The sequence below is a fragment of the Tetrao urogallus genome, assembly GCF_951394365.1.
Source record: "Tetrao urogallus genome assembly, chromosome: 7".
Lineage (NCBI taxonomy): Eukaryota > Metazoa > Chordata > Aves > Galliformes > Phasianidae > Tetrao > Tetrao urogallus.
In genome coordinates this window covers 47,268,873-47,557,230 of record NC_136820.1, presented here as the reverse complement: position 1 = coordinate 47,557,230, position 288,358 = coordinate 47,268,873, and the positions used below count along the sequence as shown (strand labels likewise).

At 44.0% G+C, this 288,358-nt stretch overlaps 3 protein-coding genes across 4 annotated transcripts in view; 2 read left to right on the top strand and 1 right to left on the bottom strand.

The window, feature by feature from the left end:
• Positions 1-93,718: 93,718 nt before the first annotated feature.
• On the top strand, positions 93,719-225,176 carry CRHR2 (corticotropin releasing hormone receptor 2; the record flags this gene model as incomplete). Of its 2 annotated transcripts, XM_079538034.1 has the most annotated exons (13): positions 93,719-93,790; positions 103,553-103,646; positions 134,132-134,251; positions 167,639-167,724; positions 174,106-174,212; positions 187,169-187,286; positions 192,295-192,448; positions 193,168-193,228; positions 198,219-198,291; positions 210,708-210,793; positions 213,771-213,906; positions 215,597-215,638; positions 225,036-225,176. In XM_079538034.1, 13 exons carry the CDS (start codon positions 93,725-93,727, stop codon positions 225,174-225,176), a joined length of 1,284 nt encoding a protein of 427 aa, XP_079394160.1. The 2 variants fall into 2 exon arrangements, with proteins under 2 accessions (XP_079394160.1, XP_079394159.1); XM_079538033.1 differs by lacking the exons at positions 93,719-93,790; positions 103,553-103,646 and adding an exon at positions 133,884-133,998.
• A 35,719-nt stretch (positions 225,177-260,895) lies between these two features.
• LOC306948516 (uncharacterized protein) lies at positions 260,896-262,716 on the top strand (the record flags this gene model as incomplete). Its single annotated transcript, XM_079538155.1, has 1 exon — positions 260,896-262,716. The coding sequence occupies one exon, from the start codon at positions 260,896-260,898 to the stop codon at positions 262,714-262,716; it is 1,821 nt and encodes a 606-aa protein (XP_079394281.1).
• An 11,004-nt stretch (positions 262,717-273,720) lies between these two features.
• GARS1 (glycyl-tRNA synthetase 1) overlaps positions 273,721-288,358 on the bottom strand; it is a gene marked incomplete at both ends in the record, with an annotated part of 20,816 nt that continues 6,178 nt past the window's right edge. Inside the window, 13 exons of the mRNA XM_079538608.1 lie at positions 273,721-273,846; positions 274,979-275,169; positions 275,927-276,020; positions 277,196-277,305; positions 278,988-279,073; positions 280,093-280,231; positions 280,433-280,583; positions 281,957-282,121; positions 283,056-283,218; positions 284,764-284,913; positions 285,783-285,928; positions 287,181-287,257; positions 287,946-288,034. Of these exons, the coding sequence (XP_079394734.1) occupies positions 273,721-273,846; positions 274,979-275,169; positions 275,927-276,020; positions 277,196-277,305; positions 278,988-279,073; positions 280,093-280,231; positions 280,433-280,583; positions 281,957-282,121; positions 283,056-283,218; positions 284,764-284,913; positions 285,783-285,928; positions 287,181-287,257; positions 287,946-288,034 (1,687 nt within the window). The remainder of the gene's footprint in view (positions 273,847-274,978; positions 275,170-275,926; positions 276,021-277,195; positions 277,306-278,987; positions 279,074-280,092; positions 280,232-280,432; positions 280,584-281,956; positions 282,122-283,055; positions 283,219-284,763; positions 284,914-285,782; positions 285,929-287,180; positions 287,258-287,945; positions 288,035-288,358) is intronic.

Sequence of the window (288,358 nt, the reverse complement as noted above, 5' to 3'; positions counted from 1 at the left end):
AGATAATAGCCACATAGGTACATTTTTATTGCAGTGTAATGATTTTTTTGTCCCAGTGGATCTCCTTGCATTTTCAAGCGTTTCGCTGAAAGCAAAGACTTGGGGTAAAACCCTTTCATCCTATCAATTATTTCTCTGGTGAGGCGTGACTACCACCAGCTTAGTCATAAACATAAATTCTTGTTCCTCAGAACATATGAATCATTGAAATTACATTTTTAATGTTTTGGAACATCAGATTTCATTGCATTTGCAGCAATTTTCTTTTGCTGTAAAGTTTGGCCATCGATCCCATTCACGTACAATGGTGTATACTCCTTTTAGAGGGGCGAAAAGGCCTTTTAGATAAGGGAGAGGTTTAATGGATCAGGCCATTTTCCATCCACTGGATTGAGGTTCCTGTCATCCCCCTGGTGGCTTCTTTTTACCCATATGGGGAAACCTACCGTGGGCCTGTGTGGTCAACAGAAGGCTACATTAGCCCTCAGGAGATGCCAGTACCTCTCCTTCGAGTAAAAGGAGAGATGATGTTCCTAGTTAAGGCTATGGTGCCAATCTGTGTTCAATCTGGATCGTTCCCTCTTTGGTTCTACATTTCCTCTTTCATCCTTTGGTCATCTCCCCGACTTGAAACATCAGCTCTTGGAGAAATGATTTCTATCACTTGGCTACTTCTGCTCTTCGTTTATTTCATCACCTGGTCATTGGTTTCGCTCCACTGACTTCAGCGAATTCTACCTGTTGTATTTCTTTATGGGAGGTAGTTGCATCTTCAAAATAGGGTCTGATTCTTTAAAAAAAAAAACAAAACAAACACCACAGAAATACCACAAATTTTTAAAAGCCCAGAGCATGTCTGTCTGTTACCAAGGACATGACTCTCTTGTAAAGCAAAGCATGTCATCATTCAGTTAAGGCACCATTAGTGTAGGAGACTTAATGACACCGGGGAGGGAAGTGGCTCCTTTCAGCTGCTGGCAGTAAATGCTTTCATCAACAAGTGTGCCACTGCTGTTCATAGAATGCATGTTTCCTGCATTTTTTGTACACTGATTTGAGAAGAGACAGATGTAATAAACTACTAATGATATTAGTTTGAAACAAAAAGAAGCTTAATGTTGGGATCAGGTCAAGCGAGGTGTTGATGGTTGGTTAAGCAAACTTCTCTTGTTATTCCTCTAGGGCTTGTATATTACTTCTGTGTAGATGCAGATAAGGTAAATGTAGAAAATGAATGATTGGATTTGCATCAAGGAGAAAATTAGGTGTTCTCCTGTGGAGGCCCTAATAACGATTCCTTGAAGCATTCTAACAGGAGAGAAAAGAATCCAATTTTTCCTGTGGTTCTGTAGAAATAGGCAGCTGCAACTCAGATTTCAGCAAAATTTTGCAGCTCAAATTTCAGGCTGCCCTGGGAACAATGACTATAAAGAGGAGACAAAACCATGGGTACTAATTCCATTGCTGTTCACATCTCCTGGAGGGAATAACACCAGATCTGTTATCTACTCCTCCTTTGCTCCAGCAGCCCTCCCAAACAGTGGGTCAGTCAGTCAGTAGGTGGTAGCCATTCCTTTCTGCAAAAGGCTTTTAGACGGAGCTGCTGATGGCACAGCAGTCAGGCTGGTGCAAAAATGTTGTGTCTGGGATGCTGAGCAGCCCACTTGTTGTGGCTGAAGTGTGGTTTTTGGATCTTTCATGGGATGTTATGAAGGCTCTGGCCTGCGGTGCGGAGGTGGGAGGGAGAGTTTTCTTTCTGATTGGAACAAAAGCTCTAAAAGGATTTACCACACTGGTACTGTGGACAAATAGTCTGTGGCTGTGCTTCAGAGAGACCAGCACTTGGACTTGAACTCTGCTCTCGAGCTGAAGATGTATGCCTTGTCAACCATTACAGAAGACCTTTAATCATTTTGCCCCTCTGGTCTTCCAATATACAGCCAGAATAACTGCTCCTTTCTCTCTCTGCTTAACTCTTCTTTCCTCAGATTCAAGCTTTTGGCACTGAACTGCTCTTGAAGCAATGCCACAGCAGTTAGACCACCAAGGCCACCTCTCACTGGGACATCTGATGCAAACACATTTCATAGAGATAACCAATGTGATGAGCAATCATTGTATCAATGCCACACCTGGAAGTGCATCATTTCACAGGGCACTTAGGAAGGAACCTTCAGACAATGACAGAGGTGGTTCCTCTTGTCACTGTGACCAATTTTTTCCATTCAGAAAACATTTTGTCAATCCATGTAACATGAGGCACTAGTATTGCTTGGGTCTAAATAAATTCAGGTTTCCTCTGAGTGAGCACGGGAATGGGGACTGTTTGCCTCTAAGGGAAAATGTTCTATCTGTCACCTGGAAATTTCTGAGCAGCCCTAACAGCACTTATTGAAAGACCATCATTAACCTCTATGTTCCCAGAGCCAGCTTTTAACAAGAACGGTCAGCCACAGAAGAAGTAATGAAAATTACAGATAAGATTATACCAGAAAGGAAGATAAAATTTGCTAAAAGCCTAGGCATTGTGATAAGAATCAATGCACTGACTTTACGTCTTCAGTGGATGCGTGAAGTTCTGCCTTACTTGCAAGTGTACGTGGTACTGCTCTTTGATGGGGCCAGAGCAGTGTATTGTCTTCATTTCAAAATTACTCCGAGAGAAGAAATTAATTCCCTCCCACTTTAAACAAAACAAAACTGCCAAACCAGGTCGTTTTTCAGTGCTGCTGCAGAAGTGCACTGGTGTTTAAGCAAACTATGAGGCAGATGTGGGCCTAAATGGGTACAAAATTGGCAGCTTTCAACTGGGATCCAGATGTTCTAGATAGACACTTGCCTAGAATGGCTCAGCTTGCTTATCCTTCAGACATTTGTCATCTTCCTGGCATGTGCTTCCTCCCTAGTAAGAGGAACAAACTCACTTCTTGTGAGTATTTGGGTACATTTACATGTCCTAGCTATGGTTGTCAGTATTTTGGGGTCATCTTTAGTCCATATCCAGATGCTCACTTAACCTTACCCTAATTCTGTGCCCAAATTTGAGCCCATGTACACCTCCAGGTGTTTCCTCACAATGTGACACTTATGTCAGATGCAGGCTCTCGAATGCCTGTTATGCATTACTCTTTTATTTTGCACATGTTTCTCATCCATTTCTCTTTTTAAAAAGTAATACTGTGCACTTAGAGCTCATCACCAAAACTGTACGTACAGTTGGAGTTCATGAACTTTAATACAGAAAGTAGGAAGGAAAGTTAAGAATCTGGATGAAAACGGGGAATTTGCTGGAGTTCAATTTGGGAAACACTGTTATTGCTTGTTTTTATTGCAAACTAATTGTTTTCACTGCCAGGAATGAGTCCATCAAAATTACCTAACTGCATTCTGTGTACCTCATAGCAATAAAAAGCACTTGCCTTCTTTTAGCTGGAGTCTGTCTTTTCTAATGTACTTGTTCATTCATAAAGCAGTGCCCGGTATCTTCCCAACCAGTGTGAAGGTCAACAAAAAATAGAGCCTGACTTTGTTTGTCATTTCCCACTGACAGTGCAGGAAGCAATGGGCATGAATTAAAATGTAGGAAATTCCATGTAAACACAAGAAAACCCATCTTACATTGCAAAGATGTTGAACATTGAACAGCTGGACTTGGTTCTAGCCAACATGCCTTCACTAACCCCTCTGCTGCTTCTAGTCACCACCTCTTGCTCTATGGCTCCTCTTTGCTGTTGACTTCTATCTGACAGACAGAAAAGGCATTATGTTCCCCCCTGCCCTTCCTTCCATACAAGCTCATGTGCTTTCCTCATGCATTGCATGCCCTGGTTTTCAGACCCCAAGCAGTGTCACTGAGCCCACTGGGCTCACTTCAGTTCTTTAGAGTCTTGCTTGTGCCCTGAACTAGACAGAATTCTGGATGTGACCATGGAGAGGAACAGTTACTTACCGTGGCAATCAGTATTGCACCTCAATGTCCTTTTGCTGTCAGCACAGCTGTCAAATCTTGGTCAACAGTCAAATAGTCAAAGACAGATGAAGAGAAGTGAAATGAATTTCCATCTACATCTTGAGGGGAATGATTGATGCTGTCCTGGGCCAGTTCTTCCTTAATCACTTGTGCACCCTTCTGAGTGTGCAGTGTTTAAATGGAACACACAGACAGCCAAACTTCAGAAGTGAAATCCTGCTGCTGCCCTGTGATAGCATCAATGTTCATCTGCCAACTGCTTTCTGGGTTCTTCTTTCTGGTGCTATTGCACGAAGGAGAACGTGAAAGACAGGGAAAACCTGAAAGGGGGAAATGACTGGATTTGAAAAAACAACGCTTGCCAGACAATACCATTATATCCATTCTGGTATTTCAGATTGGGAAATGGAAGCAAGTCAGATGTTTCAAGCTGGAAATAGCTGCTGAGCTTCTGCAGCAACAAGTAAACTAACATAGACTTTCTTCTGCTACTTGCCACACAAGGGCAACATTGGGTTGGGTACGTTGACTAAACCTAAAACTACATTGACTAAAAAGTGTGTTTTGTAATTAGCACCAAGGTGAAGGGAAAACATGATGGTAAAGGTTGGCAGATCAATGCATGCGCTGTAAGTGAGCCTTTTTTACTCTGCAGATCTGAAAAAAATAGACATGTGCCGTAACTGTCCTTGAAAAGCAAGGCTAACTGGTTTAAGGATGCTTTTATGCACTGATCCATTAGAAAGAGGGAATGTAATGGTGTTCTCAGGTGTCTAAATTATATAAAGCTAGCAACTTCTGTCACACTTGACACAGGAATAATAAAAGACTGAAAAATGCTTAAAGATAACATCTTGCATAGATACAGCAATGAGAAATGTAGTGACTTCAGCTACCAAACCTGGATTAGGCTCCTCTGGGTGTTGTGGAACAGCATGCACTTCCAGCAGCTAAGCCTCAAATAAGGTGTGACAGGCGAACACAGTCTTTGTAGCCAGCATGTGCTTGGCTGTACCAAGGGCAAGGCAGAGAAACGTCTAGATGTTGTACTGAGGGACGCTGTGGGAAATATTTGTGGTAGGTGGACAGTTGGACTGGCTGATCTTGGAGATCTTTTCCAACCCTGGTGGTTCTGTGACTCTATGATTGCCACATTTTCCTAAGTATTCAGATTCCACATAAAGAAGTGGTGCTGTCTGTATTTTGTGGGGTTCTTCGTTTTCTAGCAGTGCCAAACGGAGCTGATATTAAAGAGGTCAAATGAGAGGAATTTGTTGGTTTTGTTGCTGTTGGGTTTCTGTTTGTTTGTTTGTTGGGCCTGTAGCCGCTGTTACCGTAATCTATTAAAGCCCACCATGACATTTCTGCATACACTTCAGCAAAATAAGCCTGAGAGCAATATGTTCCCCACGTCCCTTTAAAGCCAAGCTCAAGTAACCCTAACTAAACCTGTCATCAGTGCCCGCAGAGCTTGGGCCTTTTGTGACTGAGCCCCCAGTTTCTTTAGAGGAACTTCAAGTTAGCTGCCAAGAGTAACTTCAATTCTCATCCATCAAAGGTGAAATAGCAGCCCTCTGCCCTTGGCTGTTTGGCTCTTCAGCTGTGCGTGGAACAGAGCCAAACATAACAAATGGAAGGACCGAAGCCAAGAAGCACAGAATAGAATCCACCACTGCTCCACGGACAGCGAAGGGGAGATGAGGTGCTTCTATCCTAAATGTACGTGACACAACAGCACTGGCAGTGACAGCATTGGAACTGCCTGGGCAGTGCTTTGAACCACGGTGTCTGTGTGGAAGAACAGGGTTTGTAGGAGTGGACAGTGGCCATCAGCTTCGAAGGACGGCCATGAAGTGTCTCTGCTGCCAACCCCACATGCTGTCATCAATGAGCTATGTGCTATTTTTAATCGATGGCTATTCTGATATTAGCTATCTGCCAGAAGGGAGAGGAATGAGCCATCAGCTGCTGTTGGAGGTAGGATGATGTGAAAGCGCTGCTGGCAGAACAAACAGGCACTGTTTGGGGTGGAAGTGGTATTGCAGGGAGGACTCCTGGGGTTGGTACTGATACGTGATCACAGTGAAACAGGCTCTAATTGTGGCTTGGACTGGAAGGGAGGCAGGAAGGGAGTTCTGTCCATGGTGGTGCTGCACGTCTCTTGTTAGATAGAAGGTCTTTTTTTCCACCGTGGAAACAAACTTTGGCACACAAAGTGTCCTGCTGACAGGAATGAACAGATGAAGAAAAAAAACCAATGGGTGCCCAATTCTCTTTTGGTAGACAGTGTTTTTTAGTGCTGATCTTGTGTCACTATTCATTAAGTTGAGCTTCTGACTACCTCCCCTCAGCTTATCTTCTCTTCTCCGTGGCTGTTTCACATGGACTTTATTTGTTAGGATACAATCATTACTGTATGTTGCTATGTTGATTTCCCCTATTCCAAACTGTTGTGGTTCTTTGTAGTGCTGTACAAATTGTATTATCCTTTTGTAACAGAGACTTATCACATGTCGTTGGGGAAAAACATACACTGGACAACATGCATTCACAATATAACCATTATGGAAATCGCCTTCCAAGTTCGAGATAAAAGGGTCAGAGTAGTTGTCTATTCAACCCGAAGAACTATAGATGACTGAAGCATCTGGACGTCTTGTTTAGACTATAGTTACAATGGTTTTGAACATTCAATACGAGATTTTAACTATCTTTTAGACTTAGTTTTTGAACTAAAATCTGCTGTTCTCCAAGGCTTTCTGGTTCTGAGACAGGCGGATTTTTCAGGCCAACCTTTGGGAGGTTGGATTTGGAAGAGTTGTAGAGGCAGCAGTTTGCCCAGAAATCAAAATCCAGATCAAGATCCACAGTGTATGCAGTCACAGGGGCTGATGCAAAGAAATAACACGCTGTCTTGATACCTGTCCTTGTGAATTCATCATTCCTCTCAAGACCTTCCTCTATGAAGAGCATGCTACACACACATATTTTCTAGCTACTTCCACTTCAGCATCTATTTAATCTTTGTTGTGGTTCTGCTCACTCACCAACTGCAACTCTTATTCTTTACCTTCTCTGCTACAGCCAGATTACATGCAGCATGGCTTCACCAAAGGCAAGTTACACCTGACAAATTTAGTGGCCTTTTATGATGGATTTACAGTGCCAGTAGATGAAGGAAAGAGCAACTGACATCATCTAGCTGGGCTTGTGTAAGGCATTTGACACAGTCCCACAGGACATCCTTGTCTCCAAATTGGAGAAAAAGTGGATTTGATGGATGAATAAAGAATTGGGTGAATGGTCACCCTCAGGGAGTTGTGGTCAGTGGCTCAGTGTCCAAATGGAGTCTGGTGACGAGTGGCACTCCTTAGGGATCAGTGCTGGGGTCAAGTTTTTTAATGTCTTTGTAGGTGACATGGACAGTGGGATTGAGTGCACCGTCAGCAAGTTTGCAGGCAACACCAAGCTGAGTGTGCAGCTGACATGCTAGAGGGAAGGCGTGCTCTCCAGAGGGACTTGGACAGGCTTGAGAGGTGAGTCCATGCTAACCTCCTGGAGCTCATTAAGGCCAAGTGCAAAGTCCTGAATGTGGGTCAGGACGATCCCAAGCAAAGATATAGGATGGGCAGTGAATGGCTGTAGGGCAGCCCTGAGGAGAAGGGCCTGGAAGTGTAGGTTGATGAAAGATTCGGTATGAGCTGCCAACATGAGCTTGTAGCTCAGGAGGCCAACTGTATCCTTGGCTCTTGTGAGCCCCCTCCTGCAGTACTGCATTCAATTCTGAAGTCCCCAATACAAGAAGGACATGGAGCTGTTGGAACAGGTCCGGAGGAGGGCCATGAAGACGATCAGAGTGTTGGAGAACCTCTCCTATGGGGACAGGCTGAGGGAGCTGGGGCTCTTCAGCCTGGAGAAGTGAAGGCTCCAAGGAGACCTTCTATCAGCCTTCCAGTACCTGAGAGGGCCTACAGGAAAGCTGGGGAGGGACATTTTGTAGAGGGAGCTGCCTCTACCTATAGCAGGGAGAACTAGGTGATTTTAAGGGTCCCTCCCAACCCAAACCATGCTATGATTCTATGATTCTATGATTCTATGATACAGTATCCAAGGGGCTTCTCCTTTGGCTTTATATTTCACTGCTCTCAAGGTGATAGAACATATTTACCACGTCTGTTCCTTGTACTAAAGGCTTCTGTGTTTTCTTCCTCCTCTATACAATTATGCAGCCGGTAGCTTGACATTTATTTACGTGACTGCTAGATGGAATGATAATAACAACAGGATCAAAGGCTATACAAAATAAGCTTTAGAATTTAGAACGTGGTGTCTCCAGGGCACGATACAAAGCTTGCCTAACCCTCTGAGCTTTGTTATGCAGTGCCTAAGTCTCTTTATCCACATTTTAGAGATACCAGAAATCGAGTTTCAAGCACCTCCTCTCTACCACCAAGTGCCTTGACTGAGAACTCACAATGAAATGCTGTCTTGGCTGGGTTAAGGATTTCTCTTCTCCTTTTGCTGGATGTGTGTGGGCCGTTGGTTTCTCGACTAGCAAGCAGCTGAGATGCACATCCTTGCTCTGCATGCAGTGATGTGCATGCTGTCTGCTCTCTGGAGCTGCCTTTCCTTAAAGCTTCTTCAACATTATCTACTCTTGGTTTTCAGTTTGCTCTTTAATTACTCAGAGGCCACATTAAGAACTCCATTATCTTTAATTTGCATTAGGGAATTTGAAAAAAAAACACAATATCTTTCACAGATTATTCTGCTGATTTTTCCCCAAGCCTTGTGGTAGGATTTGGGCAGCTCTTTGTTTTCATCTGGGTCTTCACGAGAATGTCATGCCAGGATACACAGTCCTTATATTTTGGACATATATACTTGGGTACGTGGCAATCTATGATGATTTCTTGTTTCATTTTGCCGTAATATTACTTTGTTTTTAAAAGTCAGAGAGGGGGAAGAGAGAAAGAAGGTCACAGATACATTTAATTGTCTGAGAAGCGCTCCTGCTCTCATAAGAGACAGAATGTAAGGCTCAAGCTGTGAGCAGAGCTCCCCAAAGCAGTGTGTCTCACTGTTCACAGTGAAAGAAGCAGGCTAACTCATCCATAAACTCAGGCAGCAAGCTTCAGATATTTCTTGAAGCTCCTTTGTGGTTACAAGTTTACACATTGGTGCTTGCTTGAGTTTGCAATTATAGTGTGAAGTGAGCAGCTGTGGGGATTAATGCAGAGCTAAGCAGAGACTTTTATAGATGGCAGATTAATCCCAAATGCAGTTACTGAAGTCATAATCTTATTCTTACAGTATTTTGGTCACTATGACAATGAGCAGGCAATATAATTACGTAGGGAGCTAAACCAAGTTAGGTCTGTGTAAAGGTGCCTATGTGGCTGGGAGCACCTTCTATTCAACCTGGTTGGCTTCATTTGCAGCTGAATCTGCCACGGCTGCCCTGTTACAGCTGTACGTGTCATTTTTGAAGGAGGACTGAGCCCAAACAATTGGAAACATTTCAGCATTTCATCTTGTATGGATTCGATGCCACGTGTCATGGTGCTTCTGAAAACTCAGCAAGGAACTAATTTTAGAGGTCTAAGTACCAGATAATCCAGTTAGCTACATGTTGGTTTATTGGATTTTGAGCCCTGGGCAGAATTATGGAGAAGATGATGTGGGATTTGATTAGTGAAGATTCAGGGGATAGCAAGGCAATTAGGTTTATCATCATGGCTTTATTGAACATAGGTCTTGTTGGACACTTGATAAAGGGAAATTAGAAAGCTTCATACATAAATATCTTAAAGCATTTTTGAGATGTTTTTAATTAGTATTGAATAATATTTGGGGCAATGATGAGACCTTATGAGTAGATATTATTTTCCACAGAAACACTTTCAAGCGATTAAGAGCAAGGAAAATAGCAGCTAATGAAACTACTTTTTTGAGATACTCCACTGACATTTTACAAGATTGGCACCCAGCCCAGCACCAGTCAACAGTGCCATTAATGATCCAAACGTAAATATGCAATCACAGCTGATAAAATTTGTGGGTGTCAAGATGATGAAGCACCTATAAATAATAATGAAGACAAGACATTTAGAGAGGGCAATTTTGACTGCTTGTCAGCTTGGCCTGTGCTAATGGTCTTTTTATTACAGACAAATGCAATCTGCTGCCTTTTGTAATTCAGGTAGCTCTTGAGGGATAGATGGCAGCATTTTAAAAAGCACTGACTCTGAAGAAGATCACGTGAGTGCAGTTCTGAGCAGCCTGTGCTGGTTGTTTCAGACTGGCTGCTGAGGGAAGGGGCAAGGGGCACGCACTGACTGACCTTGCAGATGCACTGGGAGAGAAGCAGTAGGTATGAAAAACCAGTACAGCTATAGGCATTGGGCAGACCCACCCCGGGGTGTTTTAGTGTCAGGATGTGGATAAACTAATCAGGCAATAGAAACAACACATAAAACGATTTGAGGGCTGGGGAAAGCACTTTCGATTAGTGATTTAATGAGCTTCAGTCTCTTCAGATAGATGATTGAGAGGAGGCATGATTACAGCCTAGAAGTACTTTCTCTGAAAGAAGCAGCAAAGTAGTTAAGAGGCTCTCCAATCTGGCAATGTAGAAAAAGCCAGTGCTGGTTTGCAGAGGAAAACTTAGGCAAGTAGACCTCTGTTTTTAACCAAAGAACAAACTTCATATTTTCTCATTGAGAAATGCTCTTACCAGAATTTACTGGGCTTTCCTTAAGGGCAGTAGCAAAATTATTCAGATATGGTCATAGAATCATAGAATCACAGACTCGTTCAGGTTGGAAAAGACCACTGAGATCCCAAGTCCAATCCCAGCCAATCCCACCATGCTTACTGACCATGTCCCTCAGTGCCACATCTCCACAGTTCTTGAACACCTACAGGCATGGTGACCCCACCACCTCCGTGGGCAGCCTGTGCCACTGCATCACCACTCTTTCTGAGAATAAATTTAAATGCATGCAGAATTCAACAGCCCACCACGCAGTGGTTTCCTGTGCAATCACAACCTTTGTCGACAAGTGACAAACCTTTTCTGCCATTCACACTTCCAGATGCCTACCCAAGATTCTAAGGCAACACAAGTATTTTGGTAAATGTGCTTACTGTAGCCTATACAGAGAGCCTCCATGGCGTCTTAAAATTGCCTAAAAGAGTGCAGTAATGATTATCTACTGCATTTCTTCCCGTGATATTCCAAAAGATCTTCCAAACCGTTGGGGTTGATCACATGCACAAAGCCAGACCTGGCACCAGCCTTGCCAAGATAAACCACCTCTTCTCCATTGTACCTGTGTGCACCAACTACAGAAGTGGTTTAGGGAGGCATGATGAGGATCTGTAAAACACCTTTCTCCCAGACACTTCCAATCCAGTTGCTCTCCCATCAGCATGGTGCTTATGGGCTGCTTAATGCCTCTCTCTGAGTAGACAGGCTTTCAGACTGCATTTCGTTTTATATATCTGTATAAAGGGGTTCTTTTTATAGCTGGAGCTGCTCCGCTTCACAGCTGTGGAGATCTCTGTGCTACTATTTCATTACTCCTTCCCTGGAGCTTAGATATAAAACCTTCCTGTTAGTTGCTCTTAATGTCGCCGCAGTCTGTTGCGCTGTGTTAACTTGTGAACGTATTGTCTAGCAGGAAGGAGCAGGGAAAGGACAGGAGAAAATAATGTTAATGGAAACAGCAAGGCAGGAGCTTGTCAGAAGTAAGAGCCGGCAGTCCTGAGTGCTGTGGCACTCTCTTTTGCCCAGCTTCTTACACTGGTGATTCAGAGTCTTTCCAGTGACTCCAGTGACCTCCGGATAAAGTTCTCTGTGCTGAGGTTCCATTCCTGAACTCTTGCAGGTAAATCATGTATTCAGAGCCACCCACTCAAATGCACTTCTGCTCCCCTGAAGGACCATTAGAAGCGACTTGAGTCGAAAGTAACAGATTTCAGGTCATGGAGCCTAAAGTGTCTGCTCTTTTTTTTGCTGGCAATAGCTGGTGACCCATCTACTGAAGTAGGTGATGCGGTGTTTGCTGGCATGTGAAGGTTAACTGGCTGTAGAAGCTTCCAGGTTTTGAATGGTAGCACACAACCCGCTATTGCCACAGGGTCGTGTTCAGTTATAAGTTCCAGTAACGCATGGAACCGAAACAGTCAGAAAGACAAAGCCCTGCAGAATTGTCTAAAGCTATTTGATATACCTGGTTAGATATTCTCCCCTGGAGAGTGGTTCCCCACACGTGTCCACTGCTTTTAGTTTGGCACCTAGTTATTTCTCTGCATTGAAACTGAAGGTTCTTAGGCTGTGCTCTGTGGCTAAGTCCTAGATTTCCAATTACATCTCTTCTGAGAGACCGCTACTGCTCTGCTAACAAAAAAAAAAGGTTAAGAATTGCTCTTTTAAAGCAGGCTTCTGGTTTCAAATAATGCCATAAAAGAGCCCTGTGACACATGATGTAGCTCTTGGAAGTGTGCGGAATATTAAGGAGTGAGACGAAGTCCTCAGTTTTTCTGTAATGATTTTTTTTGAGGAAAGTCTTCTTCCCTTCCCTTCCCTTCCCTTCCCTTCCCTTCCCTTCCCTTCCCTTCCCTTCCCTTCCCTTCCCTTCCCTTCCCTTCCCTTCCCTTCCCTTCCCTTCCCTTCCCTTCCCTTCCCTTCCCTTCCCTTCCCTTCCCTTCCCTTCCCTTCCCTTCCCTTCCCTTCCCTTCCCTTCCCTTCCCTTCCCTTCCCTTCCCTTCCCTTCCCTTCCCTTCCCTTCCCTTCCCTTCCCTTCCCTTCCCTTCCCTTCCCTTCCCTTCCCTTCCCTTCCCTTCCCAAGAGGGGAGGGAAGGGGAAGGGAGGGGAGGGGAGAAAAAGGCCAAATTATTACCTCTGTTTCCCAAGGAGAATTCTCATGTGTTTCTAGCCTAAAAAGAGGATGAAGGAAATGGAAAAAGCTTTGAGTGATTTCAGTGAATCAGACCCAAAGGCAATTTTAGAGACACATCAAATGCAAAGACTTCAAAGAGGAGTATGTAGGAGATGCACATTAAGCACAGCTTTGACCCCAAGCTCTTTGCAATATGTTCCAGCAGCTGTATTGACTCTATAGACTTGCAGGCAGGCTGTATGTGTTACTCACCAACAAACACATGGTGGGAATGTTATATACACCTTGCTGGGAAGAGTCTAGTTCTCTTAGTTCTCAAAATACCAGCCCCTTCTGAAAATTGTTGGCTCCTATCATTCTTATTTTTATTGGTCTCCTGAAGTACTGAGAACTTTGGAGGAGAAACAGATGGGCAAAGATGCCCATCACTACTCTCATTTGGCATTAAATATAAAGCAGGTCTTGGAGAATGAGTGGAACAGATGAAAATTACAAAAGACAGCATTTGCAGGAGCACAACAACATCTGTGTGCTGCTGCTGCTGTATCATTTTGTCCATTTAACTACCTGGCTTGTCTTTATGAGTTTACTTTAAGTCAAAAGCTACAGGGTTTTACACTGAAGCCTTAAAGGTCAGGGAGCTAATAACAGACAAAGGTAATTTATGCCCTATAAATATGACCTTAACATGGGAGCTCTAAAAGAGGATGCAGTTAGCCTTTAGGCACTTAATTTTCCCAGAAATATTTCTGAAGCTGGTCTGGTTATAAAGGTATTATCAAAGTTCATGAACTTTCCTGAGAAATCTGCATCCAATTTGAAGCCAACCTGGACTGTTCAGCAGGTTTGCAAAAAGCTGGAGTTGTGCTTAATAGAACGTTCATGATTCTTAATAATGTGACTTTTTTTTTTTGGCAAGCCTATCTCTAAAAAAAAAAATTCTGCTCATTTTTTGTATGTAAAAATCGAAGAAAGTAGCAGCACCAAAACCAGGTGAGTTTAACTTCTGCGTTCCAAACTTCCTGTTTTTGAATTCAATGCCCTGCAAAGTTTGAATATTTTGTGTTATTGCAATTTAATCTACTGCAGTAACATGTGTGCAGCAAGTTCAGGAAAAATATATCCTGGGCAATGCAGAGATGGCAATGATTTCCAGACAGTTCAATCAACAAAAAGCTGTTACCTCCACTAAGATATGGAGCACACAGAGATGAAATGAGGCCTCACAGGGGTCTCACAGGACATCTTCCATACCGATGGGAGTTAATGGCTCATCTTGGCTGCCATCTGCTTGGGTGGATGTAGGCAGTCCAGTATGTGGGTCATTGTGTGCAGTGCAGGAAATCTGGCACTTCAGAAAGTATTGGGCATAATCCTCACCTGATGTAGATAGAGTCATTGAATTATTTGGGCTGGGAAAGACCACTAAGATCATCTAGTGAGAGGACAGGAGCCCCAAGTTGCACCAGAGGAGGTTCAGCTTGGATATGAGAAACAATGGTAATGCATTGGCACAGGCTGCCCAGGGAGGTGATGTTCCTGGAAGTGTTCAAGAACCATGGAGACATGGCACTGAAGGCCATTGTTAATGGCATGGCTGCATGGCTTGGTGGATTTGATGATCTCTGTGGTCTTCTCCAGCCTTAATGATTCTATGAGTCTAAAGCAAAAGTAGCCGAGATATCATGTGGGATACCACATTCAGGCATCTTTTCTGCAGTGGTTCAATTTTCACTGCCAGCCCTTGGCAGTGGACGCTGCAATGCAAAATGCCTGAACCTATCAGAGCACTCAGACAAGCTTCAAACATGTCAGGGATGTTTCAAAGACCAGTTGGGTTGGCTCTTCTCTTTAATCAGATTTGCACTGTACTTCTACACAATGTTAGCCTCTCCCAGCTGTCCTCCCTCTGTCATGGAAGATCAGCTCTGGCAGAGAAGGACAGCAGTAATGTCCCCTCTTCATACAGAGCTCTGCCATGTTAGCAGACTGGGAGGCAGCAACAGAGGAACCTCATAAACTGCTAAGAAATAATCAAGTAGTGATGTGGAGTTTTATATAAAAGGCACTAAGAACCTTTCTTTAAAAGCTGATTATTAATTACTCTTGCACATTTGTTTGAATGGATATGGACAAGAATGTTTCTAGGAAGAAGTAGTCCAAGAAGCTGAGGAATGTGAATTCTTGAGCCTATTGGGCAAAATCTCACCATTTTGTGTTGAATGCTGGACAATTCAGCATAGTCTTAGGTACAGTCTGAGGATCCAGGTCATTTCTCCCTTGCCTCTATGAGTGATACAAAACCATTACTTGTCTTTCTGCTTGGGAAACAAATTTGAGCTCCAGATGGGTACGCCATGGTACTCCGATTTTAAGGTGAGGCTCATTTCAAGATTTGGGCGCCTGAATGTATGAGCTGACTTTGTTGCCAAGGGAAATGTTGTAAATAATATCCATGAAACCTAAGCAGCAGTTCAGCTAAAAGTCTAATGATGAGACAGGGCAGGTCTCCAGGCTTCAGCAAGTGCAACTCCAATACGATTCAAATCCCAAAGGAGTAATGCTGGACCTGATGGGCACTGTGCGATCTTCAGGAGCGAAGCAGTGACAAAAGAGATTTGAGTCAAATGCCTCTCCTTCATCTGGGCGCCTAAGATTACCTGGAGCTGGAATTGGAAAGGACTGAAGAAGGGCTGTTTGAGGGTCAGGAATGTATTTTAGCACTTAGTGGTCAGCCCACGGTAAAATTTAAGCCTGAACTCTCCGGGGAACTTCTGGGCCAGCTCTGCCTTAACAGCCATTCACACAGCATTGCCTGCTGATGTGAACAAGGCAGCTCCGTGCTCATCCAAGTGGAAAACACAAGCACCCAAGAAGCGACAGCGAGCTGATTGCATTCAGTTCCTTGATTGATTCCTCATGCTTCTCATCACTGCTGCTCCCAAATTCCTCACTCTCTCGCTACAAACAAAAATTGATGCTCTGCTTTTCTTAGCACCTGTGTCGCAGAACACTGTGAAAGGACTGGGTATGGGAAGAGGCTTACAGTGCCCTGTATTGTTTTCTATCATGCTAACAGTTACCTTCTATAATGCTATTTTTTCCCTAGACTATGCTTCAGTAGGGCTTTGTGCTGTTTTTGTTCATGCTCTAAAAGCTGCTTTTCCCCGAAATACTTTTCCTTTTGTTGCGTTGTTGGGCTGGTTTTGTGTCATTTCAGCAAACAGTACTGATGATACTGGAGTGGGAATTTAATGCCTATAGAATCATAGAATCATGGAATGGTCTGGGTTGAAAAGGAGCACAATGCTCATCCTGTTCCAACCCCCTGCTGTGTGCAGAGTCACCAACCAGCAGACCAGGCTGCCCAGAGCCACATCCAGCCTGGCCTTGAATGCCTGCAGGGATGGGGCATCCACAGCCTCCTTGGGCAACCTGTGCCAGTGCCTCACCACCCTCTGGGGAAAAACTTCCTCCTCATATCCAACCTAAACCTCCCCTGTCTCAGTTAAAACCTTTCCCCCTTGTCCTATCACCACCCACCCTCACAAACAGCCATTCCCCCTCCTGTTGATACGCTCCCTTCAAGCAGTGGAAGGCCACAATGAGGTCTCCCTGGAGCCTTCTCTTCTCCAAGCTAAACAAGCCCAGTTCCCTCAATCTTTTTCACTGTAACATAGGTGGATCTGGGACAGGTGAGGTGTTGGAAGTTGCAGTCCCTGAATCTTTACGTCTGTCCTTGATCAACAGCTTAACAAGAGAGAACTGCGTTTTGTTGTCGTACACATGCCCCCCTGCTAACTCTTGACATCCCATACTTTCTACCATTGTTATGTTTAAGCTGTCTTATCTACAAAGCATTTTTTAGGTCTGGTAGACCTCCAACAATCTTATTTCCCTTAGGGTAGCAGTGTAATACATCTTCAAGACAAAGCAGGAATAAAAAAGCACTACTTGAGTTGGGGCATTTGTAACTTTATGGCAAACGTTGTGTTTTTATAGCATTCTCCATTTTCCAAAAGAGCTGTGTCATGTGTCCTGCCAAAATGAGAATTCAGCTTCTAGGCACTGTTGGCTCATTCTGACAAGGGTGTTTTTTTGAGGTTCATGAAGATAAATGAGTTAAGTACAAATGTTATTTTCCTGCAAGACACCTTGGGGGAAAAAGTCAGGTTGTTTTCAGGAACTTACGGCAAGTGAAATTCCCACTTGAGTAAGTGGGATTTAATTGCACGTTGCATGCTAGAGCAACAGTGAGCTTGCACTCAAAATAAATGGATTGCCTTGAGAGATTAGAGCATCCAGGCTGAGGCTGGAAGTTCTGTGATCTTTCTGACAGCAGTGCACAATGCAACAGTGGCTTGATGCTGCTTGCTATTTTTCTTCTTGTATTCCACTGGCCTGACTAAAAGATGCAAAATACTGCTTTCATCCAGCATCTATCATGCCTGAAGTCTGCAGTGGATAGACACAGGGAAACAACATATGGATTCCTTCTGGCCTTATGACCGCTGTGAAGTTACGAGCTTTGCACATGTCAGTTTATTGCAATCACATTTTATCAATGCAAAACCCAACAGAGAGATCAGAACGCTTGAACAAAGTATCTCATGTTGGCTCCTCTGAAGGAGAAACTCCAGATATATTACAAAAAGACACAAAAGAAATTACTTGTCAAATACATAATGGTGGAGTTTGAATGGAATTGGAAATTAGGAGCCTATGGAAACTGCAATTGCTATTTTCAGTATTAATGTTGGAACTCCCTTTCTCTTTGTTGGCCTTATCACCTGTTTCAGAATGTTACAGTGAGAAGGAAGGTTAAATAGCTCACATCTGCTTTGGCTGGAATTATGAATTGACCACAGATCCTGACACATGCTGCTAAAGATCACTGGAGACAGGTTGGTCTTTGACGTGGAGGTTTTGCCATGACCATCTACTGCTCCTGCAGTGGTCATAGGCACTTCAGAGCTGCCTCAACGCAGAGATCAAAACAGGAAAGTCAAGACAACTGAAGTCAAGACACTTTTTTCTGAACAGCTCAGAAAAGGTGGTGATACAGTGGCACAGCTCACCACGAGGTGGTGGGGTCACCATCCCTGGAGGTGTTCAGAACCGTGGAGATTTGGCACTGAGGACACAATCAGTGATCATGGTGGGGTGGGTTTGGGGTTGGACTTGGGATCTCAGTAGTCTTTTCCAACCTTAATGATTCTATGATTCTATGATTCTATGATTCTATGATTCGATGATTCTATGATTCTATGATTTTGTTGCATCCTTTGATGCAAAAAGCACAATGAAAAAATTGGTATTGAACAGACAGGTTCTGAAACTCTTCAGAAGAAGATGAGCAATCACTTTTAAGTACAGCTTTGTATGTCACTGATCACTTCTTAGAAATCTGGCATTGGTTCAGCTCACAGAAATCCCTTTATTTTTATATTATTGCCATCTTGCTGCATGACCGCTTCAGAAATATTCAATCCCATCTCTGAAAATGATGCTGCGGGGAAGACCTTCGCAAATAATGTGTTTCCCTGGGGGGAAGTACAGTGAACCCATACTGTAGGACTGCTCTGCCCCAGGTTGCCATGGGGAACTTGGACTTGATTCTAGTTAGAGAGAGGGACTTAATTTCACCCATGGTAGTCGTAAGTGCTTCCTGCCTAATTCCAAATATGGACACAGAAAGCCTGTTGTAATTTAAATCACTAATTACTAACTGCTTTGAAGACCATAGGTAACTTAAGAGGCAACAGTGAGTGCTCCTGTTCTTCTGAAGGTGGCTTTTTACTTTGTAATATATATGTCTTAAACCTGAGACAGCATTGGTTAAGTGAAAAATAGACTCAATAAAATGTGGTATTGAGCATAGAATCATAGAATCATGCAATGGGGTTGGAAGGGACCTCAAGGATCATCAAGCTCCAACCCCCCCTGCCACAGGCAGGGCTTCCAAAATCAGAAACGTATCTACGTGATGCAGCACTTCAAAAATAAATTAATGGCTTTTCTTCGGAGCTCACATTGGTATTTCCTGCCCAGTAATAACAATATCAAACCAATAGCACTAAATTTGTCGCATTGAAATATTTGGCACCAGTGCAGGCTGAAAAATACATTGGAGGCTTTTCTGTTAGGATGAAAACCTCCAATATTCAGCGCGCTCATTCATATTTTTAATGATAACACGAGAGAAAGTGATAACAGTGCAACAAGCCTCACGTACAGCATCTCGTTACCTGGCGGATTTGAATGTATTTGAATGCCGTGATGGAGTTAACTTCATTAATCACACTGCAGAGAGTGTAATAAATGCCAACTGCTGTTGGTGCCGACAGGCATATCTGTGCTTTGACTGAGCAAGTGCCTTAAACGTGCTGGAGAGATGCGCAGAATTAGTCTTGACCTATTCGATCTGTTCCCCTGGACTGCGTTATCCGCCACTGAGCCTGGGGGTGGATTTCAGTATTTATCAGAGTGTCAATAAGGGACAGTTTTTCAGTGCTTATTTCCATCGTTTTGGAACAAAATGCTGTGAGTTTTGCACCACCTCAACGCCAGATTTAATTCAGCTTTGAGTGTGATTTCACAGTCTGCTTCAGGGCCCAGATGCTTCCCTCTCTGTTTGGCACTGTGAATCCCTTTTGCTGCTTAAAATATTCACTGCTTTCCCAAAGATATTCACAACTTCCCAAAGTCTGTAGGAATCTGAGAATCCCAGAATGCCCATTACCGCCCACAAAGTCCCCATCCCCAGATAGCCCTTAAATAGTCCCCACTTAACCCCAAGAACAGCTTTCCCTGAGCTCCAGGGATTGAGAGCAGGATTCAGTTGCCTCAGCACAGACATCTGGTACCACTAGTGCTCGTGGTAAGATGTGAAAGCAGATGAACTGGGAGTGGAATTGGTCTGAACGTGGCTGTGCTTGTTACAATTGATTCTTAAAACTATTTTGGAAGGGGCCTTTTCCCTCCCATCTCATCTTGTCCCTTCATGCAGTGATCAGGCAGAGCTCACTCAGCCAAATTTTGCTTTACGAATTCTGTAAGAATAAGATCTATTTTCATAGCTTATAACTAGTTCTGGCTGGGAACAAGGACATTTGGAAGCAAGTTTATAGTGAAGATTTTCAGGGTTTTCATTTTTCTTGTTCTCTTTCCTTCGCTCTTTCTTTTTCTTTTTCTCTTTCTTTTTGTCCTTCTCTTTTTTTCTCTTTTTTTTTCTCTTTCTTTTCCTTTTTTTTCCCCCTTTCCCTTTCCCTTTTTTCCCCCCTTTCCCTTTCCCTTCCCCTTCCCCTTCCCATTTTCCCTTTCCCATTTTCCCTTTCCCTTTCCCTTTCCCTTTCCCTTTCCCTTTCCCTTTCCCTTTCCCTTTCCCTTTCCCTTTCCCTTTCCCTTTCCCTTTCCCTTTCCCTTTCCCTTTCTTCCCTTTCCCTTTCCCTTTATTCCCTTTCCCTTTATTCCCTTTCCCTTTATTCCCTTTCCCTTTATTCCCTTTCCCTTCTTCTTCTATTTCTTTTTCTTCTTCTTTTCCCTTTCCTTCTTTTCTTAAATTACCTGTAGGACCAAACCAAACCCACAGTGAAGGTATATCTTGATTACCTTTTATGGCCACCTCTGGCTTTCACTCATAACTGTGTAATTCAGCTATATTTTTTCTGGAGCTACGAACAAATGAGATGGCAGCTCTGACACCTATTACAGCTCACTTGGGTACTTTGTCTTATTTCTTTTATTTGTTGCTATGTTAATCAGAGGGAAAGAGGCTCTTCCAGTGAGTTATTAATTTCCCTTCTCCCATTTTACCACCAACTGAATCACTCTCTGGAGATAACACTTTCCATAGCCTGGGAAGTTCATGTAGACCCAAGGCTAAACTTAAAGGAGGGGAATATCCTGCAAGTGCCCAGGGCTTCTGAGAGGGTCAGTGGCAGAGAAAGGAGTGAAGCTTATGTCCTAATGAACACGTATGGCATGAAGAAGCCTCTTAGAAATATCACTCCTATGGTAAGTCTTGTCTGTTGAAGTCAGGGATGACTTGTCTTTTTATATACTTGTGTGGCATACAAGGATCATATAGAGACATTGAACAACATGGGTTGGAAGTGACCTTGAAGATCACCTAGTTCCAATATAATATTTTATACCACATGTATAAACTGAAAACATGCCAGCTACAAAACACTGAGAGAGGCTGAACTGAATTCAAGAAATTGCATTTGATTCACTTTAATATCGTTATCTGATGAAACAATAACTTACTGTACAGAAGGCAACTTCAGTTCATTAAAAATACATGTGCACTCTCCAAAACACCCTGCCATTGGAGAATTAACAGATACGAACACAAAATCATCGAGCCCATTGTTGTAATTGAGTGAAGGAGCCTGACTGTTATTTTGAAATGCATCACTAATTCAGAAAGCACATGTCATGGTCAGACACTCTGTGGATAATGAGATTAACAGATATATATGTATGCACTTGGATTCATTGCTGTGCTAACTCCTTCAGCTTAAATACAAAAGAGTTATCACCTCATTACTCAAAGTTAACATTCACACCATTCTTAATTACACGTGGTTAAACCAGAGTCAACATGAAGGTGATTCATCAAAGTTACAGGGCAGGAAAAGTGATTATTTTTATTACTTGCTGTCGTTTTCCCAGGCGGGCCCTCACAGCCCATCCATCTCACAGCCCATCTCAATGCTAGTGGATGGATTTGCACCCTGTGATGTGCACTTTCACTTGCACAGTTCCAAACTCAACTGCAAAATGACTCATATGTTTGGAACCACCGTGATGTGTTTGGTTCGTCGGGCTGGGTGACTTGCTCCTGCTGGAACACTGAATTATTGAATCCTTTAGGTTGGAAAAGACCCTTAGGATTATCAGCTGCAACCTTCAATGTACCATCGCTGAGTCCATCACTAAGCCGTGTCGCTCAGTGTCACATCCACACGTCCCTTAGATACCCCCAGGGATGACAACACCACCACCCCCCTGAGCAGCTCATTCCAACACCTGAGCACCTGTCATAGAAACACAGAATCACAGGTTGGAAAAGGCCTCTGAGATCATCCAGTTCAGCTGTCCATCCATCACTGCCCAGGAGGAGGGTGTTTGGTAAATTTTTTTTTCCCAAACAGTCCTTCTCTGAAGCTTTGTGCAGTTTGTAACCAAGACCTAAATAACGTCAGTCCAAATTCATCGCAGTTGTAAGCAAAAAAATTCTGATTGCTGCTTGTGCACTTCCAGGCAGAAAGTCCTGTCCCCATGAGGAACAGCAAAAAGTCCTAAAAGGACATTGTTAAGGTCACATTTTTGTATCTGCTGGAAATAGCACAGCTTGATTACTACCTACATGCTTTGAGTATCAAATGCCAGCTGAAAACCTGACCCCAGAGTTGAAAGATCCCTGTCCTGCTTGCTCCTCGTGTGCCATTAGCTGCATTTGAGTGTCAAGAAGCATAAAATTGGATAATGAAAGCATTACTCTCTAGAGGGGATGATGCCTTTTCTGTTTAAAATATGTTCTTGGGCAAACCTCACAAGGCAGTTCAGAGGTAACCATCCTGATTGCTTCCTGATGTCTGAGGGAATGGGTTCAGCTGCCCTGGGGCCGACAGCATCTTGAACCACTCTTGCGTTTGCAAATGCTGCAGGTGGAGAGTCAGCAACAGCACACAGCCAGAAGTGGTCAGTGGGAAGGCAGTGAGCTGCACTGCCCTCTGCGTGCTCTCTGTGTAGAAGAATTTTCCTTATATCTAACCTAACTCTACCCTACCTGAGCTTGAAGCCACATCTGTCCATTAGCGTTACTTTTTAGTGATGCTCAGTCATCCTATGAAGAAAGGTCTAGAAATTGTCTGCCTCTAACATCTGTAGTTCAAAACAGCCTCGACTGCTGCATATGGCCAATCTGAGCCACTGGCTTGAGCACCTGGCTGAGATAAACCTGGGCAGCCCGACCCAGTGCCTGGCAACCAGCCCACGGCGGAGGGTTGGAACTCAGTGATCTTTAAGGTCCTTTCCGACCTAAACCATTTTATGATTGCCAGTTTATTTCATCGCCTTCAACACAATTAATTGCATCGGCAAACCATGCCACTGAATGCGAAATGCTAAGTGGTGCAGCTGTAGCATTTATAAAATATTAACTCAGAGCAGAAGGTAAATAAATCACGGCTCTATCCTCCTGAAGTTGTTCCTCCAGTCTTTTGCAATGACCCTGCAAGACACTTTTCCTTGCCGCTGCTCTGGGCTTGTGCACAGACCCTCATCTACTCTTGCAGTGTATTTAAATGTCACACAGACAATGAAGAAGGCATTCTGTAATCATATTTCACATTTATTGTGAAGTTACAGAGCGGTATGCAACCAAAGGTGTCTAAAAGGGGTGAAATGCCACCTGATGACCATCACAACTGGGACCATAATACTTAGGGGGTGCCATGCAGCAACACAGTGCTGTTATCCAAATGGCTTCTGGTTTAATGTCAGAAGTAGCTCCTTTCTGTCATTTTAGCAGTGTGGCTCAGAGAAGTGGGGAGAGGTTATCATTTTTCATTTTAACTTTGGTCTTGCCCTCATCCCTTCTGCTAGTAAAGCAAATTCAAAGAGGACCACAAGGGAATGAATGGAGGTCTCCAGTTTACTTATTTACTTTTAACTTCCAGTGTTGAGTATCCAAGGTTCCTACTGTATCACAGAGCTACATTCAAGACTGCTTACTTGTTCAAGGATTGATCAGTATTCTTTTGCATAGGATGTTTGCTGTCAGTGGATCTTTGTGATCTTTGTTACCACAAAAGACCATCAAATACTGCAGAGAATGAGCCCATAGCAGCACTGCAGCTTGGCGACGGGTGCAGTTCTGTTCAGAGGTCTACAAATCCTTCCCAGCTCTTTAGAGATGACTTCAGTCACAAAACCACCTTATGTATGTGTGTGTGCTTATTTCTTCCAGACAGACAATAGACCAAAGTGATCATTAAGATGCCGATTCCAGCTGACATCATCCATGAGGCTCTTCCACAGGAGTGAGCATCCCTGAAGTCTGGTTTGTGTTTTTGAGCTGTCACGCTGCTGCCATGAGAAGGGAGCAGTGGTCTGGCTGGCCTCTCCTGGACACACACTCTGAGCTCCATCCTCTCTGATAACATTACCTAATGATAAGCACTGAGGTTCAATCGTTCAGAAACTCTTCTCTCTGTATGTGTCTGAGCTGAAGAGCTGTTATGCCTCGGCTTTAATAGGTTGGTTTCGTAGCCCCAGAAGCACTCTTTGGTCACCCATGCAGCAGGTAGATGAGAGCTTGTGTTGGGTTTTCCCACTGCAAGTTTTCTACACAGCAAGCTCCACTTTGGCCTTGGGCTGTGTGCAGAAAAATTCAAAACGCTTGGCCCACTGACCTGAGGCACCATTAAAGTCTGTGACTGCTCAGACCCTTCATTTTCCAGGACTTTTTAGTATTCCTGAGCTCTGCAAGGTCACAGAGCAGTTGGGTGGCTGCTTCTTCCCATGGTCTCCATGGTGCAACTTTGCTTTGAAGCTTGGAGGGGATAGCAGCAGTAGATACATAGGAAAGCTGTGACACCTCTCCTGAACCCAGCAGCTTCCCCAAAACTCTGCTTTCTAACACTCACCTCAAGGGAAGGCAAAATACATTTGGTGACTTACCATGAAGAGGCTCTCACGAAGTCCCTGGTAACGTTTGAAGAGCTGGGCACATCTAACAGCTGCAACAGAAAATTAATGTGTTTAGCTTTGATGTTTGCAATGCAGGGCCAGTAATTTCATTGTTGGCCTTATTACGGCAGCATTAATGGGGCATAATTTGCTTTAAAAGGGAAAGCAAAGATGTTTACTGTCTTCCTGCTAATGCAGTTGTGCTGCTCCGTGATCATCTGTCGGGCATGACAGCATCTTCTATTTCAATGCAGATTTGTCATTTAAGTAAATTTTACGTAGGTGCAGGAAGGGAGGGGATGTTCTTTCTTTTAATGTACACCTATAATTTATTTAGATCAGAGCTTCTCTGCAGGGGAGTAAAAATAAAATCTTCATTTCTAATGTGTTGCAAGAACAAAGATTGCAGAGTCTTGCTTCTTGTCTCCTTAGAGACAGCATTGGCAGTGGGGGACTTTCTGTGACCCTCCGAGCACCACCAAAATTGCCACACATCAAGGCTGTTTGGTCAGTGGGGCCATAATTTGGGTTTTGAAGGATTTTCTGTGGACCTAAAATATTAACAAGAGCTGTTCTGTTTTATGACATTTCTTTCTCTTGGGAGGAATGGTGAGGAGTGGTAGAAGGCTTAGGAACCCTTCCTGTTAGACCAACTTCTGCCAGTGGGCTGCTGCATACTGTAGATTTTATTATACAAGTAGAACTGGGGTCACCCTTAATTCCATGTCTGATCAGTGGAATGAGGAAAACAACTCCCAAGGGCTAATTATGACTTAAAAGACCTGTCCATCTCCTGGAAATGCCACAAAATCCTATTTCCTCCATCTCTGTGGTAATTTTTCTCTTTGGATAGGGATCCCATTGTGCTGGGATGAGCTGAACCCTCGTGCCCATAGCCTGGAGTTGGCTGTAGGTCAGGCACCACATCACAAAGTAATGTTATTGCTCTAGGATACGACATGGCAGTAATTCTGTGCAGAGCTGCTCACTTTGGTGCTAAGGGAGATCTCTTTGCAAAATGATGCATCTGTCACCTCTCGTGTCTGCACTGGATGCCTAATGCCATTGCAGGAACATGGGTATACAACACAAGAGTTTCATGCGTTGCTTTCCATCAGCAAACATGTAGTTAAGCTCAAGGTGGTTGTTAAAAATTAACACAGATTTAAAATAGGACTGAAAGTTCGTTGAAAAAAAATGAAGGGCCATTGTATTTTGAGATGATATGCTTAATGTGGGAACTCTTGAAGATGCAAACTGATGTAGAGACTCTGGCTATGCGTTTGCATGTTCTTTCGTTTTATGAGTATAAGCTGTTAGAAGTGAGAGGAGGGGTAAATGGACCTCTGGTCTATCTCAGCAGAGTTTGTTTTGATTTGTTTCAATCATCTTTTTAGGATGACGTGGGTGAGACTACTCAGGGAACCAAGGAGGCCCCTTCCTAGGGGGATGCTTGGGTGCTAAAAGTATTTTCCTTGCAGATGAGTTGCGGTGAGGTGGGGGTCAACCTCTTCTCACCAGTAACTGTGGTAAGATGAGAAGTGATGTGGCCTCATGTTGCACCCGAGGGGTTCAGGTTGGATATCAGGAAGAATTTCTTCTCTGACAGAGTGGTGATGGCACAGGCTGCCCAGGGAGGCGTTGGGGGTCACCATCCTTAGAGGTGTTCAGAACCATGGAGATGTGGCACTGAGGGATGTGGGCAGTTGGCATGGTGGGGTGGGTTGGGGCTGGAGTTGGGGATCTTAGCGTTGTTTTCCAACCTTAATGATTCTATGATTCTAAGTACCAATGTCTTATCTGTATCTTTTACGTTCCAGTGCCCAGCCAATCTTTTGGAGAATAATTTCTTCCTAATATCCAACCAGAATCTCCCCTGGTGCAACTTAAGGCCATCGTGTTTCATCCTATTCTGGGCTGACCCCCACCTGTCCAGAACCTTCTCTCAGGCAGCTGTGAAGAGCACTGAGGTCTCCTGAGCCTCCTATTCTCCAAACTGTACAACACCAGCTCCCTTAGGTGCTCCCATCACACTTGTGCTCCAGATCCCTCACAGGTCCATTGCCATTCTCTGGACACACTTCAGGGACTCAATGTCTTCTTGTAGTGAGGAGCCCAACACCAAACACAGCTTTGAGGTGCAGCCTCACCAGATCTAAGTGCAGAGGAATGATCTCCTCCTGCTCCTGATCGCATTTCCTAACTAGCTGAATTCACATGAAACCCCACAAGACTTTACTGAGTTTCTCCACTTCTTCTCACTTTCTCAACAGCTCTGTGCAAAGGCAAGGAGTAAAATCTCCTTTTCAATTAGTGGCAAAATTTCCACTGACTTCAGTGAGGCCAGGATTTCATTTTAGGCATAATATTGCCTGTAATTTCCCTTCTGATTAAATTAGCGTGCTGAGCTTCTCTCAGTGGTATATTGAGAAAGAGAGCTTCTTTCCATTGCAGGAAATGGCAAATTCAGTCAACGTCCTGCACTACATATAGGAGGCCACTTTTGTCTCAACAGTGCAGCTCCTCTAACGCTGCTGAGCATCCATGGCTTCTTACTACTGGACATCTCTGCCCATCAAGCCCTTTCCTGCTGGAAGGAATTGGCCCAGGGTTAAATCTCCCTCTTCAGTAAAATGCTTCCATACTTCCTCATTGTCTGAAGCACTGATCTGATAACTGCTCACATCACTGCTCCATTAACACCAGCCTTAAATACTAAATCAATGCACTTGCACAGCAAGGTGCATAGCTCTGCTCTTCACCAGCATCTGCTTCAGAGCGCACTGCAAATTGATGGGTTTCATTTTCTTTGTTGGCTCCCAGTTAGGCTGGTTGCTGTTATCTGGGATTCCTGCCCACAGGTAGTGTGTACAACATTTGGCAGCTGTCAAATGAGAATACCCAAGCATAAATACATCCCTCTATGTTAACTCTCTCCAAGCTCACCTGTGCTTAAAGGAAACATCCAGAAATCTTCCAAATAATTGGATATTACTTCTGTGATTGTAAGTTCTGAAGCCTGAGCACTAGCTGATAAAAATGGGAATTCCACAGATTTCTCCCCATCTTTTTTTCCCCCTCCAGTAGATAAAATACTCGTTGTTCAGCAATTGCAGAAATTGTTGCAGAAAAGCTGCAGACTGTTGCATCCCTAACTAACAAGTTTCCCTTGGCACAGTTTAAGAGAGCAGCAGAATTACCAGACAATCTTAACGAGGCAAAAGGTCATAATTTATATCCGCCCTGAGAGATGCAGACTCACCATCTGTGGTTCACCTCACTGGGTATGAAACTCAATTCAGGAAACCTGGCTGCACACTGCTTAAAGGGGTACAATTTCCCTCTGCTACCTTGCGGTCCCAAATCATCTTGGCTCTTAGCTCTTACTGACCTGTGCTGCCCTTGGAGCAATGCTGTATCACAGCCAGTCTCTGGGACTGTGTGTGAATTTTCCGTGTACGTTTAATGATATCCATCATATTTAATCTGCATGTGAGGGGGGAAGTGGAGACCGGGGGATAGAATTGTTTGAGTTGGAAGGGACCCTGAAAGGCCATACAGCCCAACCCCCCTGCAGTGAACAGGGACACCCACAGCCCCATCAGGTTCTCAAAGCCCCATACAGCCTGATCTTGAGTGAAGAGCCCATACCCTCCGAATTATAGGAGATCCTTGTAGACACATCTAATTTCCAGGGGAAATAACTGCTCTAATGTCCTCCTTAAGGAGTATTAATACTACAGCCAGCTTCTTGAGGGCTATGGCCTTTGTGTCCTAGCGTTTGAAGGGCTGGTGGGAGCCAATTCTCCCCAAAGGGAGCACGGTCCCAACAGAGCTGCCAGGAGGAACGCAGCTGTGCCAAGAAACGAAGCCATCAGGATGCTGCTCTGTAGGGACCCTGAGACAATTGTGTGCTGAGGGATTGTTGCTGCTATCTTACACTGCTGGGAAAGAAAGCATGGAAAAACCAACAGTCTCCATCCGAGGAGCTGAGTTTAGCAGTGCCATCACAAAAGTCCTTACTCTTAAGTGACAGCATGGAAATTAACTCTTTGATTTTGCAGTGGATGAACTGGTACTTATGAAAAGCCCAAATTGCTCCTGTGGCAATGAAGTTGTCATCAGGGAAATGGTGTCAGACTCAGTCATGCCCCAGTGATGCTTGGGTGGGTTTCCATCCTATAAAGATGCAATGCTCCAGTCTCCAGAATGGAGAATCTCCAGAATGCAATTCCTCCAGTCTCTGTGCAAGGAGAGGGCGTGCTGGGATCAGGCATAGAGGTGAATGGTTTTCTTGATTCTCATGCAGCACTCAAAGACTAAATACTCACTGTGTGACACACTCCATTATCACAATCACAAGGTGCTTTTTTTTTTCTTTCTCAGAAGGAATTACAGCCTCCAAGCTGTGCTATCTCTTTTCCTTTAGCACTCAAGGAAGATGGCACTCTTTTACCTATCTGCTCCTATTTAAAAAAGAGTTTTCCATAAGCCCATAGGTTTTTCTTTTGCCTGCTTTCAATTTTCTGTATTTATTTATCATTTCTGCCTGCAGCTCAAACCACAGATAATTGCTGTTTCTTTGCCACTGAGCAAGGTAACCTGGCTCCCCGGTGTGTCGGAGGGCCGTCAGAAGCTGCCCAGATCTTCCAGCAGAGAGACAAAACTCACTGTAAAATGGTTGCCTGCTGCTCCCAGCAGAATATGAACACAGGAAATATAAACCAACAGATTACTCAACCCCTAGGTAGGCCAATTAGAGGGGGAAAAAAAAAAAACAAAACAGCAAAGGCTGTGCATACGCTGCTGTTAATGTGAAAGGATCAGCTGAAAAAAGAAGCTCAGCTTCATCTGGTTTTTAGAAATTAATAGCTATAGTGGGACTGGCTGAGATCAATGCCCTTTTCTCAAAAGGAAACTTTGGTCTCATTAGAATTGCAGCTTACGTCCGCCAACTGGAAGAAGCAACGGGGGAATGGATCTGGCTTGCTTTCAGCCCAGCTTCATCCCTCAGCTGGAAATCTTCATGCCAGTCAGTGCCAGCTGCACATACATCTGGGGGTGAGATGTCCCATGGTCATATGGCTGAAGGGACTTCAACACTGGCCCAAATTAATTGGATTTTGCAAGTAATGCATGCCAAAATGTTGCTTTGAGAGTCTCAAGACATAGCTAAAGACACGCACTGCACAACGGAGAGTCGTGGATGAAAGCTGAACCTTCAGGGTTGCCATCAGACAGTTTAATGCTGTTTGGGGAATGGCTCAGCCATCGCCCTGTTATCTATTTGCCAAGATCATAGCATGAATTGGGTACTTCTAAAGGTATGAGAAGAAACAGGGCAGAAGCTGGTGCTGGTAGAAACTGCCATAGTTCTGTGTGCTTCAGGGAAAAGAATTCCTCCTCCAAAGACTGGGACTGCTCTGGGTCTTGCAACAGAGCTGGACCCCATTTTGCTCACTCACAGTCTTTCATCTCTGGACAAACACCACATCAGCAGTTACAGAGGGGTGTTGTAATAAATCACCCAATGCTGCATTCCAGGCAGAGCAGCTAATAAATGGGAAAACATTCTGCAGTCATAAAACTCACTGATAACTAAAACACAAAGCAACTGAAGCTGGAGCAACTTTACTTCAGCTCTATAAAACCAGGAGTCACACAGAGATTTGGAAAAAAACCTTTTTTTCCCAACCTGGCAAGTGTCATCCCAAGCAGTAAATCACGGAGCCTACGGGAACTGCCTTGGGAGCACAGGCTTTAACTATGGTAATCTAGAAAACAAGCAAGCCTTCTAGTTCATACAGAAAGTCTTCCAGATTACACTGTCTGGTCATCTTGTAGAAAAAAAGAAGGGTCAGAGCAATCACACGTGCAGCTGTCTTGCAAGGCACCAGAGGCGACCACCATCACCACCCATAACTTGCCCAACTTCCATTGCATCTCTATGCTCCAGCTCTCATCTGCTCTGAATAAAAGATCTTATTGGACCTCAGAGACACGCTGGCTTTTCCTTTTTAGGTAAAAGCAAACAAACAAACAAAATATTCAGTTTTGGGCCTTTCTTTGTGGTTTTGAAGAGGAATGGGAGCGGAGCTATTTTTCCAGTCCCTGCCTTGAGAAGTACGCTTTGTTTGCTTTTCTCAAAGTACTTCTGATTGGATTCAACATTGAAAATTATTTTGAAGTACCAATCTTCCAGTGTGTCTGATGTAATTGCATAAAAGAAGGTGTTTGGAGGGACATGTCTCTATCTGTTACCCGGTTGAGATCACAATTGCAATTCATTGTGTAGAATTGATCTTGGTTTTGCAAGTACTGGCATGACAACAAAGAAACATTTTACAGGCTCCATCTTAGTTTTTACAAACAAATGCAAAGCACTGAAGAAAGATATAAAAGGGGGGTCTGCATTTAAACTGTTGTATTCCAGAGAAAGGCAGAACACATTATTCTTGTGGTCAGTTTCTGTTACGGACTACATGGCTCACATTAACAATGTGCTGGAGAGTTCCACATCTTTAACATGATTTTTTTTTTTCAGATGGAAAATGAAAGACCTTCAGCCATGGTCTTCTATGGATGTGAAACAAGGGCCCTAGCTGAAGTTCTGAAAAGACACCTTGTGTTTGAGACATTTGAAACATCCACACAGCAGCAAGCAGATAGGATAAGGGGAAATGGTTTCAAACTGAAAGAGGGGCTATTTAGACTGGCAGCGGATGCAGCATCCCTGGAGACACTCAAGGTCAGTCTGGATGGGGCACTGAGCAGCTGACAGAGCTGTGGGTGTCCCTGCTCATTGCAGGGGAGTTGGAGAAGATGACTTTCAAAGGTCCCTTCCAACTCACAACAATTCTATGATCCTGTGACTCTATGAGATGTCACAAGACCTATGGGATACTTGAACCCTTCTACAGCAGCTGCTGTAAGGGTACCCCAGATGTCTCTGATGCACTGTCTTTCAAGCAGCTGAACGCTGCTATAATGTAGGACTTTGTTTGCAGAGCAACACTTGTGCTGAGCGGTAGTGGGCTTTTGTGCCCAGTGCTGCAAGAACTTTGCATCCTTAGCTGTAAGATAAAGGGCTGCCAATGAACCTCCTGGTATTACCTTATACAGATTCAATTCCTACCAAGCACACATTCCTGCAAAAATCTCCCTCAGTTAATAAGTTAGGACTCTCTCTACCTCTTATTTCTGGAGTTAAAAAGAGGCTAAAGCACTGAACTATTGTGGTTTTTCACACGTACCAATGTCATACTCAATTACCCCAGCGCTCTGTTAGAGGAGAATGGACAAGTACCTTGGTGTAAGTCATCTGCTGCCAATACATACCCTTAGTTTGGCATCGTTGCACTTCCCTGCAGCATCCTTGTATTCTCAGTAGTCTCTTGAGGGTTTCCACTCATTGTCTTAGTTATCAGATATGATGGGACTTCTTTGTTCACATCAGCAAGATCAATTTGCAACCTTATAATCTGAATTCTGTCAACTAAGTAAAGAAAAAGAGGAATGAGGATTGCACTTTTTTGGACCTCATAAGGGAAAATCTGGGCCATTAAGTGGAATTACCTACTCCTTCTTCCCATCGTGGATCCAAATTCTCACTGATTGGTGATTCTGCCATTGGCCAAGTGTCCCTGCATACAGCTTTAGAAGTTATAAGTCACACAGATGAGCATAGAGATTCAGCAGTAGTTTATTCCCAGCGAACCAAGAGGTCCTCCCCAGTCACTGACCTCCTCTGGAGAGAAAGGAAAAGGAAACAACAGTGCTGAGTCACAATTTCTACCTGAAGTCAATACAATCCAAAGCAGAGGGAGAACAATGATCTTCAGTTCACGTTTTCCACTCTAGGAGTAATCAAAATGGCAACTACTGCAAAATCTTTTTGAAGTGGACGCTTTTTCCCCAAGTCTTCTCACTAAATCCTACAGAATCAGGCCCTTTTCACACTGAAGTTTTTTAGAATGAATCCATCATGAATCATGATGTACATTAAATACATGTATTTAAGCCTTGGATAAAGCTTTGAAGAGGAAAGACCTTATCTTTAATTACGATGTCAGCACTGAGCCTCAAAGCTCCCATGCAACTGCAATTGTTCATCAACTGCTCAATAACTGTGTTTCCTTTCATCTTTTAGAAGACAGTAGCAAATAGAAGGTTTCTGTTTTCCTAAGGGATAAATTGCCTTCTGTTTACCACGTTGTGCTTTGCCCAGGAATACGGACAGCTGCTGTCGAGCAGCTGATGTTCAGAGTGTGGCTGGTGGGACAAAGCCCTGGAATATCAGAACTCACAGGACTCAGCCTCCAAAAGGTCTTGACTCTTACTGATAGCACTGGGTTTTTGGGACCTGGCACGTTCGTGCCACCGATGTTCTCAATCTATGCTTCTAAGTCACAAATGAAAAAAAATTGATCTGAGGTCTCGTAAAACATAACTTCTTTTGAAACGTTGCCACTTGGAAGCATGACTTATCTCGGCTAAGCAGCCTCCAGAAGTGCTCATACTCTGGCTCTGTGCCTCGAGCCAAAATGAAAGGTCATTTGTTGGACCAGACGAGCACAATTAACTTTTAGCCATTTACATCTGCTGAAAGATGTCGGAAAGCGCAGAATGAAGACTAATAAAAAGCTATTATTTATAGGAGCTTCTCATTTTCCTATGAAGTATACATATGTGTATAGGAATATATAAGAAAGGAATGAATTTTTAAGAAGATGGTTATGTTCTTGAATAAGGTTTTAATTATATCTGAGATAACTGTGTTGGCAAAATGTGGGTGAGGGAGACAGAACAGCATTTCCCATAGAAGAAAGAGAAGAACTGGGCTTTCTGGGGTAGGTGGGTGGGATCATCTGAGTCTGCACAGTTTTCCCTACTAGTAACTATGTAAGGCTTTGTCTGTAAGCTGCAGAGAGCCCATATAACTTTGCTCATCTTTCTTCCCCAGTGCTTTTAACTAAGTCATCGCTCCCCTGTAGAATTCCTGTTCAGGTCTGTGCTGCTCTCATGTAACCCATGGACATCTCCTGCTCTTCTCTCTGTAAGAGCTCTTCTGGCATTACGGTACAGGCAGAAAGCTTTTCTGCTTCCTATGAGGTGGTGGCAGAGCCATCATCATCATCAACAAGACTTCTTGGCACCTTCTACTCATCCTCACTGCCAAGTTGTTCATTTTCACAGAGGAGAAATTTCTAAGTTGTAAACTAAAAGCAGATTTTAACCCACAGAAAATGTCCCAACACCTTCACCCAGTTCTCACAGGAACCTCTTCTGAGCCCAGTGTGAATACTGCTGCTCGTCTCTCCCATGCCCTTAATTTTCCATTCCAGTGCTGGTGGTCATTGCCTGCGGTCAGGACTCCAGATTGCTATATCCTGCTCCTTTTCAGGCTTTTTGCCATTTTTAACTGCTCTTTAGCAGAAGCGTTTTCACAAAACATGCACAGAAGAAGAACAAAAGAATAAAGAAGTTTCAAACCTGTCAGTTGGTCCGTTCCATATAGTTCACCATCACTCCACCAGAGCCCAAAAGGATTCTCTATTCTCCTTGCTTTGGGGCAGGAGCACGAGGACTTTGCCCTCGCCTTAACGTTGGCTTACCAATAGCAGCTGTAGTAAAGTCCCATACTGTGTTTCTTGATATTCAGCATTGAATTCCCTTTCTGAGTTTTATCCCCTGACTCGTGGCACCCAAGAATAATTCCTTCCTGCCCCTTTGGATTAAACATTGCCTCTGTATCCAGGCGAGTGCCGAATTTCCAGAATTTCTCTACCTCCATTTCTCACGCATGTGAGCTTCTGACTTTGTCACTCTCAGACATTCCCCCAGTCATGGAGCTGTGCACTCACATCATGATGTAAAAGGAGCCAGAGACCAGTGTGTTGGCAGAGTTTCTGCCTTTACAGTGGTTTTGGTAACCAGCTGTGCTGCTCTCAGCTACATTCCCAACTCTGTTCTTGTAATACCAGTCCTGAGATCAGGTTTTGCTTTAACTCACCATCTTTCATCAGATCTGCTTTTTCTGCAGACACTGAGTTGTGTTTGTGGGTTGTGGGCTAAGAAAAAGCCCATTTTCCTCACTTTGGTGACAGGATACTTGCTTCCAAAATTGCTCTAAGTGTTCTAACAATAGCCATCTCTATCAGACATTACCTGATACTGCCTTTATGATGCCCCATTTACCTTCACAGTTTCCTTCTATCTAGAGAACATCATGCCAGGGGGGATAATGACTCTCTGTCTATTCCAACAGTCAGGATCTGGGACAGGGAGAGGACAGCCACCAAAAGGAGCAAGCTTTACAACAGACTACAGTTCGTTCTTTTTTTCCCAGTATGATGCCTTCTTGCACATCTGAGCGTCAGATTCCAAACACTGATAGATCTGCTCACAGACATCACCTTAACATCTCTGTGTTGTCCCCTTACATAGCTCTTTGGTAGAACTTCCTTGGTGGGATCCCATTTCCCAACATGCTTAAGTGACCCAAAAGCAGCTTCTTCAAGACCAAGTGATAATTTAATTTACATGTGGTACAAACCAATGAAAGACGTGTTAAAACCAAGGGAAAAGCATTAACAAGGTTTTGTTGCCTCTTCCTGTTTAGATTAAGACAAGTTGTGGTAGGTTGCCCCATTACAGTCTCTTATTATTACAGCCTGATTACACAGTTTGTACCTGGTGGAGTCATTTATTCTGCGGTGCTCAAATGGCCCCAAAGCACCAGCTAAACCTTGATCTGTTTGTGGTGCTTTCCTTGCAGTCCTCCAGTCACTTTCTCAGACCACAGTGAAAAGATTGGGATCAAGACATTTTCAGAACTCCCTTACGTGGATCACAAATATTCTGATAAAGTGCTTCCACGTTATTCCTGCTCCACTTCTCGGATTCATCATACTATGCAATATTGAGAAGTAATCACAATTTCAAGTAGATCTGCATTTAAGAAGCCTGCCTGTCAGCCTTTATTCTACTTCATTTTGTATCTCAGCACACCCTGCAGTCACGGCATTTCAATATAATCAAAAAGGGAAAATGTACAAAGCCTCCTTGAAAATAATGGAATATCCTGCACTTCAGGATAGCAATGAAAAACTTAACTTGCCACTTACAAGTCAGCTTTAAACATACTTTTCTGAGTGTTTATTCCTGGCAGATATTTGAGTCAAAGTGCTCACAGGAGAGACATCCTGGTGTGCTGAACAATGCAGCTCAACCCATGCAGAGCTGAGCCCAGCCTTGCTATGGCAGATTGCTCTCAAATTTAACCATCTGACCCCATGCAAAACAGCAGTTTAAATGTTCTGTTTTAGTACAAACTTTTTCCCACATTCCAGAGGGAAGAGTAGCAAGTAGGACTTATCAAAGAATCATATAATCATAGAATGGGTTGGGTTGGAAAGAACTCTTAAGATCATCCAGTTCCAACCCCCTGCTATAGGCAGGGACACCTCTCTCTAGACCAGGTTGCTCACAGCCCCCTCCAGCCTGGCCTTGAATGCTTCCAGGGAGGGGGCATTCACTTGTGCCACCCTTGTATGCAGCTTGCAGCCTTGCACTCTTACCAATCACATATGAACCTAAGTCTCATGTCAGGTTTTCAGGAAAAAACTACAGTGTGATCCACATAGCCTTAGACACGTAGACCAAACTCTCCATCCTCCTTGTAGAGGGACTGGACAGTAGACATCTCTAGAGCAATGCTTACCTTTCCTATTTTAGATGTACATCAATACAAAACAAGCTGTGCTTGTGATAAAGGGGATCTGAGGTCCTCAAAACATGAGTACTTCAACTGGAATTGGGTGAGAGCAAGGGGTGGGCATTGTCTCTCCTCTATTGTAGGGACTGGAAACCACAGGAAGAGTGCTTCTGGGCCATCAGCTTCTCTTTTTCCTGAGACAAGGGGATAGTGACAGAATAGTTGGGGTTGGAAGGGACGTTTGGATGTCATCTTGTTCAACTCTCTCCTTGCTCATCCTCTGAGAGCTTGTCCCGTGTATTTGAATGCTGCTCTGAGAGCAGCACCATGTATTTGAATGGCTTTTGAATACCTACAAGGATGAAGGCTCCACAACCCATCCAGGCACTCCCGAGGGAGGGCCTGGGGGAAAAGGTGTGAATGGGTCAGTTTGGGAAAGAGCTGAGTACCTACTGCACAGATTGGTCGGGAAAGAGGGCTCTGGCATAAAGACTTTGCTCATGGACACGCGAGTGATACCAGCGTGTGTGATCATCTGTGAGATCTGGATTGGGATGGGAGCCCAGGGGACCCCCCAGTTCTCCTGCCTGGGGCCAGACCATGAGCTGCTTCACCACAGGGTAAACCCATGGGAGACATGGGAAAATGCCAGACAAGAGGCATCTGAGCCCTGGGACGCACAGATTCATGACTAGTCCCAGTACTCCACGGTCCGGGCAGCCCAGGAGGACTAGCTCAGAGGCCCTGCTCCCTCGGAGATGCCTATATTTAGTCAGATGAATTTCTGTTTAAGAGCAGAAGGTTGTCACTAGCTGAGCTGAAAGCAAAACAGATGTTCAGCTCAGCCAGGAGGCCATTACACTGTGATTATTATTACCGTATGCTTAATTTCCAGCCTTCCAGTGCCTGTCAGTGATGAATGCTGTGGCAAAAAAAAGTCCTCAATCCTACAGATTATTGAGAGCACACAGAAATGGAATTCCCTTCTTTACTCTCATAAATCTCTATTGTTCAAGTAAACTGGCAGGTCATTAGCACATATCCATCAACTTAGGCCCTGGAGGTCCATGCCCTGGAAGCTTAAATCCAAATTAGGATGATCCACTGCTGAGCTGACAATGAGGAGCGACATGTGGCAAAACCCTTCTTTTATATAGTTAGAAGTATTAAAAAGCCATTTCGTGAAATGAAGTTGTTGTTATCAGAAGTAAATTACAGTTCAGCAGGAAGGAATTGTATTGAAAACAAATTGGCTGTAAAGTTAATGATGCTTTGGGCAACATGCCTGCTCCTGGCACTTCAGTGACACGTCAGGCTGTGGCAGTGATCACGCCAGCTCCAGATAGTTCTCCACATCCCACCTGCTAGGAGAGGTGTGTGAAGTCCTGTTCCTGGCTATCTGGCATGGATTCCCATGCATGATAGAAGAAAAAGGCACAGCTCTTGTGAGCTGTCTGGGCAGACCCCGGTAGGGGACATTTGCCGAGTTGAATAGGTCTATCTAGGGTTCAAAGTACTGTAATTCCAAAGAATCTCCTCCTGAGCTGGAAGAGACACACAAGGATCATTGAATCCAACTCCTCACTCTGCATAGGACCACTCCAAGCCCCATCTCTATGTCTGAGAGCATTGCCCCAGTGTTCCCTGAGCTCCAGCAGCTCAGGACTGTGCCTATTACCCTGGGGAGCCCATTCCATGCCCACCACCCTCTGGTGCAGAACTTTTCTCTAATGCCCATTAGGAGCAGTGGAGGCAGAGGAAGGAGGCTATGCCCACGTTAGAGGCTTGGGGAGATTCTGTGTAGCATCTCAGTGGCACTTGGGCACAGTGTGTGGCAGTCATCATTTCCAGGCTGCAGGGAGACCTCAGCCTGAATAACCCACCCCTGGGGCACTGAGGGCTGGAGGTGATGCTGCCTGCCTTGCTGCTTGCTCAGCCCCACCTGTCTTCCCTGTGCTTTAGAGAGGAAACCTGAAGCATTTAGAATGCTTTGGTGAAATGATAGCAGTCAAAAGTGCTGCGTGTGCATAGAATTGCATCTGCCAGTTCTGTCTGCATGTGATCATTTCAGTTTTTGTTAGAAAACTTAATCCATGATAATCGTCTTCTGCTCAGCACTGACAATAGCCATGGGGTCAGCAAAGGGCTGTAGCCTTGATAGAAGGGGATGGGGACCATCCAGATTCTGACCCAGATTCAACACCGAAAGCTTCTCTCAACAGATTGGTTGCTTCCAGTCTCACTCTGTCAGTTTTATCTCACTGTCCATCCCATAAAACAGGAGAAATTTCAACAAACATCCCCAGTGGGCTTCCTGATGTCAGAGAATCCTGTTACTATATTGGATTGCATGGATTTAGCCAATAGATACCATGGTTATAGCCTCATTAAAACTGTGTACAGAACGGATGAGTTCCAGCGAGACCCTTTGGAATACATGTAACTGGGTCTGTCGACTGTCTTTCAGCAAATGCCAAGTCATAAAAATGTCACTGAGGGTTATATATACCCAAGGAAGAAAAAGAAATACCTTCCAAGTTAAGAAATCCTGTCCTTCACAACAAAAGGCTTATCTGCAGCAATCACTCATTTTTAAAGTTGTACAAATCTAAAGCTGGAGTTACTGCTTTCAGTCTCAGAATCAGCTGGCAATGGATGGGGTGTGATGGTGATGCACATATAGCCTGCAAATGTGTTTCCTACCACTCACTTTGGTACTGAGGGGAAGCCTAGAAGCCCATGCTAAATGGTGCACTTGAAACATCTGGAGCTGACACGGAGCTTCTCGGGTTCTTTCAAAAGGACACAGGTTCCCCTGGCTCTAGTTGTGTAAAAAAAAACATGAGAAAACCAAAACTCAACAGGCTTTCCAAACATTTTATAAATGTATATAATAATATGTATATATATATATATACACCCATAAACTGTCATGTTGTGTGCAGTGACTGCATATGTTGTGTGTGACCAGACATAAACTTTTAAGATGTTGATAATATTACATAAAATCCAATTCAGACTATTTTAGGTGCCAGCAGCAATTTGCTTCTCCTGTAGCACTGCTTATTTCAGGCCCAACCTTCTGAGCAGGCACCTGTTCAGTGGGCAGTATTGGTGGTAGGTAGACAGTTGGACTATATGACCTTAGAGGTCTTTTCCAACCTTAATGAATCTATGATTCTATGAATCTATATTCTTGAGGATATTGGTGTTTTCTCCCCTTCAGGCTCATGACAGCGGTTGTAGGCAGCTCTGATGTACCAGAGTGATGAAATAGTGTGGGTCTGCCTTTGGATGACACTAGAAAAAGACCTCAGCAAAATGTACTGCCACTTGGCAGCAGACTGTTGGTGTCCAAATAGAGCTAATTGCTGTCCCAGCCCATCAGCCATATACTTGCCTCTCCTGTTTCCATGCCGAAGCCAACAAATCTCTCTGCTGCACATGATGGCTGCAGTGGGGCTGGAACATCACAAGTGAGAGCTGACATCACATCACTGTTCTCACAGCACATTGTTCCCACCAAAAACAAAGTACATACACAGGGATCTGTGCAATTCCCAGAGCCATTCTTCCCCAAAAGTGACTCTTCCAGGGGATTCATGCAAGGACTATGGTGCCATTTGGGACCACTTAACAACAATGAGTGCTGAAAGTGGCAATGACTGATATCTCTGCTTCAGTGCCTTAGCAGTTTGTTTCCCACGTGTTACCTGGTCCCTAGAGCCTTAAGCATCTATAGCCAGAGGCTGGATGCTTTGCTGGTAAAGGCATGCAGTAAAATCCCATGAATGGCAATATGCTTAGACTGCTCACTGGTGGAGGGCTGGTGCTCATGTCAGTCAGATCTCTTTGTGTGCCTCCCCGAAGCTGGCTGGTTTCTCATCCCTTACTCAGCCACTGATTGCAAACACATTTCAGAACAACACAAACCAGATGGACACAACGTTGGGCCCATTCTATTGCTTTGCTCAGTCTTTCTGCATTGCCCTTGTGAAACTGAGTTAGCTTCTCTCAGTTCCCTGGTTTGTGGCTGTGTATCCTCCTGCTGCTCACCACTGTACCTACACTGCATCCATACGTGTCTGGGAGGTTCATCTTTGATGGATTCCTGGTCACAAGGGATGCAGTCACTTGGTCACTATCAGGGCCCGTCCAGTTTTACATTTTGGTTGATGACTTGGATGAGGAAATCGAGCACAGCCTCAGTAAGTTTGCAGACAGCACCTGCTTCCAGGTAACAGGAGTAGAATGAGAGGTGATGGTCTCAAGTTGTGCCAGGGAAGGATATCAGGATCGAGTTCTTCTCAGAAAGAGTGGCAATGCATTGGCACAGGTTGCTGAGGGAGGTGGTGAAGTCACTGCCCCTGGAGATGTTTCAGAACCATGGGGATGTTGCACTGAGGGACGTGGTTTAATGGACAATACTGGTAGTGCATGGATGGTTGGGCTAAATCTTAGAAGCCTTTTTCAACCTTACTGGTTCTGTGATTCCACACTGTGTGTGAGGTGGGCACCTCTCCTTGCCATGCTATCTATTTTATTTGCTGACATTACAGAACGATTCCATTTCTCGTAGCAGACATGTGTTGTGCTAGCTGTGTTTAGGATGCTGTCCTTAGGTTGGAAAAGCCCTCTGAGCAGGAATGCTGCCCAGCCTTTTCCATCTGCGCTGTGTTCAGTGAGGAGGCTGAGCTCATATGCTACACTGAATTAAAAACAAGATCCTTCTTATAGCCACAGCATCGCTGTCTCACTGCCACAGAGCAGGTGAGAGGGAAACAGGCTGCAGGCAGCTCCTGGTCTGACAGAGACCATCTGTGTGACTGCTGACACGTAATTTAAACACTTTTTCACTGTTCTCAAGTCATGTTCCAGGAAGAGACATGCAGCAGACACCAAGGACCTCCAATATAGCACAGCGATGAGAGCTCTACAAGCATGTGGTTTCTGAGCAAGAAATTTGCATCTCCTGTGCTGAGGGTTTATTATAAAAGATGCCTTCATGACTTCTTGAAATGCCCTGTCCTCAACACGGGCAAGCTATTTGTAGTGAACTGTCAGCATTTGGCACAGTAAGCAAATGGAGGATTAATAAAAGCCTTGATGAACCCTACAACTAAACATCGACCATCAGGAATAGGCAGCACAGAAAGCATTCACTACTTGCGTGCTTTCAAGCACAAAGCCAGGCATGAAGTGCTGAGCTGGTTGTGCTTCCTGTGTTTGTATAAAACACGGCTTCTAAGACCTTTCTGCCTCAGAATCCTTTTTCTCCTCCAATATCTTTCTCGGGATGAGGGACACAGTCACATTCTTAAAATGTTCTTGGTGACAGATGGAGCGGCGGAGGTGTTTCTGGCAGCCTTACAACTGACAAATGCCTGGAGGATATATACACTGCCTTGCTGCTGGCACTTATGGCAATCCTTCTTCCCCATCCTCAGAAGCAAGTGGTGAGCACACGACAGACTGCCTTCATGCATATGCGCTGATCTGGGGAGCCTTACAGTGGTGATCTGTGAATTTAGGGGCTCCATCCTTCTTGCAGCTCAGTGCCCTGCCAGCATGAGGAGTTGGATGGTGCTGTAGGTGTAGGGCAGACAGCAGGCTGGTGACAGAGCTGGTGTTTGCAAAAGTTTCACTTGCTTCTCTTTTTGTTAAGAAAGCTCTTCCAGTGCCCCTGGGGAATGTGCTGCATCAGTGACATCATGTCATCCAGATAAATGCCAAATGCTCTCTCTCACCTTTCCAATGCAATAACAGCCTTTGCCTGAGGCATCTCCAGGGATGAATGGCTGTCTAATTTGCATGCTATTAAAAGAGTACATAGATTACTGGTGGGACCTACGTGAAGTTACATAAAAAGACTTTGCCCTTCAACAACCAGAGAGGCAACTCTGTCCCATAGTCTCCAAGCCAGTCCTCACAGGTATTCCCAGCTGTGCAACAAGGCACTGGTCAGATGGCAACACCTCCTCCAAGCTGAGGAGGAAGTTAGCATATGACATTGGCTTAGGTCCCAGGTGCCTATTATCTAAGCCTCAAAAGGCAAAGACTCACCAACAACTGAAGTGTTGGTGGCTTTGTCCAGTGTCCCCATTCCTTCACTTCACAGCTAATGCTGAGGTATGCATGGATTACAAAGAAAAGGGCACACATGCTGAAAGTGAGCTATCAGGAGAATTCATGATACAATCCTTGCTTCTGTGCTGTTCCAATTCCTTCCCGGGGATACTTTTCAATCAGAGTGTCTCAAGGAGGAGGAGATTCTGGGATAAGAGAGAGAAGCAGCCTTCTATTTTAGCAACAAGTGATCGCAGCATGGTCATAGTGGGTATGGCAGTGATGGGGAGATGTTGGACTACACGGTTGGTCCTCAATGATTCTATGATTCTGTCTTACAGCAGTCATCATAACAATTTATTAGCTGTGTTGAGATCAAGACTGACCAGAATTGTGCAAAAACAAAGCAAAGTCTTCAACAAAACCAATAATTTATCAAATGAAGAATCAGTACTACATACTGGTCTACAGGTTGATGCATCCCTGTTAACCTTCCTCCAACTCTGTGGGGCTAATGGAGGTCCATCTACTAGAGGAGCGAACTGAGATGTTCTGGGATGTTATCTAATTGCTCTTGACCTTGTTGTTGAACTTGAGTTAGCATTCTCTGCATCTTTTGGGGCCTGACTTCTGGCTGTGTGTTTGTGGTCACACAACCAAACCATTCTGTGTGGGGCCAAGTTTTCACTGTCCGGTTCATTGTCTGGTTGTGCTATGAAGAGTTAACTACCATAAACACAAAGGCTGTGTAAGAAGAAGCCAAAGGATCCCCAGATGCTCCATCAGTGCTAGGGAACTCCTGTGCCACCACAGGATGCTCAGCCCACTGTTTGGGGATGACACCAGTCAACATGAGTCAGACCAGGAGAGAAGAGATTCCGCCTGGAGGAGCACAGGGTTTGTTATGGGATGGAGGGAAAAAAACATCTTGGGATGTTGAGGAGCTGTACCAAAGGCAGGGAAAGGAAGAGCTTTGGGGATGGATGGGAGATGGCAGCATCTCCTCATCCCCAGGTTCAGCCAGTTGTGATGCTTAGTGTGTACTTCCAACAACACATCCACACACATTCAAGTGGTCTTTCCAGCAGCTGGCTGAGATCTACAGTCCTCCAGGAGCTGACTTACAGACACTCCATTCCCTCCAGTATTTGAACCCAACAGGACCTTGGGATGGCCATGGATCTGGACCAGGTGACAGCAATGGGAGGCTGGGTTCCAAGAACCAGCTATTACAATCCAAGTGACTAAGCTCAGTTACTGAAAGAATCCACACTGTGTGTGTGTATTGCATTAACTATATATACAAATATACATATATTCCACTATTTGTATGTATATGTGCGTGTATACATATTGCACTGGCAGAATTCCACCCTGATTTGCAAGAGGAGGAACAGAGTGGGGTGACTGGAGCTGTTTGTACTTGGGAGTGCTGTGTTTTCTGTTTGTGCTGATGCACACAGATGCCTTGTGTATACAAGTATAGATATATATGGTGTATACATATGTGTATGCATGTAGTAGATGTGTATGTGTGCACAGGGAATACATGCTGAGCCCCACTGCTGGCTTGACTTGTCTCCCTCCCACCCTTAGGTATGTCCTGCAGTGTTTTTCTGGTAGTGTCACTGTACAGGAGGGGCAGATAAACCCAGTTCCTCTCTCATCCTTCTGGGCAAATCCCCCTGCTGTGTGGGAAAACTCATCTCACAGGGTCTGTAACCGTAGTGTTTTCTGCCTATAGGCATTAGAGGGATGTGTGTTAGCACTGACAACTGCTACTTTCAGTGTAAAGGCAGGCAGCCTGCCCTCATGTCTACGTGTTACCTATACCAAATTGCATGCATTCAAAAACTGGCTGTGCTCAGCAGAGCTAAACATGGGAAGAACAAAGCCCAGGCCAAAACAGCAATAGGAAGAAGTACCAGTCCCCTCACTTCAACTCACGTGCCAGAAATCAGTAGCTGAGGCAGGGCAGCATGTGCCCAATGTCTGGTTGCTGGTTTGGCTTTGGAGGAGTGTTTTCTGAATTGATGTTGAAGATGCCCAGTGCAGATTGTGCAAGAAGGAGGTGATCAGTCTGGCTCTGTGATCATACTGAGACACTTTAAACATACCAGAGGCATTATATTTTAGAAAGAAGCCTCTAGCCTGGTTCATGAACTCAAAACCAGCTTTCTACACACTGAGTTTGGGGGAATGCGCGTGAAAACGTTAATGCTTCTGTGAGGTGGGGCTCAGTGTCTTTGCCCAGATAACAGCTATCAGATGAGAGGTGATCGCTTTAAGTTGCTCCAGGGGAGGTTCAGGTTAGATACGGGATAAATTTCTTCTCCAAAAGAGTGGTGATGCAGTGGCACAGCTGCCCAGGGAGGTGGTGGGGTCACCGTCCCTGGAGGTGTTCAAGGAACATGTGGATGTGGCACTGAGGGTGATATGAATACAGCAACAAGTCCTGTTGTGCACCTCTGAAGACAGACAGTACCAAATGCATCTACTGCATCCCTGCTATGTCTGTCCAACATGAAGGAGATCCTGAGCGCCTCGGTGTCATTTATCAGTTGAAAGCTTTCCTCTGAGTCACATCCAAATGTTCTCAATGGCGTTTTCCTTCCATTTCTGAGTTTGGTGAATTTAATTTCCCAATCTCTACTGTAGCAATGGGTTCACATTGGCACATGGGCTGATGAACACCAACCACACCAATTCAAATGTAAGCAAAACTGCTGAGCTCCACTTGGAATTGTGCAGATGTGTTGAAATTTCAGACTTTGTCACCCTCTGCTAACAGGTAAATTCAATGTATTTTTGGAAGTTTGGAGTGAAAGTCTCATTTCAGCTCTGAGCAAACTCAGCCTCTTGAAGCTGTATGTCCATCCGTCCATTTGTCTATTGGTCTCCTTTCCAGGCACTGTGAAAATCAGCCCATGGCTGAAGGAAGATAATCCACACAAAAGGAAATGGTTTTAAACTGAGACAGGGAGCTTTAGGTTAGATATGAGGAGGAAGTTTTTCACCCAGAGGGTGGTGAGGCACTGGAACAGGTTGCCCAACGAGGCTGTGGATGCCCCATCCCTGCAGGCATTCAGGGCCAGGCTGGATGTGGCTCTGGGCAGCCTGGGCTGCTGGTTGGTGACCTGCACACAGCAGGGGGTTGGAACTGGATGAGCACCGTGGCCATTCTGTGATTCTGTGTTTCTCAGCTCTATCTGTTATTTCTGCTCTTTGTGGCTCTCCAGTCAGTGTGAGCACAGTACTGGGTGCTGCTGGCCCTGTGGTGCTGCATTATGAGGGTCCTTTGATGCTGAGAAGCACGCATCCTAGGGCATCCACAGGGGCAAAGGCTTCTGCAGCTTGCCATGTGGAAGGTCAGGACTGAGATCTGGTTGAAAATAATCCCCTTCCTGCTCCTTCTGGTGGAAGGACTTACTGTTGTGGTGCTATTTCAGTTCAGCTGATGGGAATAACACTTCCAGCCTCCACTTGCAACTTCTAGGCACAAATTAAAAACATGACAGCTTGTCAGGCTGCCACATAGCAGCACTCCCCTCTGCACTGCCAGAGTGCAGCAAAGGAAAGCAGAAAGGACAGTTGGGACAGTGAAGGACTGCAGTGCAGTGAGGGGAAAGAATTTCCTGCTAATGTGTACAAGGGATGAACACATAAAAAGTGAAGGTCATTTTGCATTTCTAGCTTATTGACTACTGTGCCTGAATACGACAAAACATCCCAAGACACCAAAGGCATTTGGTGTGTAAAGCCTTCAGGAGAACTTTGGGGTGCCTCTCTGGCTATCCCAGTTTTTATCAGAGACAGAAAAGGTCTCCACTAATGCTTCTCTGCCCAAAGCCATTTCTGCAAGTGATATCAGAGCCATATGGGTTGCCAAGATCATGTATGGCAGCAGAACCCCTGCAGTGCTGCGTAAGCGGGGGTTTAGAGGCAGAAGTTATCTTCACTGTGCTGATGCCCTTGAAGAAAACTGGGCTAGGTTTATGGTTCAGCATCCTCACTGGGTTTGACAAGAGGCAGAAAGTTACATTAAGCACTCTGAAAGCAGCTCTGGGGACACAAAACTACAGAGACACCAAGGAACTGTTTAAGAGAAGAGCTGCTAAATATCACACTATGGAGAGTGCTTAAATAAGTCATAAATAGGCAGTCCTGCAACAACTGACAAATTACAAATGAGAAACTCTTGCTGAAAGAGTGGGAAGGGAGAGCTTTTTAAAACACACACTATGCAGCATTCCAGAACAAAGACAGTAGTCCTGAGTGATGAGACCAGACTAATGTGGATGGGAACCCAAGGCAGGGGGATTGGACCCATTGGTGTCTGCTAGAGTGAGGGACCCGAAGGGAAGAGTCCAAGATGTACTTGACTTGTGATGTATTTCTTATCATATATGGAAGATATTCCTTCTTCAAAAGGAGCCAAACTACTGCAGAGGACGGATGTATTAAAGCAACATGTAAGAGGATGGGGAACCAACTTCAGAGAAGTGTGCCCAGGTTGTGGACAACACAGTGTAAGACTGTAGCTTGCTGCTGTGGGGTAAATGGGGCTTCAAAACCACAGAGAGTTCCCTCCACAAGATCCTTACCGGGTTCATGGGCTGCATCTTCTCTCTATGTGGCCTTTTCAGCACAGAAGCCAGAAAAAAAGTGGGATGAGCTCATGGAGTGCCTCAGTCGTATCAACCACAGGCATCTCATGCTATACATATATAGTCAGCTGTATCTCCCTTGTAGGTTCCTACCCAGGAGAGTTGGCCAGACAGAGTTAACAACAGGGGACACTGGGTTACTACAGGAGGAAGGCACAGCCAGCACCTAAACCAGGAGGGCTTTAAAGAAATACCATTATACTCCAGGGAACAACAAGTTGGTATCACATCTTTGGCTGTTTATCTTTCCATTGGCATTTTCTTCCCTCAATGAAGAATAGCTTTACTCAGCTATTTAATTTACTGTTTGCAAGTAGGATCTGCAGCAATCGGCATCCAGATGGCTCAGGATAGGAGCCCAGGATGGTATTCTTTAGAGACATGTAAGAATTTAACCCAGGCCATCTTGTGTCCACCCACACTTACCTGAGAAGTATTTTGCATTAATCAAGGTCAAGTTTAAAGGGACTATTAAGAGTAAAGAATTGTCTGTTGAAAAGCATCGGTTCACAGCTGGGTATTATTTTCTTTGTTGTATATGAATGGCAGTGAAACTTCTTTGCATCTGTAAAGATAAAGTGGGATCTGTCTGCAGTGCATTCCTTCTATTTCCATCTCTTTTGTCAAGGTTTCTCATTTTTGTGCTCTGGAGGTTCGTGCGTTTGACGTTCGCTCAGAGCAATACACCCACACCCTTCACTGTGACCTTGTGTTCTTCCAAGCTGAGTCCACTGCTAGCACAAGAAATGGAGTGGTAGAATTAAATGGGGAGCGTGGACTCATTTTTATGTCAGGTAAAAAAAAAAAAAAAAAAAAAAATGTGAACTGCACGTGCAGGTGAGGCTGATGCTACAAAATTGGACACGTGGATTTGTTCACAAAGAGCATGAAACAGCTGCCTTCCACAGCAAGCCATCGAGCTCCCTTCTCACCAGCATTCACCCCCACCACCGCTCATACCATTAAAGGTTACCTCTCTGCTAAGAGAGACTACACTTCCAAGCACCCTCCTACAGACTGCCTACAGCTGCTTGCAAAGCTTGCTGGCAAAAGAATGTGAGTAAAGTTTCGTCAAAAATCTCTGACAAACACCTAGGGAACTCACAGAGAACTGCAACTACTGCCATCGAACCAGAACGATGCATTAGGTTCACAAGAACAATGATTTTATGATTTTTTTTTCTCTCTTTATTTCATGTTTTAATAAAAAATATATAAAGAAGAAGTTGTGTTCTTACACACGGTAACTTCATTATGTGCCTTACATGCAAACCAAGACAATCCCTCTTCACTCAGTGTGGCCCAGGCAAGCCAAGAGGTTGGACACCCATGGATTAGATGTTACAGCTGGTTACTAAAAGAGCAGTCTAAATATGAATTGGTGGTTGTATAATCAATGAATATACATACATGTTATAATTAAGAGATATACAAGAGAGTTTGGCTAAGCAGGTTATTACACCAAAAAGAATAGATAGAGGGCTTACCCTTGTCCTGGGCTTGCTGGAAAACTCCAGAAGGAGATCCTTACATACAGGTAGTCAGCTCTTAAATGGGGTCTAGGAGAGGTGCAGCCAGGCTCCATTCCTTCATGTGGCACAGGTGAATTGCCTTCACCTGCACACCCAGGGCTGACTCATTGCTCGCCTCAGGTGGTCAATCAGAGGCTCAGGCCGTGATTCAGCACTTTGTGAACAGTGGTTCACAAAGGAAGCTGCAAGAAGTCTTTCATTAATGTATTTCTGATAGTTCTGATATCATTTCAAACATGTAAATATATGTATATATTCTTAAACGTTGGGTTCAGCACAGTGGGAAGTAGGTCTGGGTAAATACGAGATATGTAGAGTACTAAAGAGAGAACCTAAATTCAGAAAAAGAAAATAACATGCTAGTAAACAAGTATGCTGGCCCTCTCTCATGAAATACCAGACCAGTAAGTCCAGAAAATTTAAAGTAACACTAATATCCTCTTTAAAGCTGTTCCACTTAACTGCACCAAGTTATTCTGATGTTCTGAGAGTGATGGTTTTACTACAAACCAAAAATATTTATTTAACCAGATCACAAAACATCACTGATGGAGAGAACTTAGAGGCCAGGTGATAGAAACCCTGTGAGAAATTCTGCTATCTGCTCATCATTTACTGTCCTTGGAGGCTGCAGCTGTGTTAGGAAGCCACGGCCCATTGGGCCACGTATTGGCTATTAGCATTTAACATCCTCCTGTTTTAGAAGTCATTATCATAGTTTGATAGCACTGAGTTAACAACGTTGGCTAGGAGGAAAATCCATGATATTGCAGGATTTGGGTTTTGAGAACATGAGCTCCCTGCTACATACAAGATATATTTGGATTGATCTTTAAAGAAAAAGGATAATCTGTTTATCAGAAAGTACATGTATTTTAAAGAGAACTGTGGTTTACTGCACCTATGCTCAGAAGTTCACATTATGCTTTACAGTTAAATATTTTAATTGCGCTGTTCTTCATTAATTAATGTCCTTGCCAAATGCTGCTTGAAGCATATAATGCTTACGTCTCTTGGTTTCCTCCGAGAGGAGAGTTGAAAGCTTGTGTGACAAGAGACTTGCAATCTGTTGGCTTAAAGAGACAAGAATAGCTGAGGTGTGTAACTTTGTTTGAGCCCAGACTGCTTTCTCCCTGCATAACATCCCTGGTATTCCCCATCTGATTCCCATGGCATCCAGACTCTGCAGACTGAGTCGTGCTACAGTGCTGCACACTGACACAGACGGGCAGCTCCTAAAGGAGAAACAAACCCTTTCTATTAAGGAGAAACAAACCCCTTTCTATTAAGGAGAAACAAACCCCTTTCTGTTGTTTATCTGCTCATATTCCGGTAGCGTCTTGGCCAAGGCCTGTGCCTGAAGTATATGATGAACCATCAGCAAGATTCTGCCCTACGTCATGGAAGCACCAACCTGTAGCACTGCAGGTGGATAGATGCAGCTAAATAGGGAATACACTCAGACATGAACTGATTTGTCCAGGTCTGTGTAAGAGCCATGGATTGAGCTGGCTCAGATGCCAACAGATTGGCTACATGGCTCGCCCTATGCTGCACTTTATCCATCCAGATAAGTTTTCCATCTGGTTTGCTTGCCTACTTCCAGTGGTCATCACCCCTTTGCTATATTCATTTTGATCCATTTGGGGTTAAACAACATTTAAATTAATAACCAGAGTTGTGGCAATAAAGCCATTCACAACACACAGGATGAAGCATGGAGAACCGCTTTTGTCCCCAAAAGGATTATGAGGTTATGGATGGTTGCTGGGTACCAGAGGTGTAAAAGAATAATAAATAAATCTTATTCTGTGGCTTTAGAAATCTTCCTTGACATGAGTGTTGTGATTGTGCGTGTCTTCCATTGGTATTGGGAAAAAGGAGGTGTCTTGCAAGGACCCTACAAGTGAGAAGGTTCTAAATGCATAACACAGGCTGAGAGGTGAAGGACTTCTTTTTCATGATGAAGATCTTTCAGTTCTTCACCATTCATGTACATTTTTCACTCTTGAATTTTATTCTCAGTGAGAATTGCCACCATTTGGAGATTGCATTTTACACTTCATAAATCTTTAAGTGCCCAAAATTGACAGCAGCACACACGGGTATATGTGAGAGCACATGCACACATTATTCATAGCCCTAGCTGGATAGGGAGCGTTACTTTTCACTTCCAGTAATTCTCAACTAAGGCAATCTCACAGCCATAAATTCCCTGCAGAAAATATGCTGAAACTTAGGCGAGAAATGAGAAATGCTTAATTCTGTAAGTGCAAATGTATTCAACTTTAGCATTGTGAGCAAAATATGCCTTGTACATTTTTTTTTTACCCCGTCTCATTTTATTGCAACCACACTTGAGAGTGGCAGGTGCTTCTGAACGGAGGCCTTTCAGATGTTACAAGAAAGCAATACCAAGAGCTTTGGCTCTTACCAAATTCCTTCTGATGGAGGCTCGGCTGACCCCCAGTCCTCATGTAGTCACATCTTGTTGGTTATGTCCCCACCATCCATTCCGCTACTGGTACATCTCTACAGGCACTTAATGCATCCATGTCAATGCAGTTTGAAAAGACAAGTATCAGACCGGCGACTCAGGTGAAAGAGCTCTTTGAGGAGCTCTTGTGATCCTCTTCCTGCCACTCCTCAGTGTCATTTTGCCTTCTGATGTGTTAACTGAAATTGTCCTCATTTCCTTATCGTTTCATGACTGATGGAGAAAAAGCCAATTTCCTTAATTGTGTTATTCTCTGTAAGGCTTTATGACTTCATTTACTGCTTTAGGTAGGGCTTGTCTCCAAAGCATATTCTTTCTTCCATTGTGTCTTTCTCGTGACTAAGGTCTCCCTGCAAGTAGACCTGCACAGAATCATAGAATCCTTAGAGTTGGGAGGGACCTTTCAAAGCCATCTGTCCCAATTCTGCCAAATGAACAGGGACAGCCACAGCTCCATCAGGTCCTCAGACATGGTTCAGCCTGGAGAGCAATTATATAGAAGATGCATTTAAAAAAAGAAGCAGTGCCACCTCATCTTGCAGCCAAGTGGGAGTGGGGAATGGCTCCACCTTCAGTGGTGGAAGGTGTCTGTGCCACACAGCAAGGATATCTCAGTGCTTGCTGACTCCCTAGCTAAAGCACATAGCTGTAGTCATGTCTCACACATGACTGTGCCTCTGGGGAAACAGCACGAGCATTTCTCTATAGAGAAGAGTTGCTTTCACGTTAATTGAATTATAAAGCATTTTAATCTTCAGGAGCCTCTTCGTGTCTCAGAGGAAGAGCAGAGTGGTACTTTGGGCCACTCAAAGGAAGGTGAAGAGGATGCACGGGACCACCATTGCCTTCTGTGGGAAGCCAAGGGTTGGGTAACTCCTGTAGCCCAAAATTGCAGGAGGCAGTAAAAAGCCCCTCGGATTGCTTCTCTGAGCCTGCAGCCTGCCTCTGTCAGGTGCCACAGCACAGAGTACCCACACCGGATGGGGAGCAGCTGTCACCTCCAGCCATGTGTAACACAGGAGGGACGTCCTGACCTCCATCAGCGCTCAGTGCTTGCTGTGTGGTACAGAAAGGAGAAAAAGAACACCTTTCTTGCCCCACTCACTGGCTCTAACACATGAGTTCTGATTATTTTATTGTCTTCAATGAGAGATGCAAGCACTCCATGTCTGCAAGCTCGAGACCCACAGAAAAGCAGGTGAATTTCAATGCAGCATCACCATCACTAGAGATGAAATAGACAGCTGTATCTGTGCTATTCTCTGATGACAAAGGCAAGCTTTCTTCTTCCCCTCCTTCTGAATAGAAATTCTTAGAAGTTTAATTTAGAATCAGCTCCATCTGACATGAAAAACAGTGATGTGATGTTTTTATGTGAATGCACAAGCCCTTTCCATACAGTTTGGAAGAACCACTGCATGCTTTTGGGTGGCCAAACCCTACACCAGGCCATGTGGGACAGGTGGCTGAAGGTCCTTCTGGGACCTGAATAAGAAACCAGTAGGAATAAAAAAACTAGAATGTAAAGTGAGAAGCACCTGATTCTGAGCAAATCACCAATATTAACTAGGAAAACCTCCGTGGGCAATCGTCCCATTTGGACACCATTTCTATTCTCCTTCACAAAAGCACTGGGGCAGCCTCCCTGTTGCCTGTGCTGGTGTGCACTGAAGTATTTCAGGAAGGATTTGAAATGCACTTTCCTTCTCCACAAACATTCTCATCAATAACAAGAAAGCCATCACTTGGACTCCAGCGCGTCACCGTCAGCCACAGAAACGCTCCTCTACCATGCAGGAGAGAGAGCAGATGGAATGACAGCATTTAAAAACGATTCTATAGGGAGCACTGGAGCAGTAGCAACCTTTGCAGCTGCCATTCATTATAGGTGCTTATTGTTGAAGGTGTAAAGAGAGCCGTAATTATTGATTGCTCGGCGCAGCGAAGGTGACAGCTAGTAAGAAGTATTAACACCTCACATAAAGAAGCGAATAAGAAATCACTTTTCAGAGAGTGGGTTTATTCTGGAGATAGATTGCAATTTTACAGCCCTCAAGAAAACTAAGTGCAGGAGCAGAAAGGTCTGCTTCCACTTTATAGCTGGAGAAATACAGAGATATAGCGCCTTGCTGGTGTGTTAGCATTCATCAGTGGATGCTGAGCATTAATGCAGAGACACTGTGGGTGTCCCAAGCCATCGGCTTCTCTGAAATTACAGCTGACTTATGTCTTCATCCACAATATTTGCAGTGCTTTTGCTGTCCACTCTACAAACCATAATTATTGGAAATGTTGGGAAAGAGACCTGTGCCTTTAGGACTTGAAATATTTCAGTGACCTACGTGGTAAATTTATTGGAGAAGAACATTTAGGGGGACAAATCGACAGGTCTGGGTCAAATTAAGCAAAGAGTTTTGGCTTGAAAAATACAGAAAAACATGACAGGCAAAGTGCTCCAATTAGATTTGCTTAAGGAAACATTCTGGTATTTCATTTGGAGAATGGCATTTCGAATTGAAGATTGACCATAAGAAATAATTGTGTTAATCCCCTCAAATTCACGGAACATCTAATTTTGGTTTAAGAAAAATGTCTCAAAATGAGCTCAAAAGATTCCATCTTCCTATACATTTCCTTTCCAGTTCACCGGGGTGGGAAAAAAATAAAAATGAATAAATCCCTGTCTCTCTGCACTCATCCCCACAGCTGAAACTTCCACACTCTGGGGCACACCTCTGTTTTTTGCAGTACCACATTTAATCCATCAGGTAGCACTGGGGGAGCTGCATGATTTCTACTACAGATTCCAGCCACAGCATCACCAAGAAAGGCTGAACTGCAACGGTAGAAGTGATTATAATTTACAGCAGGATATTGTGGATATAAACTGGATTAACATCCCATAATTTCAGGTCTGCGATCTGAATTACCTGTCCATACTCTCTCTGGCCAACTGGAGAAAGACAGATATACCTTGTGAGGACGTTTCATGTAGCTTTTCCCATCTCACGTGAGTTGGCCACAGAGGGAAGGAGCAGAGGCACAAGTAGGCACGCAAGACGTCGGCAGATGATGGTCACCGTGGTGATGGGGAGAGCCCATCCTTTATGGCTGCTGAGATTTTGTACTGAGGGTCATGGTTTAGTGGGGAGACATTGCTGGTAGGTGGATGGTTGGACTGTATGATCTTGGAGGTCTTTTCTAACCTTGGTGATTCTAAGATTCTATGCTCTGTGCTTGTCTGTATCCTCAATTAATTCCCTTATATGAGTCTTACCCATAGCATGGGTCTTCACAGAATTACTGCTGGCTCTGCCTGCATCTCACCTGTCTGATTGTCATTACAGAGTATCTGTCTGATTCTTACTGAGCCAAATGCAGCAATTCAAATAACCTAAACACTGAGTACCGTGTCATTCTTAGGGTGTGCAGTGCAACAACGGCAGCCAACAGCTTGTTCATCAGTCAATAGGAGCTAATGCAGATGGCATTCTTACAGCTGAAGTTCCTTCCCCTTTGAAAATGAAAGCTTCATTCTATTAAAACATCTCTCTGGAAGTACGACCTATTGAGTTATTGGCTGGCATTTCGATTTCCTCCATCAGTGGGAAGTGAAATTTAACACACAAACACAGCAACCTTTCCTTTTCCATTCAGTGGTACGTGATGAAGGTCAAAATGCAGTTGTGTTCTGGTATTATGTTGTTTAAGTATTGCCATAGTTGGCTGTTTATGGGTTCTTTGTGCTCAAGCTGTGATTTTTGTATTTCCTGCTATGCTTGTTCATTATTGTAATACTTTGATGTTAGTAATCAACCTGTACTTTTTGAAAAGCACAAAAATCTGAACACATGCAGCCCAATTATTTGTACAGAGTAATTCCTCATTGCTTCTATAACTGGGCTTGGCTGTGATACAACTCCAAGAATGGAAGAGGTGGAATTAAAGCGACAAAGCAGCCTTCAAACCCAAGCACTGAAGTAGTTCAGCAGTCCCATACCTTTTTGAAATTCAGTGGAGCTCAGATTCTTAAATGCCTGCCTGACTTTTAAACAAATGAGACCTACAGGATTTCTAGAAAATACGTATTAGCCAGTTATTCTGAAACAATTTGCAAGGTAATGGAGGAACCATTCCAAATGAGAAAGAAAAAGGAAGAAATTGAAACTATCAAACAGATACGGAAGTCATGAGCTGATCTCCTGCCACACAGCAACATCCAGCTCCACTCCACCTCCCATCTTGGGTGGAAAACGTGCTGAAAAGATCAAAACTTTCTTCAGCAGGTGCTTAAAAGGAGGTGCAATGCTTGACCATCCATTGCCACGGTGTGAAATGAGGGCTCCATTGCGGTCATTACAGGGATCCATCCCCTGAGCTCAGTGGTGGGAAGGTCTCTGACCACTTCCCATCTGACTCAGACTGCTGTGGCATGGCTTTCATCCTTCAACTAAACTCTCTCGTTCCCTCCTCCCCAAAACGGGATGCCCCTCTGCGTCCATATTGATTCCCAATCTGTTCTCTCTGAATGCTGGAAGGAGGCATCAGTGCTTATCGTCCTGCTGCTCAGGGGAGGAGGAAGGCCTGGCCTCCCACATGGAGCATCCCAACCTTGGGCTCCTTCACACTGGTGTTGGCTTTTGTCAATCACCATCTGCCTGACACTGAGCGCAGATGCATCAGGTTCACCCCCCTCTGGTTCAGGGCCTTTCTCAATGGATGAGAGTCGTGTTCCTGTTTGCCTGATCCTTTTTAATTTTTGAATCTGTGCACGTGTTGCCATGCAATGAACTGAATAATAGGAGGAGAAGTCCCTCTTTGCACAATGCCCCATAGCCTGTTTGATTTGAGGTTGAAGGGATTTTGGATCTCCCAGAACTATTTTGTCGGAGGGCCTCGCAATCATCCATGGGAACTCTGACTTCAGCTGCAGTGAACCAGATCTGCTTGTTCGTTTTCTCCTGGCAGAGCTGGTGCCTCTGGGTAGGTAAAAATAAACACCCAAATACAAAAAGGCTTAGACAAGTTAAAAAAAAAAAAAAAAAAAAAAAAGATTAATTGGACTAATTTAGTTAGCTAACATGCTAACTTTTGGGAGATATCTCACTTTCTATGTTCAGAAAATGAAACAGCTCTCTAAACAGAACCTAATCCTTTTATAGTCAGCATGTCTTATGTCTCACTTTAGTGAGTTAATGCACCTATTTTTCTCGGGTTTCTAGAGGAAGTTTCTTTGAATCTTCTCCAAGGGGTGTTGGTTGTATTTTCTTTCTTCTTTAATTTGATAAAGCAAGAATAGCTCAAATCAATCATCAGAAAGGATGTCATACATCAAAGATCCAAATGAGATGGTGGGGGAAACAGAGAAGGTGGAATATTAAACATTTTCCTGGGAAAACAGGAAGGAATTGAGTCCCACAGCCGTGCCTTGCTGCACGATGGATCTCTCTGTATTGTGGCCAGCAGGGCTGTGGAGGGGATGTGCCCCTCTGCGTGGCAATGGGAGACCTCAGCTGGAGCACTGCATCCAGATGTGGAGTCCTCAGTACAGGGGAGATGTGGACCTGTTGGGATGCATCCCTGGAGAAACCCATGGCCAGTTTGGACGGGGCTGTGAGCACTGATGGACCTGTGGGTGCCCCTGTTCATTGCAGGACGATTGGATCAGATGGCCTTTAAGGGACCCTTCCAATTTCTGAGTCTCTGATCCCTTGCTCTGACAAGCTGCTTTGCAGGGCACCAGGCACCCAATTGGATGCAGTTTACCTGTTAGCATTTTCCTCCCTCTGAATCATCTTCCGTGACTGACAGTTTAATTGTGCACCTAAATGAGCAATTTCAGGTTCTTGCTCAGATAGCACCCTGCAAGTTGAATGACTGCGATTAGCATTTGAGAGCCTCAGCATTGCGTTAGTCATGCCAGTGGAAGAGCCATCCCAGATACCAAGCACAGAGATATTCTGCTTCCATCCAACTGCAGCGAAGCTCTTGGCACCAAGGTGAGCACAGAGGTCAGGGAGCAGGTTCTGCCACGTCTGCTTTGTGCCTATGGGCAAGGCAAGATGGAGGGAACTGAGCAGTTTGGGCTTCAGGACCCACACCAACCCAAGAACACATTCGGATCCAGGGCTGTTCCTGTGTGAGCAGGTGTCAGCTAACATGACCACATCCCCACTATTCCAGCCTCAAATTTGCTCCATCTGCTTAAAACAGACTGCAGTAACTGCAGCACCGCAGATATCTCTGTTATCACTGCACCTCCTTGAACCTTCCTTTGTTCCTGGCCTGCCTGTGTTCTATTGCAACTGTTTTCCTGCACCAACGTGCTCATCAAATGGAAAAGTACTCCTCTGCTTTCATTTACAAATATGACATTTTAACTATTTTTTCTAAAATAAAGAATGACGAGCAATGTGCAATGAACAGCCCCACTCATACAGCATGCTGCTAATTTGCTTGGATTTTTTTTAGAGCTCCAGGACCTCATCCTTGAAGTGCAAAGTTGCCTCAATCTCTGATTGCCAGTTGGATACGATCAGCAATAGAGGATCTATTCGGGTAGCTCTGTTAATGTCCACATTACAGCCTGTAAGTTCTGCTAACAGAACTGCTATGTTTCAACTCCCTCTAAAAAAGAAGCAATCGGGACGACGCAGCTCTGTCCCCACGAGGAATAACTTGGGGCAGCAAAAGGATCCTCATAGAGGACCTTGGAGCTTTTTCAAAGTCATTCTGGAGTTTTGAAGTCGATGCAATTTCTTTCTGTTTCATAATGCCTGGGAACTTGCTTGCAGGCTGAGCTCAGAGACTGTGAGCACTGGGAAAGCCTGGCAGCTTATCATTCCATGAAGGAGGCCTCCAAAATCAGTTTGAATGTATAAAGAACTATGAACACACAGAGGGATTTCTCCCCTTTTCTCATCTCTCTCTGAGTTCCCAGCGCTGCATGGTTTAAATGCAAAGTGCAGGAGCAAGACAAATGCAGGCACTAAACTTGCAAATACCTGTGATCCCTTATCACAAAGCCATAATCCTAAACTGGATTTGCATAGCACAGAGTTATTTCTTCAGTTGGGTGTCCACTCATATAAGCTCTGGAATATGATATGCTTTTCAATGATTGTTTTCTTGTTTTTATTGTCTTCTTGGGTTGACGTGTCCTGAAGGTGAAAGATAGGAGGTGTGCAGAAAGAAATCAGGGACAGGATCGAGGCTAAAGACAAGGGAGCTCCAGAGGGGCAGCTGGAATGGAACTCCTGCACCAAGTGTAAGGCATGTGCCAGCATCAAAACAGTTCAATCTTAAAAGCTGAAATTCACCTATCGTAATCCCGTGACTTCAAGCCCAGACCAGTAGTGGAAGAAGATTGTTGGCAGTCGGAGGATTCAGAGATTTAGAATACACCAATTAATTCCTAGCAGCTATACAGGACAGGATTTGAGCTCTCTTTGAGCACTGCCTTGCAGAGATTTCCTGTTTGGAGATGCCTGCATGGTGGCGGGGAATCTCCCTCCAGTGGGCGCAAAGAACTTTGGACTTCAGAGAGTTTCCTTTGACTGCAGCAGGCTGCAGACAACTCTGTTCCCCTCAACAAACACGTTAGCTTGGCTGAATCACCGTGCTCCAGCAGTGAGGCTAAGGCTTGCTTTAAACGCCGTGTCTCCAGGTATAGGTTGTGGTGATTTACATGGTGCAAGCAGCTTGGTGATCAGCCAATGTCCTACGATCTGGAGATAAATCGTAATAAAGAATGCATGATTTCAAGTACTCGTGCAAATCAAGGAGTGAGGAATGCGTGTCTGATTTTAATGGTTATAGAATAATAAAGTTATAAATATCCTGAATCCATCACAGCAATATGCGTCTGCATACACAGGCGCAGACTCACGCACTGTGATCCCATAAATCTTGAGTGTGCAGTGGTGACTGTAACACAGAGTGGTAAAGAAAATGCTAATGATGTTGTAACAAAGAGAAGGGCAAAACAGGAACATAAATACAGAGCTTTGCTAAAGGATAGAAAGAGCAGGCTTGGTGTTTTATAGAAGAGCACCTCGCCTTCAGCTAGCATCCATTTGCAGCTCAGTGGGGCTGTAAATATGTGAATACTTGATAAGATCTGCTGTTTTGTATTGTCTTATTATTTGTATGTGATAATTCATCTTTGGCTCTGCTGTATCTGCTGGAAGGGAAGCAGTGGTATTTCTCAGTCTGCACTCCTTGCTGCTTTGCGAGCTCTCTCAGGCTTTGTGCTCAGCTTTCACGAGTTGCTAATTGAAGGAGACAAGCCTCATGAATCATTGAACCTTAAGTCAGCTTTTAATTAAACTCAGCAGTGTAGGCAATGAAAGCTAAAGGGCTCAGCCTCGGAGGGGAGGTTGGTGGCCTCTCGTGTGATAGTGCCAGCTCTCACCTTCAAAACAAGGTCTCTCAAACTTGGTTAAGTCACTTCCCTAGCATCAAAAGAGCCAATAACACTGCAAAATAAGTGAGTGCATAACTCCTTCAGACTCTCTTGATGATCCTAATCCACTTGGCTACTCGAAGTCTATTTCCTCAAGAAACCAAGAATAAAGCCAGGTGAGAATGTGGAGGAGTTCACAGTCCCTGCTGTGAAAGATATCAACATTTGAGGGCATCGGTTGCATGGAAAATGGACAGCCCTTGTATTTGTCTATGAGAGCGTGCTAGGAAAAAAGCCCAGCACCCCTTTGAGATCCTCCTCTATGTCTGAGGAAACCCCAAATGGCCTTTTACTTCTTCACCATCTCCAAAAGAGAAACGACCCAAGGATAAATGCATGAGTTCCTCAGCCCAAGGAGAACATCTGCAGTGTTATGCTGCCAGTCTAGAAAATTTATTTGGTGCACTGGAGGATTTGGTTGAGCTACCTACAAGGGGGCATGGCCGCATGGGATGCTGAAACCCAGAGAGGGATGACTTGTGCCTGCAGAGCTTGTAATCATAGCCAATCCAGCCAGTGCTGATAAGGGGGAGGTGCCAAATAAAGCTGAGAGATCTGTCAAGCTTGCACAGCAGGTCAGGAGTGGAGCTGTGAGCAGAGCCCAGATGGGTTTCAAGGCTGGGTCAGGCTGGCCTGGTTCTTTCAGAGGTCATAAATTCAAACCACATTTGCATTAGCCCGGTGCAAGGTGGACAGCACAGTGAGAGTTCAGGGTGGAGGGCAAATCAAAGGCGCTGGAGATCTGCAGGCTACGTAATGCAAGCACAGTAAATCCTGGATATTTACATCCTCTGGAACCAGAGGCATTTAGTTCTTGGTTGCATTTTATGGGGGAACGAGCTGCTATTTTTAATTCAGTCTTGAAAAGAGCAAAAGCAGAACACGGTGTCAGCACCTTGACCTGCTGCAAACTGGCACAGTGAATAGCTCTGCATAGGGGCAGGCAACTCTGCCATACAGTTTGCCTGGGCAACACTGCTGGACATCCACCATAAGGGCCCTATTGGCCCCTCCAGTCCTGTGGGATGTTCTAGTTTAAAACAGGTGAGATTCTTGTCCACCAGCAAGCAGGCTAACAGAAAGGAAAGATGTATCCTTCTCGTCCCTCCTCATGCCTCACTCCGCTCTGGCATCCCTTGAATTGCCATAAGGACTTGTGATTGGTGCTGGAAGCTGAGCCTCAATTGCTGTGAAGAATTCATCAGGAACCAAGTGAGGAAAGAACCAGACTGGGGAGGGCTCTGGGCACCTGATGGAGCTGTAGGTGTCCTGTTTACTACTGGGGAGTGGGACTGGATGGCTTTTAAGGGCTCCTTCCAACTCAAACAGCTCTCTGATTGATTCTAGGAAAGGTTTAAAAGCTTAAGCAGAATCACAGGGATCCAAGCAAACAATTTATTTGTGTTTATAACCTCTTATAAAGGTCCAGCTGCTTGATTCACACACAAAGCGGAGCTTAAGCTGTGTTTGTCACTGGGGAAGCTGGTGGGACTCTGCTGTGTGTAAGCAGTACAGGGAAGGGTTGTGCATCAACCTTCATTAAACCACTTCAAACCACCTGAGGTGGCTCATTTCAATTATCCATTTAAAAATAGAATTGTTTTTCATTCCCTGCTCTGCTGATTCCTGCCTGCTTTACTTTAGAATCGCGTTGAGGCTCAGAGGCAGAAAGTATCTAAGGAGGATTTAGCTCAACGGATGCTTATCTGGCTGCTTCTCTTTCACACTTGAAATGCTATAAGCTATCTTGCGCAGGCTGAGCTTTTAAAAATGGGTCACCAGGTAATCAGTCAGTGGGGAAATCCACACATATAGTGGGGAAGTCTACAAATACAGGCATGCTGAAGAGCAAAACAACACAAAGCCTCAGCCAAAGTTGAAGCTTTCTGGAAATGCGGAGGACAACGTGAAAGAAAGCAATTTAATACCTCTGTAGGGTTTGTCTTCAGGCCAGGGAGAATACATGGAATGGGCAGTTGTGTCTGACAGCAGTTCTGAGAGTTTCAGGGATTTTTGCTGCCGCGGGTTTTGTTCTTTTTAATTGGTTGTCTTTATTTTGTTGTTTTGGTTTGGTTTAATTTGTAGCCGCTTTCAGGTAATTCACACAGAGGCATCTGCAAGAAAGGTACTTCAAGAGTACAAATCCATACCTGAAAATGAACTGGGCTTAATGTGCTTCTCTGGCAGTCGATAAAACGAGAGAAAAACACAGAGAAACTGCAATGTTGAGAAACCTCACGGATCTGAAAAGCCTGGGCTGTAATTTTAAGTGACGGGGGACAGATGAGGAGCTCATCGCTTCCAACGAGACCCATTCAGTTCTGTGACTGCCAGTTCATCCCTCACACGTGGGGGAGCACAAGGCGTGCAGAGGGACATGGAGCCCAAAAACATCAGTGGAAAGAAGGCCCAGCACAGCCTCAGCCCCACAGTCAGGGAGCGAAATACAAGAAAGAAAGGGAACGGGTACTTTGGGGAGGAATGAGGATGGGAAAATAGAAGGATGAAGAGATAAACGGGGCAGGCCATGCTTGTCCAGATTGGTGCAGGCTGTCTTGCCTTGTTAAAATCTATTTCTGTCCACTGCCCTCGGTGAGGGGCTCCCTGTTCTGCAGCAATGTGTCTACAGGCCCTGAGTATGGGGACTGGAGCCGTGTACTCCATCGGTGTGCAGGCGTTCTGTGGGTGTGTGTCAAAGTGTGATCACCAGTGAACATCAAGCTTAGGAGTCAGATATTGGTGTGACCATAGTCCTGGCCCGTACTGGACAGAGCAGAGGCTGACAAGTTGCTACTGTAGGGATGAGAGCATCAATCCAGTCACTGCAGAGACCGTGAGCTCTGGGGATCTGCAAACGGACCCTGCATGTGTGTGTGTTTCTGTAGAGCTTCTAGCTATCTGAAGCCAGCTACTGGAAGGATCTCTGTGGGATGTGAGTACAGCTATGAGACGATTCTTGCTTCTGGTAATCTGTTTCATGTGCTGGAATAACCACCCTTTTTTTGATTTTCTTTTCTAGCGTTACATCCTCCAACACCCATCCCCCTGATGGCCTCCTTTTGGACAAATGGCTCGGGGCAGCCTGGTCTGGTGGTTGGCAACCCTGCACATAGCAGGGGGGCTAAAACTAGATGGTCATTGTGGTCCTTTTCAACCCAGGCCACTCTATGACTCTATGACCCATGACCATTTCCTAGAGCTACCTTGTCAACTGGTGCTTTCTATTCTGTTGCCATTCCCCATCCAGCAGTTGCAGTCCATTCAGGAATACCACACTGGTGATATCGGGTAGCACTGGATTATTTCCCAGCAGCTGGATCATCCTTACCCTCCAAAAAGTGTTTGCTGCTGGTTGACTGATCTAAGGAGAGCTGTAAAGGACAAACTTGAAATGACTCCCGACAGCCATTCATCTAAAAGTAAAATCACTGTTTCTGAACTCTGAGCATCCATTTGACATTTTTGAGGATTGTTTTGAGACTTGGAGGCAGGCACAATTTAAGAAGGAATTAGGCAGATATTTATCTGTCTGTCTCTGCCTAATTTCATTCCTGAAAGTTAATGCTCTCTGTTGTCTGTGTATGAGTCTTTTAAATAAGGAATTTAATGTTGCTGTGGACTGGCCTTTCTTTTTTTTTAAATAAGTTATTATTTCACAGTGCATTACTGAGCTATTCTGACATATTCTTCAGTTTCTCACAATAAATGAACCTTAGCTGGCTGTGGCTAACCTCCAAATTCCATACAGCAAGGCAGAATCTATTTCTTTAATAGAGCAGTGTAGGCAAATTGTTGAAGGTGTAGTTTCAAGCCATTATTTCAGGCTTTGATTCAACAGTTTCTTTGCATTTCTTTGAATGCTCTATGATGCTAGTTATGGTGGTTATGCACCTTTTGTATGGCAAATGCCACCTGGAGGTTGGGAGAGCACTCAGAGTCAAAACTGATAGTGGGTCATCTCAGGATCAAGGAAGCTTCTGCAGGTGGCTTCTGTCTTTCTTTCTTATGAGCTCTGCTATGGAAAAGGGAAATAAAATGGAAGCACTTTCCAAGTAAAGCCATGGATGGCTAGGCAGCTATCTGTATTTATAGCATATGCATCTGTTTAGTGCTTGGAGACCTATGGTGAACAGTGTGCAGCAGAAGCTCAATAAAACATTCAGAGTGTGTGAATAGTTTCAGGTCTGAGATACAGGTTTGTCTACACTTGAGTGGCCAATGTTTTTATTGTCTAGTTCAAACAAGACGTTGATAAATTCCTGGCCTGGAAGCCAGGAGTATCAGACAGCTGCTGGGGAGAAATGGAGCCAACTGGAAACCACCGCTGATCTGGCCTGAAACATGAAGATCTCTGTCCTTGGAGATAGTCAGAACTCAGCCAGACAACGCTCTGGGCAGCCTGGCTGAGCTTCCAAACCCTGCTTTCAATGCGAGGTCAGACTGGAGAGCTCCAGAGGTCCTTTCCAACCCAAGTCATTCCACTGGGATAGACCCACAGTATCCATCTGTCATTGTGATATCTCTAATCTATCTCTCTCATCAAATGAAACAGCCAGAGCTACGGGTGAAAAAAATATCTAGATGCAAAAGATATCTCTGAGGTGTCTCTCTTGGGCACAAAGGTCTGCGTGTTGTTTTGTAACCCACGGTGCCCTCCTCAAAATGCCCCATAGGACTGCTGGGTGAGAAAATCGATGCTGCTGGAACAAATGAAGTTTGGATGAAACTCACCAACTGGCAGAGAGAAGAGAATGAAGGTCTGAGACAAAAAAAATGAGGGTTGTTGTACCACAGAAGAGATGAAATGGATAAATACGGGAGAATGTAAGTGAATACAAACCAAACAGAGAAGAGAGAGCAGAACGAGCTGTGCCCATACTGCAGATCTTCAAGTTCTTCACCCAGGTCTCTGCTAAACCGGGTGACAATGGGTTAGCTTTAAGGACAAATGGTTCTCTTCTCCCCTCCATATATTTGAAATCAATTCTAGATCAGCCATCTACTAATCCTGCAGTGACCTTTGAGATCTCAGAACAAATAGGAGCTTTCCTGAAAGGCCCTTGCTGTTTCCTGCTGTTATTTCCAATTCAGAATCATAATAAATTAGTTCAGCCTCGTGCTCAGCAAGAACCTCGAGCTCAGCCCTGACGTGTACAAATGCACAAGCAATTGTTGCTGCTGTAAGCACTCCGTGTGCTGCTAAAATGCCTTCATACCAGGCTGCAAAAGTCTCTAGGGATGCGTGTAGGCAGCTCCAGAAGTAATGCCTCGTATTAATTGCCATGGAAACTATAACAGCTACAAAGAGCACAACAGTGCTATTTGGCAGAGCAAATTCTCAGCTACAAAGTGTTTTTCAACATGGTCACCAGAGTCACTGTTCCTGGAGGTGTTGAAAAAAAATGGAGATGTGGCACTGAGGGACACGGTCAGTGGGCATGGTGGGACTGGGTTGACAGCTGGACTAGAGGATCTTAGAGGTCTTTTCCAATCTTAATGTTCCTATGATTCTAAGAGCCTGCAGGCTGTGCTCATAAATATGGCCATCCATAACGTGGCCTGTCTTTCACGTCCTGTCACCACTGAGCTGAAATGCACCACCACCCCTCAGTGTGCTCACGTCCACTGTTTGGTCTCCATTAATGCTCAGCAAGCATTGGTGAATGTCAGTGGGTGCCATTTTTTCTGCACTGAGGGACTCAGTGACAAACCTTTGCTTCACACACACTTGCTCTTGAGGAAGGCTCCCATCCCCCCCTCACATCCCTTCATCCTTCTGAAGGGGGAATGGGCACGCAGAGAGGAATGCCAGACTCCAGGAAGCAGGTCTTCACTGTAATGCGCTTTTTATCCTCAGGTTTTGCTTTTAATACTGTGGGAGAATCTGCTGCAGGTTCAGAGGTTTAAGAGGAATTTGTTTAAGACTACAAATAAGTATTTAGGGGCTATGAGTCAGATGGTTTTCAAGCTAGCAGGTGGAATCGGTGAGGTCTGGGCTGGGCTCATGATAGAGGTACAGCAGGAAATTGTGAATGCTGGTGATGGCTTCTGGAATAGAGGGGAGCTAAAAATCAACCAGGTGTCCTGGTCTCTAAACCACCATGTAACGTTTGAAGCCCAGCCAGGATGCAAAGGCAAAAAGCAAGAGCAGTTTTCTTTCCTTCCTTCTGTCACTGAAGTTCAGCGTTAACTGCACTTTGTAGATGGTCTCACAAGGCAGTAAGCTGAAGGGACAAAAGATTCTGGCTTCTTATTTCTGCCCAGGTGACAGTATCAGTAATTCAGAGGAGACACAAAGCTCTCAAGTCAGAAGCCAGCTGATAAATATTTGCTGAAATGCTTTCATGCTGGCCTGAAGTGTTGGTAAGGATGCATATCCCTCTCCAGCAAATTGACCCTTAATGACAAAGGTGCTTTATTTCCCTACTAATCACCACAGAGGAAGCAATGATCTCACCTTGCACACCTGGCTTTCCAAGTGAGCAGCATCACTGTGCCACACAGAACTACACGTCAGATTAGTTTCCAAGTGTTTAATGCTCAGTAACCTCCACTGTTCTCCTGTTCCTGCGGTACTTACCAAAGGATGAGGTTCTCCCCCGTCCTCCCATTGCACCATGGTGTTACATTAGCAGGTTGCCTAGCATTGCTCAGATGTCCTCTGAAACCACAGAATGCATGGAAATAGAAATCAGGATCATGAAGGCTGGAAAAGACCAACCCCAACGCAGCCCACCATGCCCACTGACCTCATCCCTCAGTGCCACATCTCCACTGTTCTGGAACACCTGCAGTGATGCTGACAGGAAACACACCCAACAGCCAACGACCATCTTTTCTCACCTGTGGAGCTTAGAAAAAAGACCACACATTCCTCGTGATCAGAGAAGTTGTCCTTCCCAGCTTTTGCTGATACATATGGAACACACTTTGCACAGAAATACCAGTGTGGAAGACTGCAGAGTGAAAGTAGTTGGTGTTAGGGAATTCTGTTTGTTATTCCTGAGCACAGTGTTGAAAATCAAATATTTGCTGGGTTGGAAAACCTGATTTGAATGGGAATTATCTGTGACTTTATAACAGCACAGCAGGAAAAAAAAGAAAAGGACAGAAAACAACGCAAGAACTATCAACTGTCTGTGTGGCTTTCTTTGTGGAAATTTCAGTGAGGGCAATTACTGAGTAACTTAATTTATCAGCAAAAGGTATTTTGGGAATCTAACAGCATATTGCCTCCTTGTTCCTGGCAGGTGCCCTTGGGACATAAATCCTGCAAACCAGAACAGCAGGGACTGCAGCTAGGTAGATGTGATCGGCAGATGGAATCAGATCATCTTCAAACACATTAGGCTTCATGTTGATAGAGTAAATCTGGAGAGGAGGATGGACAAATCCATCAGAAGACTGAAAAGTACAGTAGGTGTCCTCTCATCTGAGATAGAAACCAATCCCAACACATGTAGATAGAATTTCTTGTGGGAAGGTGCAGTACAGATGGTGCAAGTACAAGGAAATTAAAAATAGTTGGAGTACACAACTGTGGTTGGGACATTGCTGCAAGAACAGGGTAGAGCCTGGAGGTCTGGTTATGTTATTTCTCGCACCTGCCATGACTTTCCATAAAGGTTATTTCCAATTGCAGGAGGAATCATGCAGAGATAACAACAGTACCAAGGTGCTTTCTGTAAAAGGTCTGGCATTTTGATTAACCCAGTGGAAATGGCTTCAATCTCATAAGCTTCAATTTAAAGATTGACCGTGGTCTCTTATGAAAGGTTTGTTCCTGTCACTGCTCAGCACACCCGACTCATCTTCACAGTGACAAGCTTCTCATACAAACAGGGCTTTGTCAAACTGAAGGGCAAGGTCAGTATTTTTAACTGTTTTTGAACTCTGGTAATCAAAACAAAACCGTGCACGGAATGGGCACGTAGTGCTCAAACTTGGGGAACTCCCCTTGGCATTTGGTACCTGCTGGGAGCCATGTGAAACAGGGATCCAGTAGAAGGAGTGCTTCTGGAACCTGAATTACCATTTCTTCACTGACTTGGGCACCTCTGACACTGCTGCAAGTATAGCCTAAGGTGAATGCAAAGGGAAGAAGAGTGCACTGAATTATTTAAAACCATTTCCACACAGTTTTAATTTAAAATTATAAGCAGAAAAATGATATAAGAAGACAAAATTTTGGCTTTTTGATCCCATTTGGCCAAGCTAAGAGCACTAAAAAAAGAAATTAGTTTGAACTTTTTGGATGGACCTGTCAACATGGATTTCAGAGGCTGGAAGTGAAGGACAGATGAATTTCCTAGTGTCTATTTGACCTTTTTATTTTGTAAGGGAAGGCACTAGTAGGCTGTTACATCCCCTGAACAATCTGATGCAGGGACCTAAATGTGCTGCAGATGCTGTGAAGGGTACCAGAGTATGCTGAAGTCTGAGAGCTGGTTTTTGTTGCTCTCCAAACAAGGGTCTCTCTAGTGTCGGGGGCTACAGGCCTGGACTCAATACCTGGAGAGTATAAAAACAAACTCCAAGAGGGCAAAGACACATCCACCTATTCATGACATGTCAACAACTTCATACCCCGACACCATGCTATGGTGTGCTGTCCATCTAGATAGTGGTTACCCCTGTAACTGGGGTATCCCTGCTATTGGACACAGAAGAACAAGGTTGAGCTGCAGTCTTAGCCAGCAGCTTTGAGATATTTTCTATTAATATCCTGGATAAACCACATGAATTCTGAAAATCACTTGGGCACACTGGAAAATGCTATCTTCTATTCCTTCATCTGTGTCTGCATGTGATAATCATTTTCCATGCTGTATGTGGAACTGAGAGAATAAATGCACCTGTGTTTGCGTGTCAGGCAGCTCGTGGCAATAACTGGCCTTACAAGAGAGTGATAATGAGAGTTATTAACCTGTTCCAGCTGTGCTGGATGGGAGGTGGCAAAAAGTAGCGTTGTTTCACCCAAAGATGAAGGGTGTACTTCCAGCATAGATACGGGTTGCCAATGGATGAAGCCCAGTGACTGTCAGGACATTTGCTGCAGCTCTCTGGGTACAACGAAGCTATCAAAGGTGTTCCTAACCAGTGCAGGACAGAGGGAGTTTTCACCACCCTGAATGACTGGGGAGGTGATTTTCCCTTTTAAGTGGTGCTGGTGGGAATGCATCTCAAATATTGTGCTTAGCTTTGGGCCCCTCACTACAAGAACTACAAGAGGGGTGGCCAGCAGGGACAGGGAGGTGATTGTCCCCCTCTACTCTGCTCTTGTGGGGCCCCATCTGCAGTACTGTGTCCAGGTCTGGAGCCCCCAGAGCAGGAAAGACAGGGAGCTGCTGGAGAGGGTCCAGAAGAGGCCACAAAGATGATCAGGGGACTGGAGCACCTTCCCTATGAGGACAGGCTGAGGGAGCTGGGCTTGTTCAGCATGGAGAAAAGAAGGCTGCGGGGTGACCTCATGGCAGCCTTCAGTACCTAAAGGGAGCCTACAAACAGGAGGGGAATCAACTCTTTGAAAGGGCAGATAACAGCAGGACAAGGGAAATGGTATTAAGTTGAGGGAGGGGAGATTTAGGTTGGATGTCAGGGGGAAATTCTTTACAGAGAGAGTGGTGAGGTGCTGGAACAGAATGCCTAGAGAGTTTGTGGATGCCCCATCCATCCCTGGAGGTGTTCAAGGCCAGGTTGGATGGGGCTCTGGGCAGCCTGGTCTGGTATTAAATGTGGAGGTTGGTGGCCCTGCATGTGGCAGGGGGTTGGAGCTTCATGATCCTTGAGGTCCCTTCCAACCCTGGCTATTCTGTGATTCTGTGATTCTGTGAAGAATGATATTGAGTCACTCAAGAGTTCACAAAGAACAACAAAGCTGGTGAAAGGACCAGAAAGCAAGAATTATGAGAATGGACTGAGGGAACTGGGGTTATGTAGTCTAGAGAAGAGACTCAAAGGAGACCTTATCAATCTCTACAATTACCTGAAAGGCAGTTGCATTGAGGAGGGTGCTGTTCTCTTTTCTCAAGTGACAAGTGATAGCACATGAGGAAGGGTCTCAAGTTGTGCCAGAAGAGGTTTAGTTTGGATGTTAGGAAGAATTTCTTTACAGAAGGGGTGGTTGGGCATTGGAACACACTGTCCAGGAAAGTGGTGGAGTCCCCATTGCTGGAGGTATTTAAGACATGTACTGAAATGGTGATAAGGGACACGGCTAAGTGATGGGATGCAGTAGGGCAGGTGGACAGTTGGACCTGATGACCTCGAAGGTTTTCTCCAGCCTAGATTATTCTATGATTCCATGATCAGAAAACCTGCAGATTCTGCTCAGAGCAAAGTAACACTCGGGTCTTGAGGGAGAAAAGCCTCAACAAATATAAAACTGGTTACCTTAAAGACTGCATAGAAATGTCAGCATTCAGATGGAGCTGTGGCGGCATTACACAGAACTGATTAACATCAAAGTCATGGCCATCCAAGGAAGAAGAATGTCACTGCTGCCATTTAACCTGGCAAACAAGCCTCTAATCTGCATGCTGAGTCAGATGGCAGCTGTGAATAGCAGAGTAGAATGCTTCAGTGCATTTGCAGAAGGTCTGGTTCTGCTCAGTGACTCAGCGGAAGGAAGGAGTAGGAGCATCTGGATCATGGTGTCATCTCATAAGCTTACTAACCAGGTGGCAGGTCATGCTTGGTCTGTGACTGTGAGGCCTGAGAGCTACTCACTGAAAGTCTGTGGTCATTCCAGGTGAGAGGAGCTGGGAGCAAAAGGGATCTCTGTGTCTGAACACCAACGCCAGATCCAGCTGAAAGATTTGAAATGGTTGATCAGAATCCCAGGATCAAAGAATCTCATAATGGCCAGGGTTGGAAGGGACTTCAAGGATCATCAATCTCCAACCCCCTGCCACACGCAGGGCCACCAACCTCCACATGTAATGTGGCTGCCCAGGGCCCCATCCAACCTGGCCTTGAACACCTCCAGGGATGGGGCATCCACAGCCTCTCTGGGCAGCTGTTCCAGCACCTCACCACTCTCACAGTAAAGAACTTGAATCAGAGGCCCTTACAACTTATGCAAAAATTCTTTTTGTTGCATTCTCTCTGCCAAGCTTCATACTTAGCAGAGAAGACAAGCATGAAGTGAACCTACCATTGCAGCTAAGATGCCAGCATAAGATGTTTAAGGAATGCCTCTATTCTTCTTTTCGTGTGCTGCAGTTCACCACATAGCACAACTGGAGGTGGAGTACTGCGTAATGAGATTTGCTAATGTCAACATGATGTGCAAGTTTGCTGCCTGCACAGCATCACCCTCTTCAGCAGCACCACAGTCTGACAGGCTTCCTTGATGGGGGGGGGCATGGAGACACCTTGAGATGCCATCAGTGGCAGCAGAGAAAGAGAAGGAGAAAGATTCTAAAGGAGAGATACAAGGATAAGGGGGTCAAACTGCTCTCAGCATTGACAGAAAAGATAACAAAAGACAACAACTGCAACTTGCAGCTTCCAAGGTTCAGGCTGGACACTGACAGTGACATTTTCATTAACAAGGAAAACATTAGAATAGGTTGCTCAGAGAAGTTGTGTCTCCATCCTCACCTCACTATCCAAGACAAAACCACATCTGAGTTAACCTGTTCTTCCTGACAGTCCTGCTTAAAGCAGGAGGTCTGATTGGAGGTGTACTGCGGTCCCTTATCTGCCATGATTTAAAGCCTGCTTAAGGTAAGAGAAATAATACTCAGAAAACACCTATTTCTTCCTGTTATCACAGAGAATCTTGGCAAAAGCACAGCTGTGGCACTGTGGTCATCACTATCTTGTCTGGTGATTCCTACCTAGTGTCACTTCTAAAATCATCTCAATTGCCCTGGGAAGGAAGAGGCGAAAGATTTAATGCATCTATTTATTATACACTGTCTGTGCTAAGAATTGATACCCTGTGATGGCTGGGAGGACAGCCTGAGTGCTTTCATTATCGAGTTACCATTCCATGTTTGGTTTATATGTACAGCTATACAGCACAGCACTCTTCAAGGTGTGAGCTGAGAGTGCATGACGTTCTGTTTGAGCAAAGCGCACTGCACAGTACTCGTAGGGCACATCTCACCAGTGAAAGATGAGCTGAATGTCAGAATTTAGACATGCCTGCCAGTACAGGATCACTGTTATTTATGGGATATTTTAGAGCTTTTCAGGAATTCACAGTGGTTGGAGACTTCCTGCCATTTTCTGGGAATATATAAAGTGGTGTTTGACTGTAAGGAAAGACAACAGCACCCAGGCTTGTCATCTGAATGCCTGAATGTGACAGAAGGTCATTTGCCTTTCAATCCCCAGGCCTGTGCTCTGCCACCAAATCCAGGCTCTTTGGCAGTGAATTGCAGCTCCATGCATCCAAGGTGGGGACAAGGAGAGCACACTCAGCACGTGTCCTTCACTCTTGCAAAAAGATGGATCCCATGAATGTAGTTCAAACAAACCAGGACACTGCTGACTAATTTAGGTTGGTCATTGAGTGTGTTTGCTGAGCATATTTGAAATGTGTAAAGATGATGATTCTCTGTAGAAAAGCAATTCTAGCATCACTGTTCCCTCCCTATGCAAGGAACCGAAATGCAGAGAAATGACCCAAAACATCCTCAGCTTCAAACCCCTCTGTTCAAACCAACAAAACAAATGGCTTGTAAAGGACAGACCAAGAATCACTCACAGATGTGATCTGCCACATAAATAATTTCTCTGGACTGTTGCACAGAACAAACATGGAATACCAGGATAAACCAAAGTTTATTTGAAATCAGGAGCAAATATTTGCTGAATATCACTTGAATATTTGTAGTTTGAGTGACCAGGAATATGAAGTTTATATACCCAGTCTGCTGTGCTGTTGGTATTTAAAGGTTCAGATTAGCAAATGTCCCACCCTTTGGTATTGCCTGAAAAATTTTATTTATATTGCAGACACATCCACAGCTTTATGTGGCCTGGAATAAAATATTTCTAGCTATTCGTTTACACATCACTCCAGCAGGGGAATGAAGCCTTTCTCAGCATGACGGGCTCAACTTTCTCACTGTTTCTCACTATCCTTGCTGCAGTTTGGACTTGCCAACTGTTGACACCGAAGCATCAAAATTCAGTTGTGGGAGGGTGTGGAATTTGAGCCAGCTGTCTCCCACATCCAGCTTTTAAGATGATGCACAGAGAGGAAAACAACTCCGATAGAGCTGGAGAACCTACAGATCCCCAAAGCCACTCCTGCTCAACGCGAGCTTGGGAGGTTCCATTGGGCCTATCCAGCTCTGCCCCTGCTGAACGGGTTTGCAGGATGGCAGGATGAACTGATAGAGGGGCTTTGTTTCAAGCCTTCTTTGCAGACATCAGCACTGGATTACAGAAGGGAGTTCAGAGAATCCCTGCCCCAGAGCATTGGCAGGAACACAGTAGTTTGACACCATTAAGAGCCCCTAGATAGAAGTACAAGATATATCCCTTCAAACAGAACCTTTCAGCAGTGCCCAGTGGTCCAGCATCACCCTCTCACCCCTCTGTGCCTCCAATACCCCCAGCGCCAGCAGTTCAACAGGGCTCTAATGTTTGATCAAGAAAAGGTCTGACCATAGGGGCAACAGTTCACTGTTCATTCCAGGAGCTTTAGGACTCCAATTCCAATCTATCTGCTGTCACATTCAGGTCAGAGAATTGCCCTTGTCCTCCTGTATCACAGATGGATGCTGGTGCTGAGTGTAAGATTTAACCTTTAATCAATCAGTACCATCCAAGAGCGCTTGAGAATAGTCATTCCTTGCTCTTCAATCCATTCACTGTCCTCCAGATGCCACCTGCCTGCATTCTCCCACTTTGTGTTTAAATTAACTCAGTCACAATGACAAAACAGCCAGCAGAAAAAAAAATAGATGGCTGTTATGTAGCACTGCCCAGGGCAGAGCATGGGGTGGGTATGTGTGGGTCCAAACAGGCTTGCAGTGCTTCAGAAGTGACAGCTCTTCTCCCAGTCCTTCTTAGAAAAGCTCAATCCACAGAAAACAGCATCCTGATTTGTAAATGCATACGGACAATATCCAAAGTCTCTCAGGGAGGAGGCAGCTGCAGATTGCCACAGGCAGTTACACATGAACTAGCTGCTGCTCATACCATGGCTGTAGAGCCTTGTCAGTACCTGAAAAATCCTGGGGGGGAATTTTGTCAGGAGATTCACTGCAGTAATAATGCTATAATATAATTAATATTATATAATTAATTAATTAATTAATATAATTAATTATATTAATTATATTTATATTAATTATAATTAATTAATATAATTAATATAATATAATATAATAATAATCAGGTCTGATTACCAGTCACTTTGGTCTTTGCAGTAAAGACCCAAACTGCCAGCTCTGCAAATTGCATATTGCTCCTGTCTGCAAGGAAAAGAACAGCAGGAGCTGCTGCTGCTGCTCAGGTGAGTGCCAGAAGCACACGTTTCCACTCCACAAAAGCGTGTGGGGCAGGAGGAGGGGTGGCAAAGCGGAGCAAAATCCTCTGCCTGCTGTCAACAATTTGCAGCCACTGATGTTTCAAATCCCTTCACTGCAGTTTCAAAGCCCTCAGCCAACACAGCTCAGCAGAGAGGCTGTGGATCTCTGATCCTGGAGGTGTTTGAGGCCAGGTTGGATGGGACCCTGGGCATTCTGATCCAGTGCTTGGCCCAGTGGCCGTTCGCCCTGCCTGTGGGGCGGGAGGATTGGAACCTGATGATCCCTGAGGTGCCTTCCAACCCAAGCCATTCTATGACTCTATATGATTCTATGAAGCTATGAATTCTATGGAGTCCCTGGTTGCTGCTGGGTGCCCTCTGGATGCTACAGCATCTGCTGTGGGCACCTCATTATTCCCAACACTGTGCTCACATCCCTATGCCCCTCTGTGATCAGTGCTGTAGTGGAGAGAGGAGCTACCTCTAGGTGCCTGACGCACCTAACACACTCCATAGCAGTGTTACCAACTGCAAGAGAGAATGGAATTGTTCATTTTTAATGAACATTGCAAAACGGTCCCAACAACAACAACAAACCTATAAATTTGTGATTGGGATTAGCCAAGCAAGCACAGCTGACCTTACACAAGAACAGACAAAATGCATCACACAGAAACCTCCTCCTCCCTCTGCAGGCTCCAGTGGCTTGGAGGATAAAGCAAATGCTTGTTCTTCAATTAAGCCTAGTTCTTAGAAGCATAAAATATTATTACCCAGAAGAGAATATTTACTGCTAATTGCTCCTTTCAGATTTGTAAACAAGGATAACTCATCTGATGATTTATTCTCTTCCAAGGAGGACACAAAGGCCTGCTGCAGTCTTTCCACAGAAGATGATTTCTTGATGTCAGATGTTGCATTCTGGCACATACTGCTTGTGGCCAGGCTAGAAGGCACGGGTTATGTCCTGGAGTGTTTCGATAGGAATTTCAGGGTGGGAGGATAATAAAGGAGTGGTAACTGCTGGGCAAGGGCAAACTACAAACAGAAACAGGAGAATAAATCACTCACTTAGGGTTATTTGTTAATTCTTGATGATTGTGTTTCAATTCACTTTGTGCTGTCTTTCTCTGAACTGCCCTGATCAAGTTATGGTTGACCTTCTTTGTCTTTTTAAACAAGGAATTGACTTCGTTTCTATTTTTATTGGGCTATCTAATCCCTTTTTGGACTGGTGACATTCATATCCTCAGGGGACTGTCTCGGCTCCAAGTCAGTGAGCTGTTAGGCTTTCCTTTTTCCATCTATACACAGCAAAGGCATTACTACTGTCAATTAATTCAATAATCCACTGGATAGAGGAGCACCTTTCCAAGAATCTTGTATGAAGTGTCTTGTGAAAGTGTCAGGCTCCACTGGACTTCCTAACCGAGCTTTCTGAACTAACAGTAAGATCTGTGTTTTGGAAGCATTAACATACATGCAGATTTAATCTGCCTTAATCAAGTTGAAGGATGATTATGAAAATACGAAAAAAACTAGAAAGGTGGGATCTTAAGCCATATAACTGGGAAGACTATTGAGTTAAAATGATCAGGATACTGGCGTGATGTTGTGAGAAAGACACGGATCCAGGGTTGGGACAAATTTTGGGACACTGAGATTCTTCAAACTCCGTATGCTGATTTGGGCACTGGTCACAATTCAGTGCTTGTGGGCCTGAAGTGACAAGATGAATGATGAAAAGAGGAATACATCAGAAACACTTTGTCTTCTTGATTCCAACACTTTCGTCTACTTAATCACTGACATAAAAATTGGTTTCTGAGCCCAGAGGGTCCCTAGGGGCAGATGTTTGAATATCTCACAATGAAGGGACACAGAGAAATACTTTCTTGGTATTTGGATGGAGTGTTTCTGCTATTTACATTAAATATTGAAGCTGGGGAGCGTGGGGATCCACATTCAAGATTTGTCGTTGTTTCCATCCCAAGCACTGCACAGAGGCTGGGTTGTACAGCAGCCTAAGCAGTGCCCAGGGCAGAGCTGCATGCCTGAATGTCCTACTTGTTCTTTGCTCTGCTTCGGTTTCTCATCAATTGAATTTGGTCTTTTTTCTCATGGACAGATGAAAGCCACCTGGTGGAGTTAACAGGAGAGGTCCGACCTTCAGTGCCACATCCTCACCCCCTTTAGCTTCACCTACTCTGAGAAGTTAAAGCGTGCCAGGAGCTGTTGCTAGAGTACAAGCATCTTTCCTGTCAACAGGGAGTGCTGCTGGTCACATCTCCAGCCTGAGCCAAGAAGCATTTCCTGGATGGGACAGGAGTCAACACACACCAGCATCTGTTCCCAACAGATTTTTTGGATGAGGCCCCCTCTCTCCAAGGCCAAGTTTAATACAATGTAGAGTGTTCTCTGCTGGTTGCTGCCCAGGGCCAGGGAATGCATTTAACTTATGGATATTGCTTCTTGCTTGGACTCCATTGTACTGATGCAATGCAGTTTTGAAACCATGACCACAAGGATCCCAAAACAAAAAGCACCACGAGTGGCAGAGAGCTGCTTGCTTGCTTGCTTGCTCACCCCCTATATGATGCCCAAAAAGCCAACAGCCTTGTTTAGCACTCCCTGGAGACACCATCACACACAGTCTCTGTTTTAGACCACGCTAACATGTTGGAGAAATGGCTTTTGAGCAAGCACACGATTACAAGAATCATGCATATCCAATCCTTCCATTTCCCCCAAATCTTCTATCCAAGTGATCTCCAGTTTCAATGACCTCATTTTCCGAAAGTTGCATTTCGTGGTGCTGCCTGCCTGAGTAGTGAAACACCCATAGAAAAATCAACAGCAATGGTAAAATCTGTCTTAGGCATGCGCAAAGAAGGGCTGGGTTGGGACGCCTGGATTGGATGTGGCACAGACTGCTTTGGGATCTGCAGCTCCCTTTACTTAGCACAGTTTATCTTGTATTACTCTTGGGCACAGGAGGACAGGCACAGAATCTTCAAAGCAGCCTTTCTAAAAATAAAAGACTAAAGCACTCACCATGAGGGTCGTGCTGCTGCTGGGATCTCAGTGAAGAATTTAAAGTCTGACTGCATCTCCAGGGTCAAAAGCCTCATGTTAACACAATAGGGAAATGCAATGTCCATGAGTATCCTATGGCAGGGGAAGGCAGGCACTGTTCCCAGACTCACGCTGCTATTTTTAAAGGAGTTCTGTCTTATGAAACAGATGAGCCTGTGTTGCAGCTTTGAGTAGGAAGCAAACACGTGTGTGTTAACTGAGCGAGCAGGAAGATTGTGTGAATTACTGTACTTCTGTATGTTTGAAATGGAGAGACAGCCGTGTGGACACAGCCCAAGAAAGCAGAAAAGACAGAAGAGTGGCATCAAGTCCATGCACCAATATCCCAGATTAAAATCATCGCTGTTTTGTGCACTTTATAGAAAACAGCCCAAGGATCAGGTGAGATGAGGGTGTGCTGAAGCACAGCGCTGCTTTACCTGGCTGCTAATAGCTCTTGGGTAACTTTACATCCCATCTTAGCAATTGCAGTCAAGATCAGCAAGCCTTAGTAGTTAAGACCTGGTAGATTTTTCTTGTTTAAATTAAAAAAAAGGCTTGCAAAGGCTCTTTAGCAATGAGAGCAAAACTTGATTTATGATGTGCAGTGGAAGGAGAAACCAAGGAAGCCAATAAGGCCATCTATCTTTTCTTTGGAGTTGATTCTTTACCTGCTGGGTATTCAGTATCCTCCCTGTGATCACTGTTTCAGAAGTGATAGCCATATCTCAGCTATATCTAAGCAAAAATCACAGCTCTGTGTGGCACTGCCTGCAGCAGCAGAGCTTGTTCATGCTCCCTCACAGTGAGGGGAGGTTGGAAGCACTTCCATCTTCTTACCAGGTGGTTTGCAGCTTCATTGGGCTGCTTTAACTCATTGTGAGCCAAACCACAAACCAGGTCCCTAGGGCAATTGGAGTGAGACAAGAAAACAAAGGTAAACCCTGTTGCTATTTCCTCTACTTTCTGTTTCAAGAATATCTCCCAAAAGCTTTTCAGGTGCACCGTCTTACAGCCACATCTCGTAACGAAAAATCGCTCACCTCCTGATGGGGGTTTGGGAGGCTTTGTGAAAAGTTGGTGCTGTTCCACGTCGTAGTAGGCAGCTGTCAGGCAACAGCACGAGCTATAAAACGCCTTTGTCAGGGAGCAGAGCGGACCAGCTGCTTCCTGAGGCACAGAGAGCCAGGAACCAAGAGTGATAACCCAGCATGATGAGACCTCACAGGAGAGACTGTGTCCCAGAATGAGGCAGATCCAGAGAAAGCAATCACAACCAGTTTTGGGAGCACCACTTTTTTACTTTGACATCAGGCCACAGCTAAACAATACAAAGCATCCTTTCAGGGTCTTTATCGAGGACTCTACTGCAGCATCCATCTCCTTGTAAATCAGCCGAGTACTCAGAATTAGATCACGTGAGCCCTACATGGGGGAGACATCCTCTGTCTGACGAGTGCATTAAGTGGTGAGTGGGATGACATACAGACTAGAAAGCAGAGCACTGCTCACAAACCTGTGTGGCGAGAGCAAAGGGCTCAAGCTTTGTGTTGTATCTCCATCGATTAATTCATCTGCTGCAATGTTTTCTCTCTTCCAAGGCTCCACTCCAGCATCACCTAAAGATAGATACCATTCTTCCCTCAATATCTCAGGAGGCCATTAGAAAAAGCAGTGCCATTAGCCTGGCTAATGAGGCACTAAATCTAGCCTAATAACCACATACGTTTTTTTCTTGCACAAAAACAACTACTCTTACTAGTAACACACTGAAATACCTTCAGTGCATTCCATTTGCTCTTGTCTGAAGGGCAGGAGACAGGGTGAGGCCTGAGAAATACAATGTGATGCTAGAACCAAAAAGTTAACCAAAATCTGCCTCCCTCAAAAGTGTAACAGTCTTTATTTGTCCAGGTGATACCAAGCTTTCCACTTTGACTCCCAAGTCTTGGATCATAGAATCATAGTATCACTAAGGTTGGACAATATCATCCAGTCCAACCGTCCGCCTATCAGCAATGGATCCCTTTAAACCATGTCCCTCAACTCAACATCCAAACGTTCTTTGGACCCTTCCATGGTTGGTGACTCCACACCTCCTTGGGCAGCCCATTCCAGTGCCTGACCACTCTGTTGGAGAAGTATTTCCAAATGTCCAACCTGAATCTCCCTTGGTACAGCTTGAGGCCAAACCCTCTCGTCCTATCGCTGGTTGCATGAAAGAAGAGGCCAAGAGAATGAACCAGACTTCCTGACTGTAGCACTTCATTCTTGCTGAGGATTGCCATGTCCTTCTCCTGATAGGCTTCTGTAATCCATGCATTTGCCACCTTTAGGCTACTCACTCCTCATTACCTGTACACCAGCAAGCACAAAACGTGGATATCTGTATCCCAATGGCTCCATCAATCCAATGGCTCTCAAAACAAGGCATGGGAACAAACTCCTGCGCACCGCTGATATGTGGCTATGGGGAAAGCTGCTCAAGAAATTCAAGGAACTCTTTTTTATTTCTTCAGGAAAGATTTCAACATCTCAGTTCTGGAGAATATCCTTCCCGTTCTGAAATTCTCCCAAAACTTCCTTCACCGTCACAAAACAAAACAACTAAGCCAGAAAACACTGTAGCCTCTAAATCTATCCTGAATTTGGGAAGGTGGAATGACAGAGAATCTGCACAATATTGCTGGTGCTCTTGATTGTACACGGAGAGCAATGACATATTATTATATCTGACAGCATCTGTCATGAAAGCAGATAGATTATGGATAAATCCCATGGGAAAAATCTATGTTCTGCAACATGCTGATATTCAGTCCAGTCCCAACCAAGCTAATTCTGGACATGGAAACAGTATAGTTGTGTCAGTAAGATGTTCCACTCAGATAAATTAGCCTTGCTAATTGACCCATCATAGCTCCTTTCTGAGAGGCGTGTGACCTGTGGCAAAATGAGTTTCCATGACTGTCATCCACAGCTTCCCACAGAAAAGAGAGCACACGTAACTCTAGGAGACCAGAATGGCAGACCCAGATGTAAAAAAAGAACTAGTCTCAGAAGATGCACAATTGCACAGAGGTTCATCCTAGCAAGAATCAACCTTAGTTTATGCTTCTTTTTGCACTGGGGCCTTGAAAGCAGGCCAACCTGCTAAGATTAAGGTGTTTGTGACCTGAAGATTTCCTGGAATCAGCCACATTCCCAAGGGCAGTTGGTGTGTCTTTCTATTTAAAAGCCCTTAATAACTTTTTTTTTCCCCCCTTTCAATTTGTCCATTCTATCCATACGTATTCCAACATTCTGTATTTAATAATACGTATTTCTGTATTTTCTACATTTTCCTTTCCCTTTCTGAAAGGTTATAATGATGGGGGAAACATACAATGTTCTTCCCAGTTCAAGTAGGGAAGAGAATCTGATTTGTCATTCCCTGTCCTTAGAATGTCCCTGGAGACACTCAAGTGGGAAAGGACTGGGAGGAATGAGGGACATGATTTAGTGAGAACTACTGGTGACAGCTGGGTGGTGTGACTGCATGATCCTGTAGGTCTTTTCCAACCTTGGTGATTCTACGATTCTAAGATGTGAACCCAAAGGCAATTTATGGAGAGAAGGCTGTCATCCTCATTTACTCTATTTTTCTTTCATTTCATTTCCTTCTTTCTGTACCTATATTTCTACTGTAATTACATAGTACGAGTTTCTACTCAATTTAAGAGTTCTTGAAGGACTTCAACCATTCCACTTCTGATTAAGCATTTGGGAAACACGGAGCTTAATTAAAATTGGAGAAAGAAATAGATTTTCATGTTCACTTGAAATTCTGACAAGTGGGAAAAAAATCAATTTAAAGTGGATAACAGAAAAACAGATTTACCCATGAAACGAAATTAACAGTAACACCAAATGCTGTTTGTTTGGGGGGAGTCAAAGTTTTTCATTACGATTTCTGCCTTTTGTTTCGTGGGACGTAAAGTAAAACAAAAACCTTTGTTTTAGAATGGAAAACAAAACCTGCTGCTCCTGAGAGAGTAAGCAGTGAGTGTTTGTGTGGATGTTCTTCTCTGATATTTCAATACAGTGCTTTATCAAACCTGACGTATTTCCATGATGCCTTTTTTCTTTTGACAGATTGACATTTCCCAGTGGGAAATCATTCCCCAGGAACGTTTCTGATGGGTTGTTTCAGATGATGTGCAGTTCTTAAAGCAAAGGCAGAAGGTGTGGGACGCTGAAAGGAGTTATAATAGTTCCACTGGGATCTGGAGGAAGCGTGTGGAAGCAGACACATCACTGCATTTTGCATTCTGCCTTAATGAATTGCATAAGCAAATAGTGGTGCTTCGTGGAGCAGGTGACCCGATGCCTCTTGAGAACCATGAGAACACAGCCTATGTAAAAAACCCTTAATGTGAGACTTAATATCTTGACTTTTAATAAGCATTCCCCTACTAATCTGTTAAGTCTCAAGACTTAAATAGCTGCTCAGGAGCTCAGCAGACTGAATGTACTGCTAAGTGAAAAGCACGCTTACTGAGAGGCGTTTACTTCTTGAAAACAAATGGACTGGGCCTCAGCTTTTAAGGAGAGATCCCATGCAGAGCAGTGAGCACTACGGCCTTTTGCACACATAGATGGCAAGATCTGGCTCAGAATTTAGACCAGGTTAAATCTACGAAGCCACAAGTTGCCATTGGAACTCTTTCACTAAGTAGCATGGACCTGGAAGTCATCATATGCTCAACTCTGAGACTAGGAGAACTACTGATCTTAACCATGAACAGTAAGAGAGGGACAGGAGATACTGTAAGCCAGCAGGCTACAAACGAGCACAGCAATTTGAAGGAAAAAAAAAATAGCAAAAAAAGCAGATATTTGTGAGCAGTTCCTGTCTTATTATTCTATTTCCATTTCCCAGTGATATCCTGTGATTTTACAATGGACTCTATTGCAAATACTACACTGTCTGAAAGATCTGGTAAAGGGATCTTTTTCCTTCCAATTCAAAAACTAAAACAAAACTACCACAGGTCTGTTTTAAAACTAATGGCAGAAAATGATTCTTTGGACTGTGTAAACCTATGAAATTCCTTGACACAGCATGTTTGGTAATGGTTTACATGAGTGCAAAATAATGGGCGTCCACAGAAATACATTTGTAAGGTTTGTAGAATAGAAGAAGACATAAAAGCTATATAAAAAAACAAGTATTAATAATGTTTAAATGGAAAGAATGACATAGAATGACATAGAATCATGGAATCATAGAATGGCCTGGGTTGAAAAAGACCACAATGATCATCAAGTTTCAATCACCTGCTGTGTGCAGGTCACCAACCAGCAGACCAGGCTGCCCAGAGCCACATCCAGCCTGGCCTTGAATGCCTGCAGGGATGGGGCATCCACAGCCTCCTTGGGCAACCTGTGCCAGTGCCTCACCACCCTCTGAGAGAAAAACTTCCTCCTAAAATAGGATGCTTAATAATAGGACAGAAATTGCCTGAGAATAGGTAAGTACTCCAGGGATGTACTGTCTGCTTGTCCCATTTCTATGGTAGTCACACAGCCCCTGAAGCACAGTGGGAGAGTCCTCTGCTTCAACCAGGCACAGCCATCCTCACGCAGCCATACAGACCAGGGTGCTTTTACAACACTGCAATTTCAAGGAGGCAACTCCTCATTTAAACCGCAGTGCTCACACACACATGGACAGGAATCAATGGCACCTGCACTTTCCATGCATTGTGGTTTATTTTTCTTCGTGGCCACATATGCTCCCAGGTGAGGAGGGAGGAATGTCCTACCAGAGCTCATTCTGGAATGAACTTACGTCCAGGTATTGAAGCTTGTGAAAGCGGGCTCGGTAGAGCAGATGTGCTTGAAGGATACAAATGTTTGCTCAACACATTCATCCTTATCCATTTTCCATAGCTGTGTTTCCTCAAGCTCTTGGAAAGTTTATCAATGTGTTTGTCATTGAAGTTTCCACTTACTTTTGACACCACTGCCTGTTGCTACATGAAATGAATGCAAACACCGCAGACCTATTCACCTGACTGCAGACCTATTAACAACATTCTTTGCATGCTTCAGTGATTACAGACAAGCCATACATCTAATAAGTGCTTCTGAACTACTGTCAAGCTCCTTTTTAAACCTCATTAAGATTGGATTACTTGGTTATATTAATCCCGGTGGCCCTACGCCAGCGGTCCTGACTCAGACTGGTTATTGTAACACATTGCCTGTAAGAATACAGGAAATGTCAAAGTTCTGAGGCAGAAAGGCAAAAGCAAGCTGCTGTCCCCAAGACATTTCTTGTTGCATAGTGCTGTCCACAGGATAGATGGAAACCAGCATCCTGTGATTTCAGCACGAAGCGATAACGCTGTTGAGACAGATGTCAGCAGAGGAGAGCTGCCTGCCTGCCACCCAGGCACACAAGCATTTCACAGCATCATAAAGGTTGCAAAGGACCGCTGAGATCCCCAAGCCCAACCCACCCCCAGCATGCCCACTGAGCACCACGTCCCTCAGTGCTCCATTTCCAGGATTCTGGAACACCTCCTGGGATGGTGACCCCACCGCTCAACCTTTACAGGTAGAGAAAACAGAGAAATAAAGACTTGATATGAAACACAATATGCCAGCAGTGGAACATGAGAGATTTGAATTCCTGGCTCCCAAGGTCTTGCTCAACCCAGAAAACCGAGGCTGCCTTTCTTCCCTTGTTACTCTTTTGTTTCGTTTGCCTGAATTCAAGAGTCAGGATATTGGATACTGGGGTGGTTTCCTATATCACTGAGAGGACGTTTTCAAAAACATGCCCTGAATCACCAAAGGGGAGAGGTACTGCTGAAATGGCCTTCCTATTCCACGGGGCACTTCAGTGGAAGGTGAAAAAGAGGCACTTAACAAGTGCATTTAAGTTTGCTTTTTATTATTTTTAGGCTTTACTTCCATAACCTCGAGTCTTATTCTGCTCTCTCACTAGAGCAAAGCCTGGTGCATTTGTTTTAATTCTGACGGTTGCTCTAAGTAGATGAACGTGATTACTCTGGATAGAGAGGTCAAGAGAAAGGCTGTTTGTTGTTTATTTTTCCCTCAGCTGTGGAAGATATTTGAATAGCAAGTATGATCCTGTGCCAAGAAAAGGGGATGCATCCTTTTAAGCAAGCACTCAGCTATGGGAAACTTCCTGTACAACAAGTGCTTTTTCCTTTCTTTCAATAAAAGTATTTTTGTCTGTCTTTTTTGGCTCTGTGGCCCTCTGCTTCATGTTTGTCTTCTCCAACATTTGACTCCTGTGTCAGATCAGACTGTTAACTCAGCTTTCTGCTGGTTCCATTTGGTTGCTAACATCCTCAGCAAGGAGGTGCATGGAAAGCAAGTCCAGGTTCCTGGAGCATCAGGATGTGAAGCGTGGCTGTGTACCATCTGACTTCTAGCATAAATCACATAAAGAGAGCATAAACTGAAAACATCCACGATCTGCCAATAGTAATCTTCACCTTTTCCTCCTCAGGAGTTCTACAAAGGCTGTTCTCAGAGGAAAATTAAATGGCAGTGAAATACAGAACGACAGACAAACTTGAGTTGGAAGACACTCCTGAAGATCTCCAGTCTAACAGCTGCTCAGACTGGGCTGACTTCAAAATCAGGCTCAGGGATTCAGTGAGAGCCTGAAAATCCCCAAGCTTGTTTTTTAAAATAGGTAAGTCACCCGAAACACTGATAGCATCTCCAAGTCCTTTTTTAATAAATAATGCTGAATACACTGGAACTCTTTCCAACGTGGATCAGAAGAAATGCACCAGCATGCTAGGAAACGATGGCTTCATTTATTTCTGCTGCTTGCTTTCTACCTCCAGAGAGGGTCGTTTCTAGGTTTTTCATTCTTACAGAATGTTTTGGAGTTGAATAGGGCACTCCACAGTTTAGAATTGCTGTGTAGTACTTCAACTCCTGTCTTAACTTTAATTCAGGCATAATAAGAGCAGTGTGATTTTGCAGTCCAGCCGCATTTTTACCATTGCACCTACCAGGGATGCACAGGCAGAAGTGCTGTTTGCAGGTAACATTCTACCTGCATTCTGTTGGGTTTTTTTATGTTTTTTTTTTTTTCATGTGGATTGAGAGAAAAGTCTGCAGGATCTGCCTACCATTCAGCCAGTATTATTGACAGCTGTAGGTACTTGGAGAATATCATTTTGTCAATCCTGACATGCCTTATCCAGCTGTTTCAAAGATTTCAAGTGGGAATGAATGAAGCCTTTGTTCAGTCGGCCAATTGCCTTCTGTCTCTGCTCTCAGAGTCTAAGATGAGTTGAACGATTTTATACATAAAGATTCAGTCTTTCACAGCCTAGAACTTGTTATTTTTTTTTCTGGGAAGAAGCTCAAGATTCAATCAATTGCACTCATCATCTTAACCGGGAAAAAGTGTCTTGCTTGCTTTCCCCTTATAAAAAGAAGATAAATACATTTGAAAAATCACACATCCTTAAGCAATTCAATTGCATACGCCTTAGTTCAGTCTCTCCACCTCTGTTTTCATTGTAGTATAAATTGCCTTAGTCCTAGCAACAATCTTTGCCTTTCCTTTTTATATCGCAGTGTGTAATGCAGCATTCATTGACAAACAGCCAATACCCAGGGAACCTGATTACTGAACAAAGAAAATGAATCTTTATTACCAGTTCTTTGGTAAATAAGCACTAAATGATGCAAACCTATTCTGTTATCATAACTCATAAGTCATCCTTCAACTTTGGAGGATCCACTGCCAGCTTCATCTGACCCTTAAGGTGGGAGATTTCAATACAGGCATCCAGCCTGGAAAAGGCTGAACTATCCTGACTTAAAGTAGCATAAGTAAGCCATAATTTCTTGGCAAAATTCATTGTAAGGCCCCCAGAATGGCCTATTAATGAAAATGGAGACAGTTGGAGCTAATGATGTCTAACACAAAAAACCCCCACGGAAAGGAATTATGACTGCTCTTCAAAGGGCTGCAGAAAGCGAAGCCCAAGCCACAGTAAACCCTCTAGCCATCTATTTTAATTAGAACCTGACTGTATTAAGTGTTGCTCTGTAAAATTTCATACCCCAAACCATCACGTTTGGAACTGCTTTAGCTGATTGCTGAAATACGTAGGAGCAGATTAATGAAATGACTAAAAGGTCCTATAGCTTTCCTTCCTGGGAGGGCTCTCCCATAAAATAAAGCACACATTTGATTCATACTCTGCGAGTCAGATGTTCATCATAGGGAACTACTGTCAAAAATGCTGTGAACAAGATGGGCATCAAAAATCAGATGTGCTCTTATGCTCTTTAAGCCTCTAAGATTCAAGCATAATGGGCCATATCTTCATTCACTGCAAACTGTCGTAATACAGTTGCAATGCAGAACAGCCAAGTATGTAGCAAGGAATACAAACTGCCATATAGGGTGGGGTTTTTTTCAGGAAAGATTGGATGGGATTCATCCCATCTAACTCGATGTCTGCAGTGTAGCTATTCCCATCTGAACTCCTTGCTCTCAGCTCCTCTCGTAGCCAAGGGAAGAAACAGAGCAGGGCTGTGAGTCAACAGACTGAATGTAGACACTCAGTTTAGGGTGATGTGAATGAAGCTGGCCTTTTCCAACTGTCCTGATGAGAAGTCCAGTGATTATAAAGGGAGCCTGAGTACATCAGACCATCTGTAGGTACTTGCTGATAATGATATTCATAGATAATTTTATTCAGCCCTGTCCTACCTAAGATGGCAGTTTGTTCTATACTGGACATGTCGTGAACGTCTCACGCAGAGACTGAAATACTAACAAGATCATCTGCTTAGTATGCAACCTGTTCACTCACATTTATAGCTATTTATCAGCATATTTTCCAGCCCTGTTGCTTGCCAAATGGAGTATTGTGCTGCTAATGACTCTAATAGCTAGCAAAACTGAGGTGACTGCACAAAGATAAGTAAAAGGAAGAACATAGTATGTTCAAGTTTCTTCTCTTTCTTTCCTAACAAAAGACAAGTCATTTGCTTGACTATTGCTTCTTGTCAGTAAGATTTTTGCAAGCAATTTGTATACAATGCAAATGCTGCCAAAGCAAACTCTACAGTCACACTCGGTAACTTCAGGATAAGTTTTATAACTATATGGCCAGTTTGAGAGTCCTAACTTCAAGAAATATTGAATTCTAACTTAGAAGTCTAACTTAGCAAGGATCCTTGTCTTGTTGAAGGGAAGCTGGTACTTATACACATACGCATGTTGCTTACATGCCAAATATAGTTTCAAGTGGCTAACTTTAGGCACCCAGGATGGAAAAATGCAGCAAGCATGATCCAGAATAGATGACTGTTATTCTTGGGAAAAGCTGATGCTTTTCTTTGAGAATGACACAACGCTATTGGGCTACAGAGATGAAGAGAGATCATTTATGTTGGCAGCTGAATTCTGGGCAAGAGGATGTGCAAATCCCCACTTCATGCATTCTTCCACTCTGTAAGCCTGGTTCTCCGGTGTGTAACTCCACTATTACATCACTGAAATCCTCATGGCATTATTGCTGTGACTGACAAGTGGATGTTTGTAAAACTGTTTCTAACCCATTTACCTGCCAACTGCTGAGGCAAATTTTAGAGGCTCCTCCGCTACAGCTGACAGTGTCAGGTAATTACATGAAGAAATACCATGAACATTTCTTGTTTGTTTGCTATGCTTGCTGTGAGCTTGCTCCTGGGGGAAAAAGAAAACAAGAAGTGATGTTCAAATGTGTCACTACAAAAGCTAAGCAAGCACAACTCAGTTGCTGAAATAACTGAGATCCCACAATTGCAAGGCCAGGCTGGATGTGGCTCTGGGCAGCCTGGTCTGATGGTTGGCAACCCTGAACATAGCAAGGCGTTGAAACTAGAGGATCATTGTGGTCCTTTTCAACCCAGGCCATTCTATGATTCTGTGATTAAATTCAGAGCAGCCTACTCAAGAGGAGAATCTTCTCCTAAGATCATCTGCTGAAACTGCACTTCAGCAATGAGGCTTTCAAAGGCAAAGATGAAGCTTGTCAGAAATGACAGGCTTAAATGTGGGGAAATTAGTGAAGGTCTTATTGAACTGCCAAGTGCTGGCTGCAGTCACCTCGCACGTGCATGCACTCAACCCACAGCACCTCAACTGGCCTGAGACTCGTGATGGGCTGGGAACGTGCAAACTTGTGGAAACGTGGTTCAGCTGACATGCAGGGCAGGATTCTGTGCAAATGTTAAAGCACACTGTATTTAGATGTGTCCATCCAGCTTGGCTGCCACACTCTGGTTAAGGGAGACCTACTTCATACAGGCAGTGGAATGTACAGGGTGAGCCCCAGAGAGATTACCTGTGTTGGGCACCAAAGTAGCTCTTGAGGTTTCACTGGATTCACCAGCTCTCCACCAAGATATAAGCTCAGCATTAAACTACAGTGACACCTGAGCCTATTCCTCCCAGTCTGTGAGAAGCCCTGTACAAGGTAACTTATTTAAACTGCAGGACTTAATCCACTGTCTGACTCTCAATTCAGAACAGAAGCTACTTCAGAAAGAAAGGCTTGCTGCTCTCTGAGGTTTGTGGAGGTCCAGAGAAGCCAAGAGCTGATTGCATTGCCTTGGCAGCAGCATGTACAAAACCCCGAGCTGGGCATGTATCTCAAGGAAAAGCTGCGTTGCTCCGTGAGAATATGGTGTCTACATGAGTTCCACAGTAAAGAAAGAAAAAATGTATTTTATGCCCAACGGGGGGATGCTTCCACCTAATCTTCCTCCTCAGTCCCCACTCTTAAGGTTTATATAGCACTCCAGAGACTTCACTATTAGGAACCACTTCAAACAATGGAACTTTCTTTAAATATAATTATTTTCTCCTCCATCCCACTTACATTCTTCATTCAAGTATAACTGCAGGCATTGAGGAGGAAGAAACTATGTGTCTCTATACTGTCAGAGTGATTTCTATTATCCCAAGCTGTACTTGTTACCAACTCTGACCCATCATTATTTCAGGAAACCATTACATTTATTATTAATAAGATCCCTCCAGCTTTCTTCCCCAGCGGACATTATGCTGGCTTCAAATGTCATCATGTGCTCTTTTCTCTGTGGCATTCACTCACTCTGCAAGAAGCATGGGACTCCTCCCATTCCCCTTCCTAGCCTGACTTTCCTCATATCCAGCATAGCCACACCAACGCACCTGGCTCTTCAAAAATGATGCAGCCAAAAAGGGACACGTCAGCACAACACTTTCAGAGACCTTGAAGATGCTATGAGCTACCACAGCATCTCTGGAAAGAGTTTATTAGTTTAAGAGATGAATAAAACACCTCTGATACATACTACAATCTGGATCCACTCAGACACTGCACAAGATATTTAAACCCTACTTGAGATCCCAACTGGGAACCCAGTCAGTCTACCTTCCACAGAAGTTTACAACATTTGGATGCTGAAAATAGGAGTGAAACCTACATTTTGCTTTGTGTAGAGAGGGCTTATGTAGAGATTGAGATTACAGTCATTAGCCCAAGCTGCGTGGTTGTTTTCACCCAGTGAAAGTCTACCATAATGTGCAAGCACCACCCTGCAAGCAACCATATGCCTGTGTTCATCACTTACTTACCTTGTTCTGATCTCAGGACTTTTCAGTCCAGGTTCAACTTCAAGAGAAGATACAGAATGTGTCTTTCAGAACACTTACAGGACAGATGCAGCAACTGGAGCTCAGTCCATATAAACTGATCTTAGGACAACAGTTGAATATTGATGGTGTTCCACTTTGTAGATGAGCAGTCCAGTAAAGTCATCCCTGCCATAGCTCTGCTGGGAACACACAGAAGAGAGCTCAGGATGTCTCCTGGAGAGACATATTTGATATTTCTTACTGGTTCCCTTTCCTTTTACTGTGTTTCATCCTTCTGAGAGGTGTTCTAATATTTCAGTCCAGCTCCACCCTTTGGATGCTTACATACTGTGTCTCTGTTACTACAACTGCCTGTCAAACCACCTGGCTTTATTGTGGAAACTTCTCCGAGTTCCAGATGTGGCAAGAACCTTCTTGACTGAGGTGTTACACCCAGAGCTGGCCATGTCCTTCCATCAGCGAGGAAGCATTCTGTATTTTTTCCCCACTGGGACGCAGTAAGAACGTTTTCAGGTTTAGGGTTTAAGATCTGTTTAAACCCTTTCAGGTCTTGAGCTTTGAAAAGGAAAAAGAACAAAACAAGAAACCAAAAAAACAACACAAAGACAAAGAAACAACAACAGAAAACTCAAATCCCCAGATAAGGAAAAAGGAGTCACCCTTGTATGGTCATGACTGAAAGTAATCTCTGAAAGTCATTTGAGCAAGAGCTAAGCAATTGGATCCACGCCATGATCCTATATGGGGACTCTCTCCATCCAACTGATCAGAACTGTCATGTTCTCCTGCATTCCTACATCTCTGCTTGTTGGCCTCACGGGTCTTCATCTGCTCTCTGAAAGAACAAGGCTTGTATCTCGTATTAAACATCTGCTTATGCTATGTGTATCTATCTGTATCTACACATATCTCTCTGTCTGCATTTTAAATCTTTCACCAATCTTACACATAAAGTCAAACAGTACGATGAAGGTCCCCACAGGTTTTATAAAAGGAGATGACTGAGAGACGAGCAGCCAGAAGCACCATGACTGAAGGAGAAGCTTGCAACACGAGCTCAGCCCTTAACAAATATGAGGGAATCTGAAGGGGATTGACCTTCTAAGCAAGCAACCCAGTCAACAGAAAGCTCTGGCTGGATTTTGCAGTCATCCATAAGTGGAAAAGCCCTAGAATCATGACAGAAGGAATGATCAGTTTAATCCTTAGATAGTCATAGTTCGGGGTTGTTTTGTACCATTCCAATACAGCATTAATATTATGAGCTTCTGATTCTGCACAGTGTAATAAACAGAGATAAATCATAACAGAAAGCCATGGAGTGTGATGGAAAACCTCTTTGGTTTCAAGGGAACTGACCTATGTCTGTGCACTTGCAGCTTCAGGCTTCTTTCACCAGTTCTCATGAATTCATGCCATCCCACTGCGTGTGAGTTTCCAGTCCTGGAGGTGGATGTTTAAATGCAATAAAAACTTCTGCTGGATTTATTCCTCCTTTTGCATTTCCATGAAAGCATTCATATTAATTGGAAGCATGCAACACTGAGTTACGACTTTGTTTTCTTTTAATAATGAAAGGAAACAAATGGTGGAGCACAATGACAAGAGAAGAAAAAGTAGGAAAGCTTAAATATTTAGATGCATTCAGACTACTGAATAATTGAAAGAAAAGAGAAAATAAAGTGGGTTTTTTCACTTTTTTCCCCAGGTCTACAAGTCTATAGAGTCTATCTATCACCTTGCTGTGATATTCACATTGTATTAAGCTCAACCTCTGCATGGGTTTAGGTACTTAAACCTCCTTGTAGGTGTTCTGGAGAGGCTGAGAAGTTGTTGCTTTATGCCTTTTGTGATCAAATGACAAAAGGCAAAATCATACAACACCCCAGAGAAAGATGTCCAGGCACTTCTCACCCCAAGTGAGCCTTGCTAAGCTCATGCAAACCCTGGGAATTTGTTGTGCAAAAGCAACTCATGCAAACCCTGGGAACTTGTTGTGCAAAAGGGACTCTTTTCTCTTTTCTTCTGTGCTACCATGACCTTTATGCCAGTCAGTTTTAACTGGACACGCACACACACACACACAAAAAGCAACAGCAACAAAGGAGAGTGGTAGAAAGACAATGTCACAGATAGGAGGAGGAGGCACTGCCTTCCTGAAAGGAGACCACAAGGTGCCCAGGGTAAGCTTCGCTCATTGGGGGTGACCCGCAATATATGACTTTCCTCTCAGTGGAAATCCAGCAGCTGGGCTGGGAAAGAAGGAGGTGATATCTACTTCTGCTCCACAGCTGTGACTCAGGACATGGCTGGGCTTTTGGGGACAGTCCCAGCTGCATCTGTGGGCAGGACATTGATTCACCGGGAAGCCCAGACCTTGGCCTGATATTTGCAGTCTGACAATACCACAGATGCATCCATTGTAAGGATGGCCCTAGCTGGATGCTGAAGGCAGTGTGTAATTGGTATCTGTCAGACACGGGAGCTTTTGGGCCCCCACAGGGTCTGGCATCCAAATTGATAAGACTTTAGTTCCCTTATAACTAACAGCCATCCTAGAGCAAGACAGCAGAAGGCCAGATACCCCATGGGCAAGTGTGCTAGTGAGTGCATGGCATGAGGATAAGGGGCTGCACCTAGTGCCCATTGCTCCTGGATGACGGTGAGGGTGTATGCAGCACACTTGGAATCACAGAATCAAACAGGAGGGGGAATGACTGTTTACGAGGGTGGATAGTGACAGGGCAAGGGGGGATGGTTTTAAACTAAGATGGGAGGTTTAGGTTGGATATGAGGAGGAAGTTTTTCACACAGAGGGTGGTGAGGCACTGGAACAGGTTGCCCAAGGAGGCTGTGGATGCCCCATCCCTGCAGGCATTCAAGGCCAGGCTGGATGTGGCTCTGGGCAGCCTGGGCTGCTGGTTGGTGACCTGCACACAGCAGGGGGTTGGAACTGGATGAGCATCGTGGTCCTTTTCAACCCAGGCCATTCTACGATTCTATGATTCTGTGATTAAGGATGGAAAAGACCTCAAAGATCTTCTGGTCCAACTGTTTTACCTAACAGCGCCATGCCCACTGCCACGTCCTTCAGTGCCTCATCTCTAAGGTTCTTGGACACCTCCAGGGATGGTGATTCTAATGCATCCCTGGGAATCCTGTGCCAGTGCATCACCTCTCTTTTGGAGAACAAGCATTTCTTAATATCCAACCTGAACCTTCCCTGGCACAACATGAGACCATCACCTCTTGTCCTGTCGCTGTTATCTGGGAAAAAGGCTGACTGTACATCGCTACCACCTCTTTTCAGCTACTTGTGAGAAGCCTCAGTTTTGGAGAGGGACACCAGTTGTGCTTGCAGTCCGGGCATGGGGAACTGCATTGCTCCTGGAGAATTCGGGGCAGCGGAATCCCCAGCAGACGGGAACTTGAAGGAGATCGCCATCATTTCTGGAGGCTCGCATTGAAGGCAACCTCCTCGCACCTTGTGCTCGCGGAAAGGGCTCAACACCGCACTCGGCGCTTGGGGAAGGGATGACCACACTGCTTCAGCAGCGCTGCGCGCAGTGAGGTCACTACAGGAGCCGGCTGAGGGCGAGGGGTGACCCCTTTTACCCCCACTGCAAAGGCGGACGGAGATCCCCCGAGCTGTGGGGGTCGCGCTCCGCTGGGGGTTCGGCCGCCTCCATCCCCGCGGCGCTTCAGGCGGAGGGCGGGCTCGGCTCCCCCGCCAGGCTCCCTCCCTCCCTCCGGGGGTTTGCCCTGGGACGCGCCGGCGGCACCGGGGCCGGCTGCGGGGCGGCGGTGAGGGGCGGCAGCGGGGCGGAGGGGGGGGGGGGGGGGGGTGCGGCAGAGATGCCAGCGCAGGGGCAGCGCGGCTGAGCGGGCAGCGCCGGCCCCGGGCAGCCCCCCCCCGCAGCCCGGGCAGCCCCCCGCAACCCCCGCCGGCCCCATGGCGGGACGGGCGCCGCAGCGCAGCCTTCCGGCGGCGGCCACCGCCGCGCTCCTTCTCCTGCCCGTAAGTGCCCCGGCCGGGGAGGGGGTGGGGAAGAGCGGGGCGGGAGGGAGAGCGGGAGGCGCCCCGCGCCCCGCCGGGAGCCCGCTCGCTCAGCGCCGCGGCTCCCGTCCGGCCCCTCAGCGCCGGAACGCGCCGGTGTCCCCGCGGCCGCCGAGCCCCGGGTCCCCCTGAGCTCCCGGGCCGTGCCGTGGCTCTCCTCGCTTTCCCCTTGTCCGTGAAGGAGTTTCGTGCCGCAGCTCGGCGGCTCGCCGTGCCGTGCTTGCTCTCAACACGTGCTCCGCTCCCATCGCCTTCTCAACGCGGTCGCTCGATCCGTGCATCTGCCCAAGCGTTTGCTCCAGCTTTCTCTTGAGTAGAACATCAAGGAGATCTTTCCTTCTGATCTTTCTCCATCCATGGGATGAGGTCGGCCGGTTTGGGTTCAACCTAAAAAACCAACATTTCCAACCAACGCTGCCCGTTCTGGCTGTCGGTGTGTGAGGTGTGCAGGAGACGTTGATCTGCTTCCTAATTCATGACGGCTGCTCCCATGACATAAAAGCAGCAGATTTCTGGCTTTCGTCCTCCTAGCTGTGCTTTCCCTTATTTCTTTCCATCGGTACAGAACAATACTTCAGTTCCCACACAGACAGGAGGACTCCTTGCCATGAGGTTATCAGAAGTACCAAGGTGCCCAGTGCTGCCAGACTCATTCTTTGTTGCTGGATAAAAAACGCCCTGTGTTTCCCCTGCAGATCTAATCTATGGGCACGGCTTTTTTCTTCAGTTTCCTGTAGCTTTGCATTGGAATTGTTTGTGTAAATTTGGGTGGCTGACTTGTTTTCTTTAGTCGCCCTAAAAGAAAGGAAAAAACCCATTAGGAGTCACATCACAATGCCAAGGGTCTGTAAGAGGTGTTTATTCAGAGATGAATGCTTACTTTGGGTATACTCAGTATATAGATGGAGGAGCTTGTAGGGATGGAGCCTTCTTAGGCTTGTAAGTCCCTGTTTAACTTGAGAACCTTTCAGAGCTGACCTGAAGTCAATGGCCCCATTCACTTAGGTGGATTTGGGCAAAGGCATGGGATTAACTACTGAAGGAAGCTGAAGTCTTCACAGCAGCTGAGCGCTGTGTTTTATGGGGACTGTAGGTATGAAACAAGGCAGCTTTCTAGCACGGAATTGGATCTGCCACGTGAAAATGCTGGTGCAAATGGGCTGTCAGATTTCACAGGGCCGGTTGGGGGGAAGGACTTGCTCAGGTTCTGAGATTTATGTTCACTTGAAGGGTTTCTGTACATATGATACAGTGGAAAATGCAAGTACTTGGATGTGAAAACAAACAAACAAGCAAACCATGAAGCAAAAGCGAATGATTCTTTTAGCATTCTGACATAGAGCCCTTGCTGAGCTCATGTGGTTTAGAGGAGGGGGCACGGAGGGAATGGCTGAAGATGGTTGATGGTAGTTTTGCCATGAAATGTTTCAATGATTCTCATACTTACGTTCTTCACTATGAGAGTGGTGAGGTGCTGGAACAGCTGCCCGGAGAGGCTGTGGATGCTCCGTCCCTGGAGGTGTTCAAGGCCAGGTTGGATGGGGCCCTGGGCAGCCTGGTCTGGTATTGAATGTGGAGGTTGGTGGCCCTGCATGTGGCAGGGGGTTGGAGCTTCATGATCCTTGGGATGCCATCCAACCCTGGCTATTCTGTGATTCTGTGATACTTGCCCTTAGCTTGAGGGAAAGCAGACTTTGGCTTTCATTCGTGTAAGACATCTGCTTGTATTACTGTTCTGCCAGGAGCAGCAGAGGTGTAACCATCAGGTCTTCTAACTCTGTGTCTTCATTTTGCAAACCAGAGCTCAGCTGTACCCGCCTGCTGAAGCTGATGAAGAAGGACAGGGCAAAGCAAGGACCATGAGGTCCACACTTCTTGAGTTTCAAGGTTGTTACCTCTGCTGGTACATTAAGATTGCCAGGGAAGCCATTCAGTCTTCAGGCTGGATGCCCAAGCGTGGCTTGTGCCCATACTCCTAAACTCCTTTAGCCTCTAAAATGGGGAAACTGTGCACAAACTGCGTATTGAGATCAGTCTGCGGAGCAGCCTAACTCACAGGTCATTCCCGGGAACTGTTTGAGATACTGCTAGATTGCTTGGGGCAAAAAATGTGGCCAGGAACCATTCTAAAAATTTAACAGTGTAAATGATTAAGTGCTTAAAACAGACCTTTGCACTGTTTGATTTATTAGCTCCGACGGTGCGTGCTTTACTCCCATTGCTCAGAGCTCTCACTGAGTGCCCGAGGGAGGCATTTTCCTCTCAGCAAACTCTTCATTGCTTTGAGCTCAGCGATCAGCTTTCTTTCTGCTGGAGATTACTGTGGGATCCTGCTGGTGATGGGATGAGCTGAGAGATTCACAATGAAAGCACCAGAGCAGTGGGTAATACCAGCTTATAAAGGAACGTCTCTGTGTTTCCTTTTATTTTTGTTTCGCTCATTAAGTTATTAAAAAAGGTATTAAAAAAAAAACATTGCTATTAGAAAAATATATATATATAACTATGGATTTTTGAAAAATGAACCTGCTTTTTCTTTTTCAATCTTGTGGGGGACATGAGTAAATGCAGGTGGTAGAAGCACACTAACCACTGCTGAATTTGATCATGTTTCGCTTATGGCGCTTTCAGGTTTGCAGCACGAGACATAGAAGGAGGCTTTGTGGAAAGCTGCTTCGCTTCAGTGTAAAACTGTATCCAGTAAATGACACTTCAGTAATTCACATCTTCCTCTACAAATCTCAATCCTGTAAACATCTTTCTTTTGCCCTGTACCACTTGTGATCTCAGGTGTTGACTGTTCCCACGTGAAGTGCGAACGTAAATTCTCAGATGTGAGGCTGGAGCTCTGCGGTGGCCCCGTGGCACCTCCTTGCCCCCTCTCCAGATATGCAGTGCTACGTGCCAAGGCCTTGCAGAAGCATCCTCTTTGCCTCCTCAGCTTTCTATTCCTAACAGCCAGCCTTGACAACTAAACACTCGCTGCTGCTTTGCTTTATCAACCTGTTTCTTTGTATGGAATTACTTTTTCCCCCCAGCTAATCCTTTTCTTTGTATCTGAATAGCTATGAAAATGGCCATATTTGGTTGAGCTGGCAAGCGTTCGGCGCAGAGCTTTAAGTGTTTAACTTTTTTTTCTCTGAAGAGTTTGGTAAACTTTGCTGTAGCCTTTATTCCAAGGGAAGACTAGTAGGAACTAGTCGTTTAGCACTGAGAGTCAGCCTGCGAGAGCTGTCCTTCAGATCAATGGCTGCTTGAATTCCATCGACCGCATCCCAGCGTAGGAGAACTGCACTCCTTGTTGCAGTGCAGTGGGGATGAGTGTTAGGTGCTCACTGCAATGGTCTCTGACATACAGCACGTCCTGCTTTTGGAAGCACTGATCAGTTCCCAGTGTAAGATCGTTTAGATCAGCTCTCGCAGGCCTGCTTGCCTGCAGCATCCCAACAAAGGCCGTTTGGGAAGGGCTGTGTAGTGACAGCAGCATTCTGAGAAAGCTACTTGGCAGAGACAGGCTGTGACATCCTGTCCTGACCTCCAGTTCACGAGTACCTCGTAGCTGGGCAATGCTGGGGACGTGCTGCCCATGCACACCTTGTTCTGACAAGACTCATACCCACAGCTCTACTGTGGATCTGGATGGGTGGAGGACTTGGAAGCCGACCTCTGGGAACAAGCAAATAAATGGCGTGTGTTTGTACGGAAAGGTGGCATGTTTTCTTTAAATAAGAAAGGAAATCCCTTAGGTTTGTCAAGAGATGAAAAATATTTCTTCAACAGAGCTGCAAAAAAGTGAAAGGAATTGAAGTTCTACAAAGTTTTTACATAATACTGGATGAATAATTATCCACTTTGGGATGTGTATGCCGGGAAAGTAAATAGTGAGTAATGCCAGTGGAGATTAAAATACATTAGCTGTCCTCGCTACAATGCTAAAGCCTTGCCCTGGTAATAGTAGCTGAAGTAGCCAGAGGACTGGAAGGGATCCACCTGCCCGTGAGAGCTTTGGGATAATTTCTCTTGCTGTTACTCAAGTCCCTGGGACATTGGAGGCTTTGTGATGCTGATATCTGGGTGCTGCCTTAGCTCTGGGGGTTCTGTCATCTCCCAGGGGTGCCTTTTCCAGTGGGAAGTTGTGGGAGGAAGGAGGGAGGGAGGTGAAAGTGAATTAAAGGAAGCCTGTTGATGAACCTGAACAGTCTGTCTGCAGGGCTGGCAGCCAGGCTCTGCTAGCAGGCATCTCAGTGCATGGACTGAAGTATCAATTCCCTTTGAGTGGCAGTAGCAGGCTCCCACAGCCCAGCCATAGCTTGGGTTTCAGGAGTTTCATGCCAGCAGGAGCAGAGGGATGGTGTGTGAGCCAGCAGCTCTGGCAGAGCTTTGTAATGTGGACATCATAGGCACAGCTGTTCAGCTTTCTCTGTTGCAGGCCCTGGAGCTGCTGTGCTGCTCCTGCAATTTCCTTGTCTTGGGAGCGAGGACGTCTGGGATCCAGGCTGCACCTTCTGTTGTCATTTGTTTCTTTCAGAGCAGGGAGGAAGGCCAGAATGATGGCTGGGAGACAGGACTTTGAGTAGGTGAGCTCCAAATCAGGAGTGAGGATCTTTCCTCTTCTTGCCTCTTGTCTTCTCTGCTGGGAGATCTGCAATAAAGACCACAGTGAATGTGAGAGACCCTTCATAGAGTAACAATCCCCCAGCAAGCCAATTCCACAAATATTGATGAAGGAAGGAATTAGTCGTGGTCCTAGTGTAAAGTCGTAGCATAAGGGCTGATGTGAAGCCAGAGCTATGACAGGCTTGCTGTCCTTCCAGATACTGAACAGAATATCTACGGTTATGGGCAACGAGGAGCAAAACTCTTCAAGTGTAATGAAACTAAAAACCTGTCCTTTCTACAGTTTTATTTGAAGACAGATGTGGCCCATGATTCAAACATTGTTTTAATCCTTTTTAATATCTCGTTGTTTTGGGAGAGATTTGGTCGGACAAACCCAGCTGATGGGTGGCTTTGAACAGTTTCCCTTTGCATGCTGTGACTCAGAAGGCACACAGTGCATGCAGTGAGTGATGTCCCCCCATCACCCTTCATCAGCAGAGCACATAGGCAGATGCTCAATGAAGGTGTAACGTCAAGTTTGGAAGACAGCAGTGCTGTTTAGTTGTTGTCTCAGTGTAGCAGATGCTCGAGGCTTTTTAATTTATTTCTGAATTCCATTTCATGCTCAGAACTAAACGCGTGTGTGGCCGATTTATTGAACCGAGGTCACATTTCCCGTTCCTTGCAGATGCACATTCTGCTTCTCCAGACTTTCTGGAAGAACTGCAGAATACTTGCTGGGCACTAAGATCATAGAGCAGCATCTCCCAGCTCATCTGAGGATCAGTAGCTGGCAGCACAGTTTTGTGTAGCCACTGGGATTAATTTAGAGGCAGGTAGTGACAGGGGGGTGAAAGAGCTGAAGGATGACTCGAAAAGGAGGCTTTTCCTTGAAGTGTGCTTGCAATCTGTCCTTCTACTGTAACCTTAGCTGGCTCAGGCTTCAGGTTGCAGATTCTTGTGAAAACTTCTATTTAGACCTTCTGTCACGAATGGAAATTATTTTTTTGGTGAAGCAGAGCCAAATGACTGCATACAACCAAATGCTGCTGCGTTAAGCAAAGCTAAGTAACAGAATTGGGAAAGGCCTAAGATATCTTAAGCATAGGACTGAATTTTTTTTGGTTCTTCAGCAAGCAAAATATTTCCACTGTGATGGCCTTCTGGCACTGTCTTTGAGTTACCATCTCTCTTGCATATGTCTTGGGTGCAAAGAACTGCAGGACAGGAAAGTAACCATCTTTACTACAGGAAAGTGCCATCCCCTCCTCTCCCAGGCTGTCTTCAAAGCATCTGTTTTCATTGGCAAACACTGGTGATGGCAGGAGGCCCTGTAAATCTTTACTGATGCCCATATGCCCTGGAAGCTCCCTAGCTGTATTTGAACAAGGTATGGGTTTTGTTGAGGAGTGGGATTTGCTTTGAATTTGCTGTGTTAAGCTTTCCACTAATTGTATTTTCAAGGCAAAGTTAGATGCATCTGATTCCCTAAACTGAGCTTCTGTGGGTACAGGCAGACATTTCTGGCATTTAATTGGGCTGCTGCTCTGAAATGCTCCTTCCCAATTCTGTTACACAGCTCTAAAAATTGCTGTGGCTTACATTCAGGTGAATACTTGATCTCATTGTAGAAATGGTGCATTTGGAGAGCTTCAGGTTGCCTTCGAGCCAGAAGGATTTCTCAAGCTAATTAATTTGAATTGCCTAATGACTAATCTGTCACCACAGATCTGTACTCGGGATGAGTCTTTACGGGGTATAGATACCTACTTTAGCCTGAAACTTTATGTGGCAGTGGAGATAGAAGATGGATCTATAAATCATGACAGCTGTGGACCAAGTGTATGTTTTGTGGTTGATAACTGCAAAACTGGTATTGGAAGGCTGCTTCATCTTGCTCAGTGTGTCCAAAAGGACATGTCAGATTCATGTCTTCTCTAGCCATGAAGAATGCTTTTACCTATCCTTTTCTATTTGGTGTCTAAAGATGATTTCTTTACTGTGAGAGTGGTGAGGTGCTGGAACAGCTGCCCAGAGAGGTTGTGAATCCCAGTCCTTAGAGGTGTTCAAGGCCAGGTTGGATGGGGGCCCGGGCAGCCTGGTCTGGTGTTAAATGAGGAGGTTGGCAGCCCTGCATGTGGCAGGGGGTTGGAGATTCATGATCCTTGAGGTCCCTTCCAGCCCTGACCACTCTGAGATTCTGTGATTCTGTGATTCAGTAGGGATTAATGTTGTTGAATGTATATATCTGCAGCCCACATCCCTAACAGCTTTCTCAGAAAAGTTGGCTGCTATTAGACAACTGAAACACAGCATCTGGGAGTTCTTATATGAGAATGGAAGAGCAGAGGGTATGCATCTGTCCATGTTTGGCATTCACTGCTTCCTGAGCATCCCTCCCTTATCTTGACAGCAAATGTTGCACTGTTGTGTGTCATCCTCTCCCACTTCAGCTCTTTGCACTTTCCAGTCATGCTGACTTCATCCTCTGCTGCTTCTTATTATGATATAGTTAAATTTCAAGATGCTGTCCATTCCATCTCTCTGGTGATCTCATGCCTGTACTGACATTTTGGATCCCATTCATACCCATTTGGACTTGTTTGTGTTACGGTGACCATTTCTTTGTGTTTGAGAGAAGAAACCAACCTCTCCAGTGTGAGTGACATGAGATAAAGACCTGCAGCGAATTAATTAACACTGATCATGGCCAAGGGAAAAGATCTAAGAAGATAAGCACAGGAGAGGCAGGACACTGACTGTACGTTGTTCTGCAGTCAGAACAGGCCTGCAGACGAATAGTTGGCCTCCCTGCTGAGACACTAAGAGACTCCATGTCACTTTAATTTCTGTCTCATGCATTGCTTTCGTTTGTTTGTAGATGTCCTCAGTAGAAATTAAGGTAGACATTTCAGGTTAATATGCAAGATAACACCGAACTGACTCGATGGGAAGAGGACTTGGCTGTCTTAGGAGAAATGCTGTGTGAGTAAAGGAGTCTTCTAGTAGGAATCAAGAGGCAACACCTTATTTTGCTGTTCTTTATTATTGTTGTATACTTTACAAATATTTTTAAGTATTAATTGTTAGGGTTTGCCTGCTTTAAATACAGTTTTTGAAAAATATCATACAGATGAAAGCTGTTCGCTGTGGTTAATGGAGAGAAAATGAAAGCAAAAGCAACATAAGAAGCAGAAGGTGCTTTTCCCTCTAGCCAAATGAACCCAAGTTGACCCTAAAGCAAATGTGACATTTAACCTTTTTCGTTCCTACACATGCTGTGCTAAACTCGACCTCTGTCTGTTCTTTCCCGTCATCTTAGGAAGCAGACAGCTGAACATGCAGTGTATTTACAGTGCATGGAGATGTCTCAAGTTTCTTCTTTGAACTGAGCCAAGTGCTTTGGCCTGAGAGGAGGCGGAAGGGTGGAGAGATAGGAGGGACGAATTACGTCTGCTATGTCAGCTCACGTGGCTGGTTCTGACACAACCATAACAGAGTCTGCTTTCAGGCAGGTTGGCTTGGAGTGCTGTCCCTTCAGGATGGCAGCCCTGGCCTTTGCACATCTCCTCGTCCTGACCGCCAGGCTGCAAGGCTTTGCTATGGGAAGCTGAGGTTCAAATCTTCCTGCTGGAGATCATCATATTGGTTCAAAAAGAATAAAATCTGAGAAAGGATTTTTGTTTGTTTTCCAAGACCTCCTCTTATGTAAAATAACAGCAAAGTGAGAAAGATGTAGAAGTGGTGAGAAAGACATAGAAGTGGTACTGTACAAAGAAAAGTTCTTTCCAGACCAACACTGCTGATGAATTCTATTGTCGTGGTCATTCATTCCACTTCTTATTGAGCAGTAGGGAATTGGGTGATATAAAAAGGGCTCTGCAGTCACTTAATACATCTGAAAGCACTGAAATATAGTGTCAGCATTCAAAGATTGTGGCTGTTTCCCTGTGTTATGTTAGTCATTCTGCATAAATAGAAAAGCAAAGGCATTTTGTCTGTTGTCAGGGCTTCACATCCCTTCAGAAGAAGTCAGGAAGATTTTGTTTCACAGTGTGAAAATGGAGGTTTCTGTCATTGATGTGTGACTCCTGAATTTTCTCAGCACTTTTAGTGCTGCCTTTCATCAAGGGCTTTTCAAGAGCTTCTCTTGCTCCCAATTCAGCTGCACCTTGAGATGTACAATTCTATTGTCTTTTGTCCTTTGTCTGCAGAGGGTACTTCAATAATTTTAATTTTCAAGCTTGAAAATGACAACATATTTCTTGCTTTCATCTCTGCATGTACATTTCCTAAAATCTATTTGGTGCTATTGTCCTGTCTTGAACCTGCAGCTTCCTTAAGTGCCACGTTGATGATGCTACTTTTACTCTTGCTAGCACTTGCCCTCCGAGCAATGGATCACATCACAGGGATGCCACCTTTCCCCATGCAGGCAGTGGAAGCACTTATTTCAAGTCTTTTATCATAGAATTGTAGAGTCATAGAATGGCTTCAGTTGGAAAGGACCTGAAGGATCATCAAGCTCCAACCCCCCCCTGCTGCAGGCAGGGCCACCAACCTCCCCATTCAATACCAGACCAGGCTGCCCAGGTCCCCATCCAACCTGACCTTGAACACCTCCAGGGATGGGGCATCCACAGCCTTTCTGGGCAACTGTTCCAGCACCTCACCCTTGCCCTTTGGTAATTCCTGCCTCTCCTTCTTGACTATGTAATGATTTTTAGCAGTCAGGTAGGCTTTTAAGTGTAGCTGATAAAAATTTAACTCACAGACTTTAATGGGATTTGATTCACTTACTCCATTGTAGGCATATACTGTTAGGAGAGCTGAACTGTGCCCTGGGCTTTGGTAAAGCCATTGAGTAGCTGGCACAAGAAAAGATCCAGTGTATGTGGTTCATTTGTAGATGTCTGCCTGCAGCAGACGAATGAAACCTGCTGTCACAAACCAAGGCAGATATAACCATAAGTTTCTCTGTCGTAAGGGACTGTTTGTACCCAAACTGATTGTGAATGGGAACTGCTGTGAAATGCTGGGGGGTTTTGTAGTCATGATGAAGAAATTCTGCCCTTTGCTGCTGCTTTACTGTTTGTTTTGTGCTGCTTCTGTCTGTTCATCCAGATAGTTCTCCACTGTGAATCTTCTGTGAACCTGCCCTTGTCTGTTCTGCTGGAAAAGTACTGTGAAGCTTTGTCAGCCCGCACCAATGTCACAGGTATTTATTTCTCTGTTTCTCAGTGGCTTCTTGTTACTGTAGGATCTGTTTTCAAAGTGTCCTTGCTCCAGGAACATCTTTCCCTGCTGAGATAAACATAGTGCTTCCAGCCTTGAAATTTCATTGGCAGCACCATACAGCGATGTGAGGTGGAGAGAAAACTTCGAATTTTGCACACCTGGAAAGAGCTTCAAGTGAAGGAATAACGACAGCTTTTTTTTTTTGGTAATTGAATCTGTTGAGTCAACACCAATGAGATCATTGAGGGGCTGTACTTCCAGTGCCTGTATCTGGACTGGTCTGGATTCAGTGTCACAGGCTGTCTGCAGTTCTCCAGGTGCCACATGGAATAGCCAGCCTGGGCAGGCAAAGGTGGCCACAGTAGCCAAATCCTGTCCTTGTATGGCATTCACACGTTCTCTGACCTGACTGACAGCTTATTTAAGCTAGAGATGAACCTTGGACCATTTCGGTCAGGCCGATGGATTATTTTCTGTGAAAGACATCAGTCCTTCAAATCAAAGCATGTTTAACATTTTAACTTTACAATTTCTGTTTCCTGATCATAAATCTTCAAAGCTTGACTCTTTTCATGTTAGGAGATAAGTCTTTTCTGGTAGAAGACGGAGACAGCACTGGGACGAAGGGAAAATGGAACATCACAGATTCTTCAGAAGGTGAATGCAGGCAGGAGGAGGGACTGAGAAGGATATGAGGAGGATTTAAGGCTTTCCTTATTCCACTTTTAAAACAGAGCAAAGCAGTGATTCGTGTGTTTGATTCTTGGCTAAAATGCATCAACACAAAAGTGGTTGATTAAGAGATGTGAAACTGAAGCTGGCTTTGCTTTGGAGGAGGAGAGGCACACTGAAAGTCAGTCACTCCTCTGCAGGAGGACTGAGGGTGCATGGTGCAATGAGTGATTCTGCTGGGGGCAGATGTAGGGTTTTTTGCTGCTTTGCACTTTGCTTTCCCCACACTAAATTCTCATAGAGGGAGGAACTTAAATTGTCTTGTTATTAATCATGCAGTTCTCCAGCCTTAGAGAAATGACAAAGCAAATGAGGTTCAAGGAAGAAAAATTCTTTCCATACGCTATATCAGATCAGTTGTGTTTGACTTAAGGACAATAAACTGATCTAAATATTCTGATCAGACCGAAGTCTGAAAGTTGTGTTGCCTTAACTGCCTCTTCATCTGCATATAAATGGGTGCATTGACCTGTATTATGAATCCAGCCTCAGCTCTGTAACTCGTGCCTTTGTATTCTAGGGAGCAACTGCCTTGTGGCATATTCACTTGTATAACTTTTAATGACCATTTTGTGGCTGGAAACAAAGGAGAGATAAATGAGGTTTTGTGAAAGCTTCCATAACTTTAGACCTTTCTTTCAGGTGTTCTTTGACTTCTGAGTATTTTTGTAAATACTATTGTAAAACTCTCAATTAATTCATAGTGTATGCTTTCTTTTCCATGGCTTCTACTGCAAAGAACTAAATTTTACAGCAGACTGTCTTAACAGTTGGCAAACATTTCACTTCTCAATTGTTGGCAAAAATTTAATTTTCTGGGTTATTTGCATCTATGAATGCAACTATTATAATAGGATTTCAAGATAAACAGGGTAGAGAGAACCCACAGAAGTCTCTTACATCGCTCTATGATTGTAAGGTATCACCGATCAAAGAAGTAAAGCACTATCCTAGATTTAAAGAGACTCGATTGCTATGTAGAGACAACCCAACATACCTTCATAGGGTGTTTATTGAATCTTCCTGTGACGCCTGCAGTGTGCTTCAAAACCCTATGAGCCCGCCAGCTTCTTTGAGCTTGGGCTTATACAAGTAGCAAACCCCTAAGATGCTTCGTTTTCAGGCAGGTTGGACATAGGCCTAAGTTCAAGCACAGCTGTGAGACATACTAGTGTACGTTTTTCTTGGTGTGATCAGTGTGGTGGAGCACCAAGGTGGTGCTTCTCGACACCACAAGTACTGTGTCCAGGTGTGGAGCCCTCAGTACAAGAAGGACATGGAGATTTTGGAAAGGGTCCAGAGGAGGGCGACTAAGATGATCAGGGGGCTGGAGCACCTCCCCTATGAGGACAGGCTGAGGGAGTTGGGCTTGTTCAGCCTGGAGAAGAGAAGGCTGCGGGGTGACCTCATTGCAGCCTATCAATACCTGAAGGGAACCTACAGCCAGGAGGGGAGTAAACTCTTCAAAAGGGCTGACAATAGCAGGACTAGGGGAAATGGATCCAAGTGGAAGGAGGGAAGATTTAGGTTGGACGTTAGGGGGAAGTTCTTTACAGGGAGAGTGGTTGGGCCCTGGAACGGGCTGCCCAGGGAGGTTGTGGATGCCCCGTCCTTGGACGTGTTCAAGGCCAGGTTGGACGGGGTCCTGGGCAACCTGATCTAAATGTGTATGTTTGGTGGCCCTGCTAGGCAGGGGGGTTGGAACTACATGATCCTTGAGGTCCCTTCCAACCCGGGTGATTCTGTGATTCTGTGATTCTTGTCTTACGTGACAATTGCAGGGTCTTCAGGGTCTTCTTTTCAGCCATGAGTCTTCCCTTTAAAAATGGAGGTCTACAGCACAGAGATCTCCTCTTTCTCATCAGTGAAGTTCTCGTCAAAATTGCAGGGCATTACTGCATCCTAAAGGAAGATCTAAAAGGAGACAGGTATTATGCTTGTGAAATGGTTGCTTGTTTTTGTTTTTTTCCCCTAAAGGGATAAAAGAATAAAAGCTCCTATGAATAACTCTGTATTTTGATACCCAGAATTAGGTTACTGTGTGCATCTTGAACTTTGGACCCTTATGAAAGCAAGGATCTATCACAGTGAACTTTGGTGTCCTCTGCCCAGTGCTACAGATGTGCAGAATCAGACCAGAACTGTTGTCTGTATGTCTGAGTCTTTTCTCTGGATCACAGTCTTTGACACAGTGCAGATATAATCTGTGACAGAGGAAAATAAATCCACCAAAAAAATAAATAAATAACCCAAGGAGAGCCATATTGAACGATCTTTATTTATAGCTGGTAGAACAGAAACATGCAGGTTTTGTAATTGGATATATTCCTTGTCTCTTTTTCACAGGGTGCTGTTAATTAGTCCAATATGTTAATTTCCTCCCCTCCTCAGACAGATGGAGTAGAATGGCTTTGAGATTTTCATTTATGTGCAAGTGCAACAAATTGCTGAGTGAACGACTTTGTAAATTCAGTCTGAAGTGATTTAAACCAAGCAATTGAAGAGGTGAAATGCAGTATAACTCGCTCACTCTATTGGGTTTTGTTTCCTTGAAAAATTCCTGAATAATGCCTTCATGATTGCTTGGGTGCAGCTTCTGAGCTTGATGGGACTGTGTGTGTATTTGTGGACCTGAAGAGGAATTTTATTTTATTCTCACTTCTCTTTCATATGAAAGAGATACTGGTTGATTATTCTACAGTGGTTCAGCTGAAGATGTTCCTGGTGTTGTAATCTCTTCATATGCTGTGACTGCAATTACATTGATCTCCAGGATGTCCAGTTGACTGTAACCCTATATATTGTGTGATACCCACAATAAGTTAGAGCTTGAATTTTTATTCAGAGGAGGTGAGTCCTCTGTTCATAGTAATGTGGGGTTTGTTATGTTGGTTTTTTTCAGTGGGTTTTGTCGTGCTTCCTTTCACGTTTTCCCATCTTACATATTTCCACTAGAGACTACAAGTCCTGTGTTCCATCTCTTCCTACTCACTTTTGATCTCTGTGAAAGTCTTGTTGTTCCACTTTTTGGTCCATTAACTTGTTTGGATACAATCTTTAAGACCTTATCAAAAGTGGATTAGTCTGAAAACAGGATTTTCTTTCCAAAACTGAAGGCTTGAAAGAAGGTGAATGGCCAGTGCCACTGTAATTGCTGTGTTAATATAGGAATTACATTTTCTGTTTTCTCTCTTATCCTTTACTCACACTGAAGATTGTAATTTGCATTTATAGTATTTAAAGCTATTCAGACAGTCCACTAAATGGGAGACACTAGATTAGATGTGTCATGCATTCCATTTCATGAAGTCCTGGGATTCACTGAGAGAACAAAATGATGCCTTGCTCTTGTTTCACTGGATCCTGTTCAGTTCAGGCATGGTTCCTTGCCCCTATTCTGGTCACTTCATGCTATGGTGAAAGAGTGGTGTCCCACAGAGAGGGCATAAATCCCTTAAGTAGCGTAGGATTCCATGTGTACAAAATCTGTACTATACTGCTTTGATGTTGTCTTCTTAAGTCTTCGAGGAAGCTCTAGCAGAGGGATCCTCTCAGAGTATGAAAGGGATGTGTCCAGCGTTGGATTCCAACACGTTTTCTCAGTGTTGCTGGTCAAGCATCAACTAATCTGACTCCATTTGGAGATTTCTATCATTTCTTCTGCTGCTGACACAGTGAGTCACGCTTGGGGCTTCTCCAGTGCTTCAAATAAGGCAGAACAGGAAAGATCCTAAAAGCTGCGTTCTTATTCTTTCTTGAGCATCTTAAAGGTCCCACAGTGAACCTCATCAAACTTGTGACATAAGCAAGCACTATTTCAGACGGGTTGTTTCTGACCTTTGAATACCACTGAAGTATCGTGGATCTAGTTCCATTTCCAGTTAGGAAAAGTACTGGGGAGAGTACATGGATGTATATGTTTGTGTAGAGTGGTGACAAAACCATATGAAGTGGGAAACAGCATCCTAAAATGTGGCTTTCTTGTTGAAATGAAAATTTGAAGGCTTTACTTGGAGAACCAATTAAATACTTAACCTCTGTTACAGGCACTGTATTTCTCTTAACTTTAATTTGAAATATTCATGTTCAAGCAAAAAAATACATAATTGTAAAGCTTTATTTTAAACATGAAAAATCATCAAGTGTGTCTTCAGAAAATGATTTCCCATCCTTTTTGGTCAGAAAAGGTACGAACACTTGATACTAAGCACAGTGTTTCTCCCACTCTGAAGCTGATGATTCATTACATGCTTTTAGTTCCTTGATTATGTCCCTAGATGGATATGCTTCAGTGAACTTGTCACAAGTGCAAACATCTATAAACAAATTTTTGTAACTATTTGTGAGAAAATGGACTTTGCAGACATGGTGAGTGGTTTCATTTTTACATAATTTCTGTCTTCTCGGGGCTTTGTTTGAACAAAATCTGAGTTTTCTAGGTTTTATTTATGGAGGTTTTATCTGTGCTGCTGTAACTTGAAAGGGTTCTCTCGTTTGTGTTTAGAAGACTTTCTTTGTTATCCAGATTCTTTCCAGTGTAAGAGCAACGTAGGCTTTCTCTTAGGGCAAGCTCAAAGCCTGTTGGAAGGATAGTGAGCTTGGGAGTTTGAGAGCAGAAGGTAATAACTGAAAGTGCACGTGGTTAGGAGCCAGCATGCTCTCATCAGGGCTATCCTGGACTCAGGGATGGGGATCAACTCACAGATTTGTCAACTTGGGTATTCGTGTTTACATGTAAATTAAGAGTCTGATCTCCCATTATTGTCACTGGGATTGGATTTAGTGTCCTGGTGCCCTTTGAGATGCTTTAGAGCACCTGAGACCTGTGGGGCTGGCAGATATGGCACAGAACCCACAAGAGACTCTGGAACAGCTGCTGCTGGCTGGAGGAATGTCTCAGGGATCTGGTGGCACTGGGTGCCTACGTGTGGTCATCTGAGTCCTTCCTTAGATCTCCATTGACTCTCACTGTACTGGGTGAGCTAGATGAGTTGAACTAGAGATTCCACTCCATCTAGGCACCTTATGTAGGCATTTCCACATGGGAATTTCACCGAGGTCTGACATATATCATGTGGCCCGCAAAATGGGAGTTAAATCCAGATTTGTAGCTCGAAACGCATATGAAATACTCTCTAACAAGATGATGGCTACTGAAGAAAACTGTCATGAATGCTCATATGCTGCAGATTTTGCTTGGCTGACTATTTTTATTTTTAGAAGTCAGTTTCAATCAATCGTTCTTTTAGCAAATGGAAGTTTCATGACAGACAAACATATTCTATAACTGACTTCCTATCCAAAATGGCGTAGGTGAGACACTCATTGCTCTAGGGGTTATTTATTTCTGTGCACTACCCTACTCAGTTTCTTAGAAACAGAAAGTTTGGCCTGATTGCATCTTTAAATACCCCTCCACAGTTATGGCATGGCAGCAGTTCTCACAGTTTCCCTTCAGATTTTCCCAGCAGGTTGCATTAGTGAGCCCTTCCATCCGTGATGATACTTGGATCAGCTATTTATTTTAAAGTCTGCTTTGTGCTCCTGGTGCTTCAGCCTGTTGGCTGGAGCATGGTCTGTCCATTGGGCTCTCAAGAACATGCTTTTGTCACATCCACACAACTCAGTTACTGCTCATGGGCATAAAGTTAACCTTGAACAACAGCATTTGCTCGAGCAGACCTTGAACTGAGGACACGAGTGAACTTCCTAGCACTTCCTATTTTCAGATGTTGCAGTGGCACTGTTTAAATAGAGGCGATGATGGTGGTTTACTTTCTCACTGCCTCATATGACATACCAGGCATTTAGTCCAGTGCTGCTTGTTTGGACTTCCCAAAATAAAGCTGAGTGCAGTGTGCAGTATTGCACAATTCATATTGTTGTCGCTGGTCCTTATAATTTAAAATGCTACATTTCTCAAATCTGGGTCAGTTCAAGGCTGAGGTTGTGCAGAAACTCTTAGGTATGAAGGGACTGTGCAAACATCCCAGCAAGGTCTGTGTCCCACCAGCAAGGATTATTTGCTGTTAAAATAAATGAAGAAATAAATAAATGAAGTCTTGTTTTCGGCAACATTTTTATGGGTGAGATGTGAAAACATGCGCGAGTGAAGTTTCCCACACTTGCCCCTGATATCCAAAGACTGACCAGTTCCTCCAAAATTCACTGCAAAAAAAAATCTCTGGGCTGTAGAAATCATAGAATCACAGAATCATAGAATGGCCTGGGTTGAAAATGACCACGATGCTCATCTAGTTTCAACCCCCTGCTGTGTGCAGGGTCTCCAACCAGCAGCCCAGGCTGCCCAGAGCCACATCCAGCCTGGCCTTGAATGCCTGCAGGGATGGGGCATCCACAGCCTCCTTGGGCAGTGAAGCTGTCAGCCTGAAATGAGGCTGTGAAGCTCTCAGCCATCACAGTGGTGACAGCAACACAGAGAGATTGGGGTTTTGTTTTTCCTTTGTTCCTGTACTTTTAAAAAGAGTCCCTATAGTTTGTGATCTGACTTTTGCTCTGATTCTGAATGTGAAAATGTGTTTTAATAAGAACTTGCTCCAGTGCCTTGACCCCATATATGGGCACTTGTGCAGAACCTCTGTACACTACTCAGTGAAATAGCCTTGACTTAGAAGAGGGACCAACTACACTAGAAGTGGTTTAGAATGAACTATCAACAATCTTACTGTCAGTAATCACTTTCCTTGGACTTTGCATTATGCAGGAAGGCAGCAACCTCCAAACACCTTCATCAGCAAAGTCTCTTAATGGCATCAGCACTGAACTGGCTAAGAAAAAACCATCTGTAGCACAACGGCATGGAGTGACAGAGGTGCTGGGTGTGTGGGTCTGACTGTAGAATAGGGCTGCTGATGGCATGAAGTCAGGGCAGATCCCATGATCCCACTGAGGAGTAGAAGAACTGACGTCAATCAGTCTGATGGCGTTGGCATGGAGGTTCCATGCTGCCAGCCTGAGATGCAGCAGTGAAGGGTAAGGAAATGGAAAAGGAACAGGGCAAAATGCAAATAGCACAGGCAGAGCCCATAAGCAGAAACGTGTTACAGTGGGGACGTGCCACTGAGATGTATTATTTGGCATATCTGAGTCCTGGATCTGTCACTGCTGTGTGACATGTTCTGAGCAAATGCTTGGTAGTGACTGCTACAACACCATGCTTCATCAACCAGGCTTAAATCTTCAGATTTACACGTTTGATACAATAACTGCCATTTGCCGAGTGCAGTTTCTAAATTAGATATTTTCTTACATTTGGCAGATAAAAATACACTTTGCAGAGCTTCTCATTTTGTAGAGATTTACTGAACAGATGTAGTGCTTTTTCTGTTCACGTTGAATCTGGTCTTAAATGAGAACACCTGCTGTCCTTTCGGTTCACATTTCTGAAGGGTTTGTGAATTGATGAGCCCTCCAAGAAGGGAAATAATACTGTGGCCATTCCACAGAGCAAAGCCACAGAGCAACAGTGCTACCACAGACTGCATTGTTTGGGAAGATGGAGGGTTCTTGAAATTTCTAAAACATGAAGTGTAACGTGGTAATTATTATTAGGAAATGGTAGAGGTGGTCTACGATAGGAAATCATTATTTTTTTTTGGTTTCTGATTTCTATAGAATGATCAAGACTCTGGTATTGGCTCTGTAGTTTAGGAATGGGCTTCCGAATGTGTTCTTGTTGGCATCCAGTGGCTGTCTTGCCTTTTTTCTCCCTGCTTTTGGGAAATTGGTGTTTCCATACTGCTTGTGAAGAAGTGTTCCTGAGGCACAGTCACGGCCACCATAGAGACAGATTGAGGTGAGACAGAGCTCTATCCGTTTCTGTGTGAAGGTTTAATCATAATTCCTATGTGGCTTAGGCTCATGTGTACGAACACGTACCTGCTGGCACTGCCTTATCTACCAGTATCTACCAAAAGCTTAAAAACAAGGGGACCTTCTGCTGTCTGCCATCACTAAATTGAGAGATGTGCTCAGAAATGCTGTTTGAGAATACAGTGGCTGGACTGAGGAAGTGTGGTGTCACACTGGAACAGGTTGCCCAAGGAGGCTGTGGATGCCCCATCCCTGCAGGCATTCAAGGCCAGGCTGGATGTGGCTCTGGGCAGCCTGGTCTGCTGGTTGGTGACCCTGCACACAGCAGGGGGTTGGAACTGGATGAGCATTGTGCTCCTTTTCAACCCAGGCCATTCTATGATTCTGTGATATGATGCTTCATACTTACTGATGTTTTCATGGCCTACTGTGGATTAGAAAGTGAATACAGAAAATGGATTAGAGATTCAGCTTGCATTCATCACCTAGTGTAAAGGTGCATCTGACAGCTCATCCTTCCTTGTTTAGCTCTCTGCTGCATCAATTTGTTTGGCCTTTTCTGAATAAAATCTGTTAAGCATGGAATTGATTTGCCTTGGCCTCCAACCCTGCGATCGGGGCATCTTATTGCATTATTCCACATATGAAAAAATAGCTAATGACTAAAGCTAGGCAAAATGCAAAGCTGACCTGTAAAGCTCCAGCTTTAAATCGTTTGGCTTTCTTATTCCATTGCAAAATAAAAACTGTGGAAGTTTTTGGTTGTTTTTTTTCCCCTCCAGACATTCATCTTACTCATTAAGCTGTCAAAGTGTGCAAGCTGGCTCCGTAAGAAAAAGATAATGGAAAATGTTAACAGAATTTATGTAAGCCTCTAAGACCTGAACTGTTCAACCGCTTTGCCCTGTGTATATCTTTACTCATGCAAGAAGACTCAGGCACTGGAGATGCACCCTGCTGAGTGATATTACTCTGGTGCGTAAATGTTAGACAGAAAGATGGTTTGTGGATTCAGATGCTTAAAGTACACGTACCCATGGCTAACAGAGGAAACAAATGAGAAACAGATTCCCAAAGGTGTAAATGCTGTGTGGTATCTCATCTCCATTAATGCGCTGCAGGAATTGAATTCCATCACTCTAAATAGTGTGGTAATGAAGTTGCTAGCCTGTCTGCGGGTTTGTTTGTCCTTCCTAACACCCTGCCACGAGCAGTGCAGGGAATGTTTGCATTGCAAGGCTCTCTCTTTAAACTGTCTTGTGCAGATGCCTCTTGTACGTAAGGCCAAGCGTTCAGGAGCCAGTATCTTCCTAGCTAACACTGAAATGCACAGAGGTTTCCTGTACCAGAGAAAGCTCATCCTGTTCAGAAAATCCCCTGAGATTAGTACGATGGATGGGAGAGTGCTTATGCATCTCCTGCTCTTCCTAAGCACCCACTTAGGGCTGCTGTTGGAGATGGGATGCTGCAGCAGCTGGAGCTTCAGTCAGGACCAGTAGGGCTGTGCTGGTCTTTTAAACAAGCCTGGGTTCTTCGTTGATTATAGAGACAGCCCAAGGCCCACGTGGCTGCATATGTCTACTTTGCAGTATCTGGGGTTACAGGAAATTAATCATGCTCCTAAGAACCTTCTTTCTTTGAAAGCATCCCTGAGGTGATTTAGCAACACGTGGAGGACTATTACTTTCTGCCTTCTGTGTAAGTAAAGGGGAAATAGTTAATTGAAAGGGAAGTACATCTGCAGTTTCACTGTTAGTCTGCTCGAGGACACTTCTTGTGAGTTCATCACTGTGAACATGGGAATGAAATCTTTAGGTTAATCCTCCCTCCGTGTGCAGCCATGCTCCAGTGAGTATCAAATCTTTCAAATGTGAACTAGCAAGCTAAAACCACAATCCCTGCCAAAGATGGATGGTGTCCTATTCGAGCAATTTGCTTTGCTTTTACGATATGATAATATCTGTATATATATGGTCATTTGAAGAATGATAAATGTCAGATGCTCTAATTGCCTTTCCTCCAGTAGCCACCGGGTGAACTTGGCAAGCACCATATATACTGCATATTATTTTTCCTTGGGAGAGACTGCCTTATTGGCTCAGAAATGAGGCTGGTGTTCTCCCATGCTGTTTTGATTGATTGCTCTTCTTTTTGTACTTAATTTCTTAGGAAGCCATCTCAGAACCCAGTGTAAAACTGGTATTAGCAGGAAAGACGTGGTTTTTCGGGCTGCTACAAAATATCTTGCTTTACTATTAAAGACACAAATCTCTAAGCAGAAAGTAGCTCAGTACATGCACTTTATAGGACAAGCAATGATTTTTTTCATAAAATGACAATTAAAATGAGAATAGCCATCTATGTTGTCAAACTTTTGGCTAATGTTTCCCTAACTTGAAGAGTTATGGGAACATTTTCAGCAGGAATGCAGAGTGCTGAGGGGCATCAGCACACACATACACAGTGGAAATGATTACGCCTTCTATTTTTGTGTTACAATTTCGTCAACATCCATAAGAAAACAAAAGACATGCATCCCTTTTATTTGAGAAAACACAATTGAAAAAAAAAATGCATGCAGTATTATGTGCTATCTATTACTTAGTTTTTCTGCAGTTCCACAGGCTACAGATGAAACAAGCAAAGCATACTTAAGTTTTGGTCTGCATTGCAGATTTTGGAGCACATTTTAACTCTTCCTGAGGTTTCAGGAAGAATCTGTTGCCGAGTGTCTTAGCTTACCGTCAGCATTTGCAGTTACTTTTTGTTTTCAGTGTTGCAGCACATGGGAATACTTTGTTTTGATCAGATTTCCCAATTGAAAAACCAAAAAAAAAACCTAATGGCAAAAACATCCATATGTGGATCCTTTAATTCTGCTTTATATATCATAGATTCATAGGATGCCTAGGTTGAAAAGGACCTCAGTGCTCATCCAGTTTCAACCCCCTGCTGTGTGCAGGTCACCAACCAGCAGCCCAGGCTGCCCAGAGCCACATCCAGCCTGGCCTTGAATGCCTGCAGGGATGGGGCATCCACAGCCTCCTTGGGCAACCTGTTCCAGTGCCTCACCACCCTCTGTGTGAAAAACTTCCTCCTCATATCCAACCTAAACCTCCCATCTTAGTTTGGAACCATTCCCCCCTGCCCTGTCACTGTCTGTCCTCATAACTGGTCGTAAATGGTGAAAAGTTGAAAGATTTGCCAAGACTTCAAAGCCAATTGCTGGAGGAATATTAGAACTGGAGATGTTCTGGCACAGCAGCCTGCCTATGGTATTTGATTAATTGATACTAAAAAGGCAGCAATCAAAAGTAAGGAGCTGACATTTTTACATTACAGAAGTTTTAGATATCCCTACATGAAACACAATGATACTTTCTAATTGACTGATCCAACTGCTCTTGCTTTTGTTTTTATTATTTTTCTTCTCCAGAAATATCAGAGGCAAAAAAAAATGAAACTGACATGGGAAAATACGGGATTGAATTTAGATTTCTTTGACTGATGTGAAGTTCCATGGAGTGGAAGTAATGATTTTGGGGAAAGAGGATAGGGAGGAACTCTTATTGGGAGGAACTTTTTATAAGGGCACGTAGCGACGGGATGAGTGGAAATGGTTTTAAACTGGAAGAAGGCAGATTAGGGTAGATATTAAGAAGACATTATTTACTGTGATGATGGTGGTGAGACACTGAATAGTGGAATTAAGGCTGTGGATGCTCCCTCCCTGGAAGCTTTCAAGGCCAGGCTGGATGGAGTTGTGAGCTGGATGGGCTGGTCTAGAGGGAGGTGTCCCTGCCTATAGCAGGGGGTTGGAACTGCATGATCTTAAAGGTCCCTTCTAAACCAAACCATTCTGTGGTTTGGTATGGAACCGGGTTGTCCTTTATGAAAGGCTCAAATGAAAACATTCACTGTTAATAACTGTTATTTTCAATTTGCCTTCAGGTTTGGTAAAGCAGCCATTAGTGGCTGATGCAACAAATAAGCAAGTGAGAAGCCTCCTCATCGTAAAGCTATTTTGTGTGTGTGATGGAAACGGTGTTCCATTCAAAATTTGACCTTTTCCCATGGTTACCTTACATCTTGCAAATAGCATTTCTGCTTTGTAATTACCACCCTTTGCCCTCTCCAGCCCTGAGTTAACGGGGTGGAGGAGACGATGCCACATGACCAAAGACTTTGTATGGGGAAGCAATGTTTTTCCATCTCCGGTTGCACTATCTTGCTGGATGATTTTGAATGTGTCCTTTCACTTCTTTCTTCCCATTGCTTTCTTCTTTGATTATTTTTTGACATGAGGAGTAGTTGGGAGAGAGCGTGTCCTTGCAGAGAGCAGCCCCTACCTCACAGCTCTGCAGCTGCCACGTGTTGCTTAGCTGTACTTCGTGGCTCAAGATCATGTGGTTGTGATTGCCTATAGGGAAATTGATTTACTGCTCCTCACAAATGAAAAGGTCTCACTGAGCTGGTTCCTGATAGAGAGCACAGAAGGTAAAGGATCAGTGCTAATTTCCAAATTTCACTGCCTACGAAAAGGATGAGAAGTCTTGGGAGAGGAAAGACAGCATCTCTCCCCACCTATCCAGCCTCTTCCCCACTCTTTTTTTCCTGCTCATCCGCAGACAGCTGATACAGGACATCTCTCTCTTTCCATCTCCTTAGGACACACAGACCCTCCTCCACATCTCCCTTGTTGCACTGTTCCTGAAGTCCCCACCATTCTAAGCCTGCCAAACTGTTAGAAAGATGGGGCCTTTGGAGATGAGGCAGAGAAGCCTCTAGAGCTGGGCTTTGCTGGGGTCGTTATCTGGGAGATGTTAAGGTTTTCTTCTTCTGGCATTTCTGCTCATGATCATTGGTTTAAGACTTAAGGGAGAAGAAATTACCCTGGGATACTACAGTCGAAGTTTCTAAAAGTGTTTTTAATAAATATTTCTATTTCTTCTCACAGGATGCTATGCTAAGGTCACAGTTTCAATCTGAAACGTTTGGAAGATCTGAGAAAGCAATATTAGAATCATAGAATCATAGAATCACCGAGGTTGGAAAAGACCTAAAAGATCATTCAGTCCAACCGTTCACCTATTAAGCAATAGCTCCTACTAAACCATGTCCCTCAACACAACACAACATCCAGTCTTTCTGGATATTCTCAGTAATTGATTTCATGGCAAGAGTATTTAAAAACAGATTCTCCTAAAAAGTACCAAGAAGCACTGAAACACAATCTTACCAACAAATCAGTTTTTAAATGTGACCCAGATTAAAAATAATAACACACAGTTGCAGAAAAGCCATGTAAAGTAAATGCTGGCAGTGTGAGCATTCAGTGCTCTTCTTTCAGTTCCTCCAATGTACCAAAGGGTTCCCAAACACTAAATCATAGAGTCGTATGATCCCACAAGGATCACAAGTACAATATAACACAATTAGTGTCAGAGTGTTATCCGCTCCCATCTGCTTAAGAATGTCCAGCATCAGTGCTGAAGGCAGTGATAGCATAAAATTCCCCATACGCAAAAGCAAATCTAAGAAAAAAAAAAATAATCCACTCTGTTAATGCTGCTGTTTGCTACTAGATGTCTAAATGAGAATAAAGCAAATTTAACTTTAGGAAGACTTTTTTCTTTCTGGGACATTTTGGAAGCATCTTTCAAGTGTAGATAAAGGAAAACAGAACTTACTTAACTGGCTTTTTTTTCCCTGAACAAACAAAAAACACCAGAACGTCAGCCTGGAAGAAGAGCAGCAGGATTTTTATTTAGGATACGGTCAGATACATACTTGCTGTTACAGGTTGCTTTTAAACAAGGCCTTTCCCCTCTCCTCTTACCCTCTGAAACTGATTTAGACAATTTGCTCTTCATTCAAGTCAATGGTCTTACTGTCAGCTCTCAGAAAAGGTGGAGACTTCTCAAACTGTGCTCACCTTGTCTTGATTGACCACATCTCTTTTGCAGTCATTGACTCACCTGTTGACAACCGAGTCCAGTGAGAAAATGAAATGGATGGAGTGAACAGCAAACCATGAAAGGACCAGTGATAATCTGATGGGCTTTGCATCTGTTGAGCATTGGAAGTGGTGGAACTCCCTCTAGAGCTCAGCAGTTCTATTCTAGAGACATCCTGGAGATGAAGTCTGCTGACTCCCAATGGCAAGGAGAACAGAGTGAATGTTTTCCTTCAGTTTTATCTCTAAATCAGGCAGATATTGACTGACCTTAGAAATGTGTTTAATTTTCAACAATTGGTGCCACAGGGGAAAAAAAAAATCTATGTTTATATCAATCTAAATGTTTTCTTTTGACAAGTTAAAAAAATGAACACCCTTGCTTTGAAAATTTCAGAAAATCCATTTATTAAAAGAATTACATTTGATCCAGGAATGAAACAAATCTCTTTCAAAGCAATTTCTTTAATGTATGCCTAGTCAGAAAACAAGTGGGACTTGTCTGAGACATTTCTACACTGTAAGGTATGCAGGAGAAAACTCACCCTCCAGTGTGGATGTCTGAAATGAGGTGAGATGAATTCTAGCCACTTGCTGGTACAATCAGTTCTTTGCTATTAAGGTATCATACAAATCTTCTTTTTTTAACCTTTGGACCATGTATTTCGGTGTTTCTTTCAGAAACTGAGCAGTAATTATCCAAGGAAAACGCTGTTCTGAAAAACTGCGGGGATTAATTAGGAAGAGTGGTAAAAGCAGCTCTAAAAGTGATTCAACGTTTTTCTCCATTGCTGCGGGCTTCTGTCCTGCTTCCACAGTTTGTGTAGCACTGAAGATCATTTTCAATGATTCATGATGAAGAAATGTACTTTAATCCTGAAAAAATACCATTTTTTATCATCAGCACTCTGTAGTGGAGATTATGTAGTTGAGAAACATTCATTTTCTCTTGAGGTCTCAAGGGCAGTGCTATTCATACTTCTAGCTTCTGAGAGTTGTAATGGTCATTAAAATGCAGATAAGCTTCTCCGAAATCATTACAAAATCCCTTTTTTTATCGGTAGAGAAACGGGCAGTTGTGACTCATTATGAAACTGAGAACATCCAGTTGCGTTGCTGCAGCTGGCTTGGAAATCCTGATTTTTTATTCCTTGTTCTTTGCAAATCCATGTACACCCAGTATATATAAGTTCTAGCTCTCTAGGCCAGTGGTCATAGAGTCATAGAATGGCTTAGGTTGGAGAGAACGTTGATCACCTAGTTCCAAGCCCCCCACCGTGGGCAGGGTTGCCAACCACTACATCAGGCAGCCCAGGATCCCATCCAACCTGCCCTGAATGCCTTCAGAGATGGGGCATCCACAGCCTGACTGGGAACCCAATTAGAAATTCAGGGGCACAAGAGAAACTACTGTTATTACTCATTTTCAAATTATGATAGCATCTAGAAGCCAAATCAAATCAACACTGGGTAGATATGAACATGTTCAGAAGAGAAATGTTCTTTATTCCTCGGACAATGAGGCTTGTAGTCTCTCATAGACTAGTATACAGTAGCCTGCTACATTCCCTTAGTATTTAAACTGGGAAGCACAAGATTAAATGAGGTTTGCACCCCTTCCCCAATGCCCTTAAAATTGCACCACTCTCAAACTGATGTGCTGTATTGAGAGTTGAAAGGTATCAAAAGGTGCTTTCCACACAAATAGAATCAATCAGCAGCAAATCCCAAGCCCAGCCTTTTGCATAGGCTGGATGTTTTTGAGTGCTTTTTGTGGGAAATATTTCCAAAGCTTTATTTTTCTTTCATTATCCCTACAGGTTGCATCCCTATCCCCAGCTTTAAAGATTTATAGTGCAGACGTGTCCCATGGAGCATGCCAGCCCAGGTATCCTTTATAGTTAATGGTTAAGAGTGACTTTTAGAAGGCAATTTGTCTGACCCAATTTAAGGATCTCCTTTAGGGTGACAGAAATCATTCAGAAGAGTCCACAGACTGATCCCTCTCTGCTTTGAGGGAGCCTGGAGATTTCTCTGCCCCTTGCAGCTGCTCCACAGACTTTTAAACTGGAACAACTGCATCATCTGTAACTCAGAGGAGAATTGGTGTGAGCAGCATCCATCAATTAATCCTTTTATGGACTTGGTCCCTTCTATTTTCTGCAGATTTTGCCTCCAGCAAACAGTTGTATAGAACATAATGCATAGAACATAATGCATACAGTCTCGTACAGATCTTCTGGAGAGGTGCAGTATTTTCCTCTAAGAAGTGCAGATTGCTTCTTTTTCTGAGGAGTTTTATGGTGGGAGGCTCTTAGGTGTTTACGTGTAAGAGGGTGAAATGGGCTGATCTCCTCCTATCTCTGTCTCAGAAGCGTTTATTTCAGGTGACACCCTGGCTTTCTGGTGGAGGAATGCTCTCCTACTAAGTTCAGTAGGGACTGGAATTTTAACCCTAGTGGTCTATATCACAGAATTGTAGGGGTTGGAAGGGACCTCCAGAGATCATCAAGTCCAACCCCCTGTACTGGAGGAGTAACCTGTGCTCATGCTCGGGGTGGACAAAGGATACTTCTTACCTAACTTTAGCTATGCTTAGTGTAAAGAACTGAGATTGTCAGACACAACAGAAGATTTTCCCCCAGAGGGTGGTGAGGCACTGGCACAGGTTGCCCAAGGAGGCTGTGGATGCCCCATCCCTGCAGGCATTCAAGGCCAGGCTGGATGTGGCTCTGGGCAGCCTGGTCTGCTGGTTGGAGACCCTGCACACAGCAGGGGGTTGGAACTGGATGAGCATTGTGCTCCTTTTCAACCCAGGCCATTCTATGATTCTATATAGGCAATGACAGGTGCATTTACACATCCATCTGGTTGAAATGTACACTTTGCAATGTGGTGAACCAGGCCCAGATGCTCCTGTTTCTTTCATTGAGTATTTCAGCTTGCAGGCAGAATCTACACATCTGCTTGGTCGGAGTGTTCTCACCCAGAACTTGTAGCCTGTGTTCGCACAGCGCTCACTGCAGGTCCAAGCACAGGGAAATGATTAACAGAGATACATTCCTGATTTCATACTGGCATTTAGGATAAGTTCATCCGCCTCTTTGTTCAGGAAACTGCAGATTTTGGAAAAGCCTTTGAAACTGATACAAACTCCTGTTCCAGATATTGCATCTTTGTTCTCCTGCCTGCATGGTCCATCACCTGGCAAACTTTATCCCAGCTCTAGCTGGTCGTATGTTCAAAGACTGAAGCAGATTCATACATGCCAAGAATACCAATTTTCTCACATTATGGGTAGTTTTCCTATCTGTGTTAGAATGTCTTGATAAAATTAGTCATAGAACTGTTTATTCAAAGCCATTTCTTCTGAGTGAAGGGAAATAAAACGTTTTCTACCACATGTGTTAGGCTGAGTGGCTTATCTCTTACAGCTGAATACATCCAAAGCAACTCAGAGAAGCAATGGCAGAAAAAATGTCAAAATCTACATTCCTCCACAGATGTGTAGGAGATGGATGAAAGGTTCTTGATCTCTCAGGACACACTCCTTCTGATTCTGGCCTTTTTTACTCGTGTCACATGCAGAGTGTTTGGGTGAATAGGAGAAGAGACCACAAGTAGTCCTGCAGCTAGGAAACTCAACAGAGAGGTTTTATATGTATATATCATATATATATATAGCTACAAATTTGTATCTACATGATGTATTTATATTTATATATACATGTATATTTGTATATACATATGTATAGGGTGCCTTTCTGGAAGTGCACAACTTCCTGTGAGGCCTGTGAAAGCTGCTGTGCTCTCTGCACATTAACAGGATTTCCATTTAGTGGGGAATGGAAAAGAGGAGAGGGATTTTAACCCAGAGTATATGTAAGAGTTTGGTTGAGCTGTGAGTTACAGTGGGGTAAAACGGAATGAAGCAGGGCTATACCACTGGTTTGCCCTCATCTCAAGGCTGTGTCCATCCCCAATAATTACTCTGGGATGGACAAAACTGCCTGCCTGTTATTTTGGCATCGGAAACACTTTCTTAACAAAAGATTTAACAAATTCTTCTGTTTCCCTAAGATCATTTAGGTTTAACTAACTCAGTCTTTTGGATTAAAAAAGAAAAAAGAATAGGGAAGGAAAAAAAGCAACACTTTGTTAGAAATGCTCAATTGGCAACAGTCTGCAGGTTCTCACGACAGTTTGGATTTAGCAGGGGAATGAAAGCCTTTCGTGATCTCTTTCCATGGGACGAGCGTTAATGCGAGAAGGATGAGATGAAGGATGCATCACTGTTTCCATCAGGAAAAATATCAGATCAGCCGGGCTGATGGGTCTCAAGGTGGGGAAATAGATTGGAAATCAGCTGACAAAGGTCTGAAAGCACACTTGGTTGAAAAATGAATTGATTGGTGCAGTGATTTCAGAGCGAAAGGATGTGGTATGGGAAGGACTGGCTGATGAGGCTGCTGTCCATCTCAAACCCATCATCGGTTCTGTGGTTGATAATCTTGTGCGTAAAATGAAATTCTCCGTCCAGCAAAATTCATCTCTCTCACTGTAGTGACATTTTTTGCTGCCGAAGAAGGGGAATTGCAGTGCACTTTGTCCACATGCAGATCTTCATGTGAACTGATGAACTCTCCTGTTTTTGTTTTGTGTTTTTATATCCAGGTAACTATAAACAGGTTTTCCTTTTTAACGTTGTTAAAGTTCAATCAAACGTGGCTTTTGCAGTAATGGAGAATTAGGAGAGCCCTCCAGTGGCCAAGCAAAAGAAATCAGCATTGCTACGGCAGCGAGCCAAACAAGGCTAGGAGCTAGGGAGGGAAATATGTGCTACATATTTAAAAGGTAGTGACTTCCACTTCTGTTAGGGGTGACTTATTTCCTGCTTACATTGGTGCCTTTGATCCAGAAGAATTCCATAGCACTTGACCCATGCTCTGTCCGTCCCTGAGTGTAATGGCATGTATTTACTCATTCATCATTCCTGTCTAGGAGAGCTTGTTTGCATAAAGGGGAAAATACTTCAGGGATGAACTAATAGGTTTTATATTTAATAACTTTGTACAGGAAATGAAAATGAAGAAACTCGGTCCTCACCGAAGTAATTCTTAGTACTGACATTGCAGCAGCTGCAGAAAAAAAAAAAATCTCTTTGCAAAGAAAAAATCAAATAATAATTATTTCTTCATTAAATAGCCTCCCAAAGGCAAAGTTGAGATGATCAGGTGATCAGGTGCTTCTTGCATGCAATATTGCTATAAGTGGTGGTTCCGATGGTTTTATTAGCTGGAAGAAAGCTGCTGAAAGAAGTTCTTTTCCAGATATCAGTCCACATAGTTTGATGTCTGCCTCTGATAGTTGCCACTTAGCACCATCAGGAGCAACTCTTCTGTTGGAGGAAGGAGGTTCTGGAAGGTAAACAAGGAGAATGAATGAGTCTATGAGAGAAGTAATACAAGTTATACTCTGTAATGCAGTGCGAAAGCACATGAATGACAAAATATTTAATCATAATGTTCTGTGTTTTCCCCAAATCCTTCTTTAATATTCACTGGGTTGAGGCATGCAGTTTACAAATACAAAACAAATTAAGGCATCATGGGGAAAGAAACACAGTTGTGCTGTCACGTAGATCAGAAATGTCACACTTCCCAGAATTAATTTTTTCTGCACCTGTTATTAAGACAACTATCACAATTTCAGTTATTTCACTTGATGACAGTTCCTTGTATTTTACATCTATTCTAGAATGCATCTATTTTAATGATAGCCCTTCTTTCAATCTTCAGCAGTTTCACATTGAATCCTTGGGGATCCTTGGCTTTGATAAAAACCCAGTGCCAATATAACCAGCTATAGACTGAGCTTTCTGTCTAAATACTTAAGAAGAACAGAAAAACATTATTTATTTGGCTTTCAACCCTGTTCCAAGGTTAATTCTTTCTACGTAAGTTCTGACCTGCAAAACAGACTCGGTTGGTTTACGAGTGGCTCTAAACTTATGTTTCAGAATAGAAAGCTTCTGTAAGCTTTATACAAGGCAAATAAAGCCTAATGGAAAACGTCAGAGTTGAACACCTACATGTACATTTCAATTAAAGCAGCATTTAAGCCCTAGATCAACAAATTACATCCATTTTATGAGGCACTGAAATGCCTCCTTAATTCCTGAAGTCAATGGCCGTTACGTGTGTGCTTCACTGCCCACTTTCCCCACCATTGAACCATCTCTATGAGCAATAGTTAATATGATTTATCGTGTAAGGGTAGTGTAGCCATTTTTGTTTCTGCTTTGGCGTGCTCTGTACTGCACTATGTGATTTGTCCTCTTCAAGTTATGCTTAACATCTGTCATATATCTACAGCTCCAATGTCTGTATCAGGTATGTGATATATTGGAATGGAAGAGCTCTGTATGAAATAAAGATTTATCTAATCATTTCTTGGGCTGAATTACATCCTACTTAGTAGAACACCTAAGAATTATGAATTTGAAGAAAATATTTGTCTCAAAATTAAATGGAGCATCATTCTGTGAAAGTAGCCAACTCCCAGCTGAGGAGCCAAGATACACTGCCTTGTCTAGACACCCACATTTCAGATGGCTGAAACTAAGTGAGATGGATCCTTCTGCTGTCATGGACCTCTCAGTTATCCCGCTCATACCGATACAAGGCCTGAGTTATGCTGTGGTACAGAATCAAAATTACTATCTGTGTTCATAAAAAGGGTAAAGGATGGCAAGTCCACGCTAGTGAAAGATCTGAAGCAAAGTAGATGGATTTGTTATCCCAGTAGGTATCTGAAATTATATAGTTAGCAAGAGTCACAGATTGCAGACAGGCACAAACTAATGCTACAGACACAGAAAATGTTCTTTGATCCATTCCGTTCTTCTGGGGCTGCAGTCTCATACAGTAGCAGCTCAGGAGTGCTTCTCAAATCACAAATAAGGAGGTTCCTCCTCCTCAGTTAACATGACCTTAATGCTATTGCTGTAATCCACTTTTCATGCCTCATCATCCCACCTTCTACCTGGTGTGACTGGATCCTTCCTAGCTATCTGTGACAGAACGATGCTTCTGAGAAGAACTGTCTCACTTTCTGAAATGGACATGACCACTCATCATTCCTTCTGATTAATTCCTAGGCATTTTCTCTGCTGCTTGCTGGCTGTCCTCAAACTCTTGCAATAACCAGCTTGATACAAATCTATTTTACAGTGTTCGTGGTGTGTGCATTTCTTTTTACACATAATTATATTCAATATGAGACCATGACATCTGTAAGACATACGTGCATGTTGCTGGCATTGTGACAGTAGTGTCGTAGCAGGACACTTTTTCCTCGTTATTCATGATGTGTTTTGTTCAAATTGTGTTGGTCTGATCTCCCATTAGATAATAAGCCCGAACTCAATGAGGGTAGGAGCTGTGGGGCATTGGGAATTGGCTTGGCAGCATTTTGGCCTGTGTTCTAGGCATCCGGAATGGGACTCACTGGGCTAAATGTAGACATTTACATCAGCCCTAGTTGCTATATATTCCCTTTCAGGCAGTGAGGATCGCAGGGCATTGGATGGAGCTGAGGGCAAAATCAATCTCATCCTAAAGTAGATGACAACAATAGATCAGGTGAATTTCATTACAAAAAAAAATTCTATTTCTTTCCACTGGCTGCAAAGGAAACCTGGGCTAATTGGCTCCTCTGGAGATATTTGTGCTGGAGAAACCAAAGAGATGTGACATGAAATCATTCCAGAGTTTTTGTCCTTCCTTTTCTGCTAACCTTCGTGTGACTTTGGACAAACTACTGTCCTGTGCTGTTTTGTTTGATTTTCCTCCTTTCTTTTCTACAGCTGTAGTGTTTGAGAGGGTGGAGACTGTCTCCTCACGTGTTCATGGATAGACCATTGGAGAAAGGTCCTAATGTTTTTTAGGATATCAAAATACTAACAGGAGAATAATTGGGAATTTCTATGTAACAGTGCCTCTGAAATACTGAATGTTTAGCAGTTATAAAGTCTTCAAATGGCAGTCAACCTTTGTGAAGCTATGAAATACCACTAGCTCTGCACAGAAGACAGAAGCACGATGAACTTCCAAGGCTGCCTGCAGATCACCCACTGATTTTTTGCTTCCCAGCAGAACCAATTGAAAATTAGATTTAGTTTCAGACTTCGGGGAAGACAAAAGGAGCCAATACAGGTTTCTGGTCAACTGGAAAGTCTCGCTGGGGACTGTAAGATTCTTTCCACATGTGCAAGATGTATTAGTCAATATATGTAGAAAGCTCTTAGCAACTCCAATAACCTAATCCAGGCTTTTGATTTCTTTATTCCTAAAACGCAGATTAATATTCTTCTCCTTTCCACAGCCTAGTATTTTTAGTAGGTCAGATGAGACTCTTCTTGTGGCTTTCAGGCAATATCCTGCCTGGCAACTTAGTTTATGTTTTATAGCCTGTTTTTAAACATGGCTTCTTCGGGAAGAGACGTGTTTGGATTGCTCTTCATCATTCTCCTCATGGACACTCTGGCTAATTCCAATCAAAACTGATAGATAGGCCAAGCTCCAGCTTCTGTGAGCTATAAAGAGGACACTCTATCTCTGAGAGGAGAGGATGCTGTAGGCTTGACAGCTCAATGAGGACCAAAACATTGGCAGGAAAGCTTCATTTGCTCTCAAGGCTACCTCATCTGCCCTTTGTTTGTGTTTTCTTTCCCACGTTTATGGGGGAAAGGCCCACAAATTCTTCACATATGTTAAGCCTAAGCAATAACAGTGAGTCTCCCTGGGGATGTGCTGATGGTGGGCATCCTCCCTTTTGTGTAAGGTCCAATTTTTGTTCAGCCTCATGTTAAGTAACCTGAGTAGAGGTACACAGCAAGAGACCTAATGGCCTAAAAGCAAATTTGCTGTTGTTGTTCCTTGCTGACTTGGACAGTGCTAAGGTACTTCTGGGCACTTAGAGGAACAGAGTGTTTCCAAGTCAGTTATCATGCATAGTGTCTGTACGTTTTCAGAGGAAATTTGAGATTGACTTCAGAGAATTTTATTATTCTCCACTTCTTCTTTCTGTTCTTCCTTTCGACTTGAGACTTACAGGATGACTGCTCAGATCTTCCTAGCATGCACTGAAAAACATCACGCTAAAACAGAGTGGGAGGCAGGGGCAGCAAAAGCTTGATTGGCACAGCCTGAATTATGCCACAAGAAATCTTACTGCTTAATGTATTGAAAGGAAAAGCGCAGGGCAAGACCCCTTAATCCATACTTATGTGGCAGTGATCCCATTATACTTGACCTAAAGAAAGTGGGACTAATAAGATATGACCTAACCCCATTTTTCTTTTATTTTACATACCTGCACTGCAAACACAGGACCAGGCCATTGAAAGGCTTAAATATATAGATATATATAATACACATACACACACACACAAACGTAGGCTGCTTTGAAAGTAATGCCTCCTATTTATTTCTGTGGAAACTACAACAGACACAAAGTGGAGGTGAGCCAATGTTTCGGAGCTGCTATGATTGCATCACTGCTGAAATGCACCTGCCACTGCCTCTCTGTGCTCACATCCACTGCTTGGTCTTCATAAATATTCTGCAAGCATCAACAAACGTCAGTGGGTGCCATTTTTTCTGGATGGAGGAATTCAGTTCCATCTCTTTGCTTCATACGCACTTCCATGTCAGACACCATTCAGTCAGGCTGCCCCTCTGCTGCCATCTGTCTCACAGCAACAAAATGTTGCAATGAAATATTGGTGGGAAGGTTCAACCTCTACTGCCATCCCACCAACATCCACCTCTGACATCGTGGGCCAACGTAATAAAATAGGAGGCATTACTTCTGGAGCAGCCCTTGGATGTAAAATAGGTCCTTTGTGTTCTTATCTGTGAAACACTGACCCTGAATTTGACCTTGCATAAAATCACAGCTATTCTGAAATGAATGTGTCTGTGCTCTTGTGCAAAGTGTGGTGTTCTGCACGTTCACCTGAAGCAGCTCACTTAAAAAAATAACACTGGCACTATATGAGCATGTCAAGGTTGGTTCTTTTGTGTGTTCTTATAATCTCCCTGCAGTGTCTCATCTTCTGTCTCGTAACATGATTCACTTGTACAGGTTTTGTAGCTGTAGAGAATGACAAGTGTATTAATGTGCTGGAGGAAATACATTAATGTGTAGCTAGAAGTCATTTATTATTTATGCTGTTAGAATCTTTTTACACCCACAGTAAATATTTTCCAACTTCAGTGAATATGGAGAGATTCATCATCACAAACCTGCATTTTTTAATTTTGTCTTTCTTCACTACAATCATATTCCCAGCAAAAAAAAAAAGGCTGTCCCCTGTTTCTAACAAATGAGTCCATCAACTGAAATGAAGACTTTCATTTGTATGGCTGATCCTCCCCTTAGCATGCGATAACTTGCAGCTGTGCTCATTTTGTGTTCATCTCAAGTACATGCAGCAAGGACCAGGTTTTGATTAGAAGAGCTGTAATCTACAGGGGAATCACAGCATCACAGAATCACAGAGTGGCCTGGGTTGGAAGGGACCTCAATGATCATCAAGTTCCAACCCCTCTGCTGCAGGCAGAGCCACCAATCTCCACATTTAAACTAGATGAGGCTGCCAGGGCCCCATCCAGCCTGGCCTTGAACACTTCCAGGGATGGAGCATCCACAACCAAGTGGAAATGGTTTCTTTAGGAGTCTGTCCTCAAACAGCGTACAGTTCATGGTGAGAAGCCATAGTACAGCATAGGACTTTACCAGGTTATGGCCACGTTGTTGCTGCATTTGATATTGTGGTTGGATCCGTTTTACAGTGCATGTTGAGAAACTTTATGGTCCAGAAGCCCCTCTGATAAATCGGTAGCTTCCTTAAAGTGTGTGATCTTGTATTCCTTGCCCAACTGAGTAGTCCCACTAATTTTAGGATTGGATGCTGAAATGTCATCGCTTAATAAGGATTCTTGGGCTATTTTTCAAACAGAAAAGGAAGAGGTGAGAAGAGACTTCTTGTGCCATTTGAAACCCTTCTGCCTTATATTAAAAAAAGCATAGAGGTAGGCAAATGCAAAGGTAGGCACTAAACTCCCAATTACAACAGCCGAGTGGTGAGGAATTAGTTGATGATCCTGCATTTCTGCCATCAGCTGTAGTTCTGTCTCTCAGTTGGCCTCTCAGGATTTAAATAGTTCAGTTCCACAAATAAGAAATGTATTTCATCCTCCTTCTCCTTCTTCTCTTTCATCTTTCTCTCTGCCTGCTGTTTTTCCATCAAAACCACGGTAGGGAAACCTTAGAGATTCGCCTGAGCCTTATCACTGAGAATGTGATAACCATCATAAAGTGTTCATGGCTTTTCATGTGCAGGTCTATTGAACTAAGTCAGGGAAAGCAGTGGTGTAACGAGGTGCCTCGATGGGCAACGTGAATTTCTTGTGCCAATCATTGTGCTGCACAGTGGAAGAGGCTGTTGCACATGGAAAGCTTTCATAGATGGGAAGGAGCTCATCGCATCAGTGGGGAGGGAGGTGGGTGATACAGCAGCCGTGCAACCCTACCGCATGTGGGGTGGCTGGGGAGTGAGAAGCTGAAGTATGTGAAGTAGTGCAAGAGCTGGCATACAAAGATTTCTGTAGCCAGGCAGTGTAGGTCTCACTCTTAAGCAGAGCTGATTCCTTTTCCAGAAGTGCCGTCGGTCACTTTCCAGTCTCCACTGGCACAGGTTGCCCAAGGAGGCTGTGGATGCCCCATCCCTGCAGGCATTCAAGGCCAGGCTGGATGTGGCTCTGGGCAGCCTGGGCGTTTTCCTTCCATTTCTGAGTTTGGTGAATTTACTTTCCCAATCTCTACTGTAGCAATGGGTTCACATTGGCACATGGGTTGGATGGACACCAACCACACCAATTCAAACGTAAGCAAAACTGCTGAGCTCCACTTGGAATTGTGCAGATGTGTTGAAATTTCAGACTTTGTCACCCTCTGCTAACAGGTAAATTCAATGTGTTTTTGGAGGTTTGGAGTGAAAGTCTCATTTCAGCTCTGAGCAAACTCAGCCTCTTGAAGCTGTATGTCCATCTGTCCATTTGTCTTTAGGTCTCCTTTCCAGGCACTGTGAAAATCAGCCTATGGCTGAGGGAAGATAATTCACACAAAAGGAAATGGTTTTAAACTGAGACGGGGAGGTTTAGGTTGGATATTAAGAGGAAGTTTTTCACACAGTGGGTGGTGAGGCACTGACACAGGTTGCCCAAGGAGGCTGTGGATGCCCCATCCCTGCAGGCATTCAAGGCCAGGCTGGATGTGGCTCTGGGCAGCCTGGTCTGCTGGTTGGTGACCTGCACACAGCAGGGGGTTGGAGCTGGATGAGCATTGTGCTCCTTTTCAATCCAGGCATCCTATGAATCTATGATTCTATGATTTGACCAGATCCAGCCAGAGGGAAACTGTGGCTCAGTACTTAATTATACATGAGGAGAGTTCTCAAAAGGAGCTGTTCGTGAAGAGGCCAAGGTAGAAATGCAAAGAGATCATTCAACGAAGGGGCTAATTTGCGGACCAAGAAACAAGAAGCTATTTTCCCCACCCAGATTTACTCCAAGACATTTTTTTTCGTTACTTTATTTCATTTCTTTGTTTTTGAGGGCTTCTGTTGTTGTTCAGTATATGTAATACAGTAGCATTACCTGATGTACTGCTTCTGATTTTCTACAAGTAGCTGGATTGAGAAGATGGAAGGGAGAATCATTTTGGATCGATTCTCTAGCTCTTCTGACTTAAATGAAGAAACCATTTTCTTCACTGTGGAAAATATATTTAGTTTAATTCAGTGCTTTTTTGTAGGGGTGTTAAGTGCCATAAAGAATGGTTTTGAAATTAAAGGCAGCTCAGCCTTTGTAATATTGGAACCACTTGAAGAATCCTCACGTATTTTTGCTGGAAAATACGGGGCGATATTTAGAAAAGTGAAGGGTTTACCAAATGTATAAGTAGCTCAGCTTTTGCAACTGTCATTCTTTCGGTCATTCAGAAAATGATTAATTCCTCCCAAAGCTCATCAAACTCTGCTGCATCAATCCTTCAGCCAAGATGTTGCTGCCAGTGCAGAAGGTGCTGTGCAAGCAGTGGGAAAGCATGCGGTGCAGGCAGCAGGTGAGGGATGGAGGCTGTTGCCCAAGCTCTGTGACTCTGCCCTGCACAGAAGCAACAGGAAAAGGTCTTTGAGGGACAGATCCCTGTGATTTGCTCGGAGGTTTGGAGCACCTCTCACCCCAGAGTTCCCAAAATAGAGTTTTCTCCACAAGCCCTGCTCTGAGACAACCAGTATGTTTGTGGTGGTGTGTGAATGATGCTGAATACATTTTCTCTCCTGCTTTTTGGGCCTGGTGATGCACGGGATGAGGAGATCTGGAAGTGCCGATGAAGGTGAATGTGTCAAAAAGCAGATTTCTCAGAAAGGACTGCAGTTTTAGGAACATTCCTTTGGGAAGGAGATCGTAGCTCTGGACAGAGCTTTGTTCATTTGTTTCAGAGCATCGTGCTGCATGGGTAGTTGGGGCATTTGTTGGTTTTGCATATTTAAAGCAAAAAATATTCATTCCAAAACTCTCTCCTCCTCTTGCATTGCCATCTATGAAAATGATCAAAAATCTCCAGTTTCCCAGATGGCAAGATCGTTTTCTGGCTAGTTCTCTCATCAGTGCATGTTGGCAATTTATTTGTCTTTCTAGCCCAAGTGTACTTTTTTCCTTTCTTTGGATAACATTCCTCTTTCTGTCCTTGAAGAGTGAAGAATGAAGCCTTTCAATCTTAAGGATGATCACCAGGAAGATCCAGGCCATTGCAGAGTGGGAGATGGATGTTACCAGAAATTCTGTATCATTGCTTAGAAATCAGTTTAAGCACCATGTCTGATCTAAAGCTGTGAATGCAGACTGTAAACAAACAGAAGTCCATTGCTGGATCCCTTTTTTCTGTCAAAATTTCTTTGTTGTCCTCATCTTCAGTTTCTGCATTCATTTCTGCTACTATGGCGTGCACTTATTTTGCTTTTCCCCATTAAGAGTCAGATTTCTATTTTCTTCCTAAGGTTCTTCTGAGTCCATGGTCCCAGATGATCCCCCTCAGCAAATCCATGCTTTTTTTCTTAAAGGCTTCCTCATATCCTAGTATCAGAAGCCAAAAAAGCCTGGCTAGGTCAAAGCCACTCCCTACCATGTCCCAGGCTGCCCGGTTCCCACTGAGCTCCCATTTCTCCAAAGGGCCCAGCTTTCTGACCATCTCCAGCCAAACCTCTGAGCTTACTCTAACCTCTCCCTTCCCCAGATCTCTCCACAATGCCCTCAGGTTCTCAAGCCCTTGGCACCCCTCCCTCCCTGCACCGTGGTTTCCTTGCCCATATCTCTTCCCCCTGCTTCTGGCTCAGTCTGAGCACTCATCCTTTCCAAACTGCTTGCTCTCTCCAGCCACTGGAAACCAGTGTTCTTTCTTTACTTCTTTGTCCCCTTAATCAGAGAAACAGAATCACAGAATCATTAAAGCTGGAGAAGACCTCTCATCTCCATGTCCAACCCCAGCCCATCCCACCATGCCCACTGCCCACATCCCTCAGTGCCACATCTCCATGGCTTTGCAACACCTCCAGGAATGGTGACTCCACCACCTCCCTGGGCAGCCTGTGCCACTGCAGCACCACTCTTTCTGAGAAGAAGCATTTCCTAATATCCAACCTGATCTTCTCCTTTTGCAGCTTAAGGCCATCAACTCTCATCCTATTGCTGTTACCTGAAAGCAGAGGTACAGCCACAGCCTCCTTTCAGGAGTTGTAGGGAGTGATGAGGTCTCCCCTGAGCCCCCTCTTGACCACCCTGAACAACCCCAGCTCCCTCAGGTCCACTAAAAGTCCATTGCTCATCCTGTGCCCCACTCACAGTGCCCTGCGCCAGCCCACTGTCCACCCCAGTCCACCTGCCCTGCTTTTCCCTCACTGAGATCTCTGTTTTAATACTCCAGGCCCCTTTGTTCTGATTCCCCCTTCCACCAAAGCACCCCATTTTATTATTTCAGCCTCTTTCTCCGGGCATACCCAGCACCCCATCTGCTGGGCCGGGTCCCTTTTTTCCACTCCCTATCCAAGCATCTCTGCTTGCTCCGCACTCCGCACCAAAAGGCAGCAATCGCCTTGGCTTTCCCAATTAAAAAAAAAAAAAAGAAAAGAAATGCGGTTTTATTGCTTGTGATGGCTTTTCCTTTTCCCCCTGGCTCCGATTCGCAGAAGCGTCCATCTCTGATGCTCCCATTAACCACCGGTGTGCGAGGGGTGGGACGGAGCGGAGCGTTACCGCAGCCCGGCGATGCGAGGCGGCACCGGGGAGCTGCGAGAGCAGGGAACCAGGCTGGGAGACGCAAACCCCTCACTCCGGGCTCAGCGTCATCCCATTGGTTCCTGAGCTGCTGGTTTAAAGCCGAGAAAAGCTCGGAGCACTGAGCCTCGCAGGCAGACGGAGAGTCTCAGCCAAGTTGCCAGCACGCTGCAAGGGATCGCTGGGTGTCCGCAGTTTGGCGTGTCCGAAAAGGCAAAAAGGAGAGGGAACAACAAAAAAAGCAGAATAAGGGAGAAAGGAGGCTGACCCAGCCCTACAGCCCCACGGGGGAATAATGGACGTGACCATCTCTCAGTTCATCTTAGAAGAATTTGATGTCAACTGCAGCCTCCTGGATCTACAAGAGACTGTTTTAGAGAGTTTCTCTATCTCTTTCCTGGGTTTTCATGGTAGGAAACATTACCTAGCGCAGGGCTCCGAAAAGCTCGACGATTGGGTTTGCTTTGTGATGCAGTGTGTTGCTTTTGTGTGCTTTCTCAGCTGCTCCTTTCTCCCTTTCTGTCTCTTTTTCTCACTCTGAAGGTCTGTACTGTAATGCCACCACGGATCAGATCGGGACCTGCTGGCCCAGAGCCTCGGCGGGGAAACTGGTGGAGAGACCCTGCCCGGAGTTCTTCAATGGGATCAAATACAACACCACAAGTAAGTGCAAACTCCTTTCCTTCTCTGGCACATCTGATGTTGAGAAATCACCTGGGGACATCCAAATTATTTCTCCCATGAAAAAAAAAAAGAAATGCGTGTTTCCCTGGGAATTAACATTTCCTCCACATTCCAGCCTGTATGCTCAAAATTCCTGCCTGGAATGATGCAGATTTCTCAGAAGTTCTGACTTTTGGACACTGATTCTTTTTTGGTTAATCGTGTTTGGGCAGACTGGGTAAAAACGCCCCCATCAATTCAAGGAGGATGTATTGTGCTGGCTGTCAGTGTGTTTATATGCAGATATGTATGGCTATATGCCTGTAGTAATGTTGCAGTGCTTCAGCCGTTTGGGTAACTAAAGATCCTCTGGCTTGCAAGGTGTTAAGTCCAAACAACTGTATTTTGAAAGGGCTTCCCCTTGGAGAGACTGTTTCTGTGAATGGGGACAAACAGGGCTGGAAGGTCTGTCTGATGAGCAGAAGGCTCTGGGATCTGTTCAGTAACTTCACGTCCTCATTTAAGTCTGGGGTGGCTGCATCAGTGCTGCAAGAGAAAGGGGAGAGGGTGCTACAAGGCAGATGAAAGTCAGAGCAGGGGAATACGGGGGCTCCTTATAATCTCTTGGAACTGATGCTTCAGTCTTAGGGGTAAACAGTCGCGATGACTCACTGCGAATGCATTATTCAGGCTGTCGGACCCAGGCACTCATTTCCTTTCCCTTATCTGTCAATATTGTTTGGACCTTTCATTAAGAGGTTTTCATGCATTACTTCCAAATACGTCTCTCCTACTTGTTTCTCACTTCATTTTCCAGCTACTCCAGGTGCCTTTAGCTGGGAGTATTTCATTCTGTGTTCCACTCCTAACTGTTGTTCAGGTGTTAATCTGATGTTCAGGTAGTGTTGCTTTCATGGCGCTAGCAATGACCCTCTCATCTCACACCTTATTTTTTAACTTGTAGAAAGTGACTTTCCTGTTTCCCCGGGTCAGGCAACTAAACAAAAGTTCTGTGCATGTGCTGTGCAAAAGAAAGCATCTTTCCAGATGTGTTCTTAGGGATCCATCGTTATTGCCTTTAAGCAAAGTAAGAGAGTTATGGCTGCGGGATCGTCCCACGTTCTGGTTCTCTGACCTGCCTGCTTTGCAGTAAGATAGATGGGAAGGGGCTGGGTTATGCTGTCTGTGATTATGGTAAATATGGCAAACATTTCCAGTCTTGGTTGAGACAAAAAAAACCCACCCCCATTCTGAGAATTAAGGACAGATTGAACAAGAGCGAGCATATCAGAATGTACCCTGAAAGAGCAAGCAGAGCAAAGGTGCTCGGAAGAAGTAGGAGTATTTTTTTTCTGTTTCCATTTCTTTGGCAGAGGATGTCAGTATTTCCACTGGATTATTTTTGTTCCTCCAAAAAGAAAGAATAAAGGGGAAAAAAAAAAAAACCCTGCTGATTTCTTATTTATGTCATAAATACACTGGAGAGAATTTAAATGTTTTTCCTGTGCGTGGATTAAAAAAATCTTAAATACCCCAGTGTATTTTGATGAACTGTGTTAATGCCTTCAGTAGTTCATCGCCGTGCTGATGCAAAGTTCTTCTCTGGTCTCTCCATTGATGGCTAATTCTCATCTTACAGTGGCATACATCTCCTCAAATACATTCTTAAAGCAGTGGCATGTTAATTTAAATTGCAGAAATACTGATGAGGTTGGTTTTTTTGTGTGGTTGGTTGTTTTGGGTGTTTCTTCTTTTGAATGGCAGTAATAATTTCTTTGTCACAGCCTGGGAAAATGGACATTTTTCTCTTTCAGTATAAAATGTGAGTATTTGTGATAAGAAAATGCATGTCTGCAGGTCGGGCTCACAGTGCGTGCTGTGCTGGTGCCCAGGTGCAACAGTGTGTAGAGCTTGCAATAGAGAACTAAGCTACACTCTAGCTTGCAAGGATCTTACACTCCTCCATTTGGGCAGCTCTTCCAAGTTGTGTCACAGAAGAGGAGCAGAAGGGCTATCCTGAGGTCTGAGTCAATTTGTACAGTCAGCAGCTCGCTGGGAACAGTCCTTGGTGGTTACAGCTTGGAAAAGCAGTGGGGCAGCAAGCTCAGATTGAACAGAGAGGTACAACTTCTTTTGTGGTTTGAAAAAATAGTCTGTTAGTACATGGAGAATATGCCTATAATTTGGGGAGGCCAAGTGTTCGAGAAACATTTAGATGTTGTACTGGGAGACATGCTTTAGTGGGAAATATTGGTGATAGGTGGGTGGTTGGACTGGACGGTCCTGGAGGTCTTTGCTAACCTTAATGGTTCTATGATTCTATGATCTGATTCTTTTTACTTGCATGGTTTCACCATATTAGTGGGATGACTAGCTGTCCATTTGTAGAAGGACTCAATGTCCTCAAAGCCTGAACTATGTGTGCTGGTAAGAAAATAAACACAGAGAACTGATTAAAACAAAACAGGGACATGAAGCTTGCAGATTTCAGAGGTGAATAACCCAGCTGCAAAGTCAAGACTTGGTCAGGGGATGGCTTGGAGTGGCGTGAGATTTCTGCCTTGGACAAGGAAAGTAGTTTGTCCCATTCTGTTTTGCATTTTGGTGAGGCAGAGGGAGATTTGGTTGTTTGTAACATTGTACTGAGTTGGTTCTGAGAGACAATTCAGGCAAGTATAGAAAAACCACCGTGGATTGCCTTTCCTCTTCTAAAGGCTTATCCAGATCTGGTTTGTGATTCAGCTATTTGTTGTACTGTCATGAATCCTGTATTTGAAAGCTGTTGCCTTTGAGGAGCTGTAGCATAGTGTTAGTTGTGTTTTACCTGGCTGTTAGTTTATTTTGCAATCTAATGCATATAAAACTTCTGGATCCGTTTCGGTGATTTTAAGAAATTAAGACCTCAGAGATTCAAACTTTGAACCCGTTTTCTATAAGCAGCTCATCAGCTTGAGGACACAGACCCATAGAATTCCTCTTTATAAAAGATTTTGCATTCCAGACACCAGAAAAGCCAGACTTGTAAGTGCCCAAACTGTATGGAGAACATACAGCAGGCTCAGTCATGCTCAATGCTCCGCTCCGTGGCAAACCAGCCTCCCTGAGTCCTGGAACTCAGAGTTCCATTTCTCTGCCTTATTGTAGTTTTTGTATTGTAGTTTTGTATACATGTAGTGCATAGAATTCAAGGCGGAACCACACATCAGCTCATCGAAGGCTTTGGATGGACCTCTTGGTATCCATCTTGTCAGCTGTTACGTTTTGACCATCACTCTAACTCAGCAACCAGATGCGTGTGGAATGCTCCAACACCCTGCAGTGTACCAGCACAAAAAATACCACGTAAGAAATAGCGCATTAAAGATATATATAATCCTGTTTGCCTTACTTTTCATCAAATATTTCCATTCTAACTGCAAAAAATTCCCGCGACGATGTGCTGGTGTGCCTGTGTTTCTATGCGTCCCCTGGGAACTGCTGAGTGACTCAGATAAGTTTCAGCTGGATTCATAAAACACAGTCTGTCAGTCTGGGAGTATTTCTCATCTCTGACACTTTGTTACTTTTTGGGCTTTTTGTTTTTTTTCCCTTCTTAATTTGAGAAACACAGTCATGCTGACAAATTAACGTCTGGTTTCTCCGTAGTGCGATGGGTGAGCACAGGCATAAAGTTGTCTGGCCAACCATCTGAAAATGATGCTATCCACTTAGAGCTTTGCTTTTTGGCAGCGAAGCTTTTGTGTTAAACCTAGAGGGAAAAAGTAGAAAACAAGGGGGAAATGTTGGTGCCGTGTGTGGCTGTGCACTTGTCTCTGTTCAGGATCTATATTTAGCTAAAGATGACAGTATCATTGCTGCCCTCTAGATGTGTTTATGCTTTGACAGCGTGAAGCTCTTATTCCTCTTTTAGAAAACAGAATAATTCACTTATTAGGGTATCCTCAAGCTTGATTAATTCAGTAGATGGGCATAACGAGGCTTTTTTCACAGCTCACAGAAGAGGTGGTTGTAAGTATTTGGAGCGTGTCACAAGCTAAAGTATGTCTACTTCAGCTCTTTCCTATCACTGCAAATTGCCTTTTGTAATGGGAAATTCCAGTGTCCATCAGATAGCAAGAGATGGCTCTGGTAGCCATGGATGGCTGGTTGGAGTTTGGCTAAAGCAGCCAGTGCAGTGGAAAGGGCTTTGTGGTGAGACAGATCCCCAGGCTGGCCCAGCATGGCAGATGGCGGTGGCAAGCCAGAAGTGGAAGCATTGCAAGCCTCTGGTCTGTAGATTAAGGTAGAGCTGTGGAAATGCTAAGTCACAGCTTGAAACAGTGATTTGAGCACCTGGTGGGTAGGCAGGGCCAGCCCAGGGGAGCTCAGGTGCATGCAATGCATCTGAGTGACCAGCAAGTGTGGACTCTGGCTTCACCCCTTCCCAGGCCTCATTTAAGGGCTGGCAGTGGAGGTGTGGGTGTTGTGCTGGGTGTCTGTTGAGCTGAAATGAACCCCACGTGGGAACTGGCCTTAGGAGGTCATGCTACTTTTGTGGTGAGTGGGATAAAAGGTCTCTGCAGCTCTCTCTGTGAAGCCCATCTCTCTCTCTCAGTACACGAAAGCTCTTTGAGACAGGCACTTCAGATGAATGTTTTGGGTATTGCAAAAAGTATGCTTATTTTCTCTAGACACTCTGTTGCTGGAAATAGGCACGTAAGCGCCTAATGGAGCTCTGGTCCCTCACTGTCTGTTACAGGGGTGTGCTCACCACCTTTTCCTTGTTGGCCCTGTAACTGGATGCGCTGTGGAGAAGCATTTGGGGAGGGCTGATGACTTAGCAACTGGGCTGCTGTTTGTGTGGCCAGACATGGGAGGGGGTGAGCCACTGGCATGGGTGTCACAGCTATATCTGTTGGCATGAATTGCTTCACACTGAAAGAAAAAATCCCACAGCTCTTTGTTGCCTCATCGCTTATAATCTTTTGTGTGATGAGGGAAGGGTGAAGAAGTGAATTAATAGCTCTCTTTCTTTTCCATGCTCCTCTTCTAAAAGGGGTTCGAGGGATTATTTTTAAAGGAGCAGAAGAGCTAATTTTCGGAGGTTAAACAGCCATTGTTTTGACAAGATCTAACCTGTGCTGCTTTTCTTTCTGATTAATTATTGTTCAACGTTAAAATCAGAGCACTGGCTTTAACTTACGTATAAAACAGGAGCCTTGCTTGGAAATCATCAGTCTTAGAGTCATGTTCAAACTGTGTGGATAAGATCCACCCTGGTAATTACAGAAACATGCATTTCTATAAGTGGCTGGCCTAGAGGCTCAATTGACACTTTCACATTGTGTTCTACCTTGTGTATTTTACCAGCCTGAGCAGCTCTGTTGATCACATACACGCGGCTTACCTTCTCCTGAGTGACTATTAGGGTTTGATTTCTGAAGGCTACGTCCTTGCAAGCCAAGTCCCTTTGTGACAGATGAAGACCATTTATGCTATGGTGGCTTTTCGTCTTCAGGGAGAGAAGGAAATTAAAGGTCCATTAAGAGTGCCTTGTCAGCACGAGTGGCAGTTCCTAGAGGCACAGCTGGATGCAGTGGAGGTGTGGGCTGGGGAGAAGGATGAGGCAAGAGGAAGTGTCCAAGTGGCAGCCAGCAGATGCTGAGCAGTGCTGGTGTGCTGCCATTTGGACCAAAGGGTTCTTTGCATATTTAAAACACATTGCTGAGATGAGCTTTCGAAAGTCACATACAAAGCTTTCTCCTTTTGCTAGGCAATGCATGTGTGTTATCAGACTTACAGAAGTGTTACTGAGCCCTGTCACCTTCTTAGATGCCTGGAAGGCTTTTACCCCACTGGACTCCTTAGCGACTGGAGGAGATTTGGGTCAAGAAAAGATGTTTTGTAGCCAGTTTTAATTATGGACTCACCACAGAAAGGTAATAAAAGAAAGTCTTCAGTCATGCTGGGGTGACCAAGACAGTATTTGCCAGTTAGGGAGTCAAGAGAACATGAAAGTTAAAGGAAGGAGATGGATGAGAAATGGGAAAAAAACACTGCAGAGGGAAAATAAAGCTGGAATTGGAATTCTGGAGGAGGGAATAAAACATATTTTTAAGCTCATAAAACTCTCTCTGAGGAGCCTGAGTCTGCGGCTGATGAGGTCAGCTTGACTCCAGTAGAGTTGTATCCAGATGAAAATTTCAACCATCTTCGTTCATTTTCTCTTGTTACTTTAGGTTGGGTTCTTCCACAAATAAAGCAGTGGGAAGCTCTTGATTTCAGTGCACACACAATGGGGAAGGCTTTACATTTTTTCCTCAACTTTTTTTTTCTCTTTTTTTTTTCTCCTTTCCATTGTGAGGCATAATTTGCAGTAAAAGATCTCTCTGCTTTTGTAGTTGGAAATAGAGCGTTGGAAACAAAAGGAGAAATGAAAATAACTCATCTTTCTTGCTACTATCATCCTGTGAAGTGCGTGATATTTATTGAGCGTAGAACAGAAGTTAATTGCATGTAGTAAAATAAGAAAATTACTAATGCTGCTTCAGTCATTTGAGGGACCTTTCCTGCAGCTAATTAAACAATGATTAGTATTTTTGTTCTTCACCAGCGAGCTATGAGCTGGCTTTGCTATAATCCTCTTTTGCCTACGTGGGATGCTCTGAAGCTTAGGCTCGATCTTTGGGGCAGATTTGACACATTTCCCAGAGCTTACTGCTGCAGTTCCAAACCTATGCCAAGGGCCAAACCTGTGCCATGCACAGTAGTCGGTGTCTTTCCTTTGCCCTGACCCTTGCTGTGCCCTGGACCTTGAGCTTGGGGTAGAGCACTCATCTCCTGGGGTTGGTTGGAGAAGTGGCTTGTTGCAGTGGGATGAGAGAGCCTGAGCCCCATGGCGAAGACTGGGTTTTTGGATGTTTCTTCTCTAAGATGCCTACTGCACCTCTCTGTTGCTTGCCTGAGCAAGCTGTTGTCTAAACAGCTACTTCCAGCTGGCAAACAGATGATTCCCACTCATTGGGAATCAGATAACGCTTGCACAATCTTCTGTGTGCTTCTGGGTCCGGGGGAGGAATGGAGGAGACAACAGCTCATGAGAATGTTGGAAAGGGGAAGAACCAAATGCATTGCAGTGGGACACAAAGCTCATCTGAGAGGGGAAAAAATCCCACCCAGTTAGATCAGTGTGGGGACCCTCACATGGTGTGGGATTTCTTTGGTTATTCTCCATCATGACATCTTCCACTTAGCTGTGCTGTTTGAGGGTGAGGTCTGAGAGCTTGCTGGGGAGAGTGTAGCCAGGATGTGACTGGCTTCCAGGGAGTATCACTGGAATGGCACTGAAGAAATGGTCACCCGTAGTTCTTCCTCTCAGCCACAGGGTGTCACTTAAAGTGCAGGTAAAGTGACCACAAGCATCTGCACTGAGACACTTGAGGGTGAAATGATGGATGGTGTAATGAGAACTGGTGTGACCAGTGGTCCTGGACGTTGTCCTGCTGTAATCACTGGCAGTGATGCTTTAGCAGCTGCCACATCCTGCTGGGTGGTGAAGAGGGCTCCCTGAAGGGAAGCAGTGACCAGAAAACAGAGGAGGAGGAGGTGGTGGAGGATGCTTAGAAGGAGCCTGGCTGTCCTTGGCCTGGGGGAGCGCTTGCTGGGCAGCAGGCTGCAGGATGGAGGGAATGGCTGGTGCTGGTTTCACCAGGGCTGCTAAAGGAAGGGAAGTGCTAAGCTCTGTTCCCAGGGAGGTGTTCTGTCAGAAGAGCTGTGTAAAGCATAGCGCAGCCGTTTGAGGTGGAGAACCTCCATGAAAGAAGCTTAAGCAGGCAACTTGCATTTAGCTGACAGAGGAATTCTTCCTTGTTGCACATCCTGTGCTCATTACCATGCTGCTACGTGTTGCATCCCTTTGTCTCTCCTATCTGCAAGAAACTGCTGGATTTCCCCCCGAGAACCCTCAGGTGCTTGGCAAATGCTGTAGGTTCTCCCTCTTAACAAGAATAACAGATATAGGAAATGTGGTTGCTATTTGTGGCTGCTGAAGTTGCCTGTTGCCAATGGGAAGGCTGTTCTGCAGCTGAGGAAGTCCAAATCCACCAACTAGATTTAGATGCTTATTTGTATTTCCTTCTTTGTTCCTCAGTGGCATGGAAGTATCTTTGCTCTTCATGTAGTGGTGATTGTTTGCAATTTCTGTGGCTTGGAAGAGCAGTGTTTTAAGCTGTGTCTGGGTCCCAGCAAAGTTCTAACTGCCAATGTCATGCAAGACTTTGCTTGTGGTCTGCTGTCCTGTGGAAAAGAAGCTCTTACTCAGTTTTGGACCACAACACTGCTTATTACTTGGTGTCAGCTTATAGTAGCCATTCTTAGTAGCTTGGGAAGACAAAGAGAAATATGGTATCCCATGGAAATTGGAGGGAGATGGATTTTTAGTAGATATTTTCCTTTTTCAGCGCTGTTTAATTCTGATCAGATGTTACTCGTGGAATTAGTAACCAGTAATCTCTTGGGACAAATTCCTAAAATCAATAAAACTCAGACTGCATTATGCTGACAAAGTTCTGCAGTGCTTGGAAACAAACTGGAGGGCCAGATGCTGTTCCAAAAGAGACCTGTAAAATAAGAAGCAATCTATTCAAGCAATTAATAAGAACAAAAACTGTCTCAGTATTTTAAAAATAAAGATCTTTCCCTGGGAAAATTACAGAATGATAGAATTGTTTTGATGGGAAGAGACTTTTAGAGGCCATCTGGTCCAACCTCCCTGCCATGCACAGGGACCCCCACAGCTCCATCAGGTGCTCAGAGACCCATCCAGCCTGACCTTGAGTGCCTACATTATGGAGCATCCACCACCTCTGTGGGCAACCTGTGCCAGTGCCTCACTGCCCTTACCTTTCTTCCTTAGATCCAGTTGTAATCCACCTGGCAGGGGGTGAAGCACCACACAGTTGTTCGCTCCCTCCTTCCCTTCCCAGTGGGAAAGGGGAGAGAGTTAAAGAAAGAACACAAGGTAGAACTCATGGGTTGAGATAAAATTATTTACTAAGGTAGAGGAAAAGAATCTATAATAACTATGGCAAATATACCTACATAGATGTATGTAACCAGTGATGCTCAGCTTGCCCCCAAGCAGTGGAAGAGACACAGAGATGTACTTCCACCACCTTCAAAACTACTTCTGCATGATGTCATTTGCTATGGAATACCTCTCTGGCCAGCTTAAGTCAGATGTCTTCATTCTGTTCCCTTCCATCTCCCTGGGCCCTTCGCTGAGAATGACCTTGGCTCTGTACAGCACTGCTTAGCAGCAGCTATAAACATTGGTGTGTTACCAGTATTGTTTTACTCCTAGAATAAAAAGCATAGCATCATAACAAACACCCTGAAGAAAACAACTCTATCGCAGGGGAAACTAAGATATCCACCTAGGTGACATCAGTGGCTTTTCCCCTGTCCGTCAATGCAGTTACACCATCATAGAAGACCATTAGATTCCTCAGGCAGGATTTGCCCTTGGTGAAGCCATGCTGGTTATCCCCTATCACCTCCCTCTCTTCCCTGTGCCTTAGCACAGCTTCCAGGAGAATCTGCTCCATGATCTTTCCTGGCACAGAGGTGAGGCTGGCAGGTCGGTAGTTCCCTGGGTCATTCTTTCTACCCTTCTTAAAAATGAATGTAATGTTGCTTTTTTTTTTTTTAGTCAACTTTTTTTTTTTTTTTTCCAACTCTTTGAAAGGGTAGATAATATCAGGACAAGGGGAGATGGTTTTAAGTTGAAGGAGGGAAGATATAGGTTGGATATCAGGGGAAAGCTCTTTACTATGAGAGTGGTGAGGTGCCCAGAGAGGCTGTGGATGCCCCGTCCATCCCTGGAGGTGTTCAAGGCCAGATTGGATGGGACCCTGGGCAGCCTGGTCTGGTATTAAATGGGGAGGTTGGTGGTCCTGCCTGTGGCAGAGAAGTTGGAGCTTCATGATCCTTGAGGTCCCTTCCAACCCTGGCCATTTTGTGGTTCTATGATTCAGTCACCAGGATCATCACCTGACCACCATGACTTCTCAGACATCATTGAAAGCAGCTTGATGACTACATCCCTCAGGACTCTGGGATGAATCTCATCAACACCCATAGACTTACGGATGTTTGGGTTGCTCAGGTGGCTCTAGAGCTGATTTTTGCTTATAGTGGGAAGGACATTGCTCCTCCAGTCCTCACCTTATCACCCTTCTGCTCAAGGGCTGTGTGAAGAGCAGTTGCCAGTGAAGACTGAGACAAAGAAGTTGTTGAGTACACAACCTACTGACTCCTTGTCAATTATCACCAGCCTGCCTGTATTGCTCACTAAGGGGAGTATGCCTGCTTGGACTTTCCTTTTTGGGTTGATGTACCTGTAGAAGCCAATGGAAAAAGGAAGAAAGAAGAATCTTTCCCAATGTGCCTGCACTGTCCAAAACCCTGTATAGCTGGAAAGTGCTGACCATAGAGTGACCCATAAATTAATGCAGTTCCTTATCTTCCTGAGTCAGCCAGGGAGCAGAGATTGAGATGGAAAACAGAAAGTGTGCTTTGGAAATGAGAAAGACAAAACAGGAAATTACTTTTTTAGTGCACTGTTACCGTCTTAACTAAACTCAGATGTGAACTCCTACTTACTCTTTTTCTCAGTGCTGAGGGTGTTAATTATTGGCAAGTTATGCCACTAATACCTGAAACGTCAGCATCTATGTATCATGATACGCTTGGACAACTGTGAGCTCATGCACTTGTTCTCTGAGTGACATGGGGCTGCAGGGAGCCAGGTGACTGCTGCCAGCTCACAGGTCCTCTGCAGAGTCACAGCCTTTCATAGTTCCTTACCAATGCTTTGCACTAAGGAAAGCCAGGATCCCATAGATCCATATTTGGTTCATTTCAACCATCCAGTGTGGTCTTTTGCATTTCCCACTTCAAATAAGCTTCGTGTGTAAATAATTCATAGTTAGCACGTCTGCTTCATGTTGGGCCTCCCTAAAAATGAACATTTCCACCTGTCGGCTCACAGCACCGCATCAGAGTTGGTTGTGACTAAGGAAACCTTTTTTGCAGCACTAAAATAAGAAGGGTTGTGTTTTATTGGGTTTATTTTGGTTTGGGAAGGGAAAAGAGAGAAGAAAGATCTTTTTGGATCTGCACTCCGCTTCAGAGCCCCCTCAAAAAGGACAGGGTTGGACCCAAATGCATCTAGGATGGTGCTCTGCATTTCCAGCAGAGGATGTAGCATTCTGAATACAGGTAAGTGCTGCAGGTTCATCTTTTGTCCTTGTAGAGATCTAGAAGACCATCATAAAGATTTTTCTCTTATAGTTAGGTCACCTCTATCCCATTCTCAGCCTGCATTTGCTTTTTTTTTTTTATCCTGATGTTTCTGTAACGCCTTCATCTCTCCTTTCTTCTACAAAATGAATTCTGCAGCAATAATCGCAGTTTTATTCCCTCCCAAGAACCATTTAGAGCTTTCTTTTATCCACTCCGTGAATGCTGAGGGAATAGATGGATCTGTGAACTGCACTGGAGAGGCAGGTCTGGCAGTTGAGGGCAGGCATCATAGCAGCGTGTTTCAGTTTACATTGTCATGAGCGAATGTAAAATGTTCTCGTGTCACTGGAAATGTGATAAAGAGCAGTTTGATTTTTCGGCAGGTGTGTGTAAGGTACTGGAGATCCTTGTTTTGCTGATTGCCTGCTAGTTTTCAGCTGCAGACCCGTGACTGGGTTGCTGCAATTACATCAGCACTCTGTGGATGAGCAGAAGTAGAGCAACTGATGGCAAATACGGGTCCTCAAGAGATTTTTTTTATTGCTATCTTTCATCACTTTTTCAGCTGGTTAGGTAAGCTGCATGCTTCCTGCTTACCTCACCTTGATGTGCTTCCAAAACCCCGTTCCTGGTTCCCCACTCCTGCAGCACCTTGACTAGGCACTGAATGTGTCCTTAATGGGGCAGACATACGAATAAGTCACTGATGCTCTGCAGAACGTATGGAAATCAGCCATGAGTTGATCAACGAATTGATGAGTTCCACTCGGCTTCTGGTAAACCCGAGCTAAAACTCGTTTTCTTAAAGCTCAGGAGAATAAATTCATTTGGTAAGTTGGTTGTCCACCCAACTCTTTGCGTTCAGGAGTAACTTTGAAAACTTTGCACTGATTTAACCAACTTCTTCTGGAAATGAAGTGTTTCTAGTGATTTCGAGTGCTGGGTTTCCTGTTGGGATTCCATAGATTTTACCTTCTGATCTGTGTAATTGCTCTGCACCATCTTGTTTGCTTTAGTTCACACTTTGCATGATTTCTGGGGAATCAAGTGAGGCTCACGGGGCGCTGACCTTTGTCTTGTTGCTGTGTTGCCTTAATGAAAATCAACTGGAAAAGGCAGGGCTAATTGCTTTGATTTGATCCTGTACTGCTGATGACTCATTGATGGCTCTTTCTGGAAAGCAGATACTCAAGGTAGAAGGACTGGATAAAAATAGCTTTCTTGAGGTGAAGTTGAATAGTTTAAGTGCTGGAAGTTTCAAGTGCCTGGGTTCTGAGTGTTGTGTAATGCTTGCTGAAAATCTTGAACTCTGAATTTTGTATCCACATCTGCTTCCACCTTGGGGTAAGAAGAATAAAGCTGCTTTCCAGCTTTCAGCAGAAAGCACCAGTGACTTGGGTCCAGAGGTTCCTGGGATGAGCCTGGAGCTTGCATTTAAGCAGTAAGGTAAATTTTTGATGCAGAATTCCCTTTCACACCTGGATGGCTCTCTGAAGTCATCTAGAAACACACACAATGGCTATCAGAATTTAAAGCTCTCTCGTCTTATTGGGACTGACTTGTTTGCACTGCTGATTTTTTTCCCTTACTCTAAGGGGAAGGAATTGCAGAAGGGTACAGGAAGAGTGAAAGTAATTAATTAAAAAGGATAGCAGAGAAAAGATTGGGCAGAGGAAGAGCAGGGAATCATCCTGGCAGGCTGGGAATGAAAAGGGAGGCAATCAGTTGAGATGAAAGCGAGTGGAGATGGAAAGCTCATGCATGAGTTGAGAGCCACGGTGGGAATGAGTGAGAGGACAGTTTCTGCAATAAACTTGAGAAGGGTTTGAACCCTTCTTTAGAACCCTTTGGAAGGGTTAAGTTTATATTCAGAAATGACTTTACACAGGGGTTGGCAGCTCTGCATGGCAGGTTGCGAAGAGGAGAGCAGCAGCAAGCAGCTCCTTGGTGGGTGTTTAGGGTTTGGATGGAAATATGGCCTCAGCTGCAGGCTAGGAAGGGCTCGGACTCAGTGCTACCTAAAAATGTATTGTGTGAACCCTGATAGAGGGATGGGGCAAGTGTTAGAAGACACACAGAAGGCATTTGTAGAGAACAGCTTCAGTGCCATGCATGCCAACTGTGAGACAGCAATGAAAATGTGAGCAGTCATCCCAAGGAGCAGAGAGTGAGAGAGGGGAACTGTTGGTTAAATATCAGATACATAGACTGTGTGATATATGCTGCACGACAACAAGGATGAAATAATGGTCGCAGTAGCCAACAGCAGTGTCTGCTGGAGCCTCTGAGCAAGCAAAACTCAAGAAAAAGTGGGAAAAAAATAGATGAGCCAATGTATCTGTCTTGCAAATGAAATGCTGTCTGGTTTGGTATTCAGTGTGTTTAGCTTAAATGCTTGTTCAGTTTCCGTGCTCCTATGGAAACAGCTGTCCATAGATTGTTTCTCTTAATGATCTGTTGCTGCCTCTCCTTTGGCTTTACGGGCTTTTGAGTTGTTGGGCAGGCAGGCAGCGGGAGCACAGCCCTGTGTTAGAACTGATGGGGACTAATTGCCTCAAAAGAGCAGTTTTCACTGGGAATACAAAGACCTGGCCATGGCTTGCCTTGTGTGCCCAGGACACCACTAACATGTGGGGTTGTTGTGGTGCACAGCTGCGGTCAGTAGAGAGCATTTGTGGTTGTGCCAGTTTGAAAGGGGTGGCAGTAGGCAGGTTTCACCTCTGACTGTCAAAACAGACAGAAAATGAGACCCATTCCATACCCTCAAGCATGAGGCCTTGCTCTCCTGCCCTTTGGTCTTACCCTTTGTAAAGAGCCTCCAATAAATCAAGATGTCTGTAACCTAACAGCTCTTGGAAAGATCTCTGTTGTGAGTTTTTGGTTTAGAGTGCAAGAAGTTGTCTGATAAAATGTCACCTTTATTCCTCAGTGCCATTAATTTCTCTGTTCAAGAAGGACAGTTTTGAGGACAGAACTGGTGTTTCGCAGTCCTTTGTTTTAATACCACGGCTTTTGCAGGGTGCTAAGTAGGCTGTCAGAATCCAATATTGTAATATTATTCTCTCCAGGGCTCTTTTTCAGTAATAGAATCTTCTATTTTCAACAAGAAAACGTGAAGTGAATGGGAAGCACCCTTCTGCGTGGCTATCTGGGGAAACTGAACATTTGTGATTAACATACAGTATCAGTGAGCTTAATATTTTAATCTGAGCCAGTGATCCTTGCAGTTGCCGATATGTTTCTGTATTTGACCATCTACTTTTGGAGTTCATCTATCGCCCTTTATCTTGTTTTGGTGCAGATCTGCTTGTCTCCAGCACCTGCAGTTTTTCTGCGTGCCAAAGGGAATGCTTAGTTATCAAAATCATAATTCTTCTGCTACTTGGTGCTCTTCTCTGCAATGCAGAGTTGTTTGTTTCCTAGGCTACATTTGCTATTGTAATACATATTCTGTTGTCAAATAAACTATCCAGTGGGTTTTGTCCTCATTCCTTGATCCACTGAAGATAAATTACTGAACTGTCTTGCTTTATCAGAGCAGATTGTCTTCAATTTCTGTAAACTGAGCTCAGTTCTGCAAAGAACTTTTTTTTTTCTGAAAATGCATTTCAGATACATCATTCAGCACCAAATGAAGAGGAATTCAAGCTATCAGGCGATGGTGGAGACATTGTAGAATCAAGACAAAGATAATATACTAAAAGAAAGCAAACTTTGATGAGGCTGTGCACTGCCTATTCATGCTAAAACCAAAGCAGAGGGTATGTTGACTTTCTGGAAGCTTATTGCCTGTTAGATGTGGGAGACCCACAAATGCAGTTGAGTTTTCCAGCAGAGGAGGAGCATAAAGAGAATAGGGAAGGGGGAGGGTTGTCCTTGGGGCTTTGCTCTGTCACTGGGATTACACCAGTAATACCATTTGGCATTATACCAATGGTCTCTGTCCATCCCAAAGCCCAGCTCGTGGACATTAATCAGTTCACAAGTCATCTTCTGGTTTGCTGCACTGTGTGTTTGCTGCACAGCAGGTGTTGGCTTTAAATTGGTATCCTTTGGGTGCTCTCATTCAGTGGTCATCTCAGCAACACGTGCTCTGGGATGAAACACAAGCAGAGCTGCTCAGTTTTACTCTACAGTCCTTATTTATGAACGAATGTCATTAACTTCCCCAACTGTTCAACCTTCACAGCTATTTCCATCAGCAGCAATGACTGGGATGAGCTAATTACATAGATTATGCAATTTGGTTGTGTATCATACACATAATGTTGTAATGAAGGAGGAGTGCTGTGTAGAAACCATTTGCATCAGCCTGCTTTTGACTACAAGGGAGAAACTTGCATAAAGTGGCCAAATAAGAGTCAGATCATTGATAACAACAAACAGCTTGAAACAATTCTCTGTCCATTTGGAAGCAATGCTAATGCATTAAAAATCTTATTTGTGGGTAAGTAGCTTTCAGCTGCAGTACCAGCAATATTCTGGCTGCTTAAACAGATCTTATGAATGAACGTATGAAAATGTAACTGACCCTCTGCAGTTTTTGAAGAGCTGATTTCATTTTTTGCAAGGCTAGGCAAGCAATTTGCTGTGCTGTGTGCTTTGTAGTCATGGTGTTGTTTGCAGTAATTTTTGTCTTCCTTCCTGTATGGATAGAGTTGTTGATGATTACCTTCATTCTTCTTGTGCTTCTGTAGTGCCTTGGGATTGGGTCTTTGGTTGGCTCCAGACAAATAGTGGAAAATGGCAACTATTAGGAGGCTCTAGAAGGGCTTTAGCAGACCAGAAGATATGGTATAAACACAAAAAAACCTCATTCTGACAGTTTTTCAAAATCATAGAGTCATAGAATCTTAGAATGGCCAGGGTTGGAAGGGACCTCAAGGATCATGAAGCTCCAACCCCCTGCCACAGGCAGGGCCACCAACCTCCACATTTAATACCAGACCATGCTGCCCAGAGCCCCATCCAACCTGGCCTTGAACACCTCCAGGGATGGATGGGGCATCCACAACCTCTCTGGGCAGCTGTTCCAGCACCTCACCACTCTCTCTGTAAAGAATTTCCCCCGACATCCATCCTAAATCTCCCCTCCCTCAGCTTAAAACCATTTCCCCTTGTCCTGCAGTTACCAACCCTTTCAAAGAGTTGATTCCCCTCCTGTTTGTAGGCTCCCTTTAGATACCGAAAGGCTGCAGTGAGGTCACCCTGCAGCCTTCTCACCTCCCTCAGCCTGTCTTTGTAGGGGAGGTGCTCCAGCCCTCTGATCATCTTTGTTGCCCTTGTCTGGACCCTCTCCAGCAGTTCCCTGTTGTATTGTATTGTTGTCTTGTATTGGGAGCCCCAGACTTGGACACAGTACTGCAGATGGGGCCTCAGGAGGGCAGAGTAGGGAGGGACAATCACCTCCCTGTCCTCAGTAGTAGTTGTAGGTCAGAATCTCCATGCACTTCACCCAAGCTAGCTCGTTTCTTAGTGGTATATCCTGCCATGAACATGGAAGGAGATTGTTTTATTCTCCCAAGAACCACGGTCTGCTTTGCAGTCCAGAGGTGTGATTTCAGCTGTTGGCTGTTGCACCCATAGCCTCAGTGCCAACAGCATCAAATGTGTAACAGCTCCATCTCCAATTTCGGGTGCTCAAACCCAGCAGGGACAAAAAGACACATGTCAGCACCTGGATCTGTGCTCTCACTGCCCAGTTCAGTTGTTTGCATTCCCATTGCTTTGTGGTAGCATTTGTAATTGTCGTGGAGCTGTTTTGGTCAGCACTGGAGATCTGTGCCTGAATTTTAAGTGAGTTGTAAGTGCTTTAAATTCAACACCTGGCCTGTTGCTAAATGTGCTGTTTTTCAGTCTCAAAAAACCATCAGAATTCATTCAGTGTGCTGCCTGAAAACCATTTTTGTCTCTTAGCAGCTTAGTGAAGTCCTATGGAGAAACTCTCTTTGCCTGAGGCACAAATCCTTTCCTAAAATAGACACCAGGCTGCACTGCCTTGTTATTTTTACTTTAAGTTCTAGGGTGGTTGTCTTAGTTCAAAGGATATCAAAATGGGTCTTTGTTTTCATTGAAATAAACTCACTGATCTGAAGCAATTATCTTCATTCACTGCAAGTACTTTTATATATATATATATATAGGTATATATAGATGCTTTCCTGGAGTTTCTGAAATCATGTCCTATTTAACGTGGTCCTGAAAGCTGCACACAAAAGCTGAATGTGTGTTTCTGCCTTCTCTGACTTTGCTCCAAAGCTGAACCTCCCTCACTTTTCCCCACCTGCTGCTATCAGCTCGTAGGCTTTCCTTGGCCAGCTTCTCTCCACTCAACTCACCTTTAACAACTTCAGTTTCCATTGAAGCAGCATTTGCCAATCCGCTTCCCTCACAGTTACTGCAAGGCCATCAACCCCAAATGCTCTGGGATTCTGTGATCTCAGTGTTTTAATTCCGAGGTCAGTGACTGTGGCTCATCCATGGGAAAAATGTTTCCATTAGTAAATAGAAAGAGGATGGACGGATTGAAAGGAGGATGTGTGAACTGGCTGCTGTCACGTGTAATCACACAGTATTCTCTGCAACTGGAAGCATGTTGTGAATGGCTTTTGTAAATGATTTCCAATGCTACAGTAACAGAGGCACTTGAGGTAATTGGTGTATGCACTCTGCATTGTAGATCTGTTTAAACAGAGATAATGACTTCTGCTTTTCTGGTAGACAGAACTAATTCCTGAGTAATTCTCTGAAGCTGAATGCTTCTTCCTGTCGTATTCTGGATGTACAATCATGTAACAGCTAATTAGGGCGATTAGCTGAATTTCACATATGATGGCCAGAAGAAACTGTTACACGATGTATCTTATTGTACACAATATGTTGTTGTACACAATGGATGCCCCATCCCTGCAGGCATTCAAGGCCAGGCTGATGCGGCTCTGGGCAGCCTGGTCTGCTGGTTGGTGACCCCACGCACAGCAGGGGTTGGAACTGGATGAGCATTGTGATCCTTTGCAACCCAGGCCATTCTATGATGAGTTTATGATTTAATTAAGATCAGACACTGAGAAGAACCGGGATTCTTGGTGACAAATTCTTACAAAAAACCTTAATTGGGAACTATCTCAGGATACTGTAATTGTGTAACTGATAGCAGGGTTGTCTTTCATTCACTGAAGTTTCATTTGGGAAATGCTATGCAGCAAAGCTCTCCTTGCACATTACAGCAGGTGAAGGGGTTCATCTGTGAGATTTTCTTTGAGTGCAGGAGCTGTGAGAGCAGTTTCTCCTTGGTGTGCTCTCTGAGGTCATCATTGGGAATGCAGGTGGGCTCCATCGGGTGGATGCAATGGAAGCCTGTCTTAGAACAGCTGTTTTCAACACCGAATCAGAACTTATTGCTATGGATCTTTATACAGCGTTCTGTTACTTAAAAAACAAAAACTCAGCATGTACTTTCATGTCTTTATTCCTTCTGTCTTGTCTAGAGGCAAGGTCTGACCCGCATATGGAGCGATATGCCTTCAGGGGAGGAGAGTGCACCACTCAGTAGAAAGCTACGTGCCTTCCAGGAGGTGTGTAGAAGGGAGAGGGCAGAGCAGTTGCAGGCAAGACTGGGTCACCCCACTGCAATTTGTGAAAAGAAAAGTCTTGGAGTAAAAACGAAAACAAATAATGTTAAGCTTTAATAGAACAGCACTTCCTTGGGCTCCTGAGGCGCCGGGCCAAAATGAGCATTTCCAGAGGAAACTGTGAAAGTGAATGCTTATTTTTCTGACAGAGGAGGCTTCAGGATTTGGGTGCTCATTTCAGTGCTTTTATATTGTACTGCAGATTTTTGTCCTGTTGACGTTTAATTGGAAGTAGGTTTAAACTGTCACAACTAGCCTGCTTTTTTCAACCAAACATTGCGTTTTGTACCCTGGTTGTAATGTGAGCATGAAGGCTGTGCAGCCATAAAACATAATTCAATGCTCTTTAAACGTAAACTAAGCAAGAATGGCTTGGGTTGGAAGGGACTTGAAGGATCATGAATCTCCAAGCCCCCTGCTGCAGGCGGGGCCACCAACCTCCATATCCAATACCAGATCAGGCTGCCCAGAGCCCCATCCAACCTGGCCTTGGACACCTCCAGTGACAGAGCATCCACAACCTTTCTGGGTGGCCTATCAAAGAAGAAAAAACTCTGACATCACCTTTCCCACATTAAATATATAAGGAAGTGTTAGCTCAGTGTTATTTGGGAAGTGAAATCCAAGTTGTGTGGATCAGAAAAGCATTAAAAGAACATTGAAGACGCCTCTTCATGCTCTTTGCATCCTTTGAAATGTGATGCAGTTTGTCCATTCCTGCATTTTGTCTTTTCTCCAGTGCAGTTGTTTTGGCAAGCTTGGGTGTTAAGAGTTTGTGGTTCAGGACCAGAATATGAATTAAACAGTCCTCATTTGAATACCCAGTGTTTAAATAGTGCACACTCCATTTGCTCTCTGGGAGCAATTCCACAGTTGAAGTGGAAAGGGCACTGGGAATAAATCTATCTCAATGAAGGAAATTTAATTTGTGTGCACTCAATGATGTTGTACTTTTCAGAAGAGAAAAATCTTTTACCAAGGAAAGCAGTAAGTGTAGAAATGGGAGAATGTGGAGTAAATGGAAGCACATGGTGAGCACTAAACGTTTCTCCTAGATGGGTTAGCACTTTCTGACATATATAGATCTTCTTGTTCTCTTTGCAAGGAAATCATAAATCTTTTTAAAGTCACTTTTTTGTTATTTTTGTTTTGCTTTGCATGTTCTAAAAATCCTCTTCTTGCATTCTCACTGTAAGCAAGCAGTCTTCATGTCTCTCTCCCATGTCAACATGACAGGAAATCTGCAGTTGATTAAAGAGCAATCAAATCAGCTGCTGAATGATAGGAGCTTTCCATGACTTCCTGCCTTATGGTCCCTTTGTGCAGTTATATGTATTACACTTGAAATATGATCGTGCATCCCCAAAACTTTCTTTCTACTCTGAACACGTAGAGCATTTTCTCCCACCCTACATTCTTGGCTGATGTCCTTGCTGGATTTGCCATTTGCATATGGGTAGTGCTGTGCTGAGATGCCTGCCTTGCTCTCCTCACCTCCTCCTTTCCTTTCCCAGTGCTTCGTTGGTGCTTAAGCTGTCCTTTGGGAAGGCGGTGCATAAACCTGTGGCTGGTGAGACAAATCTGTGTTTTGAAAGCCTCAGTTCTAGAGCTAAAGAGAAGGTTTTATACAGTCAGCCTGGGGGGAAGGAAGGCATGGGTGTGATAGGAGGAAGTTTTTCACTCAGAATGTTGTGATGCACTGGCACAGGTTGCCCAAGGAGGTTGTGGATCCCTGCAGGCATTCGAGGCCAGGCTGGATGTGGCTCTGGGCAGCCTGGTCTGCTGGTTGGTGACCCTGCACACAGCAGGGGGTTGGAACTGGATGAGCATTGTGCTCCTTTTCAACCCAAGCCATTCTATGATAGAACTCTATGATAGGCAGAGACAAGTTTTCCTTAACACAGTCACCTTTCCCTCTTGGAAAGAGGAGCAAGATCCTGAGCAATCTCAGAAATGGAAGAGAAGCTTTAGTGTTCTGGGACATGGGTGTGATGGCTTAGAAACCAGCACAGACAGGCTTGGGATGTTGAACACACTTACAGTATCCACCCTCCTGTTTGCACAGTTTGCAGTGTTTTGTGTCTGTAAGAAATGATTTGGAATTTCCATCCGTTTCCTTGTAGGTCTGGATCTACAGGGGGTCAAAAGGCAGAACAGACCCCATGGCAATTGAAATTTTTGGATCAAACTGCTGCCCAGATGATTTTGTATTACCTTGACCCTTGTGAATCATAAATTGGCTTAAGTTACAAGGGACCTCAAAGATCATCCAGCTCCAAAACAATGACTTCTCCATAGAAAGGACAGACCTTCGTGGGGCTGGCTGCCAACAGGAGGCACTTCTCGGGGCTGAGCATCACTATAAGGATGTCTCACAGCCTGCTTTGAAACCCCGACCCTTCTCACAGCAGGGTTTTATGGAATTGTGTTACAGACAGCCATAAAGTCACATATATGTGGGTCTGGTGTGGCAACATGGAAACCTGCCACGCCACGATTTATCAATCTGTGGTGAAGCTCCAGCCAACTAAAGTGAGATGTGTCGGAGATTGCCTACCAATCACTCCTAGTCAAAATGAGCTCAGGCTTTTAAGACCCATCAGAAAGCACAGCCAAGAAACGAAGCTGCTGAAATGCTTTTCTTAGGCTGTCACAGCATGTGCTGACAGAACCCACTGTATACTACAAAATTAGAAGAGATTTTTAAATCTCCCTTCTCCCTCCCATGCCATTTCAAACCCCCAAAGAGATAATAATTATCAGCTGATAGGAAAGCACCTTCCCACATAACAGCAGGTTTTCTAGATGACGGATGCATTGTGTTAATAAGGTTATGTCAGGGGAACAGCCTCTTTTCCCACCTGCCTGAGCTTGTTACAGATTAATCATGGCCTTCCTGGCCCACATGTGGTCGCTCAGCAAATTGTGCATGTGGGCATTTCATATAAGCAGGAAGTTCGTTAGGGTGGGAGCAAGGAGATGCCTTGGGGAGCTGCACCAGCAGAGGAAGAGAGCACTGCAGACAGCCCCATCTGGCACTCAGAATGCCAAACACTCATCTTGGATCCCCCTTTTCTGAGTCAGAAGGGGTTGCGTCCATGAAAACAACCCCCACGAAACAATGTGGTCTTTTGCAGTCCCCTCTTAGAACAGATCTCATGCTTTATCACTTCGTTTCTGCTATCACTTGCAAATTGAGTAATTCTGTGATACCTCTCCAGTATTAGTGTACGTTAGATGAATCAGGAACCTTACAGAAATTATATTTCCACTTAAAGTTTTTATACATGTTGTCCTAGAGGATGGGATAGGAACGTGATTCATGTTTCGTGCTACGCTGTGGGGAAAACATGCAAATGTGTCAGTGTTTACAGCTATGGAAGCAATGATCCAAGGCATAGGAAGGGGAGCCCTGGGTAGTTTAGAAGTCGGGCATTCAAATGCAGGATCTAACAATTAGGTGTGTTAGCAACATAGCACATAGTGCATTTTTAAAGTCAGCTGGTGCCTGCCTCTCCTCTTACCAGGTAAAACATCTCTGGACGCAGTGTTCCCTGTAGCAGTGCTGTGCTTGGTTTGTTATTCAATGAACCTTTTGGAGCTAGATTCAGGGGTGATCAGGGAGAAGCTGGTAGACAGAGAGGCAAAACTGGAGCTTGAGCTCTTTAACACGATTTCTTTAACAAATGTTTCTCCGTTCCTCTTTGAAAAGAAAGAAGAAAGATCTGAGGTGGGTGTTGCTTTTCTCCTGCCAAGTGTTTTCATGCATTTGTTCTTAAACCTTCCTTATCCTGCTCCCCAGTGGGAGAAAAGAAGGCATTTATAGGGAAAAACAATCAACAGAAAGCATAGTGCTATTATTAGGTGTAATTGGACTTCAAGACTTAGAGTTACTGTTGTATTTCCCTCTGTCTGCAGGGACTTTGCCTTCTTATTTCCAACAAACCTGGTTAAAGGCACTATTTATATCCTGTCACATCAGCAGTCATCTCCGCAATCAAAATTCAAGCCCTTGGTCTTGCTAAGTGTTCAGCTCAATCCGCAGGACGGTGGGATTAGGGGGGATTTTGTACTATAGAGAATCAACTTGTCTTCGCAGAGATTGGGAGAACTTGCCCATTCTTACCTGGAAGCACCTGGATTTTTTAAGCTCTTGTATCACAGTTAGTTAGGAAAGCTGGTAGGCACGACTTTGGCAAATGAACATCTGTGCCATGCCTGCACTGAGGAGAAGGAGTGAGAGATCAGTGGGATGGAGCTTCACTGCCCATCCGTGCTACACCACCCCACGTGTGAGTGTAACAGGATCTGTCTGATCAATCTGGAAGACTGGAATTTTCTAAGAGGAGATGATTCTTATAAAGTACTAGATTATGATCCAGACAACAGTCTGAAATGAATACATTGAAACACTGGAATACACACTGGCACAGGTTGCCCAAGGAGGCTGTGGATGCCCCATCCCCGCAGGCATTCAAAGCCAGGCTGGATGTGGCTCTGGGCAGCCTGGTCTGCTGGTTGGCGACCTGCACATAGCAGGGGGTTGGAACTGGATGAGCATTGTGGTCCTTTGCAACCCAGGCCATTCTGTGATTCTATGAATAGGCTGCCAACAATAAAAATCCCTGCAAAGCTGTACAACTCTTCAGGTAGACGTTCTGACAGAGAAATGCTGATGGTGTGGTAGTCAGGTGTTGCAGATCCTGACACACGTTGTCTCCTGGCTGAGGACAAGTCCACATTCAGGCTGCTTTCCCCTCTCTCCCACTGCTGTGCTGATCAGATCATAACACTTCTCTGTGCTTTACCTGGGGGTAATAAAGCACAGTTACACCTCCTCTTGTTGTCACTGCCATTTCTCAGTGCGTTCAGTAATTACGGCAAGTGACTAATTGAATTCTGAATTTCAGCTACGAGGCAATTATTATGAAGTTCAAATATTATTATCAGCCATGATAGCATCCCAGAAGGGGGTCAGGCAGGGAGCTTCATAGCTCTGTGCTCTTCAAGTTGATCAAGCTGAGAAACAAGCTGGGCTTCAGCCCTGGTAGTGACATCCTTCCTCCCAGTTTGTTGCTTTGCAGTGACTCACACCCACCACAGAATGGGGGAGAACCAATGGCCTGCTGGACTGACCAACAGTGAGAACTTTTTCTCAGATGAAGCCTTCTCACGTTTTCTGTGTATCTCTATACGTGGATCTTCCCACATGTTTGTACTAATTTGCGTGTGACCCCGATGAGCGCTACTTGGATGATAGCCTTCCTTAGAACAACTAAATCATCCAGATTTCAAGTGTGAGAAGCGTTTAGAAGAGGCATAGGAGTGGTTGTTCCACATCTAATGGCAGGTCTGTTCAGGACTGCCACACAAAGTGAACAGCCACTGGTCTGCTGAGTCTCTGCCTATACTGTGGTGACTGCAGTCCCTGGGGATCAGCTTGCTTGCTTAAACATAAGATTACAGTTCTGTTTGTGATGTCCTTGACTGAAGGCAAGAAGTCCATAAGGAACCTTGATGTCTGTGCCTTGGACACCATGGGATGTCTTGGATAGAACTCGATGTCCATCTAGCAGCATGTGCGTGATGAGCTCCCTTTGCAGATGGGCAACCTCTGCAAGGAATTGAATAATGATTATTTGGCTGAGCGATTAATAGGTGTTGTAAGCAGAGAATGACAAAGCAGTTTCCAGGATAGTTCCTGAGTCATGCTTCGAAGGAGAGATTGTTTTGGGAAAGGACAACTGGTTTGACACCATTCACACCTCAGTCCTGAAACGGTTCCAAATGAAGATGTAAAGAGGCAGAATGTGCGTTGTACTGGAGATGTGTTTTATTGTACAGGTTTTGTTAGCTTCGGATGAGTCAAAGAAGTGAAAAGATGCGTTTATGTTTCCTGAAAAGAGCTGCGTGGCATTGATTGGAAGGGAATTGGAAAGTCAGAAAGAATGCATGCTTTATTTTCCATTATTTCACATTCATGGGAATGTCATGGATCAAAGACACATAGTGCCACGTTTCTGAGTGCTTTGCACAGTTTATTCTGTGGGATCTGTCTTAATGTGTTGATAAGGATATATTTGCAGGCAGGCAGCCCCAGCCTAGGACAAGAGCGAGCAGAGCAGAGGTCCATCAGCATCAGAAACTCTGAACTGAGACGATGTTCTTTAGACTGTAAACTTTATCAGTGTGTCTAATGGGCCTCGGGCTGGAAATCTGGAGATTTGTTTTCTGAAGTGAAGAAGTCTGGAGGATTTCTAAACTCCTTAAAAGTTCCTTTCCTGACTTTGCTTTTTGACACGTTGTATGACCTGGGTGAATCGCTTGAGCTCTGTAGCAGATAGGAAATCAATACAGAAAGTGAGCATCATTAGGCTGCTTGAGTTTCTTGTAAAGCATTTTAGAATTTCTGGCAAAGGAAAACAATAGAAAGCTGAGCAGCGGTTCTGATGTGCTTTCAAGCCTGGAGAAACATCAGACTGGTGGGCTGATAAAGCTGAGGTCAGAAATGTTTTTCTAGGGGAACATTCCTTGCCTGAAGTACTATTTGTCTGCCTTCCAACCCCCACCTGTAAGTGCATAAACATTCAATATCAATGTCAAAAAAAAAAGAAACCCAACCCAAAATGACAGCGTGATATCTACAAAAACCCCTTTGTACAAAAGGCTGGCTCTCAGGATGGGGTTTGCTGGCGTACAGAACAATAAGCATGGGTTTGATAACTCTTCTTTCTTGTCCTTATTTTTGTCTGAATGTCTCCTTCACACATGAAGTATGCAGAGATGTTTTTCTTTTCACTCTCACGCACAGCTGAGTGCTGTTACAATTACATCCAAGTGCTTCAGTGAAGCCTACCTGGCTCCAGCTTGTCACTGCAGCATTCAGAAGAAACCCATCACAGGTCTCAGGTGGGAAGGATGGCACATGAATAAATAATTCATTGCTCGTGATTCAGTCCCTATCTTTAGAGGCTTGCTGTTTTTCTGGGACTTTGAGAAAGGGCTAAGAATAGCATACACATGTAGTGACATATCCTTTATACAACACAGCTTTGTTTTCTGTCTCATTGGATCCTATGAAATCTGAGCAGTCATTGTGAGGAGCTTCTGTCATACAGTCATAGAATGGCCTGGGTTGAAAAGGACCACAATGATCTTCCAGCTCCAACCCCCTGCTGTGTGCAGGATCACCAACCAGCAGACCAGGCTGCCCAGAGCCACATCCAGCCTGGCCTTGAATGCCTGCAGGGATGGGGCATCCACAGCCTCCTTGGGCAGCCTGTGCCAGTGCGTCATCACCCTCTGAATGAAAAACTTCCTCCTAATATCCAACCTAAACCTCTAACCTAAACCTGTCTCAGTTTAAAACCATTCTCCCTATCACTATCACCCTATCACTATCCACCCTCATAAACAGTCGTACCTCCTCCTGTTTATATGCTCCCTTTAAGCACTGGAAGGCCACAATGAGGTCTCCCCTATCATGAACTTTGTTTTTATTGTTTATCACAGTGGATAAGCACCCAAGAAAAAGTTCTGCTTGATACCAAGTGAAATGTCTTCTATGAAATACACTTTTAAATTGAATAAAAGTGAAATAGAACTTCTTTCTTTTTTTACCAAAGCCTAGTGGCTGTCACTTTGGAGTACCCAAAATACAACCGTTTAGTTTTAAATACTGGAGAAGTTGGCAAATCCCAGTGATCAGGAGATTCTAAAAGGAGCAAGTTCACTGACTTGGATTTAAGTTCCTCCTGAAGGCCAGGGGTGGAAGGAACAGAGCTGAAGTTCCCTGTGTTGTAATGCGGGTGCAGTGGATGGGGCTGTGAGCAACCTGGTCTAGAGGGAGACGTCGCTGCCTATAGCAGGGGATTGGAACTGGAGGATCTTAAAGGTTCCTTCCAACCCAAACCGTTCCGTGATTCTGTAATGTTTGAGGATGGAACGTTATGGGATTTTTTGATAATTATTATTATTGTTCTTGAGTCGTTTTTCAGGAGACAAAAAATGTTTTATAATTGTTTTAATAGACTTTTCCCACCGAGATAATAGCAAAAATAAAATATAATCCCAGTAGAGAGGTTTAGCAGACTCTCTGACAGAGTTTTACAAAGCCATTACTAGAAATTCTTGGGGCTCATTCTTTTTCATCTGGGCTGAACAAATCCTATCAGCAGGGAGATGGACACCACGTCCTGCTGTGCTTTCCAGTCATTTGTTGCATCTGTGCTTCTCTGAGGATGCCACAGCTCTCCTCTTTCAAAAGTGTTCTTTATAGAGACTTTGTTGAGTGGGGATTCTGATTGTCTGGTTGAGGGCCTCAGCGCTCAGCCAGCCCTCTGGTACCCCTAGCTGTGCGCAGCTCAGAACTTAACAAACCATGCTTTATTTATTTATTCATTTGCCTGTTTATTCCTTTGATCCAGTAGCAGATGAACTTGTCTCATTCTTTTTGGGCGCGTGGGATCCAGGACAGAAGGTGTAAATAGCTGGAGAAGGCAGATTTCTAGTTTTAATGATTGGAAATGTGTACCGTGTCAAAGTCATCTACGTGAGACACAGCAAGGTGATAAATCATAGCTATGATGTGATTCTATGATACGATGAAACTCTTCTTAAAAATCAGCTTAGCCCCAGTCATCAAAGATGAGCTCCGTTCCAGCAGTGCTTGCATGCAGTGCCTCTTGTCTTTCACCTGCTAATGACTGCAAGGATGTGGTTAACTGCCTGCTGAAGATTGCATCCAGTTATATTTCCCCTCCATTCATCTCGTGTTTATTTCATGCTTTCAATAGAGTTTTACTGACTAAATACAAACCTGCCGCCAGGCCAATCCATACAGATTGGATTTCTGATACACAAGAGATTTTATTTTCTTCAAAACAGGTGATAAAGCAGAGAAAAGTAAATAACACACACATCTAATACCCCTCTTCATAAATTCCATTCGGAAATGCCACATCATCTGCTTTTGGGAATGAAATTAAAGTCAAGGTTTTAACTCTGAAGCTGATATAAACTTCAACACTGATACTAAGCTGTGTTTTTAAGTTGTTCCAGAGCATAGTAGTGTCCTGTGATACAGCTTTCATGGCTACTCTGTGTGCATGTGCTTTTATTGCCTGATGGTAATGGTTGCTGATATGGTACTGATGGTAAAATGGTACTGATATGGTAAAATGTTCGTGTGAAGACTTGCAGTTTTGAAGCAGATACACTGAAAACCATCATTTATCACCATCACCCAAAGTCTCTAATTTGAGATCCTAAGTCCAGAATGTATTAGAAAAGTATGGAAATCACAATTGGGACGACAAATATTGAATGTTGCTGAACCATTTCCTCATTAAACAGAAGGCTGAGGAATCTTTTAGAGGAATCTCTGGCAGTTCTGTTAATAAAGTGTTCTTTGTTGGGGAGGAATTTATTTTGCATGAATTTAGGTGGCAACAAGTCTCACTTTATTTTTCTAGACTTCCCCCAGGCTCATCGTGGCATGGATTGGCAGGGATGCTGAAAGGGTGATAAGCAAAGCTGAAAACAGTTTTGATGTCTCCCCCTCTTATCTAAGACCAACTATCTTGAATGTGAGGAATCCTTCAAAATCAGAATCACAAAATCACAGAACTGTTTGTGTTGGAAAGGATCTGTAAAGGCCATCTGGTCCAACTCCCCTGCAAGGAATAGGGACACCTACAGCTCCATCAAGTGCTCAGAGCCTCATCCAGCCTGACCATGTTCTATTTGCGTTATGGAATAAATGAGTAAAGTCTACAAGCTTCTACAAGGTCTCTCAAGACCTTCCTTGTCAGATCTGTATCATTATGGGTTGTCAGAGTTAGGATAGTATGGTTAGGTGGAGGCTGGACTTGATGATCTTGAGGGTCTTTTCCAACCTGAGCAATTCTATGATTCTGTCATTATTCCTTACTGACTTATGGGCTGTTTGGGGATACATTGCTCAAATCCAAGTTGATCTCCTTTATGTAAACAACAGGCAGGCTGGGGTTTCTTAACAATCTTATTTCCTCCCCACACTGATAGAATTGTAATTATCGTGCTCTGTGTTCAGACCAAATTAAGTGACACTGTATTTTTCTTCCCCACTTAAGGAACCTTTGATCTCCGTCTTGGAATTTCTCAGTTATTCTCCACTAAGAGCAGATCAAGTTTATTATCGTAGTGCATGCGTGAGCTTGTATGTATGTATATAAGTGAAACATTCCTGTAGTTATTTGATAGCTTTTTTCTAACTTCATTCAGAAAAGAATGGTAAAAAATAGACTGAGCTGGGCAAGCTTCTCCAAAAACCTGAAGTGAGTGAGATTTGGCACCGTGCTGCTATCTGCAGTGTCCTCACCATGCTGCAGTGGCTTTTATTTCCTCTGTGTATGCAGGTAAATAAAGGTTTCAAAACTATTTTAGACAGCTGGAGCTGAAATACTGGTGTATTTCACTGGTGTAATACTGGTGTACTGGTGTAGACTCAAGGCTTGGCATCCTGCTGTCAAAGCAGCAGCCACCAAGCAGGAGCAGCAGCGGAATATTCAGCAGTGCTGTCTGAAGGGCTGCAATTGCTGCAGTTGACTCTGGGAATAGTTCCAAAGCTGTCATTGGCTTTATTGTTGGAATATGACCGTGGTCTGTATGACTGAATCATTCCTAAGAATATGAAAATGTGTGTTCTAGTGGCTGGGCTGGAGGGGGTGAAGTATGTTTTTTGGAAGCTAGCAACCTGAGTGAAGGGCTGAGCACTACTGAGTATTTCTTGCTATTCAGGGAATCCCCTTTTACCTCCTTTCCTGTCCCTTGGAGTGATGATTAAATGGAAGCAATCAAGAGCCAGAAATGTTGCTAATAATCTGCAGTAAAAGGAAATCAACATTTTCAAAGTCAAGGAAGAAGCCATAGATGAGGGCAGAGAAAATAATGTCAGGTTGTGTGTCAGAAGTTGTGTGTATAATGGCTGCCTGCTGCCTATGTCATCGTGCCTCATCTGCTGCTCATTTTTTTGCTTGCACAAAGATTAAATCTGCTTGTCTGGTTGTATTACATGTGTGCAAGTACACACAGGGCACAAATAGCCAGAAGTTACAGCCACCAAAAACCTCTTTATTAATTTTATGTATGTGATCCTTCGAAAAAAGTCAGTGAGGCAAGAGAAATGAAAATAGACTGGGTTCCTCAGCATCCCATTTGTCTAAGGAAATGAAAATTGCCACCGTTTGTTTCACTAGAAAGAAATAGTGCTGTAACTATCATTAGCTATTGTTGCCCTAGAAAGATCGTGTATCTGTTCTCTTCATGGGCACTCATTGTGTGCTCCTACAATGGAGTTCTTCCATTTTATCTTCCTTTTTCTCCTTTTTCATGAGCATGATTAAGAACAAATGGACTCCATCCAGTCTCCTGTACGCAGAGCTTGAAAGCAAAGTGCAATAATTGTTACAGCAAGAAGCACATTAAAACCAGCTCTCACTGGAAAAACAGGTGTGGAGGAATATTCTTCTGCTTAATAGCCAGAGAGATCATAAAGTTCTTTTTGTGAAATCACCAGTGGTTTCTCTCTTCTCTTTCATTACATACTCCAGAGCTGAGGCACATCTGCCTTCTATTGCTGTCTTTGGTGTTTTGATCATTGCTGCAACTCCTCATGTCCCGATGACTCGGTTTGTCATTGAGTCCAGTCTGTGTGATCTCACCTTTTCTATTCCACTTTTGACAGTAAGTAGGGTCTACGAAACAACCTGTGGTCACTGTGGAAAGAACTAAGATGATTGTTCATGATGGAGAAGCACAGGGGCAGCACTACTCTCTTCTCTCTGGTGATAGTGACAGGGCCCATGCAGAAGTCAGATTTGACTACGAATCCCAGACTGACCATAGGACTCCCATCCATTTTATTAGCAAGGTTTCATGTGAAAACAGAGCTCTGTGACCTGCAATGGGACCTTTTTGCATTTACCAACTGTGTCAATCCAGATGAAGAAGGACAGTACAAGACCCTCTTTGAATATCTGACAGTAAGAAAGAGAAGATCGAAAGAACCTTCAGGGGATGTTTAATGTCACAGTCAGCCAGTGTGAACCCAGAGGAATAGCTGGGTGCCTCCAGTGATTCACTGCAGGCCACGGGAGCCTCGTTAGACAGGATTATTTCTCAGGTAGTGAGATTGCTCATTTACTTGCTGGGAGGATTTTCAGGTGGCCATCCTGTTCTGTGGAAAGTCATTTATCCTTCTATAAAGAAGGTTGTAATGGGCAGGGAGGTGCAGTGCAGGAGACAGAGGCACCGTGGACTGATGCAGGAGAAGGCACGGTTTGTGATGGTTTCTAACTCTGTTGCAGTCCTGCCAGGTCACTTTCAGGAAGTTGTGCACGTGTTTTGCTTCTGTTTTCATACCTATGAAATGGAAATAGCACTGCGGAGTGGAAGGAGTTTGTGGGGATGGGGAAAGAAAGCCCAACATTTGTTATCAACCAAAAGGAGTCTTTGAAGGGAGCCACGAGTCAAATGGTTCTTCTTCCCCTGGTTTTGACAGTTCCCCCATCCTTCACCCAACTTCAGGCTATTCCTGTTTGCTGCCAATTTTCTCATCTGGGGGGAAATTAGAAGAAGAGTGGTTTTCCTTTTTTGGGTGGATAAGTAACACTGATTCAAATATGCCCTTCCTCTCTGGATTTCTTATGGAACGATATCCTGAAGGTGGGATTCAGGATCAGATTAAGCACCAGAGCTTCCCACTGTCTGTCTTGGAGAGTCAGGTGTTTGGTACAGAGACTCAAAATCTGCAACCGTTCTGCACAGAGGGCTGCATCATTGGCCAAAAGGAGCAGCCAAAGTGAGGGACTTTCAGCACTGTGCCTTGGATCTGGCTTCTTGAATGCCACTGTGATCTGCTCTCAGAGAAGAGGGTAAAAGATGTCTTGAGGCATATTTAATGCCTGGTATGTTGAATAGTAATAAACATCAGTGAGGAAAGAAGCCTAATCACCTGCTTCTTTCTCGGGTGAAAATTGCATGTAAAACTGCACAGAAAATGGCAGTCTGTACCTGATTTTACTGTAAGAAGGAGCAGGAACTGCATGAATTTGCCAGTAATAGCTATCTGCCAGAAATGGAAACGGAGGACTTTAGCACAAGTTTTCTTAGTTGATCCAAATGTTAGCAGCCATTCCATTTGGCCATGTCACTCCAAGAAGAAACTGTGCAAGTAGAAAAGAACTGCATGAAGTTCAGTGGTCTGAATAGATATGGAGTAACCTGGAGCATGTAGGTGAATGGTTGTTCCTCGTTGCTTTCCATGTGGGCTTCCCCCTATAGCAAAAAGCACTTTCTCAAGTCTTCTCAGTGGCTTTTTTCAGTGGCTATTGCCAACAGCACTTTTAGGAGCATTCAGTCTGATGCTTTCACTTGACATCTTATTTTCCTGATGGCCGAGTGTTGAATTATACTGATTGACCATGGCAAAGTCCCAGCAAGAAATTGCATAAAGGGCAGAAAGAACATCATGAAGAGTTCATTAGGAAGTAGGATGTATCCTTTGGGGATCTGAATTTCCTGTTTTACTTCAACTTTCTTGTTTTTAAGACGGCTGAAAATAAGCATGGAAAAGTCTGTTTCATGGGACTCTCTGTGCTTTTAGTGTCTGGGAGAAGGTATTTTATACTGCATGGGTACCTCCCTGAGTTTTGAGGAGTTCTTAGCAGATGTTGAACCCCTTTCCCCACTTCCAATGCAGACAGTTCCCGGAGCTCCTCAGGGTGACATTGCAACTGGACACAAAATCTCTGATCTTCAGTGAAGTAATTGCTGATTTTTGCTCATGTCTTGGGAGAAATGGCGCCTTGGAGAGGGATCAGAAGGGTTTTCTTTTTCATAGAGTATGGGTGAATGCATCCTACCCATTTCTAAGGTCTGCTCATGCGAGACCTCCACAGCACCTGCCCGTCCCATGGTTGGGAGGTGTGGTTGTCTTCCTTGCAGAATTTATCAGTGATGCTGATGCATTGGAAGACTCTAGAAAATCAATATCCAGTATTGAGTTTGCACTGGGATAAGTATGGTGAGAGTGGAGCAATGTTTACTACATGCCTTGTATTTTCCTAGTTGGAACACTTAAAACCTAAACCTTTCTGCCTGTGTTTGAATACACCTGTTACAGACACGTTCAGTTTTCTCTTGAAATCTCTTTTCCATACCTTTGCTGTCTTCCAAACCCATTTTCTTACACAAACTGTTCCCAATAAATATCTTGATAAACTGATGGTCTCTAAGATGTATTTACATCCCTTATTTCTCTTCTTCCCTCCTTTTGGCAGGCTGTCCTAGTCCTCAGACCCCACAGAGGTTGAGATATGCTGATTTGCGCTGTGAATGATCTGTACTGTTAATCTCTTCTTAATTACACGAATGTGTTAGACTGAACTCCAGCACAGAGTGTTCATTTCTCTTTTATTTTGGTCCCTACCAGGAAATGCCTACAGAGAATGCCTGGGCAATGGGACGTGGGCTTCCAAGATAAACTACTCTCAGTGTGAGCCTATTCTGGATGACAAGGTCTGTATTTTTCCTTTCCTTCGTTCTTCTCGGTGTCGTTTCTCAGCATATATGAATGCAAAGCCAAGCTTAAGGTTAACATACTAATTTGGGATTTCTGAGCTGGATTCCATTTCTGTCTCTGCAGTGAATCCTCCCTGTGAGTTCAGTCAAATTATTAATCCAGTCTCCACATTTCCTACTCAAATTTTTGTTAAAAAACAAAGGATGCTTTACTAGATTCTGTCTCTGACATTGTATGTTTATGCAGATCCTTCTCAGCTTTGTTGAGAGCCTACAGCTGCTACAGTAAATGTTATTAATAAGAGCAATAATACCAAAAGCTTCATTGGGAGTGAAATGTAAGCTTTCATCAGCTGATTTCATTCCCTGTATGCCAGTTCTGAAGTCTCATCAACAACTGGCCTTTCCAGATCTCAATGCCATTTTCCCTAAGGCAAATATGTAAAGGAAAGGCAAAAGAAAAATACATCAAAAGCAAACTCAAGTCCCAGCTGTCTTTAAAAGACTGAGCCAGCCTGACATTACATAGGAGTTTACAGAATCAAATTAACATACGGGGGTAAAGCTCCTTCAGAAAAGCTGCCAGCTTATGCAAAGCCCTTTTTTTTTGTCGGATGTCACCTTCTTTTGGACGCATCACAGGCATTCATCCTCACACAGCTTAAACCTTTCATCCTTCCGTGCCATGTTCTCTTTCCCTTCTTCTTTTGATTCTGTGGTGGGGCACACAGGCACACTTAGGCTTTGCCCTGTCTCTTTGCCAAGGGTGGCCAAGCCCAGCAGCTCAGACCTCGTTATGTTTTGGGCTTCTTTGCACTCTAGAGTTGTGCCACAGCAGGTTCCAGCAGAGGATGAAGACAAGGTCTTGCCTACTGCAAGTTGCTTGCGGAACTAATCCAGATTTCAGTCTCAGGACTGTCTGCACCCAGAACAGTCATAATGTGCCTTGACACCTGACCCATAAGATCCATGTTGCTAAATGCAAATGAATGAGAAAGCAGGTAGCTACACAGCAGGTGCTAAGGAGTACCCACTCATTCGTTGGCGAGGTGGAATCCACCCCCTAAAAAAGCTAGAGGCTTCAAGAAAGTCAGAAGAATGCACTAGAAGATAACTATTCTCCTTCGGGACTGATAAGCATTCAAGGTTGTCTGGCATAGTGGAGAAGGCACCATGGCATCTCAAGCTGAACCAATTTGGGACTGCTCCAGTTCAGCCTATCCTTACAGTTACCTTCCATTGAAATTGAAAACCCTTACTTGCTTTGTGCTTTTCCAGCTGGCTCAGTTCCCTGAACCATCATATTGCAGTATTGCAGGAACTTTGGGGACAAGGCACACGGTTAGGGAGGGAAGAGGTGTCTGGGATGGAGGGGGATAGCAGCCCATGGTAGCTCTGACTGAGGAGGATTTTCAGTGCTCTGAGTTGAGTCTCTTATCAGTGAGCAGCACTGGGGGTGGAGTGAGGCATGCAGTGCTGACTTAGAGAATGGGGTAAAGAGCCAGGCAAAGGCTAAGCATGTTTTTGGTGGTTAGCTCATACAGGAAACCTGAGCTGACATTAGCTCTGTTTTTGCTTTTAAAAACTTTGCAGCTATGGTGATAGTTTAAGGATTCTGAAGCAGCATGTTCCTTAAACAGAGGAAAGTGCAGATGTTCCCTCCACCCCTGTTTGCAAAAGCTTATAAATTCATTTACTAGACCTTTAAAGATTGGTGACAGGCTTTACAAATTTTAATATTTGTGAATATTTTCTAAATCTCTGCATAATGCTCAGCATTGCAGATGAATACTTGAGTTGCTTTGTGACCTCAAGACAAATAAAGACAACAAAATCCATACGGATTTCCATAATCCTCAGTTTTGGTTAAAGGTGAGATTTGGGCACAGACATGAGCCTGTTGTTTGTTGTCTGATCCCAGCAGATGCCACGTATCTTCAGGCTGTAGCCCCACGTGTTTTGTCTCAAGCCTGAGCCCTTACCAGAGTTCTAAGGAAGGATGTAGCTGGACTTCAGATGCAGCTATCAATACATGATACATGGGGACAGGAGCAGGCATTCTCAGGATCAGCCCAGTGTCAAATGCTACATGCTATATGGAATTGTGGGGCCATACCACAGAAAACTGTAGGTTTCAGCTGTAGGTCAGTTTCAAGAGGCATAAGATCCTGAAGCACACATTCACTGATGTACTGCATTCATACATGAGTGCTTAACCTGTGGCCATAGCTGATAAAATCATGCTCTGGGGCTGTTTTGCTCCTAGATGGACATCTGGGCTGGATTTAGCTTCCCCTGTGTAGTTAGGCAGTGTGGTTTAAGATGCCCCAGTGTATCTCCATACATCTGGCAGTTGTGACACAGGTCTTCTGGGATAACCGTGTCCTTCAGCAATTTGAGGTTGATTTGTTGCTAGGACTGTCAAAGAAGCACAAAGTCTCCTGCATGCACCTCAAGGGATGCCTGTGTTTGTGCCACAGCTGTTTCCAGCCCTTGCTTCAGCTGTTGGTTCAGGTTTTCCCAGATATCCTAATGTACATGTCTCAATATCAGACCAAATTCCACCCACTGAATGATCAATTAACACCTTCTCCAGGCACCCAAATCAGGTACAGAAGCTGATTGTTTGGCACAGTGTGTAATAAATGGGAAGTTTCTACTTAGCTTGCAGTCTCCTGTGTCAGAGAGCCTTGCTGCATCTAGTACAAATCTGCTCTTGTTAGAAGATAAATGAGAGTCTCAAGCAGCAAAAAGTCTGCCTCAGCCTTCATGAGGAGCTATAAATCAAGAACTATGGGTTTGTTTATGTGGCCTTTGGCAGCTGGCTATGAAGTTGGCTCTGCTGCTCTTTTGAGGAGGCTTGAAGAAGTGTCGCTGAATCAGCATCGTGCTGGACCTAAGTTAACGTATCCTGCTGAGGACCACAGTCGTGTTAGGCACAGCCACCCAGCTTCCAGCTGGCCACAAACAGGAAAACAGTGAGCTCAGAGGCAGCTGCCTCTTCCCCTCAGTCTGACAGCAGTGAAAGTTTGCCTGGCTTTCTATTCACTTGTTTGGTGTTGAGTTATGATTCATCTCAGCTGATCTTTAATTATCCAGAAGTTACACGTTCGGTCCAACGAGTCGTCTAGCTCTCCTATGCAGCCAAGGGAGCAATAAAGAGGCCTCCTTGAGGAGTGACTCATTGCTGTTCCAACTGTTTTGCAGAAAGAACTGAACTGTCCTTGCACTGCACTTTCCCTGACTGCTGGGAGCCCAAGGCTTTGCTTGGCCACTGAACTTGCCAGCAGTCCAACAGGATGAGATGGCTCCCTTATTTTGGACATCAGGGAAGATAGGAGGAAGAAGGAGAGCTGTACTGGGAGAAAGCAGAACGAGTAGGCCAGGCTGGATGTGGCTCTGGGCAGCCTGGTCTGCTGGTTGGTGACCCGGCACATAGCAGGGGATTGGAACTAGATGATCATTGTGGTCCTTTTCAACCCAGGCCATTCTATGATAGTAGAAGCCAAAGAATGCCAGTTTGTGTTAGAGCAGCATCTCATGTAACAAACACACTCCTAGTTTGGCCAAGGTCCTGGGCAACCTGCTCTAGATGGCTCTGGGCAACCTGCTTGGGCAGATTGCATCACATGGCCTCTAGAACTCCTTTCCAACCTCAGTCATGAGTCACTATGAGTCTGCTTCCAAAAGTCTTGAAAGAGGAGATATGGTGTCTTCAAACTGGTCACTCATCCCTGGACTGGTAAGGAGGTCATCCTAGCAACAGAAAGGAATCTGAAATGACTGATGTGGAACTTTTTTCACAATCATAGAATCACAAAATGTCCTGGGTTGCAAAGGACCACAATGCTCATCTGGTTCCAACCCCCTACTGTGTGCAGGGTCACCAACCAGCAGCCCAGGCTGCCCAGAGCCATATCCAACCTGGCCTTGAATGCCTGCAGGGATGGGGCATCCACAACCTGCTTGGGCAGGCATACCCTAGCAAAGGTAAAAGTCCTGAGAATAGAATGACTCCTTCACTCTGGGAAGCCCAGAGTGCCTTAAACTTGAGCAGTTGATACAAGGTAAAAGAATAAAGCTGCACTTCCTCATTTTACGTGGCAGATAGCACTCTCTGACACAGTGTGATTGTCAGACATGGGGTATGGAGTGGAAGAGAGCTCCAGTGACATGCCCACCACCAGCAGTGTCCTTGCCATCCCCTTTTCTATTTCCTTTCTAACATAATGACTCTCCTTCTAAACCATAAATAGGATTTAATCTGCATTTTAGTGTAGTGCACTAGCTTCCTGGAAGCAGAGGAACATTGTGTAGCAATCGAAGTTTCTTAGCATTTTAAATGCATCAGCCTTCAAGACAGAACAATTATGCAAGTATTACAATACATTAACTCATCTTTGACCAACGTGGCTCATTCTGGGCACGTGTTTTTTCAACCCTAGAGGTGTTGTCTCCACTTCTACCAGAGATGCAGATTGCATGTAGGCTGGTGGGAAGTGATCTTGCAACCCTGTCAGCTTCTTTTTTCATAGGCACAGAGTCACTTCTTGTTTCTATGATATTCAAATTTGCCTTCAGGAAACCTTGGTTGTGTCAGCAAAGGGAAAATAAATAAATTCAGGCCTGCTTTTCCTTCAGCATGCACGTATCAAAGAGGACCTTAATTATTTGCTGGGGTTTTTTTTTCAGTCAATTTTTTTGTATGTTTTGAACCATGCCTTCTTAAAATTGAAGTAAAGTCGAGATAGAGGTTAGGAGCCAAAGGAGCAACTGGAAGGGTCAGTATCATACAGCAGATGCTTGGTCTGGGAGGAGCACTGCTGTCTTCTAGAAAGCTTCTAACACTACACGAGCAATTAGTCAGGAAAAAATTAAGCAAGCCACTTTGCCAGAGCATGAACTGAATAGCACAGCATTGCTTTTCAGGCAGACACATCAGTTGGAGTGTGTTTTCCTCCATTAGGTGACCTGCTGACTTAAAGCTTAATGTGGAATTCAGGTTTTGGGTTATTGTTGGATTTTCACTTTCCTCCTCTAGGCTATTCAGAAAATGGGCTGTGCTGGGGAAGTTTATTTTAGGGCATTTTATAATAGACTTAAAAATACCTTACGTGGTTGAGTTCAGTCCAGAAACAGCACATTACTCCATGTGCTGAAGATACAGGCAGGTTTCATCGTGGAAATGGTTCCAAGGGGGCTTGCTCTCTGGCAGAGCACTGGGAGATGCTATCTCCATAGAACAATGGTGCAGATTAACTACAGCTGTTGGTTGTAGTTTCATCCAAACTTCCATTCACTGACAAATTCCTCTGACTGGAATAAAATGGGAAGGGAAATTGCTAGAAAAAATGAAACAAAGTACGCTCGACCTAAATTAGAAAATTGATGCTATTTGCAGGATTTTAGTTCAGTATCTTTATCAAAAGGGAGGAAATTTAGATTCTAGGTCTTTCTTTTCTGAGGAAGGAGAACATCCCATGTGGGGGAAAAGTTTGCTTAGCCTGGAAAGAAACAAGACGTTCCATTTACTTCAAGGTCAAATTTTGGCCACATTGCATCATTCCCTGATTTAGGTGGGAGCACTCTGTACTTATTTTTCAATCTACAGGATCAAGAACCTACCAATAAAGCCCTCAGCGTCCTAAGAAACAGACTCTAATACAGAAATTTCATCTCATAGTTGGACCCTGCTAAAACCAAGAGCTGTGTTTCATCAAGTTCTCAGACCTGAGAGGACCCCACCAGCACTCTGTCAGTCCGTATCACTTGTTCTGCCCTCAGAGAAAGATAAGGCTCATAGTTGGCAGGAAGGCTCCTCAGAGAAAAATCAGCTCACATGGAAAGGGCTTCTTCTGATTCACTGATTCATTCTACATGACAATCACACCCATCATACCCATTCATTTCCATGTGAAAATCAGGCCGTGTGTGAGGGAAAGTAGCATAACCTGCCTCCTTATGACTGTGTAGGCTCCAACATAGGAACCTTCTACAACGTACTGATGTTTTGCAGCTGTGAGAAGATCATTGCCTGTGTCTTTGGTAGCTTTGTTACCCCAAAAATACAAAGTTCTGCAGTTTTACATGATGATGAAAATAAAAGATCTCAAGGAAATTGAGGAAAACAAGGGAAAAGTGACTTTTCTGCTGAGATTTGTAAGAAACTGAGGATAAATCCCAAACAGAAATGAAACCAAGCCTGTACTTTGTGCCTGGGCAGCATGTTTGGCTTCTATGTAGGCATCAGCCCTGGGGCTGTTATATCATTTGAATGTCGAGAAAAGTAATTACTGTTTCCTAAACTGATTAACTGTTCCTTAATGTCAGTGCTCAGAGGGTCATGCTGATTTAATCATGTTATCTCTTTACCTCCAGAGGAAGTATGCACACCATTACAAGATTGCCCTCATCATAAACTACCTGGGGCACTGTATATCAGTAGGGGCCCTTATAGTTGCCTTTATGCTTTTCTTGTGCTTGAGGTGAGTAATCTCTTTGCATGCTTCTAACTTGGTTGGGTGTTACCGGGTTACTCAAGCCCTCTAATCACACTGTCCAGTTTGTGTATCATCTTGAAAGATTGTGGCTTTTCTGCTCCGGAGCCTGTATGCGTCTTCAATGGTTGCTGCACTGGATGAGCTGTGATGATGGCTGCCATGCTTAAGACCTGAAGCTTATTGGTATTCAGGAAGAGGGCTCTACGTGATTTATTGATGCAGCAAAAAATTCACTGAGCGTGGAGTGCTTCATTAAGGGAAGCTGGGATTTGAGTGTTGAGTCGCAAATTTGGGGGGCAAGTTTTCTAAGGCACCGCGTGATAACATGAGGCATTTCGTGTTGCCTGGCAGACAATGCCAAGATCTAGACCCAGGGAGATTAAATAAAAGCTTTCAGTTTTGATTTGGGTTAATTTCAATTTTTCTTCCATTAAAGAACTTGGAATTTTGCTTAAGTAACAAGGGGAGCATCTTTTTAGGACTTTTATCTCTGCAAGTGCTCATGAAACGAGGAATGCAGTCACTGAAACCATATAGAAATGCTTCCCTTCTCCTGGTCAAGTGGGAGTGACCTGGTTGAAGGATATTTCCATGTTATTAGTGTGGCCTTGTCTAGGAATGTGCAATCAGACCCCATCCAGGACTGTGATATGCTGATAGACAGTGACCAAAGTGAAAACATTGCTGCTTTCCTAGGCTGGAGCATCCCTCCAAAGGCTTACACTGAGTCTTTCCCTTAAGCAGCGCTAAGTGGAGGGATGGCCTTGTTAACAGCAAGAATCTTCTTTCACCCCAGTGTGTATAAGCAGAATAAACTGTGCTCGTGGGAAGAAAAAAAGTAAAGCTTTAAACATTCTCTGGGAACATTTCTGATGCATCAGTTTAAACTTCCACTTCAAGCTTTTCACTGAGCAGATAGTGCTAATTCCCATCGTGCTTGGAGCCCTGAATTAATTCACACTGGATTATTAATTGCAACGATATTCTCTGCTTTGTTGCTGAATCTTTTATGAATGCTTAAGTAAATAAATGCAGAAACAATGAGATGATCCGGGATCAACGTATCCAGCTTCTATTGGAAGTCGCCTCGCTGATCTCTTTTAAGCTGTTTTGCTGATATTTAAATTCTGATTTTACGATTTAAATTTTGCAGCAGTGAAAAAGGACTGCAGCAATTCAGTAGCTCCCTATACATGCTGTGAATTAAGATATTCAGTCTCTCTACATTTCCATTGCACCGTGCAAAAGAAGAACCAAGCGCTCTGATATAACTTTCCAACCTGTGTTAGCCAGCATGAGCTTTCTCAGTCTCTGCAGAGATGAGACAAAAGATGCTCCAGTAAAGGTGTTCCAGACTGCATTACTGTTTTCCCCTACACGTTTTCTAGGCTGTGTATGTCTTCATCACCCTTACCTCTAGAAGTGTCCCAGGAGCAAATCCATTCTGATAATTGAGTCTTGTTATCTGGGGCTTTTTTTTTTCCTGCTTTAGTTGGGCCATTAGAAGGCATCTACTGTTTGGGTGATATGAGAGAATCTTAGAATCACCACGGTTGGAAAAGACCTACAAGATCATCCAGTCCAACCATCCACCTGTCACCAGTAGTTCCCTCTAAAGCATGTCTCTCAGCACAGCAGGAATGTAGATAATTCCTGCCTTAAAGAAAACCAACGCACTAGAAGACCTTCAGGGCAAGGTCTGATAATTTCTTATATTGGAATTTCCATAGTGGGAATTTATCATTTCCTTATCCCTGCCCACTCTGCCATCTATCTTACTTCCTTGTGCTTGCTGAGGGTGAAGATGGAGTATGCCTCCAAGAAGGCTCAAATTCTACAACTGCATATTTTTAGGCTTCTCACTCATCATCTGCTTGATTTGCCCTTTGCTTTGTTAATGCACATGGAGACCCAAAGACAACCCTGTCTCAAATGATGGATAGGAGAGCAGCTGCTGCATTGGGAAAGAACTGCTGGAAGGGCTGGGAGATCTCTCACATTGCAGGTTTCAAGAGCAGGTTTAGTCTATGGCTGGAGTGGCAAGGGATGTTGCTTTGGTTACAATGAGAGGGGTGCTGTGCTTCTGGAGGTGAGTGGCTCCATCACTGTTGCTGCTCCAGCCCAACCTGCTGCATTGAGTGAGGTGTGGTCCTCAGTTCTGCTGAAGGGGGCAGGGGACAGAGCTGGATGTAGTCCTTCTTCCAAAAGTGTCTTGGCTCATCTCTTCCCCTGTTCTATCTTCAGTTCCTTATGCCACTTTCTGACCTCCATTCACAGCTACACTAGCAGTGTTCTGTCCTAAACCCCAGGGGATTTTACACTGAAAGATGTTTTGAAGAGCAGAAAGCTCAGACATAAAAGCAAGCAATGAGATCAACTGCCATCTGTTTTGTGTTATTAGGAGCCCCCAAAGCAGCTGAGAAGGAAGGAGGGCTCAGCCAAGGACTCCCTTCAACTGGGAAGACCTATTCTAACCCTTTTTTAATACAGCTCTGTCACAAGCCTTCTTCCTGGGCACTGTAATAAAAAATATGCAAGTAAGCATTTCATTCAGCACATAAATACCAAAAAGTGAAGCCCAGCTCGTGAGAGAGGAGTTTATTGTGACTGAATGATTCACTGAAATTTCTTCTAAAGATCGAGGTCACGGATGTTTCCTCAGGGTCTAAATGTAGGTGCTCTTAAAAGTCTAACGGCCATGCTGTTACACAGAGCAACGAAACCTGCAAGAAGAAATATGCTGAGAATGGAAAATGAGGCATTTGTGCCTAAAGGCAGGTGTGCTGCAGAGCTGTGCTGATCCCCAGCACAGGACCTGGAGAGATTCGCTCAGTGCACTTCAGGGGGCGTTGTTAAATGTATGTGCACTGCTGTGAGCCTCCTGGGTTACCTGTTCTCCTCATTGGTAGTAAAGGTTTAATTCATCCCGCAGGTGCACACAGGCAGTTCCTGCTCACACAGGGCTCACCTTCCCACATAACCACATTCTCACCCTACTAAAGCAGAAGTTTTCCATAGGAGGAGCTCTGCTAAAGTTGATAGCAACCAAGCTAAAGAGGGAGAAAGAAAAGAAGGATTGAAATGCTTCCTTTCGCTAATAGATTGTTCTGCTGTTGCTGAGAATGCGGAAACCCAGATTGCTTTCTCTTGCCTTTTTCCTTGTTAGCATGCTGTTTTATCCCTCTCCGAGGTGGAGGATGAGTTCCTTGTAAAACTCCTCTCTTGTTATCAAACAAAGTGACGGCAATTGCCAGCAGTGAACTGGCTGGATTTGATTTCCAAGTGTTTCATTTGTGCATTGGTGACTGAAGCAGAAGCACCAACTACAGGAAGATGTGTGTTTGTTCTGAGAAATGTCGAAGCCACTGCTGCGTTTTGAATCCAATAAAGAAAGAGGGCACTTAGAGGAAGATTGAAGATTGAAAATGACAGGTCCTCCTGCACAGATTGCAAGATAAAGGCAGCTCTATAAAAATAAAAGCCGCCAACATTGGCACAGCAACTTTTTCTGCTAGCGTGGTAGTAATGAAAGTAAAATGAAGTGATGAGGGAAACTTCGCTTTCCTGTTCTTCCTAATTTACCGCTTTGTATTCCCACTTTAAGACATCTGAATTTTTATTTTGCAAGGCAGTGTGCCCTTTCTTTCTGGAATAACAGCTAGGTTACTGAAACCTCACTTTTTTTTTTCTCCTGACAGATTGAATTATTACTTTTTTTCTTTCAGCAACATGTTCACCTTTCTTTTTTAATTCTAATCAGCTCCCAGGGCTTAGGAGTAGAAGATCTGTTGTCTTCTATCTTCTCTTGTTCCACGTTTCTTTCAACTGTCTCTTGTTCTTCACTCTTGCACACAGTTGGTGAGAGTGGTACGAGTCCTAGAGCTTATCCAAAGAAGGGCAGTGCAGTTTGGGAATGGTCTGGAGTACAAATCTTATGGGGAGCAGTTGAGGGAACTGGGGTTGTTTATTCTGGAGGAGGCTCAGGAGAGACCTTATTGCTCTCTACAGCTCTCTGAGAGGATGGGAGATGGGAGTTGGTCTCTTTTCTCACATCACTTGTGATAGGGTGAAAGGGAATGGCTTTAAGTTGTGCCTAGGATAGGTTCAGGTTGGAAAAAAATTCTTCACAGAGAGAAGTGTGAGGCATTGCTCAGGCTGCTCAGGGAGGTGGTGGAGTCACTGTCCCTGGAGGTGGTTCAAGAGCTGTAGAAATGTGGCACTGAAGGATGTGGTCAGTGGGCGATACTAGTGGTAGGTGAGCGGTTGGACAAGATGATCTTAGAGGTCTTTTCTAATCTTAATGATTCTATGATTCTGTGATTTTGTGGAGCAGAGTGATCTGAGGGCTGTCAGAGCCTTGATGATGTATCACCTGGGTAGGTTAGCTCTGCAATTCCTACTGAAAAGTCATGAGGCATGCAGTGTGATTAGAGCAGAGTAGGCTCCAGACCTAAGGTGCAGTCCTGCTGTCATGGAGCAAGGGAAAAATAGCAAGTCCCAGAATAAGGCATCAATGAAAAGTCACGTTAGTGCTCTGTTTTGCCCTCCGGTTTCAGGCTTTCCACCTACCCTTGTTCAGTCTGCTCTATTTGCTACTTAGAATATCAAAGCTTTTAATGCTGATTCAGGTACAGGGCATTTTTCAAACTTTGTAATAAATACTGGTGATTGAAGAGTATGTGTCTGGTGGGTGGTAATGGCTGTGGATTTGAAGATAGCACTCTGTCCAACCATGTGTTGAAGTGTGAAAGTTCTCAAAGCGAGACAGGAATGAAAACGATGGAGCTCTGTAGATGAGCACATATGCATTCAGATGGTCTTCTGTGAGTACAAAACATCAAGTGCTGTGCTGCTTGAAACCATCTTTGGCAGGGGGGTTGGAACCTGATGATCCTTGAGGTCCCTTCCAACCAAAACATTCTATTATTCTATGATTCTGTGATCTGAAGTATCTTGTCTCAGAGACTGAGATAAAAGACAGAAGGTCATTTGCTACTGATTAGCCCTAGGCCAATGTCTTTGCTTCCCACTGCTCTTAATCACTCCCTGCTCATCTTGTATCTGTACCACTTCTTTCTTAGGCATTTGTAGACAGCCTAAATCAATCACAAAGGAGCAGAGCTCTCCTGAAGTCCTAGAATAATACGAGCAATTAAAAGTGTCCCCAGAGAGCTACATTCTCAAGATGTGGGAAGTTTCATAAGCTGTACCTGAAATAATAATACTATAGACTAACAATGTGAAGTTTGGCAAAGAATGATTGCTGATTATAAATACATGACTGTTGGGTAAATATCAGGAAGAGGACAGCTATGTACAATCATGTACAAGACAGCAAGAGGACATGAGCATAGGCACTCTATGGATAGACTTATGAGTGGATATTATTGGATGATTTCCAACCTAGAGAGAGCAAAGAGGTTCAGGAGCAAGGTGATGGAGGAAAAAATGAACTTGCAGTTAAACTAGAGTTTCAGGAATTTATGAAGGTCTTGAACTCAGTGGTTGCCTGGAGTTTAGAGACCACTTTCCATCCTGAGCTTGCAGTGTGCTCCCAGAAGTGTATCTGCTGTCACCAAGATTTTAGCCACAAGACAGTGTCTGTAGAGATGGGCACAGACCTGTTCAAATCCTGGCCATGGAAATGCCCTGTGCAAGACTGTGTTGAATGATGAGCTAAAAGTTGTCTGTGCTGTGTTCTCCTATTAATGATGACGGAATGGTTTTGGGAACAGTGGGGCAAATCTTGCAACTTTTCCAAGATTTCAGAGGAATAAGGAGAGCAAAGTTTGGTCTTTGCAGGTTTGTTTGCTTGTTTGTTTCTTTTTTTCTTTGTTAGACATGAATAATGCTCAAGAGTGCCATTTTATTCCGAAAGGAACATACGCTGTATCATTTCTGGGCAAGTGAATCAGAATGTATTAAAGCCTGGATGGTCAGAGCTACTCACCAAAAATGCACCTGCAGGTGTTTAACCACTGAAAGGTTTGATTTCCATTTTCACCCAAGGAAGCACACTTCTATGTCCCACAAAACCTCTACTGCAGGTGTTCAACACCTACTCACCTTCTCTGTCTAATAAAAAATCTTCTATGATGCATTATTTTGTCAATAGATGCGCCACCCCTAAATAGGGAATGAATGCTCCTTCTAGTGTGTAGGCTGCTTTTGTGTGTTATGGAAGCAGCAGCTTCCTCTGAAGGTGCCCAGGCTGAGAAACATTTCTACATCCTTTGGAGACCCGTCCAACTCAGGATATTTAGTGATTCCACAGGCACTGAGCACCACAAAGCCAGCAAGCATAGGCCAACCACAGGAATGAGCGTTTGGAAACAGCAAGTTATGAATGATCTTATGTTGTCTTCCCTTGCCAAATACTCTAAAATAATCATAGAATCTCAGAGTCATTAAGGTTGGAAAAGACCTCTTAAATCTTGCAGTTCAACTGTTGACCTAACTGTTGACCGTGCCCACTGACTGTGTCCTTCAGGTGCCTTATCTCCACAGTTCTTCTACTGTGGTGACTCCACCACCTCCCTGGGCAATAATGAAGCAATCCACACTATGTTTTGAAGGAAATGAGGCCAAGGAGATTGTGAACAGCAGCATCAGCACCTTAGAGTTGCTTCTTTTGTGTATGTACTGAGGTGTCATCCTCAGAGGGCTGTGGCTAGGTAATGAGATCTGCTGATCTTAAGGTAGTGTGTTAGGAGACAAAAGTCTTGGCCTGCAAGGAAACTTCTGCACAGGCTGTGGTAGTGCCCTATAGTTACCCATCCTGTTCATTCTCAGCTTGCTCATGGGTACTTTGGCTGCAGCCTTCCAGCACAAGAAACATCAGTTGCTTTTTGACTTACCAGCAGAATCCCCTGAGCACTGTGTTTAAGCAGAAATAGGGTTTGGAAAAAGCTCAGTGATGCACAGATAATTCCACAGTGGGTTCCTTTTAGTGTCTGTGCCCATCCTAAGCACTGGTGGAAGCTGCTGCTAAACCTAACCCCTGCCCTCAAAATAAGGCTTCATGGCTTTCTTCCCTTGCAACTGCCCCTCATGTTTCATGTGGGAACATTTATATTACCCTAGGCAGCTGCCACCAAGAAACTCATTTTCCCTGGCAGCCTCTCCAGCTGCATTTTCCATCTGTAAGCAGCAGGAATACTAGAATATATACATGAGCACACAGGGGAAACCATGAGGTCCTCAGGGAAGGGCTCCATGTGGATGAAAACAAATAGGCTGTGACAGACACCCTGTATTCCCAGACAGCCTGGGAAATAGCTGTGCAGTTAGGTATTCCTCCTGCTCCGTGCCATTTATGGATTGTCTACAAGCTTTGCCTGCCCTCAAAAAGACTGAAGGGGGAAAATACTTTTTTTTTTAGTATTGCCCATGGTTTTCCTTCCTCCTTGTTCAGCACTCATGGAGTGGGAAGGACTCCAGCCAAGCGCTTGCAGATTTTTCATGCCAACTGTTTTCAGACAGACTTCAGGATGGCATTTAATTGGACATCATTATTAATAGAGTAATATGTTAAGTAGTAGAAGGTGTCCAAGCTTCTTTAATGAAGTTATCATTTGCATTATTTCAGTGCAGATGATTCTGCTAATTCAGCCAGCTTTCAACCATGCCGGCACATTGTGATGATTGCTAATGTTAATTATTTGTATCGTGCTTTGAATCAGACAATAGTAGCTCTGAACATCCTGAAGGAAAAAAATAGCACTGTATGGATAGAGTGAGAAGAAAAAGCATGAATCAACAGAAAGGCTACATCAGAGTTTTATCAGTGCAGTTCCATAAGGCATTTGGTAGACCTCCATTTCTGAATCAGGGAGATCACCTGTATGGGAGCAATGGATAAGTTTCCTGCCTTTTCAGCTCTCAGCATTTCCCAAGTCCAGAGAATGAATTTTCTAATTCTTTGCTTTCTACACCACATCATGCAATTAAGATCATTTGACTGAGATAATTAGCGGAGTGTGCTTTTCTCTATAAACAATCAGAAACCCTGCCCACTTCTGACACAGGTTGCAGCCAACTGCAGGAGAGTTTTCCTTGCTTTTCATTTGCAGCTTGTTCCTGCTATGGAAGCCTAGTTATGATATCCAGCACAGCAAGCGATTCAGGATGCCAGGGGTATGGTATTAAGTCAGAAAATGACATTTGAGCTTGAAACACGATCTGTTCTCAAATCAAATAAAGAGGTCATTATGTGCAGTTTCCCACCGTACACCTGGCTTTTGATTACTAGCTAGGAGGGCAATGAGAATTACGTTTGCTTTCACCTTAATTGCTTCTTAATTGCTTCTTTGCATCTAAGTTTCTACTATATATATATATAGGGCTGAAGCTCATGCTTTTATGGGGCTCTGTGTGTGCGTGCCGTGGGAGATGAGTGCTCCTGGATCACCTTGTCTGGCTCTGTTCAGCACAGAGACCTGCTGCTAGTCAAGTACCCATGTATGTAGGAAGTGGTGTCCTCCCTGCAAGTTGGAAAACTCATCATCTTTCTCTCCTTTCCAAGGAAGCCCCTTTCTTTCTGCCTGCTCATTTGCTCGGTGTAACCTATGCATCTTTTCTGGCACTGCTTGCTTGCTGTATTTCAGGGGGTATGTCAGGCCCAAACTCTGCTTTCAGGCACAGCCAAAAGTGAAATTGCTGTGTGAACTGTGCTACTTCAGGAGCGTTGCCTTTTGCTGACAGCCTCAGCCTCCATGGCTCATTGGTCTGACTGAATATGGAAGCTCCAATGTCTTCATGTTTTGGCCTAAGTCCTTGAATCTGTTCTGGCTGAATTGCTCCAACATTTCTCTTTCCTACTACCCTGGGATCCATGCACCAGGGAAGAGTGAGGAGAAGAGCCCAGCCAAGGTCTCGACCGACACATTTTGTCTGAGAAGGATCCAGAAAATATAGGAGAAGGATTTTTAGTGAAAATCCATAGCCTCAGTGCATGGTGTCTCCTTTGAGATGTGCCTGCTTAGAGATGCTGTGGATGCTCCATCCCTGGAGGTACTTAAAGGCAGGTTGGATGGGGCCCTGGGCAGCCTGAGCTGCTGTGAGCAACCAGCCCATGGCAGAGGGTTGGAACTGGATGATCTTTAAGGTCCTTTCCAGCCCAAACCATTCCATGATTCTGTGCTCACTGGGATGGCATCTACTGCTGCTGGTCTTGGAAGTAAGGCTGCACACCTCCATGGGCAGCAAGGGCTGCAAATAGGCAGAAATGACAGAAACAGTGATACCTGACATGTAGATGAAGATGAAACCTTCTGTCATCCAGTATTTTAGGCTGGGAGACTTAAAATGGCTCTGTAATTCACAATTTCTTCCTAGAAGTGCTTCAGTTGTATCTGAAGCATCATTTCAGTCACCCATTTCTTCCCTTTCGTGACTATTTGGCTTCCCTGTATCAGCAAAATATCATTTTCTTTATACTGTCACTGCCACACTCCAGATTGCAACGTCTCCCTGCTGAGGTAAGAATAACACCTCAATTCAGAACCTCTGAGTTGCAAGGAAATGCATTCATGCCATTCAACCTGACTTTACAAGAGTTCAATTCACTAACTTGTCATACAGCACACATTCCAGCTCCCCCTACTCACAGTAATGATGTGAGTTCCTTTTCAGGGCTGCCCGTGAAGGCAGTTATCGCTGTTCCTGGAACACTGACTTGTTTGCTTTCTCATTCCACAAAGTGAAGCCAGTAATAATTAATCATGGAGAAAGGAGCTGTGGAACCCATTGCCACAGAAGACTGTGTGTGACTTCAGGACAGGTCGTTTTTATGAATAGCAGCAGTATTTCAAAGCAAATTAAGGTGTGTAAGTTTCAGCTTGCTTCTACCTACCAAAGACCAAGAAGATACCTGGGGAGAACAAATGACTCTGAGAATTATGAGTTTCTTCATCAGGCTCTGAGATAATTATGAGCAGGCCAGCTTTGTCCCTCTACCAAACAGCAGATGCACTGCAAGTCTCCTCTTTGTTGTGTTGCACATCCTTCATCCTCTGTCCACCTCTTAGGTACACAAATAAAATTTATGGGTAGGCTCTGGGGACCATTGTCTCAGCCAGTATCCCTCACAGTGCTTTATCCACAGTAAATAACCATGCTGATATTCACCAGCAGTTCCTGTACACGAAAGAAACTTGTTCAGGTGGCTGGCAGGAGCTTTTCCCTTATGTACCAGTTGGCTTAGCCACAGTTCTCACTGCTGTGCACTGCAGCCTCCACACACTGCACTACTCTGCTGTGTCTCCCTGCCCAGCCTGAATCTGACATGCTTCTCTCGTGCTTTTCCTACCCTTGGCTATGAATTGCATTATGGACACTGTGATTTTTGTGCTAGTACTGGTTAGGAGACAGAAACACAGAAACCAAAAGAGGAAAAATGGTAACTATTCCATGTCTGGGGTATCCTCACCATCTGAACCACTGAGAAGCTCTGCAGCACATTGAGACTTGGCACCCCTTGGCAGGGATGATCCTTGAGGTCCTTTGTGACCTGAGCTGTTTTATGATTCCGTGGTACATGTTTCAGCTGAGAGTAGTGTTGTACATTCAAATCCCAGCTATTTACCCTGGCAGAGCAGTGGTCCAGCCATCACAAAAGCAATTCCTGCCTCTCACCTGTGCCAAGGCAGGGAAGTGGGTTGGAATGTGACTGGGGAGGAGCAGCAGATCGTCCTACCCTGCTCCATCAGCTCTAAGACGTGAGTCTTTTTAGTTGGTCAAAGCACAGCTTACCAGCTGTGCCACACACAGTGTCAGAAGGGAATGAGACTGCATTACATGGGTGCTGATTCCTAAAAGGTGTCTTTTGCTGAAGGCAGTGGGTTGTGGGAGCCAGTTGTCCACGTTCCATGTCCAAAGCATTATTTGACAAAGTTTGAAGCCTCATATTGGTAAATTCCAGGTGTTGGTTGTACTTATACTTCACTTAATTTCATACAGGACCACATCTTCCCTCATCACATTGTAATTGTGTTGGTTTTTGTTTTTAAACAAGGAATTTTGATCTTCATCATCCCCTGCATAACTTGGGAGGTCCCAACACAGACCCTACACTCTTGCTCTTGTTGCTGAGCAGACATCACTAAAAGTCAGTCTCTGTCCTAAGCATCTACCAGTCCAAACAATAGCCAGTGCAGAGAGATGGGCAAAGAAGACAGCAGTGTGAACCAAGAGGCAGTACTGAGGGCAAAGGCTGTGAGGACAGTGTATGCTAGGGTTGTCTTTGTATTCCTAGGCACAGAAAAGAAAGTGATTTTGATGACTGGGATCCTGCTGTCAGGAAAGCTCTTACTTAACCAAAAGATATGAAACAGTTTAATCCTGTTTTCTTCTCCAGTCCAATGTTGTGCTGTATGCCTAGTGGGAATCAGGTTTCTTCCAGACAGATGTAGTGATGTCCTAGCATATGGGATGATGAAACTACATCTCAGCAGAGGCATTGTGCACTGGATCTGTTTTGCTGCTAGAGTTCTCAAAAGCAATTAGTTTCATGAGAGCACCTCTGTCGTTTGACCTGAATTTCCTCAATTTTAGTCCCCTGCTTCTTTCCCCACCCCCAGAAGTAGTATTTCACACTCCTTCCTTAATCAGCTAATCCTTAACCTGACAGAAGTGATTAAAACATGTAGGAGAACAGAAGCTGCAGGACATTTGTGTGCAGAATGGTCAACAAAGAACGAACCTCAATGGCATGTATCAAAGTCAGTCTGAAGCCAGATAGGCTCTTGGGGTTCAACACGAAAGGCAGTGGATGTTGGTTGCATGGTTGCTTTGAAAGCCTACCCATGAATGCTGGAATTAAAGTTTTTGGCTGGAAATAAAGTTTTCAAAGAACTGAGACATGTCTGCCAGGTCCCCTGCTAGCACAGGTGAGCTGAGAGCAACACTTTTTGCTTTGTACCCTACATAAAAGTGAATGGATGTCAGTAGCTGGACTTCTTTTTTCTTTTTTCTTCTTTTCAATATTGACTCCAGTCACTGGGGCTCTGAAAACAAAACACTGATTTTACAGCCTGAGTTGTTAAACTCAGAAGCTGTTCTAACACTGGTTTGTAGGGTTATACCTCGGAGCATCGTTGTACGTTGCAGTATGTCATATGTGGGAGGTTTTCCATTTGCTTTTTGCTGGATTGCTGAGAAGTCTTTGAGAGGGTCGTGAGGCTGAAGAACACAAACGGAATTGCTTCTGGCCATCAGGTTGACTAATCAGGTCCTTGGAAAAATGCAGTAGGGTTTTATGATAGCAAAATGTTTGTTCTGAAGGAGGCTGGCTTGCTTGTCGTACAAAAGACCTGAGGCAGTGGCTATGTGGGCTATTGGATTGTGCCTTCTCATTTTAAGGAATCTTTGCTGTCAGTGAGATGAGCAGTTGCTAGTTACAGTTAACCAGGATTGAAAACAGCACTTTCTGCATATGTCTCATGTTACAAGCAGGGAGGCTGATATGCCAAATGGAGAATCCTACCCTGATGATCCCAGGAAGCACGCTGGCTATTTGAACCCCTATGAAAATGGTTCTTATAACTTGGTTCCTGGAAGAAAGGCATATAGCAAGCACCACATGTTTTACCATCCATCTGCTGCTGTTTTGTATTCACACCATTTATATTCATTGTGACTACACTGCAAAGTCCAATTTTTGGCTTTGGCACAGCTCTGCCAGTTACCTGGGCCTGGCCCAGTAATTTGTTTGTTGGTGAGGATGTGCTACAGACATCCTCGCAGTCCATCATTGCTGAGCATGGCAAAGAAGAACCTCCTTTCTCATGGAGTAAGAAGGTTATGGGTGGGAATAGATTACGAGGAACTTGGCAGGTGAACAGAATTAGCTTGTGTATTTTATATACTTGTATACAACTTACTTTATATAAATGTCTATATATTCACTATATATAATGATTTAAATCTATTTCCCCATTTAGGAGTATCAGATGCCTTCGGAATATTATCCACTGGAATTTGATCACCACGTTCATCCTGAGAAATGTGATGTGGTTTCTGCTGCAAATGATAGATCACAACATACATGAAAGCAACGAAGTAAGTGCTTGGAGGTGGTGGGGCACACAGTTTGGGGGTGAGCTGAGGCACTGAATTCATTCAGCTGATAGAAATATACCAAAGGGCACACACTCAGGGCATTTTTCATGTCCTTTCAAGGAAAAAAAAAAAACAACTTAGATTTTCTAAATTTCCATTTATTTGCTCATTGCTGAATGTCAGAATTTTTATAGTCATAATCCAGCTCTAAAAATCTCCCTAATCTTCATTGTCCACTGAGATTTTCCAAATACTTTTGCTTTGAGACACAGTATTGTGGTTCTCAAATATTCTTGTCACAGCGTCTTGCAGTGATTGCATTTCTGTGCAAAAAACATTCAATCCAGAGGACGACACCTCCACGAACAGGAACAGAAATAATTGCTTTGGCTGTTCAGGCTTTCAGTCAGCTACTTTGTCTGATGACAGCAGGCACCTTTCTGTCTGGAGCCTGAGGGGCTCTGCAGGAAATAAAAGAAACCAGACCTGAAACAGAACAGTTTTGCCCCTTTATATCTTTGTGGTTCCATTTTTCTGCTAATCCCATCTTCACTATGAGGTTGTGTGAGATGGGCTGCATCCAGGGACTCATTCCTCCAGGGACGCAAACTCTTCACTCCAGCTCCTGCTGCTTGGCTCTAGCTCTGCTCCTTTTCTTGGTCCCTTGGGGAAGGTTGAATCCTTGGAGATGAGCTCACTTAACTAGTGGGAAACTAGCACAGCCAACTTAATAGCAAAGAAGAGGTTGCTGCTTCCTAAGTCAGCTTTCTTATGGGTGATTGAGGGTAATGGCCACTCCAAGGGACAGGGCAGATCAACACAAATGGGAGTAAAAAAGGGGAGAGGGGCAAGAAGTGGGGCATCTTCTGTACATGGCACTGAACACTCTTGATAAAAACAAGGCGTCACCACGCTTGCATTTCTCTTATTTCTTGTTTACTCATGGAACTCCCAACTGATGCTTCCGGTTTGACTGAGGACATGGGAGCAGTCCCTCTGTTAGTACTGCAATGCCTTGCCTTACCCAGAAGCCCCAATAACATGAGGATTTTCACAGAATCACCAAGGTTGGAAAAGACCTTCAAGGTCATCCAGTCCAACCATCCACCTATCACCAATAGATCTCACTAAACCACGTCCCTCAACACAAAATCCAAATGTTCCTTGAACACCTCCAAGGTCAGTGACTCCACCACCTCCCTGGGCAGCCCATTCCAGTGCTTGACCGCTCTTTCAGAGAAGGAGTATGTTTAAATTATTGAAAATAAAATATTATAAAGTAGATTTTGGAATGGATTAAAAGCGTTCTCTCATAAAGAAAAATACTTGTTCTCAGTTTTCTTGGGAAATAATTCCGCATTTCCTTGGGGAATCATTCTTTTTGATAGATCCCTTTTACAGACTTTGTGCTGTTCTCAGTAGTGTTCTTCTAGTGGAACGTTCTGCTTTTAGGACTATTTCCTGATGGCTACCTCCACAGTAAACAACTTACCATTGTGTTACAGATACATATATGAACACAACCTTCATAGTTTTGTTTTGGAAAGCAAGTGGCCTGAAGTGCAGAACTGCCCATAAAGAAAAAGCTGGATCCTTCACTGATAGCAAGCAATGTGTGCTCCTGGAGGAGATGGTTCTGCAGAAATTAAAAACCACTTCAGGAGCTCAGATATCCGTTTGTTTGAAGTCAGCTGGGCACTTAATCATCCTCGGTTAACTTTTCAAATGTCAGATTTGTGGCCTTCCAATATTTGAAGGGAGCATATGAACAAGAGGAGGTACAACTGTTTACGAGGGTGGATAGTGCCAGGACAAGGGAGAATGGTTTTAAACTGAGATGGGAGATTTGGGTTAAGTATTAGGAGGAAGTTTTTCACCCAGAGGGTGGTGAGGCACTGGCACAGGCTGCCCAAGGAGGCTGTGGATGCCCCATCCCTGCAGGCATTCAAGGCCAGGCTGGATGTGGCTCTGGGCAGCCTGGTCTGCTGGTTGGTGACCCTGCACACAGCAGGGGGTTGGAACTGGATGAGCATTGTGCTCCTTTTCAACCTATGATTCTATGATCCCACTATTCTATGGTTCCAATTCTATGATTCCAATTTGGAAGAGCGAACAGCAAAGTCTTCACTACCACGATAAAAATGAAGCCCAAGATTCTAAGTTTTTTTGTCTTATCTATGCATAACTGTATTTCTGTTCAAGTAGATACTCCTTTAAGAAGATGGAGCTTTCATTAGTTCCTTCTTTGCTTTGTGTTTCTGTCATTTTCAGGCTATGAAAGAGGGTGGGATATGAGCCTTACTGCTGATAGTTCTGTGCCGTGTGGTTTGCTTTCTGGATAATACTGAAATATTAATGCAGATTTTTACAATTATTTTGGAGTAATCTGTTGCACTTAGAGACTCAATTGTGTTTTAAAATGGCACCACAAAATGCCCAGGAAAATATAAACCAATGAAGACAAAGCAGATCCTCACGTGGCTCAGTTTACCATTGCTCACCTTTTCTCCGCAAAATACCTCAGGCTTTTTTTGGGAGTGTGCTTTATACAAACTTAGTGGCCATGCTCTTATTGTGATGGAAGTCAGCGACAAAACAATGCCTCCAAAACCAATGGGAGCAGCATAATTTATGGCAGCTCATCACGTTATCTCTTTGGGGTTAATCAGAGGAGACTAAATCATATATTACAGAAACGTAGAGGACTCAACATGAAAACATTTTGCATGAAATTGTCGTGCTGATGCTAATAAATCAAGAAGGGGAAGTGCTGGAATGGTGGATACATGGGAGGACCGAGTGCCCTCTGGCAAATAAATGAAATGGCATAAATTAATGAGTTCTGCTAATTGGGTTTATTATTTGATAGTATCAAATGCACGATTCCGATAGGAATTGCGTGGAGACGTTAAAATTCATTTTGTTCTGGTTTCCTATGGAAACGGTGCAGAGGGAGATCTGACAGCCTTCGTGTGTGTGGGTCTGTAGGTGTCCCTGCTCGTTCACAACCCACGGTGCAATGCCACTCAGTTCTGACAGAGGAGCAGCAGGCTGAAGTACAATTAGCTGTACAGTTCGTTTGAAAAGAAGAAAGGCTGCGTAAGTTTTACAGCTGAGGGAAAGGGCAGAACAAGTGTCAGTGTCACATGGGAGAGTTTACATGAGATTGAGGTCACAGGGAAGGATTTAATTCATGTTTATACCTTCTTAGACAGCAAAAGCAAATATGAGACTGAGTGCTTTAGGAAAAATGGTCTTAGTAGTTTGGGAGTCAATCAGGAATGAAACCAAAGTGCTTGGTAGTAGCCAGAAATAGAGAGGAGGGGTTCCTTCTCATTCTACTTCATTTAGGCTAAACAGAGAGAGAAAAAAATATCTAGTTCGCTTACACTAAACTTGGAAAGGACAGATAAGAGCAAAACAAGGGGAAATGGTTTTAAATTGAGGGAGGGAAGATGTAGGTTGGATGTCAGGGGGAAGTTCTTCGCAGAGAGAATGGTGAGGTGCTGGAACAGCTGCCCAGAGAGGCTGGGGATGCCCCATCCATCCCTGGAGGTGTTCAAGGCCAGGCTGGATGGGGCCCTGGGCAGCCTGGTCTGGTATTAAATGGGGAGGTTGGTGGCCCTGCATGTGGCAGGGGGTTGGAGCTTCATGATCCTTGAGGTCCCTTCCAACCTGGATCATTCTGTGATTCTGTGAATAAAGGAAGTTCATCTTCTGCTGAGTGGTTTTGTTTTTAAGTCCCATTGAAAGGATCAGGGCAAACTACATTTCAACTCTTGATGAAATTACACAGACATGAAAGGCCATAACAAATCCAAAAGGATTTTTTCTTTCTGTTTGTTGAAGCTCAGTAAAACAGAAGTGATCACCACTTGTCGACGCACTATCATTTTGTGTCCGTGTTTCTTGCCCAATGAGTTTTTAGTCCACAGAATTCTGCTGGGTTTCAAAGTGCGTCTGTTGCTCTGTTGAATGCATAGAGATCATCAGTACCCAAGCAGATGAGGTCCAAAATGAAATTAACTGAGGGTCAAAAGTTCCGAATTCTTCAGTAGAGTTATTTAAAAGGCTGGAGAATGGTGAGACTGAAAATGACATCCGTGCTACCAGCTAACATAGGTAATTAATGTCATGCTTCAGGGAATACACCGAATGCATGCTTGGCCAGGAAGGAATTTTCCCAGACTTCTGTGTGTAGAGCTATGGAAATCACCTTCAGCAGCTACTTAATGAATGATTGTTGGGTTGTTACCATCTGCCTCTCTGTGGATAATTGCCTGTTGCACAGCTGTGCTCTCCCTGCACACAGCCATAGGAGCTGCCTACATTGAGCCTGACCAAAAAGTATTGTGATGATATGATGAAATTCAGGGCTGCCATGTGCACTACTGCAACTTAAACAAATGGCAGTGCTGCAAAGACACAAATGGCAGGAATAGACGGGATGAAATAGTTGATAAACACGTAGCTTAAAAGAAAAATGTCCTTTTTTTTCCCCAAAATGTCAGTATTGCTCCTTCAGTGGAAGTGAAACGGGACTGCAACGTTAACTTTTATCTTAAATTTTCTTCAAATTGCTCAGCAGATAAGTAGTACTGCCTAAGAGATGCTCACGCTCACAAGCTGTCCTTGGAAATGGTCCCAGGCTAAGGCTGTGCCACTGTGGAAGATCCCCTGTAGTCAAGGGGCTGCCTCCTCTTGTTTTCTTTCCACATGGCTGCTTGCAGACTGCTCAGGAGGGCACGTCTCCTGGCGTGTTAGCTTCCATACATGCTTGGTGCAGAGACTCGTGCATGTTGTGGGCAAAGCCAACCCTCAGCAGAAAGTGACAGATACAGCTGTGAGCTCCCAACTGCAGCTAAGATACCACAGTTCCAAGTCCCAGGCATAAACGTGCACTCTTTGAATGACTTCTGTCATTGATTTTAAGAGATGAGCGAGAAATGGTGTCTTTGAAATGGTCTTACCATTATTTCAAGATGTTATTTCCTGTCTCCTTTTCCAGCCCTGGTGTCGGTGTATTACCACTGTCTACAATTATTTTGTGGTGACCAACTTCTTCTGGATGTTTGTGGAAGGCTGCTACTTACATACTGCTATAGTGATGACCTACTCCACGGATAAGCTGCGGAAATGGGTCTTTCTCTTCATTGGATGGTGTAAGTGCCTCGTGGATTTAAAATGGTGTTGTATGGGGCTGAGCATTAAAGTGATGAGAACAAGAGCAGCAAGACAGGTTACAGGGAAAGGGGGAAATGGAGATGGGAACTTCCCAAGCACTTCTTCAATGGAATACATATGGTTAAGAGTAGCTGGATCCTTTAGAAAAGAGCAAAAAAGAATGAATTCTAACCTAGCAGGAAAACAAGAGACTCTCTTCAACCCGTTTCACAAGTTCAGGGCACAACTCAAATTTGTTGAAGATGCTGAAATTCAAATTCAACTAAATTTACAGTCTTCTTGCAACCTGGGAAATAAACATTCAAGCAATACCCACCTCCAAATACTCTCTATAAAACTTTATAGAAAACCATATAAATTGGAGGAAAATGAAATGGGACCAGAATTACCTATGAATGAACCAAAATGTTCCGGTAACGTTTACAGAAAAATAATAATATGTATTTATGTTGTTAATAATTTTATTAACTTTTCTTACTAGTACTGAATTTCTTTTCTTGTTGATACCATTCTTTAATAAATAAAGAAGTCACAGCAATTGCAGTGTCTCACATGTACCAAGATAGGACCGCTTGCATTTAGTCTACCAGTGCATTAAGCAAGACTTCCTATGCTCATTACAAACCTCTCTCTGTATCTGTATCATCAACACATAAATGGACTGCGATTAAATAATGGATTTGGTTTGTTGTTGTAGGTATTCCTTGCCCAATCATCATTGCGTGGGCCATTGGCAAACTGTATTATGAAAACGAGCAGTAAGTGACGTTAACATTTGTGTTTATGTGGCTGTCTAAATAAATTAGGAAATTCCTACAGGCTGAACTAAGAATTTAGAAATTAGACTGTTTGGAAAGAGAAAAGGTCAGATCCCCTTCATGTAAACCCAAACAATCTCAAATTTCGGAGCGCTATCTGAGCCAGCTCCTAGAGTATCGATACTTTCCCAAATCTCCTTCACCAAACCCCCGTGTTCTCATTTGATAGCTCTGGGTATGATTTACAGTCAGGTTAATCTCCTTCAATGAGAGTCCTGCTCGAAACATTGCTGAAAACTACAGTTGAGTGCTAAAGGGTGTGCAGAATTCAGTTCAGCATGCCAATAGTAGTCTGATGGCTGGAGTTCTTGCATTTCTGGTTCTCTCTCTTCCACCTGAAAACAGTTAAGTGCATGAAATTGAAAAATAAGGGAGATAAACAGGCATCTGCATTGGGATTTTTTCCTCAAACTTTGATATTGGTCAGATATAGCTTGTGCTTTGCAACTGGTGTTTGGATCAACATCTGCTGGCTGTTACAGCCCACTTTTCTTAACCGTAAAGAAGTTCTTTGCTTTCCAGATCTGTTATTCATATGACCACCCTGTCTGTTTACCTGATTAAATGTGTCTGCCTCGTAGGTTTCTGAATTTGCACTAATCTGTAGTATGATTAGTGGTGATCAAACAGTAAATGCTGACTGGGGTGCATTTCATCTCATCTGGAAGGAGATGTCCAAAGTAGGTTGGATGAATGTGATGTGCACGCACTGTTTCTTTCTCCTAGAGAGAAAGGAGTCTAGAAGGAAGAAGGATAGGATGAGTGGTTGAGCTATGGGTATCCACACTGTGGGAGGAATTCTGTTCTGCACTACTAAATTCCTCTTCTCTGCTCCCCACTGAGTGTGGAACCCTTGACCAATCTCTCCTTTATAGCTTTAGTGGTGACGTTGAAGGTTATAATCCAGTTCCCAGCAGTTACACATGCTGACAGTCATATTACACCCTTTCACCAAGAAAAATGTTCTGTTTGATGCCCAGTCTGCAGTGATCACATGAGGGAATCCATTATGTAGTTGCAAAATGGTAAGAAAATCTTCATTTGGAATCTGTTCCTTGTGTGTTCAAGTCAAGCAGCCTCGGATGACCAAATTTCCCCACTTTCCATGCTCACAGACTTTCTTTTCTCTGTGCGAGTGAAGACTTCAATGTTCTGGGTCTCACGGTCAGGCTCCTTGTAGCTGTTGCCTTGCACAGGGCAGCATGGAGCTGTCTTACTGTGATCATGATGCACACTAGATGGATAAATAGAGAAGCCACTGCATCATTGGTACCACTGCCTCCTTTCACCATCACCTCCACGCCTGCAATGTGAATGTTAAAGAATCTCACTTCGATGTACCTTGCTTAGATCAGAAGGAAGACATGATAGGTTTATATTGGCATGTATGCCACCTTTCAGCAGTGAAATGTAACTTGCCCAGATTCATCACAACGTGGCATTGTGAAAGAAAGAAGGATGCATAATACTGACAGCAGGTCAAGAAGGACAAAGTGATGCTGTTCACTGTTCTGAATCTTATTTGGTATCTAAGATGCTCTTGAGTCTCTAGGCTAAACCTCTCTGTCTTGGGTGGATTATGAAATGGAGCTTAAGCATATAAATTCATATCATGGGCAAATCTGTGTGCTCTAACTCATATACATCATTTGGCTCACATGGTTGCTGATCAGGAAGGTTCCAGGTTTTCTTGGCTGACCCAGACAACTTAACCAAATGCCTCGGGATGCTTTCATCTTTATGCTGATGTCTGGCTTGTAGCAAAACATCCACGATGACCTCATTGCACATCACAGCTGCTCCAAATCTGTTGTGCACTGAGGATGTCCTTTTGGCTTCTGCCCACAGTAGTGTGAGGTGTAACGACCAGGAGCCTTAGTGCCAGTGGTGGGGCCAGGACTCCTGATCTTCATCACTCTGCTTGAGAAACTGAGACTGTATGCATGATGCTTTGGTGGCATTCCTTTGATCTGAAACATGCACACACAAAGGCAGAACTCTTGTAAATGAAGAGCTGTTGAGGGCATTAAGCTATAAGGCAAAGGATATTAAGAGAAACTTACTTTTCACGTCTGTAGTAATGTCTATGGAAGGGAGACTCAGCAAAGTGAATGAACTGGAGCAAAACAAGAAGTGAATTTGCTGAGAGCCTGTCAGTTGTCATAAATATTCAGTCATCTTCTCAAGCGCATGATATTTCATTTAAGCTGTAATGTGAGTTTTTTGGATCCTGAACTGGGGTTCATGTTATGCAACTCATAGTAGCTTGAAAGATTAAAATAATGCACAATTGCTCTTCAGTATTGAGGGAGTGTTTGTTTATTCTTGCAGAGACAAAAAAGAAAAAAGAAAATGGCTTTACATATGTAATTTCACACAGCTGGGATTAAAATTCTGACGCACCGTGTGATTGTCAGTGTTTTAGATTTCTCTTTTTGGTTTTAAAGAAACGTGTAGTGCAGGTTTTACTGTAAGAATAAGGGCTTATGTTGGATTTGGAGCAAGAGTTAAGATGACAGACAGTCTGCAACACACCAGCTAAGGCCTCAGTCTGGTAAGTTAGACTGAAGGTATGAAGTACAGCGAAATAGATGTAGATATATGTAGTGTCACCAGCACTTACCTATCCTCTGTCCTTACTCCGCTGATTTAATGGGCAGATTAGAAATGTTTATATTGCAAACTAAAAATATAGCCTAATGATAGCATAACAAGATGAATACCATCCTAGAAAAGCTTTCTGTATCTTTTTTTCTCTACTGACTACAAAAGGAATCTGGAAAGTCAAGCTTGCCTGTGTTGTATTAGCCTACTTTGGCAACAACCTGATTCCCTCAAATTTTGTGGACGTGTTTATATATACATTGTTATTTCAATACAACTTTGGTCTCATACTGAGCTTCAGACAGTAAATGTTAGTATTATCTCTTCAGTACGATCTTGCAGTTAAGCAATACTTGAATTCCAGAGAGCAGTGAGCAGCCTTTGCTCTGTAACCTCTTTTGTGCTCTACCAGCACCCTTCCAGATTTTCTTTGGATTTCTTCTAGCCCACAGAGTCCTGCTCCATGTCTCAGTATCTTATTTGTCCCATTTGAATTCTTCTGCTAGAATAGCCAGCTTCCTAGAAACTCCTTATTAGCTTTCGGTTCTACAATTTTCAGGCAATCTGTAGTAGTTGCCTCAAAATGCCCTTCAAAAACATCTCTCAAATCCAAGTTCTGGAGAGTTGTGTTTCCTGCCTTGGCATATCTTACACTTCTTTTTTTTTGTCATTTCTTTCCATCTCTCTAATCCAAAAAAAAAAAAAAAAAAAAAAGTTTCATTCTATTAAAGCTGCCTTGGGGATTCTTCTTGGAAGAGAAATTGGCTGCAGAAAGTACTTTATTCCAAGTCTCGTTCTTACTGCCAGATTTTGGGAGATTAGTTGCAAAATTATCAATTTACACTAATTTGCAGTCAGTGAACCAGGGAATAACAGATGTGTTTTATACCTATAAAATATTCAAAGCCCATCATTCATTTGAACCTTAAAATATTACAGAAAAGCAGCCAGTTTTGTGGTACTGAATTGTGTTCCTAGAAACCTACTGCGTATCTCAACGTTTCTGTGGGTTCACATTGATAAGAGCATTTTGCAGTGAGCAAACAGTTCCTTCTGTTTTAGCAAGCAATGCCTTTTGGAGAAAGATAGGCTTTGGAGCACTGTCTGAGTGAAATTGTTTCCATTTGAGCTGCCTATTTGCTTGTTTTATTGACTTGTGAGTCTTATAGACTGCAAACTGTGGAAGCAACAAGTAATACATCTTTCATGTTTGTAAAAGTGCAGATCTGCATCCATATCAGTGGTCCTCTTGGCTCAGTAACTGTCCTTGTTTTCATGTCTCCAGCCCCACCAGCCTTATATTTAGTGACAAGACTAATGCAGAGAAGACATCATTTTTGCAGATTAGTGTAGTGTTCACAAAGAGAGAAAGCCCTTGTACGCTTGGAGTCCAAAACCTACTTCCTAAGGGACAAGATTTGGAGCTGCAATAACATAAGCCTAAAAGTGTTATGGCATCATGGCAGCAAAGTTGTCCCTGCTTGGTGGAACCAGTATCCAGACGTTGTGGCCATGTCTGTAGTACTAAATCAGATGAGCCTGAAATCACTAGTGGGACCAGTTCAAACAACATGGTCTGAGTAGTCTGTGGACTGCTGGGGAGATTCTCTAGATCATAACAACTCCAGATTTGTTCTCTTGAATTGTCTGGGAGTTGGCTGTTGTCTGGACTGCAACAGAACTACACCAAGGACAATGTAAGGCTGTAAATCATTGAGTCTGTGCCTGAACTTTGTTCCTGTGGGTTATTTGTGGTTTCATTTAACTCAAGTTCGTTCCCTTTTAGTAATATTGGATCAGGTGTTTGCTAGCCTTGTTTTCTTTGTATTAAGTGCTGAATTTGGTGTTCACCAGCTTGGTTCAAAGCCAGCTGGATGAAATGCATATTCATCCAATACCTTATTTAGACATTATTTCTTTGCAACTTGAGACACATTTGATATAATAGCCTTCTTTGAAGGGTGTGTGGGCATTGCAACAAGTAACAGACTTCTTCCTTAAAAAGAATCTCTTTCATCCCTGTCAAACCCAGAAGGTTACATCTTTTGTGTCCTCTGATAGCGGGTTCTCACTTTTCTTGGAAACAGTTATATAGACGGTGATCAAAACAATAGTTGGAACATTAATTTTCTGATGGGCTGGGAAAGTGGAGCTCAGACCTGTGTCCAAAACAAAAGAAGGCCTTGTAACAGAAAACTCCATCGCTGATGATTATATACATAATTAAAGAAGTTAGAATATAACGTATCTCCACTGTGTCCTTGATATTACAATCTACCTTCATACCTTTTATAAACAGTTTTCTCATTTGTTTTGTTTCTTACAGATGCTGGTTTGGAAAAGAACCAGGGAAATATATCGACTACATATATCAAGGGCCAGTGATTCTTGTTCTTCTGGTAAGGATTTATGTGGGTGGAAGGACACTGCCATGTCCCATTGAGGGATATTTCACAAGCACTTGTGAAGTTCCACTTGTACTTTCAAATACAATAAGACACAAACAAGGTGAAGCGCCTTCACCTTGGTAGCTAACACTGCACGTCAAAAATTGCTGCCATCTGTTTTTGGTTGTTTCCTTGACCTTAGGGGTTCTTCTCTCCTCCTTTGTAATGCTGCTTGCATTCCTTTGTAGAATCTTTTGAGGTGTAGCAAGGAAGCACATTCAAAAACAGTAAGCATGCGATAACATCTGCTTCTCCACTTGAGGCTCTTGAGAACTAGATCACTTCCATCCTGCACACTGATTAAAGAAAAGTAGCAATTGTGGTAAGGAATTGCATTTCCTTGTGCAGTCATCTGCATCTCCTCTATCCCCGTTATTGCAGTGTATTTATCTGTAGGCCTTCATACTTTAACTTTCCTTCTCAGAGCTGCACACAATTAAAGGCTGTTTGTCTGTGTAGCCAGCGCTCTGTCCTCTGTGCCAACCAACAGCAGGCAGAGAAGTTAGGAAGTTTACTCAGAAAGTGTTCTGGACCTTCAACATAAAAACAGAGATGCTTTCCCAGGACGTACTTTGTGTGGATGGGCAAGATCAACATTATTAGAAAGGACAATATGGAGAAAAGCCAATTTTCTTACCACAGTAAGAGCCAACTGGGAAGAAGACAGATGTCCTGGCAAAGTTTCCAGGCTCAATGGATTCCCTTTCACTTAGGGCACCAAAAAGGGTTGTAACTGTCCTTAATGCTGCTCCAGCCTCCATGGAGTAGGTATAAATGCCTCAGAGCTTTTTCAAGGCTAAAAGGCTTTTTCAAAGCTAAGCCTTGAGTTCTCACCTTGTCAGGTCTGTGCTTTTCATGTGATTCTGCATGAACTTCTCTGTTGCCTAGGATGCCAGCTACTAATCTAATTGTTTCCTAACCTGGATGTAGGAAAGGTAATTGCTGAATTAACTGTTAAGATGAGGCAAATAGATCACACTGCATGTAGCTGGAAAGAGAAAAAGGTCTGCTTTTATGTAAAAATTCTTTTACATAAAGAGTAGAGAAATAGAGAATATATTTCTCATAAAGTGAGAAATATATTTGGGGTGACACGCAATATAATTGTAAGTGAACTCACTGATACAGAGACCAACTCGCATGCAAATCCTATTTAAATAATGCAAGTTAGCAGCCCTGCAGTATTCAAAACATTTCGTTTTTACATCATGGCCTAGGAGTCTGAACTGTGAATCTACCATGGATCCTTTGTGTCTCTCTAGAAATCCACGAGATCTGTAAAATCCTTGCATGTCACTGCTGGTGGCTACCATAGGTAGATCAGAATCATAACTTTTTCATCACCAAATAGCCCTTTCTGCATAATGGCACCAGAGAGGAATGACAACAGTTGAAGGCTCTGTCTATACAGACCCTTTGTTCTGCCTGTAATTTAGAGCAGCCCTTAAAACCCTTTAATCCAAACTGATAACCAAACCAAATCCTGAGCACGCCCCATAGCTAGCGAGCTAGTGACCAACCAACTGACCAACCTGACCTATTAAACCATTCCACATTGCTTTGCACTTGAGTTCTAGTTAAAGCACTAATAAGCCATCAACAGTAATTGTACAGTGGGGTGGGGAGCAGCAGGGTAAAGCCCTTTCTTTGTTTTCCTCATGCTTCCTCCCATCAGAAAGCACTGCAGAGTGGGGGAAGGAGCTCTCTGCAAATGTGTTCTGAAAGGTGAATCTGAAAACTTGTGTTACAGTACAGCCCTGATTACCAAAATGTGTTGTGGTTTTTGGCTTTTCTTTAAATAACTGTTAAGTCTTGTGTTTGTAATTAAGGATGAGTGGCTTTACAATGTGTTAAAGCAAGCTGACAGGCTCATGTTGTGCTTGTTATGCAAGTTAAACTGTACATAATGATTCAAGCATCACTTAGAATCACAGAATCTTTTGAACTGGAAGAGTCCTTTAAAGGTCATGTAGTCCAACTCCTCTGCAATGAACAAGGACACCCACAGCTCCATCAGGTGCTCACAGCCCCATCCAGCCTGACCTTGAGTGTCTGCAGGGATGGGGCACCACCACCTCTCTGGGCAACCTGTGTTCCTCACCACCCTTGCTGTAATAAACTTCTTCCTTATGTGCAATCCAAATCACCCCTCTTTTACCTTGAAACCATTTTCCTTTGTCCTATCGCGACAGACCCTGCTGAAGAGTCTGTCCACTTTCTCACATCCCCCCTTTCAATACTGACAGGTCGCTCTCAGGTCTCCCTGGAGCCTTCCCTTCTCCAGCTGCACAGCCCCAGCTCTCTCAGCCTATCCTTTTAGGGAGGTTTTCCATCCCTGGGATCATTTTTGTGGCCCTTCTCTGGGCACACTGCAACAGGTCCACATCTCTCCTGTACTGAGGACTCCACATCTGGGTGCAGTGCTCCAGGTGAGCTCTCACAGCACAGAGCAGAGGGGCAGGATCCCCTCCCTCACTCTGCTGACCACCCTGCTTTGGACGCAGCCTACTTAGTGTCCTTGGAGTTACTCACACTTTCAAGGATGCTGTGAGAAGTACTGAAATGAAACTACTGAAATTTAGTGTCTGCCATGAGCCATGGTAACACAGTCAAACATGTTACCTCTTCCTCTGCCTTATCATATATGGGAGCAAAGCACTGCATCCAGCTGCCTGCTTTTCTCTTCCTGTAACTGAAAAGTGGCCATTAGAAATGCAGGGCACAAAGATTTTAAAAACAACACAGCTCTGCCCCTGACCTCATTACAGCTACAAGTTGGATTTGATCTAATGAAGAATTAAAATTGTTGGGTAGGCTGAGCTTCATGTTTTACAAAAGAACATCCAGGATTAATTCTGAGAGACAGCCATCCTAGAGCTGGAAGATAAGGAGATATAAATGCTACTAGAAGAAATCAATGTTATTTCCAAATGAGGGCTCAGTCTTAAAAGTCCATTAAGTTGTATGTCCATATGCAAGCACTCAGCCTGTGGCCATTAAAATTGGTTTCACACACAGAGAAGGAAGCTTTAACTAATGCAGATAATTGTATTTCTTGGTTAGTTGAGAGCCAAATGCCAGGTGTACAGCTCAGCTGAGTTCTGGTCACTTGTTAGGCAAAACCAGAATCGTATTCTTCAAGAGGGATCATTATACCAGCCCATGGCAATACAGAATCATAGGATCACTAAGGTTGGAAAAGACCTCCGAGATCATCCAGACCAATCGTCCACCTGCCACCAGTATTTCCCACCAAATCACGTCCTTCAGAACAATATGACTGGAGTTGTTAAATATTCTCAGTTCCACAGGGATGAAAAGTACTTTTAAAGATTCTGAGCCTCTTTAAAAGATGGGATTTCATCTGTCAAATGTTATTTCCGCTGGTATTGATCTCTCGTTTGTCTCTACGCTCTGGACTGCTGCGGTCCAAGAAAGCGTAACACCAAGGAACAGATCTGATCATTACTGGGGAAAATTTAGGTTGGCTGAGAATAAAGCCTTTTTGATCATGCTGACTGTCCTGAAGTTCATCGTTAAACCATATTACTTTGTTATGTCTCAGTGTATGAGGACTTTGAACAATGCAGAAGGCATTTGTTCGATGGATTTCTTTAGAAGAAACTTCAACGTTGACCTGCATTAAAACAGTTTCAGAGACAAAGGAGGCTGGATATGAATTCTGATCCTAGGAACCTGTGACAAAGATTGTGAAGTAGAAAATGTCCTTAGTCATTCTCCATTGTTTAATTCCTGACTGCACATTGGCTTCAACACATCCCGGGAGAGACTGAGCCATTCAGTGCACTGATTGCTCAGATTCAATTTCTGGTAACACTGGAAAATGACAGGGTTGGTTATTTTCTGTTCAAAATAGTGGATTTTTTTTTAATTGTTATTTTTTGGTGTTATTACTGTGATATCTTTCCTCAGAATGGCATAACCAAGTTTTCATCGTACATCCCTTCACAAAGTAAAGAAGGGGCAAAGGGCTGGAAATGCATGCCAGGGAATTGAATGTCAGCATGAATTTATTAAGAAAAATGCATTACTTACATGCAATTTTAAATGTAATTCCTGTCGAAGAGCTGGTGAATCATGAAAACACGGCAAGACTGGAGGAAGAGCCTCAGCAAACAGGCTCCAGGGATGGCTAACTGAGCTGCATTTTTTTCTCATTAACAGTTGTTGTGCACTGACCCCAGATGTGAACCACACTGTGATGTTTCTCAGAGCTAAGCCTGTTACATTTTCAGTTTTTCAAACAGGCATTTCAAATGTTTAGGATTTTTTCAAACATTACATTCAACTTGAACAGCTATTTGGTCTTCATGATGTGGCACTGCTGCTCTAGGTCTCAGATTCTCCAGCCATAAAGCAAACCTAAAGACGTTTCTCTTCCTTTATGATGTGCTTTGAGATCCCTGGATGCTGTAGAAGAATGAAATGCCCCTTAAGAAAATGGGCTCACCCTTAGAACGATCTTGACCAGGAAACAGCTGACACGTGGTCTTTGTGATGTGCTAATTAGCAATGATTTAGCATTCATGCTGAGAAAGCTGGGGCTATTCAACCTGGAGAAGAGAAGGTTCTGCAGGTACCTTATAGCAGCCTTGCAGTACTTAAAGGAGCCTACAGGAAAGCAAGCTTTGTTAGGGGGTGTAGTGATAGGACAAGGGGGAAGGGTTTAAAGCTAACAGAAGGGAGATTTAGATTGGGCATTAGGAAGAAATTTGCTCCTATGAAGTTGGTGAGGCACTGGCATTGGTGCCCAGAGAGCTGTAGGCTCCTGTCCCTGGAGGTAACCCAGGCAAGGCTGGATGGGCTGTGGGTAACTTGGTCTGATGAGGCAGGGACTGGGACTGGGACTGGGACTGGGACGACTTTAGGGCCCCATCCAACCCCAGCCATGCTGTGATTTTTGGGGGTGTGATCAAAGTTTGCCACAGTACTCAATCTCGCCAATGGATTTTTGTAGCAGCATCGTCTCTGTTTTATTTTCTTTCTAATTCCAAACAAGTTTTGTTTCTTTTCTTGAGTGCTACGGGGAACTGAGATGAGATTTTCAGGGAATTAGCTTATTTCTTTCTTTAATTAAAATACCCAGAGCTCATAATTCTTTGTATAAAGTTGATTGCTTTACTTCCCCGTTGCATTTAACTTTATGTCATGTGGTTTCGTGTGTCACGATTCACTTAATAGCGTGAGTCCCTGTACAACTCTTTGCAATCAGCTTTTGTTTTTGCTATCCTGAGTAGCTTAATATCCTGTCAGCCTGCTCCTCATTCCCTTTTGTAGGTCTACACTGAATAGCATAAATCCACTGATGGTTTCTCTCCATTGAGAAAACAGATTATACCTTCCTGCATTTTCATTCTTGTACTTTTTATGTGATGCTACTCCATCCAAACTTAGCCAGATTTCTAAAGGAGCCTTTGGAAAAATACTGAGTTCCTTCCAGAACCTGACTACCAGTAGGATCTCCCATGTCCCCATGCTCACTCTTTCAGAGGACTTCACAAACCAGGTCATTCCTCCCCTTTAACGACTGTAATTACCACCAATTACCAAATCATTGTATATTACCACTGATTTATCTAAGCTAGAATAATCAAGTTCATGGCATACATGACCCATCTTCCAATAGATGTAAAGGAATAGTAACAATTTAAACAATTTACTTGAGAGGATATTTCACACTGGTGCAAAGGATGTTCCAATACAACAGTTTATAATAGCTGTTTGATTTGACTCAATATTTTTTCCCATCCTGTGTCTCAGTTTATCACTTTAATTGCAGAAGCCCTGCACCTGTATATGCATCTATATGCATTTCATGTTTTCTTTCTCTGAAAAGCATCTCCTAGTTCTTCACAAACGTCTTTATTATTAATATAATTGCTTCTCTGAATATTTTATTGCTTTCCATTGACTTTTCTCCCTCCTGCTTGCGATTCAACATCGTGTTCTGAGACTGAGAATTTTTCTTCTATTTTTATTATTACTGATCTGTCTTTCTTTTTCCCTTCTTCTTATTGACTAGTGTATGGTTTTTCTCAGCCCCTGGATTGTTGATTAGTTTTCCTAATGAGTTTTTTTTTTTTTTAATTTCCTTCTCTCTACAAATTTCTAGTTCTTCCAATGCTAAGATGATTGTAGTTCATGCCTTGCAAACTTGTGACATATCTGAGTTTCTCTTACAAGACATTTGTCATCATTTTCACTGGTTTGCAAGCATGCTCTCATAGCTAACATACCCGTAAGGACACCCTTAGGATGGAGATAAAATGCTAATTTGATTTGATTGAATTTATCACCCATTCTGTCATTACTGCTCTTTCTCTCTTCCTGATGTTTAAGCTCTGCAGCTCTAGAGTCAGTAGTGCCCTCAGGAACAAAAATCAATGCGTACAATACTGCATCCACTCTCACAGTGTCTCTTCCTATAATTTCTAATTCTGTTTGTGAGACATGTTCTACAGCTGATAAACTTGACCAGAAGCAATTGCCCAGAAAAATCTATCTGAAATTCATCCTGTCAGGTGTCTCCTTGTATTCAGCATCCTTTCAAGCTGGGGAATCAGATTTCATCATTTGTGTTGGATGGTTACCCTTTGAAGAAAGACTCTCTTGAGTCTGTTCAGATAACACCTTGAGCCTCTGCGGCCTGAGCAACTGCCAGGTGAACATTCACAGCAATATGCCAGTGTTTTAGGCTGTCATTCATATCATTCTGGTCATCTCTAATGTGATGGGGGGTGATTTGGTTGTTGAGGAGCTATCATTAATAGAGGTAGGACAAGAGAGAATGGTTTTAAACTCAGACGGGGGAGGCTTAGGTTAGATACTAGGAGGAAGTTTTTCACTGAGAGAGTGGTGAGGCACTGGAACAGGTTGCCCAAGGAGGCTGTGGATGCCCCATCCCTGCAGGCATTCAAGGCCAGGCTGGATGTGGCTCTGGGCAGCCTGGGCTGCTGGTTGGTGACCCTGCACACAGCAAGGGGTTGGAACTGGATGAGCATCGTGGTCCTTTTCAACCCAGGCCATTCTGTGATTCTATGATATGGTTCCAGTCAGGTCAGGATGGAATTAACACTTATTATAAAGAAACACTGCATCTATTAATGCATCTGCATTCATTTCATTTTTGCTTTTTCTAAAAAGCTGATGACTTCAGTTTTCCTATTGATTTTTTTTTTGTTTGTTTGTGTGCCGTTGTTGTTTTTACTACTATATTTATTTCCTGGTGTTACAACATTCAGTGTGTTCCTGGCTTGCCAAATGAAACAGCTGGAGAGAAGCTTTCTTGAGTTACATGACTTAGAGATCTTATGGTGGGTGCCTTGACTTGTAAGAGTCCTACAGTGTTTTTCTTTAACAAAACATTTTGAATATGACATATTTCAGGGCAGGCAGGTGTCCTGGAAGAATAGGGTGAGGATCACAGATGGGGGCTATAAGATTGGTAAAAAGGCACTGGGCATCTCATGTGTGATGCAGGGCTCTAGCAGTAGCTGGTGTCATCCTGACTGCAGCTGGAGTTGGATTTGATGTTAGGTCAAAGCATGGATGAAGACAGGGCTCTGTGTGCTCATGTGTAACACGAGACATTAGGTAGGGAATTAGCCATTCATCGACCACCTTCTCTTTTCCCCACCAAAACTCCATTCTATTCTACACAATCTTCAAGATGCATGCAGTCCTGTTGTGCATGCCCAAAGCATTGGTCTTTCACTGCTATAATAGGGAGACTCATCCATTGACTCCCTGTTCCTAACTATCCACTGTTTCATGTCTTGCTCCTCTTAGTCACATCTCTGATCAGAATGCATTTTCTATCACTTTGCTGCATGCCAAAAGAAGACATTATAGTGACCACGACCTCCAGTAGGGGAACTCCAGTAATAACAGGCCTCTCTGAGAATCATGTCAGGACAGTGTGACAGAACAATTAAAAAGAGGCATGAACTGGCAGACTTTTCCTTTGAGGTCAGGATGACAGCTAAGATGACTGCTTTGCTGCCAATTTGGGTTACTTAATCCTGGAGGGGATTTTACCACATTGCACGAAAATGCAAAGGCTAAGTAGATTATTATTTACGTTCCCTGGGAGTGAGGAGGAGGAGCAAGCATTCTGGGAAGCATAGAAATACAAGCTTTCTGCAAAGCATAAAATAAGAAGCCCAACAGAAATGAGGAAAATAAACGCTAGCTGCCCATTAAGCTCTCAAAAGGGAAGAAGAGCATAACGACTTTGCATTTAAGTTCTTGATTTTAATGAAAACTGCACAGAAGCCTTTGTACTCTTTTATGCTGCTTGGAATACTTTGGCTATTTCATCTCTCTGAGGGAGCTGAATTTCCACTCAAATGGAATTTGAGTGGAAGGAAATTCAGGTTTTTTTGTACGTTTTTAATAACCAAAATCTCTCACTGTAAAGTTTATGTTGGTTCAAAAGGCCTTCCAGGTTTAAAAATTCAGATTAAAATCGATCTCTGCCAAAACAGGTGATCCAAGTGCTTTCTGGATCACTGACTTATAAAACTATTCTTGAGCTCGGAATTTTCATCCCAGTTCGGGAAAGGAAACAAGAAACCTCCAAAGTCCTGGCAAGTAATGAAAGCTACTTCTTTCCCAGCTGTAACTGGAGAGGGTCTTATTCCAGCAATAAGGATATTCTTAGCACACCACAAATAACAGTGAGAGAATAAGAAATAAGTTCTTTTATGCTATATTCCGGATCTTGCCTTTGGATTGATTTTATCTGCCAGTGCATATCAAGGGAAAAATCCTTAATTCTCTTTTCCATTATGAAGCAGAAAATGTGTTATATAAGCAGAACTGAATAAGAATATCAAATCAGATTAAAGATGAATAAAAAGGATGCGCTGGCTGTCATCACTGCTTCTCTTAAATATCCATTCATAAGCCTCCATTAACAGAATCGATGTGTGCGCTTTGCTAGAGCTGCCCAGTTTGGAGAGAAATTCATGTGTTGATACAGAACTGCAGTAATAACAAAAAAAGTCCTTAACAGATAATTGTGTACTTAGTTGGATGCAGTACAGAGGCTTTTCTCTAGGAAAACTCACTTTGCAGTGGTAAGGTCTTTTCTCTTTTGAGATGCTACTGTGTATATACATAAATGTACACGGAATAAACACCAGAGACTTGACGTTCCATGCTTCTAAATCAGACTCATTCAGGTAGTCACTAGAAAGTGTGGTTCTGCTCCAGCTGAGAAAACAGCTCCATTTTCCTTTCAAAGATTTCTTTGAGCTATGTGCAGCACTCTGTTCCCTGTTTGGTTCTCAGATTGTCTTCTCTCCAGAATGAACTCAAACTACGAATTAACTTCATCCCTGTGAGCTGTGGTATGAGATCCACCGCAGAAAATTGGATCGGAAAATCCATCTGATTGCGTGTTGAAAATCTATCTTCACATTGGACCTCTGAGTGCTACTAATAGGTGCAAATGAGCCACATGTCCTGCTGTAATGGTCTTTTAATAGCAGTCGTTAAAATGGAACACAATCAAGTGTGCTTCTGGTAGGCAAAACCTGAAAAAAAAGTATTTCAGTGTTACCCACTTGCATCTTTTGTCCTGCAGTTTTCTGCTTGCTGAACTCTGATGTTGTCCTGTTCCAGCTCTTAAAGACCTCCCAATGAAATCCAAGTGGAGGCAAAAAGGAAGCCTTGGTGTTGGCACCACTGAACATTTTAGAGGCTTTCATGTAGCATAGTGTCACAGACCCTCAGGAGGTACAGCCACGTTCACTCCATCCAGACTCAGGTGGGATGCCCCTAAATGATGTGAAATATCAGTTTGGATGGATGACTTTGTGTGGGTGACTCTTTCAAGCCCAAACACTGTTTCTTCCCAAAACCTGTTCAGGCCTCACTGTTCCTCTCTGCCAGTAAATGTTAAAAAGGCCCTAGCAGACCTTCCTCTGACACCTGGGCAACCTTTTACACTGAGCACTGATGTATCTGCATTCCTGTTGCTGTCAACGTGTGTTTGTGCCACCTGTAGCCCTCCCCTAAGCACCTACGTTGGACAGTGCCATCATTTATGCCTGGTGGCTGAGTTCTGTACCTGACGTGGCCTCCATTGGCAGTCAGCATTAATGCTGCCAGCCAGATAAGCAAGCCAGCTGACACCAGGCATCAGGGCAAGCACACATGAAAGTCTAGGTGAGAAGTATTAATACATCTTTTCTGAATGTCAGCACTGGTTTCTTTCAACAGCCCTCGAATGGGGAAGCTTAGGGAAAAGAGTGAGGGAATAAAAAATTGATTTATATAGCATGAGTATCCCTGGTGAAATTAACCCTCAAAATTTTCTGCTCACAGTTCTCCTTCTGGACTGACAAATCACACAACACAATTTAATTTCAAAGAAGATCAAAAATCCTAATCTTTCTGAGGCAGCCTATGGCAATTTAATTTCTGTTCCCTGATATCACGTCAAACTAGAACTCTTGTAACTTGAAATGCTTTCTCTAGTCCAGTTCATCATGTTAATCTCATGTGATTGGTCTTCATATTTGAAACTTACCCTTGCCTAAGAGCCTATAATTCCATCCGCCACCTTCCATTATGACTGCAAAAGTGGCAAGTTTTTGATCAATGCCTATTCTGCCTTCTTGATAGAAGTGACCCAGACCTGACTCTGAGCTGATGAAGAACCACAATACTTGGTAGTTCAATTCCAGAGGCAAAGGTTTTCTTTCTGTGGGTGAAGACCCCCATCTCCTGCCCCTCAGTAGAGTCCAAATGTTTCTGTTACTGAAGGACGATGCAGTCACAAATGTGAAGAGTTTAAGATCCACATCAAACCAGTGATTTGAGGCATCTGTCTCTGATGACTGAAGTAAGAAACAAAAGTCAAATTGAGTTGACTTGAATTTCTGAAATGCAACAAAGACAATTTTAGTAAGGACACATACACAAACTGCGCTGTTTTATTTATTTCTTGGACTCCCTATGGCTTTGCTCTGCTAAGAAAAACATTTCTTAAAATGTCACATGACTCTTAGAGCAATATTGTGGTCTTAGAGCAACGTTTTGGTCTCAAAGCAGCATTTTGCTATCTCACTTAACAAGCATTTAATGTACAAAATTCCCAACACTGCCAGTCTCCCATTGAGTGCTTACTGCACCATTTGTTATAAATAATACTACTGTAAACCACAGGGAATGCTTTGATGGATGCCAAGATATTGTAATCATGGAAATATATCACATTTCATTGGGGAAAATAAAGAGCATATTTTGAGAACACCTTTATATTAGCACCTCTGCTGCAGTGCCCATAAATAGTTGGAAGTCAGTCGAATCGCTCTGTTCACAGACTACAGAATGCCAAGACTCAGGAAATGAGAGAGAAATATGTTGATAAACATCTTTTCTCACAAGCTTAGGTTGTGACCTCAGCAATCCAGAGATAATTGTCCTGCAGCCCTATCACAGTGCATCGCCAACAAATTTGAGACAAATCAGGATGTTGCAGGCTTTCCTACTTTGTGCTGGAAGCAACACACGACTTGTTTCTAGGTGCCAAATTCTTCTGCATATCACAGTCTACAATTCAGAATCTTCTTTTCAGATTTTTTTTTTTCTCTTTCCTGTTTACACTGGGAGGAAACTTGTGTAAGAAACTCGCTAGCAGATGCAAAAACAGCAATTAGAGCAAATCTCAATTCTCAGCAGTGATGTTGTAATGGAAATAATCATCACCCGCCTCAGCAGATTAAAAAGGGAAATGATAAATCCATCGTCTCACCTTTAGAGACAGTGCAAAAAAAAACAACCCACCACGTATTTGTAAGTGGGATTCATCTGCTCTGTTTTAAATGTCTCTTGTAGAGTGCATTGAGTAGACTCCATTGAATCTAATGGGAGTCTGGTGTGACTAGCTTATATTTGGATTTCTGCACTGCAGTCTTGTACTTTGGGTGTGGGGAGTCCTGCCCAGCCATTACAGCCTGCCATGTCAGCACACCATAGAACTGCCAAATACACCATGCAGGGAGCCTGGGTGAGCTGAGCCACAGTCAGTGCAAAGAGCCAAACAAAGCCCACCCTCACCTCCTCGCGGCCCCACGGAAGGAGTAAAGGGGTGTGGAAATAAAGCTGCTTGCTGGGACCATCCATTTTGTTCATTCCTCTTCTGAAGGGATTAATAACTGTTGGGTATTTGCTGCATTATCTGGTATTTCTGGTAACTGCTGCAGTTGGTGATAAAGCCAGGTGGCTGGGTTTGATCAGATTGGAACTGCAAAATGTGCCTTTTAAGGTGTATCATCCTTTAAGACTCCGTTTGACTCACTGATCTTACTTTTTCCTCTCTCTTCCTTCTTTTCCAGATCAATTTTGTATTTCTGTTTAACATAGTTAGAATTTTAATGACAAAGCTGAGAGCTTCAACCACTTCAGAAACAATACAGTACAGGTAAGTCAGCTGGTGCTTCTTGCTCCTTGTGTGGTAGCAAAGAACTGCCCTGCCCATCCTGTCCTCATCCCATGTTTGTCTTTCCAGATGCCACTGTGATCTCAGAGGGTGTCCTTCTCACCCCACAAGTATATTTATTATATAAATATGTCATGACAGTGAGGGTTAGTCCATTTATTTAGTTAATATGGTGGATCAGTGGAAAAGTGTTCAGTCCCTTCTAGATCTCTATCCCAGGCTCCAGCTTTGTAGATGCAGAACAATGCAGTATCAAGACTTCCCAATAAATCACGTGTGTGTGCATATTAAGATCTACATTCATAGTAAGATTCTAACAGAGCCAGGATTTAAAGAAAAACAGAGCCTGCAAAGCATTCATATCATATCTGTAATCAATAGCAGTATTACTGCTGATTACTGTGCACATGCAGTAGAGTTTAATTATATTTTTTAGTGCTGAGTGTGGGACAGAAGGCTGTTAGTGCTCTTTCCTTCAGCTGGCACCAGCATTAGTGTAACCACTCAGTGGGCTGCATCAGGGCACCAACCATCAGCTACCAGATTATGGGATTCCTTCTCAGGCAGAGCAGTTCCCAGGGCTGGCTGACCATGCCACCTCCCAAACAGTGTGGCAGAAAGAGAAGAATGGGGATGTTTAGCCCAACACAGCAGAAGGAAGGCAGCCTGGCCCCTCTGGCAGTGCTGTGAACTTAGATCAGACCCCAACAGTCCCAAAAGAAAATTCTTAGAAATAAGGAGACGCTGAGTGCCTTTCCTCTATTGCCATTTGTAGTGCCTTGCCAAATGGGCCGGTGTTTTGGATCATTTATGGACAGACAGGTTATCACTCTGAGAAATAGCACCGTTTTTGTGGGGTAATATTGTCCATAACATAATTTCTAGACAAAATCTCAGTGCATCAAACTGAGGCTTGAATTCTGATGTCCTCAAATCAGCCTGCTCTTGACTTCAGAGGCAGTTCTGCAGTAATGGAATTTTGTTTTTCTACCTGGTTGCTTTCTTTCACTCCTGTCTGGGGCCTGGGGACAAACGTGAAATTAATGCAGTGCTCTGATTCCTTTGCTCACATTCTTCTCTGTGCATTTCACGAGAAATGAAAGGGGGAAAAAAAAATCCTTTTTTCGTGCTCAAAGCTGATGCCATGAAACTGAAGTTAGCGTTTAAAAAAAAAAAGTACACCAAAAAATAAGCCCTACCCAGCACCAATTCAAATCTCATTATATTGTACTCCCTGCTGCAGTTGGCAGGGATTAGAGATATTAGATTTGGAGGCAATCTAAAGTAACTGCCTTTGTCCTTGAACAGATGATATCCCCACTACAAGCTCTGTTGATGAATCTTCTGTTTCACAGCCGAAATAGGAACCTTTTGGATTCCTGGAACCTTGAGCAAGCCTTGCTTAACATTTGTTAAGCAAGTAATAAGTAGTGTGGCAGTGTGGCAGGTAGTCTGTTAAGACCACTGCTGTCTGATGATATTGGTAGTGTTTTTGTGCTCCCTTGCTTGCCTACCTGTCTTTATCCATCTCTTACAGCCTTACTATCTGTAAGAGATCTGCAGAGACTTAGCAAAATGTGTTGTCTGTGCTTGCAAAGTATTCTACAGAATGAGGCTGTTCTGCTCGTAGCATCTCAAGGCACTGTTATAGACCCAAAAAGAAAGATCAGCCTCTGATAATTCTATTAATAATAACTTATGCTTCATTGTGCACCATACATTTGTTATTGTAAGATGGCCCTAAACCACTGTGTTGAGGATACAGATGCTGCAGAGGGAGCATTTACACTCCAGACAGAATCGAAAGGTGGGCATAAGGCAGGTCTTGCTTGGCAGTCCTGGCCAGGTGCAGGATTTATCAGTTATCCTCCTGAGGTATAAGGGCTCACTCACTTGGCTTCAGCCTAATTGTCATGGAGATAGGACAGAAACTGCCTGGAGGAAGTAGAGAGAGAAAGAAGGGTGTAAAAAAGATTTCAGTTTGTTCAGGGGACAAAGAGGATTGAAAGACAAAGGCTTTCCCAGAACACTTCTTCAGGTCATCCAGCACTGGTCAGAAACAATTCACATGCTCACTCCTGGTTTCAAAGTGAAGGCTGATGGTTTTTCCCTTCTCCCTGCTAAACTCAATCCAGTCTTTTGTGCTGAACTTGTGTTGCCCTTTGCCTGAGGGCTCCAGGAGCATTCACTTTGCATCCCGCAATAAGGTCTTAAACCTCAGGCCTGTTCCTGTAAATGGAGGCCAAGAAGTGTCCAAAGCTTGGCTGTCCTCCTGGGCAAATGCTCAAGTTCTTTGGCCATTATGCAAATAGAGACCTCTACTGCTGCCCTTAGAAGATGCCCTAGGCAGCAGGCTCTGAGAGCCACAGAATCCTGAAAGTTGGAAAAGACCACTAAGAGCACCAAGTCCAATAGCAGCCCATCCCACCGTGCCCACTGCCCACATCCCTCAGTGCCACATCTCCATGGCTCTACGACACCTCCAAGGATGCTGACTCCACCACCTCCCTGGGCAGCCTGTGGCCACTGCATCACAGCTCTTTCTGGTGGAAAATGGAGCTTCCTACTGGGAGTACTTGTGTGCCCTAACTCCGAACACCTGTGTTAAACACTGGGCAGAATTTTACATGTGAATGCCTATCTGAAAATGGTTCTTTTCTCTTGTTACTGTACATATTGGACAGATCTGAGTAGCCGTGTCTTAGGACATCCTTCTGTTTCTTCTCAGCTACCCCATGTTCAACAGGTAGAGGTGCTGAATAACTTAAGCAGGCACCTAAGTTCCCCCTCCAGCTAATGTAGGTACTTCCCTCTGAACTGCTCTGTGTCTTGTGCCCTCTCCCCATTTAAGGACTGGATTTTTTTGGTCTGTGTCGTTACAGAGTGGTATAATGTCAGGTAACAAGCATGGTTCTCTCCTGTGTTCTGAAAATAACTGGTGGTTATTTTTTCCCAACAGGAAGGCAGTCAAAGCAACTTTAGTTCTTCTGCCTCTGCTAGGCATCACATACATGCTTTTCTTCGTCAACCCTGGTGAAGATGACATTTCCCAAATTGTCTTCATCTACTTCAATTCATTTCTGCAGTCTTTTCAGGTAGGAGGACAATTTTATATTTGGGTATTGGCTACTGCTAAAAGGATCCTTAGTGCTTTTCAACCATGAATCTTACAGCAATTAATTACATGGCAAACGATTACAGTTGAAAAGAACTCAGCTTTATTTATGCTTACTTAATAGATGTATACAGCATATCTCATGGAGTGGAGATCTCCCAGGTGTGTTCCAGAGGGATTCATTCACCTCCCTTATCACCACTGTGTTCACTCCATAGCTACAGCCCCATCTAAAATCAGCACAGAGATAATGTTTCATCCCATCACGAATTGCCTCAGAGAGGATGATGAGTCATGCTTCCAAACTGCCTCTCTCTCTTCACAGATTGAGCTGAGATTTAAACTAGATGTTTCCAAAACAAAGGAAAACAGCTCCTGCCTGTTGGGGATACTTGATTAAGACATTAACGATGTCTTCCATATTACCCAGCTCCCACTCCAGCTCTTCTGCAGCACCAGACTAACCAGCTCTATGAGTAGCTGTACTCTATTTCCTCCTTCCACTGAATTTTAGAGGATTTCTGCCAGTATGTAAAACACAGTGGAAGGTAATTGTCCCAGCTTTCTGAATCTGGTAAAAAAATACCATAAAAAAGGCAAGGTGGCTGAGATCATTAAGTTATGTTCAGCCATTTACCTCTGCTTAGGTGTGTTCTATAACCTTGTTTCTGCTTGAAGATTCTCTTCAGCAGGAGTGGAATTATTGCTGTTATTAATATTTTACTTATGATATCTACAGGAGCAAACACTCTGATGCCCAGAATATCAATTCAAATGTACAGTACACAGGCTGTCAAGCCAAATCTAAGGCTCTGGAAACCAGAAGTTTTGGATTACTGTATTTACTGACTGCATGTTTAGCTTTAAAGCACAGAGCATCCTACCAGAAATTGAAAGTCAAAAAGGAAAGTGACAGTTTTAATCAACAAACAAAAGGACTTCAGACCTTTAAATCAACTCATGTTTTTCATTCCCTAAAATTAACTCTATTACTCAAAAACTGCTACACTGCTTGTCTTATTGTTAGCATTACAAAGGCATACGTAAGAAAGCATGCATGGTGAATATCTCCTTTATGGTGGCAATAATTGCAGACCATTGCTGAAAACAGAATAAATGGGACTCTGCTCATGGGTTTAAAAATGAAAATGTCATCATGTTGTCACCTAATCTTATATTACAGTCATTACAATCTTTGCAGTCATTAGAGAGGTGCAGTCAATTGATTCCTCAGAGCACTGCAGCTCACTTGAATGTAAGCAATCCAGTGATGCACTTGCCCCCACAAGAGCATCTGAGGCCATTTGACACCCAGTGTGGTATGTAAGACATCTGCACTGAGTTGGCAGGCATGACCCAGGACCTGTGAAGGGCTCTGCCACTCTGCCATTCTGGGGGAGACAGCTGGAAGCTGGAGAGAGGCTTTAGCACAACTGGATGGATAATTTGCTCTATCAGTGTCTGGGTTGTAGCTCTCGTGTTTTAAGAGCTTGCTGCAAGAAACCTGGAATCTCATGAAATTGTAGGGCAAAGATTTTGTCTGGCTGTAAGAGGATCATTAAGACATCAGCAAGGTTGTGTTTATGCTCAGGATGATGCCAGGATAAAACACAGCCCCCAGTTCCGCGTGTTCAAATACCGAATAATTGACTGTTTTCTGTTCTTTCCAGGGTTTCTTTGTGTCAGTATTTTACTGCTTCTTGAACGGTGAGGTAAGTAGTGTCCTCTGCTGTCAGTGCCATTAGTTCTCAGGAGGTGGAACCTACTTCAGTGCTTGCTTGTGCAACACGGGATGTTTTCATATGGGGCTGCAGCCCCATCAGTCTGTTCTCAGAGAAGTTTCTGTTAACGTGCATCTGAATTTCCCAGCTCTCTTAGTGAGTGTCCTTTGTTCAGAAAGCTTTAACCCATTCTGCTCCAACTGGGAGGCAAGGGCAGAGGAAAAGAAATATTCCCAGATTATATATTTTTTTCCTCATTTTAAGACTTCTTTCCATTTTCTCAGTAATTCCAAATACGATTTCTGGGCATAAATAAGCCTTACTTCTCATCTGGGCTCTTGTTAAGGACTATGCTAAGGGTGATCCATTTTTTATAAAGGGATGCCATCCTGAGGTGGGTGAGCTTTTCTGTGAGGTTCTCTCTGAATGAACAATCCCTGTTGTAGAAGGGTTGGGAACAAGGTCATTGTGCTACTTTGGATTAGTTTTGGGGACTAATATTCATGTAAGGAATGTTTCACTAATACCTATTAATGTTTGACTTACACCCTAAAGTCTCAGAAAATTACATTTTTTTCTGTGGTTGCAATGCCTGCATCTGATTTATCTGCATTAACACATCTTCTTTGTCCAGTTAAAGTTCTCTGGAAGATCTGGAAGATCACTGTCTAAGATCATGAGCCCACTTCCCATCTCTTCCAACGTTAGGAAGTTCAGACATAATCAGACAAGGCAGTATGAATTATTTATTCATACTCCTCTATGTTTCTTGATAGCAACCTCTTTTAGAGGTTAGAGGTTTCTCCTCTATGCCTTGATAGCAACCTAGCAGATCTGGAAGGATTTCTGTACCAGTGATTTTCCCAGTTATATCACGCTACCATTGCAATTTACATTTTTCACTTCTTTGGTAGTCAGTTCAAGGTTAAGATACCCAACTTGAGTGATGTGAGTCTTGATTCATTTTCCCAGAAATGGGTATCTAGTGTCACTTGAGAGGCTGTCAAGTATTTGAGTCATCCCTGTGGCTCTACCAGATGGGATTTATGACCTGTAAGAAATCCACATCTTCTGGGTGGGCTGGGAAACCAAAGGGGATACAATGGGGTTTCTGTGCAACTACTTCAAACTGGTCAGTACAATCTCTTTCTCATCAGCATAGTCTACAATAGATTTGCTCACTTAAGCAATTCTAGACTTCACTGACAGTATGGACTAGCTCTCTACTCACTCTAATGCTTGCCTAGATATTTGGCTCCCATGCAGACACCTACAAACAGCTGAAGTTGTGAGCTAAACCTTCCCTGTATCCATATGTTTACATCTCTTGTGCAAATTCAGGTTGACTGGCTAAACCATTATATCTGCTTTTTTGAGATAGAACTTAAGGCTAAGTTCCTAAATATTGCAGCATTTTCTCTTTCAAAAGAGTAAAAGAAATGTGGACTCATCTTATGGTATTATGGGTATGATTTTAAATTCATAAGGATTTGAAAGGGTGGAGTTACACGCTCAGTTCTAGCTTCAGATCTGCAAAGCTTAGAAACAAGTAGAAAATTCAATTAAATTTCAGAGACTTTTGAGTTTTCAGTGCCTCTGCCCAGAAAAAGGTTGTATCTTATAGTGCACTGTTATAAAACCTCTCCCTGGTGATAGTGCCTATCCTCCCCAGATCTCCACGCACTCATAAAGCATTCCAAGAACAGATGATGTTTCTCTCATCGCATTCTGAAGGCCACATCACATCCCATTGCAAAACTTTGCCATTATGCTGTGTCTTACCTCCTTGCGAAGGGAAAGGCCTTTGAATTGCCAGCCAAAGGCACAGATGAGGGCCTTGGTGGTTAGCATAGTAAAAGAGCTTCTCCTTGTTAACTTCCATATCTCAGCAGTGAATGCCATATTGACTTATTGCTCAGTCAGATATGCAGTGTCTGTATTTCTTAGTCCATGCTAGGGGCATCGCATTGGAAAAGAAGCACCAAAATACCATTTGCATTCTCCTGACTTCAGTTGCCCTCTGACGGTCATCCCCAGTAGGAGCAGTGATGAAGGGAGTGCCACTCCATCTCCCAGCACCATAAGTAAAATCCACAGCAGATTTGGCTCATTGAATAGTTAACTGCATAACATGATGAGTGCCATGCTACGAAGACTTTTGTTGGAGAAGTGAATCTGCATAAATATTCATATGGAATTGTGATTGCAGAACTTTCATAAATTTCCTCCTTGTAGAACTGCACGAAATCTTTATAAATATCACTGAAGCCCTGACGAATTATCATCTCTTCAATCAACCTAGTATTCTTGTCTGTGTGATAGATGGGCTGATGATTTGCTATCTCAGAAGCTTATAAATACTTCAAGTTCTCCAGTTATGACAGACTTGGGTGCTTTGAATGCACGTAATAGTCATCAACAGGTTATTCAGCCCATGCAATGCCTGTCCTACTCTTAATTATGACACAAGCAAAAGGATAGAAAATACATTAATTTAAAGCTTTAATAATGCTGTGATCTCAGCTGCATCTCTGCCATTTCATTTTTGACACTGATGCCAGTAACTGTCTATAGTAGAGCTAGCAACCATTGGCAGTAGCACTCACAATATGGATCACAGATGACACCAAAGTTTCTGTCTTTTTTTTTTGTGTCAGTGTTCTACCTGTTACATTTGGCAGAAGAAAAAGCAGGAAGGAGTTTTTGCTGTGTAACATCTTGTAGCCTCCCCAGATTTAAACCAACTTGTCCTTATGATATAGAGCAGAAATTTGTTTCTCTTTCTGTGTGCTCATTTACCCCAGATCAGAGACATGACACAAGATGTATTACTTGAATAATTCTAATTTCCAGTTGGAGAAGGCACCTCCAGCACTCCAGCTGAAGATGGTACATATGTAATACAAGACTTCACCATAAAAGGTCCTGGCCTTGATTTTGCAGTGCTTTGGTCTGACAGTTCTGCAGTGGAACCACTGGAGAGAAAAACAAACTATGAAACTGATGATCTCAGTGCTGAATTCAGCTTTACATAAGGTGGTGTTGTTGTCATGAAGCTGTACTGAATGGAATACACCTTTGCAGAACACTGGACGATTCTTACTGCACTTCACTGAAAAATATTTAGGATTTTTGAGTTGAAATTTATTCTATCTAGATCCTTTTGCTTGTAACAATATAATAGTGTATAAGCAGTGTTATGCTTTCATGTTATTTCATCTTCATGTAAGTACAGATGAGCGTACAGATTTATAAAACTCACTACATCGTGTCTTTAGCCTCTGCAGTGAATTCATCCAGTAACTGATAGTGTGTGTTTAATTGAAGCTTTTTAGAGGGATGTGTAGCGTGGGAAGAATCTCACAGGGCACATCTTATTTTTCTGACAGTAATCTTCAGGAGTGGATGTTGAAAGAAAACATCACTACCTATCGAGGTCACAGCCAGATCTGAAATTGGAAGAAGGCTTGGTGAAGGTTCTAGACATACGTGGAGGATCCTTAGAGTTGCTTGCTTTTCACTACATGAAATCCAGGAAAAATATTTGTTATAACTTCATTCCCAGAAGAAGCTCACTTAGGAGGCCTAACAACTAATCAATGAGGACAGTTTAATTGGGCTTCATAGCCCATGGGCTTTGCATAGGGGAGCATCGGGGAAGCCATAGCGATGCTCTGTAGCAATTTAATCACTGTTCATCTCTAGGCTCACTGCTCATCTGGGGGTTCTTTGTACTTTTGTCTCCAGGCTTCTTAGTAGCTTCTGCTCACAGGCAGCATTTCTATTAGCTTATTAATTGATTCCTGATAAAATATCTTTAAAGAAAATGGGTCTTCCCTCTAGCTTTCTTTCCACTGTGGTATCCAGACCTCCTTTCCAGCAATGATCTTTTCCTGAGAGAGAAAAGAGAGGTAAAAGAGTTCAATTATTATATTTCGTATTCCAAATATATCTGCCTGTAGGAATCTGTTAGCCTTGGTCTTGCAGCTGCTGTTGGTTGCAGTCTGAAGAGCAGGAGATCAGATCTCAGATGCTTCACCTTCCTCCCAAAATGAAATTAAGTATTTCTGGTCAGCTTCTGGTAACCCTTCAGAAGAATGAGAACTTCACAATAGGCCCTACTCCAGTCCTCTTACTTCATCAAAAGCATGGTGGAAACAAGATCATTGAAGGGGAAGGATCCTTGCCTCCAGAGAATATCTAATAGTTGCTGAATGCTCCATGTAATTTTCAATGACCATCGGAGTTGACTCTTGAGAAAGTTCTGTGATCCTTGGAAAACCTCGCAACCAGAATAGGAGATAATAACACTGTACCATAGCAAGATGCTTAGGAATGGAGGTGGTGACGTGTGAAAATGACCCACATTTATGAAGTGATAGTGCTTGATGAATGGATAGACACAGAAGTCCCCACTATCGAATTGAATGACAGAAATGAGTCAAATCCTGATCAAACATTGTGAGAAAAGATCTTACTGAGGATGGGTAAGCACTTGAAGAGAGGTCAAGAGGTATGTTGTGACGTTTACCTTTGGATATATTCAAAATGACTGGATAAGGCCTTGACAAAATTTTTAATCTGGACATAAATTCTGTGCTGGTCTTGCTTTGATCATAGTGTTAAACCTGAAGCCTTCTGAGGTCCCTTCTAAACTTAATTGTTCTACAATTCATGAATCCTATATCTGTAATAAGGTGGTTGTCCTTTATCTCCAGCCATTCCTGGTAGGATGCAGAACTAGCAAGGACTGTGTCAGAAATCATCCTGCAAAGAGTGAATTCTCAGCTCAAGCAGATTCTAGTATTATCAGGTCAAAACCAAGGATCTACTATAAATTAACATTTAAGAAAGAAAGCAATTATTCCTAAAGAGGAGTAGAAGTTACTTCATTATATGGCACCGTAAATTATTCTCACAACTAGATGCAAGTCGAGGATAAATATGTTTATTTATTTCTTTTATATATTGGCCCTTTACCCAGGCACCATCTGTCTCTCAAAATCTATTAAGCTCAAAGTGGCTTACTTTGATCTGATCATCTTGGGAGGCTATTCATTATAATAGCCAGCTATGAATCATGACCTAAATGGTTAGCCCATCAATCTAAGCAGCCTTCACATTAATCATTCCCAACCCAAAGACATGCATTAAACATTCCTTTAAAGCACTGAATAAATATGAATATTGGGCTGGATTTTGAGGGCTAAAATTTAATTCCATCTTCCACAATTATTGCTTTTTCAGCAAAGGAGCCCAGCAATTAGTACTACTAATATATATGAGCACTACTGCTAAATGTCCCCGAGGATGACTGGTCAATATAAAGTCAAGTGAAAGAATAAAGCCTTCCCTTTGGGACCATAAGGCCACAGTTTACTACAGGACTGCAGTCTCCTTGTATCCATCTCCTCACCCAAGAGTGTTCTGGAAGAAATTCACCTTCACAGAAAACCACCTGTGACTCCATTAGGTCTCCTCAGACTGATGTCCTACAAAACAGAGAAGAATGAGCCAAAGCATAGGGAAGAATAGGAACTCATCTAAAGATCCTTCCAAACCTTATTTTCCTTTATCTGCTGTCACGACAGTGACAGAGAGCACTCCATGACAAAAGCACATAGCTGTGCCTTGGGTTGATAGCGTTCATGGCCTTCCCCTCAGGTGTCTGGTTCTGCTTTTTAGCAGGCTCAGAAAAAGGGAGCAGCATTTACCTCCTGCACGAAACGTGCAACAAATCTTTTCAGCTAGTCAGAATTTGATGTCTTCTTGAGCTGTTATATACATTTAAAAGGAAATCACACTGTTGTGATCTCTGGAAATTAACTTCAGTGTCTTAGTCTGGCAGGTGCTGTAGAAGTATGACCCCGTTACTAGAATGCACAGGAATGCTGCTAAAGATTCTTGGAAAAAAGAAAAATACAGCTGGAAACCACTTAAAATGGGTAATTTTGAGGGAGAAAGAGAAACTTTGGTACATACAATAGCAGTGTGATGTTGGCTATTTGAGGGACCTATTTGCACCTTTTTGTGCAAAACTACAGGCTTTATTACCATGTTTCCTTTGAGTTTTGCAGACTGTTTTGACTACATCCCCTCCATACCCCAAGGGGATTATATGCTGTCACGGCTTCTTCATTGAGAAATTTTTTTGACCATTTTTTCAGACCAGATGTGAATTTTAGTGGTTTTCATATGTGATATCAAGGTTTGAAAGCTCCTCAGTTTTGCAATCCAGCCATCACCACCCTCTGACATCTGTCTCTCCATCACCCAAATTCCTTCTCTTCACTGTCCAAAAACAAGCCCAAGGAGAACAGTGCCCACACTCCATAGGCAGAAGAATGATGGTAAATCTGATTTGAACACACATTTGGGAACTGTTATTGTTCATAATAGGCAAAATGCAGAGTTTAAAGTAGTAGGGAGCAGCTATTTGGAAAAAAATGGCAGACAGAACTGAGCTGTTTGCTGAGCAGCACGGAGAAACTTTGCCATGTCAAGCAACTAAAGGTGCACAGGGATGAAGCTTATAATTTTATTTACGAGGCTGCTTGATAGGCTTTAAGCACTGATGATAATCTACGTACTTCTTTTGACTGCTGCTAGCTAATGCTGTTAATTTTGGGTCATAGAGGAGCTAGTGCTGACTCTGGGATTTGGTATTGACTTTACAAATGCTTAATGAATTGGAGTAGTGCCTCTCACAGTTAACTGCTGGCTTTGAAGATGCTACTTTGCTTTATCTTTTTATGCTCTACTTCTCTCCCTGTATAATAGATTTTTTTTCTTTTTTTTTTTTAAATGCTATTAGAGCAGTCACAGCCCTTTTTCTTCTTTTCTGACTTGAAGTTAAGCAATCTTTTTGTGTCTGAGTTCAGTTAAGAGATAAATTCAAGCTTAACCATTTCTGCTTCTGCTTTGTTCACATCCTAATTGCAGTGACTTATTCTCCCATTAAAAAATAACTTTCACTCAGCCTTGTAAGTGCAGAGTGTATTTTCATATGCCCAGACCATTAGGAATGGCTCCAACTGCACAAGACAGCACTTTTGTTACTACTCTTTATCCTATCTCAAAGCTCATAAGCAAACCATGTCATAAACAGCGTTCAGACAACTGCTTGTTTAGACTCACATCTTTATCTCCAGGTGTCTCTTTATGACTTGATTGGTTTGAAGCTCAAATGATAAATCTAATCTGGCTTCACTGGCTGAGTAAGTACCTGTTCACACAAGTTGCTCAGAAACACAAAAGCGCATGAAGTCGCTCCTCCTTTCCTTGGCCCCATGAAATGCTCCCAGAGGACCACCTGGAAGGAGTTAAGTGGGTACCAGGCTCTCTGTAAAGGGGTCAATTTCACACTTACAGAATGGGAAAAAAACCTTTTCTAACAAAACCTCAGTGTTATATGAGGAGAAATGAGCATTCAGTAGCCACCATCCCTCTGCAGACATTATTCACAGGACACTTTCAAGACATTAGTTACCCTGTGACACTTTACATATTACTAATAGCATTTGCCTTAGGTGCCCCACATCTAGCTGAGATAGTTTTGCACTCAGTGGAACAAGTTGAACTAATTTAATTCCCCATATCTAAATCACCTCCTTTGGGGGAACATCTTTCTTTCTGCATTGACTGCATAAATAATTGGCCAAGACCAAGACTATGTATGAAGCTTTCAGATGATATGCATCCTCCTGGCATGTTCATGATGTATTAGGGCCGCTATGATATGTACTACATACCCTTAAATCCAGAAGCAGAAAGAAGTACCCTATTGCCACTCCAAGTAGAACAGAGTAAGCAGCACAGCTCACACAGAACCAAGAAAATAACCAAAGAAGAGATCCTCAGGTCCTTTTTGCCCAGTCTGCACCTTCTAGAAGGACTCTGGTAGAAAATTCACATTTCCAGCTTCAGGATTCCCTTGACAAGACATCTAAGGGTGCAATTGCAAAACTGTTTTCCAGACTGATACTTGCCATCCAAAAAATGGGGTGTATTTCATCCTCATGGGTCACTTCCAACTGGAGATATTCTATGATTCTGTGATACACAAGCAAAGCTGGGGATGAGGGGTCAGAGTTCCTAGCTACAGGCACTTAGGTAAAATTCTCTGAAAGCCTACCAGGAAATGATAGGATTGAAATCAGCTGAGAAATGGAGTGCAGTTTCTCCTGTGCCATGCTTATAGACTGTATGTTTTAACCATCGAGTCATCCATCATTCCTGTTCATCTGAGACACTTCATACTCACAGTGTCAGGTTTGGGTGAGGAATTCCCTTCTACTGGAGCTCATCCACTCATTTGAGCATCCATTACAGATAGCCCATTGGAGCTGGTCTGAGATGGGTCTGATGAGTGTGAGTTCCTCATGTTTCAAATAGGCTTCACACAGCACCTGAAGACAGGATACAAGCTTCAAAAGAAACGGGAATCACAGAATCATAGAATCACCAGGGTTGGAGAAGATCTGCTTTAGGAGAAGATGAGTCATGACGTTTGACATATTGAGTGGTTCTCTCTTGGTCAGGAAGAGAATTGGGGGTTGATAGCTGAGGTATAATACCTACTGTAATTTTGAAGACTTACCTGGCTGCTTAGGTTAGGGAACTGAATTGAGACTCAACAGTAAGTTCAATAGGAGATCCTATAGTAATAGAGATCAAGAGGAATATCCAGAAATTGGTCTAATTACTTTATTTCAGGCTCTAACTTTGAGTCTTGTCTGCCAGTGTTTTGGCAGAAAAAAAGTTACATTTGGTGTTAGGAGCATTTCCAGCCTTTTCACCCATTGTGTTTTAGGATTCCTGCTATCTGTCTCTTGCTTATATACATGCATATTCCAGCTAGAGGCCCTGGGCTCCCTCTATGGTCTATGCAAAAAAATACACACTTAGGATTCATCTAGCCTGTTGTAAGTATCTGCTGGAGGATGATACTTCCATTGACTGTACTGGGAGCCCCCAGGCTCAGGTATGTCTGCACCGTAGATGCCAGTGTTCACTTAGATGGTCTGGGATTCTCCATCATATACAAGGAAAGCAGAGACAACTGCCTGCGACAGGTCTCTGTAAGACAACCATCAGTTCCATCCATTCTGAGGGCTTGATTTAACTGTCTTAAGCTTAGATACGTATTGCATTTGAAATGCTCTGGCACATTTGAGACATCAGATATGAGAGGTGAGGTCTGAGAAACCCACTTTCCTCAGAGCGCAGTGCTCAGGAGAGTACTGACTGAACTGGATGCACACATGTAGTAATCTGAATCAAGCCCTGTGTTCCAGTGGCTCAACAGCTGTCATCATGTTTCTCCCTTTACTGAGGACACCCGTTTATTCCGTGCGTTCACGTCCTTTCCTTTTTCTTTTTTCACCAGGTCCGTTCTGCTGCCAGGAAAAGATGGCACCGCTGGCAGGACCATCACTCGCTCCGAGTGCGTGTGGCGCGTGCCATGTCCATCCCCACATCCCCAACACGGATCAGCTTCCATAGCATCAAACAGACCGCAGCTGTGTGATACACCCTGCACATGTCTGCACCACCTGGTGGCCTTCAGGGTTCTTTCTTCAGTCTCCCCAAACCCCTTTCTTCAGACTCTCTTCCTTTACTCTGCACTGCGCTTTTTCGGCAACGAGGTGCCCGTCATATTTTTGTGGACTCTCATTTCCCGCGTTCGTGATGCTGCTTTAAGACAACCAGGCAAAAGCCTCCTGGAGGAAGGGGTGGCAAAGCAGATTCAAAGAAGAGATTTAACACTGACTGCACCTTGAGGAAGTCCACGGCACAGTCTAAAACAGCACAGTGGCAGGAACAATAAATTCATTCTCTGGTTTTTTTTTCTTTGTTTTTCCCTCCCATAGTGTGGCGAACAAAACTATTTTTGACACTCTGCCCATCTCTACCCTGTACATTGGATCCCAGTGATTTCAACAGATTTTGTGTGTAGATAGCCCATCTCATTGTTGGTTCTTTGTAGAAGTTTCTTCTTTGCAAGAAAAAGAGTATCTGAGAAATGCTGTGAAGAATCTGAATTTATCTACCTTCCCCGTTTCTCCCTTTGATAGACTGGGAGTTGTCCAGGGCATTGCTGGGCTGTTACACATGGGGTGTTTTGCCTTGCAAGAACCATGCCCTGTTCATGCATAAGATGTTGAAAAGGACGGCAGTATCTCTTGATAGCTCTATAAAGTATCCTTAACCCTCTCACCCCTGTGTTTTCCACACAATGTAAGTAGCCTTTGGGAAGTGTTTGGTTTTAGCTAAGAGGATTGGGCTGGGGAAGCAGGACATGATTTCTGGGTTTAAAAAATAGAAAAGGGAAGCACTGTAAAAAACAATTAACCATGAGAAGAGGATGTTTGCATTCTGAAGATAGTGCTCTATGCTGCACAAAGATTATCTACTCAGCATTTTGAACTAGAGCAGTTGTATCTACTAGGCTTTTTATGTGATGTTCAGAAATACTGTATATTTTCAATAATAAACACTACTCTGGGTTGGTTTCAATAAAACCAGGCATCATTTTCTTTAATCTGGGAAGAAAAATGAGCCCTGACTAACTGTAGACTTGAGATTGTTCTTGTATCCAAGATAAAAAAAGAAATCCAGTTTCAGGATAATATCTGGGGAATTCAGGGACAGAATTGCAACCGAAGAATTGCCAGATCTGAACCTAGATGTTGTTAGTCATGCTTCTTTCTAGTTGCATGGTGTGGCTAAAGAAATAAGTCTTACACTCTGTGAGCTGAACAGCCCAAACTTTAGCAGGAGTGCAGTAATCAATACAGCTGACTCCAAATCCATATTGTCCAGACCAAACCCAGACGTCTGGCACCTGAAGAAGTGAAATAATGTCTCTATCAATAGCCCCTCAGCTTTCACAACCTTACAGTAAACCACTGCAGTGCATCAGTGCTAAATTACTTAGGGTACCAACCTCATGCCAATCTTCTCAGGGCTGTTGCCAGGATGCCTTATTTTCACTCACAGTAAATACTCACCAAGCATTTAACATCAGCACGTAGATGGAGACACCTTCAAGCAGTGGGATGGTTGCCCAGTGAGGGTGCTTCATCTCTAGAACATTCATCTCTCTAAACATTATTCCCTGAATTATTCTCAAGCTGTACTACTGTTAACAAGGGAGTGAACATGAGCATGCTGTAGCTGCTGTATTTCTTTCAGTGCACATCAGGGGGGCTTGGAAATTTGCTCATGCTCTGTCTTCAAAAGAAGCTTCTTCCATTGCTTTCTCTTGGTAAGGGTGCAAAGATGAATCAGGTCTCATGTGCTTTAGGCAAGACTCTCTCCCTGATACTGCAATACCTTTCATTCTCCTATCTCCCTTCAACAAAATAGTCACTCAACGCGTGGATTTGGGATGATTCAGATGTGCCTTCTGGATCAGCAGGAGAACTCTCAGTGTGCCAGGAAAATGGCTGTGGATATGATGGAGTGACAAACTGTGTGTCTTTGCATACCAGTGTATGCGTCGGTACCTGCACATCTGTTTGCAGGTGGGTGAATGTATGTCTGTGTATATGAACAAAAGCAGAAAAGTTACATCAGATTTACAGCATATTGTTCAGGAAGAAAAGAAGGTTTCTTGGTTTTACTGAGTTATTATGGAAATGAGCATCCGTGAACTGAAGCACTTGAAACAGAATTCCTAAGAGCTCTTCCAGGAAAAAGCTTGCAGCGCTGAGTGTTGCAGATAATACACATGCTAAATGCCATGTGAGAACAAGTGTAAGCTCACTTTGGATCTGGACTAATTGCTTCTTTCTGATGCTATTTCAGCCTTTTCACCCCCCCTTTCCAGCTCGCAGTGGAAAGGACATCCTGTGTCCTCCTGACTGTGGCCTCTGGGAGTCAGCAATGCTGCACTGCAGTTCCATGGATGCGAGGCTATCAGCTTAGGGACTGTGTTTGATACTGAGGAGATTTGTGTCAGATGGCAAACGCCATTTGAAGTGCATGGCACATGGTGTCCTTCTCTGATGTCTTTTGCTTCCAGACTGAGCTCCAGCCCCCAGGAGATACCAGTAAAAACCCTCTGCACCTGGAACAGATGGTCGTTAAGCACTGATACAAGCCGTTCCACGGGAGCACATAAGGACTGTGCTAGCCACCAGATCACAGCAGGGTGGTTTTCAAAGGTCAAAATGCCAAAAAAGAAGAAAATGAAGATCTGCCATTTTGAAAGACACAGCAAGCCTGGGGGCACTCTGTTGGATGATGAGAAAAAGAAATAGGCATGGAACCATTCTCTGAGACCATGTCTGTACACTGGGAAATCATAGAATCACAAAGTTGGAAAGGGCCTACAAGATCATCTAGTCCAGCCATCCCCCTGTCACCATTACTACCCACTAAGCTACTAAACCATGTCTTGTAGCACCTCATCTGGATGCCTCTTGGACACCGCCAGGGTTGGTGACTCCACCACCTGCCTGGGCAGGGAGATTGAAGGATGTACTTCCAGGGCACCAAGGTCAATGTGGCTTAAGAACCAGAGGAAGAAAGAAGGAACCACTGCTTTCTGCAGTGACTGTTTGCTCAGGTGAAGATGTTGAGGTCTCAAGCAAATAGGCAGTGTCCCCTGGAGAAGGTCTCAAGGTTGAACACAGCAAATAGGCGATGTCCTCTAGAGAAGTCTTCCCAGCATGGGGAACAGGCTCTGAGCAGCAGCAGTGCCAAGGCTCCTCTTCAGCATATAGAGGAGTTAAACTTCTTCAGCACTCCCAGCATCCCAACAGTAGCAGATATGAGAAGAGGAGGTTTGGGACAGCCCTATGCTGCCTCACATGTTCTGTTCTGCAAACAGAAGTTTGCTTCATCAAACAATCCCCATAGACTTTCCTTTTAGCTCGTGGAGAGCAGCCAATACTTTGGAGATCACAGTCCTCTGAGCTCCCCACCCAGAAAGTGGCATTTACCCATGCGAAAAGGTTGTTGTAGGTTCACAAAGTTCTTCACTGAAGACTTCACTGAAATCCTTCAGATTTTCATGGATTAGTTCATTTCATTCCTTTTCTGGAATTTTTTCCTTTTTTTTCTGGAATTTTTTCCTTTTTTCCTTTTTTTTCTGGAGAAACTTGTGGAAAACAAAGCACACCTACAAATGGTGGACTGGTAACAAAGTATGTGGTTAAAACAAAAAACATGCATATTGGAGTTGTTATTGCATTGAGGTTTACATCAGTTTCTTACATTTCTCCACGTGCTAATTAACGTCGCAGGAGGAAAATGCTTCCGATTAGTATAATTGCCACAGAGCACTGCTGTAGTGACCTTCAACTATGAGAAGCCAGAGCTTTAAAAAAGAACTCATAAAACTTTAATGAGTTCCCCAGATGCTAACGAGCAGGCCAGCTTCCATTAAAGGTACCAGTGCTCCGCTGTCTCCAAGGCTATGAAATGAACATCTGACCCTTCTGACACATCTCTCCTCAGTGCTCCCAGGCTGCACAGGGCCATGTCAGAGGCTGAAGCCATTAATTGCACTCTGGGTATCAGCGTGTGCCAAATGAGTGATTTCGTCTTCTGGGGGAGAAAACTGGCAAATTATAAAGCTGCTGGCAAGGTCATATGAAACAGCAACAACTCTCTGCAGGGATGCTTTGCTCAGAATCCAGTAGTGTTTTCTTGGCATGGCTGCTAATGAGCTGCCTGATCCAGGCTGAGCAGGGAGCACAGCTAACCTGGCTCATCCCGGTGCTCACCAGCCACATCCAGCCTGAGAGCACATGTAGATGGTGGAAACTTCTGAACATCCTTCAGATGTCTTGCTTGTGATTTAGGAGTTGACTCAGCTTGACCTTGGCCATACACATTGACTGCTGGCTTACAGCTCAGGAATTCACTCACTGGTCAGCTAAAGGACTCACTGCTTCACAGCCTTATCCACACATGGGTACTGAATCACTAGCTAATCCTCTTCAGGGTCTGAAGCAGGGGTTGTTTCTCCCTAGCACAAGGAAAGCAGCATTTTAGCTGACTCAGCAGCAGCACCAAGCCAGTGAGGACCCCTGGGGCACCCTGAGTGCTGCCTGGCTCCAGAATTGTTTATGAGATCTGCTGATTGCTGTGATTTCATGGTTATGGGCATCCCTGCCATTCTCTTCTCCTTGCCTGCTATCCAGGCTGGGAATTTCTCCATTCTCAGTGTGTGCATGCATTTCAGATAAGCCATCAGGTCATGAAGAGCCTCTCTTCAGTTAAAAGATAGATTATACGTCATTCTGGGAGATGAAAACAAACAAACAAACCACAACTCCACCAACTACTCATCCTGTACTGTGTTGCCTCAATAGCAACACTCGAGGGAAGGTTGGAGTTCACTCTGAATAGCTAATGATGCCTTTTCTTGGCCCTCAGTTTGTTTGCATGTATATATAGAAGCACACATTTTTATAATCCAGTTGCTTACTTAAGAAGATGTCTTGTGGCTAGAGGATGACTCACAGAGCAAGAAACTCTCAGAAAGCAAGTAAGTGCTAAATTGGGAATAGGACCCCTGTGCACTCTCTCCTCCACTTCTGCAGACTTTTGGTGTCACTCCAAGGAAGATTCTTTTCTTTTTTTCCTTTATTGGCTTCTTCCTCCATTTGTCCAGCTGAGCACTTCGAAGTTCTCTGGGGCACAGACCTCCCTTGGTGGATGTCCGTAAAACATCCAGCACCTAACACAGCATGGGCTCTTTTTCGAAGTGCAAAACCAAAATACAAAAAATATAATAATTGGAGAGGTGTACAGTTCAGTGCACATCTGAAACCTGGCATACAGCTCTGGGTCAGAGCGGTGACTCATTACAGACAGCAGAAATATGAGTTTTGTCCATTGTGCTAACAACAAGCCCTGCTAGGAGCGGTTGATGAACACACTGTTGCTCATAAATAATGTGAAAATAAATAATTTTTCAAGCTAGCAACCGGTGTTGGGATCTAGGCATGCAGATGGACACCTAATGGGACTTTCAGACATCTCTGCGTAGGCTGAGATGCCTGATCAATTCTCATTGATTTCTGGTGGAGCTGAGCACCTATCAGATTTAGAACCGTAGAAGCGTAGAATTCCTAAGGTCAGTCCTTTGGTGCGTGCATGTCTTTCAGCAACAAGTAGAAATGTCCCATGAACTGGACAGAAAGGCTCTGCTGGAGCTCAGCATGCAGTGCTGGACATGGCTGTGTCCCTTTGGACAAACCCAGCCGTGAAGCCGAGTGCCAAGCTGTCTGTAAGGCAGAAAGCTCCAAAGCTCCATTGCATGGACAGAAATAACTAACTGCAGCCAAAGATTTACTGCTTTTCTGTTTTGATCAGTTCTGTCTGACCCACTGAGAGCCTTGAAGATGAGAATTGAGCTTTTGAACCCATACTCTTACAGCTTGGGAAAACAGCAAGGGACAGGAGCAGCGTTGTACTTTTTCCCAAAGTCATTTTAGATTTCTTTGATGGTGGTTGTATGGGAACTGCGGAGTCACGGCCTGAACCTCTGATGGACCACCTGAGGCGAGCCATGAGTCAGCCAGAGGAGCACAGCTGAAGGCAATTCACCTGTGCTGCCGGAAGGGCTGGAGCCTGGCTGCACCCCTCCTAGACCTATTTAAGAGCTGGCTACCAGTGGGGAAGGATCTTGTCTGGAGATCCCCTTTTCTGGTGTTTTTTGTAGATGAGCCTAGCATGATGGGTAAGCCTTCCATTTATTCTCTCTTATTATCTTAGATCTTAGTCTACTTTGCCTCACTCTCTTGTTCTTTTTGTGATTATATCATCTTAATATCCATTGATTATAAAGTGGTGTATGCAAAAATACAAAAAAAACCTCTGTCTTTCACTTGTGTGGTGTTTTTGGTGTGTTTTTTTTTTTTTTTTTTTTTTTTTTTTTTTTTTTAATTATTTTCTCTCTTCAGATTTTTCTGTAGGCAGTGTTTTTGTTTTGCAGGAGCTGGTATGTGCAGGTGATACCACTTATATATCTAGATCCATCCCCCAGATCAGTTTGTGGCTGAACCAGAACAACTTGACGTTTTCCCAATAGTTAGCAAATTCGTGTCTCATTCCTGAAAGAGAATTTCACAGGAGCTGAGGCTATTCACAAAACTGAAGGGAAACAGGTGGTTCAAAATGCAGTTCCTGGTGACTAAGCACTGCATTTCACAGGTCAGTATAAACACTGCCTTTTCATTTAAAATAATAATAATAATAATAAATTATTCTAAATTTGACCAAGATTTAGAGAGGGAGAGAGAGAGAGGATTTTCAAAACTACTTATGTGAAATAAGAAGGAAATTCATTACCTGGTGCTTTCTTCTGTTTACATGAATGTCTACAGACTTAATCCTCGCATCCACACCTTGTAAAATGGACCTGTGAAAATGGGAAATTCTAACTGGTCTTTCCTTTCTGTCTTAGACATCAGAGATGAAAACTGTTTAACCAGTTGTTCGGTCAGTCTGACTGCCATGCACTGCCTGTTCCCAACAGGATGCTTCGTGGTGGCTTTCCTTTCAGGAGGTCAGCAGCCTACGGAGGAGATACGTAGCACTGCAGTGACCATGACTCTTATGTCTCCTCCCCATCCTGCCCAACCAGCATGTGACAAAACATTCTCCAAAAAGAGGGTAGATGTGGCACTGAGGGACATGGTAAGTGGGCATGGGGGGTGGGTTGGGGCTGGACTAGAGGTCTTTTCCAACCTTTATGATTCTATGAAAACACAGATTTATTTCAGAACCCAAAAGCCACATCATCTTTGGACATACAGACAGATACCTGGCTTATACAGCTCTCTCATATGACAGTGTCTTTTGTTAGAGATATTGGCACCACTGGGAAATGTCAGTAAGCTTTGGTCCCATAATTTCTCCTTCTTCATGTACTATACAGTGTGGTTTTATTTGTCTTGCATTCAAATTTCACTAGAGAAGCATCACGTTTAGCTTTTTACAGAGCTCCTCCTCCTCCCTCCTACCAGATGGCACCCAGCACACTCTTAATGCATCCAAGACTTTTTTTCTCCTGGATTTTGTTAGCTACCTTGAGTTCGTGGCAAATGCTGAATGGTCGGAAGGCGTAGGAAACACCATGGAAAGTAGTCCTGGAGCTGGAATAGGCAGTGATGTTCTTGTGTTGGTCATGGGCGGCTCCTTATGTGCAAGGGAAGTTCCATGCCTGGGATGAGTAGCATGGGACAACAAACGTCCAATGCTATAACCAATGAAGTTGCTTGAAGGTTGTGATTCAGATTTGTATTTTCTCATTGTAGAACCTTTGAGATTATTCTCCTCGCACGTTTTCCATGCTCAGTGCTTCATATCCTTGACTAGCAGTACATCTCCACAAGCATGCTGTCCTCCAGGCGAGACTTCACCTTGTTAACAGCAGCTTGCTTGCTCATCCTCATTCATTTCCCCCTCTCAGTGTATAGAGGTTGTCAAAGCATTTTTGCTTTTGTCAGCACTGACAAATATTGGGAAGCTGCTTGCGAAGCAGTAAAGACAAAATGTTGCAAATGTTGCATTTTATCAAAGTTTCCAACTTCAAAGATCTTCCAGGAAGGTTGTAGTTTCCCTCCTGCTGAACCCGCATAGGCAGAGATGTGAAATGAAACAGATTCAATCTGCCACCCCCTTCCCCCTACTTTAATCCAAAGGACTGAAAGGAAAGCCTCAAGCTTCTGCAGACCTCAACCTCATCAAGCGACTCCTTCAATAAATCAGCCCTTCCCACACGTTCTGAAATTATATTAGCTCCTAGCCACAAGACATTTATGATTCATACAGGACAGGCTCCTTGGGAAATGATTACAAGCAGTCCCATCTGCAGCATAACACCAAAAGTTTGTGCAGTCAAAGGCAGTTAAAAAACAGATACATCAAAGCTCCCGAAACATGCTTCAGCAAGAAAGGATCACACGTTTTTCCTCTGTCAGTGATTCATCAGCACCATTTTGAATGGTGTTATTTATTGGTTATTCCCATACAGAGTAACAACCCAATCAAACTGTCTCAACTTACTGTTTACAGGCAGTTTGTTGGAAAGACAGTGTCTGTGTACCCCGTGAGAATCCCATATATCCCACTCTTGGTCCAGATCGCATCTCTCTCTAGAAGCACGTGGAAGACTTGTACTGTCCACGTGTAGGTGTTGGCCATTGGGTGCCCTATACTGGTGTTGGCTATTCAGAGGTGATATTCCTGCTGGCCATATGAGGAGTTTGGAGGCTGACTTGTAGACACCTGCATGTACAAAGATAAGTCTCTCAAGCTACATCTCAGAAGCTGGTTGACTTGCCTACACTTAGCTGCCAAGGGCACCTGAGGTGGCCTATGGCATCTGAAACATCCACAGGGCTGACAGTGTGGGAAACCAGAGGCTGAGTGGGTCTCCAAAGGCATTAGATACCTGTAGGTGAATCACTTGTTTGGGGCTTTTCTGTATCAGGAGTGCTATGTGACACTATCGTTTTGTGTCAAGCCAAAGAAAACCATGTTGTATTTATTTAGGCTCTCTTGTACCTTCTGCTCTTCATCTGCAGTTGAAATGCTTTGATTACCCTGAATTAGTCATCCAATTTTCCTCCTTTTGTCATGTCCTAAATGAAGACTTTTATTCATTTTGTTATTTTATCACAGCTTTGGATGGCACTGGGGAAAGGAGAGGGAATGCCAGCAGAGTTATTTCTCATCGTGCTGTGACAACTAATCCAGGACAGTGCAGCACAAAGAGACCAGTACATGCAAACTCAGATGTGGGCTTGGTGCTGGCTTGGGCTTCATCTGATGAGACAGCAGTGTCAGGGAAGGGGGCAAAGTAATGAAGAAAAGTACAGTGTGACACCATCATGTTTTCTGTTATACAGGCAGGTGTTGCATGCTGGGCTCTCACCCCTGTGAAGGGATTGCAGTTCTAACAGAAAAAGACACTCTCTGGAGTCCACCATCACCAAATTTTCTACCACCAAGTTACAAGAAATGAAAAATACCACTTCTTACTTTAGTAGATAAGTTAGAAGGGCATATTTCCCAAGATGGAGACAAGAGAATGCCTCTTCTCCAGCAGTACGACAGCATATCACCTTCAGGGGCTCAGCAGCTGCAGGTGGGACCTGGCTCACATCTGGTTTGGGGACCCAGGAGCCTGCACACAACTCCCATTGACATTATCAGCAACATGGGTGTGCTGGACCAGATCCCACAGGTCTCACATGTTCTCCCAGATATGTCCTCCACAATGTTCCTGCACCTACCTATTGCCCATCGTTCCTGCTCACTGTGTTTCCCTGCTAGGAGCCTGAAGCCCATATGTAGGACAGTCTCTGCCCTGCTGTGCTTGTTCCCCAGGAGCCACCAAATAATATTTCAGTAGCAGCATCATTACATTCCCTCATTCACAGTTCAGAGTGAAGAACAAAGTGAACATCAAAGCACTTCAACTGGGAAGCAACAACGCTCACATCTGACCTCCTGTCATGTTCATTATCTGCTATTCTCTACATTTAAATTCCAGACTGTGCAGTAAGTACAGTGAACATAATATTTTATTGACTTTCATGGAGGCTTCGCACACATAATATTCTTTCTGCATTACATCTCTTGTGTTATTGATGAATACTTGATTACTGATACTTGCAGAGTCCATGCACATCATTTTTCCTGGGTAATGCATTTCAACACTTTGCCTCATGGATGAAAAAATAAAATTGCTTACATCCCAGCTAAACTGCAGAAACCTCTACCTGAGCAGTCTTTCTCCCCGGAGACGTTGGGGATGCACCTGACTGTAGATGCCCTCAGCCTAGAAGCTGTATTAGAGCAAGTCAGACCAGTCTGTAGGGTCAGTAGAGGCTGCAAGAATGAATGAATATCGGATTCTGCTTGCGTAGAAAAGTTTAGACGTCAGATCTCATCTGAGGATAAGTAAAGACTGACTCCATTCAAATATGCGTGACTAAGCTATAGTGTGTTTGGATCTAATGCTGCGTCCTAAGGACTCTCTGACTTTCAGAAGCCAACGAACTGTGCATGCATCCCCCACCCCCAGCTCTCTGCCTTCCCCTCTCTTTCCATCTCAAACACTGGCCATGACAATCTCCATCTGACTGTGGTTTTCACTGAACTTCTGTGCATCTATCATGTGCAAGAAGGTAAACAAAGCAGGGCTTCACAATTTGCCCAGTGCAGGATTTGGCTGCGGTCTTCTCTGTTGGGTTTATTAGATAATGCAAACACAGCCTGGATCAAGAGTAATTACATCGTGTTTTGCCAGCACAGATTCACTCTAAGTAAAGAATAATTAGTTGGTTCAATTAGTGCTCAGCAGAAAATTGAAAGAAAATTGAAATTCAAGTTTTTATATGAATTAGTAAATGCACAGGCAGCAGTATTTGATAGTCAGACATGTGGAAATTTAAAAAAACCTTTTCTTTCTCACATATGAATATTTTTCCCCATCTCTTGCTGCCAAATGTCTGTAGCCCTGTGGAAACATCAGTGAGTTTAACTGACTCATGTCTGTGCCATCTTGCCAGCTGGGAGCCTTCAAGGAGCACCCAGCTATCAACCAGAAAGGACCCAGGACTCTCTTGTCCCCATGATACAACTCTCAGAATCACAGAGTCATTAAGGTTGGAAAAAGACCTCTGAGATCCCCAAGTCCAACCCAACCCACCCCACCATGCCCACTGACCACATCCCTCAGTGCCACATCTCCATGGTTCTGGAACACCCCCACAGATGGTGACCCCACCACCTCACTGGGCAGCTGTGCCACTGTATCACCTCTCATACTGAGAATAAATAATTCCTAATATCCAACCAAATATCCAAGTCTGACTGCTGTAGGGTGAGCGCAGATGAATTCTTAATCTCACCTGCATTTGCCACATTGTTTCTAACTACTGCAAATAATGGAATTGTCATAATTATCATCATCATACTGCTGTGTTAGTCTAGTTTGAACTGATCCAGCTTCAGTTTTGCCTGTGCTCACGTCTACTTTGCTGGAGAGCCATATATGATCACAAAGCTTTCTCTTTGATTTCTTCTCTAGGTTGTGATCAGATCTTTTATCATCTCCCTCTGGTTCAGACAAGCAGGCTCAACATCCAGACTGGCATTCCTCTGAGCACCCGTATTCACTGAACTTGATTTTGCCTTAATCTCCATTCTCCGCAATGGTCACGTAGACCTCTCAAGTGTGGATATCAACACAGTGGGTACTTACAGTTCTACAGGGAAAGTCCAGGCTTTTTAGCTTGCACAGTGCTCCCATCATAAGATCATAGCATCATGGAATCACAGAATCATAGAATCATAGAATGGCTTGGGTTGGAAGGGACCCTAGAGATCATTGGGCTCCAACCCCTGCCATGGGTCTGGTTGCCCCCAACAGATCAGGCTGCCCAGGGCCCCATCCATTTCAGTCTTGAGCACCTCCAGGGATGGGGCACCCATACCACAGCCCCTCTGGGCAGCCGTGCCAGCACCTCACCACCCTATGCTATTCCAAGTCCATGTGTACAACACTACAGAGTGTGTCCAGTTTCTAAGCAATCACTGTCCTACATATGTCAGAGCTGTTGGATAGAAAGATTCATCTCATGTCACATGGGATGTCCATGATGTGGAAATTTACCTTTGAGCTGCTCAATGCAGGGGAAAATAATGGGCAGTCTGTGGCCTCAGATCACTCATAGAATCATGGAATCGTAGAATGGTCTGGGTTGAAAAGAAGCACAATGCTCATCTAGTTTCAATCCTCCTGCTATGTGCAGCGTTGCCAACCAGCAGACCAGGCTGCCCAGAGCCACATCCAGCCTGGCCTTGAATGCCTGCAGGGATGGGGCATCCACAGCCTCCTTGGGCAGCCTGTTCCAGCACTCATCCTCTTACAGATCCAGCCTCAGGTGTCTGGGGCTCCATGAACTACGACATTGACTTCTCTATTAAAAATAAAAAGATTCTCATTGAGCAGTCAAATAATTCATCCTTTATTCCTCAACACAGAAACAGCCCATATTCTGAACCTGTTTAGGCCCACTAGGATCACCTAATTGATGTATCATCTCATTTTTACATTAGTACAATATGTACAGTAATGATGAATCACACCTACAGTTTTCCACAGAGCTCCACTTGATGAAGGGTGGCAGAAGTGAGAGTAGAAAAGGACTGATGAGGTCGTCATCCCTCTTGAGAAAACCATTCCCTCAATCAGTCTGTCACTACAAATTTATTTTGTGAAGTGGGACACTGAAATATTTATTTTGTGCTATCAGCTGTATTCTTGAATGAGAATTTATTTGCACACACAAAAGCACACAGTAAAAATAAAGTAAAATAATAAATCTGTTCTTGAGGAGTGGGGACAAAACAACCTCCTGCTGAAAAAAGAAAAGCCCAGAAACTAAAAAAAAAAACCAACCAACCACTCATCATTTACTGCCTCTTTCCCATTCCACTTTTACAAAAGCTGACAGCAGGAGTGCTGTTCTTTTCTGTAAACATAGTTTCCTCTTCCTCTTCTTGCCAAAATTCTTGCCCCTTCAGCGTTGGGATAGCAGCATGGGCACAGCATTTCCGCTTCCCATCCTATGGACTGCAGTAAAAATAGAAAATCATCTTGGCAGGGAATTCCAAACAAGCTACCCCATGAAAATAAAGGAGACTTCCATCATGCCTTCATTTTTATGTTTAGCACCACTGCTGGTCAGTAAATAGGTTGGGTTAAAATCATAAGCACAGCACCCATAGATGGTGATTCAACCATCACAGCCAGGTTTGTTGCTGGATCTTCTGCTCATCCTGTGAGGATGTACACTGTCACACCAGCTCATGGCACTTCACTGTGTGGAAGCATCTCTTTTGAGTTAATTTCCCTGTGTCTGGGCAATCAGGAGTCCAGAGCATGTGTTACCTCATCTGAACATGGGCATCTGAAATCAATTTTTAGGCATCTGCCATGTCTTTTCCTCCCTGCTGGAAGTGAAGGGAGCTGAGGAGGACTGGCTCCTCTGTAGGCATTTATGAGGATGATAAATCACACTGGTCTGGCTTTTGATGTGGTTGCACACAATCCACACGGGACCTGCTCCACACAGCTGAGGATTCAAGGCACTCACAGGGAGCAAGCCTGTAACCACAGCAGCAACATAGGATAATGTAAAACTGGCATGCTGTAAAACTGTAAGTAGCAGCAATTTTGTTGTGTCTAAATGCTTTGTTGATTTAGGACTACAAGTAGAGGGTGGGGGGGAAATAGGCTTTTTTTGTCTGTTCAAGGTCTTGCTAAACATTTTCAATTTAACAAAGCATTGGTGCAGCCTTGAAACCAGTCCTGAAAACCCATTTTTCCTGGAGCAGAAACATACTGTAGTCTGTAGAAAAACATCAAGAGCTCTCAGCAAAAATCCCAACCTTTCAAGGTATGTACAATTTAAAATCCATTATCCACTGATAACACATGAGCTGCGTTCCTTCCACCACTTTTTCCAATGAAAACCTTGTCTCAAAGGCTGGCAGCTGTCATAATGCTTTGATCCATGTTCAAATTGCCACTCTGGATTTAATATAAAACTTTTAGCTGAGTCAAAGCAAGAGAGGCTTCCTTAATGCCAGACTTTGACAGCCTTTCTGTCTGCAGCCATCTGCGGATGGAGGAGCTGGGGAGTTGTCATGCTGGAGTCTATTCTAGGATCTATGCTAGATGGAAGATACCAGCCTAATCCTTGCATTCCCCAGAGAGAAGAAAACCCACACCATGAGCCTATCCCATCCTCCCACACTGCTCCCAGACATGTCACAGCTGAAACAAGCTATTTGCTAGCAACACTCAGAATGAGGAGACCTATGGGTCTGTGTTAGCACTGGGTTAGTGGGCTTGGTGGTGATGGGTTAATGGCTGGATCAGGTGATGTTAGTGGTCTTTTCCAACCTTAATGAGACTATGATGCTATAATTGCAACTTCTGACACCACCAGCAGCACAATGGCCAAGATTTGAAAATATTTTCCATGTGGAAGAGGAATCAGGAGCCCAGAATTTGGTGTTATAGAAGACTTTATAAAGTGATCAGGTTGGATATTGAGAGAAATTCCTTCTCAGAAATAGCGGCGGTGCAGTGGCACAGGCTGTCCATGATGGTGGTGAGGTCACCGTCCCTGGAGGTGTTCCAGAACTGTGGGGACGTGGCACTGTGGTCAGTGGGCACGGAGGGGATGGACTGGAAGATCTCAGAGGTGCAACCTTAATGATTCTATGCTTCTGCGATTCCATGATCTAAATGTAACTTAATGCGGTTATGCACGCCCACAAGTCCCGATATCAAATAATCCTATAGTTTGTAGGATGATCCCAACAGTTTGCTGGCAGTATTTTGGCTTCGTAAGTGGCTCTAATGAGGGTTGTACAAGATCAGCCAACTCACCCCCCAGCTCACAGTGATCCATCTCTGCCCAAACTGCAGTGCATTTTTGGAGAACAGAAATATCTGTAGCCCAAAAGTAAAGTGGCATTTGAGTAACTCAGTTAGCTTTAACTAATTGAGCAAATTGTTCTGATACCTGTATTAAAAATACCCCACATAACTAAATGTTGGCCATCTTGCCACATGAGTAGGTGCAGTGCAGAAAGCACAGACCAGGCAATGAGCTAATGGAGTCATCGTGTTCTTGTTCAGTATTTTGAACAGCCCTGATTTTGGCACCAGCCAGCCTGACTGTGAAGTCACGACAAGAACGTGGCTGTTTCCTGAAAGCAGCAAAGCAAAATGGGTGAGGATTCCCCTTGCAGGAATATTCACACCTGTTCACACTCAGCTTCTCCAGAAATGCCCAGAAGCCAAGCCCAAGAGAAGCACATACACACCAGGAGAGCAAGAAAGGAAGATGTCAGTGCTCAGGATGGAGTTCTATTTGATGTGTCACCACCAAGGGACAACAGGGGTTGCACAGGGACCGTCTGGCTGGCTCCTTTCTGGTTTACACCACTGACAAATGGACCCTTTCCCACTTAGGTGTCTGCTGCTGAACTGAACCATCAGGATGGAACATAAATTAGTCTGACAACCTCTAAAAGGAATCAAGGTTAAAGGACGCAAATGAATGCATTAAACTCATTAAACTGTTAAGCACCAAGTGAAAACCACAAATTGCTAAACACAAATTACAGCTAGGTACAGAAAACATGCATTCTTGAGTGCGCCTCTGTCCCATCAGAAATGTCTCTGTGACAGTAGGGCATTTGCCATAAAGATCCTTTTCCCAGCTTCAGCTGTCACAGCCTTGACCCCTTGCCTTCAGGAGCCACTTACTGGCCCTGTGAAGGACGCAAAGCAAAGCAAGGCAAGCCTGGATTCCAAGATCAGCCTGGTTCCATTCCCAAATGGTGAAGTTATACCAGAAGGAGAATCTCCTTCTGATCCTTTCCTTGTATCTCCTGGGAGTCTGTATCCTGCTGTAAGAAAGTGACAAAGCTGAGAGAATCCCAGTCCTGCCCAGGGTAGGTTCACACCACCAAAGCTTTGGGAAGACCATCTTGTTCCCTTATCACCAAGCCTGTAATCTTTATGTAATCTTTATATTTATCTTTAATGTAGGTAGTGAAGGATTTAGTGTGCTGTAAGGTCTGCACCGGAATGATGGGGTCATGGGGAGGGGCAGCCATTGCTCCCCAGCCCCATGTGCTGTCTCTGAGCTATTCCAACATGGCTGCAGTGTCTCTGCTGAGTGCCTCTCCTACAGGACCCCTGAGCCCTGGCATCTCCCCCTGTGTTTGCAAGCTTTCCTCAATTAACCTAAGACCCTTAGCAGGTCATGCTGGCTCCATCTTTTCCCCTTTGTAGTGTGGACTATTTCCTTCTATCACGTCCTCTAAGGCTTCCTGAGGAGCTCTCTATGGAGTCTGTGATGTCAAAACACATTGTAAATCACTTCTCTGAAGCTTTCCCAAGAAGGAGCCCACAAGTGCTGCCATGTCCCTTTGGGTCAATTCCCACCATTCTGTCGGAGCTGCTCAGTGGGTTCTCAGCCTCCAAAAATTCCTTCAGCTCTTTCTCACTGCATTGCAGAGAGCTCAAGTGGGTGCCAAAAACTGAACTCCCTACATCCTGACTCAAAACAGATATCAACAGAGAATTATACGAGCTGCGCAATGCATTATCCCTGCAGAAGCTTTTCCATGCCTTGTCTTATTAGAAGCCAATTTTTCCATTAAAAATGTAAAACCATCTCAGAAGACGTACAGAATCTTATGCTGTTTTTTACTGTCTCCAATTTATTTTTTTTTTAGATCAAAATACTGGCAGCTTCTCTTCTAAAATGAAATGATTGCTTGAGTAGTCAGCTGTGATGAAGAAGCATTTCTATACCCCTCAGTGTGCTGGTAGCAGAGTGCTGCTTCACTCCTACCCATCTCAATTCAGCTGATAATCTGCCCAGATATTACTTTCTCACCCATTGCACTGTTCCAGCAGCAGTACTGTTGAGTAACTCCAGAGCAAAGGAGAATTCTGTCTGTCCTCTCCTGGAGGTTTTGGATAAAAGTGTAGATGTGGCACTCAGGGACACGGTCAGTGGGTGTGGTGGAGGTGGGTTCGTGTTGGATTTGAACTTAGAGATCTTTTCCGATGTTAGTGATTCTGTGATTCCATGACTTTTTCATGTAGAGTGCCTTGAGCAGAGCAATGGCATTAGGGAAAGGAAGGGAAGCTGATGAAAAGTCCATGTCTGACCTTGCAATTTCTTTGAGTCGTCTGTATCATGCAAGGAAAGCAGCTGACACTGGAGAAGACCAGGAGGGAAGGAAGAACATACAACTTACCTCCAAGGATGCCAGCACATTTCTGACTCATTGACAAAACTGGTTCTTATCCAAGATATTCTCTGGTGTCACATTTGTGCAAGACCTAGAGGGCACATCCTTACACTGTCAGAGCTTGGCTGAAGCAGTGTGAGATCCACGCTGACTCCACAGGCAGTACTAAAATGTTCTGAAGAAGTGACTTGGAGTTGCTCTGGTGACAGAGTAACCCATATGTTTTATTTGCTTTTATAGAATAGCTTGGGTTGGAATGGACCTCAAAGATCACGCCCTTACCATGGGCAGGGTTGCCAGCCACTAGATCAGACTGCCCAGGAGCAAACCCTGTCCGTGCAAATGGGCCAGTACTCACCATGAAGGGAATAAACCAAATAATATCCCACCTGCTTCTGCTCCCACTTGCCTCTGCTTTTCTTCTCCTATATCCCTTGCATTACACAAACCTGATCCAGCAGCAGGTTCAGAGCTGATTCTCAGGATCAATCAACCAAGATGTACCTAAGCAAAATCACTCAAAGCCAAGCCATGCATCTGCTCACTCTGTCCTTTCTCTTCTCCTTCAGCACAAAGCCACGAACTACTGGTGCTCTACAGTCAGTAAGGATATAAAGAAACAGATTTTCCACATCAACAAATCTTTTAAGCTTGTGCTGTGCTAAGTAATGTAAGTCACATTGCCTGGACAGCATTAAGGTTCCCACAAACCCTCACCTGCCCTTAAGATGATGCAAAGGGTTCCCTGAACCTCTTTTAGCACAGAAATTGTGGTTAAAGTTTGTAGCAAGAGAAGGGTGGTGAGTAGAAACAATATCTTTTGTTAATCTAATTGGTGCATCTCAAGAAAGCAGACAAGCTGTTGGGCACACAGGCTGTTCCTTTCTGCAGCCTGCTATTTGGCCTTCAAAATAAAGTGATTTTGAGAAGTCATGCGGAACATAATCAGTGGCTAAATCTGGCAGAAAAACAGGGTTTCCTTGTTTTCCTAAGTTCATAAGAAATGCAGGATGCTTGCCAAGGTGGGGCGTACATATGTGTATGAGTGTGATTTGCTGGACGGAGAGGGAGAAGGCAAAATATTTCATGTTTATTTTTATCTGGGGTTAGCGGTGACTCATAAGGAAGCCAAAAGGAACTTAGACCAGCGAACAAACAAAAATTCGGGGTGGTGGATTGGATTTGGTGTCTGCAAGTGATGAGGGAACCTGGCATTCCTGTTGGCCTCATCAGTCCCATGAAGAGTTTGATGCCCCTGGCTTCTTATCTCTGAGCCAGCACAGGGCTGGGAAACTCACCACTCCTAGCACCTAAGGACTGAAGGGAAGAGCCTTCTTTACGCTGGGGGAGGTTCACTGCAGCTGGGTGAAATAGCTCAGTCAAAACAGACCAACATTTTTAGACTGAACTTTGTGTCACTGGAAAGTCTCCCAGAAGCTCTTAGATTGAGCAGCTACCTTAGAGGATCTTCAGTTAGTGTTGAAGTCAGCAAAGGAGAAAAGACAAAGAAAATGTATGTCTATAGGGTCTTTAAGTAGTGATCGTACAGCTCTGTGGGTGGACTTCATGACCTCAAGGTTTTTCCTAATTCTAATGATTCTGTGATTCCTTAAGTGGGCATGGTGGGGATAAGTTGGAGGTTGGACTAGAGGATCTTAATGGTCTTTTCCAACCTTAAGGATTCTATGATTCTGTATCTGAGCTTCTTATGCCAAAAGCAGGAATGAGGCTAACCCTGTCACTGTTCAGGAGCAACCTGATCCAGCTGTGGCTGTCCCTGTTCATTGCAGGGCAGTAGGACCAGATGACCTTTAAAGGTCCCTTCTAAATAAAACAATTCTATGATTCTATGACCAAAATTTCCCACGTTTGCAAAAAGCATTTCAGAGAGCAAGAGACTCATCATGAATACTACATGACTCAGAGAAGTCCATGGCACAAAGCTGGAAAGCGATATTGCAGACAAGGTGCTCACCTTCTCTGCCGGTGCCAATTGTGGTACCCATGGGCTCTGATGCCAGAGCTGTGCTGACATTTGGCTGTACTGAGTACATGTGATATAAATGTTCAGCATACACAACGTTGTATATTCAGAACATGTGCAATAGACTATCTGTGTGCACATGTAGGAATATGAAAACTAGAGAGCCAAACCTTCACTGGCCAACCCATATAAACTAGCAACAGTGAACACTTCATCACACCCCTCATCTTGGATGAGATATTCTACAATCATATGCAGGATCTGCTGGCCTCTCTGAAACACCTGCCCTTTGACAACAGGGATCAATGCCTTATGCTGATGTGAAAGCAGCCTGGGTGAGGTGCATCCTTGACCTCCTCTCTTCTCCTTCAGAGCACGTCCTCCCAACACAGAGAGGTGTGCAGCAGCTGAACTCCCCTATGTAACAGTTTTCCTCTGTGATGCTTAGCACAGCACAGGTTTGACACCAGCATCCTTTGAAGGTCCAGAATACACAAAACCATAATACCCCTTACGACCCTCTTCAGTCCTGCAGTTATCATAGAATCACAGAATCATTTTCAAAGGTCATCTAGTCCAACTCCCAGTGCCATGTGCATTCTTCTCACATGCTTTTGCATCACAGATAAACACAGAGTAAGTGGCAGATGGGACACTTCATAGATGGAATAGTTTCATGCACAGTCACAGCTCTGAAAAATTATCATGAAGACTAATAAGCGCATTAGGTTGTATTGGACTCACTCGAATTGAGTCACGCAAAACAATAAGCTTGTGAGAGGAAGTACAACTGCATTTTTAATGCTGATACCTCTAATTACCATACAGAAATGAGTTTCCTTCACTGCAGTATAAGCCCTATCACTCCCTCTATCTGACTGAGATAATGACTGGTGGATGGAAGTAGAACTGAAAGGCCTGACCCAGGTAGCTGATAAGCCTGTTTTAGTCTAATTGCAGATTGAGTGATTAATTGAAGAATTGCATTAGGGATTAAATGTTACCCTTGGTCTTCTGCTTGCCTGCCAAGGAGATGTCACTGGACCTTGTATGGGCAGGTAAACACAGATGCCTTCTTCTCTGGGGCCTCTCCTCTTCCTTGGGAGAGGAAATCTGGTGTAATTTGGAAGGTGGAGGAACAGCCCTGAAAACTTCATAGCTCCAGAGGAGGAAAGGGAAAGACAAGCTGTGACCAAAATTTCCCAGGTTTGATGAGAAGACAAGACGTGTCAGCTCTGCAATTGCTCTCCTGCTGTCACAATTAAACCTGTATGGAAAGACATTGTTCAGATAATAACAGACTGAAGCAAACCTTTGAGAGTGTGCTAGTAAACACTGAATTATTGCAATAGAAATATTCCCTGTAGAAATGGTGAAGAACTTTAGGATAATTTTTGGTCACACCTCCCGTGAATCTTATAAATAGAAACAACACCAGCAAGAAATGTATCAGAGGGAGGAAATCAGGAAAAAATATTCTGCAAATCTTCATGTTACAGCTCCCTGGAGTTTGCAGCAAGCACAGGTCAATTAAGCACAGCTATTTGTGAGTGACACAGGACAGCAGTGCATCCCTCTCTATTTCCAGTAATGCCAGATCATCAATCATAGAATCATAGAGTGGTTTGGTTTGGAAGGGACCTGTGTGATCAACAAGTTCCAATACCTCCCAGTAGACCAGGTTTCTCAAAGCCCCATCCAGCCTCGCCTTGAGCACCTCAATTCAAACTGTGTATTTTCTTTCCTGACTACTTCAGGAGACATAGATAGTTCTTGAGAAAGCAAATGTCTGGGTATGCAGAGCCAAGCTGGGCTGGGTCCCAACGAAAACAAAAATATTCTGTCAGCCCCCAGGCTGCATCAAGGTGAGAAGGCTCTGCTCTGGTTAAGGACATTGTTTTAGAAAAAGCCTTAGAATCCGAGCTGCACAGTAGAATATTTTGCTTTGATTCCAGCAGTGAGCTTGAGCTTTGTCATTAAATGTAAATGGAAGCATCAACTGCAAGTAATCCCTGGTCACCTCATGGGAGAAATCAGGTTTACCAGCCAAGCACAGTGCTTGACCTGGCCCCTAACAGAGGCTGTGTGCCAGGATGACACAGCCCTTCTTGGCTTCCTTAGTTCAAGGTCTGTAGAAGGGAAATCTTTTCTGAGAACTTACTAGGTAAAGGATGGAGCCATTGAGTAAAGCACTTTGATTTGAATTTTGAATGCAGAAAAGAGAGTTTGAAATTTCTTCCCTAGGGAGTCTTACTCTGGTGCAGTAGGAATTGAAACTAACACAACCATCCCCTTCATAGAGATGTGGAAGATTTTTCTCTCAGGAGAAACTGAAGTTAGGAACCTGATACATACATATTTTTCAATTAAGCTGTATCTTTTAAACACAAAGCATTTAATCATAAAATGATGCTTGCAGTGATGTAAAACCTCTTATACCAGTAAGAATTTTACACATGAAGTCTTATTGTTTGGGAAGGAAAATAACAATTCTCTGCTGTGCCATCTTTAAAAGCATTCTTTTAGGCTTTCGTTGAGTGAAATTATTTTATTATTTAAAAAATAACTAACAAACTCTCATTAAATGTAATCATGATAACTGGTTCATTTTAACTACTGTTGAAATTAATGACTGAAGAGCTTGCCTCCTTGTTTTTCCATTTCTTCCTGTGCGTTTTTACTTTTGTCAAGGTCAAAGCAATTAAGCTTTCCTCTTCTGACAGGCCAGCTGCCTGGAAGCCCAGGGGAGCTGGGAAGACAGAGTGTGATTTCAAAGGCAGGATGCTGGGAGGGGTGGAGGAAGAGAGAGTGAAAAAGAAGCACAGGGGTGCCATTTCCTGAGATAAAATGACATGCTTGGGAACATTTTGCCCAGGTCACTGAAGAGCTGTGTATGTACCCTCTGCTTATCAGTGGACAAGATGCCTCAAACAAGAGTCAGATGCCTGCACAAGGTGAAGTTAATGGAAAAAGGGGCCTCATTCAAAAGATGCTTTAGAAATGAATGATGTTATCTCGAGTGTTTGGGAGATGACTGAGCTGGGCTGAAAATGCATGCAGCCCGTGACTGTACCGTGCTTTGTCTCCTCTCCTGCAACTCTATGAACCTGTGAGTATGTGGGCACTTGCTGAAGTTCCTTTTAAAAAGCACTTCACTGATCCAAAATGCATGGATTTGGAAAGTGTCTTGGCATTCACTGACTTCAAGAAATGCAAACTCCCTGCTGTAAAGTGGCAATGTAAGAGGGAAAAGAGCCCACCAGGCAGGGGCTGGAGGTCCCCTCCTGGCTTTTGCAGTTCTTAGTATTACATTGGTGAGCCCTTCTCTGTTGATTTGCTTCCCTCCTTGCCATCTGAGCTGTTCTTCCTGTGACAGGACCAACTCTCTCTTGCTGAGGTCTCCAGAAACTAAATGTTGTAGCACTACAAGTAATAAAAACATGCTAGAAAGGCTCAGAAGCGTGCCATCTGAGCTCCCAGATTCTTTAAAGGATAAACAATATCCCCAAGCAATTCCAGTTCATGCCCTCATCATCACTTTTTAATATCTGTTTTTCATTAAAGCCTTACTTTGCCTAAAACCACAGATCCCACATGTGGGTTAATTCTATAGCAATGAATCTCATTTGTATGCAAAAATATGTCAAACGATGCACTGCTGTTTTCCAAAGAAGCTTTTTCTGGTTTTATGCTAACAATTTTTTTTTTCCCTCCCTCTGTTAGGCTGTTATTATTGTCACAGATTAACGTAAGAATAAAAAGAACAGAGCAAGGAAAGAAAGCCCACAAAACAGCACCCTGTCAAAATCAAATGCTTTGCGTTTTGCATTCCTGCAGACCCAATCATTTCTCACATAGCAGTGAGCCATCACTTTTAAAGGGTTTGGTGAACCAACCAAGTTGCTGGTTCCTCTGGTATAGGAGAAGCGTAGAAAGAGGCTTTTTCATTATCAAGCACCAATAAGAAGTTGTCTCATCTAACTCTGGGCTCTGTAGTATGTGTCTGAGCATTACACGGCATGTCTGCCCTTCCCTACACAGTACCACTGAGGTAAGAGGGCATTTGTGGAGCATGTGTCTTTTTCTTGAGGTCTGCTTTCGGCCCAGATTAGTTGTGCCTCAGAAACATTTGGAGGGAGTCACTTACAAAGGGATTTATATGTGTTCTGGGTAAAGGTTTCATTCTTATCCTGATACCTTTTAGAATTATCGGATCATAGAATCATTAAGGTTGGAAAAGACCACTAAGATCATCTAGGCATATACCTGAAGTGTCACCATCCTCACATGCCAATTGGCCCAACTGGGTGAGTTTGGCACACACTCAGGTCCTTCTCCATTCCGCAGAGAAGTCACTGCCAGCAGAGTCTTCCAGAGACATGAATCCATCGGGATCCCCATAGATCCATGGTAAGTCACCACTCATCGGGGGCTCACAGGCAAAGTGTGTCTGAAACCCTGCCCACTTCTACTAAATTAAGCACCTAAGTCACACTGAAATGTCTTCCGTGATCCATTCCTTGAAATGTAAATGCTCTTGTAAGGCAAAGCATGGGGACTGTCCCTAAAACAAGTTGGTTAATGTTTTGCCGTCTTCCTACATGAATTATCTTAACTTTCCCTTTAAATAGATAGTTCTATAATAACACTTCATAATTCTTTTTTTTTTCTTCTGAATCTAATTGTTTCTTGTAAGAAACAGATACCTAGCAAAACTCCATGCTACGTAATGTCTTCTAATCTTAATCCCTTGAGACTGAGCCCACAAGAGCAAATGGATGGCTAAGAAAAGGAGTGGCTAATAATGTATTCCTGGGTGTTTGGGGGAGAGGTTGAAGGCTGTGTCTTTCTCTGTTTTGTTCAATTTCAATTGCAAGTCAGACAGGATGCCTTCAATTTCTGGAAAGGTTGGGTATATAACTTGATAAAATCCTGACTGATTAGAAGCATTTCTCAGTTAATGACCATCAATTAATGCTAATCTCCAGTGAGTGACAAAGAAAATAATGGATTCCTGGTGCCTACACTGTGCTGTCCACACAGATCAGACAATATCCCTTCCTGCATTGATGAATAAGGAGTGAAGAGCATCAGTGCATAATTCAGAGACCGCAGCTGCTGAATCTGGAGCACCCTGTTGTGTTTGCCATGAAATGCTTTGTGAGGACTTGGTCTCAACATGTGCTCATCCACTGATAATCATAGAATGTCCTGGGTTGGAAGGGACCTCGAAGATGATCCAGTTCCAACCCCCCTGCCATGGGCTGGTTGCCAGCCACCAAATCAGGCACCAGATCAGGCTGCCCAGGGATCCATCCAACCTGGCCTTGAGTAACTGCAGGGATAGGAGCTAATGCATCACTGGGAGCTAACACATCAGTCTTCTCAAATCACTGGTGAGCATGGAAAAAATATCTTGGTGATACCTTCTTCCTTGCAGCATGGAACATATTGCTGGCTATGATGTTCCCAGCTCCAGGGATTGTAGATGTTAGATTTGCCTTTGACCAAAAGGCACTCACAGGTCAGTGACATCCAGATGTATCCTGGTGTATGGTTCTGGATCAGTACAGCAGTTCTCTACTAGACCAATAGCCAGGTTTTCACCTGTTTCTTGGCTCTTTTTCGCCTCTGACAAACAGACAAAGCTTCAGGCAAAGAAATGCTCTCTGTCCGTGTGGCAGACAGTGGCAGCGCCCTCCTGAGAAGAAAACCGCAGCACCACAACCTTCTTGGCATCAGTCTAGAAGAGTTGGCACAGCTGAAGCAGCTGGCTCCAGGGGTCCTAGAGGTCCCTGAATCAGGACACTGGCAGGAGACCTGATAACTGATACCCAGCATGCTAAAGCCAGTGCAAGGGCACAGCCTGAATCTTCCAGGAGCTCCCCTCTCTTCTCTTTTGAAGTTACTATGGGCAAATGTTTCCGTAAATAGGCCTTTGCTCTCTCACTGCCCAAGCTTTACAAAGGGAGGCTACAGGAGTTTGGCATGTTTTTCCTTAAGAGTCATCCTCTCTGCAGAAATGATGTCACCTGCAATTAGAAATTTCCTTGGAGGTTTCCAGGGAAATCTCTGTAGTTCTTAGGTATGAGCTCGGGGAGGATGTGCCATCAGCTCGGGCTGCCCAGGCTTTGCTCACCAGAGTAGAGCACCATGCTTCATTAATCTGTTCCAGATAACCCAGCCGCATTTGATGGAGCCAGCTTTCTCCAGGACCAGTTATCAGTTGTCTTACAATACATTACCCTACTTAGTGTTACAGGAAATACAAGTGTATGGGCTAGCTGAGGCTAATTGTGAAGCAGTTATTCCTAGTGACAAATTTTATGTTGAGCATGTCGGCAGTAATCATCACCTTTTTGAAGCTTGGCTCATGAACTCTCAAAGCTTAGCAGCCAGCCTTAACACAGCCTCTCTTTGCAGACCACAAAGAGAATGGGTTAAAACTTTGCTTTTCTTGATCATCACCAGTAACTGGAATAGCTCCTCTGAGAAGGCTAGTGTTGTGCATCCCATGAATTTTCATCCAACTAATTTCCCTTTTTCTCCCCCTGACAGCTCACAAAAGCATTCATCACCACTGGACGTGGCTTTTGTTGCACTGTGTTTGTACATGAATGCAGTCCAAGACAATGCAGGAAGAGCAGAGCTGGCAAGATCATGCTCTCCTCCCACAATCCTGCAATTACTGTGGATTAAATCAAGAAACAGAAGGCAGTTGCTACAAACATAGTTAAATATAAGTTGAAAACAAATAAGCAGAGATGTGGGCCTTCTGTGCCAAATGTCAGGTGCACAATGGCTGAAGAAGATGGAGGGAGGAATATTTGGTAAAGAGCAAGCGCGTGGGAAGTAGCTGTCTCCATCTGTGCTAGTCACCATCAGATCTGAAGCCAGTAGAGATCGAGTCAATTTAGTCAATGGGACATGAGGTACAGTTCAGACAGGTTTAATTTGGGCTTTGTATTTTCAACAAGCATTTCTAAGGTTTCTAATTTCTAAGCTGACACCTCCCCATCAGCACAAATGTACAGAGAAATTCTAATTCATAACAAGTACCTTCATTCCTGATAGGTGGAAGTCTGCAAGATAAACAAAACAACAGCTTGTTGGATTGTTTCTAAATCCAATGCCTTCACATGGTTCATTCAACAATTTCCCCAGGAAAAAATTCTCTCTGTACCTCCATCACTGAGCAGAAAGGTCTCTTGAGAGTCCCTGATTGTAAGAAGGCCCAAATAATATTTTTCCATTGGAAGAATTCAACAGAGACTTACAGCACAAGTGAAATTTCTTTGCCGTGAGGACATTGGAAGCACACAAAAGCAATTGCCCCGTATGTGTGCACCACATCCTGTGTACTCACACCAGAGTTTCAAATTAGGAATCTAAATGTGGGTGTTCACTGCCATTTGAATGGCCTCAGGGTATTTCAGATACCACACAAAGAAAAGAAATATGAAATAGAGCCTTTGGAGACTTGTACTTGAGCAAAAGTTGGAGGTGCTGAGACATGAACATCTCCAAAGACATTACACGTTCATGGTTTATCCACTGAGCAAAGGCTACTCTATTTTCCTACACCAGCCTCACAGATGTAAGCAAGACCCTTTGCAGACTTCATCTCACCTCCCTCTGGTGGCCTGCCTTAAACAGCCTTATGTGTCTAACCTAAGCCAGATGCCCAGGTTCCCTATTTGGTCATAGAGGGAAAAAGGATGCTCTCTAGGAGATATCTCAGCCCACTTATCTTCAACAGCCTAGCTGGGTCAGAAACAACCACAGAAAAAGGGCACCACTGCATGGTAAAGAACACCAGAGGATCAGAAAGAGGGGATTCGTTATGAAAGGAGCCTCCTCCCCACAGCCAGGTGAGGTTGTGTTAGGGGCACTGTGAAAGCTTCCTACTGGAAGAAGCACTGCAATGGGTTGCCTGGGGAGGAAAATTGTTTCTCCATCACTGGAAGTTTTTAAGCAGTTGTTAGACAGCCCAGGGAGATTCAAAACCTGCCTGGATGCTTTCCTGTGCGGTGTACTGTAGGGAATGGCTTTGGCAGGAGGTTGGACCTGATGATCTCCAGAGTTCCCTTCCAACCCCTATGATTCTGTGATTACATAAAAGTCCTTCTTCATATACATACCTAGAAAAGTGGGTGCAAACGTGGCTTCAATATCTACCACTGCATTCATGTTTCAACAGTGTGGAGAGAAATTACTTCCCTCCCCTAAGCCTTGGCTTTCCCACCAGTGAAAGTGGACGAAGTGGCAAAAACCTTCAGTTCTCATTCCCCTGTCAGAGGCATCCCTGCAGTAGATTTGAGGGACTGGAAGATCAGAGAATATATTCTGCTTAAGTATGTGCTTCAAGATCTGTGACAAGAGCCCAGCTCCACTCCAGCTGAAGACAGTATTAAAGTTCTCATCGATTTCAATAGCAGAACGACAAAGCTCTGATGCTTCAAAGGTGCCTTTTGTGGTTCTTATCCTGCAAATAAGCACCATCTGCTCCTTTCAACAGGGAGCCACCCACCAGTTTCCTGATGTCTCCATGGGCATGGCCCAAATTTATGTAATCACAGCAGTTCCCCCACACTGTCAGGGAGGGACAGACAGCCTCCCCCCGTACCATGGAGCTCTTGAGGATCAACAGAGGGTTTGCTTCCATCAAATTCATTGTGCTTGTGTTGAGAGTCCTCACATTTTTCAGTTCTGTGGCACAAGTTGCTAACTCAGCCCAGTCCACAGAGTGCTTGGATTAACACTAATTGGGACTTATTAATGCACAATTAGTATTGGTTAAGGAGATGTACAAGTCCTCTGTGGAGGTTGGAACAGCATGGCCTGAGAGCATGCCTTCTCACCATGGCTTAAGAGCATCCATTCTCAGGTGTTTTTAAAGCTGAGACAACTCTTGAATGCAACAAAAACTTCTTTTTATTTTACTTATAATCCTGGAAATTGGGGATATTCAAAGCTTTCTGAACACAGTCCAGCAGGTTTGCTCAAGTATGAGGAGAACTCCTGAGGTCCCTTTCAACCTTACCCATTCTGTGACTCTGTCAAATACCTTTAGGTAAGGAATGAACTGTCTGTTGAACCCCAATCAAGACTGGGTGTCTTTCTAGAGACAGGCTATTAATCAGAGCTTCACTTTTGGATATGTTTCCATATAGTAAGTTTTCATGGTGAGAGTTGGATAACAACAAGGACAGCCCAGGGTCTTATATGCACACACTCAAAGTAAGTCTGCATTTCCCCATTCATGGAGACATCTCCATCCTTGGAGACAGATCAGGCTGAACAGGGCTCTGAGCACCTGATGGAGCTGTAGGTGTCCCTGTTCATTGCAGTGGGATTGGAGCAGATGGCCCTTAAGGATCCCTTCCAACTCACACAGTCCTACGATTCTATGATTATAAAAACAAATCTTGCTCTGAAGTCTCATCTCACATCAGTCGTGTCAGATTTCCAGTGATACAAGATACAGCCAAACAGCAACCATGTGCTCAGATGGAACACTGCTATGGAACATGGCTTGTTTGCTTTGAGGTGGAAGAAATATCTTGATATTTACTGTCTCAGAGAAGCAGGTCTCTTACCCTAAAGTAATGCCAGCAAATGAGCTAAGTCTAGGAGCTTCAAATTAATGGCACAGAGAAAGAAATCACATGTCCAAAGAGCAATGCTACTCATACTGTTTTCACATCCATTATGTGCTCACAAAGAGTCACAGTTGGATGTCATTATTTTGTCAATTTTGAGAACCAGTGCTTGTTCAAGGTTTTGCTTCATATAAAGGATATTTCAAAGAAAACAGAAAAAAAAAACCAAAACATGAGAGTGTGTGTTTCCAGCTTTTTCTCCACCTCCAAAAGAAGAGTAAGAAAGGAAGACAATAAAGCACGAAATGTCAAAAATCTTTTCTCCCTTGAGTCAGCTCCCAACAAATCATTGTGACACTGTAAGCTCAGACTGGAAGATGCTGCACCGTGACTATGGAGGCATTTTATCATGAAACCTGGGCAGGATGATAAGTATCCATAATTAAATGTCAAAAAGTTTTGTTGGTGGGTCTCTCACCGTAGGCACACAGTGGGGCCTAAAGCTCTGGGGACTCAGAAGAGAAAACGATGCCTTCTGGTGCCTGAATCTCTAGGAGCATGTGTACATTAGAATCAGAGAATCAATTAGGTTGGAAAAGACCTTCAGGATCAACCAACAACCTGACTACCATTTCCCATTCCTTAGTGCCACATCTGCCACACCTCTAAAATACCCCAGATGTGGAGGTCCTACGTGTCCTTGAGCAGAAAGGCTCCCAAACATTTTTCTTTGTACACTGGCCTCCCTCTGCATCCTACTGTATGTTCTATAGAGACCTCATTTCTTCCTAGGTTTTTAAGACTGGTTTTTAAGACAGCATGGCTTGAATCCACAGGGTTTTTTGACTGTTTTTTTGCTAGTTTGGACCACACTCTAAACATGAATAATATCATAGAATGGCTTGAGTTGGAAAGGACCTTAAAGATCATCCAGTTCCATCCCCTCTGCTGTGGTCAGAATTGCCAACCACCAGGCGAGGCTGCCCAGGGCTCCATCCATTCAGCCTGGCCTTGATTGCCTACAGGGATGTAGCATCCTCAAATGAGTCTTTGGAGAACAATGCAAAAGACTTCAATTCCACTGGCACTTCACAGTGCTTAGAATAAGCAAATTTGTTTGCTATTCTCTAGGCATTTGAGGAAGTCAGAAAAGCTGATGTGAGGTCTTGCTTGAGTTCTCTCCTTCACCAGCCCATTGTCCTTCTGCTCTGTAGTTAAAAACACTTTGAACTTGAGTATTTCCACTCCCTAAAAATGTTTCTATTACCCTTGTCTTGTAGATCATCTAGTTTTGTAGACTTTATATATGGAAGTCCCTGCCCTTCTTCAACTGAGGAAGAGTGAGCCTGAGGAACAGAAGGCTCGGAGAGATGACAGCAAACAGCTATTGAAAGAAGATGGTGGACATGTTGTTTTGAGAAAGGGACGTTGTAGCCAGGGTGAAGGGAATGTGACTCGAGGGATTTAGGGTGGCCAGGTCCCAAAGTCCTTGTAAAGCTCCAGCTCCTTGCTCCTCGTGTTGGACATCTGAAGGTGTTGGATCCCTCTCACCATGCCCACATATAAGAAGTCCACCACTGTCCATGCTGGTGCCATCGTGCTGAGCAACTCCAGACAGCCAGACCATGACACTGAGAGCCCACTTCCAGCCCCAGACATGCTTGTACTCACAAGACAGACATGGACAGGTAATGGTGAGCTGGATGGGTTGAAATCAGTGCTGGTACTTACTGTGCTCAAGTCACTTTTTCATTTCAAGCCCTTATCATCTGAGCGTGGCAGATACAGAAGCAGCCACAGACTCTGCCATGATTCTCATGGCATCAGGATGGGAAGAGGTGAGCTTGGGCTGCACAATGAAGCTGTAAGAGCACCTGAGTGAAGCTGCTGAAAACAAAAGAGCTTTTCTTCTTAATCAGATGCTCAAAAGCAATTAGAGAAGGTACAGTGGGGGAAAAATTTTATTCTCCTTTGTCACATTTGCCTTATTATGAGAGCTGTTTCCTAAATTAATAACAATCTATGGTGTCCTGAGCCTCAGCTAGCACCTAACGTGTTCGCTAATCTCAGGAACAATCATGGTCTGAACAAATAATAGTTTGGGTTCCTGCCTCCCTTATCTCCCCTCACTGCATTGTCCAGCTCTCCTGCTTTGTGTGTACCCAGCAACCTCACTCCTTTCAGCGTTCTGATGTGATTAACTGTGGCATCTTTAATAAAACCTGCAGCAATATTTCCATTGTAAAGCAGAGCAAAGATTTCATTTTTCTTCCCCTTCTCCTTTACTTTGCCAAATTCCATTTTTATTTCACTGTATAATTAATCAGCCACTGGAGCATGTGACAGCTCGTCTTATATTTAGTTCTCACTTCTCGTGTGCAGCCTCATTGGATACAGCTGGTTGGTCAAACACAGAGTTGGATTTGTCTGAAAAAACAACACGTGAATTGCCAGACTGGGTTGGACCTTTCCTCCACCAAGCCTAACGTCTTGTTCCAGCAGCAGATAGCATTCTGGTATTATAGCATTTACCAGTCATCCACCCATCCATCCATCCATCCATCCATCCATCCATCCATCCATCCATCCATCCATCCATCCATCCATCTTCCTGCTAAATGTCAAACTGCACAAGCTGGTTATTGGGAACATCTCCCAGCACAGAACAGGGCTTGGACATGCCATGCCAACACCTGTATGTATAAAGAATTGATGTGGCACCGAGGGATAAGGGTTAGGGGGCATGGTGGTGATGGGTAAACTGATTCAATGATCTTAGTGGTCTTTTCCAACCTTAATGACTCTATGATTCTGTGTTTCTACTGTCCATGTTAGGTCATTGGCCGTGATGGCCTAGAGGAGTTGGCAGGTGAAGGGTGTGGGGAGTTGGGTGTTTGATAGGAAGGGGGATGAGGGAAGGAGCACGAGGGTGAACTCCTTGTCTGTGGAGACATTGAGAAGGAGTTCCTATCTAAATAGCAGCTTTATCTGTATACATTTAATAAACAGAGGGAGATACAGAGAGTGAAAAAGAGAGAGGGAGAAGATACAGAAAGCACACACATAATATTTATATGTAACTACCCAAATTCCCAAATGCAAGGAGGCCTTATTAAATCAAAAGTGAAGAGTTAGCTTTTGGAAAATACAATGGAACAAATCAAATTGTCAGAAGTGTGAGATTCCCCTCGGCAGGAGCAGGCTGGGAAAAGCTTCCACTGGCATCTAGTGGCATGTTGCAGAGGCAGTCACTGCAGCCAACTGTACAGCTTCAAAATGGGTCACTGTGGAGTAGCAGAGATTTCATTCAGACTAAGAGGTCACCACTTCCAAACTGGGAGTAGAAAGAGGCATTTTTGGATCCTAAACATGCCCCAGTGACTTCAGCCATGAAGCACTTTTAGGAATGAATATGAGGGTCTCTGATTCCATTTTTGACAGCACAAAAGCTAGGGCACGCCAGGGTGAGGTTGTTGGTGGAGCTGATGATTGGCACCATCGAAAGAGTGCAAGGTGAGGTTAGGGTGAATGTATTGTGATAATGGGAAGGATGGGAAAAGGGGAATGTTGCCAAAGCAGTCCTGCACGTGAGGGATCTTGCTGCAACACACCTGTGGCTTTCCATCATGGTCTGTCCTGCTTAGGACCTTCTGTGGTACAACCTCATGCATCAAAACAGAAGACTTGAGTAAGGCAAACTTGATGTTGGTGGTTTGTGGTGGGGTAGAAAACACATGAGCAGGCTTTAACCAAGACACATATGAGGTATAGACAGCTTCTGAACTCCAGGGGCCTTGCAACACAAAAGTGTGTGAGCTGAGCAGGCATCTCACCCTCCCCTGCCTCAGTTTCCCTAAATCAAAGAGCAGGAGAATAGGATGTTTGCAGCCTTGTGCCACCCTTAAGACAGAGCTTCCTGCTGAGTCTCGAAACCTCTCTACCAGGAAGATCCAGGAGGGTCTGAGTGATTTCTCTGAGGTCTTGCTGAGCCTCAGCCTCACCCAAGTGGTGCTCATCACTCTGCTAAATCATAGAATCATTTAGGTCCTAGTCCAAATGTCAGGGCAGGAGAAGCAATTGCTAATTCCCAGGGAGATTCCAAACAACCCACCAAAATATTGATTTGTTGTCACGTTAAGTATTATAGAATCATAGAATCATAGAATTGTCAAGGTTGGAAAACACCTTTAAGATCATCTATTCCAACTGTCGACCCACCAACACCATTATTGCAAACTTATATCTAGAAGTTAAGAATATATTGCTCACAGGAGCCGATCTGGTGACATTGCAGTGATTTCTCTGTCACTGCACTGCCTCAGCGTTCACCTTGCACCACCTGCACAATCTTTGTGCCTTCATTGAGCAACACAAGGGCTGCTGTGCTGCTTGCAAGGCACGAGCCTTTCTGCTTCCATTCTGGGGGCTGCCAGCTGCTGCGGACAGAGAACCACTGGATAAATACATCCTCCCTCATACAAAGCAAATGCTTTCATTCCAAAGCAGCCGCATCCTGACCGCAAAAGGGCAAGAACTACAATCCCCAAGAACTACAATCCCCAAGAACTACAATCCCCAGCAGGCAGCGCGGAGCTCCAACCCTCAGCTTTCCTCCTTCCCCCCCAGTGCTGCAGCCAGCAGTGAGACTCACGCTTGGGAATCCCACCCGTTGGCACCCCATCCCCTCGGCCCTTTGCTCTCTGCCTTTGTTCAGTTCACCCTTCCTCCGGCAGCTCTCGCTGCTCTGCCTGCAGACTTCCTTTCGGTCGTTCGGGCTGCGGATGCGGGGAGGCAGCAGCACGCTGTGCCTTGGTTGCCCCCAGGCAGAGGGATGATGCCAGCCCCAGACTGACAGCTCATCCAGGTAAGGTGCTTTTCTGACAGCCCCATCTCCATGTGTCCGGGTAGGCTGAGGAAAAGGCAAATTGGCTCTCGCTGGGATGCTGTCCTTGGTTGCTGAGCTGGAAGGAAAGGCGGGCTTTGGATTGGCAGGATCTGGATGCTTGGAAATAAAGAGAAAGAAAGAAAGCAGGCAGGGATTTTTACTTCAACACCAATCGGGATGTGTTGCTTTTTGCCAAAATCCAGGGGTAACAAAACCCAGCGAAGTGCTGCTTTAGATTTCCTAACTATTGGTGATCAGGAGCTGACTCTGCTGCCTGCACAGGGGGTGGATGGCCTTTCTGGGTAACAGCGTGCTTTGGAACTTTTCTGAGCCCTCTTAGCAGCCTGGCCAATGCTGAGGCTTTGTCTGCTGGATTAAAATATGTTGTAGGGTCAGATATCAGCTCCCCACCCAGGAGGGTTCTGGTTCCTTGGGAGCTTCCACCCCCCACTGGCAATCTCTACCTGTGTCCTGCTCCAAGTTTGTATGTTTTGTCTCTTCTCACCCTAGAAAAGCTTGTAGGTTGTTGCTTTTTACATATATTTTACTTTTTCCACCAGTTCTTCTGTCCCAGTCTGTCTAGTTCTGCCTGGACAGGAGCATCATTGTGCTTCAGAGGTGGATCTCCAGACATCAGCGGGGATACTGGGTTTGCTGAAGGGGACTACATTTGAAATAACTTTTCTCATTATAACTGCCCTCTGCAATAGCAGTCCCTCTTCATTTACCGCTCTGAGCCTTTCCTTTGAGAAGCATACAGTTACAATCTCCTCATCACCATTGTGTTGGGATGTCCATGCGCCCAATCTCCCATTGAATCTCCTGATCCATGGCACATCCCTGCATCCCTTGTGCCTTGGTGGCCATCTCCCCAGGGACTCATCTTCCCAGTCACAGCCTCCCAGAGCTCCAGGGGAGGTCCCACTGGCAACCCATGTCCATGTTGGCAGCCACCCCATAACTGGTAGGTTTGGCAGCAGCACCTCCAGTGTAAGCTTGGCCAGACATATGGCTTTGTTGGCAGCCACCTCCAGCAATAATGTTCCTCCCCTCCGTCTTTCTTGATCTTTTCCCAGCTGGAATTCACAGTCTTGAGAGGAGATGCTGCTCACATCTGTTGGCCCTTCCTTTTGTCTAATGGCAACACATAGGATCCAGATCCTGCAGCATACTGACCCTTCTCTGAAGGGGACAAAGTCACTTCAGCTTTCTGCATCCCACTTCTCCAGATGTACACTGACCCCATTTCCCCTGTGCATGGAGGTCTGCCAGCACAAAGCAGCAAAGTTTGTTCTGCAAGCAGTGCCAAGTTTTGTTTTCTTAGGGGCTTGGGGGAGAAATTGCAACAATTGCATTGCAATAATGCAAACTGCATTACATTATTAATGCATTTACTTCTAAATCTTGGTAAAATAATGGAGAACTATTCTGAAAGTAAGACACTGGTGCAGCAACAGAGCTGAAATCTCAGCATCATTCTAGCAGTGAGTGCATAAATCCTTGCATTGCCAGGGGAAATCAGCTTGTTCCTGATCTCTTTGTTGGAATCTTGTGGCTTCAAATGTCCTGAGTTCTGTCTCCCATGGAGCAGCTGAGGTGTGACCCGTTGTGTTTATGTACTGAACAAAGCTGGTGGAGAAGAAATAATGCCTTAATTTTCCCTTTATTTTTTCAGTCTGGCAATCTCTGGGAATGCGAAGAAGCTCCCGCAAGAGATCAGAGAGGGCAGGAGATGAAGTTACAAACATTGCTTCTGCAGCTGAGCCAAAGGAGGCTGAGAAATGAGGAAGACCACACACACCTCGTCAGCCTTTCCCTTATGGGGAACAAAGCACGTCCATCAAAGTACACCTCAATGTGTACGTCCTGATGGCTTTTGTATCCTCCCTGGCAGTCCGTCCCCGTAACATCGTGGCCTTTTGGCAGCCCCATCACTCGGAGCACCGTTGCCATGAAGGCCGTGGTGAAGCACGTGGTGAAGGCACACCTGTGCCAGGAGTGCGGCAAGTCCTTCAGCAAGAAGGGCAACCTGAAGAGACACCAGCGCGTCCACACGGCGGAGGAGCTCTTCGCTTGCGGGGAGTGTGGCCAGCGTTTCACCACCCGGGGCCACCTGAGGACCCACCAGAGCATCCACACCGGGGAGAGGTCCTTCTGCTGCGGGGAGTGCGGGCGTTCCTTCCGCCTGGAGATATGCCTGGCGGCCCACAGGAAGACACACACCAAAGGTGGGCCCTACCTCTGTGCCCGCTGCGGCAAGAGGCTGAGCACAAAGATCTACTTCAACATCCACCTGCGGATGCACACGGACAAGAGGCCGTTCGCCTGCAGCGAGTGCGGGAAGAGCTTTGTGAAGAAGGGAATGCTCACGGCCCACAAGGAGATCCATAAGAGGGAGAAGCCCTTCCAGTGCCCCGAGTGCAGCAGATGCTTTGGGCAAAGTGCCACGCTGTTGGCCCACCAGAAGACCCACCTTCGTGGAGGGCCTTTCATTTGCACCGAGTGTGGGAAGAGCTTGAGCACCAAGCGGTATTTCAACGTCCACCAGAGGAACCATGCTAAGGAAAAGCCATTCAAGGGACACATTGAAGATGCGCCTCTCCAGGTCATACAGATTAAAGAGGAAACTGCCTTTAAGTCAGAAGAGAATGTGTTGGAGTGTGTGTTTAATGAAGGACCTAAAATCCCATGTGATCCAAAAAGCCCTCATGGGAAAATCCAAACGAAAGAGGAACCAGGACCACCCGCCTGCGACACAGAAAACATCACTGCAATAGCCTGCCAGAAACTTCACATCAAGGAAGAACCACAAGAAAACCTGGACTGTGGAAAGCTCTTCAATCCAGAACTCTCATTGATGGTTTTACAGGGAAGACAGGTTAAAAAGGAAAGGGATTCTGACGGGCACCATGACCAAAAAGGTCCCGTAGCTGGTAACAGGGTGCTCCACGTGAAGGAAGAAACACAGAAAAGCACTGACAGTGAGATCCACTGTGGTCAGAAGCCAAACCCGAGTGCCACGCAAAGGATCCAGATTGAAGAGCGAACTGGTGTGGAGGATGACTACCAGGAGAGACAGAGCCCACGGAGGAAGCAGAAGAAATGCAGTCAGCCCACCAAAGAGGGGACACCAGAGAAATCCACATCCAAGAAAGAACCCTCAACAAAACAAGCTTCCAAAGGTGAACGGATATTCCCCTGTCCTGAGTGTGGCAAGAGTTTCAATCAGAAATCAAACCTGACCAGACACCAGAAGATCCACACGAGCGAGGGGCCGTACAAGTGCAGCCAGTGCGGGGAGAGCTTCCGCATGAGCCGTAAACTGGTCCGGCACCAGCGAGCCCACATGAGCGAGCCTTTCAAATGCACCGAGTGTGGGAAGAGCTTCACCCAGCGCTCCAACCTGGTTCGACATCAGAGGATTCACACCAAGGAGGAGCCCTACCAGTGCCCTGAGTGCGAGAAGACCTTCAACCAGAAGGCCAATCTCTTCCGGCATCAAACGATCCACGTCCGCATGGGGCCTTGCAAATGCACCAAGTGTGGGAAATGCTTCCCCCAGAAGCGTCACCTCATTAAACATCAGCTGCTCCACTCCCGAGGTGGGGCCTACAAGTGTGGGGTCTGCGGGAAGCGCTACCGGCTGAAGAAGTATCTGAGGAGGCACCAGAAAATCCATGCGCGGGAAGGAGCTGGCTCCAACGTGAAATGTGGGGAGGACACAAGGCCTGGTGGTGGGTCTCACCCCACTGAGCAGATGACCCTGCAATGAGTGAAGAGGAGAGCTGAGAGGATCTGGTTCCCATTCCTGAAGGAAAAATCTTTGAGAAACAGGGATGGAAGCAAACTGATGTTTGTGGGGTGGGTGAGGTTGGAGGGGGCAAAGCACGGGTAGAAGCTGGTCCCATCCTGCTGCTTTCTGAGTCAACCTTCAGCTTACATCTGTGCTTACAGCTATGGGATGGGGCTGGAGAACACAACTCCTCAGAGCACTCAGAGGTGAAGGGATGAGCCCCTGGCATCCTTGGTAATGGGATGCTTGTGCCTCTAAAGCCTGCCAAAACGGTGGAGGTCAGCAATGTTTTGTGTGGGCAATGTGTGGCCAGAATTGCTGGGAGGGATTTATTTCTGTTATATCACAGTGCTTCTGAGAGAAAGCTGCTTCTCATCTGCCTGCTTCCCTGACTGTCACTGTAAAGCTTATGGTAGGATGTTGAATTTTCAGGGCAGTATTTGGGGAGTTCAAACCAAGTAGCAGGAATAGTTGAACAGATTTTCAGACTTTATGGGCTAGAAAACTGGAAAATATTTTCCTGTTGGGATGCTTTCCCTACCTTTCCCTCATATAATGGGAACTGTGCAGCTACTCAAAAGTATGGACAGTTCAAGAGGTTTTATTGCTCACTGCCAATGATTTTTGTTGGAGGCTTTGAGCACCCTGACCTAGCTGTAGGTGTCCCTGTTCATTGCAGGGGAGTTGGACTAGATGACCTTTAAAGATCCCTTCCAATTCAGATAATTCTATGATTCCCTCACCAGAGTGTTCTTGGTGTCTGGAAAGTCCTTGATGAAGTGGAAAAGCAGAGTGAGCCCACAGTCCCATGAGCTGCTCCCCAAGATATCTTTGCAGCCCTGGTACCTGGCCACATGAGCGCTGGCAGATTGAAAACACTTATTAGGGTTTGTTGTTTGCTGTAATAAGTAGAGTCCAAGGGAATAGAAAAATGTTCCATGGTGAGGTAGTATCTCTGCCTCTGGTTTTGTGCAGGTAGAGAAGTCCATTACCCATTCCTAAAGTACAGACTTCCTCCTTCTCCCAGGGTGTATTGCACATGGCATCCTCTTGAAGGCACTGAAAGCCATCAGCATAACTTTGGGAAACTACTTGCTGTGACACTTCAGACCCAAACTGTTCTTCGTCTGCACTGACTATTCTGGAGCAACTGCCTCCAGGCAGGGAAATGGAGGCACAGATGTTGCAAAGTGAACAGGACAAATAATGTTTGAGCTTTGCCTTCCCCAACTGCTTGGACATCACTATGCTGTGGTGACTCAAGGCCAACACTGAGTACAGCTGCCAAATTCCAAAAGCACAGAGTAACTTTCATGTCATCATCAACTGTAGACAAGTTTTCCCTCAATTACATCTGGCTTGGTGAAGGTTCATTTCTGGGCAGAAAAGGCAGATATAGCAGAGAAAATGATTTCGGGGTTTTTTAGGGGTATCTGAGGTCACCCTTGTTATGGCAATGGTTCTGGGCCTTCTGGTGGGTAGGCGCACCCTCCAGTGCAGGGCTGGGAAATTATGCTCCTCAGGAAGAATGTGGCTAAGCCAGCTAGAAAAGCAAAACTGCTTCTATTGGGCCTGCTGAAGGTCAGAGGGAGAGCAGAGCTCTTCAGTGAGTAATCACCAGATGAATTAATTTATTTCCTTTCTATTAGTCTAGCATGATGCTGTAAAGATTTTGCCAGCAAGAAGAAGTGGTGTGGGAGGTTTGCCAGTTGTATTGCTGAAACCTTTGACATACAGAAAGAAGTGAGTCAATGCCAGTAGCCTTCCTGGACATCCCTGGATCTTGCACCATTCACCATAGCCAGTGTTCCAACTTCTGGGGATAATCAGGGCTGATAGTTTGTATTATCTTCTCAATAAAGTAAGTAAGTAAAGAACAAAGGCAAACAAAGTGAACCTGTTTTCTGTTTGTGGTTTTCATTTCATCAGCTATCATCGAGAGAACCACTATCCACAATGCAACAGGCAAAACTGCCAGGGCAAGAGATGGAAAAGTGATAACCAGATGGAAATGGTTGATGAAGATGAATATGCTGACCATATTGACCATCCTTCCACCAACCAGCTGGGAGCTCAGACCCCCATGTGGAGATCTGGGGCTCCAGCCAGCGATCCAGATGTAGGTGTGGAACTGTGTGAAGTGCTCTAAGTTATCTGCACATTTTATGCCTTAAATATGGTTATTTTCATCGTGATCCAAACTCCATCCTTAGTGTCCCACTTATGGATGCACAGTGCTGGAAGCAAAGACTTCCTTGGGTACCACCAGGATCTGCCCATTGTAGGGACATGACATGATAGATTCCCCAAAGGACCCTTTCAAAGAGATGGCTCACAGACAGTTTGGATTGCCAGGTCTACTGTCAGCTGCTATTTGTCATGTTAGGTGCTTGGGTCAGGACCATGGAATAATTAAAGCTCTTTGAGGGAGAATGGATTTATCTGCGGATTGGACAATGCCAAATCCTTTCCCATCTAGGTAGCAAAATAACCTTCATCCTTTTCTCCTTGAACTCATTAAAAGAGATCATGATACTAAACTGCTCAAAATCATTGCCTCATTCTCCACTGCACAGATTTTATGCAGAAAGCCACACATGCGAGTGCTTATCCACTGAGCAGTCTCAGTCACCACGTGAACAGGATCCTCACAAGCTCTGATTTTGCCATCAGGCTGAAGCTGGAAGAATGAGATCACAGTTGTGTTAATGGAGAGAGATCCAAGCTCTGATAAAAAGAACTATTCTGGAGTTGCACAGTGGGACAGGAAATCTTGTCTTGAGACACTTGCTACAATTTTTATATCCGTGTACATTTCTAATGTGGTTTTTAGGAGGAATTTCAGAACTTTTTGAACTTTACAGTGACTCACTGACTATCTGTGTGTATCATCTCAGTATCTCCTTGACTCCAGCCTGCCTGGAAGAGAGATGGAGACAGACTGAGATGGAGAGCACTTCCATGAGAGTGTGTATTTCGTGCTTTGATGGGACGCATAGAGCCTATTGGTGCTCAGCATGTTGTGATGTGGTGGGAATGAGAGGGTCTTTGGCACCAGAGCAAACATCTGCTTGGATATAAGTATCCTGGGATGTTTACTTGTCTTTTGAGGACGTGACGGTTCCCGTGAGAACTTCCTCAAGAATCTCAGGCTGTAGGGAGCCTGGTGTCCCCACTAACAGGGATTGAGGAGAGGAAAAGGACCAGAGTGAAAACTAGGTGAGCAACAGGACATTCAGCATCACACGTTTCCACAAATCCCTTCTCTGTTCACAGAGCAAACAGGCTCCATGAGGACATGGTCAGTGGGCACGGTGGTGATGGGAGACTGTTGGACTATACGATCTTAGTGGTCTTTTCCAACCTTAATGATTCTGTGATTCTATAATATTTACATCCCATCAGCAGCTTGGCCACCTCTCATCCCATCCAGGTGCAGAGTGGCGCAGCCAGGTACTGCCATATGGGGCCATGTTATCAAACTGAACTGCCCATAGCCAGCGCTCATCTGGAGCCATGTACTCATCCATGTCTGCCTTAAATAAAGGGATCCTGAGATTTCCTAATGTACGGGAGCTGCTGAGTCACGGCCTGAACCTCTGATTGATCACCTGAGGTGAGCCATGAGTCAGCCCTGGGAACACAGGTGAAGGCAATTCACCTGAAGCCTGGCTCCACCCCTCCTAGACCTATTTTAGAGCTGGCTACCAGTAGGGAAGGATCTCATCTGGAGATCCCTCCTTCTGGTGTTTTGTGGTGAGCCCAGCATAAGGGTAAGCCTTCCATTTATTCTCTTTTGTTATGATAGTCCACTTTGCCTAACTCTCTTGTTTATTTTGTGATTGTAACATCTTGATATCCATTGATTATACACCTAAGTACTTGAATTAAAAAGGATGGATGAATGTGGGGAAAAGTGCTTCTGATGGACATAGCAACGTGCATGTTCCTAAGAGTGCAACAGCAAGACTAGGTAGTGTATAAGATCAAGCCTGTTATGTTCCTATGGTTGGTTGCAATCACAGTAGCCATCAGGAAAGAAAAAGGGAGTAAAACACTCTCTCCTTCAAAAGGTATGTATGTATGTATGTATGTATGTATGTTTGTACATATATCACCTTTTAAACTGACAGAACTTGCAAACGCTATGAAGCAGAGGCCAGGGCAAAGAGGATGACATGATGCTTTAGCTGATAGGTTCAGAGTTGAACCCATGAGCTATGACAGTTCAGTCACTTCTTCCAAAAGAACATCTCTGGAGAATTATTTTCTCCATCTTTGGCACCCTGTAAGTGCCAGAAGTAACGGAGTTCAGCATTTCAGCCCAATTTTAGGTATGAGGAAACCAAGGCAAAGCTTTGGATCCATGCAAAATCCCACCAGCAACCTACATCAGATGCACACCCACATCCTCTTCTGATTCCCTACCTCATGCTTTGGAATAGCTGTGGGATCACCTCATCTGAATAACGATGTCAGGAGATCTTGCTTTGTTGTTGCCCAAGTGGCATCAACAAGCACACACTCAGCAGCAGAGAACATACAGAACATAACGCATGCAGCCATCAGCACATGTTGAACTCCTTTTTTACAGTACCATTATTTTAATAGCAATAATTAAAAAAAAAAAAAAAAAAAAAAAAAAAAAAAAAAGCAACCTCGCTACATCTGGATGTATAATTCAAAGAAGCCATGGGCAGTTCTCCAGCCCTGAGGGCACCAACCTGACTTGCATCCACTCAGCTGAATTTCATTCTCCCTGGAGGTGTCCAAGGCCAGATTGGATGGGGTCCTGGGCAGTGTGGTCTGGTATTATCTGGGGAGGTTGGTAGCACTGTCTGTGGCAGGGAGATTGGAGCTTCATGATCCTCGAGGTCCCTTCCAACCCTGGCCATTCTATGTTCTATGATTCATCCCTGGCCCCAGATCTGCTTGAGTGAAGAGTTTCAGGTATAAACATGAGTGTTGAGAAAGTTGTGCTCAGGTGCCCAAGAATGTCACCAGCTGTTTTGCAGACATGGCTTAGGTTTCTATCTGAATTAGAGCACATCCAGCAGCCTCCAAAAGCTCCAAGGCCTGCAGTGTGACCCAGCCTGGCGGAAAACAGCTCCTACTGTGAGTTTTGCACCATTATCACTGTTGGTCCTGCCCACAGCCTAATCCACTGGCATGATCTCTACAGGAGCTGGGGGCTTGCAATAAGACTTACAGCACATCAAGAAGACAATTTTCTTGGACTCATTGGGTGGAGATGGAGACCCCTCCATCATGTGTGGCAGAGGACAGAGAACTGGAGCTGGAGTAGTACTCTGCTGCTTAATTCCTCAGCAAATCACAGAGTCATAGAATGGTTGGGTTGGAAGGGACCTTAAAGCCCACCAAATCCCAACCCCTGCCATGGACTGGGCATCTTTGCAACTCTTTTCTTTGGTCAGTTTGCTAAGCAAAGCATGGGGAGGGGGATCAGCCCACTTGCTGCTGAGAGTGGTTTTGTGGGAGAAGAAAGGGTTTGCTCAGCGATCAGTCGGTGCCCAGCTGCTTCTGCATCCTGGAAGCAACTATAGAGCTTCTTGCAGAAACACGAAGTAGATGAGAGCAGCACCCTCCACTCCTCCTTTCCTTCGTGCTTTTGGCTTCTGGATTCAGCTTGTGCCCTGCGCGCCATCCCCAGCACAGCCCCTGTGGCTCTCTGTCCTTCCCACCAACTTAGCATCCTACCATTAATGTGGCAAAGTGCTGTGATGCTACGATGGCACAGGCTGAAAGAAGGTTCTGTGTGCTATTACCTTGCAGAAATTGGGCCAGCCACCTGCAGAACCCACATGGTTGTTGGATGAGCATAATGGATAGCTGCATGGAATTAAGAACTGTTTCCATTTTGTTCTTTTTTTGTGTGTGTATGTGATTTTTTTTCTCTTCCCTAGTAGATCTGTTTGATTTTGAAGGTTTCTTGCAACATTTTAACTCCTTTAATCCTGCATTTCTGTTGCACTGGTGGTAAATTCATTATCCCTAAATGCAAGGACTGATAACAGACCATGATCATAGCATGCTAAACTAGCACATGAAAGGCAAGGAATTAAATAATTCACTGGAAAACAGACATAGTGGCAGACTACTGTTTCCTGAAAGCTTTGTATCCTTTTAAGCTTGTTTTTCCTTTTGTTGCATTTGTTGGTGGTGGTGGTTTGTTTTTGTGCAAGATGTTCTTGCTTCAGAAGTTTTTGCACAGCTCTGCCCTATTTCTGCAAGCTATGAGGCAGGGAGATGGTGGCTGTGCTCAGCCCCAAAGCCTGGTTGTGTCCCTTATTTAGGGATTTTCTCTCTAGAATGAAGTAACAGCAAGAAAGAATTGACCTTTTTCTAACTCACGTTACGTCTTGCTAATAATCCCATTGCATATCAACAAATTGGAGATGGAGATGGTCTGGAAGAGGCAATGTACATCCCAGGGCAGAACTGCCCTGGTGAAGTGACCGCTTCTCCAACTGGGGCTTTATGAGCAATGAGTAACAGACCGTGGCACTGGAACACAGCAGTTGAGCTGTGGCTCCAGGAGAGCTCATAGAATCATGAAGGTTGGAAAAGACCACCGAGATCCCCCAGTCCAACCCCAACCCACCCCACCGTGCCCACTGACCACATCCCTCAGTGCCACATCTCCACAGTTCTGGAGCACCTCCAGGGATGGGGACCCCAGCATCTCTCTGGGCAGCTGTGCTGATGCCCAACCACTCTTTCTGAGAAGAACTTGTTCCTAATGTCCAACCTAATATTCAAGTCTGGTTGTTGTGAGTGTAGATGAATTCTTAATCTCGCCTGCAGGTGTTCCCAGTATCAAGTAAGACCACAAAACATACGGGAGCTATATCTATTTTGAACTATTTATGTTATCTATTATCCCAGTGCTTGCAGGTGCTTTGCAGGCTGCAGGGGCTGCCTGTATATCACCTGAATTCAGGTGTCTATAGCACACCTGAGATGGATGACCCAGGTTGTATAAATCAGGTGGTTATGTAAATAAAATCAAAGGAGAGAAACAGAAAGGGATATATCTGCACTATTTAGACGTCCACTCTAGGATGAGACTTTGTTCTTAAGTATTGCTAGGCAGAAGCTGACTGCGTAGGAGGTGAAAGAACTAGGAGTGGTTGTGGATACTCACAGAAACATTATGTATGATCCAATGTTATTTACTGCTCTACACTAGGCTCCTTTTCAGAAAGCAAAATAACTACATTTTTGTAACTGTCCTTCCTTTTAAAACCACACACCAGCAGAGTTTTGCCATGTAGGATCCTCCAGCTATTAGTCACCTCATTCCCTTTGATTTTTTTTTTTTTTTTTTTTCTGTATTTCCTCTGTATTTACAGCCAATCTGCTCCTGTTTTTCTAATAAAAACCTGGGTTAAACAAAGCCGTGGCTCAGCGCTGTTCAACTCCATCTCAAATGGGGTGATTCAATGGAATGACTAAATGGGATGAAGAAATGGGATAGTCCAATGGGATGACCCAATGGTTGGACAAATGGGATGACCCAATGGGATGAACAAACAGAGTAACCCAATGGGATGACCAAGTAAGTGGGAGCCTGGGGCAGGAGTACCCCTGGGAGCAGGACACCAACAACCTCATCCCACAGTAGGTCCCTCAGTACAGACTGAGGTTTCTGTCCATGAAATGGTAACTGAACTGCCAGATCATTCAGCCATCACTGCCATCAATCCCCATTTCTCTTTGCTCCTAAACCTGGTCCGCTCTCACTCCTACAGAGGGACGTTTGTTATTCAGAACAAAATATTATGTTGCCGTGTTATTTAATCATGTCAAAATTCATAGGCAGCATCTGTGCAGAAGATAAAATGTTTTGGGACAGTTTAGTCCTTTTCTTATCTGAGCGATTACGGTTATGTAAAGACTTCTTTCAAACAAGTAGATGGAATTTCATAAGCAAGAGACCAAAATAGTGCCAAGTAGCCAACCATCTCCCCTTGATCATGCTGGATTAGTACAATTAATCTGCAGGCATTAGTGGCTAGCAGGATTTTGCCTGAAGGATATCATATATATTTATTATTTCATATCTGATTTCCCACACGAGGCAGAAGAATCAATTGCGGGTTTTTCTTTTCACCACTGTATTTTTACAGATGGGGCTGTGGGATTTGGAAAATTACTGAGGGGCTCCAGATGGCAGAGGGGGGATGCGACTCCTGCTCATCAGTACATCGACTGAGGTGGAGGGGTCGCAGTCCACAGACATGTTCAAGGGATGTGGAGATGTGACACTTGGGGACACAGTGGGGGTGGGCTGCGTTGGGCTTGGGGATCTTAAAGGTCTTTTCCAACCGTAATGATGCTGTGATCCTATGAAATTACAGCTTAAAGAGGAGCAGCTGGCTTTGTTGGAGCTGTGTCTCCTGCAGCTTCATGAAATGAATGAGCAGTGTTCTCCCACCCCCTCGCAAGGGAGATAGCTGCAGATTACAGCAGAAAGCAGAGCGTTACCTGATCGGCTCAGATAGGAACATGGAAATGAGGGCAGCAGAGCCATGCGGAGTTAGATTGAGATTCAGCAGTGTCCACTCATAAATACTTAACTCTGCCTATCTGGTGCAGGAGGTGAACCACAGGTCACAGCCAAGATAGGAATCAGAAAGGTTTAAGCTGAATTGGCAAAGTACATCTGTAGGATCTGTCTCTGTCAGGATGAGCCCTTCCCCTGCAGCTTGCTTGAGCTGGAGGGGGATTTTTGCAAGGTGTGGGCTGCACTCCCCTCCCCAGTGTCCCATCCACAGAAGAGTAGAACAGACACTTCTACGATCCCCCTTCATAATTCCTGCCTAAAAACTAAGGCACATCTCATGCCTGAGACTTTGCTGATCACAGGGGCTGCCCAGGAGGCTCGTGCAATCCGTGTTGTAAATTCATTGCCTTTAATCAGGCAGAACCCCTCCACTCCGTGGGCTGATGGGAATAGAAGTGGTGCCAATTTCACTCATACCCCCACTGTGTGCTCCCCTAAAAATAAACCACGACACACCATATTCCTAAGGCTTTCTTCTCGCATCCATACCTGGGTCTAGGCAGCATTTTCAACCACCGCATTAGCAAAGAGCACCAGAGCAGTGCTGTGCTGGAGGAGCAGGGCTGCAGAGCAATGGCCACTCGAGAGTTAACCAACAACCCCGCAGTTCCAGCAGCTCAACACCTTCCTGGTGCTTGCCATTCTCTGCCTGACAGCACCCTCTTCTGGGAGGTGGGTGCTGCTGGCTGAAGGCTGCACCCTGATCAGCTGCTCTGAAGGCTTCGGAGCTTGTTGTGCCTCCTCCAAAGCAGTTACATGGCACCTGCTGGCAGGTGGGTGCAGCCCCCAGCAGCTGGGAAGCAGCACTCCCTCTGCAGTGCCCTGGTCCTGCTGCTTCAGCAGCAGATGCCTTTTTTTACATCAAGATTTGGATCAGTTCTCATGTTCAGCTGCTAGGAGCAAGGGCAGGCAGGTGAACTGCAACCTGCAGTCATGCTTCCCATTGAAACACCAAATTTGCTTTGTGCCAGTGTAATTCTTTTAGGAGTTTTGGAACCTTCCCTACTGTCTGAAGAGGTTTTCAGCCCAAGGATAGAAATCCGTGCTACAGCAGTATGAGAGCCCTCTCCATGGGCTGGAGCATACACAAAGTAGGCTTACAAATGATACAAACAAATGATCAGAGACCAAAACACAAGTAGGTGTTGGTATCTCTTAAATGGTGTGGGTCACAGACAGATTAGTGCTATCCACAGAAGTGCCATCTCCATCTATAGGGAGGCATATGGGTTGCAAGTCCTCTACTGCCCATGGGAAGTGGGATACAGGTCTCTCATCTCACCTGCTTGGAGCAATCCTTGGTTTCACCCCTTATTGCCAGAAGGCATTGAATGGAAAAAAAGTGATCCTGCTAGCTCTCCACATTCACAGAACTACAGAATCCTTAAGAGATGGAAGGGCATCTTTCAAGCTCATCTGATTTATCTCCTCTGCAATGAACAGACTCACACAGCTCCATCAGGTTGCTCATAGCCTGGTTCAGCCTGGTCTTGAATGTCAGCAGGGACAGGGCTTCCACCACATCTCTGGTCAACCTGTTCCAATGCCTCACCACCCTACCTGTACAAGACTTCTTTTCTTACATCCTACATCTCCCTTCTTTCAGTCTGAAACCATTTCCCCGTGTCCTATCACCACAAACCCTGCTAAAGTCTGTCCTCTTCTTTCTCGTTTCCCCCCTTTACATATTGAAAGGCTATTATCAGGTCACCTCAGAGCCTTCTCTTCTCCAGGCTGAACAGCCCCAGCTATCTCAGCCTACAGCTCATTCCCTCAATCAAGCAAACCTGTGCCAAGTAAGAACAAGAACTGGATTTCCCACTCCTTTTGCTCACCTGCAGGCAAATGCTCCTAATTCTGCAGAGTATCACTGAACACCTGCAACAGAAAAAAAACCACAGAGCCCCATCTCTTATGGGGTATATACATCTCCTATAGCTGCAAGAAGCACCAAAAAGTGATGAGGACTGATACCTTCAACCTCCCTTCATGAACGAGGCCAGACAGCATGCAGCATCTTGCATGGGCATCCAAGGTGATGTGAGCTGATGACAGGGGGGTACGGTCTTGAGGGACTGTAATAATCCTCTGACATCCACAATCAGCATGAGGAGCAAATAAACCAACCACAAGTCATTCCTGAAGAAAGCACAAGGCTGCACAAACACAGAGAAGCAGGCATATATAATGGCCTTTTTATTCATAACACCTTTTATTCCAACTGCAGTTACCTTTAAAGTTCAATTCAGGCAGCGATTGAGGGGAAGAAAATAAAACAAATAGTCCCTGTGTGCACAAACAATGCAGCTTTGAATAATACACGATAAGTTTATTTCATATTAACATGAACAGTAAAAAGTGGACATGTGACGGGGTATTATTTCAGTTCCTTTTCTTTATTCCTCTATTGTGTCCTTTTTGCCAGTCTCTTGTCCCTCAAACTGTGGATACTTGGCTTCCACGTCAGCCCAAGTTAGATAACCGTTCGCCAGGTCACGAATTATGGCAGGAAGTTCAGAGACCTGTAGACAAATCACAAACACAAATGGAACATGAACCTATCAGAATCTGTTTGTTCTGCTGGATATTTGGGGAATGTGGGTAATTCAGAAAGAAAAAAAAACAAACACACCAGCTGCATTAGCTAATAGGACGACTTAAATCACAGACTGTGTCATCTCAGCAGACTGCTCAGTTTCTCAGGGTAACACATGAGGAGAAAGAAATTGTCACTGTTGTGGGCCACAGCAGGATTAATCCCTCCTAACACTGTGTTACAGTTTTGTAAGGGAAAGAAAACAATACACATATCCAGAAGATGCTGTAAGCCAAGGGTTTGCCAGGCCACAATTTGCTCTACGACCAGAACGAAAGGAGTTGCTGGTTGCCTTGTCATTGCTCCTCACTGTGCACTGGCAATATTGGGAAGAGTCAGCTACAGAAACCAGAAAATTGGCAGAAAATTGGTGATGACAATGCTGTGTGACAGCAAGGGTTATGCAGGGGATACAGAGGCAGAGGGGTGCTCTGAGGAGCCCACTAGGCCTGTTACACTGATCTGAGCTGGAAGAGCTCAGCCTGGGAGCTCAGCACTGCCTCCTGCTGCTATAGGAGCCAAACTCTGCCTGGCTCCTACCAAGAACGCAGAAGGGGCACAGAAGATGTTTTGCTCACAGGCAATGAGACTGCTATAAGGAGATTTGCCATTGCAGTCTCTGCATTTCAACCATCTTAGCAGAGTGTGCTTAAGGCAGGCATGCCTTTAGGGCAATCGGGAAGCAAGCTTTGAAGAACTGTGCTTGAACTGGGCTCTGTCACCCAGGATGCAGCAGGCACAATTCTTTTGCCTTTGGTGCTTTTGGATTCAGAAGTGCCCTGAAAACCAAGCCAGGGTTTTCAGAAGAAAAGCAAGCTAAAGAGCAGTGTAATCAGGCTGAAGCACAGCTTTCTAAGAACACCAACGCTGCATCCTAGGAAAATGAAAGCCTCTCCTGACTTCAGAAGCAAGGCCAGCATTTCCTGTTTGAATCTCTTCCTTGAGGGAATTGGCGACAACTCCCGTGCAGACCAGAGATACTGGTGGATCAGAAACATCTCCCTTCCCCTGTAAGAAACCGATTTGGCTGCAGCAAAACCCATCTGCCTGCCCTTTACCTCAGCTCGGATCTGGCGCATCGAGTCGCGGTCTCTCAGCGTGGCGGTGTGAGGCGTTCGGTTTACAGTGTCGAAGTCAATTGTGATCCCAAAGGCCACGCCAACCTCATCAGTCCTGGCGTAGCGTCGGCCGATGGAGCCGGAGGAATCATCCACCTTGTGAGAAATGCCATTCCTGGTGAGTGCTTCAGCTGCAAGAAGCAGAGAAGGTGGAAATAAATCACCAGGACTCGTTGCATACTCAGCAATCCACCTGTCTGTAGTAGAGGCTCCCTACACCCTCATGGCACTACCTGAAACGAGGCACTGTGTGTCCCCGGTCTCAAGCAATACCACAGGTCCTCATTTTGATTTGGACAGGACAATCAACGTTCCAGTCCCTGCCAAGACTCCAAGTTCAAACCCACTCCACAAGTACACTGCTGCTCACGCTGCACCACTCAACCCTCACCCAAAGTGCAATACCAACAGGAAGGTCACTGACTCCAAGCTGTCATTGCAGTCCCACAGCTTTGCTTTAACACAAGAATGAGCCAGCCTAACGTGTGTGCAGGGGCAGGCTTGGCATGGGGAGGCAAGGTCCAGAGCAAAGTCTGATGCAGACAGCAGAAACCGCACTGCCTGATAGGTAGCCTGTGTTTCTATCCTTCATGTATTTACTTTTAGACAGTACAAATGGAAATTCTGACAGAAAACAAAGTAATTGGGCTTACGCACTGTAAACCAACACAGGGAAAGCCAAAGAGTCAACTATTTTTGAGGCTAGTCTGAAAAGACTCATAGATGTTGAAAGCTAATAAAAAGCTTTAGTTTAGTTTAATGGCTTTCCCTTTGCACGTGTGAGAGCTACATGAACCCAATGCTACTTTATCCTCTCCAGCACTGAGGAATAAAACTCTCTCCCCAGTGCATATCACCACTGGGCCCACAGTGCTGTTTTTCACTTACATAATTCCTTGACAAAAGGCATGAATTCCTGATTCTGGCTGAGAGGAAGAACGGAGCACTTGAATGGTGCTACAACAGCTGGGAAGCTGAAGAACTAAGGGGAAAAAAAGAAAAAGCACAAATAAACACAAGTTTAACAGTTAGAGTAGGTTCTTAAGAGGAGAGAATAAGCTCTGAGTGAGCTTAGGGGCAGGGGGATTCTGAGTAGCTGTCTTTTTGTAAGCCATTAGCATTCAGGGTTTCAGCACTAACACCTCACACTGCTAGAGAAAGACTGATTTCCTCCAGCTGTCCTCCACTCCCCCCTTCCCTCCTAACAGCTAATGTTACCTCTCATCCAAAGAGAAACCTTCCAGAATCCTCTCTGGAGGAAGTGATTCTCATCTGAATTATACGAAAATGAAGGGTAAGAGGATTCTCTCCAGATCTAATCTTCTGTACAGTCTAATGGGAAGAGTTCTCACAACATCCATCTCATTCTGTTCAATTCCCATAGAAACTTAGCATGCACAGGGAATATACGCAGCTCAAAGGTTTTCATAATCCTCCTTAGACACCCTCAGAAACAAGAAAGAGCCAAAAGAACCAAAAAGTCCCTTCCTGGCTCTTACAGTCAACAGGACCTTAAAGGGAGGAATGCAGACACAACATAATTACAGAGAGCAGCCCAGGCTCTTCAGAAAGCAAGTTGAAACCTAAAAGGGAGAGAAGTCACAGTCCAATATCCTAGATGTCATGAGCAGTTTTTCTGACTGAAAGTCAGCTGTGTCCCAATTCTGAACTCCTGAATCTTGTTTCTGCACACACATCAGAGCACATCAGAGATACAAAGGAATGCAGTTATTCTGGGGTGCCCAAAATTACAGGCTGCATCTCAGGGAGGTGTGAGGAAATGGCCAGTCTACTGTCTATGTTGCTGCAGAGAAGTGTGATTCAAGGAAAAGCAGCAAAAAAGAGGAAATAAAATACTGAAGAGGTGTTTTCTCTAAGTGATGGGACCCTGCCAGCCAAGTTTGAAGCAAGAAAGAATTTCCTTCCCTCTTGCCAGCAATGTATTAAGAGCCTCATACACACAACCCAAGTGCTCCCGGTGCACGTGTATAAATGACGCCAACACTGGCAAAACCAAGAATTCAACAGCCTGCTTGGGTTTTCCTCATCTCCACTGTGTATTAATGCAGCCTTATTTTAGCCCTTCCCCTGGATGGTAGGGAGAAGTGAATGCCTGCAGGTGTTTTTAGGCTGAGGCCCAAACACAGGAAAGCTCACCGTTCTCTGCTCGTCTCCTTCCCGAATGCGGAATGTGTGCTCAAATACTGTGTACATGATTCTCCCGATACCAAATGAGGGTTCAATTACATTTGGGATGATTTCTTCCACTGGAACACAAAAATAAAATGGACATCATCATTAAAGAATTTATTCCCCCCAAAAAAGTGTTCACTGAAGCTGCCTTTCTGCTCTGAAGTTCTGATTACACGTAGTGGAGCACATGGAAGAAGGAAGGTTAAACATTCCCACTCTAAATACACACAGCTGGAGAAAAAATCTGGACTTGATTCATGTGTAGAATGCATTTAGGCTGTAAATAACAAGTCTGCTTCCCTTCCCTGGGCCTAAGAACGAACAGCACAGCACAACGCACATCCATGCGGATGAAAACTTCCGCACTCCGAGGGGCAAAGTCTTCTCCAAACTGTTTACTGGGAGCTGTCCTCACACAGTGCCAGGGAACATGCTAACAATTACACAGCCTGAGTGACGGCAGGGTAGTACTCCAGCCCCGGTCCACTTCAGCTTCACCTACCAACACCACTTCAGTATCCAGCAGGCTGAGCAGAGAAGCATGGAGTTTCAGATCCAGCTCAAATTCCAATAAAGATTTCCTCTGCATTCCTGAGTTTTTCAGCTGCCTGCTGCATTGCTGTTCTACTCCCTATTCTCCAATGTGTCCAGGGGACAACAGGGGAGAAAGGATGAAGATCAACTATTTAATGCTTGCGAAAATTCTCAGAAGACATGATGTACTACTTCATGATACATCTGTCATTCTCTCCAGCCTTTGCCACACATCACTTAGAGAGGCTTCTTCCCCCTACTCTCCCAAGTAAGGAGGGAGTTCAGCAGGCAACTTCTCTGAAGTTACAATGAGGTAAGACTTGGCACAGCATCAGCACTTGCAGACTGTAAGGCACCTAAACATCTCAGTGGCCCAGCTGCAAGAACAAATACAGCTTGTAGGTGCTATGAGTTGCTCTGCTCTTTCCTAGGAGCACATATCATGCTCCCAACCAAAGGCAAGATGAGCCATTAGTTACAGTACAAACTGGGGAAACACCTCCCTCAGCCCCCAGCAATGCCAAAGACTTCCCTCAGGTGAGGTGCTTACAGAGCTGGCTAGAAAGACAAGACTAGTTTGGGGAAATAAATCCACATATATTTTGTTAATTCACCTTCTAACCCCATTTCCCATATCAAAGCCCTGTGGAGATGCAGCCTGATCAAAACAGGTATGATTTTCAGCTGCCAGAGGATATGACTGGACTCATTGTGAGCCTGGTCAGCTTGGTGAGCTGGCAGGTGCCAGAAGACTTCTGGCTGCAGGCAATGGAGTGAAAACTGGAGCTGTAAGCAGAGAACTGTGCCCACAGCCCCAACACCTGACTGCCACAACCCATCTGTTACACTTGAAATGGACTTGGAGATTGAGGCTCCCGAAGTTGGTGCACCCTCCCCAGCTCCTCCATCACTACAGCAGCTGGTTCCAACACCCCCTTACAAACCCCTAAATATGCAAATAAAGCAGCAGGAATATAATATACAGCATGAAGTCTATGAAACAGGTTACTGAACAGGACCACACAACAGGCCTGTGGGTGAAATCCCACTGCTGAGTGAAGCTTTTCCAGCTGTTTTAAACAAATGTCAAGGGAATAATATTTGAGGTTTTTCCTGTGCCATAGAACAAACACCACCAGGACCCTGCAACTGATCAGCTCCACATTCAAAGCATACCCTGATCTGCCTCTTACATCTGTTGATCAAACTACAAAACATTTACCATGTAACGTTTTCTGAAATCTCTTCACAGTAACCATGTCCTTTGTTAATGTAAAAGTTTTCCCTTCAGTTTCAACAGTGAATTCCCTGCAAAGGAAAAAAAAAAGTCATTCAAGAGCTACAGCAAGAACTAAACAGGTTATATTTCCATAATTGCATCACTTTACTTTGAGAGGAAGACCATAGAAGCCAGAGCAAATCCCAGAGATTGAAGAAATGTGTGGCATCACCATTCAAATAAATTCAAGTTAATAACAAAAATTACAACATAGAAATTAAAAGCAACCATTTCTATAATCACAGTGAACTTAGTTGTGGTTAAGAGCCTGAGGCAAACTCAATTAGGAAATGGAAGAATCTCAGAATGAAGAATATACACCAAAGGAAAAAAAACAAAGGCACAAAAAAACAGGCACTTGCTGCAGACTGTACATCCTGTCAAATGCATACTTATAAAAAGTTATGCCAGTTCTGCCTTTTTTCTTATTTTACCCTTGAAATACACAGCTGCTGGCCTGCTTCAGTCCATTTGACAACTGTTGAGATCTCTTATATTTTAAATTCCTTGCATGCATGAGGAATGCACGCAGACAGGTTGAGGAAAGATACACAAATTGGTGCCTCGATGCATAAAAGACCATAGCAAGTGCTAGTGTATCACTAAATGCTGGGGAACACCAGCTCTGTTCTTCCTTTAACTAAACCTTTAGTCCCATTTCTCTCAGAACTGTTTGATTTTAAAACTATCTGCCAGCCCTGCTCAGTTCTGAAATCAGAGTAGGGAAGATGGTGAACACCCATTTCACTGAGCTGTGCCTCTTTATGGGTTAACTCCATTGCAATCAGAAGCTCATTCCCATACAAATAAACAGATATTTGAATACCAGGAATACAAAGTTGTGTGCATACATCAGATATACACTGATGGATGACCCACAGTGACGTGGTGGAAGAAACAGCACTAAAACATTTCAAGTGACCTAACTAGCCTACTGTCACGAGAAAGCTGGCTTCAGGAGGCTCCAATTCATCAAACAGCAATTTGGGAACCCACATCAGAAGTGTCAGAGAAGGGTAGGATACACACACACACACAGCCAGCTCACCCTTTGTCGTTCAGCAGCTGCTCCATCTCAGTGACGTAGCACTCATCACACATGGAAAGGTATTCCATCACCACCTTCGCGTCCTTCTTGTAAGCTTTGCCAATGGCTCCCTTGTTTGCCTCAAACTGAACAATGTTGACTGTTTTGTATGATGTAGTTAAGGAAAAAAGCCAAGCAGGACAGTACATCCCCTTCTGCCCACAAGTGACATCACCCACACGCTCAATTCTTTGCAGGTTATTTCCCAAAGCTCTGCTGATCCCTCACTGTTAAATCTGCTCCCTGATAAATTAACAGATTTAACTTTAAGAAGAGTTGCATATTCTCTAGGATGCCCCACTGTCAAATTTTACAAGAGAATCTGGTTTATTCTGAAAGGATATAGGTTCTTTGAGAAGCTTCTCAGCTATAAGAGGAACTTTGGTGGCACGAGCATGGCAGGAGAGGTCATAGCAGGAACGATCAGCGCAGCCTACAATCTCAATCCAACCCTGAAAAAACAGAAGTGAAAGCTTTCACTAACACACTTCTCTGTCCACTTAACTGTCAAATTTATGTTTGTTTTCCCTTAAGCCCTCCTTTCTCCCATGACTGCTTTTTTCTACATAGTTAGCTCTATTACAACAAGCTGCCATCGCTCACTAGTTGCTCCTTCATTAGAATGGTTCCGTTTGTTTCCAGAGGAAATGATCAGTTATCTAACCAGTGTCTGTGTTCAAGGCCAGGTTTTCCACATGACTTGGCAGAGCTCAGTGCTGTGCTAACAGCTCGGGGCTGGGGCCAGAGCATACAGTCCTTTCACTCAGACACTACAGGCACACGAAGACATGACCCCCAGATTGGCTATTCTGACAGAGGCTGTGCATGGGGTCCACTCACATAATGGTCACTGCAGTGTCACAGACTAACCCCACAATCCTCAGCAGAATCCTTTCCATCTTTCAGCTCTTTATTAGAATTAAAGCACTTGGAGTTTTCTAGGCACCTTCCAAAAATCTGCACATATTCTAAACTCTTTGGAAAGGCTAACTGAAAAACATACACTTCACCAGATATGAAGAAGCAAATATTGAGATAAATTCTTCTCTTCCAAAGTCAGAAACATAGGTGATGTACTTTTGAAGAGATGAATTATTTCACTGCTCATTATAGATACTGTTTAATTACTATTCAAGTGATACACTTTGGCTTACACTTACTGAAAGATCCAAAGACTTTCCAAAAGAATTTAAAGTGAATTTAAGCCTGCTCCCTAACTGCTCACTGCTGGTTCACCTACAACAACAAAAATATGCCATTCTTCAAAATCCAGTCGACAAGATAAAAGAAAAACAAAGCACTCAAAGAGGCCTGAACTGAAGAGCTCTTGGTGACTCAACTGGAAGGTAAGAGCTCTTTGGAAATCTTTCACTCAGCCCCAGCTGGCTGAGCTGGCAGGAATAAACTAATTTCTCACGCCTTGAGAGTGGGAAAGGAAGGAACATTTCTAGCAGGAAGGAATCAATCCTGGAGTAACGCCTCCATGGAAACAAATCCTTGGCCACCACTCTTACAGGGGGTTACATTTTTTTTGGAAAGCACCAGGACTTGGTTTCACTTCATTGCAGAATGAAATTCAATCGGTACAAAATCCACAGGTGACTTCAGTCTCTAGCAAAGGAGTCTGCAGAATGGACCTACAAATGAGCACAAACAGCTCAGAGGCATGAAAGGAGCTGACTTATCCCCTGAAGTCCTTCGTGACTCAGATTATACTGTGCTAACTGTGTGAATAACATGGGGCTGGACAGAAACAGACTCTCCACCTTCCTACAGCAACAACAGAACTAACAGGCAGAATTTGCTGTTTCAATCTTTCACTTACATACGATGTTTTGGACTCTGCATCCCAGCAGTCACAGGCATAGTGAGCCATCTCATTCTCCATGTGCTGTCGGAAGCGCAGCTTGTCAGGGGACACACCAACCTTTGTAAGGAAGAGGTAGATTCTACCAATGAAGTAACCAAGAACGGAGTTATTGATCACGCCCTGAAAGAATCCAAAGCAGGAAGAAAAAAACAAAAACAACACACACAGATGTTAACTCCCAGGGAAGTAAAGCCAGGATTTACCACAACATGGTAAGAATGTTACAGACGTTCTTGTAGCTGCCTGGGACAAAGTACTACAAACTCTCTGAAACTCACTATTACATCTCTTCAAATTCAACTAATAATACTGCCAGGAGCTCCATCTGATGGAAAACATTGATTTGATATCACTCTAGGACTCATTATTAATTCTCCATGACGATCACCTACTTGAAGAGACCTCACTGTACTCACTGGTGTTACAACACTGCACATGAATTCCAGTCAGGGTTCAGGGCTCCACAACAGCTCTTCTCTACAGTTTACAGTCTCAATACAAAAGGCTTTTTTGTGGTTTAGGGCTTTTGTTTTATAAGCCCATTCATTGATTGTTTGCATGTGTGGAGAACAATGCAGTGAAGCCCCAACATGCAAGCCAAACACCGCTGGGGGTCAGCAACTGAGTATTAGATTCCCAGTCACTGTTGATCTTTTGGCAAATATTAGCACTCCTTACTGTTCCACTCCAAATAGCTAAGGGATAGATCCCACTATCCTAGCACTACCTGCAGCCTTTTATCACCGTTAGCCCATCCCTGGAGATGTTCTAGCCCCTTGGATGGAGGCTTTGAGCAACGTGATACAGGTGGAAGGTATCCCTGCCCACTGCAAGGGGTTGGAACTGGATGGTCTTTAAGGTCCCTTGCAACCCAAGCTGTTCAATGACTCTACGTGAGTCCATGATCAGATCTCAGTCACACTGATGCACCTGAGAGATCCGAGCCTTAAATCTGGGAGCAAACCCCAACTGGCATCAACACACAGTTTGTAATTCAGCCTCCAGAGCACTAGTCTTAAGAGCAGGCTCTACATGCTCACAGAAGGAATGTTACCTGTTGAACAGCATCTCCCAGCCGCATTAAATGGGCAGACTGCCCGCTGAGCTGGGCCTTGGAAGAATACAGGAGGATGTTGAGATCTGCCACACTCTGAAACTTGGGATGATTCTTCTCACTGGGATCCACAAAGTGCTCAATTTCTGCCATGGTGAATTCCCTAATGGAGACATCAACCATTTACATTAAGTACTTGGTACATCTGCCACAACCCTCCTAATAAATGACTCTGTTTTTACCTCTCACAAGAAAGTCAGGGGTTTAAAAATAAAAATAAATTCATAGCCAAGGCAATTGAAAGACTGGAACCAGCCTTGACATTGGCTTTACTTTAATCCCCAAATTCCCAATAAAACATCCCACAATGTCATTTAGAAATATCTAGTCCACGTTTATCACCACTGTGATTCAAACCAAAGAACACCACCTTTGGAAATCCTTCCCAAAACTGTCTGCAGTTCTTTCAGACTATTGCATAGGGTCAATGAAAAGTAATCCACTGTCTAATTCAGCAACCTTAACTCATGTGAGAGGTGCCTATAGGAGCCAGGTTAGGTGATGATGTCTTGAAAATAATTATACAGCCACATTCAGCAATGGTGTACAACCTATTCTGTTTGAGGAACTTGCCTTTAATACACCTATACTCACACACTGATTCTTAGCCTTCTTGACTGAAATCACACTGAATTAGCTTGTTAGCAAAAACCTTAAAAAAAAAACAAACAACCTCTGTGTAATCATTAACTTTAAATCACAAGCATCAGAGTGCAATACCCCAGGATAGCATAATAATCTCCTATAAACGTGGCTCCTATAAATGTGCCACAAGCATGTGATTTATACTTGACTGAAAATGTATTTCCATGACAGAAGTTGCTCATTCCCAGATGTGCAGGAGAGAACAGGAGGTCTGAGAAAATTCTAAAGCACTCCCTTAGTGCTAATGATGCCACTGCCTGTCAGTGACATTCAGTGACATTCAGAGACCACATTAATCAGTTACCAAGTTTACAACACACGCTGCCTGTGTGTACAGCAGAATCACACTAACAGTACATCAAAGTTCTCATTCCCAATTAGATAGAGGAGACATCTGCTCAGAATAATTCAGTTAAGATGCAGTGATTACCCTTAAAGAAGTGCAGTAATCACTTTCACCCTGAGATAGAAAGCTTCAAAAATAATTCTCAGGAATAATCCTGAGCTCTCCCTGCTGGACTGATGCTGGGACACAAAGACAGGTCTTGAGTCAGGTAATCTCCTCACTTCCTCTCTGTAATAAGCTTCAGAATTGCAGAATCTGCAGAATTGAGACAAGCAAACGCTGCTGCAAGGTCAATCACACTTTGATTCCAGATTTCAGTCTGAAAATAAACAGTGTGATATGATTAAACTAAACTGTACATCCTGTAAAGAACACAACTACTTTTAATATGATTTCTTTACGGTGACCACTAAGTTTTTGTGATAAAATTGAGTTTAATCGAGGTGTTTCTAATGGAACAGCTATTTCACAGATCCTAGACAGAACTCTATTGTTAAAACCTCAGGTAAACGGGTTCTTTGTCCAGGAGCCCTAAGACTCACTAGGCACATTATCAGGAACCTTCTGAAGTGAAAGCCACAGGACAAACAATGAAACAAAAGGGAGGTGCCACCCACTCCAAGGCACCCTGCTGCTGAAAGAGGAAATCTGCAGTACCTCACTCTGATAAGGCCGGATCGGGGCGAGATCTCATTTCTGAAGGAGTTTCCAATCTGAGCAGCAGCAAAAGGGAGCTTGCCTTGGTTGAACTCGAGAAGACGTTTGAAGTTGAGGAATATTCCCTGTGCTGTTTCTGGCCTCAGGTAGCTGAAAGGAGAAAATCAGGGAGACAAATGTGTGGGGAAAGTAGTTAGAAAAATAACAACGGTTAATAGAAACCTTGACACAAAACACTGAAGCAATAGGCTGTGAGGAAACCAAGTGGCCAGTACAACCATAGAGGTCAGATGGACTGCACCCTCCCTGCCAGCCCTACGCGAGCCTAGGCTGTGCCAGACTGCTTACAAATGTGGATTTGGCAGGCAAACCATGAATGCACCTCTGCTATTTCCCAAACTGAAGAGGTTTTAGGGTAAAGGACCTTTGAATCCCAACAGTAATGTGAGACATTCCCACAGAGAACATCTCGTACATAGACTACTTCATGTAGTCATGGAAAGCATGACATCACGAAACCTATCTCAGGGCATCCCTAACTACAGCATTCTCCACTTTTCAACGGGAATTTCAGTTTTGCAGTTGGTTCCCAACTGAAAACAAAAGCCTCTGCATTATCACACTGAGTACAAATACCTAGTAAATGATGTTACCAATGAATCACTCCATTAAGTAAATTTATCCTGTCAAAAGTACACACTGCAACACCTTCTCTACAGCCAAGAGATCACTGACAAATGGGGACTCAACATTAACTGACTTCTTGGAAATGACAATGCCAACCAGCAAGGGCACAGCTGTGATCCATACAGCCTGGCTGCTTCAAGTACTTATGTGACTTTGTAACAGTTCCTCCTTCTTTTTGCCAAGAGGAATGATAAACTGCCATAGAAGGCTGGGACTCAAAGACAGGGGAAGGTTACTCAAGAGAAAACCGCATACTTCAGTCCTGCTGTGACCTCAATGTTAATTCCAGATCATCTATGAAGAAGAGTGAGCAGCATGAGATTAGTACCAACCCAGGCATGTTTCCTCCGGGCCCAATGGAGGTCTTGAACATCAGATTGAAAGAAACAGGAGGGGAAAGGTCATTCCCAGTGATAGGTGACTTCACGTTGTAGTTCACAAAGAGATCTGCAAGCTCTTGCTGGCCATAGTTGTCCAACTAATATCAAAACATAAGGGAATTATTTTAATTAGTAAATAAGATAATAGATAATGACACATATAATAGATAATTATATCCCCTTTACCTGCTACTGAGCATGATCCACAGCTCTGAAACACATGCCTAGAATAGTCAAGCAAGCTGAAGTCTGAACCAATGAAAGAAGTATACCCTGGACATCTGCAAACCCATTTTAGCAACGTCAGTCCACAACTCAGATACATAGAAATGGAGGTATTATGCATGTGAGTGGGTGTAAATCAGAAGAAAAGTCACTGGGACTGCATCACCACCCACCAGTAGCTGAAACTATTCAGATGAAGCTAGAACATTGGGAACAGCATGTTGGGAAGGAAAAAAAATACAGCAGCGAGGGAGAAGAAAGCTGAAACTTCTGCAGTGCTTTCCCTGCATTCATTTCCTTACTTCTCTTACTTCATGTACTAGAGAAGCCTCAAAATAGGAGAAAAAGAAAGAGTTTATTAATAGAGGGATTCCTCCAACGGATTGCAAAGGTTCAAAGCTGCAGTGTGAAAGAGCTAAGGGCTGCTGTTCAGTGATGCAGCGCACAAGAAAGGGTTGCTCCTTCTTGAAGGAAACATCTGCTCTCAAAGCATTTACCCTACAAGTCGTCAGAACAAACATCCGAAAAAAAAAAAACCCCAAAGAAACAAAAACTAAAGGCAAATGCCTGCACAGCTACTCAGGAATGTCAGACTGGAGCAACAACTCTTCTCATCAGGCAAAAAAAAAAAAGATAGGAAAATCTTTGCAGGGTAGTGGGAGAAGAGAAACAAATCTGAAGTGCTTCAAAGTCAAAGCAACTTTAAAACATCCCAATTCAGTGCTAAGTGGTTCGGCACCCTGCCAAAACTCATCTGACTGCTCTTTTGCATCACAGTCCCGCAGTGAGGCTTTGACAAAGGCAAAGGGGGACTCAGAAGAAACAGGCTTTTTACAGCAGGTGGAATGCAGCAAAGCAGACAATCTCCAAGGACAGAGCTTCAGCCCTACCAATATAGCATTCAAAAGACAGCCACAACAGCAGTAACTATCCAAACAAAAAAAGGAGATGGAATTAGCCAGGAAGTTTCCAGTATTTCGGAACACAGACAGACCTACATGCATCTCTGAGGTGCAGAGTTTTATGCACCCTTAGGGAAACACAACAGATTACTTCTGTGCACTGCAGTTCCCTTAGGCACACACATCCCTGAAGCATTCACCTCCTCCTCATGCAGGCACCTACCTGTGTCAGAACGTTTTCCATTTCTGCCTTTTTCTCTGCTGTGCACTTCTTGTCAGACATAAGCTTTTGCAGGTGAGCTGTGAGCAAGAAAATCCCACATTGAGTTTATATTGCAACCCTACAACTGACCCCAAGCTAAAGGCAGACAAATCAGGAGGATCCTCCAGCATAAGTACACATCCACCACCAGTTGACTTGCTGGTGTCTATCAGGCTAATTCCACTCCTGTCAAGGCAATGATGATCTACAGCTGAGGATCTACACTAGAGAAAACAGGGCCTTCTCTTATTTCTTTCTGATACTCATTTCTATAAACCCAAGCCCCTTCCTCCTTATTCTCATTCTATGAAGATCTGAAACTCAAACTAATGCATGATGCCAAAGCAGCAAAGCTAATTTTATCCAATGCACTAAGATGCACACGCTGACTTGGTACAGTAGGGTTAGACTGTGCTCCTCTTTATAAGCAGAGCATTCTCCCTGAAACACAAAAGTAGACAAAACGAAGTCAAGAATTCCCAATCTCATTTGAGAAAAGTATTTTGGCTGTGTTTGCTGGAGATCCTGCATTTCCTTTAAAACACAAACACAACATTAAGACAGAGAACTCTGATAAGGATAAGCAAGTAATGATTAATGATCTATGATCACAATTGTGGAAGACCAGATACACCAACTGGCTTTCCTTGAGAAAGATATTCCTTTCCTACGCCTGTACCACTACAAGAAATGCCCAAACCCGCTGGCCTTGTAAGAAAAACAAACCTTTTAAGAGATGATCAGCACGAAAACATTCCCCATTTTTCACATCTTTCACCATAAAGTCAGCAAACTTGTCTACATGGCCAGAAGTCCTAGAACAGATGATACAGAAAAGGAACATGTAAGCTGTTGGTGGACAGCCCTGGGTACAGTGTGACATTTGTGTGTGACCCACAGAAAGCAATGCTCTTGACTCAGCTCAGAATCATTCCAAAAGCACCTGACATATTTAGCAACCTGCTGGCAATCTCAGCAGAAAGACACGGAGGTGAAATGGTCTAGATTCTTACTCTTCAGGATTGTCCCTACACCCAGGCATGGATAAAAGGAGGGCTTCCAATTCCTGAGCTACAGAAAAGTTATCTGCATTCAGAGCTCAGTTAACACACTGCATGCTGCCACCCCTCCACCAAGGG